The sequence below is a fragment of the Elephas maximus genome, chromosome 14, assembly GCF_024166365.1.
Source record: "Elephas maximus indicus isolate mEleMax1 chromosome 14, mEleMax1 primary haplotype, whole genome shotgun sequence".
NCBI lineage: Eukaryota > Metazoa > Chordata > Mammalia > Proboscidea > Elephantidae > Elephas > Elephas maximus.
Window position 1 is genome coordinate 34108339 of NC_064832.1, and position 288358 is coordinate 34396696.

Sequence of the window (288358 nt, forward strand, 5' to 3'; positions counted from 1 at the left end):
TGTCCAAAATACCAGTTAAGTAGTGGTGTAGGGTTTCAACCCAGATCTGCCTTATTACTAATCCCAGATACTTTCTAGTGGAGGTAAGCTGCAAGTCTTGTTGCTCTGGAGGTGAAGGGAAAGCCCCAGGCACTATGTTGTATTTTATAGCATGAAGGAATTCATGTGGCTACTGCAAGGGGGGAAACCCTGGTTGCATAGTGGTTAGGCGCTGCAGCTCCTAACCAAAGACTCGGCAGTTTGAATCTGCCAGGTGTTCCTTGGAAACTCTATGAGGGCAGTTCTACTCTGCCTTATAGGGTCACTATGAGTCGAAATCAACTTGATGGCAATGGGTTTGATTTTTTGTATTGACTACGAGGGGCCAACCTAGTGGTAAGAGGTGAACACAGCTCTAAATCCCTACCTAAAGGCTAGTTTGTGACATGCTATTTTGGGATATCGAGCATGAACCTGTTATTAAGGTCAGTTCCAAACATTGCCCAGTGGGTGATTTTTTTGAGGGCTGGCTCTGATGCCAGATGGGTATGCCCTGTGTTTAAGGAGAGTGACATACAACAGTTTTGGGGTAGAGAGTTAGTGCCACGAGTCAAGTCTGGGCCAGGGAAAAAGCATCTGTAGCCACAGATCTGTGCTGTTCTTCTCACAACTGATGTGGATCAGGACCCAATAGCCCCTCAGCTCTTGCCATCCCAGCCTGGTCCCTAGGTAATATCGGGGACATCTACTCTTTTAAACTACCACACATCTGTCAGTTCGTCATACTGTGGTGGCTTGTGTGTTGCTGTGATGCTGGAAGCTATGCCACTGGTATTTCAAATATTAGCAAGGTCATCTATGTTGGACACATTTCAGCAGAGGCTCCAGACCGAGACAGACTAGGAAGAAAGGCCTGGTCATCTACTTCTGAAAATTAGTCTATGAAAACCTTAAGAATCACAATAGAACACTGTCTGACTCGCTTGCTTTGGACACACATCATCGGGAGGGGTCAATTGCTGGTGGAGGACATCGAGTTTGGTGAAGTAGTGGGCCAACAAGGGCGTGGGAAACCCTTGGTGAAATGGACTGGCACAATAGCAGTAACAACAGACTCAACTGTGTTGGCAGTCATGAGGATGACTCAGGGCCAGCCAATGTTTCCTTCTGTTGTACGTAAGGTCGCCATGAGTCAGAGCGGACTTGACATTCAGGTAACAACTCTTTTAGGAGCATAGCCAGGAGCCAGTCCACCTTCTGCTTGCTTGGTCCTAGATGACAGACTGGAAAATTATTTCATGAAGCAGGAAGAAAAAACATAAAGCCAAATAATCACCATTCCACTAAAGATACTTGGTAGAATTAAGTATTAAGATGCTGTTTTGTCAGGTGTTGGGCTAGGTACCTCCACATATATCATGTTTATCTTCACAATAATAAACATTTCTATCACCCCTATGTTATAGGCGTGGACGTTGAGCCTCAGCAAGGCTAAGAAACTTGTCTGAGGTTACACAAAGGAAGAAAAAATGACACAGTAGTTCCATTCTAACAAAGCATATAGAAAGGGAAGGTCTGGACCTTTTTGAATTATGAATTGTGTCTTTAAGAAATCTACAAGGGTATACGCATACTTTAATTAAAAAAAAGAAGAAGAAGAACATTGGATGCTTTCCCACTGAACTGCTGAAAACTTATTCTAGAGAGTGAAAACTTAAGAGAGGATTCTAGTATTCTGGGCCAGCAATCCTTATTTATGAACCATGTAATGAGTGTGTCCAGGGACTCCTCGCCTACAAAATTACCACACTGATGAGGGTCTAACCAGTTTAATTGTTGTCATGTTCTAGTTTGGGGCCAGTGCAATTAATTTAGAAAGTAGAGAGTTTCTATTTTAACCGGTATTTGGGTTATTTGTCCCTTAAAACACTGTTTGGTTTTAAATTCTCTTCTGGTTTTAGTAAACTTGTGCATTTTTTCCTGCCTTAATCCCTCATTTGGTTTCATTGCCTGACTGAGTCACAGACTTAAGTGTCCCAGTGCATGTATTCCTTGCACAGGTTACAACCCAAGCACCACACAGCCTGAGCCAAACAAGAGCCATTCAGGAAGGAGCAATAGGGTCACACTCAGCAGGCTCTGGCAGGGCACACGGGCTGACCCTGACCCAGAAGGCCTTGGATTGGGGCTGACTTCACAATAGAGAAACAGCCAAAAAAGAAGTGAGGTACAACACACCCAAACTCTCCTGCTTTAGTCACGAAAACCGAATAAAACCATCACAGCGTGTCCCCAGAAACCCTTAGGACCCTCCATGTAGGCGCTCAGGAGCCTTTCCTCAAGAACCGGTCAGTGGTCTCAGCACCCAACCAACGGTGTCCCAGGGAGGATGCCGATAGTCTGAGACCGCGACGCTCTCTGCCTGTCCGGGCACAGGAACGTGCTGCTAGCCCAAGCAGCGACAAAGGATGTGGTATGTGCGCTCTTAATCTCTATTTTAATGTCTCCAACAATCTAGTGGTTAATTAGCCATTTGCTGCCCACCAATACGCAAATGAGTGACAAGCAATGGCCCTCTGCATCTGTAATTGTTTTGCCAATTTACAAGCCACTTTCCTCTGTGTAGATTTTTCTGTGTGTGTGTGTGTGCGTTCATGCATCAGGGATTTCATTATTTTTAGAAGCATGCTCTGCGCATTTTTATGCTTTGATACTTTCAGGCTTCAGTAATTAGAGTCCTTTGGAGATTTACATGCATTTTCTTCCCTGTACTCCAAATGCATTTATCAGGGATTCTTTTCTTTTGTAAAGAGTAGAGAGTAAGATTTATCAAGGGGCTGAAATCCAAACAGCAGAGAGAGTCAGCGCGCAGGATTGAAAGATACACATTTCCGCTGTTGCCAAATTCTTCCCTGGAACAGGGGGAGTCTTGTAATATTTGATTTTCTCCCAAGCAGCTCTCGTGAGCCGAGCCCCGATCCACGTTTATCCATCTGCCTACTTTGGAGCCGGGGGCCTTACGATTTGGCGGTGTAAACGCTTCGCGTTTTTGCCAGGGCATTAAGAAAGGCTCTCGTGTTAAATTAACTCAATTAATAAATGGAGACACATTAAGCAATCAATTTTGTCAGCCTATCTCCCAGCATTATGTATGGCTGGCTGTAATCACAAGATAAATGCAATGTGCTGATCTATGGTAATGTTCAATAATACATTCTCCGCCAGGCTCAATTCATCAGGGAGTTTCGGTAGGGGAGGTATTTGTTATTGGCTGTCTCTGCACCTCAAGGATAACATTTCTGTCCTTTTGATTGGCCGTCTCACTGCTGCAAGATTCTAACGGTCTTATTTTGATGATGAATATGAAGGCGCGCTAAGCCGGGCTGGAGAGGAGTGTCTCACAGGCTGCGCTCCTTCCACCGCCCCCGGATTCGCAGCTTCCTCCGCGGCTTCCCTGTGCTAACTACCCCCCCAAAAGTTGTGATGCTTTTCTTCACCCAGTGCTTTGGGGCTGTGTTAGATCTCATCCACCTCCGGTTCCAGCACTACAAGGCTAAAAGGGTTTTCTCCGCTGCCGGGCAACTTGTCTGCGTCGTCAACCCCACGCACAACCTAAAGGTGAGTTGCTCGCTCTTTGATTTGATATTCATGCCGCTCAGGGTCAAGCACTTTCTCCCGAGGTGTCTGCGACCCCCTCCCCCGCGTGTGCATGCAGCTCCTTGCAAACGCGCATTCATTCATTCGTTGGTGCTGGCACAGTGTGGGGCACTTGGAGAGGTTTGCCTCGCTCCTTCTTGTCCTCTCGGTGGCTTGGTGGTGTCATTAGTGATAGTGTTTTGTTTCGCTGCCTGGCAAGAAACTGGAGTGATAGTCTAGTTTCTTTTTCTTAAGCTTGCAACCTAAGAGAGCAGGGGTGCACCCCCATGGATCTCCCAAATACGTGTGGGCAAGTTCTCCGGAGCCACAATTTGAGAAGTTAACGACATTGCAGCCTGTTCCCTGTGTTTGGCAAGCCACTAAAGCACATGAATTTTGGAAGCCCCTTCTGGCGGCTGCCGAAGTCGCTTCGGAGCTGAGGAAGACCTGAGGCAGGGATCAGGGACCCGGGAGTTGGCAAGGTCCTCGTTCTGCAAAGTGTTTGTCCTTGTCCTCAGACTGGGCAAGTGTGTCTGGTGTGTGTGTGTGTCGGAGTTCAGGCTGTCTCCCTCCTGCTTCCTAGCTGTGCCCCTTCCACTGAGGGAGGAGGAGGAGGGGTTGGCTTCAGTTGTATAATAATGAAACCATCTCCGAGCTGCTGTTGCCTGACTCACCAGAGGCGGCTGCTGTGCGGGGTGTAGCCTGGGGATGCTGAGCTGAGCGTCTGGTGCCACCTCTGCTTTTGCACCTTCGGGTCAATGCCCTTTAAGGGAACACCCAAAATATGGGATCTGGGAGGACCGCTGCACCGCCCAGCCCGGACTGATGGGCAACCAAGTGGAGAAGCACTGCTCCGGGGCGGTGGGAAGGACAGGAGGGCTGTGGGGCTGGAGGGGGCAGACAGAGGGCACAGCTGAACTCCCCAACCGGGGAACTTCGAGGCACCTTGGATCTGCCCTGTAATAAAAGATAGACTCATTGGGAGTTGCTCTCCAGGCCTTAACTTCACCGGAAGGCTGAGTGATGGGGGAAGGGCCATGTCTGCAGCTCCGGAACAGTCTCTGCGAAGCTAAATCTGTCCTTTTCACCACGACTCCCGGGCCCAGGGAGTGTGTGGCATGTGCTCATCACTTTATAAACTCCTACTAGTCAGCCTCTCATCAGCGGAAGCCCAGGGCAGCGCTGATGCGGGCCCTCCCGACAAGGTTTCCTGGAAGTCCCTGAGGCCATATCCCAAGGCCAGTCCTCAGTGGAGGGGCTGTGGACTGCTCTGGCTGGGACCACCATGGTGCACCCAACCTGGGAGCCAGCTTTCTGTGATGCTCGGCTTGTGACTAACCCCTGTCGTTCCAGCACCAGATCTCATTCTCTCTCTCATCTCCCTCATTCTACTATTTCTTTTCTACTTCAAGGTTTAGTTTTATAAATGAGAATTCACCCCCAGTCATTCTTGGCAAAGCAAGTGTATGGTATACTTATCAATATGTGATTCTGAATTTCAGTTTATGGCCGCTTTGGAGAACACATGCAAACTTTCATTATTTTGTCACTTTATATTAGTTCATTCCCTGTGGCAAGAAATTCTGTGTACCCCTGTTTTGCATTTTAATACCTTTAAGCATTGTTTATTTCTGAAGTTTGGATCTGTACTGTTCACTAACGGAGCTGATGAAGCGGGGAGCTAAGTGAGGTAAGGCGCTGGGGGATCAAGGGAAATAGTCTGTGTATATTTTCGGTGATGATTCACTGGACCTTGACGTGTAGTCCTGCTGTCCTGACCCAGGAGTCTAGAGTTGGGGTTGTCCAGAGTGTGCCCAGCTGGGTGACTTCGAGCAACTCTGTTAGTCTTTCCTCCCACACCTGCAAAATAGGCATAAGAATATCTGTCCTGCCTCCTCCATGGCTTTGTGAGGCTGGAAGATGTATGTGAGGTGGATGTGGTTTATGACACTCACCTCCAAAAAAAAAAAAAAAGAAAGTATGTTATTGCAATGTTTTTCAGAGTTCCATTGCTGTTAGCTGCTGTCGAGGTGGTCCCTGACTCATGGCTACCCCATGCATGAGGGAACAAACCGTTGCCCAGTCCTGTGCCATCCACGTGGTCAGTTGCAGATTGGACTGTTTTGATCTATAGGGTTTTCATTGACTGATTTTTTGGAAGTAGATCTCCAGGCCTTTCTTCCTAGTCCATCTTATTCTGGAAGCTCCCTGAAACCTGTTCAGCATCATAGCAACATGCAAGCCTCTACTGTCGGACAGGTGGTAGCTGTCCCTGAGGTGCACTGGCTGAGAATTGAACCCGGGGATTGAACCTGCGTCTCCCGCGTGCAAGGCGAGAATTCTACCACGGAGCCACCACTGCCTGCCTTAAAGTTCCATTAGGAACTTCAAAAATTGCCACTTAAAGCCTGCAGCGACTTAGCCATGATAGAAGCAGTCACGTAAAAATAGGTGACATATGCTTTGAGAGGCTATTTTCCATGGCTCACTTTTTCACATACACTCTCATTTGGCTTTTCATTTCCAATAAAAAAAAAAAAAAAAAAAAAAAACTGCTTAGGGATTTTGCTCAGACAACCATCACTGCAGGTAAACAAAGCAAGCTAAGAGCTGCTGATGCTCCCAGGGCGTGCAGGCCGGCACGCAGAGGTTCACAGAGGGCTCTGCTGGGCAGGGAGAAGCCCTGCACCCCAGGCCACCTCTGTGGGGGTTTCTACAGGCACTGGGTGCTCACCTGGGGTCCAGCTGGCCCATCAGGTAAGTTTTACCTGCTTCTCAAAGCTGCGAGTTAACAGCCATTTGCAGCGGATTAGAAGCAGCAATTCTATACGAGTATCACTGCCTGGTCCTTTATATTAAAAAAAAAGAAAAGGTGCCCAAAATGTTAAAAAAAAAAAAAAAAGGAGCCGTCCTGCTCAACATTTATTTCCATAAACAGACTATGGAAAAATGTCTTGGGTGAAACAAGCTGCAATCATGTGGGGGGTGGGGGTGGGGGGGGTCCTTCTTTTTTGTAAAGAAAAAAAAACCATGAAAGTATTAACCCGGAATAGGTATTGATCTGTGGTCCTTTCCCATACTTTGTATGACAGGCTGGTACACGAAATGGTGACCAAGAGAGAAGACAAACTTGAGTTCAATTTCCTGGGTTGCAAGTAGCTATAAGGAGGGGCTGGAAAGCCTGTCTTTCTTTCTTTCTTTTTTTTGTGGAAACCTTTTTTGCACTTTGTCCTTACCAGGGCATTCCTGAAAATCGCAATAGCATTTTAGGATCTGAGACAAGTGCTGAGTTATCATCCAAATTCACTTACTGAGCAGAGAAAATCATGTATTTACTATGCTTCTATAGGTCACCTTCATTCTCAATCTTATTACGGTGATTACTCAGTAACCTGGGATTCCTTCAAGCGAGCAGACGCCTTTTTTTCTAAGTGAAAGGAGAAAGCCTTCCCGGATCTCACACTCTCAGGTTAAAGCCACTCCACTCTTTAAGCCCATCCCTTGTTAAAAGGGGTGCAGAGTAGAGGGCTCCTGCATGCAGTGCCTCAGCTTTAAGGCAGCACTGGGCAGGGCAAAAATCCCTACCTGAGCCCTCTGCATGGAACGTAAATGAGACTGCGTTTCCCTGTGTCTGTCTGTCTGCCTGTCTGTGCCTGCCGGGATGCCTCCATTGCACAGTTGTAGGTTCTGAATGATGTCTGGCCACTCCTTCCCACCCAGACAGTATGCCACCCAGGAGCCAGCTCTCCACTTCTGCAGTCACGGAGGTTACTGAAACAGGGCCAGCAGCCTTCAGGCTGGCCCTGTGCAGGCTCCTGGCCTGATTCAGCACTCCTGTCTCCTGAGTCCTTTGCTTGTTTGCAAACCAAGAAAACCTTTCTCTCCTGGTTCCTTTCCAAGTGGCACCAGCTGCTTCTATAATGCCCTGTACTGGGCAGGCTTGCCTTCTTTGGCCCAGTGTGTAGAGGCCTTTGAGGAGTGGATTAGCCCCTAGGCCTGGCCAGCCCCTGTGCCCAGGCCTCTCAAGGGAAGGGTCTGCAGCCCCCCCTCCACTCAAGGTCAGGTGTCAGCACTCCCAGACAGGGGTAGCTGAGGTGAGGTGGGTGGACTGGCTTCTCCTCTTAACCACAATCCTCCATAAACAAGTTCCTGAAAGGGACTAGCACACGCTTTCTGCAAACTTCCGGAAGGCCTTCACTGATGTCCCATCTGGTACCAGTGCCAGCCCTGGACCCCCGTGCCCCTCTGTACATCCGGGCCTCAGGGGTAAGGCCCACCTTTCCGGGGGAGGCTATTAGTGCCTCCATCTAGCCATGGTCCATCGAGCAGTCTCTATTGCAACCCATTTTCCTTGGGGTTACAGACAGAATCACACACACACACACTCACATGTGGGATGGGAGGGCAGTTGGGCCAATGATGGCTTCTGTTTAAGTGCCTGACAGATGCTGAATCTAAAACTGGGGCATTTCCATACCATTCATTACTGAAGCAGCCACACGCCATTCCTTCTACAACCAATCTGTGTGGTTAAATGTGTGTTGAGAGACTTGGAAAGAGGGGGAGCTGTCTGCAAGTGAGGGTGGGATCATCAAAGTAGAAGAAAAGAGGAAAGATGGGTGGCAAAGTCAGACGTCATCTCCACGTTTCTGGGCAAACCTCTGGCTATCCCGTGCTGCCCTCGGGCTTCCACAGCTCTCCTGCCCTAACCGAGCTGGACACGACACAGCAGTAGCTAAGCGAGGGCTGAAGACCTGAGCCTTGTTTTTAGAGATTTAGAGAAGGCCTTTGGAGCGTTCGGCGTGAATACCTATTGTGAAGCAGTTAAAGGCTTCTGACAAGACTATTAAAAGCCACCGTGTGGCTCACTCAGCTACGGACACAGCCATCTCTGAGTTACACTGCTGTTTCCATTCCCAGTCCCTGGAATTTTCACCATCTTCCTTCCTCTGCCCAATCCAGAGCCATTTTATTGCCCATTAGCACCTTAGACGTGCTGGGGAAGCCATAAGGGAGGGGGCCCGAGGCTGGTGATGCTCCCACTGCGAGCTTTACTGAAAGGCTCTTCCAGCCCTTCGGTTTTCCTGAAGCCTGTCCGACACTCACCTGTACAGGCACAGAGCAGTTGTGTCGCTTTTCTGGTTAATGGTGATTGCAAATGAGGCTCCGGAGTCACATAACTGAGAGGCCCAGTACCCTGAGCAGCAATTTGGTTAGCGGGCGTGCTAGTGATTGAGCTGGAGAGGAGGCTAAAGCTGGAGGCTGGGAGGAAGTGAGCCGATTACCTCTGTACCGCATGCACCCAGCAGCCCCAAAGCAAATTCTGTGGAATTCCCTTAACCAGGATCCCTCAAGCTGCAGGGGCTGTTTGGGGGAATATTAGAAAACAGACACTGAAAGCTTTCTTTGATATCTGTAGAGAGGTCAGAGTTATTTGGCTAGGTTCCCTGGGGTAAGACAGACTTTTTTTTTTTTTTTTTTTTTGGTAATTAACAATAAGAAAAAAAATTAACTGTCTGTGAAGGTACTTTATCCTTGCAAAGTCATCTTAACATGACCAGCTCTGGTCTCCAAAGGGGAACGGTGACCTGTTTAGACATTAAATTTCACATGGAAGGTGTCAACCCAGAGAATGGAGATTGGTTCTCCTGGGGGGGCCTCAAGGATTGATGGGGGGATGGTCAAAACTGGAGGGTAAACCTTCTTATTTTACAGATGTGGAAACTGAGAAGGGGAGGGAGTTTTCCAAAGTCACCTTATCCAGGGACAGGATTGGGAGCAGACGGTAGGTCTGCCCAGCCCTGTGTCCCCTCCACTGCCCAGGCTGCTTTCCAGTTAGCCCAAGCTACGCAAGCCAAATAGCCCTCGGAGTACCTGGTAATGCAAACTGGTGGTGCCTATCGTTAATGTACTTGGTGCTGACAGAAAGTTGGAGGTTTGAGTCCAGCAGAGGTACCTCAGAATAAAGGCCTGGCCATCCACCTCTGAAAAATCAGCCACTGAAAACCTGTGGAGAACAATTCTACTCTGACACACATGGGCTCACCATGAGTTGGTTTTTTTGATTTAAATGTCCCTTGCTCGGGTGCTCGCTGTAGGAGCAGAAAGCTGCAAAGCCCGCCCTTCTTGCACCCCTCACCCCTGCCCCCCGCCAGCAGTGTGACTGCACAAACACCCTACCATCACCCCCCTCACCAGAGCCACATCGTGCCGGCAGATCGGAGCCTCTAAATCACCCTCTTCCCTTGCTCTCTCCACCCTCCATGCATGTTGTTTTCTTTTTAAGGTTCTTTAAAAAATAACACAGTTAATATGATAAAAATGTCCGTAGCTAAAAGCGTAGAGCTTTATATGTTGCCCTGGGTGCATATTTTATAACTATGAGATCGACATGGGGAGAAGCAACAGGGCGTAGGGGCAAAGCACGGGAGTCAGGCCTGAGTTCAAATCTAGTTTGTGCCACTTATGTTGACCAAGAACAAGTGATTCACTGAACCTCTTTGAGGCTTCATTTCCCCATCTATGTTGTTGCTGGGTGCCATTGAGTTGATTCCAACTCGTAGTGACCCTATAGGACAGAGTAGACCTGCCCCATAGGGTTTTCCAGGCTGTAATCTTTATGGGACCAGACAACTGCATCTTTCTCTGCAGCTGATGGGTTTGAACCACCAACCTTTCGGTTAGCAGCAAAGTGAGTTACCTTTTCCGCCTTCTGAGATGGTCACGAGAATGAAATGTGCTCACGCAGGCAAAGTGTCTGCCATGGAGTTGCGTCAATAACTAGCAACAGTTACTGTTAACAAGTTTACGGTAACGAAGCGGCTTCACAGAAGCCGGTTTCAGCTCCCCATGCTCCCCACCTGGCTGTGGGCAGGGGTGGATTAACCAATAAGCAAGGTATGTACCAGCTTACAGTAAGTAAGGCCCACACAGGCTTATAGTGAGCAAGGTATGCACGGGCTTACTTGTGTTTACTTACTAATCCGTAGTGCACAAAAAAGCGAGTGAAATTGTGCGCTACAGATTAGTAAGTAAGCACGAGCAAGCCTGTGTGGACCTTGCTTACTGAGTAATCCATCCCTGGGCAGGGGCTTTCTCTCCTGGCCTTTCCTCCCCTTCTGCATGCCTGGTGCTTGCTGTTTCTGGGTATTAGTGAATTTCCCTTGGCTTTGAAGAGATTTCTGAACCGAATGACTTCTTGCCTTATGTGAAAGCTGGATTTATCCTTGATGCTTAGCTCAAAAGAGGCACTGAGTGCTGCTTGGGTTCTGAGCCCAGAAGTCCAGTGAGAGAGGGGCTGGGTCTCAGAGGACACAGGAGGACATGGAAGCCCACCAGGAGCTATGCAGATAAGCCCCCTTCTCCACTCAACCTGAAAACGTGCCCCTCATGCCTCATGCATGAGGTCTTTTTATTAGCAGCAGCTCCAGCAAGCACGTGGGTAAGTGGCTCTGTGAGGCGCATCTCATTCACAGGGCGGTATCTGGAGGCTCAGCGGCACTGCTGAGAGGTTTGTCAGGGGGGGTCGAGATAGGAAGGCGGAAGCTGCACGGACCTGTGAGATTTTACATTTTCTTTCTGCCCTTCAGTTCACTGTACCATGTAGCTTCCCTCTGAGGGATGCAGGGAGGAGGATGGAGTTGATGCTCAGTAGGGGCTGCGGCCTCTGGAATCGAGGGAAGGCAGGACCCCAAGGCTCTGACCTTCCCGTGCCTAGAAAGAATTCCTGGGTCCTACTGTCATCAGTCACCACCTGTCAGTTTGTTGCACTGTGGTGCCTTGCATATTGCTTCGGTGTGGAAGCTATGCCACTGTGATTTCAAATACCGGCAGGGTCACCCATGGTGGACAGGTTTGAGCAGAGCTTCCAAACTAAGACAGGCTAGGAAGAAAGGCCTGGAGATCTACTTCCAAAAATTAGCCAGTGAAGGCCTTATGGATCATGACAAAATATTATCCAATGGAAGATGAGCGCCCCAGGTTGGAAGGCACTCAAAATACATAATGGCTACAACGATGGACTCAAGCATAGCAATGATGGTGAAGATGGTGCAAGGCTAGGCAATGTTTTGTTCTGTTGTACATGGGGGTCGCCACGAGTCGGAGTGGACTCGATGGTAACTAACAACAACCACTATCATCAGAGGATCAAAAAAGTATTGAGCTAGACCTAGGCTTAGGTCCCCTGCACCCAGCCTGAGCGTCTGCACACAATACACACACAAATGACGGTACGCCGAGATGCCAAACTGCTTGAACCCTGAGTGGTCTCTGGATAGCAGTGCAAGGTCACAGGATGCAACACCCTGTGCATGGTGAAACCTGGTGGCCCCCGCACTGTGGAGGAGGAATGGAGACTAGCAAGACCCTTCTGCCCCACCCCATGTGTGACTGACCATCCCAGTCTCAGGAAAGCAGAGAGGGGAGAAAGCAGTGTTGGGAAAGAAAGGAGTAACGTTACAGTTGAGGCCTTAGACAGAGGCAGATCTGGGTTTGAATCCAATGTGATCAGTTTCCTTGGCCAGTATCTTTGACCTCCCTGAGCCTTCATTTCTTCACCAGTAAAATGGGTGTCTGAAAATTAAGCCATATGATGTATGCCAAGTGCTTAGCGTAGGACCTGGCACAGGTAACTACTTCCTAACTAGATGCCTGCGAGTCGGTCCTGGCTCATGGCAACGCCACGCGCGTCAGAGTAGAACTGTGCTCCACAGGATTTTCAGTGCCTGGTATTTTGGAAGTAGGTCTCTAGGACTGTTTTCTGAGACACCTCTGGGTAGACTCGAACCTCTAACTTTTCAGTTAGCAGTTGAGTGTGTTAGCTGTCTGCATCACTCAGGGACTCTCGGCACCCCAGGAATGGTAGCTGTTATCTTTATTATGGAGCCCTTAGGGTGTTATCTGATGCACAAGAACTGACCCACTTTTGTTCAACTTGTACGGGTGACGAAACTGCTCCTGCTCAAACTGGATGTTGGGGGCAAGAGGGAAGGTAAAGATGTAAAAGGATCTCTCTGTTGGGTTACCAAGATTATGAACCATTGTGTTCAAGGTAAGAGAAACAGAGGGATATTCTAGTTCAAGGCTCTGGTCTAACAGATGAGGCCCAAAGGTATGAAGCGTCTTGCCCAAGGTCACAGCTGATGAAGAACAGTGTTGGGTTTAGTATGCAGGGCTCTTACCGCCCTATCCGTGCACACACTGCCAGGGGCAGGAGCTTTGGTTAAGGACCAGAAACCAGTTGTGGTGGGGTCAACTCTGACTTGTGGTGACCCCATGTGTGTCAGAGTAGAACTGTGCTCTATAGGGTTCCCAATGGCTGATTTTTTGGAAGTAGATCACCAACCTTTCTTCTGAGGTGCCTCTGGGTGGACTTGAACCTCCAACCTTTTGGTTAGCAGCCGAACACGATAACCTTTTGCAGCACCCAGGGACTCCCTGATTAAGGACAAGGCCTCTTTACCCTGTCCACACTGCAGTGCTGGACACCTTTCTGGGAGACTTTGTCCTCAGGATCTTGCCAGGGTGTAAATCAGCTGGGCAACAGCAGGACGTTAAAAGGCAAATATTCCTTGTGTCTTTAGCAAAGGACAGGAAATAGGCTCAAAATGAAGTCACCAAACCCCAGACTTTCAAGTAGCCATCATCCCAGACTTCCAAATAGCAGGACGGATCAAGTTCTGCTACAAAAGGCTACGTTTGCATCTTGACCATGGGCCCAGGATGAAGGCACCATCAGAAAATAGATCTGAAACTGCCGTTATTAGCCAGAGAACAGGATCCTTGTGGATAATTTAGAATTGTGGTCTAACTGGAAATGTCAGTTTTACTTGCAAGATGCTGTATCTCTTAATAATTTCTCGGTCTTTTAATGTATTTTTAATCACGAGCCTGTGATTAGCAGGGAGCCTAGTGCTGCAGGGCTGCTTCCAGCCAAGGTGCCGGGGACTCCAACAAGGACAGAGTGGAAGGGGCAAGGCTGGCCTCTGCTTAGAGCTGAGCCCCCTAGAAGGAAACAGGACTTTGTCTTCTATGGCCGAGAAGGTCCATCGCAGACGGTGCTTGGAGAGGGAAGATCAGGGTTTGCTTGGTGGATGGAACCAAATTTAGATCAATAACACCGATTTTATAAAAGACCAACCAGCAAGACTCGCCCACTTGCCCGGCTTTGTAACCAGACACTATGGCACCTCAGAGCTAACTCCCAAGACTTGGCTAAGGATTTGCTGAGAAGTCTGAGGCAAGCAGACACTTGGAACCTGGGGTTTACGTTCTGTAATTTGGAGGTGGAGTCCCTGGGTGGTGTAAACAGTTAATCTGTTCACCTGCTACCTGCAAGTTTGGTGGTTCAAGTCCACCCAGAAGCACCTCAGGAAGAAGTCCTGGCAATCTACTTCTGAAAAAATCAGCCAGTGAAAACCCTCTGGATCACAGTTCTACTCTGACACTCATGGGGGTCGCCATGAGTCGGAATGGTCTCCACGGTGACTGGACTACTTTGAATTGGGGTATATTGTGGCATTGTACGAGGCCAAGCTAGCTACATGTCCTGAAACCCTCAGACAATAATTTTCTACTGTGTCAGTTATGCAGACGGCAATAACAATAATGGTAATAACAACCACAAACAGCTAGCGTTTACGGGAGGCACGCTCTGTCCAGGAACTGCGTTAAATGCTTATGTCTTTAATTCCCACAGGAAGTAGTGTATTATTCTCCACTACACAGAATACTAAAGCTGAAAGAGGTGAATGAGCTTGCTCGAAGTCACACAGTTCTTTGTGCAGACCCCTTTAAAATAAAATTAAAAAAAAATTCTGTGCTGGTAAGCCTTTTTGGTATGTTTTCCTTAGTATTCTCTTTTCACAACAATTGAGCCAGCTTGCTCGGCCATAGGACTGATACTGAGCATATTCTATTTCATTTAAAAATACTGAGCTGGGATCCTGTCTCATTTGTCCTTGTGTGTATATCCATCAGAGGCGCACATGAGTGCTCCAGCTCGTGGTGGTCCGTCCTGGGAGGCATTCTCTATGCTTCCTGGTGGAACTGAGCCCCCATGACCTACAGCTGTAGCTTTGCTTGCTTCTTCCTACTTCCTGTTATCACTTCCCAAATAAACGACTGCATCCAATCTCTTATCTCAGGCCCTGCTTTTGGGGAATCCAAATTAAGGCTATATGTGTGGGTATAATTTTTTATTAGCAAACATTTTTTGAAGACGCTGTGGTGGCACAATGGTTAAGCACGTGGCTGCTAACCAAAAGGTTGGAGGTTTGAACCCACACAGTAGCTCCAAGGGAGTAAGACCTGGTGATCTGTTCCCAGAAAGATTACAGCCTAGAAAACCCTATGGGGAAGTTCTACCGTGCCACATGCAGTCTCTATGAGTCAGAATTGACTTGATGGCACCTAACAACAGCATTTATTGAGCACTTCTACCACCTGTCTCCCAGTTTGTCCTACTATGGTGACTTGCATGTTGTTTTTGATGCTGGAAGCTTTGCCACCAGTATTTCAAATACCAGCAGGGTCACCCGTGGTAGACAGGTTTCAGTGGAGCTTCCAGACTAAGACAGACTAGGAAAAAAGGCCTGGTGATCTACTTCCAAAAGTCAGCCAGTGAAAACCCTAGTAATCACAACAAGATATTGTCTAACAGGCTTACTTTGGAAGTGTCATCAGGAGGGATCTGTCACTGGAGGAGGACATTATGTTTGGTGAAGTAGAGGGCCAGCAAGGGTGTGGGAGACCATCGGTGACGTAAATTGGCACGATAGCAGCAGTGATAGACTCAAACATGCTGGAGATCCTGAAGCTGATACAGGACTGGACAACATTTTGTTCTATTGTACATAAGGTTGCTATAAGTAAGAGCCAACTTGACAGTATCTATCCGTCACTGAGCACTTGCTAAGTGCCAAGCACTGTGCTAAGTGATTGTGATGGTTAAGGTTGTGTGTCACCTTGGCTGGGCCATGATTATCAGTGGTTTGGCAGTTATGATGTAGTTTGGCAGTTATGTAATGATATAATCACCTCCATGATGAGATCTGATACAATGTAATCAGCTCCATGATGAGATCTGCTACAATGTAATCACCTCCATGATGAGATTTGCTGTAAGCAGCCAATCAATTGAAAGGGAGTTTCCTTGGGGATGTGGCCTATATCCAATAAATATGGACTTTCTGGCAAAGCTTGCTGGCTTTTGCTCTCTCTGAATCCTGCATCTGGCTCATTATCATCTGACCTCCAGTTCTTGGCACTTAAGCCAACAGCTTGCTGACCTAGAGTTTGTCAGCCCCTGCAGCTACCTACATGAGTCAGGTGAAGCCTCCAGACTGATGCCTGACCTGCAGACTTGGGACTTTCCAGCCTCTACAACCACATGAGCCATTTCCTTAATACAAATCTCTCTCTCTCTCTCCACACGTCACTGGTTTTGCTTCTCTAGAGAACTCAGCCTACAATGGTGATTTAGGCAAATTATTATTATTTTTTAAATCCTCAAAACAATGCCCTGCTTACAAATAAGAAAGCTGAGGCACAGAAAGATTAAGTAACTTATTCAAGGGCACCTCTTGTGAGTGATAGAGCTTATTAGCCCATCCTTTTAGCCTCTATATTAGGCAGTCTGTCCATCCTGATCACAGAATTGGTTATCTGGAAACTTCTCCAAAGAGGCCAGCCCTCCTAATTCAGGCTCAGTAAAAATTATGATCTGCATGAAATACTTCAGGGGAATTTATGGAACAATTTTACCTAAAGGCTCAACTCAAAATTATCCTGCAGAAAAGGCAGTTGGTACATGAAGACCATTGGGAAAAAAAAAAAAAAGTTTACCTGGTTTGACAGGTATACAGAATGTCTGAAACTAGGGCTGACCCCCAAATCTGGGACATACGATTTTCTTGACAATATCTGATTTTCTTCTCAGAGACAATGGAAGCTAGTTGACCACATCAGAAATGCAAAACACTAAGTAATAGGATAGCGTTCAATAGGCCACTTTTTCTCTGGAAAAAAGAAAGAAATCTTCTTATACAGAAGCAAAATGTCCTTCCAGAGAATGTGGCTTTTACTATGGAACATCTATTCTTTAAGAGATCTACAGGCCTTTGACATTTCCTGGCTCATTAGTAGCCTTACTAACCCACTGCCGTCGAGTCGATTCCAACTCATAGCGACCCTACAGGACAGAGTAGAACTGCCCCATAGATTTTCCAAGGAGCACCTGGCAGATTTGAACTGCTAGCCTTACTATAGCACTAAATTAATTTTTTTCTAAAATCAAAGAGGAACAAATTTTAATAACCATTTTCTACGTAATTTAACTCAGCTGCTACCTAATTTAACTTGTCCTTTACCTTGGTTTATGGTAAATCTGTTCCCAACACCCTTCAGAAGGAGCCGTGGTGGCAGAAGGGTTAAGTGCTCAGCTGTTAACTGAAAGGTTGGCAGTTCAAACCCACCCAGCGACTCCATTGGAGAAAGACCTGGCGATTTGATTCCGTGAAGGTTATCGCCAAGAAAGCCCTATATGGCAGTTCTTCCCTGTCAAATGAGGTTGCTAGGAGTCCGAATTGACTCAATGGCACTCAACAACAGCTTCAAAGGTTTTCCCTTTCCAAACCAGCTGCGGGAAGAACGGAAGAGGGAGGTGTCAGGTGGGAGGTGAGATTCTCTGAGGGAAGCGCAGTGATGTTTGGGAGCTGTGTCTCCACTACTGTGGAAACTGGAGAAACGAGGGTGGCGTTTATGCTGATGTTAGGCCAGAGGGTGGTAGGAAAACATTCAGCTTGGAGTCGTGGCGGGAAATCACCAAAATCAGGCAATGACCCAAACACCCTGACACCTGGGAAAACTCACAAAGGACGGTGGAAGGCTTAAGCGGGGACCAAAGTGACAGGAATTAAAAGGAAATCTGTGAGAGATGAATGGAGAAAAGAAATGTGATGTACCCATACCACGGAATACTGTTCAGCCATAAAGAGAAAGGAAGTCCTGATACATGCACCGACCTGGATAAGCCCTGAGCACATTACGCTGGTGAAGTAAGTCCAGGCACAAATATGGTAGGATCCCATCTGCATGAAATATCTAGAGCAGGCAAAGGACGTGTAAAGGCAAACGTTTATCAGCGGTTACCAGGGGCTGGGGGGAGGGGAGGATGAAGAGCTACTGCTTAAGTGGCACCGAGTTTCTGTTTGCTGTTCGTAGTACCTGCTGCGGGGTCACCCCTGGTGACCCGTACACATCTGTACCAAACACCGCCTGGTCCTGAGCCATCCCCACGATGGTTTGAGGACTGGTCCTTTGTCATCCATAGGTTTTCACTGGCTGATTTCCAGAAGTAGCCCGCCAGGCCTTTCTTCCTAGTTTGTCTTAGTCCAGAAGCTCTGCTGAAATCTGTTCAGCGTCAGAGCAACGTCAAAGCCTCCACTGACAGGCGGTGGCTGCGCGTGAGGTACACTGACCGGGAATCAAACCGGATCTCCCACAGGGGAGATGAGAATTCTACCCCTGACCCACCAACGCCCTCGAGAGCTTCTGCTTAGGGGGATGAAGAATATTTGGAAATGGATAGTGGTGATGGTTCTAAAACATGGTGAACGTAATTAATGTCACTGAATCGTATGCTTAAAGATGGCAAATATTTTGTTATATAAATTTTACCACAATAAAACAATTTTTAAAGTTTTTTAAAAGAGAAGCTCTGTGAGGTAAGAGCCTCAGACATGAGTGCTATGCCGTCGCTACCATTCTCGGCCCTTCCCCCCATGACACCTGCCTGTCACAGCATCCCCCGGGGTGATGGCGTGCCAGCAACTCGGCATCACAGGGACCCCACTGCCCTCTTCCGCCCCCGTGCCGGCGGGAGGGCTGATGAGCACACGGGGAAACTGCGTCCTTGGAGCCAAAGTGATACATCTGTTTACGGTAATTAAATAAATGCCAGTTGGACCATTCTCAGCGTGCTTAGTGAAGCAAGTGCCATAAACGCCACGCTCTCCAAGAACAGGAGAGAAATTAGAAACCGGAAGGCGCGCTCCAAGGCACTTGCCATCGCTCCAAGGCACTTGCCATCGCTCCAAGGCACTTGCCATCCACGCCTTCAAAATACTTGGTCAGGAAGGCTTACTCAGAACGGACAGGCTAAGCTTTCGTTTGCAGTTCTGGCTTGATTCTTATGTCATTTACCTTCGGCTTCTACATCTGTCCAATAGGAAAGTAACACTTGCTCCCACGTCCCTCCAAGGTGACCTTGTGTGCAGGGATGGGTTTTTACCATTGACTTATTTACATGTGGCCTCTTTTCAAAAGAGAGTTGAGGGCGATTTACAACAAATGATGGTGTGGTAAGAAAAAGAAAATGGAAATAAAATGGGAAATGAAAACAGGTTAATTGTAAGGGCTTACCCAGTCATTGAGGATGACAGAAATTTAGTAGAAAAGTCAAATTCCACGGATGCATTTTGAATACCTCTAAATTTACTGAAGAGTCCCTGAGTGGCACAAACAGTTAACGTGTTCGGCTGCTAACCAATCCGCCCAGAGGTGCCTTGGAAGAAAGGCCTGGCAAATTTACTTCTGAAAAATCAGCCATTGAAAATCCTGTGGAGCACAGCTCTACTCTGACACACATGGGGTCACCATGAGTTGGAGTTGACTCGATGGCAAGTGGGAAGTATGCTGCAAAGATTATGGAGTTTGGATTCAGATGTGCCTTCAAATTGAGTTCTAATATTCATAAATGTGAGACCCTTGGCAAGTTATTAACCACCCTGAACTTCATTTTCCTTGCCTATGGAACGGGAATGTAAAGTTAATGAAGAATTAAATGAGATAAATATATGTGAAAGCACCTAGGCCAGTGCCTGGTGCATGGCAGTGCCGTCATAAATATCGCTTTCTTTTTCTCTCTCTCCCTCCCTCCCTCCTTCCTTTTCTCCCTTCAGCCTTTCTTTCTCTTTTTCTTTGCTTTCTTCCTTTCTTTTTTCCTCTCTTTCCATTGTTTTCTCCCTTCTTTCCTTCCTTCTCTCTCTGCCTTTCCCTTCTTTGCTCCCTTTTATCCTTCCTTCTTTTTCTTTTTTTGATGTTAAATAAGGAAGTCTCCAGGAAGCACGCCTCCCATTATTTTATTGATGAGTTAGAGAGTAATCTCTGGGAATGAGAAAGTTTGGAATTATGAAAATCAGAGAGTCTTGTCATGCAAGGAAGGGACACATTTTCAGCATAAGGAGTGACTTAAAAAAGTCACTTGATGAGTCTTTTAAATTCTATTCAGTTCTGTGAGCTGCGTCTTCGTTATCTGTGTGTGGAATTACTAAGATCGGTTCCCTCACATACCCCAGAAACTCCCAAAGAGAACTGGGAATAGAAAAGGGAATACTGACAGCATGGAGCTGATAAGATGCAGGGCTGGGCCACGGTTAGGACGAGCCTGGGAGCGCAACTCCACTTCAAGTGCAGCTGGGTAATTAACAGCAGGAGGGTTGGGCAGTCCAGAAAGTGCTAGAATCTGGAAGCTTCCGTCCCCCGCCTGGAGCAGCAGGTGTCTGCACGGTTACTACTGGCTGGTGAGAAAATGGACATGATAAATGCAATTCTCCTTTACTCTCTGAAGTGTCCAGGCAGGCAGGATGTGCTGCCTGGGAGGTGACAACCAGGGACTATTCCAGGTAACCAGTTGACATCAGGGACATTTGGCAACAGGAAGCATGGCTGTGTTCACAGGTTACTCATGACTTTTCCAGACCCAGCCCATGTCTCCTCCTCTATGAAGCCTCTTGATGGCCCTCTCCCCAGGGAAAGTCAGACTTGCCTCCTTTCTGCCCCAGTGGCCCCTGTACCTGTACTGACTTTTCTCACAGCCTTCCTTCTCTGTGACTGTTGCTGTTATTGTTAGGTGCTGTTGAATCAGCTCTGACTCACGGTGACTTGATGTACAGCAGAAGGCAACATTGTCCAATCCTGTGCCATCTTCACGATCATTAGTCTGTTTGAGACCATTGTTGCGGCTGTTGTGTCATTCTATCTCATTGAGAGTTTCCTCTGACCCTCTACCAACATGACGTCCTTTACTAGTGATGGTTCTTTCCTGCTGTCTATGAGCAGTCTGTCACCATTGAGCAGCCATTTGCATGTCGGTGCCCATGTTAGACTGTGAGCAACTCAAGGCTCTGTATCCTCAGACCTAGCACCCATGACTGGCACGTGGTAGGTGCCTAGTAAATGTAGACTTAATTAATAAATGAAAGGCACAGGCCCTTGTCCTAAAGGTCATGGGAGAACTGGGTAGGTTATTGACACAGGGAAAGAGATGGGAGCCTGTCTCCCACACCATGGGCTAAGGTAGTAGCGTGGCATGAGGAGGACAGTCAGGATACAAGGCCAGAGCCAGAGGAGCTGCGAGACCTCGTCCCATCCCCCCACATCCCTCCTGCCTGAGGGTGGTGTTGAACTTCTGAGTTCCGGCTGGGTCTGGTATGAGAAACTGCAATGTGTTGGACTCTAGAGCTAGACTACCTGAGTTCAACTACTGCCTCTGAAGCTATTAGTCATGTGACTTCTGGACTTGTGATTGAACTTTTCTTGTGCCTCAATTTTCTTATCTGTGAAATGGGAATAATAGTAGGATCTGGCCCCCTGTGTTTATTGTGAGGATGAGCTAACATAATAAACCACTAGAAACAGTGCTAGGCACAGAGTAAATGCTGTACCATTGCTATTTGTGTTATTATTATGATTACTAGAGGGCTAACCTAGGTCCTTACAGTGACGTGGGGAAAGGAGAAAGAAGAACCTAGTAGTACTGGCCTCCCCCACTGTACTGTAGCTGCTCTTTACCTGGTTAGGAGTGATAATCTGAAGAGTAGGTGTCTATGTGCTGTTGAGAAATGATTTAAAGTCCAGTTTTTGTGGGCTTGGTGACAGGTCACAACCACAGTGATGTCAAGGGTTGACTTTAAAAGAACATGGGTTTGGGATTTGTTTGCTGCCAAATTCATATGAATCAGGGGGTCCTTGTAGTTTAGGGGACAGGGAAAGGGAGTGCCCATCTTTCTCTTTCTACCTTTAGTGTCTATTCTGTGGGCTCTCAGACCTAACGGGGCCCAAAGAACATTAGAAGGGGCCTTCATTGTTCAAGTTCCTACTTATTTGTTTTTAAACAGAAACTCATAAAGCACTTACTATGTGCCAGACAGAGTTCCTGGGTGGTGCAAATGGTTAACATGCTCAGCTGCTAATCAAAAGGTTGGAGGTTTCTGTCCACCCAGAGGTGCCTTGGAAGAAAGCCCTGGTTGTCTACTACCAAAAAATCGGCCACTGAAAACGCTTTGGAACCCAGTTCTACTCTGACACACATGGGGGTGCCCTGAGTCGGAATCAACTCAACGGCAACTGATGCTGGAAGGCACACTGTTCTAATTATAAATATTAGCTCACTTAGTCCTCAAAATAACTCTGAGAAATAGAGCTGTTCTGATCGCTACTTTGCAGATGGGGAATCTGAGGCACAGAGAGGTTAAGCAATATGTCCAAGGTCACACAGCAGCGGGTGGTGGAGTCAGGATGGTGAACCCAGGAGCCTGGCCCCAGCATCCCTACTATGGCTCCTACTATGCCACCTCTCCAGAAGGCTAATTTTGGGTAAATGGGCAAGAGGTAAGCAGACCTCTTGCAGCCCAAGATGGTCTCCCACCCAGAGCAGCCCTGCCTCCCTGCTGGAAGGGAAGGGGGATCCCAGAGAGCCCATCAGATTCCCTGGGGTATCTCCAGGTTACCAGCTTTGGAAGAGAGATTTCATAACTCACAGACTCCAAGCTGAGAACCCAAGGGAACAGCCACCAGAAGGGCACCATGAGGGAGTCCTTCCTCCATGGCATCTTCCTATTGCTGTTCCATTACCTTTCAGACCTAGTCTTGGAACATGCTAAGGTCTGATTTTCATTGGGGTGTGGGACCCAGGGGGCTTCTTCCTCGTCTCCAGGAAAGCAGAGGAAGCCCCAGGGAGCCCTGTGAATGTCAGTAAACCCGTCTTTGTGCGTGATTGCGGGACACAATGAACAGCCTTTGCCTTCCCCTGACAGAGATAAATGTTGATAACTCAATGATGATGAAAACATTGTGAAGTGCCAAGCACAGCATGTTTAGTTACAAAAGCCAGAAATAATTACTTCAGCCTTGCTGCTATGAAAACCAGTTGTTGAGTCCAGGGTAATTCTAGTAAGAAACTGGCATTTGGGGATTAATTGTTTAGAATGTAATGACTGCTACAATCCAAACTAATGAGAACAGAAGGCAGTTTCCAATTTCAATTTTCTGAAATGAAGTAGGCTTTGCCAAACTGGCTGGAACAGAAAAAGAAGAATGGAAGGGCTTTTCTCTCTCTCTCTCTTTTCTTTTGGCCTAAGTATTGGTTGGGTGAAAAATAAGAAAGCATTTTCTAAGAACAGCTTCTGAGACGACTAGTCAAAAGTCTGAGCAGAGGCCTCAGGAAAACTCTGAATTGTTAAAATCGTGACTGGGCTCTCCTTAGAGTCCCTGAGCAGGTTAGGGGGCCAGTGGGGCGAGGGTGCATCATCCCGAGGCAGGGAGAGACTGCACCCGCTCTGGGCGTGGAGCCAGACCTGTTCCTGCCACTGGCTAGCTCTGACCTTCAGTAGGTCACTTCCGCTTTCTGAGACTGCCCCTCCTGCAAAACCCGTGTGGATAGTTACACTTAACCTGCCAGCCTCAATAGCTCACCGTGAAGATTCGATGAGAAAATATCTGGCAAAGTACTCCAATATCTTTAAATTACAGTGTGGATGAAGGGAATTATTTGGATAAATTACAGTCAATCCTCCGTATCCGCGGATTCAACCAACCTCGGATCGAAAGTACTCGAAAAAAGAGAAAGTTCCAGAAAGCTTGTGAAGACTGAGAAAGCATTATGTTGAGTGTAAGCGTTAACAGCTATTTACAGAGCACTCACATTGTATTAAGTAATCTAAAGATGACTTAAAGTATACGGGAGGATGTTCATTGGTAGTATGCAAATTATACACCATTTTATATAAGAGACTTGAGGATTTGGTATGGGGGGGTGCTTCCTGCAATACTGAGGGATGACTCTATCCCCTTTCTCATCCTTTTTTGTTTGCTTGCTTGCTTGCTTGGCCCCGCCTTGTTCTAACAAAGACTTAAGGCAATTTTCCTATTTTTTCCGAATTTCTTACAACACTATGAGCCCCGTAGGGAGTAGCTGTCATGACAACTAGTGGTTCAATACCAGAAAAGACCCTCAATGGTTTGCTGCAGCCAGGTGGACAATAGCTGGATGGCCCCGGGAAGGGAGCTGACATTCTAAGGGAGCCCGAGGGAGCCAAAAGTGTTCTGGAATGTCTAACCTCCAGCTGTGCCCTTGCCAAACCATCAGGTAGCCATTAGTGCCTTGGATAATGGATAATGCAAGGAAGGTGGGGAAAAGAAGATGGAGTAGCTCATTTGTTCATGCATTTATTCCTCCAGCATGTATTTATTTATTGAGGGCCTGCTATGGGCAGTGGTGCTGTAATGGAGAGATTAAAAGGGCCCTTGAAGGATGCCCACTTAATGCGCACCTCATGGACTGACTGCTTGCTGTCGAATCACTCCAACTCATGGCAACCTGGTGTGTGTCAGAGTAGAACTGTGCTCCACAGGGTTTTCAGTGGTTGATTTTTTGGAAGTAGATCATCAGGCCTTTCTTTCGAGGTGCCTCTGGGTGGACTTGAACTCCCAAATTTTGGTTAGCAGCTACCCTGTTTGCATTATCCAGAGACAACTGCACCTCATGAAAGGGTTCCAAATTCTTCTCTAGTTTCCCAATTCTTACCCCATTTCCTCCCATATTCACTCTTGTTTTTAGCTGACATTGATAATAGAGATGATGAACTGGATTTCGTGGAATTCTTTCCATCAGCTGGAAGGTCGCGTGGGGTTGCTATGAGTCGAAATTGACTTGATAACATCCAACAATGACAACATCGTTAAAGTCCCACCAAGAGATGATGCTCCAAATTGCCTGCCAGGCTTTGGTGGTCAGGGTTCATTCCGAGAGAGGATTTAGACCAAACCTTCGTGGTGTAGTGGTTAAGTGCTATGGCTGCTAACCAAAAGGTCAGCAGTTCGAATCCACCAGGCACTCCTTGGAAACTCTACCAGGCAGTTCTACTCTGTCCTATAGGGTCGCTATAAGTTGGAATTGACTCAACGGCAGTGGGTTTGGGTTTGTTTTTGCCTTAGGATTAAGCAAAATCCTTGAGCAGGGCTACAAGGCTGGACACAGCTCTTTCCTTGCTCATCTGGGTGGCCTCACCCCACGCCTCTTCCCTGACACTCCATGCTCCGGCCACTCCAGGTGCTTCCAGCCCTTGGATTCACCTTGCTCTTTTCTCCCCTGGGCCTTTGGAATGCTCCCCCACCCAACCCAAACCAAACATTTCCCGGTCACCCAGTCTAGGTCAGACACCTTGGTTATACGCTCTCAAAGACCTGAGCTCCTTTTCTTCAGAGTATGCATCTCAATAGGGTGATATTTGAATGATGCCTGACTCCCCCATGAGACAGAGTTGCGGTGAGAACACCATTACAAGTTATCCTGGGTGGCTCAAATGGTCAAACACTCAGCTACTAATCAAAAGGTTAGTGGTTCAAATGCACCCAGAGGAGGCACCTGGGAAGAAAGGACTGGTGATATACTTCTGAAAGATCACAGCTATTGAAAACCCTGTGGAGCATAGTTCCACTCTGACACACATGGGTCACCATGAGTCTGGGAATCCACTCGATAACAGCTAGGGTTTTTTTTGCGCATAGTGGGCCGTCAATAGACAAACATGCTGATGAATGCATGAACTACTCCATCTCCTTTTCCTCATCTTCCTCCATCGCCTTACCCCATTATCCATTATTCACAGCACTCGCAACTATCTGAAGAAATTTAACACATTTATTTAACCCACTATGTATTTGGAAACCCTGGTGGCGTAGTGGTTAAGTACTATGGCTGCTAACCAAAGGATCGGCAGTTCGAATCCGCCAGGCGCTCCTTGGAAACTCTATGGGGCAGTTCTACTCTGTCCTGTAGGGTCGCTGTGAGTCGGAATCGACTCGACGGCACTGGGGTTTTAGTATTTATGTATTTATGATTTGCCTGCCTTCTCATGAGAGTATCTGCCCCTTGAGAGCAGGGACTGACTATTTCTGTCTTGTGCACTACAGCCCCAGTGCAGAATGGTGCCTGGCATTTTGTAGGAGCTCAAGAAACATTTACTGAGTCACAGAATAAACAGACCTTCCTTAACCCTTGCCTGGATTATCTTCAGGGGTCCCTGGGGGGTGCAAACAGTTAACTTCTCAACTATTAATTGAAAGCTTGAAGGTTTGAGTCTACTCAGAGATGCCTCAGAAGAAAGACCTGGTGATCTGCTTCTGAAAAATCAGCCGTTGAAGTCCGTAGGGAGCATAGATCTGCTCTGACACGGGTGAGGCTGCCAAGAGTCAGAGCTGACTGCACCGCACGTGGGTTTTTTTTTTTTTTAAATATTTATTGTGCTTTAAGTGAAAGTTTACAAATTAAGTCAACCTGTCATACAAAAATTTATATACACCTTGCTGTATACTCCTAGTTGCTTTCCCGCTGGTGAGATAGCATACTCCTCCCCACCCTCTACCCCCATGTCCCTTCAGCCAGCTCTGTCCCCCTCTGCCCTCTCATCTCCCTCCAGACAGGAGCTGCCCACATGGTCTCATGTGTCTGCTTGATCCAAGAAGCTCACTCCTCACCAGTATCATTTTCTATATTATAGTCCAGTCCAATCACTGTCTGAAGAGTCGGCTTTGGGAAAGACTCCTATCGGCTAGCAGAAGGTCTGGGGGCCATGACCTCTGGGTCCTTCTAGTCTCAGTTAGACCACTAAGTCTAGTCTTTTTACGAGAGTTTGAGGTCTGCATCCCACTGCTCTCCTGGTCCTTCAGGGGTTTCCTGTTGTGTTCCCTGTCAGGGCAGCCATCAGTTGTAGCTGGGCACCATCTAGTTCTTCTCGTCTCAGGCTGATGTAGCCTCTGATTTATGTGGCCCTTCCTGTCTCTTGGGCTCATAATTACCTTGTGCCTTTGGAGTTCTTCATTCTCCTTTGCTCCAGGTGAGTTGAGACCCATTGATGCATCTTAGATGGCCGCTTGCTGGCATTTAAGACTCCAGATGCCACTCTCCAAAGTGGAATTCAGAATGATTTCTTACTAGATTTTATTATGACAGTTGACCTAGGTGTCCCCTGAAACCATGGTCCCCAAACCCCGCCCCTGCAACGCTGGCCTTCGAAGCATTCAGTTTATTCAGGAAACTTCTTTGCTTTTGCTTTAGTCCAGTTGTGGTGACCTCCCCTGTATTGTGTGCTGTCTTTCCCTTCACCTAAAGTAGTTCTTATCTACTAATTAGTGAATACCCCTCTCCCTCCCTCCCCACTCTCATAACCATCAAAGAATATTTTCTTCTCCGTTTAAACTATTTCTTCAGTTCTGATAATAGTGGTCTCATACAATATTTGTCCTTTTGCAGCAGACTAATTTCACTCAGCATAATGCCTTCCAGATTCCTCCATGTTATGAAATGTTTCATGGATTCATTGTTGTTCTTTATCGATGCATAGTATTCCATTGTGTAACTATACCATAATTTATTTATCCATTCATCCATTGATGGGCACCTTGGTTGTTTCCATCTTTTTGCTATTGCAAACAGAGCTGCAATGAACATAGGTATGCATATATCTGTTTGTGTAAAGGCTCTTATTTCTCTAGGACATATTTCAAAGAGCAGGATTGCTGGATAGTATGGTAGTTCTATTTCTAGTTTTTTAAGAAAGTGCCAAATCAATTTGCAAAGTGGTTGTACCATTTTACACTCCCACTAGGAATGTATAAATGTATGTCTCTCCACAACCTCTCCAACGTTTATCATTTTGTGTTTTTTAGATTAATGCCAGCCTCGTTGAAGTAAGATGGAATCTCATTGTAGTTTTGATTTGCATTTCTGTAATGGCTAATGATCATGAGCATTTCCTCAAGTATCTGTTAGCTACCTGAATGTCTTCTTTAGTGAAGTGCCTGTTCATATCCTTTGCCCATTTTTCAATTGGGTTATTTGTCTTTTTGCAGTTGAGTTTTTGCAGTATCATGTAGATTTTAGAGATCAGACACTGATCAGAAATGTCACAGCTAAAAACTTTTTCCCAGTCTGTAGGTAAACTTTTTACACTTCTGGTGAAGTCTTTGGATGAGCATAGGTGTTTGATTTTTAGGAGCTCCCAGTTATCTAGTTTCTCTTCTGGTGTTTGTGCATTGTTAGCAATGTTTTCAGATACGGTTTATGCCATGTATTAGGGCTCCTAGCATTGTCCCTATTTTTTCTTCCATGATCTTTATCATTTTAGATTTCATATTTAGGTCTATAACCCATTTTGAGTTTGTTTTTTTGCATGGCGTGAGGCATGGGTCTAGTTTCATTTTTTTGCAGGTGGATATCCAATTATGCCAGCACCATTTGTTAAAAGAGACTGTCTTTTCCTCATTTAACTGTTTTTGGGCCTTTGTCAAACATCAGCTGCTCATATGTGGATGGATTTATGTTTGGATTCTCAATTCTGTTCCACCGGTCTATGTATCTGTTGTACCAGTACCAGGCTGTTTTGACTACTGGGGCAGTATAATAGATTCTAAAATCAGGTAGTGCGAGGCCTCCCACTTCGCTCTTTTTTTTTTTTAGTAATGCTTTACTTATCCGGGGCCTCTTTCCCTTCCATATGAATTTGATGATTTATTTCTCCATCTCATTAAAAAATGTCATTGGAATTTGGATCGGAATTGCATTGTATCTATAGATGGCTTTTGGTAGAACAGACATTTTTACAATGTTACGTCTTCCTATCCATGAGCAAGGTATGTTTTTCCACTTATGTAGGTCTCTTTTGGTTTCTTGCAGTAGTGTCTTGTAGTTTTCTTTGTATAGGTCTTTTATGTCCCTGGTTAGATTTTTTCCTAAGTATTTTATCTTCTTGGGGGCTACTGTAAATGGTAATGATTTGGTGATTTCCTCTTCGATGTTCTTTTTGTTGGTGTAGAGGAATGCAACTGATTTTTGTATGTTTATCTTGTATCCTGATTCTCTGCTGAACTCTTCTATTAGTTTCAGTAGTTTTCTTGAGGATTCTTTAGGGTTTTCTGGTATAAGATCTTGTCATCCGCAAACAGAGATACTTTTACTTCTTCCTTACCAATCTGGATGCCCTTTATTTCTTTATCTAGCATAATTGCTCTGGCTAGGACCTCCACCACAATGTTGAATAAGAGTGGTGATAAAGGACATCCTTGTCTGGTTCCCATTCTCAAGGGGAATGCTTTCAGACTATCTCCATTTAGGATGATGTTGGCTGTTGGCTTTGTTTAAATGCCCTTTATTATGCCGAGGACTTTTCCTTCTATTCCTATTTTGCTGAGAGTTTTTATCATGAATGGGTGTTGAACTTTATCAGATGCCTTTGCTGCATCAATTGATAAGATCATTTGATTCTTGTCTTTTTTTTTATTTATATGATGAATTACATAATTCCTTTTCTAATGTTGAACCATCCCTCCATACCTGGTAAGAATCCCACTTGGTCAAGGTAAATTATTTTTTTGATATGTTGTTGAATTCTATTGGCTAGAATTTAGTTGAGGATTTTTGCATATAAGTTCTTGAAGGATATACATCTGTAATTTGCTTTTTTGGTGTGGTGTCTTTACCTAGTTTTGCCTTCAGGGATATGCTGGCTTCACAGAATGGGTTTGGTAGCATCCCATCTTTTTCTATGCTCTGAAATACCTTTAGTAGTAGTGGTGTTAACTCTACTCTGAAAGTTTGGTAGAACTCTGCAGTGAAGCCGTCAGGGCCAGGGCTTTTTTTGTTGTTGTTGTTGGGAGTTTTTTAATTACCTTTTCAATGTCATCTTTTGTTATGGGTTTATTTAGTTGTTCTGCCTCTGTGTTAGTTTAAGTAGATGGTGTGTTTGTAGAAATTCATCCATTTCTTCCAGGTTTTCAAACTTGTTAGAGTACAATTTTTCATAGTAATGTGATATGATTCTTTTAATTTTAGTTGAGTCTGTCGTGATATCTCCCATCTCATTTCTTATTCAGGTTATTTGCTTCCTCTCCTGTTTTTCTTTTGTCAGTTTGGCCAGTGGTTTCTTAATTTTGTTGATTTTTTCAAAGAACCAGCTTTTGGTCTTGTTAATTCTTTCAGTTGTTTTTCCGTGCTCTGTTTCATTTAACTCTGCTCCAATTTTTATTATTTGCCTTCTTCTGGTGCCTGAGGGTTTCTTTTGCTGCTATTTGTTCATGTTGTAGGGATAATTCTTTGATTTTGGCCCTTTCTTCATTTTTTATGTGGCATTTATTGCTGTATATTGACCTCTGAGCAATGCTTTAGCTGTGTCCCAAAGTATTTTCATTCTCATTGGATTCTATGAATTTCTTTATTCCATCCTTAGTACCTTGTATAACCCAGTCATTTTGGGGAAGGGTATTGTTCAGCTGGAAACCCTGGTGATGTAGTGGTTAAATACTACTGCTGCTAACCAAAAGGTCGGCAGTTCAAATCCACCAGGCACTCATTGGAAACTCTATGGGGCAGGTCTACTCGGTCCTATAGGGTCACTATGAGTCGGAATTGACTTGACAGCAACAGGTTTTTTTTTTTTCCTTTATTGTTCAGTTTGCAAGTGTTTGATTTCTTTGCCCTGCTTTTTCTGTTATTGATTTCTACTTTTATGGTCCTATGGTCAGAGAAGATGCTTTGTAATTTTTCGATGTTTTGGGTTCTGCTAAGCCTTGCTTTATGACCTAATACGTGGTCTGTTCTAGAGAATGTTCCATGTGCACTGGAAAAGAAAGTATACTTGGCTGCTGTTGGGTGGAGGGTTCTGTTTATGTCTATGAGGTCAAGTTGGTTGATTGTGGCATTTAGATCTTCCATGTCTTTACTGAGCTTCTTTCTGGATGTTCTGTCTTTCACCAAAAGTGTTGTGTTGCAGTCTCGTACAGTTATTGTGGAGCTGTCTATCTCACTTTTCAATGCCGATAGAGTTTGTTTTATGTATCTTGCAGCCCTGTCATTGGGTGCATATATATCTAATATGGTTATATCCTCCTGGTATATTGTCCCCTTAGTTATTATATAGTGTCCTCCTTTATCCTTTATGGTAGATTTAACTTTAAGGTCTATTTTGTCAGAAATTAATATTGCCACTCCTGCTCTTTTTTGACTGTTGTCTGCTTGATATATTTTTTCCATCCTTTGTATTTTAGTTTGTTTTTGTCTGTCAGTCTAAGATGTGTCTCTTGTAGACAGCACATAGATGGATCATGTTTTTTAATTCATTCTGCCACTCTCTGTCTCGTTATTGGTGCATTTATTTCGTTTACATTCAGTGTAATTATGGATAGGCATGAGTTTAGTGCTGTCATTTTGGTGTTTTTGTGTGTGTGTTGTTGACAGTTTCTTTTTCCCACTTTTTTGTGCTGAGTAGTTTATCTTTATATGTTGTCTTTTCCTCTTATTCATTGTTGTTGATTTTGTTTCTGCTGAGTCTCTATTTTTTTCTTGTATTTTATTTTGATGAATAGGATTGTTATCCTCCTTTACGGATACCTTAATATTTACCCCTGTTTTTCTAAGTTTAAACCTAATTTTTATTTGTTTATATTGCCTTGACTTCCATTCCATATGAAAGATCCATGACTACATTTCCTAGTCCCTCTTTATTTTTTTGATGTTGTCTTTTTTTACATAATGACATTGCCAATTCCCTGTTTTAAGTTTTTTTTTTTAAATCTCGATTTATTTTTGTGATTTCCCTATCTGGGTTGACATCTGATTGCTCTGTCCAGTGTTGTAGCCTTGGGTTGATATCTGATGTTATTGATTTCGTAACCAAAGAACTCCCTTTAGTATTTCTTCTAGTTTTGGTTTGTTTTTTTATGAATTCCCTAAACTTCTGTTTATCTGGGAATGTCCTAATTTCACCTTCATATTTGAGACAGTGTTTTGCTAGATATGTGGTTCTTGGCTGGCAATTTTTTTCCTTCAATTTTTTATATAAGTCATCCCATTGCCTTCTTGCCTGCATGGTTTCTGCCAAGTAGTCTGCGCTTAGTGACTCTCCTTTGTAGGTGACTTTTCGTTTATCCCTAGCTGCTCTTAAAACTCTCTTTTTATCTTTGGTTTTGGCAAGTTTGATTATAATATGTCTTGGTGACTTTCTTTGGAGATTTACCTTATATGGAGTTCGATGAGCATCTTGGGTAGATATCTTCTCATCTTTCATGATATCAGGGAAATTTTCTGCAAGCAAATCTTAGCAATTCTCTTTGTATTTTCTGTTGTCCCTCCCTGTTCTGGTACTCCAATCACTTGAAGGTTATTTCTCTTGATAGAGCCCCACATGATTCTTAGGGTTTCTTCACTTTTTAAAAATTCTTTTATCTGATTTTTCTTCAAATATATTGGTGCCAAGTGTTTTATCTTCAGTCTCACTAATTCTGCCTTCCACTTCCTCAATTCTGCTCCTCTGACTTTGTGTTGATTTGTCTAATTTGTATTCTTGTTGTTAACCTTTTGAGTTTCTGGTTGCTGTCTCTTGGTGGATTCTTGAAGGCTATTAAATTTTTCAATATGTTCTTGAATAACCATTTTAATTTCTTCAACTGCTTTTTCCTGCGTGTTCCTTGGCTTGTTCTGCATTTTGCCTGATTTCGTTCCTGATGTCCTAAAGAGTTCTGTATATTACTTTTGTATTCTGCATCTGGTAATTCCAGGAATACACCTTCTTCTGGAAGATTCTTTGATTCTTTGTTTCGAGAGCTTGTTTAAGCGATCATGGTCTGCTGCTTTATATGATTTGATATTGACTTGTCTCTGAGCCATCTGTAAGTTATTGTATTAGTTTATTTTATGTTTGCTTACTGTATCCTAGCTTCTTGCTTTGTTTTGTGTTGATATGTCCAAATAGGCTGCTTGAGTGAGCTAGCTTGATCATTTTCACCTTTGAAGCTCTCATGTCCTGTCACCAGGTGGCTAAAGCTGTTACCAGGTATATGAGCCTAGGAGTCCATTCACTTTTCTTGTATGGATTCAGCTCAGGTGTCTACGTAGTTGGTCATCAAGTGTGTGGTACAGGCTCTGTCCTACAGTATTAGAGGGGCAGGGGTGATTGGTGTAGGTACAGGTATTTGGTTGTAGCAGGAGGTCATACTCTGAACAAGGCAGGGGGCTGACTACCATTCCCTGAGAGTCTGTGAGGAAAGTGCATCCCTGTTCCCTAGAGCACACAGGTGGCTGGGCTCTAAAGTCAGACCGTGGGCACCCAATGCTTTTGGTTGTAAGGACTGGGAGGTACCAGTTATCCTTGGACCCCTGTTGTGAGTGGCTGGGCGACGTGAGTGGAGCCACCAGTCCTTAGGCCCCTAACGTGGGTAGGTGAGGACCCTGTTTAATAGGCAAGGTGGTGTCAAATATCAAACACCCACCTCTCCACTGCACAGCTGAAACACTTGCAGCCTGCTCACAAGGGCCTATTCTGAAATAGGCCTACACAGGTCCATGCAGGGGGAAAAGGTATTCTGAGTCCATGGACTGTTGTGCCTGGACAGGAGCCGCTTCTGTCCTGAGCTCCCCAGATTACTGGAGCTTGCAGATAATTTTTTCTCCCAGTTGTTAATTTATTCCTTCTCCAAGGCCAGGAGAATGGCTCAGAGCATGCAGCAGGACCTATCTCAGGCCCAGGGAAATCGACAGCCACTGAAGCCAGCTTGGTGGCTGGGGGCACAGTAAAATAAATGCAAGTAGTTAGCTTTTGCTGAGAGCGTCATTATTCTCTGGTTCTGGAGGTGTGAGTAGGCTGTGCGGCTAGTTGTCTGTCCCTGAGGAAACCACGGCTGGAATGCTACTGCCAGCTCTGCCAGGGTTGCTCCAGGGAATGGTGCCCGAGGGTTCCTGGCGATTTGGCTTTCGTAGTTGCTTGACGCTTGTGAACTATTTCTCCTTCCCTGCCGCTAAGTCCATTTCCTAACTTTGTTTTTGATGTTCAGGGCTCCTAGCTTGTCATATACATAATTGTTTCACTTGTTTTTTTTGGGTCTTTGTTGTAAGATGGATCACCAGAAGCATCTGACTACTCCTCCATCTTGCCCCCGCCCCCCATTTTTTTAAATCAGTGCCAGAATAATACATCTAAAAATGTGAATTTACCCATTTCTTCCTTCTGCTTTAAGCCTTCAGTGCCTCCCCCACTGCCAAGAGGTAAGTAAGGCCCATGTTGCAACTGGAGCACACGCTGGGCCCTCCCAACACCATCCATACGCTCTCCCTGCTGGGGTGCTCTGGGTTCACTCCACAGAGCAGTCTTTTTTTTTTTTTTTGGTGTTATTTGTTGGAGCAATCTTTTATTTATTTATTTTTTATTGTGCTTTAAGTGAAAGTTTACAGATCAAGTCAGTCTCTCATACAAAAATTTATATACATCTTCCTATGTATTCCTAGTTGCTCCCTCACAATGAGACAGCACATTCCTCCTTTCCACTCTGTATTCCCCACATCCATTCAGCCAGCTCCTGTCCCGCTCTCCCTTCTCATCTCTCCTCCAGACAGGAGCTGCCCACATAGTCTCATGTGTCTACTTGAGCCAAGAGGCTCACTCCTCACCAGTATCATTTTCCATCTTATAGTCCAGTCCAATCCCTGTGTGAAGAGTTGGCTTTGGGAATGGTTCCTTTCTTGGGCTAACAGAATGTCTGGGGACCTTGACCTCTGGAGTCCTTAGTCTTAGTCAGACCATTATCTATGAGAATTTGAGGCCTGCATCCCACTGTTCTACTCCCTTAGGGGCTCTCTGTTGTGTTCCCTGTCAGGGTAGTCATTGATCATATCCGGGCACCATCTAGGTCTTCTTGTCTCAGGCTGATGTAGTCTCTGATTTGTGTGGCCCTTTCTGTCTCTTGGGCTCATAATTACCTTGTTTCTTTGTGTTCTTCATTCTCTTTTACTCCAGGTGGTTTGAGACCCATTGATGCATCTTAGATGGTTGCTTGTTAGCATTTAAGACCCCAGACGCCACTCTCCTAAGTGGGATGCAGAAAGTTTTCTTAGTACATTTTGTTTTGCCAATTGACCTAGATATCCCCTGAAACCTTGGTGCCAGACCCCTGCCACTGCTACACTGGCCTTCAAACCATTCGGTTGTATTCAGGAAACTTCTTTGCTTTTGGTTTAGTCCAGTTGTGCTGACCTCTCCTGTATTGTGTGTTGTCTTTCCCATCACCTATCCATAGGCCATTCTTAACTCATACTGTTGTGTCTCCCTGCTTCTTTGTCTGGTTATTACTTTCTCATCCTTTGGTGCTACTCTGATGTCATCTTCTTATAGGACCCTGTACCTAAGCCTCCTATGTATGTATCTTTCATGATACACGCTGTGAGCTGGCCAGGCCCTCCCACTAGACAAGGCTCTGCAGAGCTGGGAACAAGTTTCATTCATCTCAGTAGATGGCTCATTGCCTGGCATGTGGTGAGTACTCAGTGAGGTCATCAGAGTGAATTGGGGAATGAAGAAAATTGCCGTTTGATTCAGAAACATGCCCTCAGCTCTGTAGACTTAGACTAGGCAATGGGGCTTCTTACCCTATGCCCCACGTTCTGTAGGGCCCACTCTGGCCACCCTTGAGCTGTGCTCACCCTGAGGAATCTGCATCAGCAAGTGAATGGTCTTACATGGAGCTTACACTTCCCCTTCTAGATTATTCTGAGTCCTGGAGATTGTCTTTGGCCTAAAAGGGTCGCATTCTTTTGCTAGGGCTGTTGTAATGAAGTACTGCAAATTGGATGGCTTAAAAGAGTGGAAATTTGTGGTCCCAGGAGCTAGAAGTTCAAATTCAGGGTGTGGGCAGGGCCATCCTCTCTTGTTAGGCTCTATAGGAGGGCTCTTTCTTGTCTGTCCAGCTTCTGGTGGCCCCAGGTGTTTCTTGGTTTGTGGCAGCACCACTGAGGCTTCATACGGTGTCTTCCTTCTGCTTCACATGGCATTTTCCTTCTGCATGTGTCCATGTCTCTTTCCCCCTTCTTATAAGTACACCAGTCATGCTGGAAGAAGGACCACCCTGTCAACCTTATCTGAACTTGATTACAGCTGAAAAGACCCCATTTCCAAACAAGGTCACATCACATGTACCGGGGCTTAAGAGTTCAACACACTTTTTGGGAGGACACAATTCAACCCACAACAGGAGTCAAGGTTTTTTTTTTAGTGGAGACTGCAGACGGAACTTAGATATGCAGGCTAGGGTAGCCGTGTACACATGTGAAGCCTCTCAGGTAGCGGATGGAGCCCGAGATGGGAAAAAAGGTAGCTGGGCTGCCCTCTGTGAGCCATGGCTGGCTCCCTCTCAGTCACCATGTTCTAGAACTATGAGGAGCTTGGGAACTTTAAATTCAAAATGTTTATTTATCAAGGAAAGAAAGAAAAATGAATTTTAGTTAACAGCCTGTTGGTACTGTATATAACTCGAAGCATTTAGATGAATGGTCACTGGGCCTCCATTTGATGCTTGCCCCTGTTGTCACAAATGTTAGGGGCATTCCTTACCTCAGCCAGGCAGGGAAGCTTTACGGCCATGGCCAGAGGATTGTAGGGTATTACTCTCATGTCCTTGAAAGCAAACACCTCTAAAAATACAAGATAATTGCTAATCCCTAATTGCTACCCTAAATTGGGATATATACGTACATATATGTATATGTACATATATATATATATATATATATATAACAGAAATCTATTAGCAGGCCTGAGAGAGAAACTCCTCTTGAATGCCTCTGAGGCAAAAAAATGCAGGAAGAGAAAAAAGCAAGACTGTTTAGCCTCAAACTAATCGATGAAGATAGATGTCAGAGGAGTGATTACATCTGGGGGAGGGGCTCTGTCTGGGAAGGGGCATGAGAGAACCTTCTGGGGTATGGAAGTGCTCTATAATTGATCGAGGTGGTGGCTCCTGGGTCGGGCTTATGTTAGAATTCACTAAGCTGCACACTTGAGCTTAATGTGCTTCACACGCAAGCAAGTTTTGGAGTTAGTCACCTTGGGCTTGCCAGCTGTATGCCTCGAGCAAATTGCTTTGCCTGTCTAAACCTCAGTTCACCCAACTGCAAAGTGGGTAAGATCAAAACACCTACCTCACAGCACTGTGGTAAAGATTAAACGAGTTAGTGCTCAATCAGTGGTGGTTCTTTATTGTATTAACTACATTGGATAGATGGCTGCTGTCCAGTTGACTTCGACTCATGGTGTCCCCCTGCACAACAGAACAAAATGCTGTCTAGTCCTGCACCATCCCCATGCTCTGTTGTGGATTGGACTGTTGTGATCCATAGGGTTTTCACTGGCTGATTTTCAGAAGTAGATTCCCAGGCCTTTCTTCCTAGTCTGTCTTAGTCTGGAAGCTCCACTGAAGCCTGTTTAGCATCATAGCAACACACAGGGCTCTACTGACAGATGTGTCACGGCTGGACATGAGGTATATGGACTGAGAATCAAATCCAGGTCTCCTTCATGGAAGGCAACAATTCCACTACTGAACCACCAGTGCCTCCCATTAACTATATTGCTATTAGTCATGGTCAAGTCTACTCCGACTCATGGTGACACCATGTGTCACAGAGAACTGCCCCATAGGGTTTTCTGAGCTGTAATCTTGACGGAAGCAGATCGCCAAGCCTAGTCTTCCATGGTACTGCTCTCTACTATTAACTATGTGATTGCTAATTAAAATGCTTTGAGATTTTGAAAAAAAAAAAAATTTTTTTTAAGGTGCAGTTTTTCTAAATGTGAAAAAAAAAAATGAATTAGTTCTGTCCAAAACTCTCCTTTTGTCTAACCACCTGTCAATACTGCCTGTGTTCACTGACTCATTTCTTTTGAACTGTGCTTGGGTCTAGAAGCTGAGTTTTCTGCATGGTAAGCAGGTTTTGCCTTCACCATCAGGCTTTACAGTACAACCAGAATTCAGTCCAGAGGAGACTACATGTTGCTTCCTGCCTTCCCTTCAGGGTGCTTACAATTCACACAGAGGGCGTAGGTCTTTCTGAACATGTCTTACCTCTCCTGCTGAACAGTAAACTCCTGGAGGGCGAATCCATGTCTCAATTTGAAGAAATGTGTTTAATTATGTCTACCATGCTAGAGGCAGTCACTGTGCTACACCCCATCAACTTGTGGTAAGGCTTCAACACAGACATGAGGAGAGTGGCAAGAGAAAGCATAGAGTGTTTGTAATAATACAGCTTGGAGAGTCGAGGAGAGCTTGCAGAGAAGCTATTGATTGATTGACTGGTACAAATATTTATTTAACACCCACTAAACCCTATTTGGGGCAGTTCTACTGTGTCCTATAGGGTCACTATGAGTTGGAATCGACTCGATGGCAAGGGGTTACGCTACATTATAAAAGGAGCCTTTGTGGCACAGTGGTTAAGCACTTGGCTGCTAAGCGAAAGATTGGTTGTTTGAACCCACCTGCCACTCCGTGAGAGAAAGACGTGGCAGTCTGCTTCCATAAGGATTTACAGCCTTGGAAACCCTATGGTGCAGTTATACTCTGTCCTATATGCTTGCTCGCTATAAGAATCAGCTGGACTTCAACACGGTTTGTTTTTTTGGTATGTTAAGAGGAGTCCTGGTGGCTCAACAGTTAAGCACTCCTGCTGCTAACTGAGAGGTTGGCAGCTTGAACCCACCCAGTGGCTCCACAGGAAGAAGATCTGGCAATCTGCTCCCATAAAGATTACAGCCTAGGAAAACCTATGGGGTAGTTCTACTCTGCCCTACAGGGTCACTGTGAGTTGGAAATGACTAGACAGCACCTAACAACAGAAACAATGTTGTGGGATCACCATGAGACAGAATGGATTCGATGGCAATAGATTTGGCTTTGGTTTTATATTACGTTAATGAGGCTTTGGTGGTTCAGTGGTAGAACTCTCACCTTCTAGGCAAGACGCCAGGTTTGATTCCTAGCCAAGGCACCTCATGTATGCCATTACCCCTCTGTCAGTGAAGGCTTGTGTGTTGGTGTGATGCTGAACAGGTTTAGACAGAGCTTCCAAACTGGGATAGACTAGAAAGAAAGGCTTGGTGCTCTACTTCCAAAAACTAGCCATTGGAAACACTATGGAGCACAACAGTCTGTTTTTGGCTGGGTTCTCTAGAGGAACAAAACCAGTGGAGCATAGATATAAATATATAGAGAGAGATTTATTTCAACAAAACAGTTCACACAGTTGTGGGGGCTTGCAATTCCCAAATCTGTGGGTCTGGCGGCAGGCTGAATGTTTCTCCTGATTCACGTGGCTTCAGGGGCTGACAAAGTCAAATCTATAGGTCAGGTGGCAGGCTGCTGGCTCAAGGGGTTCCAGGAGCTGAGGAATTCAAAATCTGAAGTCAATGGCTCACTGCAGGCTTCTCTAAGACCTAGAGGTTAGACCACAAGGCGAGTGCAGGATCAAGAGAGAGAGTGTGCAAGCTTTGCTAGAACATCCATATATGTTGGATGCAGGTTACACCCCCAAAGAAACTCCACTTCCAAGTGATTGGCTGCTCACATCCGATTACAAAAAGGAGGATGATTACATAATATCTGCCAAACCACTGAGAATTGTGGCCTAGCCAAGTTAACACATAACATTATCCATCAGTCTAATTTGTAACTGGTAATGGGGATGGTGCAGGACTGGGAAGTGTTCTGTTCTGTTGTGCATAGAGTCACTGTGAGTTGGGAGCTGACTCGATGGCAGCTAATATCAACAATAGCACGTTATGTTATGTTGTTATGTTATGTTATGTCATGTCATGTCAGGTTAGGTTAGGTTAGGTTAGGTTAGGTTATATTGTATATGTCCTAGGCTCTAAGGATGTTGCAGTGAAAAAGACAAACAAAGTCTCTGGTCTCATGGAGTTTAAAATCTAGTCCAGGGAGAAAGACAAACAAACAATAAGTAAATAAACACATTGTGGTGCAGTGGATCACTTTTGTGTGGCCTTTCTAGCTATGGTTTTGAAAGTCTGTGTGATAGGGTAATTGCAGGCCACCAAAGGGATTGGTCAGTTTTGAAATAAACCACCTCAGAAGGTGGGAAAGAGATGATCCTACCACCACCAAGGAAGAATAGACAGGAGCAGACAATGAGTCCTTTGAACCTGGGATCCCCATGCTGAGAAGCTCCTGGAACCAGGAGACAGAGACAGAGAGAGCTGTAACCCTGAAGACGACAAGAAGCGGTGGCAGGAGAGACCAGCAGGAGAATGTGCAGTGAGCTCTTCGGCCCACAGAACAATAAAGCTAAACGCCTTTGGGCAGAGGCAGAGGGCCAGAGAGAGAAGTGTCTGTGAACACAGCTGAGAAGAGGCTGTCCTGATGCGAAGAACTATATCCTGAGTGTTTCTGAACCTGAACCTGTTACTTCCCTAATAAACCCCATAATCGTGACTATTGTCTGTGAGTTTTGTGTGGCCATTGCAATGAATTACTGAACCCAGGAGAGAAGTAGAGAGTGCCGTGGGAGGGACAGTTGGGTGTCAGAGCTGGTAAAGATGGTGGAGAGAGGAGGCATGTCTGACCTCTGCTTCCTAGGAATCAGCCTTGGGCTGTTGATCTTGATTCTCCTTTCCCCGCATGAAGTGAGAGAAGGTCAGACACCACCCCCATGCCATTCTTACACAAATATATCAGATAATGTTAAGTGCTTTACAGAGAGTTAAAACAAGCTTCTGTGGATTGGGTCATCCAAATAACCTTTTCTAAATAAGTGGCAGGTGAGCCCAGATCTGAATGAAAAGAGCACTCCCAGGATCAGCCAGGCAAGATTCAGGGGGATGTTCCTTCCGGGCAGAAGCTTAGGAGAAAGTGCTCTTGGTGTATCAAGAAAAAAAGACATGGGCTGGGGTGTGAGCAGGGGCAGATTAATCAGTAAGCAGGGTATGAATGCATGGGCTTATTTGTGTTTACTAACTAATCCGTAGTGCACAATTTCACCTATTTTTTACCACATCTTTTGTGGTGAAACCCGTGTGAAATTGTGCACTACAGATCAGTAAGCAGAAGTAAGCCCGTGTGTACATTGCTTATTGGGTAATCTGTCTCTGGGTGTGAGGGCCAGAGGGAGGGGGCAGTGATCTGAGCAGGCGGGGCCTAGTAAGCCATACTGAGGGACCTAGGTTTTAGTCTACATGTTTTGGGGAGCCTATAGTCCCAGCCTCTATCATTATCTTCGGTGGGACTGTGAGCTGGGAGAAGTGGGTAACCTGGAGGGCTAATTTACAAAGATGTGCAAAGGTAAATTAAAATTTAAGGCCCTCCACCATGTGACACCGAGCCCTTCTCCCAGATGTGTCAGGGGGCTATGCCCCTGGCTTTCATGAAATCAATTTCCCTCCTGTTTTTTTATGGTGAGGAGTGTGGCAAGAAGCAAGCCCTCCCTTGCCTTTTCTTTATCATCTACATCCCCATTTATTAATGCTATGCTCCCAGAGTTGAGATAATGATTTAAAAGCTCCAATTTTGTTACATTTCAAAGCCTGCCTGCCATCGAGGCTGATGGTAATGAGATTTGGGAAGGAGCTAGGCTCTTAAAAAAAAAAAAAAGGCTCTTAGCTGGGGTCAATTCATCTTTGGGAGAAAGCTCTGCCATCAAAATGCCCAGAAATTATTAGCACTTAGAGGAAAGCTGAAGAGACCTATTAATGCGAGATGCTGAGGGAGCCCTAAAATGTGAGGTGCAATTATATTTCTTATTTATTTCCCCCGCTTCATATTTAAGGGTAAAGAAAGATGGGTAGGTAAGATCTCATGAAAATCAATAAATATTTATTGAACACCTAGGATACTATCATGCTACCTTACCTTTGTACAGTGTGTCTGGATTCAGGGATGTTAATACATTAGTGCACACATGGGTTTCCTCCCTTCTCAGCACAACCCTGGGAGACCCTGGAGGATGACCTGCTTCTGTTTGCTTTCTTTGCTTTTCTTTCTTTTTGATAAGTGAGGACTCTAATACCCAGAGAGAAGAAGTGGCTTCTCCAATAAGTGGAAGAGCCAGGATTTCAACCTGGGTTTCCTTATTCCAGGTCCACTGTTTTTACCAGGACATCACACCGTCTTCTATGGCATGTGGTCTGAGGGCCCCAAAGAAATGTAGCACCTGGTCCCTTTTTTAAAAGTGGTTCTCAACTCTGCCAGCACTTTAGACATTTTGAGGTTCGAACCCACCCAGTGGCTCCATGGGAGAAAGGCCTGGCAATCTGCTGCCATAGAGTACAACTTAGGAAACCCTGTGGGCAGTTCTACTCTGTCCTATAGGGTAGTTGTGAGTTAGAATAGACTCGATGGTACACAACAACAACAACAAGGAAGCTTTAAGAAAAAAATACTGAAACCTGGGTCCTACCCCCCAAGATTCTGCTTGAATTAGATGAGGCTGGGCCCAGACCCTAGGTGGCACAAATACTTTGCACCTGACTACTAACCTAAAAGTTAGCAGTTCAAACGCCCACTCAGCAGTGCTGCTGAAGAAAAGCTTGGTGATCTGCTTCCATAAAGATTACAGCCAGGAAAGCCCTATGGAGCAGTTCTGCTCTGTAACACATGGGGTCACCATAAGTCAGAATCAACTCAGTAGCACTGGGTTTGGTTTTGGTTTCTGGGGGGCCTAGACCCTTTGAGTTTATAAGGTATGGCAGAGTGAAGAATACGGCAAGTGACAAATGGGTAGTATTACGGAGGGTCATAATTATTACAGTATTTGTTATTACTTTCATTAATATTGACTCATCATTAAATAATTAATAGCAATTATTTTTATTTATAACAACAACAGGCATTTCCTGGGCCACCTGCCAGCCTTATCACATTTAATCCTACTAACAATCCTCAGGTGGGTGACATTATTGACACTTTTAGGGGAGGTAATATGGCATAGTGGGACAAATACAGGATTTGGAACCAAAAGGAATTCAAAACCAAGTTCTGCTAGTTTCCATTTGTGTGATTTTGAACAAGTTACCTGTCTTAGTCATCTAGTGCTGCTATGACAGAAATACCACAGGTGATGGCTTTAACAAAGAGAAATTTATTCCCTTACAGCCTAGTAGGCTAGAACTCCAAGTTCAGGGCATCAGCTCCAGGGAAGGCTTTCTCTCTGTCAGCTCTGGAGGAAGGTCCTTGCTGTCAATCTTTCCGTGGACTAGAAGCTTCTCCATGCAGGAACCCGGGGATCCAAAGGATGTACTCTGCTCCCCATGCTGTTTTCTTGGTGGTACAAGGTCCCCAACTCTCTGCTTGCTTTTCTTCCCTTTTATCTCTTGTAAGATAAAAGGTGGTGCAGGCCACACCCCAGGGAAACTCCCTTTACATTGGATCAGGGATATGACCTGAACAAGGGTGTTAAATCCCATCCTAATCTTCTTTAACCACAGGCAGGAATTACGATTTATAACACACAGGAAAATCACAAAATGGAGGACAACCACACAATACTGGGAATCGTGGCCTACCCAAGTTAACATATATTTTTTTAGGAGGGACACAATTCAAACCATATCACTTAAACTTTTTTAAGTCACAGGCTCCTATTTTGTAAAATAGGGTTGTAATAATTGTCCAGAGTCCCTGGGTGGTACAAACGGTTGACCTGCTCAGCTCCTAACCAAAAAATCGAAGGTTCGAGTCCACCCAGAGGCAACCCTATGGAACACAGTTCTACTCTGACACACATGAGGTCATCATGAGTCAGTTCCCTCAGGGACAACTGATTTTTAATAACTGCCCTACTTTATAGGGTTGTTGTGAAAATCCAATGGATCCATGTGCATAGTTGAGCTTTGTAGACCCTACGGTGTGGGCTGTAAAGAATTGTTCCAGTGATACTGCAGAGAAGAGAACTGAGGCTCAGAGCCAGCAAGCAATTTGGCTGAAGTCACAGGTCCCGCAGCCAAGGCCGTGGGGTGGAACAGGCACACTTCTTTTGGTGCAATCAGCGCTTTTCCCTGGACTGTAAGGCCTGCAGGATGAAACCACCAGAGTAAGACATTGGCCCTGCAGACATTTTTGAGTTTGACCCGTGCCTTAGAGGGAGGGGAGGACAAAGCTGGGTGGAGCGGACCAGGACAGGCTTTCTAGTGTTTTCTTGGAGTCTTGGAGACTCATGGAATAGACTAAGCTCTCCAGCGCCCAGAGTTTACACTCAGGAAATTGGAGAACATTAAAGCTGGAAGGCGTACCAATTGTAGGTTTCATGAAAGAAAAGAAAATTGGAAAAACTCCAGAAGTAGACTGATACTTAAGGCTTCTAAAAGAGTGGCTATAAAAAGACCTGCCATGGAAAATAGGGCAGACTCTCCTTGCCTCTGGTGGTGGGGAGAATCAGCTGAAATAACGGGAGAGGCAAATGCTTTAAAAACACAAAGGCAGCAGTGTGCAGCCCTGGCTACATATTAACATCACCTGGGGAACTTTTACAAATTGTTAGATGTGGGGGCTCTCATCCCGGATGGGTCACATCAGCACTCTGAGGGCGGGGCCGGGAGCCCTGTTTTGTAAAAAACCTCCCAGGCAGTTTAAATGTGCAAGTTAGAGTTGTGAGACCACCACTCTACAGCATTCTGCAAATACAAATTGTAGTTTTGTTATTCAAATGGACCCAGGACTGCCTTCTAAAAAGGTTTAAATAAGATTTAAGAGCTTTACTCTACAGCAGAAGTGAGTCGTTAAACCCAAGAACGGGGTTTCTGTCTGGGAGGGGGGCTTAAAGGAGCCCCTACAGAGTGGGCTCCATCGAGGGTGACCCACACATAGACCTTTGTGAAGGACTAAGTGGCCTCCATGAGGCACTGGTGGTTCAGTGATAGAATTCTCACCTTCCATGCAGGAGACCAGACTGCCCCTCAGGCACAGCCACCACCCATCTGTAATGGGGGGCTTGCATGCTTCTGTGATGCTAAGCAAGTTTAAGCAGAGCTCACAGATTAAGACAGACTAGGAAGAAAGGCCTGGTGATCTACTTCTGCAAAGTAGCCAATGAAAACCCTATGGATCACAATAGTCAGATCCCCAACCAATCACAGGGGTGGCTTAGGGCCAGGTAATGACTTGGGGGCCAACTCCACAGCAGGCCTCTGGTCTTTGGGAGTCTGCTCGTTTCTCTTTAATAAAGGAAATAAATAGAACCTCATGCAGGTAACATTTAAGGCTGGGGCTGGAGGTCATGGAGGTAGGTGATGGGTGCCAAACACAACAGCTTTAAAACTGACTCCTCTTTCAGAACAAGGAGTTTCCACCTCCCAGGCCTCTCTGCACACCTGTCTCCCATGCAATAGACATTTGTCATCGTGCTGAGGATATGGACATTTTTAAAAATAACATTTTTCTGGTTATGTAAATAATACATGTTCATTTAAAAAACTGGAAATTAAAAATACAGAAAATTAAAATCACCCATATTCCTACCACCCAGAGACAATCATTATTAACATTATTTTTGCCCTTTTTCCTAGACTTTTTTTATGGATACACCTAGTGGTCACTTGTCGATTATCTTGTTATCCAACATTTCAAATTTATGACAATAGTAAAACTACTATCTGTTTTGCATATTAACGAGGTATGTCTGGCAGTAACGAACGCCAAGTTGTAACGCAAGAATAGCGCTGGCTTCGGTGGTTAAGACAGTGTGTCTACTTGGCTGGGCCATGATTCTCAGTGGTTTGGCAGTTATGTAATGATGTAATTTGGCAGTTATTTAATGGCATATTTTGGCAGTTATATAATGATGTAGTCATCTTCAATTTTGTGATCTGATGTGGTCATCCTTCATTTTTACATAATGCCGATTTTTGTATAATGACCTGGTCTTAGGAACCTAATCATGTCAGTAAGTGAGAGTGGAGTTATATAGTGAAAGCTTTAGCTCACTGTCTCATGGCATTGATCACTCTTGAGAAAGAATTCAGAGCTGAGACTTAGTCCAGAAAAGCCTCAAATTCAGATGCAGGTTATTTAGTTACCAAAATATATATATATATATATATATATATATATATATATATATATATATATATATATATATATATATATATATATATATACCATTTAGCTCAGTCTGTTTTCAAATGATACATGTGCTGCCTACTATATTTTGAAAAAATAATGAATGATCACTGGAGAAATGCATTCCCCTCTAAGAAAATTACATCAAAGCTGAAGAACAAGTCTCCAAATTACATTTCAGAAAGATAGCAATTTTTCTGCTGGTTTTCTCTGGCTGTGGGAGCAGGCTATTATACAGGTCTGAGTTGAGATACCCAGTGTCTTCAGGAAAGCATGAAAGTGTCATATCATAGCCATTGAGCTGGTCTCAGGGCTAGTGCTAGGGAGCTTGGACCAGTAGCTCCAGGGGCCAGGTTTCTCTGAGACCCGCTGGGTCCCCAGGTGTCACCTGCACCAGGAGATACATGCCATAAGAGCAAAGGCATATAGTCTGAGAGAGGAACACACAAGTAAGATGAATTCCTTGTAACCACCGCTGATGGCCCTCATAAATCATGCTGGCTCTTACCCAGGCTCTCACCCCTGCTCCACAAAGGGGGTGCTGAGAGATAAGAACCAGATAGGAACCAGAAATCAAATCAGCATGAGCAAAAGAACCTCCAGGCATTTAACACATTCATTCTTGTCCTCTCTCCCTCACCAACTTGCCAGCAACAAATCCTCTCTTGACTGCCTTTCTGCCCCACTCTCACTGATTATCAACCCAATAACTGAGAACAGCTATTTCCTGGGAGCCATATCTAGGTGATGATATAATTAAGAGGGCCACAGGGTTATTTGCATAACACTTGCTTGTAATTTGCATCTTTGTTACAGCTAATTAGGACAACTGTTAAAATTCCCTCCAGCAGTTCTCCACTTTGAAGTCTAATTATTCTTATGGCACTAACATTTTTTGACAACCTACTGTGTGTTAAGTGTTACGGCTACTAACCAAAGGGTCCGCAGTTCGAATCCTCCAGGTGCTCCTTCGAAACTCCACAGGGCATTTCTACTCTGTCCTATAGGGTCGCTATGAGTCGGAATAGACTCGACAGCACTGGGTTTTGTGTTGAATATACTGTGGACTGCCAAGAGAACAAATAAATCAGTTTGTGAAGAAATGCAACCAGCATGTTCCTTAGAAGAAATCTCAATTTGGACACATCATCAGGAAAGACCAATGGCTAGAAAAGAACATCATGGTTGGTAAAATGGAAAGCCAACGAAAATGAGAGGAACCCTCTACAAAAAACAAGATAGCCGCAATTGCAGCAACAATGACCTAGAGCATACCAACGATCGTGAAGGTGGCGTAGGACCTGGCAACATTTGGCCTGTTATACATAAGGGCACCATGAGTTGGAGCTGGCTCTATGGCAACTAACAGCAACAACAACAACAGCAACTGTGTGTCGGGCAGCTGTGGTCCAAGTCCTTAAGCAGTCGATAGGTCAGCAGGGAAGACACAGAGGAGGAAACAGACCCTGGTGGGAGAGTTTGGAGTGGACAAGAGGAAGGGGCATTCTAGGAAGAGGAGCAAAGGCCCAGAGGGAGGGGATCAGCCTCCTAGAAAATGGGGACAGCAGGAACACAACAGGAGAAAGACCTAGAAGCTAACCTGTTCCCTGGTATGGCTGCTTCGAGGGCCCCCAGGTCCTGGATGAGGAGGGGAAAGAGAAGTGTTGGAGAAGTAGGAAAGGTGTGGTGGAAAGGGTGCCTGGCACCAGCCCTGGACCAGGCCCATCCCTAATATATGTGAGACCCCAGGCAAATGCAGGTCCCCATACCATATAACCACGCACTTCAAAGTTATAAATCAAGCTTACAAATTCCTGAACAAAATATGTTCTGTTCTTCTACCTTTATATAGACAGCATTATAACCACCTGGAAGGCCAAGTGTAAATTCATGATTCTTGGATTCCAAGGAGCTCTTCACCAGAAGGTGTAGGGTGGGGAGAGCCAGCCCCTTCTCACCCTACTCCTCACTCTGTCCTACACTACAGGATACCTCAGCCCACACATCCAAGCTTCCTCTATCCTCCAGCAAACAGCACCTCCTGACCCCCCTCTGGCTTACAGGTGTGCACACTGGTGACATGAGCCACCCTTGGGAGGACAGAGGCCCATCCAGTCCTGGAGGTGGTTTTTGGCTTATGGGGTAGGTACCAACCAGGTCCCTGGAGTGAGGTCTAGAGGGGCATGGGCTCAAATAATTGAATATGGTGGCCTTGGAGATTGGAGTGATGCAGCCATAAGCCAAGAAATGCCAGCAGCCACTAAAATCTGGAAGAGGCAGGGAATTGAATGTCCTGTGGAGCCTTCAGAGGGAGCGTGGCCCTACTGACACCTTGATTTTGTCCCAGTGGTACTACTTTCAGACTTCTGGCTTCTAAGAGAGAATAAATTTCTGTCATTTTAAGCCACCAAGTTTGTGGTAATTTGTTATAGCAGCCCTAGGAGATGAATACATTTATTTACCTCTTAAAAGTCATTATTTAACCTACCTACATGTAATCATGTTGTTGTTGTTAGGTGCCGTCGAGTCGGTTCCGACTCATAGCGACCCCGTGAGCAACAGAACAAAACATTGCCAATCCTGAGCCATCCTTACAATCGTTGTTATGCTTGAGCTCATTGTTGCTGCCACTGTGTCAGTCCACCTCGTTGAGGATCTTCCTCTTTTCTGCTGACCCTGTACTCCACCAAGCATGATGTCCTTCTCCAGGGACTGATCCCTCCTGACAACATGTCCAAAGTAGGTAAGACGCAGTCTCGCCATCCTTGCTTCTACGGAGCATTCTGGTTGTACTTCTTCTAAGGCAGATTTTTTTGTTCTTTTGGCAGTCCATGGTATATCCAATATTCTTTGCCGACACCACAATTCAAAGGCGTCAATTCTTCCTCGGTCTTCCTTATTCATTGTCCAGCTTTCACATGCATACGATACGATTGAAAATACCATGGCTTGGGTCAGGCGCACCTTAGTCTTCAAGGTGATGTCTTTGCTCTTCAACACTTTAAAGAGGGCCTTTGCAGCAGATTTACCCAATGCAATGCATCTTTTGATTTCTTGACTGCTGCTTCCATGGCTGTTGATTGTGGATCCGAGTAAAATGAAATCCTTGACAACTTCAATCTTTTCTCCGTGTATCATGATGTTGCTCATTGGTCCAGTTGTGAGGATTTTTGTTTTCTTTATGTTGAGGTGCAATCCATACTGAAGGCTGCGGTCTTTGATCTTCATTAGTAAGTGCTTCAAGTCCTCTTCACTTTCTGCAAGCAAGGTTGTGTTATCTGCAAAACGCAGGTTGCTAATGAGTCTTCCTCCAATCCTGATGCCCCATTCTTCTTCATATAGTCCAGCTTCTCGGATTATTTGTTCAGTATACAGATTAAATAGGTATGATGAAAGAATACAACCCTGACGCACACCTTTCCTGGCTTTAAACTAGTCAGTATCCCCTTGTTCTGTCCGAACGACTGCCTCTTGATCTATGTAAAGGTTCCTTATGAGCACAATTAAGTGTTCTGGAATTCCCATTCTTCGCAGTGTTATCCATAGTTTGTTATGATCCACACAGTCGAATGCCTTTGCATAGTCAATAAAACACAGGTAAATATCCTTCTGGTATTCTCTGCTTTCAGCCAGGGTCCCTGTGACATCAGCAATGATATCCCTGGTTCCACGTCCTCTTCTGAAACTGCCCTGAATTTCTGGCAGTTCCCTGTCAATATACTGCTGCTGCCGTTTTTGAACGATCTTCAGCAAAATTTTGCTTGCGTGTGATATTAATGACATTGTTCTGTAATTTCCACATTCGGTTGGATCACCTTTCTTGGGAATAGGCATAAACATGGATCTCTTCCAGTCAGTTGCTCAGGAAGCTGTCTTCCATATTTCTTGGCATAGACAAGTGAGCACCTCCAGTGTTGCATCTGTTTGTTGAAACATCTCAATTGATATTCCATCAATTCCTGGAGCCTTGTTTTTCACCAATGCCTTCAGAGCAGCTTGGACTTCTTCCTTCAGTACCATCGGTTCCTGATCATATGCCACCTCTTGAAATGGTTGAATATCGACTAATTCTTTTTGGCATAATGACTCTGTGTATTTCTTCCATCTTCTTTTGATGTTTCCTGGATCGTTTAATATTTTCCCCATAGAATCCTTCACTATTGCAACTCAAGGCTTGAATTTTTTCTTCAGTTCTTTCAGCTTGAGAAATGCCGAGTGTGTTCTTCCCTTTTGGTTTTCCATCTCCAGCTCTTTGCACATGTCATTATAATACTTTGTCTTCTCGAGAGGCTGTTTGAAATCTTCAGTTCAGTTCTTTTACTTCATCAGTTCTTCCTTTTGTTTTAGCTGCTCGATGCTGAAGAGCAAATTTCAGAGAGTCCTCTGACATCCATCTTGGTCTTTTCTTTCTTTCCTGTCCTTTCAGTGACCTCTTGCTTTCTTCACGTATGATGTCCTTGATGTCATTCCACAACTCATCTGGTCTGCAGTCACTAGTGTTCAATGCATCAAATCTATTCTTCACATGGTCTCTGAATTCAGGTGGGATATACTCAAGGTCATATTTTGGCTCTCGTGGACTTGCTCTGATTTTCTTCAGTTTCAGCTTGAACTTGCATATGAGCAATTGATGGTCTGTTCTACAGTTAGCCCCTGGCCTTATTCTGACTGATGATATTGAGCTTTTCCATCGTCTCTTTCCACAGATGTAATTCATTTGATTTCTATGTTCCATCTGGCGTGGTCCATGTGTATGGTCGCCGTTTATGTTGGTGAAAGAAGGTATTTGCAATGAAGAAGTCGTTGGTCTTGCAAAATTCTATCATTTGTTCTCCGGCATTGTTTCTATCACCAAGGCCATATTTTCCAACTATAGATGCTTCTTCTTTGTTTCCAACTTTCGCATTCCAATCGCCAGTAATTATCAATGCATCTTGATTGCATGTTCCATCAATTTCAGACTGTAGCAGCTGATAAAAATTTTCTATTTCTTCATCTTTGGCCCATGTGATTGGTGGGTAAATTTGAATAATAGTCGTATTAACTGGTCTTCCTTGTAGGCGTATGGATATTATCCTATCACTGACAGCGTGGTATTCAGGATAGATCTTGAAACATTCTTTTTGACGATGATTGCAGCACCATTCCTCTTCAAGTTGTCATTCCCAGCATAGTAGACTATATGATTGTCAGATTCAAAATGGTCAATACTATCCATTTCAGCTCACTAATGCCTAGGATATCAATGTTTATGCGTTCCACTTCATTTTTGATTATTTCCAATTTTCCTAGATTCATACTTCGTACATTCCAGGTTCCGATTATCAATGAGTGTTTGCAGCTGTTTCTTCTCATTTTGAGTTGTGCCACATCAGCAAATGAAGGTCCTGAAAGCTGTACTCCATCCACGTCATTAAGGTCGACTCTACTTTGAGGAGGCAGCTCTTTCCCAGTCATCTTTTGAGTGCCTTCCAACCTGGGGTGCTCATCTTCCAGCACTATATCAGACAATGTTCTGCTGCTATTCATAAGGTTTTCACTGGCTAATGCTTTTCAGAAGTAGTCTGCTGGGTCCTTCTTCCTATTCTGTCTTAGTCTGGAAGCTCATCTGAAATCTTTCCTCCATGGGTGACCCTGCTGGTATGTGAATACCGGTGGCATAGGTTCCAGCATCACAGCAACATGCAAGCCCCAACAGTAGGACAAAGTGACAGAATATATATATGTACATACATATATTTATATGTGTGTGTGTCTGTGTAGCCCTGGTGGCATAGTGGTTAAGAGCTACAGCTGCAGTTCAAATCCACCAGGTGCTCCTTGGAAACCCTATGGGACAGTTCTACTCTGTTCTATAGGGTCGGTATGAGTTGGAATCAACTCGATGACAATGGGTGTGTGTGTGTGTGTGTGTGTGTATGTATATATATATATATACATAAATGATTACAATAATTCAGACACTATTTTCAGTGCTTTTAATACATCAACTCATGTAACCTTCAGCCATACTAAAAAAAAAAAAAAAAAAAAAGCAGATGGTATTATTATTTCTGTCTTACCCATGAGGAAATGAATAACTACCTAGTAAGTAACAGAGGTGGACTCAGGTTTCAGGTTGCCTAGTGCAAATTTCTAACCATTGCTCTTACCTCCTGTTTTCAATGAAATAATATATCTAATTTCTTCATTGGTACTAAGTACTCGCCCTATTATTATTGTTGTTCTCATTATTGTTAACTGCTGTTTTGTACCAGAAAAGAAAGGCCTGGTGATCTGCCTTTGTAAAGATTACAGCCAAAAAAATCCTATGGAGCACAGTTCTATTCTATAATACATGGGGTTGCCATGAGTCAGAATCAACTTGACAGCAACTGGCTTGGGTTTTTTTGGTGTGCTGTTACCCGTAGGCAGGTGTAGTAAACACTTTCTCCCCATGGTCATCGTATCCTGAGCCATCTTCTGGAGCCACACTGGGTAGGCTGTCCCAGAGCAGCGCTTTTGTAAGCAGCCCAAAGTGAAGAGAGCCACATGCCAAAGGCATGAGATGCCCTCCCAGAGGAGCCCCCAGCTAGCATCCACCCCCCTACCCCGCTAGCAGCAGGTGACAGTGAGTGATACACTCTCTTCCGGCTCTCCCTAGAGGAAGCAGGATGCCAGGCCGCCCCGAATCAGTGCTGCTTTTGTGAGGCCATACTGAAATTTGCATTCACGGGAATGCCGTTCGTCAAGGATTCTATAACTTAGGCATTGTGCCACTAGGGCTCCTTCTGCCACCTGTATACGTCTGGGAAATGCAGCTCAGTTTCTCTGTGCCTCCGTTTCCTCATCTCTAGAACTGGGTTGATGATAATCCCTAACTCCCAGTTTTGCTGTGAGAATTACATGAGATAATGCATGTTGTTGTTAGTCACCGTCCAGTTGACCTTATGTGTAAGAGAACGAAATGTTGCCCGGTCCTGTGCCATCTTTGTGATCATTGATATGTTTAGGCTTATCTTCTAGCACTATATTGGACAATGTTCTGTTGTGATCCACAAGGTTTTCATTGGTCAGTTTTTGGCAGCAGATGGCCAGGCCTTTCTTCTTAGTCTGTTTTAGTCTGGAAGCACTACTGAAACCTGTCCAGCACCGGCAACCCTGCCGGTATTTAAAATACCGGTGGTACAGCTTCCAGCATTACAGCAACACACAAGCCACCACAATATGACAAACTGACAGATGGGTGGTGGAAGATAATGCATATCAGTGCTTAATGTGGAGCCTGGCTCCTGCAGAGCGTCCCATAAATAGTATCTGCTGTCCTTTTTATTATAAGGCTCCCCCACACTGTCACGTTGCCTAAACAGCCTTTGTCAGTTGTGTGACAGATGAAGAAACCAAGTCCTAGGAAGTGAGTCAATTTGTCTAGACTCTAGAGTCTCATTGCAGGCTGGGGCAAGGATGAAGCTCGGGGTTTTTTTTCCTATCAAGGCCTCTTGGATCACAGTGTGACCACCTCTAATACTCAGGAAAAGCCAGAAAGCACCATCTCACCTGGTGGAGAAGATGTAACTCTCTTAAATGCACCAGGCAGCCTAAAGGTGCCTGGGTTTCTCCAGAAGATGAAATGCCTGAGTACTGCCCCAGCAAGCACGTGGGATTGTTGGTCTCTATCTTGGCTGGATCTTTGGGGGCAGGTAAGCCCATGCCTTGCCTGGTAGCCAGGAGGGAGCTGAGCACTGTGGGGCTGCAGAGAGGCTGAGACTCAGGGCTGGTGATGGAATGGAGCCTGCAGGCTGCAGCATCCCCTTTGCTTGTGCTTCTCTCCGATGCGGGGGAGCCCACCCCCCTTGTTGCCCTTTGCTCATCCTCCCAGAGGTCACTTCTGGGAAGCCTTCTCTGGTACCCCGAGATGGTGCTGGTATTCCTGTTGAGAACTCCCTGGGACCCAGTGCCCGTCCTGTGTCATATGCTTCTTCCATGTAATGTGACTGCCTGTTTCTCCTACTAAACCATCAGCTCCTGGGGAATCATGCTCCAAAAATACTTCTTGAATGGATAGATGAATGAATGAAAGAATAAACAACCCTATAAGGCTAGGCAGAGGGCTTGTCGTCAAGCTGGCCAAGGGGGCTTCAGGGGCAAGACCCCAGGAACGATGTTCTTTAGGTTCCCCAGAACTAAGCTGTAAGCTTTTCCTCTTGCTCCCCATGCCATGGAAGCCAGACAGCTTCTTTCACTCCCTTCCCGTCCCCATGTCGGTTGTATGAGAGCATCCCAGGGTGGAAGACCTGAGGGCCAGCAGGCTGCCAGGATGGGGACTCAGCTCTGCAGCAGGCTCGCCGTGCTCACCCTGGGCTCAGCCAATCTTGTTTCTGTGTGGACAGTGCAGACCAAAAGGGCACCTGCTCACCTCCCAGCAGCCCTGGTGGAAGACCGGAAGCCTGAGTGGGCTTCAATATGCCGGCTTCCTGCCCTCACCTTTGTTGCCCAGGAGGAGCTCTGCGCCTGTATTAGCTGCCTGCACATGAGCCGTGAAGACCCCAGAGCTTTCTCTAATCACATTGACCCTCTTCCTGTAGCATCTGTAAAGGGTTGTGTGCCCCTAGTGCATCAGAGGAGGCCTGGTGGTGCAGTGGTTAAGAGCTTGACTGCTAACCAAAAGGTCGGCAGTTCAAATCCACCAGCCACTCCTCAGAAACCCTATGAGGCAGGTCTACTCTGTTCTATAGGGTCGTTATGAGTTGAAATCGACTCAATGGCAATGGGTCCGAATGGGTCAGTACATCAGAATATCCTAGGAAATTCCTGCTGACTCATCCAAGCACCTTGTTCTCAACACTCAGCATGAGCTTCTTCACCTGGTTGCTATTTGGTGTCCCTGTGTGTGTGTGTGTTTGTGTGTGTGTGTGCATATCCCTGAGTTGTGAACACAGTTAATGCTCCTGGCTACTAACAGAAAGGCTGGCAGTTTGAGTCCACCCAGAGGTGCCTCAGAAGAAAGACCTGGCAATCTACATCCAAAAAATCCATCACTAAAAACCCTTGAAGCACTGTTCTACTCTGACACACATGAGGTCACTGGGAGTTGAAATCAACTCCATGGCAACTGTGTGTATCTATTCACCCTCGTATGCGTCACATAAAAGCATGGTATTAACAAAGCTCTTCTGCAGACTCTAGTGAGTCTGTGTCACGATGATGATGATTGTAACATTAGCCACCTGCTGCTCTGGAATGAATGTGGGGGTTGATGGGATGCTGGTAATACAGGGCTTTGACTCGTTGGGGGAAAGCTCTTTAGCAGGCACTATAGTATTTGTAACTTCTTTCAGGTGAGAAACACAAGAGGCTAAACTAGGGTGCAGACTGGATCATGGTCACTGCTCTGCCCTCTCCCAGCCAGGGACCTTGGGACAGTAATGTAACCTCTCTGACTCCATTTTCTCATCCAAAGAATGGGCTCATAGGACTTGTCGGTCCCTTCTCTTGGGGTTTGCGTGAGGATGAAATGAGACCATGTACGTGAAAGCACTATGAAAACTAGAAAGCTCGGGACATGTTGCCAACCTTGGCCCTGTGTTATCAAGCTTCAGGCCAAATTTCTGCATCAAAAAGCTTGGAGACCCCTGGAGGTTCTTCCTCAGAATAACCTGTGTCCAGATCCAAAAATGTCTCACTTGTGTCTTCTCCATCCCCATCCTTTTGGGCTAAGAGGAGTGCTTTGGTGAGAGTCTGGCTTCTGTTTACTGAATGAGTCCTCAGTACCCATGCGTAAGTCTTATGTCCCTCCCCAATCAATAGCTGAGCAATCTCAGAAAGTCCTGATGGAGCCTTCCCACCAGGAGTCCAACTTCAGGGCCTCGCTCAGGTCCTGGGCCCATTTCATAACAGAACCAGGTTAAAGGTTCCCTGGATCCCTGGAGATAGGATCACCTTTCTTTTGGAAGACGCTTTCTCCCAAATGACCTCTGATCTCTAGATCTGTAGAATTTCATGCACACGAGAAGACGTTAAACCTGAGATCAGCAAACTCCAGGAGAGGACCGAGGAACACTTTAGAAGAGAAATTGGAGAACGGCAACAAGAGCAGTCTTCTGTCATCCCATCTGATAGCTTCGTGGCACTTGGATCCTGAAGTGGTATCCTGAGAGGACGGGCAAAGAAAATGTCACAGATAAAGTTTCATTTAGAGGGCATTAAAGGTATTTTTCCAGAACATCATGTTACCTATCAACAAAGCCTAGTTAGAGAATTTTCAAAATCTAATAAGGCTGAAAACATCCATTAGGCCAAAGTACCCACCACCACCCCAGCCTTCTCACCCCCACTCACCCTCAGCCTCACCAGCTAGTCCTGCCTAAGTCCGGGAAGAACCACCATTGTCATCACCAACACCATCACCAATTCACAACTACTGTGGTGCAAACAGTTAACGCATGCTTGGATGCTAACCTAAACGTTGGTGGTTCTGATCTACCCGGAGGTATGTTCCGGTGATCTACTTCCAAAATATCAGCCACTGAAAACCCTATGGCGCACAGTTATACTTCACACACATGGGGTCACCATGAGTCGGAGTCAACTTGATGGCAACTGGAATATGGCAGACAATGTACTAAGGTTTTATATGAATTCTCTCTTTTAATTCTTGAAATCATCCTGTGACATAAATTCTATTATTGCTTAATATTACAGATTAAACTCAGAGAGGTTAAGTAACTTTCCACAGGTCACAGAGCTAAGTGGCTGAACTGACACTCAAACCTAGGTCTCTCTATCTCTCAAGCTCGTGCTCTTTCCCTTGTCCCTATTTTGCATATCAGAACAGCTCCTCAAGCGTTATCCCCGTGGAAGCCAACCAGTAGGATATGGATACATGAGCTGTGCATTCTTCTTCTTTTTGACCCTGTGCCTGAATTCTAGAAAGTCCATCCCAGGCCCTTTTGGACACTGTGCTTACACACCCTCACTCTCACTAAAAGGCCTGTGAAGACAGTGAGCCAAGGGCCCGGGGAGGTTTGCTGCTTTAGATCGCCAGAACTTCCTGTAACTGAATCAGCACTGGGAATGCACAGGCTCATTTTAGTGATAGAATTTGTTTGAAATAATCATTCTTGTAAAATATCAATCCTAAACGCATGCCAGTCACACTGCGGCAGCAGCCTATTGTTTCTCTTGGGGTTTGCCCATGACTCCAAGCCCACGAGTGGAGAACCCAACTAGCCCCAGGCAAATGCACTGTGCTAAAAATCCAGACCTGCCTCGGCTCCAGCTGCAGAATTTTTCCATTTCCAAAGGATGATTAGCTCTTGACTCTAGGACTCATCGATACCTCCATGTCGAAGCCACCAAACACCAGCTGCTTGCAGCACATTTTGAAAAATGCCTCCTGGATTTTAAGTATCCAGAGTGGTTTGCAGAAGCACTAAATCAGCCAGACAACACCAGCAAGAATCAAGATATATGTGAGCACCTGGTTCTAGCTATTCCTCACTGAGACTCGGTGTGAAAGCTGACTCTGGTGCTAAGCAGGAGTTCATCCATCCATCCAGGTGACTAGCCATCATGGCACGTTCCCAATGCATGAGGACGGGGCCCACTCATCTCTCACCTCCATTGGAAGAGGGAGGCGAGTTGAGTAACCTGAGGACGCTGGCATCTCTTGGGGTAGACCGAGATTGAAGTTCACCACAGGGTCTGCAGTGTTGTCTACAAGGCTGCTGCAGTCTAAGCTGAAGGCTTTTCAACCACCCTTGTTGGACTGTGCCTTCAGCCTGCTGCCCAGGACTCTGGGCTGGTTTAGGAGCTTTGGGGACTGTGGGTCAGGCCGAGCTCAAATAGGGGCAAAAAGTCACAGTCCTGGGCCTGGGCTGCTGATAGAAGTTCTAAGTGGGAGCGTTTTTCATTTCTGCTTTGACTGGTTTGTGTGTGTTTTGTCCCTCCTTCAGCTACATTATTTTAAAAATAACACTTATTTTTCTAATTATAAAAGTGTATACAGGGAGGCGGAGCCAAGATGGCGGACTAGGCAGACGCTACCTCGGATCCCTCTTACAACAAAGACACGGAAAAACAAGTGAATCGATCACATACATAACAATCTACGAACCCTGAACAACAAACACAGATTTAGAGACGGAGAACGAACTAATACGGGGAAGCAGCGATTGTTTCCAGAGCCTGGAGCCAGCATACCAGTCAGGTACGGCACAAGCACAGAGACCTGCTCCACCCCCCTGAACTAACCCCGGGAGGGGGACTAGCCGGTTCCACGGGCGGCGTGGGACGCAGCCGTTAGGAGAAGTCCCCGGGAGGCAGTGACTGATCTTGGAGCAGAAAGAGCAGCACCCGAGCCGGGGAACCGTCCCACAGGGATTTGGACTGCACGCAGGTACGCCATAAACACGGAGAGTTGCTCCACCCCCTGAACTAACCCCGGGAAGGTGACCATCCGGGTCGCGCGGGCGGCGTGGGACGCAGCCGGTAGGAGAAGTCCCCGGGAGGCAGCGACTGGTATTGGAGCGGGGAGAACAGCGTTCCAGCCGGGACACTCGGTCGCGGCACAAGCACGGGGAGCTACTCCACCCATCTGAACTAACCCCGGGAGGGGGCCCACCTGGTTCACGGGGACGGCACGGCCACGCGGCTGGAGGGACGAGAAGTCCCCAGGAGGCAGCGACTGATTTTGGAGTCGAGAGTGCACCGTCCCAGTAGGGGAGCCTTGACGCTGGGCGTGGGGCTGGAAGCGGAGGATCTGACCGTGACTCCAGCGGGCCAGACCCCCCGGGGGCAATCTCCACACAGACAGCACACATAGGCGACGCGCCCGCGGGAATCTCAGATATAATAGTCTTTCCAAGCAAGACAAGCAACTCTGGCTATATTCTGAAGTGCTACTCTCCTATCTCTCTGTTCCCTCCCCCACCCTCCCCAGGCGGCTTCATTAACATCTGAATAGCCTGAGCCAGAGGGAGAACTCTGATAGGGATCTGACTGCAGTTTTTTTTTTAGCGGATTTTCTGGAAAAACTAGTTTCCCAGTGATGGCTCGGAGACAACAATCCATATCAAACCACTTAAAGAAGCAGACCGTGACAGCTTCTCCAACTCCCCAAACAAAAGAATCAAAATCTTTCCCAAATGAAGATACAATTTTGGAATTATCAGATACAGAATATAAAAAACTAATTTACAGAATGCTTAATGATATCACAAATGAAATTAGGATATCTGCAGAAAAAGCCAAGGAACACACTGATAAAACTGTTGAAGAACTCAAAAAGATTATTCAAGAACATACTGGAAAAATTAATAAGTTGCAAGAATCCATAGAGAGACAACATGTAGAAATCCAAAAGATTAACAATAAAATAACAGAATTAGACAACACACTAGGAAGTCAGAGGAGCAGACTCGAGCAATTAGAATGCAGACTGGGACATCTGGAGGACCAGGGAATCAACACCAACATAGCTGAAAAAAAATCAGATAAAAGAATTAAAAAAAATGAAGAAACCCTAAGAATTATGTGGGACTCTATCAAGAAGGATAACCTGCGGGTGATTGGAGTCCCAGAACAGAGAGGGGGGACAGAAAACACAGAGAAAATAGTTGAAGAACTTCTGACAGAAAACTTCCCTGACATCATGAAAGACGAAAGGATATCTATCCAAGATGCTCATCGAACCCCATTTAAGATTGATCCAAAAAGAAAAACACCAAGACATATTATCATCAAACTCACCAAAACCAAAGATAAACAGAAAATTTTAAAAGCAGCCAGGGAGAAAAGAAAGGTTTCCTTCAAGGGAGAATCAATAAGAATATGTTCTGACTACTCAGCAGAAACCATGCAGGCAAGAAGGGAATGGGACGACATATACAGAACACTGAAGGAGAAGAACTGCCAACCAAGGATCATATATCCAGCAAAACTCTCTCTGAAATATGAAGGCGAAATTAAGATATTTACAGACAAACACAAGTTTAGAGAATTTGCAAAAACCAAACCAAAGCTACAAGAAATACTAAAGGATATTGTTTGGTCAGGGAACCAATAATATCAGATATCAGCACAACACAAGGTCACAAAACAGAACGTCCTGATATCAACTCAAATAGGGAAATCACAAAAACAAACAAATTAAGATTAATTAAAAAAAAATACACATAACAGGGAATCATGGAAGTCAATAGGTAAAAGATCACAATAATCAAAAAGAGGGACTAAATACAGGAGGCATTGAACTGCCATATGGAGAGTGATACAAGGCGATATAGAACAATACAAGTTAGGTTTTTACTTAGAAAAATAGGGGTATATAATGAGGTAACCACAAAAAGGTATAACAACTCTATAACTCAAGACAAAAACCAAGAAAAACGTAACGACTCAACTAACATAAAGTCAAACACTATGAAAGTGAGGATCTCACAATTTACTAAGAAAAACGCCTCAGCACAAAAAAGTATGTGGAAAAATGAAATTGTCAACAACACACATAAAAAGGCATCAAAATGACAGCACTAAAAACTTATTTATCTATAATTACCCTGAATGTAAATGGACTAAATGCACCAATAAAGAGACAGAGAGTCACAGACTGGATAAAGAAACACGATCCATCTATATGCTGCCTACAAGAGACACACCTTAGACTTAGAGACACAAACAAACTAAAACTCAAAGGATGGAAAAAAGTATATCAAGCAAACAATAAGCAAAAAAGAAGAGGAGTAGCAATATTAATTTCTGACAAAATAGACTTTAGACTTAAATCCACCACAAAGGATAAAGAAAGACACTATATAATGATAAAAGGGACAATTGATCAGGAAGACATAACCATATTAAATATTTACGCACCCAATGACAGGGCTGCAAGATATATAAATCAAATTTTAACAGAACTGAAAAGCGAGATAGATACCTCCACAATTATAGTAGGAGACTTCAACACACCCCTTTCGGAGAAGGACAGGACATCCAGTAAGAAGCTCAACAGAGACACGGAAGATCTAATTACAACAATCAACCAACTTGACCTCATTGACTTATACAGAACTCTCCACCCAACTGCTGCAAAATATACTTTTTTTTCTAGCGCACATGGAACATTCTCTAGAATAGACCACATATTAGGTCATAAAACAAACCTTTGCAGAGTCCAAAACATCGAAATATTACAAAGCATCTTCTCAGACCACAAGGCAATAAAACTAGAGATCAATAACAGAAGAACGAGGGAAAAGAAATCAAATACTTGGAAAATGAACAATACCCTCCTGAAAAAAGACTGGGTTATAGAAGACATCAAGGAGGGAATAAGGAAATTCATAGACAGCAACGAGAATGAAAATACTTCCTATCAAAACCTCTGGGACACAGCAAAAGCAGTGCTCAGAGGTCAATTTATATCAATAAATGCACACATACAAAAAGAAGAAAGAGCCAAAATCAGAGAACTGTCCCTACAACTTGAACAAATAGAAAGTGAGCAACAAAAGAATCCATCAGGCACCAGAAGAAAACAAATAATAAAAATTAGAGCTGAACTAAATGAATTAGAGAACAGAAAAACAATTGAAAGAATTAACAAAGCCAAAAGCTGGTTCTTTGAAAAAATTAACAAAATTGATAAACCATTGGCTAGACTGACTAAAGAAATACAGGAAAGGAAACAAATAACCCGAATAAGAAATGAGAAGGACCACATCACAACAGAACCAAATGAAATTAAAAGAATCATTTCAGATTATTATGAAAAATTGTACTCTAACAAATTTGAAAACCTAGAAGAAATGGATGAATTCCTTGAAAAACACTACCTACCTAAACTAACACATTCAGAAGCAGAACAACTAAATAGACCCATAACAAAAAAAGAGATTGAAACGGTAATCAAAAAACTCCCAACAAAAAAAAGTCCTGGCCCGGACGGCTTCACTGCAGAGTTCTACCAAATTTTCAGAGAAGAGTTAACACCACTACTACTAAAGGTATTCCAAAGCATAGAAAATGACGGAATACTACCCAACTCATTCTATGAAGCCACCATCTCCCTGATACCAAAACCAGGTAAAGACATTACAAAAAAAGAAAATTATAGACCTATATCCCTCATGAACATTGATGCAAAAATCCTCAACAAAATTCTAGCCAATAGAATCCAACAACACATCAAAAAAATAATTCACCCTGATCAAGTGGGATTTATACCAGGTATGCAAGGCTGGTTTAATATCAGAAAAACCATTAATGTAATCCATCACATAAATAAAACAAAAGACAAAAACCACATGATCTTATCAATTGATGCAGAAAAGGCATTTGACAAAGTCCAACACCCATTTATGATAAAAACTCTTACCAAAATAGGAATTGAAGGAAAATTCCTCAACATAATAAAGGGCATCTATGCAAAGCCAACAGCCAATATCACTCTAAATGGAGAGAACCTGAAAGCATTTCCCTTGAGAACGGGAACCAGACAAGGATGCCCTTTATCACCGCTCTTATTCAACATCGTGTTGGAAGTCTTAGCCAGGGCAATCAGGCTAGACAAAGAAATAAAAGGTATCCGGATTGGCAAGGAAGAAGTAAAGTTATCACTATTTGCAGATGACATGATTATATACACAGAAAACCCTAAGGAATCCTCCAGAAAACTACTGAAACTAATAGAAGAGTTTGGCAGAGTCTCAGGTTATAAAATAAACATACAAAAATCACTTGGATTCCTCTACATCAACAAAAAGAACACCGAAGAGGAAATAACCAAATCAATACCATTCACGGTAGCCCCCAAGAAGATAAGATACTTAGGAATAAATCTTACCAAGGATGTAAAAGACCTATACAAAGAAAACTACAAAGCTCTACTACAAGAAATTCAAAAGGACATACTTAAGTGGAAAAACATACCTTGCTCATGGATAGGAAGACTTAACATAGTAAAAATGTCTATACTACCAAAAGCCATCTATACATTTAACGCACTTCCGATCCAAATTCCAATGTCATATTTTAAGGGGATAGAGAAACAAATCACCAATTTCATATGGAAGGGAAAAAAGCCCCGGATAAGCAAAGCACTACTGAAAAAGAAGAAGAAAGTGGGAGGCCTCACCTTACCTGACTTCAGAACCTATTATACAGCCACAGTAGTCAAAACAGCCTGGTATTGGTACAACAACAGACACATAGACCAATGGAACAGAATTGAGAACCCAGACATAGATCCATCCACGTATGAGCAGCTGATATTTGACAAAGGACCAGTGTCAATTAACTGGGGAAAAGACAGCCTTTTTAACAAATGGTGCTGGCATAACTGGATATCCATTTGCAAAAAAATGAAACAGGACCCATACCTCACACCATGCACAAAAACTAACTCCAAGTGGATCAAAGACCTAAACATAAAGACTAAAACGATAAAGATCATGGAAGAAAAAATTGGGACAACCCTAGGAGCCCTAATACAAGGTATAAACAGAATACAAAACATTACCAAAAATGATGAAGAGAAACCCGATAACTGGGAGCTCCTAAAAATCAAACACCTATGCTCATCTAAAGACTTCACCAAAAGAGTAAAAAGACCACCTACAGATTGGGAAAGAATTTTCAGCTATGACATCTCCGACCAGCGCCTGATCTCTAAAATCTACATGATTCTGTCAAAACTCAACCACAAAAAGACAAACAACCCAATCAAGAAGTGGGCAAAGGATATGAACACACATTTCTCTAAAGAAGATATTCAGGCAGCCAACAGATACATGAGAAAATGCTCTCGATCATTAGCCATTAGAGAAATGCAAATTAAAACTACGATGAGATTCCATCTCACACCAGCAAGGCTGGCATTAATCCAAAAAACACAAAATAATAAATGTTGGAGAGGCTGCGGAGAGATTGGAACTCTCATACACTGCTGGTGGGAATGTAAAATGGTACAACCACTTTGGAAATCTATCTGGCGTTATCTTAAACAGTTAGAAATAGAACTACCATACAACCCAGAAATCCCACTCCTCGGAATATACCCTAGAGATACAAGAGCCTTCATACAAACAGATATATGCACACCCATGTTTATTGCAGCTCTGTTTACAATAGCAAAAAGTTGGAAGCAACCAAGGTGTCCATCAACGGATGAATGGGTAAATAAATTGTGGTATATTCACACAATGGAATACTACGCATCGATAAAGAACAGTGACGAATCTCTGAAACATTTCATAACATGGAGGAACCTGGAAGGCATTATGCTGAGCGAAATGAGTCAGAGGCAAAAGGACAAATACTGTATAAGACCACTATTATAAGATCTTGAGAAATAGTAAACCTGAGAAGAACACATACTTTTGTGGTTACGAGGGGGGGAGGGAGGGAGGGTGGGAGAGGGTTTTTTATTGATTAATCAGTAGATAAGAACTGCTTTAGGTGAAGGGAAAGACAACACTCAATACATGGAAGGTCAGCTCAATTGGACTGGACCAAAAGCAAAGAAGTTTCCGGGATAAAATGAATGCTTCAAAGCTCAGCGGAGCAAGCGCGGGGGTCTGGGGAACATGGTTTGCGGGGACTTCTAAGTCAATTGGCAAAATAATTCTATTATGAAATCATTCTGCATCCCACTTTGAAATGTGGCGTCTGGGGTCTTAAATGCTAACAAGCAGCCATCTAAGATGCAGCAATTGGTCTCAACCCACCTGGAGCAAAGGAAAATGAAGAACACCAAGTCCACATGACAACTAAGAGCCCAAGAGACAGAAAGGGCCACATGAACCAGAGACCTACATCATCCTGAGACCAGAAGAACTAGTTGGTGCCTGGCCACAATCGATGACTGCCCTGACAGGGAGCTCAGCAGAGGACCCCTGAGGGAGCAGGAGAGCAGTGGGATGCAGACCCCAAATTCTCATAAGAAGACCAAACTTAATGGTCTGACTGAGACTGGAGGAATCCCGGCGGTCATGCTCTCCAGACCTCCTGTTGACACAGGACAGGAACCATCCCTGAAGACAACTCATCAGACATGAAAGGGACTGGTCAGCGGGTGGGAGAGAGACGCTGATGAAGAGTGAGCTAATTATATCAGGTGTACACTTGAGATTGTGTTGGCAACTCTTGTCTGGAGGGGGGATGGGAGGATAGAGAGAGAGGGAAGCCGGCAAAATTGTCAAGAAAGGAGAGACTGAAAGGGCTGACTCAAGACGGGGAGAGTAAGTGGGAGTAGGGAGTGAGATGTAGGTAAACTTATATGTGACAGACTGATTGGATTTGTAAACGTTCACTTGAAGCTTAATAAAAGTTATTATATAAAAAAAAAAAAAAAAAAAAGTGTATACACTTCGTACCGAACACTTGCAAAATATAGAAACTAAAAACAAACAAACAAAAAACAAACCAGTTGTTGTTGACTTGATTCCAACTCACAGCAACTTCGTGTGTTCCAGAGTAGAGCTGTGCTCCATAGGGTTTTCAATGGCTGTGACCTTTAGGAAGTAGATTGTCGAGGCTTTCTTCCAAGGCGCCTCTTGTGGGGAAGGTTTGAACCATCAACCTTTTGGTTAGTAGCTGAGCACTTAGCCATTCGTACCACCCAGAGACTCCTAAAATATAGAAAAGCACCAAGACAAAAACGACCTGTGATCCCACCCAGAGATAACTGCCATTAACATTCTGATGTTTGTGCTTCCAATATTTTTCCTTAATGCAATATGTTTGATTGTATTTTTAATAAGAATAGTATTAAATAGTATTATGCATATGCCATTTTACTTTGCTTTAAAAAAATTTTTTTTTTTAAGGAATACACTGCAAAGATTTTACAAGATCAGTAAGAAGGTAGTTCCTTCTTGGATAAGCGGTCTGAGGACTTTCCAACCCAGGGTTCCCTGATCTGAGTCTCAGCCAGGCCAGGGGAAGAAGCTTCCTAATTATTGGTACTCTTGGCTGGAGCTCCCCTTGCAGTTAAGAAGCAGATGACTGCCCATCACCAGGGCCCTGCCTGGTTATTTCTGCATGGGGCACAGTCAGCCAGTCCCTAGTGGGCATATATGAATTATCTGGTACATGTGATACAACCCCCAACAATTCTGATTCTGTGGGTCTGTAGGCACAAAAAACATGTCTAGTACTTGTAATGATTTCCAAACTATAGTCTATAAATTTCCAGTGTAGCCTTAAGTGTAGAATGAAAACTATAAAAATGGAGTCCATTTAAAGGTCTCGGTTCTATGGAGTCCCTAACATCCCCATTCTCCCCCACCCTGACACCTAGCGGCTCAGCCAATTACCTGAGGGCTAAAAAGTGAAAGGTCATGCAGGGCGGCCTCAGGATTTATGTCCACTTCAAGACTCATTGACCCATATCGACCTCTTTTATGAATCAGGACAGGCAAGGATCATCAATATTGTTACAACAGGGTGTGAAAGCTGCTCCTTCACCATGTGGGACGTATGCCACTAAACACATAAAAGGCATGCTGGGCTTAGAGGCTTCTAACTCAATTAGGCTCTTTCAGATGCAAAATGGGTACAAATCTTAAGCATATTCACTATTTTATATTTGGAATAAGTGTCATGTTCTTTTCTCCATACCAAACCTCCAGTTGCCATCAAGTCAGTTCAGACTCACAGTGGCCCTCATGTGTGTCAGAGTAGAACGGTGCTCTGTAGGGTTTCTGATGACTGATTTTTTGAAAGTAGATTGCCAGGCCTTTCTTTTGAGGCACCTCTGGGTTTGCAGCCAAGCACATTAACCATCTGCACCACCCAGGGATTCCTTTTTTCTCCATAACTGAATTTAACTTCTGTTTTGAGTTCCCATTCCATCAAGTGGTGGAAAACTTAATCTTAGCCATCTTGGAGCTTCTGTACCTTGCCTAGAGTTGAGTTCAAGTTTTCAGCAGCCTATAAAGTGATGTTCTGGTAGATGTTTAACAATTGGATTTCAAGGGGAAAGCTTATATATATATGTATATATATGTGTGCACGTGTGTATATAAAGTAGCCCTGGTGGAGCAATGGTTAAGTGCTCAGTTGCTAACTGAAAGGTCAGAGGTTCGACTCCACCAGCCACTCGATGGAAAAAAAGACCTGATGATCTGCTCCTGTAAAGATTATAGCCTAGGAAACCCCATGGAGAAGTTCTATTCTGTCCTATATGGTCACTGTAAATCGGAATTAACTTGACAGTACACAACAACAACATATGTATATATATACATAAGTTTATTATAAATTTTATAAAATTATAAATTTTACTGGTATAAAGAATGTGTAACACATAATTTAAAAGTAATATTAAAACATTAAAAATTATTTATTTTAAATTTCATGTAGTCACTCAGATTGCTAACATTGGTTTTATTGAACTCTTATTTGGCAAACTGTGGTTGCAGTTTAACCACAATTTAACCAAATCAGATTACAGTGACTATTCAATGAGCAAAGTCATCATGTCATTGATGAATGTGTGGAATTTCAATATGAACATTTGTTGATATTTTCTTTTATGTTAATGAGATAAAAGTAAAACAATAAAGATGAATGTCAGAACATCACTCGATCATCAATGACATGAGTGATTTCTTTGCTGTATCAGATAACAGTTTTAGAATACTGGAAAAATATTTCCTCAACTTTTTGATGTTATTTAGCTCAAAGTAACATGGTACACTTTTAAGCTTTATTTGTTTTATTATCAATTTCTCTATCACTTCTTTCAGTCTACTCTAGACAACCAATGAGATAGGAAATCAAGCCCTGATTTGTAGCATTTGCCAATTTCTGTGGTGTAAATACTCCCACCATGGCTAATTTCAAGCTACCAAAGTAACATTACTGTACATAGAGTTAGGAAGAGACGCTTACCATTATTTAGTATTTCCACCATGTAGATACAATAAATGCAAATAAACTGAAGAGCATACTTAACAGTAAAATGGAGTAAAATAATTAGAAGTGATGAGATTTGAGTATTTATTAACTTTGTGTTTCATATAATTTATTTAACTGTAAGTTTATATAATTCAATTTTACTAATAACCACTGGCTCAAAAAATTTCTGTAAATTTAACAATTAGCTCTCATGAGCTGATACACCACTAGGCCTATGTATTATCAATGGTTGGATTCAGTGGACATTCTTTCTATCCAGTTTTATCTATCTATCTATCTATCCATATGACATCTATTGAGAGTCCTTGCTTCCATCTGGTCTGTGATCATTAGTCCAAGTAGGTTACTGTTGTGCCCTGAATTTTTCACACACATTAAGTGTCACCAGGTCCCTAAGTTCTGTCTCAGCTAATTTCTATGCACCTCTGGTTAAATGCAACCATTCTGCTGCCTCTTGACCTGCCGGGAAATACTAAACTCTTATGGGGCTAACTCAGGCCCTCTCTGCCTAGACAGGCCTCAAAGGTACTTGTATATCTATATATATGTATATATATCTTACCCAACTGCCCATCCCATCATGCTAGTCATGAAGAACCCTCATCATAGCACCTCCTCTGCTTCTCCCTGGTTTTACCCAGAGATCAAGAAAAAAAAAAAAAAAATTCCCCTTGAGTCAATTCTAACTCATAGAAACCCTATAGGAGAGAGTATAACTGCCCCATAGAGTTTCCAAGGAGCACCTAGTGGATTTGAACCACTGACATTTTGGTAGCAGCCATAGCTCTTAACCACTGTGCCACTCAAAGACAGAGGTAGAGATTCTTGGTCGACAGCTTTTTTTTGTTTGTATTTTCTTTCACCACTTTGAATATACCATCCCACTGCCTCTGGCCTCTGTTTTTTATGATGACAAGTCAGCTGTTAATCTTGTCAGAGTTCCTTTGTATGTGATGAGTAGTTTTTCTCTTGCTGCTTTCAAGATTTTCTGTTTGTCTTTGGCCTTCAACATATTGACTATGATGTGTCTGGGTGTGAATTGCTTTGTATTTATCCTACCTGGAGTTTGTTGAGCCCTTTGAATGTGTATGTTAACATTTTTCATGAGATTTGGAAATTTTCGGCCATTATTTCTTATAATAATTTTTCTACTCCCTTCTCCTCTTCTGATGTTACTCCCATTATTTATATGTTGGTGTGCTTAATGGCACTCCACATTTCCTCTAAGGCTCTGTTAATTTTTCTTTGTTCTTCAGATCCCATAATCTTTATCAGTTTGGCTTCAAGTTTTCCAATTTTTTTCTTCTGCCAGCTCAAATCTACTGTTGAGCCCCTCTAGTGAATTTTTCATTTCAATTATTGTATTTTTCAACTCCAGAATTTCTATTTCTTTCATTTTTATAATTTATATGTGTCTTGATTTTCTCTAGTTGATAATGCGTTGCTACAACACCTTCCTTAATTATTTAAATACGATTACCTTTCATTCTTTGAATATATTAATAATAGCTGCTTTGAAGTCTTTGTTTGCCAACTCTGACATTTGGACCATCTCACAGGCAGTTTCTATTGCTTCCCTTTTTTTCCTGTGTATGAGTCATGTTTTCCTGATTTTTTTTAATGTCTTGTAATTTTTTCTTGAAAACTAGCATTTTAGATAATACATTGTAGCAACTCTGGAGACTGATTACCTCCTGCTTCACCAGGCAGTCCTTGGTAACCCTATGGGGAAGTTCTACTCTGTCCTATAGGGTCGCTAAGAGTCAGAATGGACTCGACAGCAATGGGCTTTTTTTCCCCCTTCTCCAGGGCCTACTGTTTTTTGCCTGTTCATTTGTTTAGTGACTTGACTTAAGTAGTTCATTGAAGTCTGCTTCTTTCACAGTGTGTTGGCTCTGATGTTGTTCCTTAGAGAATGCAGACTTGGCATGTGCACAGACACCCTGAGCATCTCCACTGGTCTGCCTCCATCGGTATCACACCCAACTATTGGCCTCCACTTATTGCCATTTGATTACTCCATTGTTTTTGACAAAGCCATGGGGCACAAATTGGTCCACAGTTTTAATTCAATTAAAGTAGGACTCCTTTGCATGAGCAGGATGTCGCAAGTATTTGAGGCTACTTTAGCAACAGAGTACTCTTCTTAGCTCTGATCCCTTCTGTTAAGCTTTCAGCTGGTTGACTGTTTTACTTTTTGCTGTATTATAGAGTTATCAAACTCCTCTTAATTGCTCACTGCCAAGATCGCAGTTGTTTTCAACAACATCTTTAGGTATGAATTTCCCTATGCTGTGTTCCAAATAAAGCCAGTTCCCTTATGCCTGCTTCTCCTCCCTGGGCAGAAACTTTTATACCAAAAGTTGTTGCTCTCCTTGACCTTTTATATGTAGCCTGATTTTCCTCTTTGAAAACATTCAGGATCTTCTCCTTCTCCCACTGTTACAACATTTCATGATGTTTGGCTTTGCTGTGGGTCTGTTTCATCTCTGGTGCTGGGCACTTGATGGACTCTTACAGTCTGGAAAGTAATGTTCTTCAGTCTGAAGAACTCTCTTGAATTAATTCTTTCAAAATTTCTCTCTTTCCATTTTTTCTATGCTCTCCTCTTAAAATGTCTGTCAGTTTCATGTTGGATCTCCTGAACTAATTCTAAAAAAAGATTTTATCTTTCCTGTTTCTTTTTTTCATCTCTGTTATGTTGTTCTAATTTGGGAGCTATTTCCCAAATTTTATCTCCCATCCCTGCTATGGGATTTTAAAGCTTGCAGTGCAGTGGTTAAAGAGCTTGGCTGTTAACCAGAAGGTTGGCAGTTTGAATCCATCAGCTATTCCTTGGAAATCCTATGCTTCAGCTCTACTCTGTGCAGTAGAATCACTATGAGTCAGAATTGACTCAATGACAATGGGTTTGGCTTTTTTTTAAATCATATTTTTAAGTTCCCTGGGCTCGCTCTTATCTCCTAGATATTTAATTTTTGTAGCTCCTTACTATTACCCTTACTAGGACACATGTCCTTAGTTTGTACAACAGAATTTTCCAAATCTTTAAGTAATGTTTCCATTTTGCACAGCTAATTTTAAGTCCATCTCTTTCCTCTCACATTTTACTAAGTGCAGCAAGGAGAAACCACATAGTTGCTTTAAGATAATGCTTAGAAATCTTCTCAGCCAGATATCCAAGTTCATCAATTATAAGTTCTACTTTCTGCCAAACATTTGAACACAATTCTGATAAGTTCTTTGCCAATGCATAAAAAGCATCACCCTTCCTCAATGTCTAATCACATATTCGTCATTTTCTTTTAAAGCCTCACCAGAAGCACATTTAACATCCCCATTTCTAGCAACATTCTGTTGTGTACACCATATGTATTCTCTAAGTCAATAGAGACTTTCCCTATAGCTTTCCTCACTTCCTTCTGAGCCCTCATCAGAATTGCATTCGATGCCCATTATTCTACCAGCAATCTAGGGTTTTACTATTAGGCACCTTAAAACTCTTCCAGCCTCTACTCATTACCTGTCATGGATTGAATTATGTCCCCCCCAAAATGTGTGTATCAATTGGCTAGGGCCATGATTCCTGGTATTGTGTGATTTTCTTCTATGTTGTAAATCCTCCCTTTATGATGTTAATGAGGGAGGATGGGCAGCAGTTGTGTTAGTGAGGCAGGACTCAACCTACAAGATTGGATTGTGTCTTGAGGCAAACTCTTGAGAAACAAAAGATAGAAGTGAGCAAGGAGACACGGGGACCTCATACACTGAGAAAGAAGCACCAAGAGCAGAACGCATCCTTTAGACCCAGGGTTCCTGCGAAGAGAAGCTCCTAGTCCATGGGAGACTGACAAGAAAGACCTTCCTCCAGAGCTGACAGAGAAAGCCTTTCCTTGGGGCTGACATCCTGAATTTGAACTTTTAGCCTACTTTACTATGAGAAAATAAACTCTTTGTTAAAGCCATCCACTTGTGGTATTTCTGTTATAGCAGCACTAGATGACTAAGACATTACCCAATTCCAAAACTGCGTCCATGTTTTAGGTATCTATTTGAATAGCACCGCACTTTTCTGGTACCAAATTCGGTTTTAGTTACCTAGTGCTGCTGTAACAGAAATACCACCAGTGAGTGGCTTTAACAAACAAGTTTATTTTCTCACAGTTTAGGAGGCTAGAGTACTAATTTAGGGTGCCAGCTCCAGGGGAAAGCTTTCTTTTTTCTCTTGGCTCTGGGGGAAGGTCTTTGTTTCTTCAGCTTGCTTCTTGGTTCCTTGGAGATCTCCATGTGTCTTTTCATCTATCTTTCCTCATCTATCTTACCGGATGTGTGGATCATAACAAATTACGGATAACATTGCAAAGAATGGGAATTCCAGGACACTTAATTGTGCCCACGTGGAACCTGTACAATAGACTAAGAGGCAGTTGTTTGAACAGAACAAGAGGACACTGCATGGCTCAAAATCAGGAAATATGTGCATCAGGATTGTGTCCTTTCACCATACTTATTCAATCTGTATGCTGAGCAAATAATCCAAGAAGCTGGATTATGTGAAGAAGTACACAGCATCGGCATTGGAGGAAGACTCATTAACAACCTGCGATATGCAGATGACACAGCCTTGCTTGCTGAAAGTGAAGAGGTTTGAAACACTTACCGATGAAGATCAAAGGCTACAACTTTCAGTATGGATTACACCTCAACATAAGAAAACAAATATTCTCTCAACTGGACCAACAAGCAACACCATGATAAATGGAGAAAATATTGAAGCTGTCAAGGATTTCATTGTACTTGGATCCACAATCAATGCCCATGGAAGCAGCAGACAAGAAATCAAACCATGTATTGCACTGGACAAATCTGTGCAAAAGACAACTTTAAAGTGTTAAAAAGCAAAGATATCACCTTGAGGACTAAGGTGCTCCTGAGTCAAGCCGTGGTATTTTCAATCGCCTCGTAAGCACGCAAAAGCTGCACAAAGAATATGGAAGGCTGAAGAAGAATTGATGCATTTAAATTATGGTGTTGGTGGAGAATATTGAATATACCATGGACTGCCAGAAGAATGAAGAAATCTATCTTGGAAGAAGCACAGCCAGAATGCTCATTAGAAGCAAGGATGGCGAGACTTTGCCTCACGTACATTGGACATATTATCGGGTGGAACCAGTTACTGGAGAAGGACGTCATGCTTGGAAAAGTATAGGGTCAGCAAAAAATGGGAAGTCCCTCAGTGAGGTGGATTGACACACTGGCTGCAGCAGTGGGCTCAAATATAGCAATGATTATGAGGATGATACAAGACTGAGCAGTGTTTTGTTCTGTTGTACACAGACTCACTATGAGTCAGAGCTGACAGCACCTAAGAACAACAACTCTTAGTTCATGGATGCAGCATATTATCATTTCTCTGTGAGGATATTAATTACAGTTTTTTAAAAATTTTATTCTGCTTCCTTCTTTCTTCTTGTTTCTACTGAGTTCCTTTATCCTACTTGGGTTTTTCCTTTGGGCTCTGCCTTTTATGCTAGAGATTTAATCAAATGTGTGCTGATCCTTTACTTGTATTCAGGAGTAAAGCAATAACAAGTGTGTGGAAGCTTTGTGTGCATTGAGCCTCCCCCTAGGAAGATAGGGTGGAGACCCAACCAGCATGTTGGAGGACCCTGAAATATCACATAACTGTGGGTCCTTTATTCTAGGGAAATCTACTGATATTCTGCTTGGGGATCAAAGGTTTGGTATTAGATTTCCAGTGGCCGAGAAGAGAAAAAAGGCTGAAGGGGTCTCATAGCCGTAACTTGGTTAATTCCCCTGTTTTCAGTATTACAACTTTTTTTTTTTTTAATCTGGGTGGGTTAATCTGTGCCTGACTTCATAGCCGTCCCAAGGAAAAAATCTGGAACAGAATTTCCAGAGAATAAATCTGGTTAAACAGGTTTTCAGCCAGTCCTTTTATTTTTAGACACCTGTATCACTGCCTTTAGTGGTACTTGGTGCCTCTAATTCTTGAGCCTCATCTGGGCTGTACAATGTGAATCAACTGGCTTCTTGTTGTGGTACCTCCATCCCACCAAGCCGTTGCAGGTAGTTCCAGCTTTTCCTTTTCCTCTATCATTTACAACTCAGACATCTCCTTTCCATCTTCCAAAATTTTCTTGAGAAGTAATACAGCATCGTGATGGGCTCATGGGCTTTGAAGCCAGCCTACCTGGGTTTGAAGCCTGGCTTTGCAGCTAACAAGCTGTGTAACCAAGGTTTACCTTGGTTAAATAACTTAATCACCCTTGCCCAAGTTACTTCATTTCTAAAACAAGGGTAATAACAGAGGGTTGCTGAAAGGTTTCGATGAGTCAGTGCATGTGAAACTCTTAGAATGTTACCCAGCACCTTAGCTCTGTGAATTTTAGCTGCTACTATCTTTCTGCTCACTAATGTTCAATGTGTCAAATGTATTCTTGAGATGGTCTCTAAATTCAGGTGGGCTATGCTCAAGGTCGTATTTTGGCTCTCATGGACTTGCTCTGATTTTCTTCAGTTTCAGCTTGAACTTACATATAAACAATTGATGGTCTCTTCCACAGTTGGCCCCTGGCCTTGTTCTGACCAGTGATACTGAGCTTTTCCATCATCTCTTTCCACAGATGTAGTCAATTTGATTCCTGTGTGTTCTGTTTGGTGAAGTCCATGTGTACAGTCGCTGTTTATGTTGGTGAAAGAAGGTATTTGCAACGAAGAAGTCGTTGGTCTTGTAAAATTCTATCATTTGATATCGGGCATTGTTTCGATCACCAAGGCCATATTTTTCAACTACTGATCCTTCTTTGTTTCCAGCTATCGCATTCCAATTACCAGTAATTATCAATGCATCCTGATTGCACGTTCGATCAATTTCAGACTGCAGCAGCTGATAAAAATCTTCTATTTATTCGTCTTTGGCCTTAGTGGTTGGTGTGTAAATTTGAATAATAGTCATATTAACTGGTCTTCCTTGTAGGCGTATGGATATTATTCTATCACTGATAGGCTGCATTTCAGTATAGATCTTGAAACGTTCTTTTTGACGACAAATGCAACACCATTCCTCTTTGAGTTGTCATTCCCAGCATAGTAGACTATATGATAGTCTGATTCAAAATGGCCAATACCAGTCCATTTCAGCTCACTAATGCCTAGGATATCGATGTTTATGCATTCCATTTCATTTTTGATGATTTCCAATTTTCCTAGATTCATACTTCGTACGTTCCAGGTTCTGATCATTAATGGATGTTTGCAGCTGTTTCTTCTCATTTTGAGTTGTGCCACATCAGCAAATGAAGGTCCTGAAAGCTTTACTCCATCCATGTCATTAAGGTTGACTCTACTTTGAGGAGGCAACTCTTCCCTAGTCATCTTTTGAGTGCCTTCCAACCTGGGGGGGCTCAGCTTCCGGCACTATATCAGACAATGTTCTGCTGCTATTCATAAGGTTTTCACTGGCTATCGCTTTTCAGAAGTAGACTGCTGGCTCTTTCTTCCTAGTCTATCTTAGTCTGGAAGCTCAGCTGAAACCTGTCCTCCATGGGTGACCCTGCTGGTATCTGAATACCAGCGACATAGGTTCCAGCATCACAGCAACACACACACCCCCACAGTACGGCAAACTGACAGAATATGCCTATTCTCAAGAAAGATGACCCAACCGAATGTGGAAAATATAGAACAATACCATTAATATCACACACAAACAAAATTTTGCTGAAGATCATTCAAAAATGGCTGCAGCAGTACATCGACAGGGAACTGCCAGAAATTCAGGCTGGTTTCAGAAGAGGATGTGGAACCAGGGTTATCACTGCTGTTGTCAGATAGATCCTGGCTGAAAGCAGAGAATACCAGAAGGATATTTACTTGTGTTTTATCGACTACGCAAAGGCATTCGACTCTGTGGATCATAACCAATTATGGATAACATTGTGAAGAATGGGAACTCCAGAACACTTAATTGTGCTCATGAGGAACCTTTACATAGATTAAGAGGCAATCGTTTGGACAGAACAAGGGGATACTGATTGGTTTAAAGTCAGGAAAGGTGTGCGTCAGAGTTGTATTCTTTCACCATACCTATTCAATCTATATGCTGAGCAAATAATCTGAGAAGCTGGACTATATGAAGAAGAACGGGGCATCAGGATTGGAGGAAGACTCATTAACAATCCATGTTACGCAGATGACACAACCTCACTTGCTGAAAGTGAAGAGGACTTTGAAGCACTTACTAATGAAGATCAGAGACCACTGCCTTCAGTATGGATTGCCCCTCAACATAAAGAAAACAAAAATCTTCACAGCAACATCATGGTAATGGAGAAAAAATTGAAGTTTTCAAGGATTTCATTTTATTTGGATCCATAATCAACGGCCATGGAAGCAGCAGTCAAAAAATCAAACGACGCATTGCATTGAGTGAATCTGCAGCACGGGGCCTCTTTAAAGTGTACAAAAGCAAAGATGTCACCTTGAAGACTAAGGTGCGCCTGACCCAAGCCATGGTATTTTCAATCGCATCATATGCATGTGAAAGCTGGACAACGAATAAGGAAGACTGAAGAAGAATTGACGCCTTTGAATTGTGGCGTTGGCGAAGAATATTTCTTTAGGATATGTTCCAAGGAGTGGGATTGCTGGATCATATGGTAGTCCTATTTCTAGCTTTTTAAGGAAGTGCCAAATAGATTTCCAAAGTGGTTGTACCATTTTACTTTCCCACCAGCAGTGTATAACTGTTCCAGTCTCTCCACAACCTCTCCAGCATTTATTATTTTGTGTTTTCTGGATTAATGCCAGCCTTGTTGGGGTGAGATGGAATCTCATTGTAGTTCTGATTTGCATTTCTCTAATGTGAGCATTTCCTCATGTTATCTGTTAGCTACCTGAATGTCTTCTTCAGTGAAGTGCCTGTTCATATCCTTTGTCCATTTTTTAATTGGGTTATTTGTCTTGTTGTTGTTGAGTTTTTGCAGCATCCTGTAGATTTTAGAGATCAGACACTGATGGAAAGTGTCATAGCTAAAAACTTTTGCCCAGCCTGTAGGTTACCTTTTTACTCTTTTGGTGAAGTCTTTGGATGAGCAAAGGTGTTTGATTTGTAGGAGCTCCCAGTTACCTAGTTTCTTTTCTGGTGTCTGTGCATTCTTAGTAATGTTTTGTGTACTGTTTATGCCATGTACTAGGGCTCCTGGTGTTGTCCCTATTTTTCTTCCATGATTTTTATCATTTTAGATTTTATATTTAGGTCTTTGATCCATTTTGAGTTTGTTTTTGTGCAGGGTGTGAGGAATGGGTCTTCTTTCACTTTTTTGCAGATGGGTATCCAGTTATGCCAGCACCATTTGTTAAAGAGACTGCCTTTTCCCCCTTGTAACTGACTGTGGGCCTTTGTCAAATATCAGCTGCTCGTATGTGACAGATTTATGTCTGGATTCTCAATTCTGTTCCATTGGCCTATGTATCTGTCGTTGTACCAGTATCAGGCTGTTTTGACTACTGTGGCGGTATAATTGGTTCTAAAATCAGGTAGTGTGAGGCCTTCCACTTTGTTGTTCTTTTTCAGTAATGCTTTACTCATCTGCAGCCTCTTTCCCTTCCATATGAGATTGGTGATTTGTTTCTCCATCTCATTAAAAAATGTCATTGGAATTTGGATCAGAATTGCATTGTGTCTATAGGTTGCTTTTGGTGGAATAGATATTTTTATAATGTTGAGTCTTCCTATTCCATGAGCAAGGTATGTTTTTTCATTTATGTAGATCTCTTTTGGTTTCTTGTAGTAGTGTCTTGTAGTTTTCTTTGTATAGGTCTTTTACGTCTCTGGTTAGATTTATTCCTAAGTATTTTATCTTCTTGGGGGCTACTGCAAATGGTAGTAATTTGGTGATTTTCTCTTCGATGTTCTTTTTGTTGGTGTAGAGGAATGCAACTGATTTTTGTATGTTTCTCATGTATCCTGATACTGTGCTGCATTCTTCTATTATTTTCAGTAGTTTTCTTGAGGATTCTTTCAGGTTTTCTGTGTATAAGATCATGTCATCTGCAAATAGAGATACTTTTACTTCTTCCTAGCCAATCTAAAAAAAAAAAATTTTTTTTTTTTTTTTTTTTTTAATCTAGATGCCCTTTATTTCTTTATGTAGCCTAATTGCTCTGGCTAGGACCTCCAGCACAATGTTGAATAAGAGTGGTGATAAAAGGCATCCTTGTCTGGTTCCTGTTCTCAAGGGGAACACTTTTAGACCCTCTCCATTTAGGATGATGTTGGCTGTTGCCTTTGTATAAATGCCCTTTTTATGTTGAGGAATTTTCCTTCTATTCCTATTTACCTTAGAGTTTTTATCATGAATGGGTTTTGGAATTTGTCAAATGCCTTTTCTGTATCAATGGATAAGATCATGTGGTTCTTGCCCTTTGTTTTATTTATGTAATGGATTACACTAATTATTTTTCTAATGTTGAACCATCCCTGCATACCTGGTATGAATCCCACTTGGTCATGGTGAATTATTTTTTTGATATGTTATTGAATTCTATTGGCTAGAATTTTGTTGAGGATTTTTGCATCTAAGTTCACGTGGGATATAGGTCTGTAATTTTCTTTTTTTGTGGTATCTTTACCTGGTTTTGGTATCAGGGATATGCTGGCTTCATAGAATAAGTTTGGGAGTATTCCTTCCTTTTCTATGCTCTGAAATACATTTAGTGGTAGTGGTGTTAACTCTTCTCTGAAAGTTTGGTAGAACTCTCCAGTGTAGCTGTCTGGTCCGGGAATTGTTTTCGTTGGGTGTTTTTTAATTACCTTTTCAATCTCTTCTTTTGTTATGGGTATATTTAGTTATTCTACCTCTGTTTGTGTTAGTTCAGGTAGGTAGTGTGTTTCTAAAAATTCATCCATATCTTCTAGGTTTTCAAATTTGTTAGAGTACAATTTTTTGCTGTAATCTGATATGATTATTTTAATTTCAGTTGGATCTGTTGTGATATCACCCATCTCATTTCTTATTCTGGTTATTTGCTTCCTCTCCTGTTTTTCTTTCGTCACTTTGGCCAGTGGTTTATCAATTTTGTTAATTTTTTCAAGGAACCAGCTTCTGGTCTTGTTAACTCTTTCAGTTGTTTTTCTGTTCTCTAATTCATTTAATTCTGCTCTAATTTTTATTATTTGTTTTCTTCTGGTGCCTGAGGGTTTCTTTTGTTGCTTTCTTTCTATTTGTTCAAGTTGTAGGGATAATTCTTTGATTTTGGCCCTTTCTTTTGTGTGTGTGTGTGTGCATTTATTGATATAAGTTGGCCTCTGAGCACTGCTTTAGCTGTGTCCCAAAGGTTCTGATAGGAAATGTTTTCATTTTAATTGGATCCTATGAATTTCTTTATTCCATCATTAATGTCTTCTATAACCCAGTCATTTTTGAGCAGGGTATTGTTCAGTTTCCAAGTGTTTGATTTCTTTTCCCTGCTTTTTCTGTTATTGATTTCTACTTTTATAGCCTTATGGTCAGAGAAGATGCTTTGTAATATTTCAATATTTTGGATTCTGTTAAGGCTTGCTTTATGACCTAATATGTGGTGTATTCTAGAGAATGTTCCATGTGCATTGGAAAAGAAAGTATACTTGGGTGCTGTTGGATGGAGTGTTCTGCATATGTCTATAAGGTCAAGTTGATTGATTGTGGCATTTAGATCTCCCATGTCTTTATTGAGCTTCTTTCTGGATGTTCTGTCCTTCAGCGAAAGTGGTATATTGAAGCCTCCTACTATTATTGTGGAGCTGTCTATCTCACTTTTCAATGCTGTTAAAGTTTGTTTTATGTATCTTGCAGACCTGTCATTGGGTGCATAAATATTTAATATGGTTACATCCTCCCGGTGTATTGTCCATTTAATCATTTTATAGTTTCCTTCCTTATCTTTTGTGGTAGATTTAACTTTAAAGTCTATTTTGTCAGAAATTAATATTGCTACTCCTAATCTTTTTTGATTGTTGTTTGCTTGATATATTTTTTTCCATCCTTTGAGTTCTAGGTTGTTTGTGCCTCTCAATCTAAGATGTGTCTCTTATAGGCAGCATATAGACAGGTTTTTTTTTTTTTTTTTTAACTATTCTGGCACTCTAGCTCTTTATTGGTGCATTTAGTTCATTTACATTCAGCATAATTGTGGATAGGTTTGAGTTTAGTGCTGTCATTTTGATGACTTTTTTCCCCTCATTCTTTATGTTCGTGTATTTTTTTTTTAAATGATTTTAGTTAGAAAGGAACAAGAGGTGATTGAAGATGTTCAGTTAGGCAACCTGAAACTTAACCTCCAAGATCTTTTTCTGTGTACATACAACCATATAGATCCTAGATCGGCAAAGTGTGCCCCAAGGGCCAAATCTGGCCTGTTGTGTATTTTTGTAAAGAAAGTTTTATGGAACATTGTCACACCTATTCATATATATGGTCTATCTATGGTTGTTCTCATCCTAACACAGCAGTTAAGTAGTTTCTGTGGAGAACATATGGCCCACAAAGACTAAATATTTACTATCAGGCCTATTAAAATAGGAAAACTTTACAAATGCCTTATATAGATACTTGGAAAGGGAATAAAGTATGAACATATGTTGTTTGGCTAACATTTCTATCTTTTGTGAACCACCTCTCCCCATTCATCTGCTTTCTGTTTCTCATCTTAGAAAAGTCTCTATCCATTATTGTCTCCTCTTTTAGTCCTTTCAGAAACCCTGGTGGAATAGTGGTTAAGCGCTATGGCTGTTAACCAAAAGTTCAGCAGTTCAAATCCACCAGGAAACTCAATGAGGCAGTTCTACTATGTCCTGTAGGGTCACTGTGAGTCTGAATCAACTCAACAGCAAAGGTTTTTTTTTTTTTTCCTAGTCCTTTCATCTTTTTAGGTTTATACGTATTCATTACTTAAGGATCATCTTGTTGAGGCTTGGGAAGGGACAAAGATAAGGCATATATTCAATTCACCACATTTAACGAAAAGTTTTTATTGTTATAATTTTAATTTGCTTTGCTATTTTTATGCAAGGGTGAGGATTTCATTTTTCATTTGTTTGAAACTCATCTGAACTTTCTTCTCTGGGAATTGTCTGTATTTGTCCTTTGCCTATTTTACTGTTAGGATGATATTTTTCATGTGATTTTAAGCTCATCGTGAAATGTGGGGTAAAATTTTTTGTCATATGTCTCTTGACTTTATTTATGAGTATTTTTTCATGAAAGAAAATATTTGTATTTCTATGTAGTCAAATGTATAAATCTCTTCTTTTATACTTTCTGAGTTTTATGCCATAATCTCAAAAGCCTTCTCCATTTAGGGATTATAAAAATTTCTTCCATGTTTGCTTCTAGTAATTTCATGTTTCCATTTTTAACATTTAAACGACTGATCCATCTGGCGTTTACTTTGATATGAGAAATAAGTTCAGGAGTCAGCTTCATTTGGTTTTCTTTTTCCAAGACAGCTGCTCAGTCATCCCAATTCAATTTGTTAAAATAATTCTTTTCTTTACTGATTTGCAATGTGAACTTTCTCCTCTACTAAATTTCCATGTGTATTTGGGTCTATTTTTGGACTTCCTGTGCTGTTCATTGATCTGCGTGCATTTTACGGACCAAAATCACAGTGACTTAAATACTGCAGCTTTGTTCTATGTCTTACAGTTTGATAGGCTAGTCTCCTTTGCTACCCTTCTTATTCAGTACATTTGTTATTTCACATAAACATTTAAGTTTAAAAATTTATTAATATATTTATGATCCTGTTAAATTTAGAGAAATGCTGAAACATTTAAAATATTGAGCCATCCTACCATAAATAGATTATACGTTTTATTTATCCATTGCCTTCTTTGTGTCCGTCCATAGCATTTTAATCTTTTTTCCTAGGGCTTTTAAATGTTTCTGTAAAGTTTATTCCCAGGTATTTTACTTATTTTAGTGGGTGTAACTAGCTCTTGTCTAAATATATGAAAACTGGTGATCTTTGTTTATTAAATTTATGCTCTACTGAATTATTTTAATATTTTTCAGTTGATTCTCTTCTTTCCAAATTTTTATGCCTTTTATTTCTTTCTCCTACCGGATTGCATTGGCTTGTTCCTTGGAATGCTGATAGGAGTCCTGGAATAGTAATAGTAAACTCTCTTGATTTGTTCCAGATTTTGGTAACGCTGCCAGAATTTGCCCATTAAAAACGATGCCAGCCTATTTGTTAAGAAAATGTCCCTCTAAGTCCTATTTTTATAACAGCTTTATTGAGGTATAATTCACATACCATAAAATTTACCCTCTAAAAGTGTGTTATTTTGTGGTTTTAGTACATTTGCAGAGTTGTGCAACCATCACCACAATTAACTGTAGAACATTTTCATCACCCCAAAAAGAAACCCTTTATCAGTGCCCATTTTCCTCCACCCCCCACCCCCAAGCCTCTGGCAACCACCAATCTACTTTTTGTCTCAAGGGATTTACCTCTTCTGGACATTTCAGATAAATGGAATCATACAACATGTGGACCTTTATGACTAGATTCTTTCACTTAGCATAATCTTTTCAGTTCATCTGTAGTATTTCATTCCTTTTAATTGTCAAATAATATTCCATTGTACCGATTTACCACAATTTGTTGATCCATTCATCAGTTGATGGACATTTGAGTAGTTTCCACTTTTTGGCTATTATGAATAACACAGCCATGTACAAATTTTTGTGTGGACATAAGTTTTCATTTCTCTTGGGTAGATACCTAGGAATGGAATTGCTGGCATATATGGTATCTTTTTTTTTTTTTTTTAGTTATCTAGTGGAAAACCTGGTGGCATAATGGTTAAGAGTTTGGCTGCTAACCAAAAGGTCAGCAGTTGGAATCCACCAAGGCACTCCTTCGAAACCCTATAAAGCAGTTCTACTCTGTCTTATAGGGTCACTATGAGTTGGAATCAACTCGACAGCAAAGGGCGTGGTAACCAGAAATACCACAAGTGGCTGGCTTTAACAAACAGAGATTTATTCTCTCACAGTCTAAGAGGATAGAAGTCCAGATTCAGGGTGCCAGCTCCAGTGGAAGGCTTTCTCTGTTAGCTCTGGGGGAAGGACCTGGTCATCAATCTTTCCCTGGTCTAGCAGCTTCTCAGTGCAGGGACCCCAGGTTCAAAGCGCATACTCCACTTCCAGCTCTCTTTCTTGATGGCAGGGGTTCCCCCCAACTCTCTGCTTGCTTCACTCTTCTTTTATCCCTAGTAAGATAAGAGGTGATGCAGGCCACAGCCCAGGAAAACTCCCCTTACATCGCATCAAAGATTTGACCTGAGTAAGGGTGCTGCATCCCACCCTAACCCTTTTTAACATAACCTAATCTTGCTTCATTAACCACAGGCAGAGATTAGGATTTACAACACATAGGAAAATTATATCAGGTCACAGAATGGAGGACAACCACTCAATACTGGGAATCAAGGCCTAGCCAAGTTGACACATATTTTTGGGAGACACAATTCAATCCATAACATATGATGACTCTATGTTTACCTTTTGAGAAACTGCCAGGCTGTCTTACAAAGCAGCTGCAACATTTTACATTCTCACCGGAAGTGTATGAGGGTTCCATTTTCTCCACATCCTCTCCAGCACTTGCTTTTGTTGTCTTTTTGATTGTAGCCATTCTACGGTGTGAAGTGGTGTCTCATTGTGGTTGTGATTTGCATTTCTCTAATGACAAATTACTCTGTCCTATAGGGTCGCTATGAGTCCGAATCGACTCGACCGCACTGGGTTTGGTTTTTGGTTTAACGACAAATTATGTTGAGCATCTTTTCATTTGCTTAGTGGCCAATCGTATATCTTTTCTGGAGAAGTGTATACTCAAATCCTTTGCCCATTTTTTCATTGGGCTGTTTGTTTTTTTTTGTTGTTGAATTTTAAGAGTTCATATATTCTAGATATAAGTCCTTTATCGGACACATTACTTGCAAATATTTTTTTTCCCATTCTGTGGCTTGTCTTTTCACTTTCTTGATGGTTTCCTTTCAAGCAGCATCTAGTCTTATTTTCTTAATAATTATGTCAAATTTTATTAAATGTCTTTTCAATATCAAGAAAGACAATTATGTAATTCTTTTTTATTTTCATCTATTTAAATGGTAAATCATATTAACAGCTTTCAAAATACTGAATCATCCTTGCATTCCTGATATAAATATTTCCTACCATTTGCTATTGGGTCAGTTTTGACTTTGGGCAATTCCATGTGTGTCAGAGTAGAATTGTGCTCCATAGGGTTTTTAATGGCTCATTTTTCAGAATCAGGTTGCCGGGCCTTTCTTTTGAGGTGCCTCTGGGTGGACTCAAACCTCCAGCCTTTGGTCAGCAGTCAAGTGCTTTAACTATTTGCACCACCCAGGGATTCCTCTGGGCCGATGGAGCCAGACAAGCATTGACTCCTAATCCCTAAAGTGCTTAACAACCAGTAGTCTTAGTTTTGTCACCAGATATCTAGGAGATGGACGTTATTGGAAGAGTGTTCCCAAATTCAGTGACTGGCTGAAAGGAGATAAGCCTGATCACCCAGGAGCATGAGGTAGCCAAAGGACACTGAAATGCTTCCTGTTATTATCAGTTGCCATCAGTTGATCCTGACTCATGATGACTCCATATGTGCAGAGTAGAACTGCTCCAAAGGGTTTCATGGCTGTGATCTTTTGGAAGCAGATTGCCAGACTTGTCTTCTGAGGTGCTCCTGGGTGGGTTCGAACTGCCAGCCTTTCAGTTTGTAGTCAAATGCTTAACTGTCTGCCCCAGCCAGGGGCCTAAATGTTTCCTAGCCAAGGAATATTATCCTTTCAATATGTTGCTGCTGCTGTTGTACTCTGTTTGATACCATTTTATTTAGAATTTTATGTTAATATTTGTAAGGTCACTGGGTGTGGCACAAATGGTTTATGCTTGACTGCTAACCTAATCAATAGCCATTGTTCCTGTTGTTTTTCTCACATTGCCTTTGAAAGATTCCCTAACAAACATACAGTAATCAAGAATTGGTAAGTTACTGAATAAAGTCTCTAATTAGCTAAAAGTATTGTACCAGTTCCACCATGTGTCTGTCAATTTGTCGTATGGTGGCGATTGCCCTTTGCTGTGATACTGGAAGATTTGCCACTGGTATTTCAAATACCAGCAGGCTCACCCATGAAGGACAGGTTTCCGCCGAGCTGCCAGGATAAGAAAGACTAGGAAGAAGGACCTGGCAGTCTACTTCTGAAAAAACCTTACAAGTAGCAGCAGACCATTGTCTGATATAGTGCTGAAAGATGAGCCCCTCAGGTTGGAAGGCACTTAAAATACAACTGGGGAATTGCTGCCTGCTCAAAGTTGAGTCCATCTTAATGACGTGGATGGAATAAAGCTTTCAGGACCTTCATTTGCTGAGATGCATAACTCAAAATAAGGAGAAATAGCTACAAACATCCATTAATAATTAGAACATGGACTATACAAAGTATGAATCTAGGAATATTGGAAGTTGTCAAAAATGAAATGGAACACATAAACATTGATATCCTAGGCATTAGTGAGCTGAAATGGACTGGTATTGACCATTGTGAGTCAGTCAATCATATGGCCTACTATGCTGAGAATGACAAGTTTAAGAGAAATGGTGTTGCATTCATTATCAAAACAGAACATTTCAAGATCTATCCTGAAGTACAACACTGTCAGTGATAGGATAATATCCATATGCATATAAGGAAGACCAGTTAATACGACTATTATTCAAATTTACACACCAACCACTAAGGCCAAAGATAAAGCAACTGAAGATTTTTACCAGCTTCTGCAGTATGAAATTGATCAAAAATACAATCAAGATGCATTGAAAATTAATCACTGGCAACTGGAATGTGAAAGTTGGAAACAAAGAAGAAGGAGTCATAGTTAGAAAATATGGCCTTGGTGATAGAAATGATGCTGGAGATTGCACGACAGAATTTTTGCAAGACCAACAACTTCCTCATTGCAAATACCTTTTTTCAACAATATGAACAGTGACTACACATGTGGACCTCACCAGATGGAAAGCCCAGGAATAAAATTGACTACATCTGCGGAAAGAGACGATGGAGAAGCTCAATATCATCAGTCAGAACAAGGCCAGGGGCCAACCATGGAACGGACCACCAATTGCTCATATGTAAGTTCAGGTTGAAGCTGAAGAAAATTCGAGTAAGTACATGAGGGTCAAAGTACGACCATGAGTATATCCCATCTGAATTTGCAGACCATCTCAAGAATTGATTTGCTGCACTGAACTCAAATGATTGAAGACAAGATGAATTGTGGAATGACATCAAGGACATCATACATGAAGAAACAAAAGAGGCCATTAAAAAGGAAAGAAAGAAAAGACCAAAACGGGTGTCAGAAGTGACTCTGAAACTTGCTCTTGAACATAGAGTAGCTAAAGCAAAAGGAAGAAATAATGAAGTAAAAGAGCTGAACAGAAGATTTCAAAGGGAGGCTTGAGAAGACAAAGTAAAGTATTATAATGAAATATGCAAAGACCTGGAGATAGAAAACCAAGTGGGAAGAACGCACTCGTTATTTCTCAAGCTGAAAGAACTGAAGAGAAAATTCAAGTCTTGAGCTGAAATACTGAAGGATTCTATGGGGAAAATCTTAAATAACACAGGAATCATCAAAAGATGATGGAAAGAATACACAGAGTCACTGTACCAGAAAGAATTGGTCGATATTCAACCATATTGGGAGGTAGCATATGCTCAAGAACCGGTGGTGCTGAAGGAAGAGGTCCAAGGTGCACTGAAGACATTGGTGAAAAACAAGGTTCCAGGAATTGATAGAATATCAATTGAGATGTTTCAACGAACAAATGTGGCACTGGGAGCACTCACTCGTCTATGCTAAGAAATTTGGAAGACAGCTACTTGGCCAAGTGACTGGAAGAGATCTATTTTTGTACCCGTTCCAAAGAAAGGAGATCCTACAGAATGTGGAAATTATCAAACAATATCATTAATACCACACACAAGTAAAATTTTGCTGAAGATCATTCAAAAGTGGTACATCCACAGGGAACTACCAAAAGTTCAAGCCGGATTCAGAAGAGGATGTGGAACCAGAGATATTATTGCTGATGTCAGATGGATTCTGGCTGAAAGCAGAGAATACCAGAAAGATGTGTACCTGTGTTTTACTGACTATGCAAAGACATTCTACTGTGTGCATCATAACAAATTAGGGATAACATTGTGAAGAATGGGAATTTCAGAACACTTAGTTGTGCTCATTAGGAAACTGTACTTAGACCAAGAAGCAATCATTCAAACAGAACTGTTGTTGTTGTTATTAGGTGCCGTTGAGTCAGTTCTGACTCATAGTGACCTTATGCACAGCAGAACGAAACACTCCCCGGTCTTGCGCCATCCTTACAATCCTTGTTATACTTGAGCTCATTGTTGCAGCCACTGTGTCAATCCACCTCGTTGAGGGTCTTCATCTCTTCCACTGACCCTGTACTCTGCCAAGCATGATGTCCTTCTCCAGGGACTCATCCCTCCTGACAACATGTCCAAAGTATGTAAGATGCAGTCTCGCCATCCTTGCCTCTAAGGAGCATTCTGGTTGTACTTCTTCTAAGATTTGTTCGTTCTTTTGGCAGTCCATGGTATAGTCAATATTCTTCACCAATACCACAATTCAAAGGCGTCAATTCTTCTTCGGTCTTCCTTATTCGTTGTCCAGCTTTCACATGAATATGATGTGATTGAAAATACCATGGCTTGGGTCAGGCGCACCTTAGTCTTCAAGGTGACATCTTTACTCTTCAATACTATAGAGAGGTCCTTTGCAGCAGATTTACCCAGTGCAACGCGTCTTTTGATTTCTTGACTGCTGCTTCCACGGCTGTTGATTGTGGATCCAAGTAAAATGAAATCCTTGACAACTTCAATCTTTTCTCCGTTTATTATGATGTTGCTCATTGGTCCAGTTGTGAGGATTTTTTATTTTTTTTTATGTTGAGGTGCAATCCATACTGAAGGCTGTGGTCTTTGATCTTCGTTAGTAAGTACTTCAAGTCCTCTTCACTTTCAGCAAGCAAGGTTGTGTCATCTGCATAATGCAGGTTGTTAATGAATCTTGCTCCAATCCTGATGCTCCGTTCTTCTTCATATAGTCCAGCTTCTCGGATTTTTTGCTCAACATATAGATTGAATAGGTGTGGTGAAAGAATACAACTCTGACGCACACCTTTCCTAACTTTAAACCAATCAGTATCCCCTTGTTTTTGTCCAATGAACTGCCTCTTGATCTATGTAAATGTTCCTCATGAGCACAATTAAGTGTTCTGGAATTCCCATTTTTCACAATATTATCCATAATTTGTTATGATCCACACAGTCAAATGCCTTTTCATAGTCAATAAAACAGGTAAACATCCTTCTGGTGTTCTCTGGTTTCAGCCAGGATCCACCTGACATCAGCAATGTTATCCCTGGTTCCATGTCCTCTTCTGAAACCAGCCTGAATTTCTGGCAGTTCCTTGTCAATATACTGCTGCAGCCGTTTTTGAATGATCTTCAGCAAAATTTTGCTTGTGCATGGTATTGTTCTATAATTTCTACATTCGGTTGGATCACCTTTTCTTGGGAATAGGCATAAATATGGATCTCTTCTGGTCAGTTGGCCAGGAAGCTGTCTTCCATATTTCTTGGCATAGACAAGTGAGCACCTCCAGCGCTGTGTCTCTTTGTTGGAACATCTCAATTGATATTCCATCAATTCCTGGAGCCTTGTTTTTCGCCAATGCCTTCAGAGCAGCTTGGACTTCTTCCTTCAGTACCATTGGTTCCTGAACATACGCCATCTCTTGAAATGGTTGAACATCAACTAATTCTTTTTGGTATAATGACTCTGTGTATTCCTTCCATGTTCTTTTGATGCTTCCTGTGTCGTTTAATATTTTCCCCATGGAATCCTTCACTATTGCAACTCGAGGCTTGAATTTTTTCTTCAGTTCTTTCAGCTTGAGAAATGCTGAGCGTGTTTTTCCCTTTTGGTTTTCCATCTCCAGCTCTTTGCACATGTCATTATAATACTTTGTCTTCTCGAGATGCCCTTTGAAATCTTCTGTTCAGTTCTCTTACTTCATCAATTCTTCCTTTTGTTTTAGCTGCTCGACGTTCGAGAGCAAGTTTCAGGGTCTCCTCTGACATCCATCTTGGTCTTTTCTTTCTTCCCTCTCTTTTTAAGGACCTCTTGCTTTCTTCACGTATGATGTCCTTCCCGTTCCACAACTCGTCTGGTCTTTGATCACTAGTGTTCAATGCGTCAAATCTATTCCTCAGATGGTCTCTAAATTCAGGTGGGATATACTCAAGGTCATATTTTGGCTCTCGTGGACTTGCTCTGATTTTCTTCAGCTTCAGCTTGAACTTGCATATGAGCAATTGATGGTCTGTTCAACAGTCGGCCCCTGGCCTTGTTCTGACTGTTGATATTGAGCTTTTCCATCGTCTCTTTCCACAGATGTATTCAATTTGATTTCTGTGAGCTTCATCTGATGAGGTTCATGTGTATGGTCACCATTTATGTTGGTGAAAGAAGATATTTGCAATGAAGAAGTCGTTGATCTTGCAAAATTCTATCATTCGTTCTCCAGCATTGTTTCTATCACCAAGGCCATATTTTCCAACTACCGATCCTTCTTTGTTTTCAACTTTCACGTTCCAATCGCAAGTAATTATCAACGCACCTTGATTGGATGTTCAGTCAATTTCAGACTGTAGCAGCTGATAAAAATCTTCTATTTCTTCATCTTTGGTGTGTAAATTTGAATAATAGTCGTGTTAGCTGGTCTTCCTTGTAGGCGTATGGATATTATCCTATCACTGATAGCGCTGTACTTTAGTATAGATCTCGAAACGTTCTTTTTGATGATGAACGCAACACCATTTCTCTTCGAGTTGTCATTCCCAGCATAGTAGGCTATATGATTGTCCGATTCAAACGGGCTAATACCAGTCCATTTCAGCTCAGTAATGCCTAGGATATCAATGTTTATGTGTGCCATTTCATTTTTGATGATTTCCAATTTTCCTTGATTCATACTTCGTACATTCCAGGTTCTGATTATTAATGGATGTTTGCAGCTGTTTCTTCTCATTTTGAGTTGTGCCACATCAGCAAATGAAGGTCCTGAAAACTTCACTCCATCCATGTCATTAAGATCCACTCTACTTGAGGAGGCAGCTCTTCCCCAGTCATCTTTTGAGTGCCTCCCTACCTGGGGGGAGGGGGGGCTCATCTTCCAGCACTATATCAGACAGTGTTCTGCTATTCATAAGGTTTTCACTGGCTAATGCTTTTCGGAAGTCGACTGCCAGGTCCTTCTTCCTAGTCTGTCTTAATCTGGAAGCTCAGCTGAAACCTGTCCTCCATGGGTGACCCTGCTGGTATCTGAACACCAGTGGCATAGGTTCCAGCATCACAGCAACATGCAAGCCCCCACAGTATGACAAACTGACAGGTATGTGGGGGAAGGGGATATTACATGGTTTAAAGTCAGGAAAGCTGTGCATCAGGGTTGTATCATTTTAGCATACTTATTCAATCTGTATGCTGAGCAAATAATCTGAGAAGCTGGACTATATGAAGAAGAACACGGCACCAGGAATGGAGCAAGACTCATTAACAACCTCTGTCATGCAGATGACACAACCTTGATTGCTGAAAGTGAAGAGGACTTGAAGCACTTACTGATGAAGATCAAAGACCGCAGCTTTCAGTATGAACTACACTTCAACATATAGAAAACAAAAATCCTCACAATGGGACGAATAAGCAACATCATGATAAATGGAGAAAATATTGAAGTTGTCAAGGATTTCCTTTTACTTGGATCCACAATCAATGCCCATGGAAGCAGCAGATACCATTAAGAAATCAAATGATTCATTGCCCTGAACAAATCTGTGCAAAGGATCTCTTTAAAATGTTAAAAAGCAAAGATGTCACGTTAAGGACTAATTTGCACCTGACCCAAGCCATGGTGTTTTCAATCGCCTCATATGAATGTGAAAGCTGGGCAATGAGTAAAGAGGACTGAAGAAGAATCGATGCCTTTGAATTATGGTGTTGATGAAGAATATTTAATATACCATGGACTGCCAGAAGAACGAACAAATCTGTCTTGGAAGTAGTACAGCCAGAAAGTTCATTAGAAGTGAGGATGGTGAGACTTTGTTTCACATACTTAGGACACGTTGTCAGGAGGAACCAGTCCTTGGAGAAGGACATCATGCTTGGTAAAGTAGAGGGTCAGCAAAAAAGAGGAAGGCCCTCAACGAGATGGATTGGCACAGTGGTGCAACAATGGGCTGAAACAGTACAAGATTGCGAAGATGGCACAGGACCAGGCAGTTTCTCTGTTGTACACAGAGTTGCTATGAGTCAGAACTGACTCGACGGCACCTAACAACAATAGCAATAAATTGTACCAATATCAGTTTCCTGATTTTGATAATTGCACCAAGGTTATACAAGATGTTAACGTTAGGGGAGGCTGGATTAAGGGTACGCAGAAAATCTCTGTACTATTTTTACAATGCTTTTGTAAGCCTAAAATTAGTTAAAAAAAAAAAATAGTTTAAAGAATACCTGGTATATGTATACTATACAGCTTGAATGTAAAACTAAATAGCTTAAGAGAGTATTTGCAATGTAAAAGAATTTTTTTGCTTTTTGAAAATAGAACATTTTTAATATTTATTCACAGCAATATTAGTACATATTAATTGTATTAATATTAGTTGTAATAGCGAATTCACCTGAATAAAAATGAAGTCATTCTATTTTTAAAATGAAACATGAAAATCATTCTATTTGTAGAAGTTTCAACCACAATTTACTTTTTAGGAATCAATCCATTTTACATCTCTACAAAGTGGTCTAAACATGTATTTTGTAACTGCTACTAAAGGTGCAAATGGTTTGCATACTAACCGAAAGGTTGGAGGTTTGAGTCCACCTAGAGGCACCTTAGAAGAAAGGCCTGGTGATCCGCTTTTGAAAAATCAGCCATTAAAAACTCTATGGGACACCAAAGACACAAGGTAATTATAAGCCCAAGAGACAGAAAAGACCACATAAACCAGAGACTACATCAGCCTGAGACCAGAAGAAATAGATGGTGCCCTGCTACAACCAATGACTGCCCTGACAGGGGACACAAGAGAGAACCCCTGAGGGAGCAGGAAAGCAGTGGGATGCAGACCCCAAATTCTCGTAAAAAGACCAGACTTAATGGTCTGGCTGAGACTAGAAGGACCCCAGTGGTCATGGTTCCCAGACCTTCTGTTAGCCCAAGACAGTAACCATTCCCAAAGCCAACTCTTCAGACAGGGATTGGACTGGACAATGGGATAGAAAATGATACTGGTGAAGAATGAGCTTCTTTGATCAAGTAGACACATGAGACTGTGATGGCATCTCCTGTCTGGAGGGGAGATGAAAGGGTAGAGGGGGTCAGAAGGTGCCCAAATGGACACGAAAAGAGAAAGTGGAGGCAAGGAGTATGCTATCTCGTTAGGGGGAGAGCAATTAGGAGTATATAGCAAAGTATATATAAATTTTTGTATGATTTGCAAACTTTCACTTAAAGCACAATGAAAAAAAAAACTCTAGGGAGCACAGTTCTACTCTGACATACATAGGGTCACCATGTGTCAGAATTGACTTGATAGCAACTGTTTTATTATTATTATTTTTACTAACCTTATAACCTTAGATTCCTTTTCAAGGTTGCACCCAGCTGCTTCCTGAAAGGTCGGCAGTTTGAACCCACCAGCCACTCCATGGTAGAAAAGACCTGGAGATCTGCTCCCGTAAAGATTACAGCCTAGGAAACCCTATGGGGCAGTTCTACTCTTTTCTATAGGGTCACTATGAGTTGGAATCAGCTTGACAGCACACAACACCGCCAACAACAACATAATCCTTTTTCACATTTCAACCCACCTACCTGACGATTTTTTATAGGAAAATTTTTCATGTCAATCCCTGACCCCTTAAAATCTTTTAGTGGCCCACCAATACCTTTAGGTCAAGACCTAACCCTTTCAAGACCTCCAGGACCTACCATATCCCACCTACTTTTTATGCCTCTGGAGTTCTTTGGAAAAGGGGTAGCCCAATTTTAACACATTTAGCTCAAGGTGGGAGCCTTTTGAAATGTGTGAAACTCAAAAATTCTGAGTTGGAGCCTCATTTTGTGTAGATTGAGCGTTTCCTTAGGTGATGCCTCTTGGATGTGTGTATTTTCCAAACTTTTGACAGGTTTGCCTTTATTTCTGTGAGATAAGCCTCCTCACTATGTTTCCCAGTTACTATGTTCTTGTGAGGATGTACTTATCATGAGAGTAAGCTATTGCCAGTCTTCATGCGGTCACAGTGGCTGTTTTCTCCTTTATGCCATTCATTGTTCCCAGGTGTTACTGGCTCTCTTCTTTCCTAGCTTCTAAAGAGTAAATAATGCCTTTCCAATAAGGAATAATGCATTGCAATGGTACTTTTCGAGAGATTGGAACTCCTATAAGTTATTCTTACCCTGCATTCAATCTTAGGACCCAATCACTGCTTCCACGTGTAGCAGGCAGAATGCACCCCTGTGAGCAGTTCTGCAGTATTCCAGGGCAGCTGTTTCTGCTTCTTAGCTGTTAGTACTGCTTTTGTTACAATGAAGAATACATAGTAGTGGTAATTTTCCTGAGACTCAAATTCCTTTAATTTTATTTGTTTTGCCTTTAAGTACTGCTTTTACAGTAATGAAGAAAGCATTGTAGTGGTAATTTTCTGGAGATAAAAAAATCCCTTGGCTTTATTTGGGCTGTAAGTACTGCTTTTGCAGTAAGGAAGAATGCATCATGCCACATTCTGAAACGTTTCATGAAAAATAGTAAAAAGGTTAAGAAGAAGGAGACTAGAATAAAATGTACGTGCAGTCATTTCCAGGTGCCTTCATGTTTTACCTCATGTTTTCCAATTTTTCAAGAAATAAAATAAAACCTGATTTTATCATTGAGGATTTATGTCATCCAGAGACCACTGGGACATATGGGATCCCTAATAATGGGCATCAGAATCCATAACTCATAATAAAAATTCTAAATTGGTCCTTTAATCAGCATGCTTTCGTTAGTGAAAACGCTTGGTATCAACAAAAAATTCAAAGGAGCAAATAATTGGGTCTTGAAAGGTTTTAACAGGCATCTGTATCCCAGTGGCCTCTTCTGTGTCATTTCTCATCATTCCCACCCACCTCTACCTCCCAGGGTTGCTGAACTATTTGTAGCTTTCAATGCTGGTGACCTCACATCTCCTTGTTTTTAAGCATGCTGCTCCCTTAAGCTACCTGTGTGCCCCTTCTCTTGCCCCACACCTGCGCTTTGCTGGGTAATCCCCACTCATCCTTTAGGGCTCAGCTTAACCGTCACCTCCTCCATGAGACTTCCTCTGGCTGAGTTTCTTTTGTTGTCTCCCCTCCTCTGTGCTCCCAGAGCAAAAAAGAAAAAAAAAAAAATTGCTATTAAGTCAATTCCGACTCATAGTGACCCCATATGTGCGGAGTAGAACTGTGCTCCACAGGGTTTTCATAGCGGTGATCTTTTAGAAGCAGATTGCCTAGCCTGTCTTCCTAGGTGCCTGTGGGAGGGTTTGAACCATCAACCTTTGGATTAGTAGCTGTGCACCTAACCATTGGCACCATTGGCGCCACTCAGGGCCTCCTGCTCCCACAGCACCCCACGCTTTATCATATCACTTACCGCACATGTTGTTATCAATCTCTCCTCCCCTCCCCCACAATTGGACTACACCTGCTTTAGGGGGCAGGGATTGAGTCTTATTTATTATTGTTTTGCCAGCATCTATCACAGTTCCTGGCACATGGAAGATGTTTGACAAAGTTTGATGAATGAATGAATGAAAGAAATTTGTACAGCCTAGTTTTAGGCATATCAACAGATACTACTTGATCACTTGCCATGTACCTACCAGTGATCTGAGTTCTCTGAGAGAGACAAAAAGCCTTATAAAATGCAGCCCCACTTTCAGACTATTTAGAAGATTAAGTCACTCCTGCCCACGCTCTACTGAGCTGGCTTTATGGTCCGTGTCTGCTTCAATTGAAAACTCCTTGTTTTGCCTTTTTTAGCTTGTCTAAAGCATCTTAATTTGGTATGGCAACCTGCTGAATGTTGATCTGGAGCCAGCTGGATGCTTTCATGAGGCTCCCAGAACCTCTGATCTCTGTTCTAGAATATTGAATTATCTCAGCATATCCCCCTGTCATAATTTCCTAGTGCTGCCACTAAATACCACAAGTGAGTGGCTTTGAAGAATAGGATTTTACTGTCTCACAGTTTTGGAGGCTAGGTGTCTGAATTCGGGGTGTCGGTAGGCCTGGCCTCTTTCTCTCTTTCTTTTTCTCTCTCTCTCTTGGCCTTAGGGGAAGATCCTTATCTCATTTAGCTTCTAGCTGTTGTTGTTGTTGTTAGATGCCAGTGAGTTGGTTTTGACTCATAGCGACCCCATGTACAACAGAACAAAACACTACCTGGTCCTGCACCATCCTCATAATCGTTGTTATGCTTGAGCCCATTATGATAGCCACTGTGTCAATCCATCTTGTTGAGGGTCTTCCTCTTTTTTGCTGACCCTCTACTATACCAAGCATGATGTCCTTCTGTAGAGACTGGTCCCTTCTTATAACATCTCCAAAGTATGTGAGATCAAGTCTTGCCATCTTTGCTTCTAAGGAGCATTCTGACTATACTTCTTCTAAGACAGATTTGATCTTTCTTCTGGCAGTCCATGATATATTCAATATTCTGTGCCAGCACCATAATTCAAAGGCATCAATTCTGCTTCAGTCTTCCTTATTCATTGTCTAGCTTTCACATGCATATAAGGCAACTGAAAATATCATGGCTTGGGTCAGGTGTACCCTAGTCCTCAAAGTGACATCTTTGCTTTTTAACAGCTCTAGTTACCTGCAGGCAATCCTTGATGTTCCTGGGCTTGTAGATTGATCTGTCTCCATCATGACGTAATGTCTGTCTTCCCCCTGTGTGTGTCTGTCCCTGTGTCTATTCTGCTCTTTTTTATAAAACACCACTCAGAAGTGATTAGGTTTAGAACCCACCCACTCTAGTATGTCCTCATTAACATAACAAAAGAAAACCCCTGTTTCCAAACAGGGTCATATTTACAGGTGCAGGAGTTAGGACTTCCACATTTCTTTTGGGGGACACGATTCAACCCATAACACCCCAAGGGAAGTGGTGGCTCTCAGTGACAGCAAAGGTAGCTCCCAGGCTAGTGCAAAGAATACGTTTGCTGAGAATTATCCTAATAATCTGGAAGCTTTCCTGGCTCTCCTTTCTGCCCAGGACTGTACCCCAAGACCTGAAAGAAGAGCTAATTCAATCGTTCCTTCCCTGTCTCACCCTACCACACTCCATAGCTTACCACTCTGTCATTAGAAAAGGGCCCAGTGGCTGGAAAAAAATGGACTCCTTTCAACCAGCCATTTTACTGGATTTTCTTTGTAATCATTTTCGGTTTGATTCTCTTGCATAATGCTGTCTTCTTCCTGCTACTTTCGTGACTCAGCACCAACAGGCAGAATTTCCATCCTCCATCTGTTGCCCTAGACCAATGCCTGGAATGTAGAGAATGTTAGTCAGGAGATGTTATTGACGGGTAACAAATGCACTCTACCTTACCTGTATTCATGATTACGTGAGATAATGGGTATGAAATCACTTAAAAAAATCCTAAAGTGATCGTTCAAGCTAACAGTTCTTGACTAGAGAGATGGCATAAGAATGAATAATGTAACACGTTATTACATATCTGTCAAGCCCCTGCTGTGTGAAAGGTTCTGTGTACACACATTGTCCTGTAGTTTTTAGTCACTAAGGTTGCAGGGCATGTCATCTTCACTAGGGCTCATCCACCACCCATCTGTCAGTTTGTCCTACTGTGGTGGCTTGTGTGTTGCTGTGATGCTGGAAGCTATGCCACCAGTATTTCAAATACCAGCAGGGTTGCCCGTGGTGGACAAGTTTCAGTGGAGTTTCCAGACTAACACAGACCAGGAAAAAAGGCCCGGCAAGCTACTGCTAAAAATTAGCCAGTGAAAACCCTACGGATCACAATAGAACCTTGTCTGATATTGTCTTAGTTATCTAGTGCTGCTGTGACAGAAATACTACAACCAGGTGGCTTTAAAAAACAAAAATTTATTTTTTCACAGTTAGGAGTCTAAAGTACGAATTCAGGGCACCGGCTCTAGGGGAAGGCTTTCTCTCTCTGTTAGCTCTGGGAGAAGGTCCTTTTTCTTTGATTCCTTGGTGATCTTCAAGTGGCTTAGCACCTATCTTTCCCTATCTCTGCTTGTTTAATCTCCTCCTTTTTCTAAATCTCAAGAGTTTACTCAAGACACACTCTACACTACACCTCATTAACATAACAAAATCTTACCTCATTAACATAACAAAACCCGTTGCCACTGAGTAGAGTCTGATTCATAGTGACCCTATAGGATAGTAGAACTGCCCCACAGGGTTTCCAGGGAGTAGCTGGTGGATTCAAACTGCTGACCTTTTTTTTTGGTCAGCTGACGAGCTTTTAACCATACCACATAACAAAAATAACACATTCCCAAATGAGATTATAACCAAAGGTACAGAGATTAGGATTTACAACACATACTTTTGGGGGATATAATGCAATCCATCACAGATATAATGCTGGAAGATGAGCACCCTGGGCTGAAAGGTGCTCAAGATGCACAGTGGCCGCCACAATGGACTCAAGCATTCCAAGGACGGTGAAGATGGTGCAGGACCAGGCAACGTTTCATTCTGTTGAACAGAAACTGCTGCAAAGGCACCTAATAACAACACTGCCACCATAGCCATATATCCAGGAAAGAGAACGGCCAAACGTGTTTTAAAATGCCCTTCCACCCTCCCAGCCTTATCTTGTTTCAAGGCTCTTAGTAACCTGCTTGTACCATTCCTACCCAGCCTTATTTCTTTTTGCTCCGCGGAGGACTCAGCAGTCCATGAGATGACCCCCTCTTGCCTGCACTCAAGATGTACCTGGCCCCTCCTGGACTGCTCCCCTTCTGTCTCCTACCTCCCAGATCTCATTCGTTGTTCCTGGTCCCTCCTGGAGTGCTCCCCATCTGTCCCCCACCTCCCAGATCTCACTCATTGTTCCTGGACCCTCCTGGAGTGCTCCTCTTCTGTCCCCCACCTCCCAGATCTCATTCATTGTTCCTGGCCCCTTTCTTGTGTCTCTGCCAGCGCAAGCCTCAGGCCACTTGATACTGAAGGGAGCCTGCACCCTTCGAAGCACTCTATTTCTTTTTTTTTGCAATTCAGTTTTCTTTTTTATTGTGGCAAAGTATATATAATAAAACTTGCCATTTTAACCATTTTAAGTGTACAATTCAGTGGCATTTATTATATTCTCAATGTCATGCAACCATCGCCACTATTTGTTTCCAAAACTTTTTCATCTCCCCCAAATGGAAACCCAGCACCCCTTTAGCATTGCCCCCCATTCCCGCCTCCCTACAGCACATGGTCACCAATCTACCTCCTTCCTCTATGCATTTGCCTGATCTGGATATTTCATAGACGTGAGACCATACAGCATTTGTCTTTTTGTGCTTGGCTCGTTTCCCCCAGCATAACATTTTCAAGGTGCATCCATGCTGATGCATTCTTACATTGCAGAAACATGTGGCTTCACGTACATCAGGTGCTTCCTAACTTAGGCTGGGAGCTGCCTGGTGGCCGAAATAGCAACGTCGGTGACCAAGTGCCCCTCAGCACTCAGCACAGTGTCCAGCACATTCTCACTGCCTTACAGGCAGAGGCTGATTGATAAAGACCTGGCGGAAGAATGGTCCTGAGCCCACAGTCAAAAGCGAACGTAGGCAGAGCCCTGGCCTCTCATGGGATGGCCGTGGAGCTGCAGCCTCCGCCCTCTCTCCCCACACGCGGCCCCAAGAGAGGTCACCCACCAAGATGATGCTCGGTCTTATTGCCAATTCCGTCCCGTGGAAGCCCTTGCAGGGCCTTTAATTTCTTGTGTTAAAACAACAGACGAGGTGACCCCAGCACAATCTCTAATAGGTAGCAGGGGTCAACAATTATTCATTTGTACTGGTGCTTCTTGCATGACGGGCTGAGATGAAAATTTGTCCTCTTCCTGGCAAGAGCTATAAATTAGTTTTATGCTACTGCTAAACCCAGAGGCAAGAAAGGAAGGGACTGGACGTGGGGGAGGGCCAGTGAATGAGGCCTGGACTGCGCCCAGCAACAAAGCAAGCTACTTCTTGGACCACGTAGAAAAGGGGGCTGATGAACGGGAAAATGAGATCAGGCCAAAAAATAAACGGACACAGAGTCTTCCAGAAAAGACAGTGAACTCCTTGAGACTAAGAACTAAATCTTATTTTTCTTTTTATTCCCAATATCTGGCAGTCCTGCTGTATTAGAGTCATAGGTTTGCAGTAACAAAGTTCCACAAAGTGGGTAGATTTAAACAACAGAATACTGTCTCACAGCTCTGGAGGCTAGTAGTCTGGATTCCGGGTGTTATGCTCCCTTTGAAGGCTCTAGGGGAAGATCCTTTCCTGGCTCAGTTTCTGGTAGCCCAGGTGCTCCTTGGCTTGCAGCTGCAGCATAGCTTCCGTTGCCACATGACCATCCCACCTCTGTCTCTCTGTCTCTTCTCCTTTTATAAGGACACCACTCAGATTGGTTTAGAACCCACCCTACTCCAGTATGACCTCATGCTGACTTAATTGATAGCATCTTTATAGAACCCTATTCCCAAACAAGGTCACGTTCACAGTTTCCAGGGGTTAGAATGTCAATGTATCTTTTTGGCCAACACATTTCAATTCATAACACTTGCTGGATGAATGTATGGATGAATGAATGATTGGCTGCATGCAGCAATTCTGTCTCTCCTAACCAGATATTGAATGAAACCAGTTATGCCACACCTGTGTAAGCTCTCCTTGAGTTCTCCAAGACCGACGGAGCGAATAAAAATGATGACGTTTGTCTGTATTTTTTTGACACATATTGTTCCACAAGATATTAAGTAGAAAAGACAGCTTACAAGACTATACATAAAATATTTAGGCGTTACATAAAACGAATTAAAAAACTACACACCAAAATGTTAACAGTATTACTATTTAGATGGTGGCATTCCCAATGTTTTCTATTCTCTTTTTATACCAGGCGGAATTTGTCATGAAAATATATTATCTTCTAATCAGAAAAAAAAAAAAAAAACTAAGGATTTGGAAAGAAATATCCATCATCAGCCTGTAGTCATCTGTACCAGGAATAGAGAACAGTAGTGTAGATGATCTAGAAGATGAGAAAAATCACCCATGCTTGACTTTGGGATATGTTACATACATTTTCCCCCCCAGAAGATTTATCTTCCTAATTATGCTTTGCTCTTTACTTAATATTAGGATTAGTCCTAATCCCCTGAGTTCCCCTACCAGCTAATGAGCTGAGCTGTACAGCAGGCAAAGCTAGCCTGGAATGAAACATTTGCTGCAGGCCATCCACTCCTGGCTCACTGGTCTTTGGCTGCGCAGAGAGGGCAGGGTGCACTCAGGCTGCATGCGTGCTCTGCAGCCAGATTCCCCAAGTGCAAATCTCAGCCCCACGACCCTGAACCCTGAGGTCTTGACCAAGCCATTATCATCTTGGGGCTGTGGTTGCCTGTCTGCAAACTGCCGGTGATAATGGTCCCACCTCCTAGGGATGACTTGTGGATTAAATGCATGTGACAGGCTTAGAATGGTCAGGACAGGGCTGGGCACTCAGGAGGAATCATCCAGGACAAGTATGTGTTTCAGGTGTGCCCTTCCGCGATTTATATTCATATAATATTTTCTTCCAAATGGAGCTCATCATTTAAAGCACATTTTAACAAGTCCTTCATATCATCTAAGGTTCCTGGGTGGTGCAGGCAGTTTACGATTGGCTGCTACCCTAAAGGTTGGCAGTTTGAGCCCACCTAGTAGTGCCACGGAACAAAGGCCTGGTGATCTGCTTCCATAAAGATCACAGCCATAATCTGTAATACATGAGGCTGCAATGAGTTGGAATTGACTAGACAGCGATGGGTTTGATTTGGTTTGGGTTAGTTTCATACCATCCTAAAGGGTGGCAGGTATCATCAGCCTCATTGTACAATCAGGGAAACTTCGGCCTGAAATAGGAAAAGAAGTTGTCCTTGGTTATACAAAAGTGGAAGAATGGGGGTCACATCTCAGTTCTCCATGAGTCTTCATTACCATGTGTCTCTGTCCTCCACCTACCAGATACTGTTGGGTTCAGTGCTCTCTGCCTCCGTTTCCTTTCTTAGCCAACACAAGAAAATTTAAGTCTTATCCTGAAGCCTATCCATAAAAAAAAAAAAGACTCGTAAAAATTAATCAGGGAATCACCGTTAAGTGCTTTGCCTAGTTCAATGAAAACCAGTTGTTGTCGAGTCAATTCCAACTCCTGGCAATACCATGAGTGTCAGATGGAACTGTGCTCTGTAGGGTTTTTGATGGCTGATTTTTCAGAAGTAGATCACCAAGCCTTTCTTCCAAGGCACCTCTGAGTGGACTCAAACCTCCAACCTTTCAGTTAACAGCCGAGTGCCGTAGCCATTTGCACCATCCAGGGACTCCCTTGCCAAGATCAAGTTCTATGGAAATACAGAGTTCTAGAAACAGGGAGAAACTGAAGAGCCTCTGGCCCATTTTGACTCCTTGCTGTGTGGCTGGTACATTAGCAGGGCTGGGATAGAGGACTTGTCATTCCGTGTTTTGTGGAGGAGGGATTTAGTGACATCAGCTTATCTTCCTTTCTGTGCGAGGGGGATTGTTGTGACCCGTAAGGTTTTCGTTGGCCGATTTTCAGAAGTAGATCACCAGGCCTTTCTTCCTAGTCCATCTTAGTCTAGAAGTTCTGCTGAAGCCTGGTTAGCATCATAGCAACACGTAAGCCCCCACTGACAGATGGCTGGTGGCTGTGCACCAGGTGCGTTGACCAGGAAACGAACCTGGGTCTCCCACATAGAAGGCAGTAAGTCTACCGCTGAACCGCCAGCGCCTCAACACTGTCAGGACTACTTAGAGGAAATTCTGGCTCAAAAAAAAAAAATTTTTTTTTTTCTTTTTTCCTCATTTGCCACCCGAGGCAACTGGTCCAAGTTCCACCCTCCCTTCCCCATCTTACTTTCCTCTCTGGATTTGACCTTAAGTGAGGAGAAAACAGAAAAGATGGAGCAATTTGCCCTCAGACTTCCGTGAGAAACTGGACGGCATACCACCCTGACCATTCTCCTACGAATGCCTGAGAGCGTTTTCTCCCTCTTCTAGAAAAATAAGCTCATTGAGGACAGGGACCGTGTTTGCTTTGTTCGCCATTTAATCCCTAATCTCCTCCCACATTTCCTAGCACGTAGTAGATGCTCAGTTCATATTTGTGGAATGAATGAATGAATTCGCTATGCAACAGCAGAATGGTATTGAAATCAATGGATGCTGCAGAACAGCGTGATATTTGTGTATTACTATGTAAAACTCAAAGGAGGAAGCTGCTGCTAAATTCTGAGCATGAAAACCCAATTAGGCTAAATAGAAGGAAATTACGGGCAGCCATAAAAATGGAGGATTTATTAATTAAAGCTAAACTTCTTCCTAAAAATAATGAATTTAAGTACTGTGAAAAGAAAGAAGATAAACCAACTTTCCATTTTCTGCTTAAAAATTCCTTCCGAGCTCTGCTTCCCCCTAGCCCTCTGTGAAGATGTTCAATGTTGCCAAGCTCTCTGCCTCAGCACAGGGATTCTATGAGAGATGAACCAAGTAGTTGATTCTGCAGAATATGAGAGCCTATTGCCACCATTTCAAAGGTGACCATGGACACTGCAAGGATTTTTAAGTTGTTACAGAGTCAGAGGCCATTTTTTTCCCAGTTGCCAATAAGTTGGCTCTGACTTATGGCGACACCATGTGTGTCAGAATAGAACTCCATAGGGTTTTCAATGACCAATTTTTCAGAAGTAGATTGCCAGGCCTTTCTTGGGAACTGCCTCTAGGTAGATTCGAACCACCAACCTTTCAGTTAGCAGCTGAGCATGTTAACCATTTGTACCACCCAGGGACTCTCTGAGGTCATTAAGAGCCTTCTATTTGATTCCTAAAGGAATTTTAGGGCTTTTGAGAAGGGGAAAGGGATGCCCACCATGATGTATGCAAGTGGGCAAGGAAGAGCTGGTCTACTCCCTCTCTACTCAAAGTGTGGTCTGTGACCCAGCAGCTTTGGGATCCCCGGGGAGCTGGTTGGGATTTCAGCCCCAGCCCAGGCCAGCTGAATCAGAATCTGCATATTAACAAGATGCCCAGGAGATCTGTGCGCACAGTACAGTGTTTGAGGAATGCTGGCCTAGTCCCCTCTCAGCAGAGTAATGAAAGGAGAGCTTGTGAAACTGCAAAGGAAGTTATGAGAGATTTATAAAAGTGCAGGGCATAACATCAGAGCTTTGGATCAGCCGAAGCTTTGTGTGTGCCATGCCTTCAACTACATCCCCCTAGAGCATGTGGATAGGCACGAGAATGGGCAATGATCACGAAGACAGTGTAGGACCCGACAACGCTTCCTTCTATTTTACATAAGGTCTCCACGAGTCAGAGCTGGCTTGATGGCAACTAACAACAACAGAGCATGGAAGTGACAGAGGAAAAAGAAGCAAGCCCAGCCCCCAGGAGGATCCAGAGATGACCTAAGCTTTAGGAATCCTGCGGGCTGGAGAAACCCTAGCCTGGAGATGGCTGAGCTAGAGTCTGGGGACTTACTCTCCTTCCTCTGGGCCAGTCTGAGCTCTTGCAGAAAGTGATCAGCCTCCAAAGGGAGAATGTGACAAAATAGGACAAATGCTGAAATATAGTCATGGTGAATTCCAGAAAGTACAGTTATGGGGACAATCTGAATTCCCTTGAAGTGGATTTGGCTAATTATCTTGGGGTGCACTAATAAACGTATTCCTTGGTGACTGTAATAACTCAGAAATGAATATTGGACGAATGAGTTATTAGGAACTGGCCAGACCTCTAACCTCCCAAGCCCAGGAGGGAGCAATTCTCCCTTCAACCTTCCCTTGGCTTCCCCGCAAGCCTAAGGTTTTTATTAAATATGCACCTGGCTACTGGCAAAGATTTAGAGGCAATAAAACACCTGCCCCCACCTCGCTTATGGAGATTTACTTGGAGCTGTCAGCAGCTTTTTATGGCTGTGCTGTCCCTTAAATTTGGGTGAGGAAAACCAAGTTGGAGAAAGAGATTGGTGTTGTTAGCTGCCTTCCAGTCAGCCTGCAACTCATGGTGACCCCATGCACAAGGGAACAAAACACTGCCTAGTTCTGCACCATCCCCGTAATTGGTTGTGGTTTGGATAATGTTTCATTGTGATCCATAGGGTTTTCATAGGCTGATGTTTGAATGTAGACTGCCAGGCCTTTCTTCCGTGTCTGACTTAGTCTGGAAGTGACACTGAAACCTGTTCAGCATCACTGCAACAGAAAGGCCTTTACTGACAGACGGGTGGTGACTGTGCATGACATGTGTTGGCCAGGAATCAAACCTAGGTCTCCTGCAGGAAAGGCAAGAATTCTACTACTGAACCACCAATGCCCCCAAGAGAAACAAGAAACAAAAAAGCCAAACTCATTCTTTTTGAGCCAATTTCCACTCATGGTGACTCATGGGACAGTGTCCAACTTCCCCATAGAGTTTTCTTGGCTGTAATTTTTACAGAAGCAGATTACCAGGCCTTTCTTCAGAGGAGCTGCTGGGTGGGTCTGAACAGCCAATCTTTAGGTTAGCAGCTGATGGCAAAACACTTGCACCATCGATGTTCCTTCTGCCCTACTGGCCTCTGTTGTATGAACGTGAGCACTGTTGCCCACATTTTGAGATTGTCCAAACTGGCTTGAGGTTGGCCTCCCAGCATGCTCAGCACCACTGCCAACCGAATCACCGCTGCAGTCCTTAAGTCATCCTGCAGAGATGCTCATATTTAATGGGGTTTCAGGTTATTAGGTTTTAAACTTTAAACTGCTCACCTAGGTCCTGGGTTTCTCTTGCCAGTTGCAGATCTAAAAGCAACTACACAAAACATTGCTTTAAACAAGTCATTCAGCTATAAGATTCCTCAAATTCATTAGCATGCTCAGAACCTCGCAGATGAAAAGTAGAACCCAAGAGTAAATGGAGATGGAGCTGCATTCCTCTGCTATGTGGTTTACCTGTAGGCCAGCCCCCAACATTGATGAGGCTCAAGGCAGAAGTATAAAGGGCGGCTCGCACACTATGTGTCTAAATACTTACAAGTATAAGTCAAGGTGAAGACTCTTAAAATACATTCTCTCCTTCTGCCTTAATAATTACACCTTCCTAAGGACCTGGATGGCCACAGCTCCCAGGTGTGACCTGTCTCACTTTCCTCCTAACCCGCCTGCATCCTGCATTTGTTGGGTGCCATACAAAGATAAGTGGGTGCCCTAGCCCACGCATCCAAGCTCTGCCCAAACCCCTCAAAAATAGTCACCCTACAAGGATGCCCTTTATCACCGCTCTTATTCAACATTGTGTTGGAGGTCCTAGTCAGAGCAATTAGGCTAGATAAAGAAATAAAGGGCATCCAGATTGGCAAGGAAGAAGTAAAAGTATCTCCATTTGCAGAAGACATGATCTTATACACAGAAAACTCTAAGGAATCCTCAAGAAAACTACTGAAACTCATAGAAGAGTTCAGCAGAGTATCGGGATACAAGATAGACATAAAAAAATCAGTTGGATTCCTCTACACCAACAAAAAGAACATTGAAGAGAAAATCACCAAATGAATGCCATTTACAGTAGCCCCCAAGAAGATAAAATACTCAGGAATAAATCTTACCAGAGATGTAAAAGACTTATATAAGGAAAACTACAGTACACTTCTGCAAGAAACTAAAAGAGACTTACATAAGTGGAAAAACATACCTTGCTCGTGGATAGGAAGACTTAACATTATAAAAATGTCTATTCTACCAAAAGCCATCTATACATTTAATGCAATTCCAATCCAAATCCCAACAACATTCTTTAAGGAGATGGAGAAACAAATCACCAACTTCATATGGAAGGCATTACCGAAAAAGAACAAAGTGGGAGGCCTTACTTTACCTGATTTTAGAGCCTATTATACTTCCATAGTAGTCAAAACAGCCTGATACTGGTACAACGACAGATACATAGGCCAATGGAACAGAATTGAGAATCCAGACATAAATCCATCCACCTAAGAGCAGCAGATATTTGACAAAGGCCCCAAACAGTTAAATGGGGAAAAGACAGTCTTTTTAACAAACAGTGCTGGCATAACTGGATATCCACCAGCAAAAAAATGAAACAAGACCCATATCTGACACCATGCACAAAAACTAACTCAAAATGGATCAAAGACCTAAATATAAAATCTAAAACGATAAAGATCATGGAAGAAAAAATAGGGATATTAGAAGCCATAACACCTGGCATAAACAGTATAAAAAATATTATTAAGAATGCGGGAGAACAACTAGATAACTGGGAGCTCCTAAAAATCAAACACCTATGCTCATCCAAAGACTTCACCAAAAGAGTAAAAAGGCTACCTACAGACTGGGAAAAAGTTTTTAGCTATGACATTTCTGATCAGCACTTAATCTCTAAAATCTGCATGATACTGCAAAAACTGAACGACAAAAAGACAGATAACCCAATTAAAAAATGGGCAAAAGATATGAATACACACTTCACTAAAGAAGACATTCAGGAAGCTAACAGATACATGAGGAAATGTTCACGATCATTAGCCATTAGAGAAATGCAGATCAAAACTACAATGAGATTTCATCTCACTCCAACAAGACTGGCATTAATCCAAAAAACACAAAATAATAAATGTAGCAGAGGCTGTGGAGAGATTGGAACACTTATACACTGCTCGTGGGGATGTCAAATGGTACAACCACTTTGGAAATCAATTTGGCGCTTCCTTAAAAAGCTAGAACTAGAACTACCATACGATCCAGCAATCCCACTCCTTGGAATATATCCTAGAGACATAAGAGCCTTTACACGAACAGATATATGCACACCCATGTTTATTGCAGCACTGTTTACAATAGCAAAAACATGGAAGCAACCAAGGTGCCCATCAACAGATGAATGGATAAATAAATTGTGGTATATTCACCCAATGGAATACTACGCCCTGATAAAGAACAGTGAGGAATCCGTGAAACATTTCATAACGTGGAGGAACCTGGAAGGCATCATGCTGAGTGAAATTAGTCACTTGCAAAAGGACAAATATTGTATAAGACCACTATTATAAGAGCTTGAGAAACAGTTTAAACTGAGAAGAAAACATTGTTTTGTGGTTACGAGAGAGGGGAGGGAGCGAGGGTGGGAGAGGGGCATTCACTAATTAGATAGTAGATAAGAACTACTTTAGGTGAAGGGAAAGACAACACACAATACAGGCAAGGTCAGCACAACTGGACTAAACCAAAAGCAAAGAAGTTTCCTGAATAAACTGAATGCTTCGAAGGCCAGTGTAGCAGGGGCAGGGGTCTCGGGACCATGGTTTCAGGGGACATCTAAGTCAATTGGCATAATAAAATCTATTAAGAAAACATTCTGCATCCCACTTTGAAGAGTGGTGTCTGGGGTCTTAAATGCTAGCAAGCAGCCATCTAAGATGCATCAATTGGTCTCAACCCACCTGGATCAAAGAAGGATGAAGAACACCAAGGACACAAGGTAATTATGAGCCCAAGAGACAGAAAGAGCCACATGAACCAGAGAATACATCATCCTGAGACCAGAAGAACTAGATGGTGCCCGGCTACAACTGATGACTGCCCTGACAGGGAACACAACAGAGAACCCCTGAGGGAGCAGGAGAGCAGTGGGATGCAGACTCTAAATTCTCATAAGACCAGACTTAATGGTCTGACTGAGACTAGAAGGACCTCGGTGGTCATGGCCCCCAGACCTTCTGTTGGCCCAGGACAGGAACCATTCCCGAAGCCAACGCTTCAGACATGGATTGGACTGGACAATGGGATGGAGAGGGATGCTGGTGAGGAGTGAGCTTCTTGGATCAGGTGGACACTTGAGACTATGTTGGCATCTCCTGGCTGGATGGGAGATGAGAGGGTAGTGGGGGTTAGAAGCTGGTGAAATGGACACGAAACAGAGTGGAGGGAGAGAGCGGGCTGTCTCATTAAGGGCAGAGTAATTGGGAGTGTGTAGTAAGGTGTATATGAGTTTCTGTGTGAGAGACTGACTTGATTTGTAAACTTTCACTTAAAGCACAATAAAAACTATTTTAAAAAGTCACTCTTTGGCCACACTTTAGTGGTCTGCCTTCTGGAAAGTTGTTGCTGCTGTACTTGCTATTGAATTGGCCCCTGACTCCTGGCTACCCCATCCATGGACAAATGCTACCCGGTCCTGAGCCATTCCTATGATCCGTGGAAGATTTGGCCCTTGTGACCATATGGTTTTCATTGGCTAATTTTTGGAAGTAGATCCTCATGCCTTTCTTCCTAGTCCATCTTAGTCTGGAAGCTCCTCTGAAACCTGTTTGGCATGATAGCAACACGCAAGCCTCCACTGACGGGTGGTGGCTGCACATGAGGTGCACTGGCCAGGCATTGAACCTGGGTCTCCCACATGGAAGCTGAGAATTCTACCACTGAACCACCACTGCCCCCATTTCTGGAAAGCAGATCCTGGAAATAGCCTGTGCAGGCCCTGGAAGCACACTCAGAGCTATTTGGGTAAAGAATTCCAGGACCTGCTAAACTGAAAACCCAGAGTTTGAAAAATACTGATTATAGAAGTCAAATCAAATCAAATCATACTCTTTCTGAGCTATTCTCTAATTTGGGAGGCCCAAATGGCCCTCCTTCTCAACTCTGTAGAGTTAGAAAAGGTGTCGTTAAGGTATTGTTGTTAGCTGCCAGTGAATCACCTCCACCCTTATTCACAGCTGACAACGCTGCCCATGTAACAGGCTTTCTTCCTAGCCTGTCTTGGTCTGGAAGCACCGCTGAACTCTCCAGCATCATAGCAACACACAAGCCTCCACTGACAGCCTGCTGGGAATCAAACCCAAGTCTTCACGTGAAAGGTGAATATCTTACCACTGAACCACTAACGTTCACAGTTACAGCCTGAGTATAGGTTATTACTAAAATCACACCCTTGGGCAAAACAGTTGAGTTTTCTGAGACTCAGTTTTGTCATCACTAAAGTAGGAAAAATCATATCCACTCGAGAGACGCAAACGAGAGTGCCAGAAAGCACACTGAAGACTGGTGTCGGCCGTGTGGCTATTGTTAATGTGATGTACTTGCCAGAGCACTGGATTCAGGTCAGGTGAGCTGAGCTGGAGTTCAGCTCTGCCAGGAGTCACCTCACATAGCGTCCGAGTCACCTCACATAGCATCCGAGTCACCTCACATAGCATCTGTTTCCCCCCCATCCCTCTGTGTGTGTGCCTTTTTGTCATTCTGGTCTTTTATCAACCCAGAAGTAATTAGGTTTAGGACCCACCCTATGCTGATGTGACCTCATCAGTATAACAAAAGGAAAACCCTAAACAGAACAACCGTAACGGAAATAATGAGAATGTTCATGCCTTGTGAAGAACGTAACCAAGGTCACTGAACAACTTGTATAGAAATTGTCGAATGGGAACCTAAACTGCAGTGTAAACCTTCACCCAAAACACAATAAAATATTATTTAAAAAAAGGAAAACCCTATTTCCTAAGAGGATGATATTTACGGGTACTGGGGTTAGGATTTCAACACATAATGTGGGGGAACACAATTTAATCCATAACACTAATACATCAATTAATTTATTACTAAATAATAATTAATGCTACAACTATGGATTGGGCACCCATTGCATGTCGGGCACTGTCCTTGGCAGTGAGGACGTATGAAGGATGAGTCCCTGTCCTGCAGTCTTCAATAGGCAGACACATTCATGTATCAATCACCTCTAACGCTGTAGGCAAGGTTTAGGACCTGGTACTAAAGAAGGGCCCTGGGACTCGAGCCTGTGGACTCAGAGATGTATTTTTTGTTTTCACAGTGTCATCCACATCTTCCCTCCAAGCCCTTCACATGCCCAAGGACTGTATTTATGAGAGGACAGCTTGTCAGGAGGCTTTGAGACCACAGGATGGATGTCTGTACAGACATCTGTGTGGACTCCTTTCGTTATTTTGTACCCACGGACCTTGGTTTTAGAAAGTTTTGTCCACCAAAGTTGTCATTTTCCTCTATTCAAAATAATAACTCATTTGCCTCTTTTCTAATTAATCAATTAATCAATGAATTATATATCCATCCCAAGCCTCAAGGCTTCTGTGATGTGTGCGCTAACCAGTGCCTCCATGGTGAATTTGTATAATTTTGATCACAAATAAACGTCACATTCCAGAACCTAGTGTATCAGCTGTTGTGGGTGAATGTATGATTTCCATTTTTTTTTTTTTAAATACTGGGAATATTTAAGTTGGGAACGACTAGAACAGAGAATAAATAGCCGACCTATGTAGGAATTACTTTCCAATTTTGGCCTCCTCAGCAAAATTTCTAACTAACTAAGCTAACCTCCCCTGACATCAGTGAATAAAGTAATGTGCAGGACAGAGGGGAACAAGGGGGTTTGTATGTGTAAGTGGTCATTAGTGAAGCCCCTCTGTGCCACCACTCATCGGATTTAAAATTTTCCCTACCAATTCCTGCCCTCCTGGGTACCTGCCCTCTTCCTTTATTCCCCATCCCCTGTAGCCTATCTCCAAGGAATCTGCCCAATCCCAAAAGTCCCATCACCAGCTCCTTCCTTCGGCTGGAGGTATTGCATCATCTACTACAGCCTTCCCCTCCCCTTACCCACCAAACACAAAACAAAACAATTGCTCTCAAGTTGAGTCCGATTCATGGTGACCCCCTGCATGTCAGATTAGAACTGTGCTCCATAGTGTTTTCAATGGCTGATTTTTCAGAAGTAGATCACCAGGCCTTTCTTCTGAGGCACTCCTGGGTGGACTTGACCTCCAATCCCAGTTAACAGCCAAGCACTTTAACTGTTTGCACCACCCAGGGACTACCTTCTTCCTCACAGACAATACAAAACCAGCAATGGGGATGACTTCAGCAACCAAAACATGAGACCTTGTCACCCTTTTAAAAGCAGGACCTTTGTCAGCAAACTAACCTTCAGGGTAGAGAATGGCCAGTGATGTGCTGATAAATATTTAACGAGCACGTCTCCAGGGGAAATGCCCTGATTTGCAGTGCTTGCCAGTCTCTACGTGTAAATACTCCCAACATGACGGATTTCAAGCTTCCAACATGATGTCAGTGAAGACAGAGCGGGAAGAAGTGGGCACGGTCAGCTTGTGTGAGTCATCTCTAGCACCCCACTGAACGACTTGGATGTAGTTGTCACCACTTAAATCTCAAAACAGAAACAATAAGGTAGGTATGTCCGTACCCCTCAAAAACAGACCTTTGTCAAGAATTACTTCAAGTGTTTTCAAAGCCCCTAATAAAACTTCTGACTTGTTCCTACTAATTTTAATTTGCCAGGTTAAAACCTCCTTTGGCGCAAGATAAAATCACAGGGTCAAAGGGATTGTAGAAAGTCAAATTTAGACAGAACCTTAGAGATCACCTAGCTTGACCTCCTCACTTCATAGCTGAGGAGAGAGGATCTGAGGTGATACGGAGATGACTAGCAGCAGATGTGGACCAAAGCTCAGATCACCTGGCCTGAATCCAGTGCTTTTTCAAGTGCAGCAAGTCCTTGGGTTACAAATGTCCACTTTAGGGACAACTCATACTTGCCTTTTAATATCATGTAAATTTGCCCACCCTCTGAAACAACTGAACCAACCCTTACTTGCAACAGATTCTTCATCACGCTTGCCCTCACTTGCTGCAGGTGCAGCTTTTAAATCGTTGAAAAGGCGTTATGCCTTTTCTTGCACTAAAAAAAAAAAAGTCAGGCTAAATAAAGAAAAGAAAAAAAAATTTTTTTTTCAGGCTAAATAAGAACCACAAATTCAGCTTAAAAATAAGTTAAGACCGGATCTCGTTCATAACCTGAGGACTGCCTGTATATCAAATAACAACTGCTGTTATCTCCTACATCAGTCTCCAGTGTGTTCTCTCGCACGCTCTCTCATTTGTTCCTCTCGAGTGGGTATGCTTTTTCCTACTTTGGTTATGACAAAACTGAGTCTCAGAAAACTCAAAGTGTTTTGCTCAAAGATGCGATTTCGATAATAATTTGCACTCAGGCTGTGACTGAGGATGTTGGTGGTCGAGTGGTAGAATTCTCATCTTCCATGAGGGAGACCCAGCTCGACCTTCAGCCAAGCTACCTCACGCACGGCCACCGCCTGTTTTCGGTGGAGGTTCGCATGCTGCTATGATGCTGAACAGGTTTCAGCGGAGTTTTTAGACTGACTAGGAAGAAAAGGCCTGGGAATCTATTTCCAAAAATCAACCACTGAAAAGCCTATGGATCAAAATAGTCCAGTCTGTGACCAATCATGAGGATGCCACAGGGCCAGGTACTGTTTCGTGCCCTTGTACATGGGGTTGCCAAGAGCCGGGAGCCAACTGGACAGCAGCTATAACAACAGTAGCAGACTATAACTAGGTTAACTATACACTTAATCATACAGACAGGGACACCTTTGAGAGTGCATGGAGCGCTATCGATAATTCTGCCAGGAATCCCTTGTGAAAGTAGCTAAGAACAGGGGCTCTGGAGCCATACTACTGGGGTTCACACTGCAGCTCCCCTCTTACTATCTCTCCTAGCCTCAGTTTCCATATTGGTAAAATGATAATGATCATTATTTATGTAGAATTATATATTTAAAATTTATAAATAATAATAACTTACCTCACGGAGTGATTATGAGAGAGCATAGAATGCTAAGCACAGGGCTGGTCTTAGAGTAAATCCAGCTTCTGGTGACTCAGCTCCAACTCGTGTCAGCCCCATGTGTATCAGAGTAGAACTGTGCTCCATAGGATTTCCAGTGGCTCAGTTTTCAGTGGCTAAGCCTTCCTTCCAAGGCACCTCTGGGTAGACTTGAACCTCCAACCTTTTGGTTTCCAGCTGAGTGTGTTGTCATTTGCACCATTAAACAAAACCAAAAACCAAACCCAGTGCCATTGAGGCAATTCCTACTCATAGTGACCCTATAGGACAGAGTAGAACTGCCCCATAGAGTTTCCAAGGAGTGCCTGGTGGATTCAAACTGCCGACCCTTTAGTTAGCAGCCATAGCGCTTAGCCACTACGCCCTTGTTGTTGATGTTAGGTGCCATCGAGTCACTTCCGACTCATAGCAACCCTATGCACAACAGAACAAAACACTGCCCTGTCCTGAGCCATCCTTACAATTGTTGTTATGCTTGAGCTCATTGTTGCAGACACTGTGTCAATCCAACTTGTTGAGGGTCTTCCTCTCTTCCACTGACCCTGTACTCTGCCAAGCATGATGTCCTTCTCCAGGGACTGATCCCTCCCGACAACATGTCCAAAGTATATAAGACGCAGCCTCGCCATCCTTGCCTCTAAGGAGCATTCTGGTTGTACTTCTTCTAAGACAGATTTGTTTGTTCTTTTGGCAGTCCATGGTATATTCAATATTCTTCGCCAACACCACAATTCGAAGGCGTCAGTTCTTCTTCGGTCTTCCTTATTCATTGTCCAGCTTTCACATGCATATGATGCGATTGAAAATACCATGGCTTGGGTCAGGTGCACCTTAGTTTTCAAGGTGACGTCTTTGCTCTTCAACACTTTAAAGAGGGCCTTTGCAGCAGATTTACCCAGTGCAATGCGTCTTTTGATTTCTTGACTGCTGCTTCCACGGCTGTTGATTGTGGATCCAAGTAAAATGAGGTCCTTGACAACTTCAATCTTTTCTCCTTTTATCATGGTGTTGCTCATTGGTCCAGTTGTGAGGATTTTTTTTTTTTTTTTATGTTGAGGTGCAATCCATACTGAAGGCTGTGGTCTTTAATCTTCATTAGTAAGTACTTCAAGTCCTTTTCACTTTCAGCAAGCAAGGTCATGTCATCTGCATAACGCAGGTTTTTAACGAGTCTTCCTCCAATCCTGATGCCCCATTCTCCTTCATATAGCCCAGCTTCTCGGATTATTTGCTCAGCATACAGATTAAATAGGTATGGTGAAAGAATACAACCCTGATGCACAACTTTCCTGGCTTTAAACCAATCAGTATCCTCTGGTTCTGTCCGAACAACTGCCTCTTGATCTATGTAAAGGTTCCTCATGAGCACAATTAAGTGTTCTGGAATTCCTATTCTTCACAATGTTATCCATAATTGGTTATGATCCACACAGTCGAATGCCTTTGCATAGTCAATAAAACACAGGTAAACATCCTTCTGGTATTCTCTGCTTTCAGCCAGGATCCATCTGACATCAGCAATGATATCCCTGGTTCCACATCCTCTTCTGAAACCAGCCTGAATTTCTGGCAGTTCCCTGTCGATATACTGCTGCAGCCATTTTTGAATGATCTTCAGCAAAACTTTGCTTGCGTGATATTAATGATATTGTTCTATAATTTCCACATTCGGTTGGATCACCTTTCTTGGGAATAGGCATAAATATGGATCTCTTCCAGTCAGTTGGCCGGGAAGCTGTCTTCCATATTTCTTGGCATAGATGAATGAGCACCTCCAGCACTGCATCTGTTTGTTGAAAAATCTCAATTGATATTCCATCAATCCCTGGAGCCTTATTTTTCGCCAATGCCTTCAGAGCAGCTTGGACTTCTTCCTTCAGTACCATCAGTTCCTGATCATATGCCACTTCTTGAAATGGTTGAACATCCACTAATCCTTTCTGGTATAATGAATCTGTGTATTCCTTCCATCTTCTTTTGATGTTTCCTGTGCCGTTTAATCTTTTCCCCATGGAATTCTTCACTATTGCAACTCAAGGCTTGAAGTTTTTCTTCAGTTCTTTCAGCTTGAGAAATGCCGAGCGTGTTCTTCCCTTTTGGTTTTCCATCTCCAGCTCTTTGCACATGTCATTATGATACTTTACTTTGTCTTCTCGAGAGGCCCTTTGAAATCTTCTGTTCAGTTCTTTTACTTCATCAATTTTTCCTTTTGCTTTGGCTGCTCGACACTCAAGAGCAAGTTTCAGAGTCTCCTCTGACATCCATCTTGGTCTTTTCTTTCTTTCCTGTCTTCTCAATGACCTCTTGCTTTCTTTATGTATGATGTCCTTGATGTCATTCCACAACTCATCTGGCCTTCGGTTGCTAGTGTTCAATGCGTCAAATCTATTCTTCAGATGGTCTCTAAATTCAGGTGGGATATACTCAAGGTCATATTTTGGCTCTCGTGGACTTGCTCTGATTTTCTTCAGCTTCAGCTTGAACTTGCATAGGAGCAATTGATGGTCTGTTCAGTAGTCGGCCCCTGGCCTTGTTCTGACTGATGATATTAAGCTTTTCCATCGTCTCTTTCCACAGATGTAGTCAATTTGATTTCTGTGTGTTCCATCTGGCGAGGTCCATGTGTATAGTCGCCATTTATGTTGGTGAAAGAAGGTATTTGCAATGAAGAAGTCGTTGGTCTTGCAAAATTCTATCATTCGATCTCCGGCATTGTTTCTATCACCAAGGCCATATTTTCCAACAACCAATCCCTCTTCATTTCTAACTTTCGCATTCCAATTGCCAATAATTATCAATGCATCTTGATTGCATGTTCAATCAATTTCAGACTGTAGCAGCTGATAAAAATCTTCTATTTCTTCATCTTTGGCCCTAGTGGTTGGTGCGTAAATTTGAATAATAGTCATTACTAACTGGTCTTCCTTTTTGGCATATGGATATTATCCTATCACTGACAGCGTTGTACTTCAGGATAGATCTTGAAATGTTCTTTTTGATGATGAATGCAACACCATTCCTCTCTGAGTTGTCATTCCCAGCATAGCAGACTATATGATTGTCCAATTCAAAATGGCCAATACCAGTCCATTTCAGCTCACTAATGCCCAGGATATGGATGTTTATGCATTCCCTTTCATTTTTGACAATTTCCAATTTTCCTAGATTCATACTTCATACATTTCAGGTTCTGATTATTAATGGGTGTTTGCAGCTGTTTCTTCTTATTTTGAGTCATGCCACATCAGCAAATGAAGGTACCGAAAGCTTTACTCCATCCACGTCATTAAGGTGGACTCTACTTTGAGGAGGCAGCTCTTTCCCAGTCATCCTCTGAGTGCCTTCCAACCTCGGAAGCTCATCTTCCAGCACTATATCAGACAGTGTTCCGCTGCTATTCATAAGGTTTTCACTGGCTAATGCTTTTCAGAAGTAGACTGCTGGGTCCTTCTTCCTAGTCTGTCTTAGTCTGGAAGCTCAGCTGAAATCTTTCCTCCATGGGTGACCCTGCTGGTATGTGAATACCGGTGGCATAGCTTCCAGCATCACAGCAACACACAAGCCCCCATAGTACGACAAACTGACAGACACATGGGAGACTACGGCATTAAAAAAAAAAAAAGGGACTCCTAAAATACTGTTTTTCCAAGTCATCCCTTGTCGTTGTTGTTAGGTGTCATTGAGTCTATTTCAACTCATAGCAACACCATGTGACAGAGCAGAACCGCCCCATAGGGTTTTCTTGACTGTAATCTTTATGGAAGCAGGTCACCAGGTCTTTCTCCTGTAGAGCCTCTGGGTAGGTTCGAACCCTTAACCATTTGGTTAATAGCCCAGCACTTAACTATTTGTACCACCCAGGAGCATTGGTAAATAATGGTAGCCCACAAAATGTTTGAGATAAGTGAGGATTACCTTCCCCCTTGTCTTAGTTATTTAGTGCTATAACAGAAATACCATAAGTGAATGGCTTTAACAAGCAGAAATTTATTCTCTCATAGTCTAGAAGGCTGAAGTCCAAATTTAGGGTGCCAGCTCCAAGGGAAGGCTTTCTCTCTTTGTCAGCTCTGGGGGAAGGTCCTTGTCATCAATCTTCCGCTGGTCTAGGAGCTTCTCAGCACAGGGACCCCGGTCCAAAGGACACGCTCTGCTCCCAGTGTTGCTTTCTTGGTGGTAGTAGGTCCACCTGGCGCTCTGCTCACTTCTTTTATACCCCAAAAGGGATCGATTTGAGATACAACCTAATCTTTTAGATTGAGTCCTGCCTCATTAACATAACTGCCTCTAATCCTGCCTCATTAACATCACAGAGGTGGGATTTACAACACAAAGGGTAATCATCAGATCACAAAATAGTGGACAACCACACAATACTGGGAATCATGGCCTAGCGAAGTTGACACATATTTTCTGGGAACACGATTCAATCCATAATACCCCACAACATCCCTACCCAATCCTGCCAGACTTACAGGCTTTGCTTAAGCATAAACCATTTCATAAGTCCGATAAAGTCCCAGCTTCCTGTCCTTTCAGGTGCTTTGAAATCATCTTGTGTGAAGGATTTCCTCAGGTCCTATGCAATGATATTTCAGAGGCAAAATTTCATGACGCTTACAGATGGCATCAGACCACTAGAAGCCCTTGACTCGGTGGCGGGATACAAAAATATTTAGGGAACAAGCTTCAGGAGCCAAACTTAAAGTCAGGAATCTCTCTGAAATATCTTAACCAATTTTCTTATCTTGAAAACCACTAACGTCATCAATGAAAGTTCATTTCTAATGTCTACGATGCTGACTATTAAGCCACTAATTTCACCAATGAATACCCATGTGGAAATGTTAATTGGCAATATCTGATGTGGATCAGGAATACAGATAATAATTGAGGCAATTGTAGTCATTCTCTCTGGAGTGAAGCCTTTCTGATAAAACATTAGGTGATTACCGTGAAGTATGCATTCCTGATTAGAGAACTGATAGCCCCTTGAGCATAGTTTATAAATATCATATAGGCTTCTATCACAGTGGCTGTATTAAAGTATTTTAAAGAAAATTGCAGACATTATCATGCTGGCTACATGAAGCTCTTATCCATCCATGTACCAAGTATAGCTAAGTACTGAATCTGGTGAGGGTGAGGGGAAGGATCATGAGATACCTGTTCTAATTACCCGTTCTATCCCAGGTGATAGAAGCCTCATTATTGATTTCCATCTCAGTTTGACTTATTTCTTAACTGTCTGGAAGCATCCCAGAGTCCTGAGTTTTGTGTTCATGTATATTGTCATTCCAAGGTTTTGAGAAAGAAAATAGAGAGCCAAGCCATCCCGGGAAAACAGCATGGAGAAGAGTTAGCCTTCAGCCTTGACTGTCTTTTCCAAAAACAAGACAGAATTGTTTAACACTGCAGACTGGATATGACAGCAGCTGTAATCATTCTCCCTTCTTAGCAGGCTTGTTTCCCAACTTGCTTCAAGCCTTGACTTTGTCCCAATACCCTGATGTTGTTATTGTGAGCTGCCACCACGACCCCATTCAGAACAGAATGAAATGCTATACTGTCCTGTGTCATCTGTGTGATCAGTTTCGGATCAGACCATTGTGATCCATAGGGTTTTCACTGGCTGATTTTTGGAGCAGATTGCCAGGCCTTTCTTCCTAGCCTAAGCCTGGAAGCCCTGCAGAAACCCACTCAGCATCATAGCAAGATGCAAGCCTCCAATGACAGGTAGGTTGTGGCTTCACACTCAGTGCATTAGCCAGGAGCTGAACCCAGGTCCACCAGCATGAAAGTCTAGAATTCTACCACTGGACCACCAATATCAATCTCCCATTGAACCTCCAAGGCCCCAATACCCTGATGTTGTTGTTGTGTGCTGCCTTTGAGTCGATTCTGACTCATAGCGACCCTATAGGACAGAGTAGAACTGCCCATAGGGTTTCCAAGGAGCAGCTGGTGGACTCCCAACTGCCGGCCTTTTGGTTAGCAGCCATAGCTCTTAACCACTGCGCCACCAGGGCTCCAATAATACCCTGATAGCTGCCCTGAGATGCTAACGCCCCCAACCTCCACCTGCTCCTTCTCCTTTGTGAAAAATGCTTTGATAGCATCTCTGCCTTTTCTTCCCCTTCACCTGGTACTGAAAACCTCAGTCAGTTAATATTCACAAAGGAAGCCATGAGCCAACTCAAAGCAAATGCTCGGGATTTAGAATTGGGTGCAAACTCCTCCTTCGGTTGAAGGGTGTTGGCCTGGTAATGTTCCTGGAAGCCAGCGGAAAGGAAAAGCAACCCTCTAAGTGACCTTGCTGACCAGAGGGAGCAGTTACTGGAGAAGGGGTCCTGTGATACTTCCAGGGGCAGGTTTCCCCTTCGGAGGCCAGGATTTGGAGGGTATAGCTATTACCAACCACGGGAGTGTGGCTGATCAAATTAAGGAATGCGCTTTTAAATTCAATTACACCCTCCGTGGAAATGGCTTGGGGAAAGAATTATATCCAGTCTATAAAGCCTTACATTTCTAAACCCAATTTTGCGCTTTATTCTAGAGGTTAATTCAAGATCTCTCTTCCAAATGGGAAGTGAAATACAGCCAATGGAAGAAAGGCATCCGCTGACTGACGGGAAGGTTTATCAGTCTGTAAGAGTTCATTAGTTTTAATTAGTGTAATCGCTAATGTTGCATTAACAATTTAGTGAAGGAAAGTAATTACTCCCACATCCACTGTATTAGATGGGAAGATTAGAATTCATTTTCCAAAACGATTAGCATTTTGTCAATTAAAAAAACCCTTTCTCTCTGCCAGCAGCCCTGTGACCTCACTCACCCCAGGATCCTTTAAATGAAACATATTTTGCATCAGAAGAAGAAGCTGGAAGAAATGAAGAATTAAGGCTGTGTTTATTCTTAGCTCCTTCTCAGGGCATATCGTGTACAGGCCTTGATGAGTTTATAACGTCCCGCTCTATTTGCATAGCCATTCACTTCTGTCTCTTTGGATTATACCCCTGGCCGCTTTGTTACCCAGCAGCAATTAAAAAGCAAAATGGCCAGTGGAAGATGCAGCCACAAGGAAACAGCAGGAGAGTCTAGGGGAAATGAACATTGCTTAGGTCTCATGGTTTGACAAGTGTTGGGCTGGCTGCTCACCCTGTCCTATGTGCCCGCTTAGGACAGACTGCCAGGGAGCTGTGAGGCATCCTGCTGCCCACGGAACTCCCCAAGACTTGAAGCTGAGGCTGTTGTTGTTAGTTGCCGTGAGTCGCCTCTGACACATGACAACCTGGTGTGTAACCGGGGATGGAGTACCCACCCAATCAGCAAGGTACTTACGGGTTGACTGCGACTGCTTACTAGTCTGTAGTGCCAAATCAAAGACGTGGTGAAAGCCATGTGGAATTGTGCACCACAGATTAGGCAGTAAACCCTGTTAGGCCCCTGGGGACCTTTGGTTAATCCGCCCCTGGTTTGTAACGGAATGAAATGTTGCCTGGGTCTGCGCCATCTTCACGGTCATTTGTGTGTTTGAGTCCATTGTTACAACTGTTGTGTCAATCCATCTTGTTGAAGGTTTCCCTAACTTTCACTGGCTCTCTGTTTTTCCAAACATGGCCTCCTTTTCTAGCGATTGCTATTTCCTGATGATGTGTTCGAAGTTAACAAGCCAGAGTCTCTCCATCCTTGCTTCTAAGGAGCATTCTGGTTGTATTCTGAAACTGGTTTGTTCTTCTGGCAATCCATGGTATATTCAGCGTTCTTTGCCAACAACACAGTTTAAATGCATCAATTCTTCTGTCTTCCCTTTTCATTGTCCAGTTTTTGCACGCACATGAGGTGATTGAAAAGATCATGACTTGAGTCAGGTGTACCTTAGTCATCAAAGTGACTAAACCTTGATTCAAATTTACACACGGATCACGAATGCCAAAGGTGAAGACATTGAGGCTGAGTTTCTTGGTCCTTGCTTAAAAAGTCTTGATAATGTTCACTGAGCACTGTGTACTATTGCAACGCCGCCTCCTGACTTACAGGACCTTCACAGCATGGGCCGATGACGACCCCATCCCACTGCCACCCCCCCCCGCCAGTTTCTCTGTCTACCAGCCACTTGGGACTTTGTCATTTCTTGAACATCCCGTGTTCTTTCACACCCAGTTCTTTTGAGCCTTGAGCTCTCCCTGGGCAAGCCCTTTGCCTGTTTTGTTAACCTAGAAAATTCACCCTTCATGCTCCGACTCTTGGCGACCCCATGTGCTATACACAGAGGAAGCTCCCTAGGTTTTTTTTTTTGGCTAAGGAAGCAGATCACCAGGACATTCTTCTGTGGAGCTGTGGGGTGGATTCAAGCCAGCAACTTTTAGGTTAGCAGTCAGTCACAAACTGCCAACCAGGCTCCTTCTCCATGCTCTACCCAGAGCAAATGTCACTTCTTGCTGACTAGAATAGCTACCTCCCCCACTTTGGACTCTCAGAGCCCCTAGTACTTTGTGTTATAAAATTATATGTGATTATACTGAGTCACTGAGGCAGGACCAAGATCCTTTTCTTTTCTTTTTTTATGCAGGTATATCAAACCCAAAAGAACCAAGCCCATTGCAATCTAGTTGATTCCGACTCATGGCGACCCTATAGGACAGGGTAGAACTGCGTATTAGGGTTTCCAAGGCTGTAAATCTTTTTTTTGTACTTTAGATGAAGGTTTACAGAACAAACTAGCTTCTCATTAAACAGTCCACATGTTGTTTTATAACACTGGTTAACAACCCCACAACATGTCAGCACTCTCCCTTCTCAACCCTGAGTTCTCCATTACCAGCTTTTCTGTTCCACCCACCTTCTAGTCCTTGCCCCGGGCCGGTGTGCCCCCTTAGTCTCGTTTTGTTTTATGAACCTGTCTAATCTTTGGCTGAAGGGTGAACCTCAGGAGTGACTTCATTACTGAGCTAAAAGGGTGTCCGGTGGCCATACTCTCATGGTTTCTTCAGTCTCTGTTAGGCCAGTAAGTCTGGTCTTTTTTTTTTTTTTTGGCAAGAGCCTTATTCTATTCTGTATTGCCAGCTCCTTGCACATGTTAGGCAGTGTATACATTTTTTATCTAATGGTTTAATGAGCGGGGGCCCTGGTATAGATCTAGGCTGCCAGTTCCTTCTCTTCTTTCCCTCCTCCCCTCAGCCCCATCAAAACTCAGCCTGGGATGCCCAGTCTATTCAGAGAACAGACATCACACAGGAGAGAAATGAGATATTTGCCTATAGGTGGACTGTCTTAGTTTTCTAGGGCTGCCAAAACAAAATACCACAAGTGCGTGGCTTTAAGGAACAGAAATTTATTTTCTCCCAGTTCTGGAGGTTAAAAGTCCAAATCAGGGTATCGGCCCTGTTAACTCCTTCTATGGGCTTTGAGAGAGGAAGTGTTCTATGGTTCTGTCCTAGTCTCTGGTGGCGGCTGGCAGCCCTTGGCATTCATTTGCTGCTTACGGCTGCATCTGCCTCCATTGTCTCATGGCACTCTCCTCCTCCTGGGTGTCGCTCAGGGAAATCAGGACTAAGAAATACACCACTCAGAAGGAATTATGACTAAGACTCACCCTACTCCAATGTGACGTCATTTGACCCAACTGACAACAAAAGAAAAATTCTGTTTCCCAGAACAAGGTCACATTTGCAGGTACAAGGATTAGGATTTCTAATATATCTTTGGGGGGACATAATTCGATCCACAGTATGGACATTCTGTCTTCATCTGTCCTCCTCACCCAGTACCATTTGACAGTATCTCCTGGCTCCCTGGCTGGCAGGGCTCTGGTTGGGTGCAGCCCATGGGAGGTGCTGGCAGCAGATTGGATGGAGGGAGGAAAGACAGGTCAAGGTGCTTCTTCCTGCTCCTTCCCTTCTTCCCTGCTCCTTCCCTTCCTCCCTGCTCCTTCCCTTCCTCCCTGCTCCTTCCCTTCCTCCCTGCTCCTTCCCTTCCTCCCTGCTCCTTCACTACTTTGGCTTCCCATCTCTGACATTAGCTTCACAAAGCAGGGCGGAAAAGATGGAAAATGGATCCATGCGTAGAGTAGCTCAGAGCCTATTTCTAAGATAGGAATTTCAGGATGTTCTAATGCCAAGATCCAGTGTTGAGACAGGAGGCCCCAGGCCAAGTGCAGCGTTGAGGTCTCCAGGCTTTCATGGTTGCTGAGCTCAGTCAGAATGTTGCCTGTGTGTGAAGGTCAGTTGACCAGGGACAGACAGGGAGGCTGTCAGAACTCTTCAACCTAAACCACATCTTAATGGAAATGCCATATTGTTATAACACTTCATGCAGTTATTAAAGCCATTGTTCAGGGTCATTTCATTTGATCCCCTAGCAACCCTTTGAGATAAATATTTTGCCAATGAGGAACCTGATTTAATCAAGGCTGCTGGACAAGTAAACGATGAAACAGACCAGCGTCTGGTGGCATCCAGGCTGTGATCTTCCCAGTCTATGATCCGTGTCACCTTGGAACTGGTCTGGGCACCTGTCCCAGCTGCAATCCTTGCGAACTGTGTGACCTTGGACAAGTGACTCAACCTCTCTGTGGTTCAGTTCCTTCATCTATAAGACAAGCATAACATGTTCTACTCATGGGTGTTGTAAAGACTCAGTGAGAGAGAAGGGGCTCCTTAGAGATGGGAAGAAGGGACAGCACTTGGAGCTTTCCATAAGAGGCCAAGACCAGGCCCTCTAGAGTACAGCACATGAGGCTGACCACTAGAAGAACCATCGGAGGGGTCCTTGGGCCCGGCTGATGCAGCAAGTGAGCCCTGGGAAGACCTCCCCCCTTACACAGTAACTAAATTGTATATGCCATCAGCAGGCAGGTGTGGGTCGAAGCCGATTGAATTTGATTTTTTAACAGTAAGGAAATTGATCTTTTGTGTGAAAAATTATGAGATAATTATGTGAAAAACGTCTGCTTCCCACAGTGTCTAACACTGGGTGGATCTACTTCCCTTGCCCGTATTGAACATTAAAGGACAAGTCAGACTTGTCTCTGGAAAGATTCTGGAACGCAGCACGTTCCTCCAGAGCAGAAGACAGCCAGTCTCCTTTGGGGCAGGTGGGCCTGAGGGGGTGCAGGACAGGGCACAGCAGGCTGCCCAGCAGTAGCTGCCATTGAGGGGCAGGGCAGGAGCTACTGGGAGGGTCCCTGTCTACCACACTGGGGTGAGGGTGGGGAGGGGGATGCATAAACAGGCAGCTGTGCCCAACAGCCCTCAGAGAAGAGCCGGCCTGGCCCCCACCAGACTCCCAGGTTCCCTCCAGCACCGGTGGTGCACACTGTGTGAGGTGTGTGTATGTATATGTACGTGTGGTGTGTGTGTGTATGTGTGAGGCGTGTGTGTGAGAGGGATGTGTGTGTGTGTGAGAAGTGTGTATGTGAGGGGTGTATGTGTGTGTATGTGTGAGAAAGGGAAGACACAGACCTTCCTCCCCATCTACACTGTGGAAAGGAACTGAAGGAAGGTGAGGACGAGGTGCCCAAAGGCACCTGGAATACAGAAGAGTTTCCCTGAATGGCTCAAGTAGTTTGCGATCAGCTGGTAACCTAAAGGTTGGGGGTTCGAACCTACCCAGCAGGGACATGGAAGAAAGGCCTGGTGATCTGCTTCTGAAATGTCACAGCCAAGAAAACCCTATTGAGCACAGTTCCACTCTGACACACATGGGGTTGCCATGAGTTAGAACCAACTTGATGGCAACGGCTTGGTTTTGTTTGGGTGTTTGGAGATCCCAGGCAGAACCGGTACCTGTCTACCTGAGGGAAGCCCAGAAGATGACCACCTGGTGAGGGCTTCATGCCCAGAGCACCAGGCAGAGTTGCCACCTCCACAGCATGGCTTCGATGACATGCGCTAATTACAGAAAAGGAGAACTTGGGGCAATGGGGAGGGAGCTGAAGACAGATAACTGTGGGGGGGGGGCAGGGGGAGGGCTGAGGGAGAACCACTGTGTTTAGAGTCAGGAAGCTTGAAAACAAACCTTGATGGTTCACTTATCGGCTTTGTAACCTCCAGCGAGTTACTACTGAGGCCTGTTTCCTCACCTGAGAAATGTGAATAATAGACATCTCGTCACAGGGAGGACCCTTGTCAAAGCTGTAGTTAATTGTATGTGTATTGGTGTCTGTACCACCCACACCAAGAACTGCGTGTGCACCCCAAGCACCTATAATGCCTGGCGGTGGCTCGTAATCAGTGACTGCTTATTGATACCTGATCAGAAGGTGCCTGCCTCAGTTTGCTAGTGCTGCCATAACAGAAATATACCACAAGTGGGTGGCTTTAAAGAAGAGAAGTTTGTTTTCTCACAGTTCGGGAGGCCAGAAGTCCAGATTCCATAGGTAGCTCTAGGGGGAGACCTTTCTTTGTCTATTTCAGCTTCTAGTAGCAGGCAATCCTTGGCATTCCTGGGCTTGTAGACTCATGTCTCCATTGTCTTTAGCTAGCATCTGTCTTCTCCCTGTAGGTGCCTAATCGGCTCTTTTTATAACTCTGAAGTGGTTAAATTTAGGACACCCCCTACACTGATTTGGCCTCATTAACATAACAAAAACTCTTTTGCCATCAAGTCATGGCGACCCCATGTGACAGAGCAGAACTGCCCCTTAGGGTTTTCTAGGCTGTAATCTTTGCAGAAGCAGATCACCATCATTTTCTTCCAGGGCACCACTGGGTGGGTTTGAACCTCCAACCTTTAGGCTACCAGCCAAGAGCAAACGTTTGCACACCCAGGGACAATATAACAAAGAAAACCTTACTTCCAAACAGGATTGTATGCATAGGTATAAGGGACAGAACTCAAGCACATATTTTGGGGGCAAAGAGCTCAACCCACAGGAGCGCCCATCACAGCACCTGGTATTCTTGGGGTTATGTATGGGCACGCGGCCATGAGGAACAAAACGGTGGAGGATCCCCACTGTGGAGGCCACCTGGTGGCGAGACTGGGAAGCGCCTGCAGAGCTGAGAGCCTGAAGCAGGGTGCAAAGGAGCTGGTGGGCAAGGCCTCAGGGGGCACAGGGGAGGCTTCCTCCCGGGGGATGTGGTCTGACTGCACCTAATCACCTCCCTGTCCACCAGGTGCCTTAGGACCCAGGACATGGGCACCTGAGACAACACAACCCCGGGCAGCACTGGAAGGACACATAGGCGCTGCCTGAAATTTTATTCACGAAATAATAGTAATAATAATGATAAAATAGAAAGACACCCCCCCCCCCGGCCTCTATTGTCTGCCCCCAAAATCATGAATACCAAAAAAAAAAAAAAAAAGGATTTTTGTTCCCAATGAGTGATGACCATCATAATGCACGCTATTTGAGGGGGAAATTGCCCATTTGCTTGCGTATCTTATTAAAAAATCAGAAAGGCATAGATACTGCATTTTCTTGGACTGGAATCTTAACTCCCCAAGCCGCCCAACATGTCCCTCATTTCTTAGGAAAACGTCCTCTCCCTGCCCTGGAGAGCCTCCTGTTGCCACTTCCAACACCAGGGCATCCCCGCCAAGGAGGCCAGAGCACCTCAGATCCCACTGACGTTCTCCTCTTTCCCTTGCAGTATGTATCCAACCGCCGAGCCGTGGCTCAGAGCACGCCCGAGCAAGCCAGCTTCCATCCTCATCACCTCAGCCATCACCACCGCCACCACCGCCACCACCGCCACCTGCGCCACCACGCCCACCCCCACCGCCTCCACCACCAGGAGGCAGGCCTGCACGGTGCCCAGGTGACGCCCTGCACGTGCCCCTTGTTCTCCTGCCAGTGGGAAGGCCACCTGGAGGTGGTGGTGCCCCACCTGAGGCAGACCCACAGGGTCGACATCCTCCAGGGAGCAGAGATTGTCTTCCTGGCCACGGACATGCACCTGCCGGCGCCGGCCGACTGGATCATCGTGCACTCCTGCCTGGGCCACCACTTTCTGCTGGTGCTCCGGAAACAGGAGAGGCATGAAGGGCACCCGCAGTTTTTTGCCACCATGATGCTGATCGGGACCCCCACGCAGGCCGACTGCTTCACCTATCGCCTGGAACTCAACAGAAACCATCGGAGGCTCAAGTGGGAGGCCACACCCCGCTCGGTCCTGGAGTGCGTGGACTCTGTGATCACCGACGGGGACTGCCTGGTCCTGAACACCTCGCTGGCCCAGCTCTTCTCTGACAACGGCAGCCTCGCCATTGGGATCGCCATCACCGCGACCAAGGTCCACGCCACGGAAATCGAGATATGAAACACAACCACCCCAACTCAAGATGCTTGGCCTGTGCTCCTTGGAGCTTCCAAGCCAGGACTCCAGACTCCTTTTTATTGTCTTCTTTTCCTTCCTTTCTTTCTCTCTTTCTTTTTGTCTCAGGTATTAGGTGGTATTTAGTTTTGTCTGCCGTGGGCAGTATACTATGTAAACATCCTGTGGTTCAAGATCTTGATGCGATGTTTGTCCTGTTTTGTTGATACAGTTTTACAGAACTCTTTGAGAATTCGATCAGAATAGTTCTTTCCTGTCCCCACCAATTCCCTTCTGAAAAACCAAAAACCAAACCAGTTGTGATCGAGTTGATTCTGACTCATGGAGACCCTGTGTGTGTCAGAGTAGAACTGTGCTCCATAGGGCTTTCAAAGATGTGGCCTTTTGGAAGCAGATCACCAGGCCTTTCTTCCAAGGGACCTCTGGGTGGATTCGAACCACCAAGCTTTTGGTTAGTAGCCCAGCACTTAACCATTTGCGGCACCCGGGGATTCGTTCCCTTTGCCCACTGCTTCCCAAATAAGCAAAAGCCACCAAGACCAGGAAGCACCGTTAGGGTCCAAAGGAGACATGTGTGCAAACCAGCTTCCTCCTCTTTTCTGCCGTGTTTCAGAGTGAGCCAGATCTGCAATGTGTAAAGATGGGGTTTGGGAAGGGGGCCTGGCCAGCTCAAAGAAGTATCAGATTTCAGACCAACAGACACAGCTCTGACAACTTCCCAGGAACCTCAGGGTCAAAGCTGAGCTGCACAGAAATGAGAAGACGAGTCTCCTGGCCAGGGCAGGAGCTGGACTGGAGGAGCCACCATGCGGCCAGGCCTTCGTGTGGATCCCAGGGCCCCGGAAGTGGTCAGATGCTGACGCTTCTTCTGGCGGCCCGCATGGGGTTGTTCCAGCCAGTGCCATCTTTCCCTTGCTCCAGAATCAAAGCCCTCCATTTGTTGTGCTTTCTTGAAAACCCCTTTGCCCTGTGGTGAACAAGCAGCAGAAAGAGATGGGCAAGATGTGGGGGAGAAGTAGCGAAAAATGAAAGCATAAAATTAATCTACCCCTGAGAGGGCATTCTCTCCTCAGAGAGTTTTATGATGAAGTTATTAAAATCCATCAGTCTTTTCACTGGGGTGGAGCACTTTTATATCATGCGAAAAACCCAATTTGTTCCTAATCCTTCCTAAACCAGCACCACAACTTGGCAGGAAACGCAATGAACTCAGAAGGCCTCACCCCAAACCTCTGACGTGCAGGTTACTCGTATACCTGGGAGGGCCTCCTTTCCCTTATTTACTTTCTAGAAGGCTCTGAGGGCCCCACTCAGCACATAAAGGTTATCATTGGTCAAGTGTGTACTCAGCACGCTGTTGCAGCTTGAGTGAAAAGGCAACAACAGTTCTCACTGCTTCTACTTGGGCTGATTTTTCTTGTTTGATTGTCAAAACAATTGCCAGCACCTTCTCTGTAAAAATCTCTTGTAAGTTTGAGGGAAGTAAGCGTGTTTTGCCAACTCTGTCTTTTCTCTGTTGAATAACCTCAGGCCTTCCTAGGAGGATCCCTTATCACTCCGCCTGGTCATTTTTGTCCCTCCACTCTGGCTGCTCTCCAGACACTGTGGAAGCACGGCACCTGAGCCATTAGAACTGAAAGGGCCTGTCGCCAACTAGACATTGCTCTCTGTACCCCATTCACTCCCCGCAGCCCTTGCCTCTGGGTCCTGGCAGGCCACCAAGTGAGTACTTAATTTCAGGCAGACTGCCCTGGCTGGTCATCAGCAATCTTTCCTCCACCAAAAAGAATTGATCCTGGAACACCCCTCCCCCAAGAACTGGATAATTCTCCAGCCACCTTTACTGCCAACCCATACCGCAGCACCAGAAGGCCTGTGACAGCTGGTCAAAAACAAAAACGAAGCGTTGTTGCCATTGAGTCAACTCCAACCAATGTGTGTCAGGGTAGGACTGTGCGCCAGAGGATTGTCAATGGCTGATTTTTCAAAATTAGATCACCAGGCTTTTCTTCCAAGGTACCCTGGGTGGACTTAAACCTCCAACCTTGCAGGTAGCAGCTAAGCACGTTAACTGTCTGCACCACCCAGGGACTCTGTGCCAGATGATAGACGATTTACTAACGCAAGCCCTTTTAATCACATAGTAAGCCAGAGACCCTGGGACAGAGGCTTTGTTCTGCTAAAGCCCTGAGTGTCTAGATAAACATTGTGCAACAGATGCAGGCTAAAGTCAGACTCAGAAGTCCCAAGGAAAGGGTTGTAGACTGCTTGCTCTTAGAGCCACCCAAGCACCCTACCAGGGTACCAACTATCCCCTTCAAACCACACGGATGGCTCAAGAACAGCCTGAGGCTGGATGGCTAGCTCTGACAGAGGCTGGCTTGACTCCTGACTTTATCCCCAGGCCCTTTCCCAGAGCCTAAGACCTTCTGGACTCTAAGTCTAATACCTCTGAAAGCCCCAGTTCCTTTGGTAATTTCTGATGCTCAACCACTTGGAGAAGATTTATGTATCATCACAGGTGCCCCAGATAAACAAACAAAACCTCAAGAAGAGTATAATTAACTAACTCTCACAGGGCCTTAGGGGTCCTACAGCCCTCCCCTTTGTCTTCTTATCCTGAGCCTAAAATAACTTCAGGTTATTGTTACTGCACGCAGGACTGTATTATGAATAAGTGATTCCAGATAGGAACTTGCATTTTTGGTTCCTCAAAGCAAAAGAGGTTTTAGAGGATAGGAAATGGGTTATTTTCTTCTACCTCTGGTGCTCCCAAAAAGGCCTTTCACTCCGTATCTACATGTGAAGATTTGAAGAGAAAGAAGTGAACCAGAAACAATGAACAGGGAATAGAAAATGATAATGACAATGAAGTGTGCTGCATTTAGCTTCATAGTTCACAACCAATATCAGTTGCTACCAAGTCAATTCCAACTCCTGGTGACCCCAGGTGTGTTACAGTAGAATTGTGCTTCGTAAGGGTTTAAATGGCTGATTTTTTGGAAGTAGATAGCCAGGACTTCCTTCCAAGGTGCCTCTAGGTGGACTCAAACTGCCAATCTTCTGGTTAGCAGCCAAGTGTGTTAGCTGTTTACACCACCCAGGGACTCCATAGTTCACAAAGGCTCTCATATTTGAGTCTCAGGTTAATCCTCATTGCTTCCTCAATATAATAAAAAATAGATGTTCAGAGACCCTCAATGACTTTTCCAAGGTCACGCATCGAATGGTTGGGACTAGTCCTAGAACCCAGGTGACTGACTGCACACTTGGTGTTCTTGAAATAGGAAGATGTTGTTGGGTGCTGTCAAGTCGATTCTGGCCCACAGCAACTTTATAGGATGGAGTAGAACTGCCCCACAGGGTTTCCTAGATTGGAATCTTTACAGAAGCAGATCACCAGGTCTTTTCTCCCATGGAGCCACTTGGTAGGTTTGATCTGTCAAACTTCATAAGAAGAAACTAAAACAAAAAACACCTACTGCCTTGAGTCAATTCTGACTCATAGCGGCCCTATAGGACAGAGTAGAACTGCCCATAGCGTTTCCAAGGCTGTACTCTTTACAGAAGCAGACCGCTGACCTTTTAGTTAGCAGCCAAACACTTAACCACGGTGCCAACAGGGCTACTCGTAGGAAGAATAAAACTCAAAAAAACCCAAACCCATTGCTGTCAATTCTGACTCATACAGACCCTATAGGACAGGGCAGAACTGCTCCATAGGGTTTCCAAGGAGTGGCTGGTGGATTCGAACTGCCAATCTTTTGGTTGGCAGCCAAGCTCTTAACTACTACACAACCAGGGCTCCATAGGAAGAAGGGCGATCCAAAATTCCAAATATTGAGCGAAGTTTTCGTCTCACCAGTAGACTGAGGGCCTGAGAATCCACTAACTCTTGGTCCTGGAATAGTTGGGGATGCAGAGACACTGAAATAGATGGATTTGTTTTTAGAGGCGTCTCTGCTTGAAAAACTGGTCAACCTGGAAGCAGGCTAGGCCTCAGAGGGAGTGGCAGTAGGCACCTGGAGTCTTCAGTGCTCTGACTGTCCTCTGCTATGCTATTCTCTCACCCAGTCCCAGGTTTCTTCAGAGCCCCGAGGCCCTGAGACCTTGTTGCCTCATTCATGCCAAGGTGCTAGACTTAATGACACCCCTTCTAAGAAGTATTTATATTTTAAAAGAAGTCCTGGACAGCCAGCAGTACTTAACAACAAGAAATGAGTTGCCAGTATTTAAACTTCTGGCCTCCATGAGAAAGATTTTTTCAGCCCCCTTGAAATTGAGCTTCTAGAAGTGGCCGATGCTGAAATGGAGATCAGGCCACACAAGAAGATTGTCTTTAACAGTCTGACTCTGCATGAACTTGTACCAGGGATATGCCCCATCACTACCTGTGGCTGCTGTACACATTTTAGAAATGGATGAGGATACCACTAATAATAGTACTCATAGTTACCACTTATGAATGGTTTACTGTGTGACCCAGTGGGCTAAATTCTTTGAATGTCTTATCTCATCTAATTCCCATAACGACCTAATGAAGAAAGTACTATTATTGTACCTTTGCCGCAGATGAGAAATTTAGGCTAAAAGAGACTAGATGACTCTCTTAAAATCACAGAGCTAGCCAGTGGCCGAACTGGCCTTAGAACCCAGCATACCTGGCTATCAGCTATGTCATCGCTATGAATTTATAGACCCAAGTCTCAAAAGGACCCAGTCATACAGTCTGAATGGCATAAAGGCCTTTTAGTACCAATTGTGGGGGCCTATCTTTTGCCCTTTCATTTTTCTTATTTCTCCCTCTTTTTCAAGCCCAAGCACAGTGGTGTGCTGGAGCTGACTTGTATGCCAGTTGTTAAATGTTTAGGAATTTGGTAAACTGATCGTTAAACACAGCCACTATTAAAATTTAAATTAAATTAATTTTATACAATTAAATTTAAGTTTAAATTATATAAACTTATATTTAATTATATTATAATTATTAAATTATATTAAAAACAAAAGGAATAAGTACTCAAAATTCATTGCTTCCTAATTATTTTACTACTTTTCTTATTTTTGATGCTTTTGAGTTATTTACACCTATCATATCTGGGGAACACACTGTATGATGGTGTGCGCGCTATAGCGCCTCTCCCAATTCCACGTTTAGTGACATCAGTGATAGCTTGAAATCAACCATGGTGGGAATATTTACACCATGGGAATTGGCAAATGCTTCAAGCCATGGCTTTTTTTTTCCCCCCAAAAGGAGTCAGTTCTTAAGCATTAATCGGCACACCACCGCCTGCAGTTGGCTGAAACACACAGCAGGGAGAGAAATGAGACTTTGGAAGGAGAAGCAAGACCCTGGGGACCACACTGATGGGGTACAGATGAGAGGCAGGCCAGCCAAATAGCCAAATTATTACGAAAGCACAAACTGTCCTGGAGAAGGCACTCTGAGGTTCCTAAGCAGCTTCAAGGGCACTCCCTGCCAAAGGGCACCTTCGCCCTCCCCACTCAACTCTCCGTTGCAGTGGAAAATTCCATCAGATGGCTTTTGAGGAAATATCATGGTTCCACAGAGCCAGCCTGTTGGCAACCCCAACCCCAAAAGCACAACCAAGCTGTACAAAACTGAGACCTTCTGTTACTTGTTCTTATAAGCGTCACCCTCCCTGCCTCATTCTTACCTCCACATGTAGGCCAACATCTAATACGATGAGTTTGTTTGACTTTGAAAGCAGAGATCGGAAATATCCAACATCTGAGCAGTCGTTTCAACAATAGCACAGAAGTGGGACCTTTCAGAGCAGGATGCTGAGAGGCAGGAAAGATAAGGCGTGCAGGCTAGTCACAGAAAGAACTGAGCCCAGAGCATCCACTTCCTGCTCAGGCTACTTCAGGCAGCCAAACAGCGATCCTGTTCACGATCACAAAGTGGCCTACCCGGACCTAAGCTTTCCCTCTTCCTAAATCAAGGGCAGCGTTCCCATGAGGTAAGCATCAGGAGAAACTCCAAGCTGAGTTCCTTGAAGCCGGCAGAATTTCCAAGGCCAATGGCGAAGCCGTTATTCGGAACCTAGTGGCAGGGGATAGAACAGGAATGGAAGAGTGAGGCTTGCTGAAGCTTCTCCTTGATCCAGTCCCTGGTGGAATGGGAAGGACTCATGGAAATGATTTGATTAAAGTTCAATTACAAACTGCATCAAGAGTGGAGTCTCCTAGTCAGATCGTTACCAATAACCAGTCCCTGTCAAGCCAGTGCCAACTCTTTGCGACCCCATGTGTGTCAGAGTGAAATTGAGTTTTCAGTGGCTGATTTTTGGGAAGTAAATCACTAGGACTTTCTTCCAAAGTGCCTCTGGGTAGACTTGAACCTCTAATCTTTTGGTTAGCAGCCAAGCGTGTCAAGCATTTGCACCACCCAGGAACTCCAGTCAGATTGTTGGATCTTCAGATTATTTTTTCTACACATTTCCTTCAAGAGTTGGAGAACACTCCATTGTGTTAGCCTGGAGAATGGCCAGCTCAGAGAAACTTCACTGAAAGAAATTTGTTGTAGGTCAGTCTTGAGTTTCCCCCAAATCAAGTTATCACATGGGTTACCTATGTGGGTTAGAGTTTCTCTCCTCCAACATTGTATAAAAAATATTTCACCTTGAGTACTATGCTATAAATACTTCCTTCCCTTTTTTAACCTTGCTTTGGGGTATTTAGATAAGAAAGAAAAAGGAAATTGAGAGGCATTTTACTTTGAGTGGTGTATATATAATTTTCTAAGCTTTCCTATGATGTTTAAAGGTAAAGAAAAGAGGAGCTTAGAATGCTACTTCATCCCTCTACTCTGTCTCCCATGGAAAATGTCATTAAACTGCCTTTGATATTCTTTTCTTGAACCCTTTGGAGCTCTTTTTTGTTGCTGCCCCCCCCCCCCGGGCTACTGTGCAACAAGGGGGAATAGAAATGAAATGCTACAAGGGAAAGTACAATTACCAGAAATTCACCAGCTGCCACATTTGGCTTATGTTTCATTATCTTCCTTTCCTTTTCGTTTTTGCCTCCATTTTAAAGTCATAATTGGATGTAAGGAAGAAAGTGATACTGGAGGTGAATAAAAAGTGTAGCATCTAATTTGCCCCCAGTACTTTTTCAGCATATGGTGCTGCCCCAAGAAGAGGGAAGGAAGTTGCTCTCCGTGGATTGCCAAGAAAGGGACAGTGAACGCCCCTCCTCCCCCAACGCCCTGTGTTCCTCCTTGTTTTAGCTCTCCCCTGCCCCTGCCTGACGGCAGTGTCCCTGAAATTTACTTCTGGGCCTATCAGATCAGTTGTCAAGAAACCTTCATGGTTTAATTCTTTAATTCCAGGCCATTGTTAGTTACTGGCAAGATCAGGATTGAGCAAGAGTTCTAATCCTATTGCCTGTCAATTCATTTTAACCTCAATCTTCTTCCCTACTCTTTATTCCCAGAACTGTTTCCTGCTCTCACAAAGGCTTATAGAAAACCCCTTGAATTGATCTGAGTGATCAAAACTGACCGCACGGCCAGCATGAATATTCATGAACAAGGTGACTCTTCAGACCATTTCCCATCTTGGGATTCTGTACCCCACAATGTCCCAGATGATCAACCTTTCCCTTAATAGAATCTCAAAGACCAGCAGTAAGGTTGCTCAGTGCTGGCGAGGGGGCGCACTGAAAGAGGGAGAAATCACCCACCCAATTCAGGCCAGGGAAGGGAGCCCAGCTCCAACCCCATCCTGGGATCTAGAATTTGGGTTCTCAAATTTTAACATGTTTAAGAATTACCTGGAGAACTTGATTTCTGGACCCCAGAAGCAGACATTGTGATTCAGAGGGACAGGAGTGGAGCCCAGGGTTCTGGTTATTAAACATTCCCTCCCATGGATTCAGCTGGTTTCGGATAGTTGACTGATTGTCAGGTTTTCAAATCCAGAGCCAAGCACTTTAGGAGCCTGGTGAGAAAGAGGCCCCAGGAAAGGAGCAGGTAAAGTTACCTGAGGGGGCAGTGGTGGTTCAGTGGTAGAATTCTCATCTTCTGTGCAGGAAACCAGGGCTCAACTCCTGACCAACGCGCCTCATGTACAGTCACCACCCAGCTTTCAGTGAAGGCTTAGGTATTGCTATGATGCTGAACAGGTTTAGGTGGAGCATCCAGATTAAAATGGACTAGGAAGAAAGGCCTGGCAATCTCCTTCTGAAAATCAGCCAATAAAAACCCCATAGATCACAATGGTCCGATCCCATTGTGTATGCAGTCATCAGGAGTTGAGGCCTGATTCAACAGCAACGAACAACAAAGTCACCTGAAGAAGAGAGCTAGTGCTTCTGAAAGAGGGAGGAAGCCAGGAAAGGGAGTGATACGAACCATCGCAGTTACGTTCTGAGGGAGAAACAAGAAAAACTTAGAGTCCAAAAAGTATATTGTTGCTTGCCGTCCAGTCAATTCCAACTCACAGCAACCATATACGACAGACTAAAGCTGCCCCATAGGGTTTCCTAGGGGAGCAGATTGCCAGGCCTTCTGCAACACAACAGCTGGTGGGTTCCAATCATCAGCCTTTTGGTTAGCAGCCAAGCACTTAACCATTGTACCACCAGGGCTCCTTCCAAAAGTATACCCATTGCCATCAAGTTAACTCCAACTCATAGTGACCCTTTAGGCCAGGGTAGAACTGCCCCCTAGTGTTTCCTAGGCTGTAATCTTTATGGGAGCAGATACCCAGATCTTTCTCCTGTGAAATACCTGATGGGTTTAAGCCTCTGACCTTTAGGTTAGCAGCCGAGCGCTTAACCACTACACCACCAGGGCTCCTTTCCAAAAAGTATAGCAGAGGGGCATTAGGTAGGAGATCCCCGGAAGCCACCGTTTAGAGGGAACCCTAATGTTCTGACTGACATGTGTGGAGGGGGCAGAGAAGTGAAAGAAGGCTGCTGGACAGGCAGATCCAGCTGGGGAGCTTGTCCGTCATGACAGATGTTCTGGGCTGACTGCGTGGACGGGTCCCCAGTGCTAAGGTCACTTAGTGGCAATCCCCGCAGCCTGGGGCCGATGAAGCAACTGTAAATCTTCCCCTTGAGCACACAAGGGGCTCCTCCTGTAAACCCCTGCCTAGTCTGGATGGTAATTCATGTTTAAATCTCTGTCTCCAGTCCTGACAGGGAGTTACCTAGCAAATCCCCGGGGAGGCATTTCCTCATCCTGCAAATCTCCCCTGGCTGCCTGCACCGGGGTCACTATCTCAGGACCCTCTATGGCAGACGTGAATTATCAGGCCACTTTCCCTGGCAGCTCAGAGCTAAGCCCCACGTAAGCTGTGGGGTGAGAGAGAAGGAAATCACTGATCTCATTTCTTCTCAGCCTAGAGGTAAATGAGATATACCCCACACACCCTCTGCAAGGTGCTGATGGAAAAAGCATCTATTAAATATCAAAGTGGGGGGCTTTGATAACCATCCACCTAAGAGGTAATTGAATCTGTCACTTCCTGGGTTCCAACTCAACTTTCCTTAATACACAGGAGATGGACATTTCTTGATTTTAGATCCAATGTTACAGACAATTCTGGGAATTACAGATTTTAAAAAGTAAAACACAATCGAGCAAAGAGAAAATCAAGCACCTGGACACACTGAAAGGCTTCTAGATCCTGAAAAGGTGGGTGCACTCCCCACCTCATGGCCCTGCTTCCTGCAAAAAATGACCAAAGATCTAGGCCAGTCAGCAAAACTCAAGGAAGTTCTCCTGAATGGCTATGTCCACTCCCAAAAAGTCCATCTCTGCATCTTCATTGGCCCAGGAAAGGTGCTCTATAGAAAAGGAGAATACAAAACCCATTCTCCCTGGGAGTTTAAAAAAACAAAAAGAAAGAAAATCACCGTTCAGTCTATTGGAAACTCATGGCTACCACATGTGTTACAGAGTAGTACTGCCCCGTAGGGTTTTCTTGGCTGTAACTTTTGTGGAAGCAGATCACCAGGCCTTTCTTCCATAGAGCTGTTGGGAGGGTTCTAACCACCAACCTTTACGTTAGCAAGTGAGTGCAAACTGCCACCAAAGACCTCCCTGGGTGTAGTTGAGAGAAAAGGCTACACCTTGGGGTTGAGGCTCAGTGTGGGGTGTGCTGGGGAGGGGAGAAGCCTGGGAAAGACTTGTCTAATAAAGTACAGGACGTCCAGTTAAATTCAATTTCAGATACACGACAAAAGGATTCTTAGTATAAGTACACCCTGTGCAATATTTGGGACATACTTATACTAAAAGAATATTCATTGTCTGACTGAAATTCAAATTTAAGTGGTGTTCTATATTTTTATAAATCTGACAAATCTACCAGGGAAGAGGTCATAAAGCACATTTGTTTTTTGGGGGTGCAGTTTGCTTTCCACCATGTGCACTCAGGAGGGAGGGTCCACCTTGCTAACCATGCCCCTACTCAGGACAGCCAAATGTGTGGCCAATTCTCTCCCATCACAGGGTGCTGAAGTGACTTTCCCTGGACCCACCACAGCACACATGGTGGATCTGTTTTCTGGGTGGACACGGATGGGTGGAACTTGTCTCTGCTTCTTAAGGAGACCAGGGTGGCTTTAGAGCCCAATCTCAGATAACATGTGTACTTGGGCAGAGGGCTGTCATGTCAGCTGCTGTTGAGTCAGATTCATGGTGACCCACGTACAATGGAATAAAATGCTGCTTAGTCCTGTGCCATCCTCATGATCGTCATGGATCAGACCACTGTGATCCATAGGGTTTTCACTGGCTGATATTCAGAAGTAGATTTCCAGGCCTTTCTTCCTAGTCCATCTTAGTCTGAGGGGGGCCAGTGAAACCTGTTCAGCATCATAGCAACATGTACGCCTCCACTGACAGACGGCTGGTAGCTGTACCTGAGGTGTATTGGCCAGGAATCAAACTCAGGTCTCTGGTATAGAAGGCAAAAACTCTGCCACTGAAAAAGGGAAGCCATGGCAATTTAGAAAGCAGTCCCAAGTCTTTGTGTGCCATTAAGAAGAGCATTTCATGGCACACACTTCCAACGGAATGTTACTCAGCCAGCAGGAGAAACGAAGTCTTGATGCATGCTACAGTATGGATGGAGCTTGAGGACACTATGCTGAACCAAATAAGCCAATCACAAAAGGACAAATACTGTAGGACCTCACTTATATAAAAAGACAAGAAAAGGCAAATTAACGAAGAACAAAGTTTATTGTCGGTTACCAAGGGTGGGAGGGAGGGGAAAAGGGGGGTGGTTAACGGTGATGGAAATATCAAGATGATTGAGGGTAGGGTTGCACAGCTGATTATTGTAATTGCTGACAACAGGTTGTACGCCTGTAAAAAGCTGAATTGGCGAAAGTCGTGTGATAGATACATTTACAACAGTGACAAAAAAAAAAAAAAAGAGTAGCTACTGAGGCTGCTTATGTAAAACCAAAACTCTCATGGAATTGGAGTTCTTTGTTTGGAGGTTTAAGGTTATGATTTCATGGGACATCCCAGTAAATTGGCCTAACAGCATGTTTAGTGCTTCTGTTCTCAGAGGCGTAGGGAGGGTAAAGACTTCCCAGGGGCGATCTCTAAGTTGCGCCCCACTCCACACCACCAATTTCAAGATGAATAGACATTGATAGCTACAATGCCTCAGCAGAAAAGCCTTCCCCTCTCTGTCCAGCTGCCTTAGTCAGACCCCTTTCATATTTGTGGAGCCTCAGAATATCATTCTGCCCTTCATCTGGCGCCCCCCTGGACTCACACCCAGGAGCAGTGGTCCCTCCACCCTATTCTGGCTACACCTCTGTCTGTGCTACCTCCCAGATCTATGCATGGTGCTCAGGTTTTTAAAAGCTTGCAAGTGGCCATTCAAGACACAGTAATTGGTCCCTATTTGCCTGGAACAACAGAGGAAGAAGGAGAGTCAGGAATAGAGGAGGATACGGAATGTGTGGCTAATTGCCTCCACGAACAACTGCCTCCTTTGCCTTGAGACCAGAAGAACTAGATGATACTCGGCTACCATTACTGAACAGTTTGATCAAAGATTCTATAGAAGAATCCTGATCAAAAGGGGAAAAATGCAGAACAGAATTTCAAATTTTCATGGACTCCAGGCTTCCTGGAGCCAGGGAGGGTGGCTAAGCCCCTGAAACTATTGCCCTGAAATAATCTTTAAACCTCAAACCAAAATCACCTCCTGAAGTCTTCTTAAAACCAAACAATAGTTTAGTTTAACTAGTAAAAAATGTCTGCCTTGAGCATTATGCTCTTTTAATAACTGTCTATGTAGAATCAAATTGAATCAGCAACTAGAAAAATTAGATAGGAATCTTAAGGGGCAGTGATTTATGTTAATGGGGGAGCAACAACTCAGAAAAGGAGGGTAAGAGTTGCTACACAACGTTAAAGATGTAATCAGTGTCACTAAATGGTACCTGTAGAAACTATTGAATTCTTGTATGTTTTGCTGTGTATATTCTCAACAACAACAATAAAATAAAATAAAATAGGAAAAGGGCATTTCAAGACAGAATATATGGGTGTCTTTAGCTTGAGAAACAAAACACTAACGCCTACTGTGTATTGGGCATGCTGGAGTGTGCAAAGGGAAGACAAGAACTGGCCTCCACCTTCAAGGAACCTTTTGATGTACTTGAGGAGACAAAACAAACCCACCTAAACTAACATCAAGCATCTGGCAAATGGTCAAGCAGTTCCTAAACAGCAATCTGGTGGCAGCGATTGGTTGGCTTGACGCACTTCCATAGATTCTGCCAGCAAGGAGACCATGATCCCCAGTGAATTAGACAGGTTACTATTTACAGCAGCACAATATCTTGGTGCAAGTTCCTGTATCCAAATCCACATAGGACAACTCGATGATGCCTTGGTGTTGCCCGCCCACGTTAAAGGAGACGGCCCGAGATTGGGAGACTCTGATCTTCTATGGGGCTGTTAGCAAACTTGCCCGTCCTGTCTAGAGAGGTATATTATTTATTTTTATTTCTCTGGAATGTAAGCACGTCTCTCTGAGGACGGGAATGTCTCTTTCTTTACTATCCAAAAATGCAAATTAATTTGCTCCAGAAGGAGTCACTGTCTCCAGGCTTATATAAACATTCACGAAAAGATAGTCCTGGAGCAAACTGGCTCTTCATGCCTAGGTGTATAGAAACATGATACATTCTTGCAGAATTGTCTCCCAACAGCAACATGTAGTCTTAAATAATGAAGTATTAATGGAATGATTAAGGCTTTACCCGGTATGGTTTGAGGAGGAGCTTGGTGGCAGCTATCATGAAGACTGCTTCATAGAAAAAGAATTTGAGGTTGTCCCTGGAGAACTGATAATGTCTATGACTATCAGCCTACTTCATCCACTACACCAGGCATCAGCAAACTTTTTCTGTAAAGGGCCAGATAATAAATATCTCGGGTTTTGCAGACCATATGGCCTCCATCGCAATGACCCAATTCTGTCACTGTAGTCTGTCTATAAGGTCGCTATGAGTGGCAGCGAACTCAATGGCAATGGGTTTGTTTTTCTGGTTTTTATTGTGTCTTAGTTCCGCAGTGCTGCAGTAACAGAAATATCACAAGTGGATGGCTTTGAATAACAGAAATTTATTTTCTCATAGTTCTGGAAGACAAAAGTCCAAATCAGAGTCTCAACCATGTCAGTTTCTTCTGCGGGCCTCTCTTTTATCTAGTTTCTGGTGTCTGCCAGCAACCTTGGCCTTCCTTGGGTTTCCTTGGTATCTTCTTCCCCTGGGTGTGTCTCTGTGTCTATTCTGTGCTTGTTATAACTCAGAAGTGATTAGGTTTAGGATCCACCTTACACTGGTATGACCAAATAATCATAACAAAAGAGAAATCCCATTTCCAAACAGGATCACATTCAAAAGTACAAGGGCCAGGAATACAACACATATTTGGGAGGGACACAATTCAATCCATAACATAGTATGAAAGTAACTACAGACAATATGTAAATGAATGGGCAGTGCTCCAATAAAACTTTATTTATAAAAACAGGCAGAGGATCAGAGTTGTCCCATGAGCTATATAGTTCATCAGCTCCTGCACTAGAACATACAACAATTAACATTCAAACAGATGTAACAGGATAAGCAATTGTTGGAGATTGTTGGAGATAGTAGAAGGAAATTATTCAAGGTGAAGAGTGTTGAATGGACAAGCACCAAGTAATGAAAAGAGTAATAGAATGGGAAAATACCTGGATTCTAGTTCCAACTCTTCCCCCTAAACAAGTTGGGTGGCTTTGAGCAACTCGTTTGATTTCTTTGGGCTTTGACTAAATACATGAGGGGCTGGACTAGGTGATTCCTAGGGTCCTTTATCACTCTGAAATTCCATAATTGTGTAGGAACTTGGTAGAGTAGCTAGAAACTACACAAGCATTTCTAGATTTCTCCCAAATATAAGAATGAAGTCAGAGTTCTGCTGGAAAGTTAATCTACATATCTAGATTAAATTATATATTCCCCTCCAAAACACTAGAATATTTGAACTGACCATAGAGAGTCTTACTCCTATGGAGGAGTTGATTCCAACTCATAACGACCCCATAAGGCAGAATACAACTGCGCCATAGGGTTTAAAAACACAGCTGGTGGATTGGAAGTGCCGATCTTTTGTTAGCAGCTAAGCTTTTAACCACTGCACCACCAGGGCTCCACTGATAGCTGCTAAAAAAAACCATTGCCATCAAGTCCATTCTGACTCATAGCAACCCTGTAGGACAGAGTAGAGCTGTCCCATAGGGTTTCCAAGGGCAGCTGGTGGATTTGAACTGCCGACCTTTTGGTTAGCAGCCAAGCTCTTAACCGCTGCACCACCAGGGTTCTGCTGGTAGCTCTTAGGCTCCCTGAAATAAATGATGAAGGAGACTTTGACTCTGATGGTCAACGACCAGTCCTTAACACCAGGATCAAGGCTTCTTTATAATAATGAGGGGGAGCTCATTGACACGAAGACCTGCAAGTAACTTACTCTGAGGCAGGAGAGAGTCAGAACGTAAAGGCTCTGTCTTGGAAACCCAGTTAATAAGAAGAAAGGAAAACATCAGAGTATGGTACTGGATGATGCTGCTCAAATACTTTCCTGCCCAGCCGCTGGCAAATTTTATTGTTAAGTTTTTAGACGTAGAAAACTGTAGCATAAAAGAGTTTCAATCTCTTGGAGACACACCACGTGGGCTGAAAGCATTATAATCTTTGGAGAAAATTCTCCCTTCACACCTGAGTGGCAACAGGGTGCAGGCTGTGGAAGGAGGCCCAAGCTGAAGCAGTAGGAGCAGCCGAGCTTAGAGACTGACAGCAATCTTTAGGAGGGTAGCAATTGTTAAGGAAAAGTCGTTCAGTCTATCTGAATGGTGCCCCCTGGAGCTGTACAGTGTACAATCTGCACAGCTGTGCACAGTAGCCCTGAGCATGAGCCACTCAGGGTGTACAGCAAAGAGAAGTTTTCAGGTGCAGACAACACAATCTAATTTAGCTAGCTTAAGCAGAAAGTATATTAGGCAGTTCACAGGAAGGCCAGAAAGCCACACAGCCAGGGACAGAGCAGCCAGAGAAAATTCCCAGCTCTAAGACAAAACTCTTCTGGCAGAAATGTCACTGCTGCTGCCTTCTGCTCCTTAGCTCCTGTGACAGGAGAGACTGGGTGTCAGAAACTCTGCCACAGCTGCCCCAGAAAGCCATATGTCCCCACCATCACGCCTGCTAGAAGCTCACATCGCTAAATCACAGGAGGAGCCCTAAATGCAATGGAATCTGGGAAACAGGATCTTAACTATTTAACCCCTATAGTTCCGGAGGGCAAACTACAAGAGGACTGGAATTAATGCTAAGTCAGTCACCTTCCATTATCTGCCACAGTCAAGAACGTGGCCCCATGTGTGCAGAGTAAAATTGCTCCATAGAGTTTTCAAGGCTGTGACTTTTCAGAAGCAGATTTCCAGGACTGTCTTCTGAGGTGACTTCGGGTGGGTTTGAACCACCAATCTTTTGGCTAGTAGTCGAGTGCTTAACTGAGCCACCCAGGGACCAAAATCCTTTAAGGAGACAGCATATTGCCCATAAGCATATTCCTGAAACGGTGAACGAAATCACGAGATAAGTGCCGCATATAATATTTATGACAGAAAGAATTCCTTTGTGAATCCTTTATCAAGTGACTAACCATCTTTCTATATTTCTTTCATGTAAAACTGGATTTAATAGATGGTGCTTTTTTAAATCAAAGTATACCATCCCCTGGAGCCTTCTAAAAGAACCGAACATCACAAACCTAATTAAAGGGGGCACTAAAAAGGCACAGTTTTGACATAATAGGCATGACATAATGACAAATGGAAACTGGTAACTGTCAATGTCATTGTTAAATTCTCTACCTCCCCAAGGAAGAGCTGGGAGCCATCCACTTGGACATGGAAGGGGAGACCTGTGTGGTCCTAATACTGGCCTGCCTGTGGACGCTTCCTAGCAAAGGTCCTCGAAATATCATCTTGAACTTAGATCACAGTCCCCACATCCACATGTATGCTATAAATACTCACCAAGGTGCTGGATGGGAGGAATCATGTTTAATGCTCTCGTAAAAAATAGTACGAAGATGGTAATTAACGCCTCACACCATCCCCAACCTGCAAGGCAGGACAGCTACAGCAGTAACAGCAAGGATCTGAGTGCTGGCCTTTCTGTCCAAGCTCTCGCTCTTATTTTTTATTTATTATTGTTATTGTTTTTTATATTTTTGCCTAGAGAGATCGAGGCCAAAAGCTGCACATTATGAAAGATTTCTCTGCCTGCTCCCTCCAATCTCAGCTCATAGTGGAGATTGATTGTTGTTAATAGATTCATGTACGCCTTCCCTGGTGCCTTGTCAAATAATAGCACCACCAAAGCAATGGGAGGAGTCTACACTCAGGTCTCTAAGTCCAAAAGGGGGAGGGTGCTTGTTTATTGCACTGTGTGGAGCAGAATCAAATTATTTATGGACCATTTAGATGCAAATGTGTCATTCATTTAGCAAACACGCTGCATATGCAGACAATTTCGGCAAACAACAGATCTCTAGTCTTCCAATATCAACTGTGCCTTTTCAAAGGGGATTTGGGTTTTCTCTGAATTGATCAAACTTGACAAGTAATTTCTACCTAATGTTCAGGCTAGTAGCCTCTTCTCTCTTCCCCATCTGTAGGCAAGAAATCTTATTTTCTGCCAGTGACGAGGTAACGCGAGGCTTCAGACGCAGGTTAAGGAAGGAGAGATCTGGTGCCCACGACTCTGTAGCCACATTCTGAAGGACCTGTTTTGTTTGTCTGCTTTGGAATTACATAGAGCTTCCAGACGCCACACTCCCCATCCCCCAATCCATTTATGCTCCCTTTGCTGTTGCAGGAGAGGAAACTGTGAAGAAATCTAAGCCGTCTTTGTACACGAAGAGAGAATGTTTTCACACACACGCACTCACAAAAATGTCAGAGTTCCTGCCTGGGAATTGTCAAAGAGCTGTTGCTGTTCTAATAACTCTCGAAATCAATGATAATCATATTAGGGAAAAAGACACCAAATTCAAAAACTCAGTTTGTCCTAGAGTTTATTATCAAAATGTCAGCTTGATTCAGTTGTGCTAAACAATTGGGGGGTGAATGGAAGAAAGGCAACATAATAAGCACAGCAGGTCAGAGACTTAGGGTGGAATTAGATGATTCTATTGAAGGCTGGGAGGGAGGGGTGAGGGTCTGTGTTGCCTTTGACGAGCGCTAAAGGTCAGTCTCTAAGTATTCTAATCTCCTGATGAAAACCTACATGGATTCCTATCCTGATGCCATGAGGGTGACCTTTCTTTATAAAAATCACAATTTGTTTTTTCCCCATCCAAGTGGAGAAATGGTGTTTGTAAGCTCCTGTTGATTACCTCCTCAAGGAACCTTAGCCCAACAGAAGTCTCTGCCTCCTGCCCGGTGCCCACACCACAGGAGCATTCAGTCTGGTCATCAAACCCACGGTTGTTGAGTCGATTCTGACTCATAGCGACCCTATAGGACAGAGTAGAACTGCCCCATAGCCCCCAAGGAGCGCCTGGTTGAACTGCCAACCTCTTCTTTAACAGCCGTAGCACTTAACCACTACACCACCAGGGTTTCCATCATGGAATGGAGTATGATCGTTAGGAAACAATAATCAATTGCCAACACATTCTTTAACGAGGTTACCTCCCATTCTACTGGAGGCCAATCAAGGCCTAAATTCAACTGACGGTAATAAGGTGCTAATGATGTGTTCCAGAAACACTGGGCTTTTTAAACTTGGATTATTATTATTCATTCAATAAAGTTTAAAAAACGTTAGGTAGGGTAGAATTCTTGAAGTTCTAAGTAGAACTCATGTCAGATGAATTGCGACTCACCTTCACCCAACACTACTTCTATTTCCCTATCCCACCTCTACGTACACATGTGTACACACACACGCACACGCGTACATACACACTGTATCCACATGTCTGCCCCACTTCCCACTCCTGGCAAAAACCCAGACTCTTAAAACCTGCTACTTCTACTTCTTGATCCTCTAATGTGTTCCTTTCCTGTGTAACAGCTTCATCCCTCACAACTCTACTACCACCAAAAAAAAAAAAAAAAATACCAAACCCAGTGCCGTCGAGTGGATTCCGACTCATAGCAACCCTATAGGACAGAGTAGAACTGCTCCATAGAGTTTCCAAGTAGCACCTGGTGGATTTGAACTGCCGACCCTTTGGTTCGCAGCTGTAGCACTTAACCACTACACCACCAGGGTTTTTTCTACTGCCACAGCTCTCCCCAAATCACAAGCTACTGCCTTTTTGCCAAATTTACTTGAACTCTCTGTCGCATTAGTTGTTGTGCACAATCATAGAATTCCAGGTGACTCCCATAGAATTCCAGTTGGCCCCCAACTCATGGCAACTCCATGCACAAAGGAAGGAAATGCTGCCCAGTCCTGTGCCACCCCTGTAATGGGTAGGGAATTAGAGTCTTGCAATGAATCCATAGGGTTCCCATTGGCTGATTTTCAGAAGTGGATTGCCAGGCCTTTCTTCCAAGTCCATTTTAGTCTGGGAGCTCTGCTAAAATCTGTTCAGTGTCATAGCAACACACAAGCCTCTACTGACAGATATGTAGTGGCTGCACATGAGGTGCATTGGCTGGAATCAAACCCAGGTCTCCCACATTAAAAGCGAGAATTCTACCACTGAACCACCAATGTCCCCAGAGATCCAATAAGCACCTCAAAGTCAACTTACCCCAAGTCAGCATTAACCTGTGTCAGGGAACCCCACTGAACCTTCCGTTCCTTTTGAGTCCCTTGCCTCCGTAAGGCACCACTCTTCTCTCAGTCACCTGGACTATCTACACCGGAGGCACCTTAAACCCTTCCCTTCTCTCTTCACTTTTCCAGTCACTTCTGTACCCTCTTGATTCTTCCTCTACACCACTGGTTCTCAAAGACTTGTCCTGAATTTCAGAAAATCAACTTACAAATGGCAGCGTCACTCAAGGTATTTGAATTGCCACATCAAATACCCCACATTACATCATTTGGTATCTGCAGTTGCCACTTTTTTTAGTTGTTATCGTTGTGTGCCATCTAGTCAATGCCGACTCATAGCTACCAGTTTGACAGAGTAGAACTGTCCCCATATGGTTTTCTAGGCTCTAATTTTTACGGGAGCAGATCACCAGGCCTTTTCTCCCGTGGAACAGCTGGTGGGTTCTAACAGCCAACTTTTCCATCAGCAGCTGAATGCTTAACTATTGTGCCGCCAGGGCCCCTGTAATAACTTTAGCACAAGTGAAAATATCTGGCTACTTCATACTGAAGTACATATTATTTTATCGTAAATTACTTTTTCCGTGTTTTGCCACTGTATTACGCTGTATTATAGTACATTATTATTGTTGTAAGTTGCTGTATGTCAGAGTAGAACTGTGCTCATTAGGGTTTTCAAGGCTTAATTTCTGAAATTATGAGAGTAGGTATAAGGTTCATTTCAGATGTGATTGAAAAATACTCTCTCTTATAAACCTGTTGCCATGGGGTCAATTCCAATTCATAGCAACTGCATAGTAGCTTATATTTAATCTTTCCTTTAGGTCCATGACTTTCCAAAATCTTACCTAGACACTATAATTATCCCCCCTGGAAGCCCTGGTGGCAAACCAGTTAAGAGCTACGGCAAGCTATGGCTGCTAACCGAAATGTCAACAGTTTGAATCCACCAGCTGCTCCTTGGAAAAACAATGGGGTAGTTCAATTCACTATGAGTCACTATGAGTTGGAATCAACTCAGTGGTAATGGGTTTGGTTTCTTTTCGCACCTGTATCTCTAGCTTCTTCTCTGTCCACTCTTTGGACTGCCAGATATATGATCATTATATAGCACACATCAAATCATGTTGCTCCCCTCCTCAAAGACTTCAGTGGCTCCCCACTGCCTCATGAGGCAATTCTAACTTGAGCATGGTAATGTAAAGCCACCGCAATGGAGTCCCAGCTACCTTTCAAGCACAATCATTCCATGTGCTCTCTCATCTCCCCTCCAGATAGGAGATGTCAACATAGTCTCAGGTATCTACTTGATCCAAGAAGCTCATTCTTCACCAACATCCTTTTCTATCCCATTGTTCAGTCGAATCCCTGTCTGAAGAGTTGGCTTTGGGAATGGCTTCTAACTTGGGCTAACGAGGGTCTGGGAGCCATGACCACCATGGTCCTTCTAGTCTCATTCAAACCATTAAGGCTGGTCTTTTTACAAGAATTTGGGGTCTGCATCCCACTGCTCTCCTGCTCCCTCAGGGGTTCTCTGTTGTGTTCCCTGTCAGGGCAGTCATTGGTGTAGCTGGGTACCATCTAGTTCTTCTGGTCTCAGGCTGATGTAGTCTCTGGTTTATGTGGCCCTTTCTGTCTCTTGGGCTCATAATTACCTTGTGTTCTTGGTGTTCTTCATTCTCCTTTGATCCAGGTGGGTTGAGATCAATTGATGCACCTTAGATGGCTGCTTGCTAACATTTAAGACCCCAGACGCCACTCTCCAAAGTGGGATGCAGAATGTTTTCTTAATAGATTTTATTATGCCAACTGACTTAGATGTCCCCTGAACCATGGTCCCCAAACCCCCGCCCCTGCTACCCTGGCCTTTGAAACATTCAGTTTATTCAGGAAACTTCTTTGCTTTTGGTTTAATCTTGTTGTGCTGACTGCTCATGTATTGCGCGTTGTCATTCCCTTCACCTATTTAAACTATTTCTCTAATTCTTGTAATAGTGGTCTTATATAATATTTGTCCTTTTGCAGCAGACTAATTTCACTCAGCATAATGCCTTCCAGATTCCTCCATGTTATGAAATGTTTCACAGATTCATCGCTGTTCTTTATCGATGTGTACTATTCCATTGTGTGAATATACCATAATTTATTTATCCATTCATCCATTGATGGGCACCTTGGTTGCTTCCACCTTTTTGCTATTGTAAACAGTGCTGCAGTGAACATGGGTGTGCATGTATCTGTTCATGTAAAGGTTCTTATTTCTCTAGGATACATTCCAAGGAGTGGGATTGCTGGATCATATGGTAGTTCTAGTTCTAGCTTTTTAAGGAAGCACCAAATCGATTTCCAAAGTGGTTGTACCATTTTACATTCCCACCAGCAGTGTGTAAGTGTTCCAGTCTCTCCACAACCTCTCCAACATTACTTTGTGCTTTTGGATTAATGCCAGCCTTGTTGGAATGAGATGGAATCTCATTGTAGTTTTGATCTGCATTTCTCTAATGGCTAATGATCTTGAACATTTCCTCATGTATCTATTAGCTACCTGAATGTCTTCTTTAGTGAAGTGTCTGTTCACATCTTTTGCCCATTTCTTAATTGGGTTATTTGTCTTTTTGTAGTTGAGTTTTTGCAGTAGCATGTAGATTATGAGTTGGAATTGACTCGATGGCAGTGGGTTTGGTTTGGTAGATTTTAGAGATCAGGCACTAATCAGAAATGTCATAGCTAAAAACTTTTTCCCAGTCTATAGGTAATCTTTTTACTCTTTTGGTGAAGTCTTTGGATGAGCATAAGTGTTTGATTTTTAGGAGCTCCCGGTTATATAGTTTTTCTTCTGCATTTTTAGTAATGTTTTGTATACTCTTTATGCCATGTATTAGGGCTCCTAACATTGTCCCTATTTTTTCTTCCATGATCTTTATTGCTTTAGATTTTATATTTAGGTCTTTGATCCATTTTGAGTTCATTTTTGTGCATGGTGTGAGGTGTGGGTCTTGTTTCCTTTTTTTGCCAATAGATATCCAGTTATACCAGCACCATTTGTTAAAAAGACTGTCTTTTCCCCCATTTAACTGATTTGGGGCCTTTGTCAAATACCATCTGCTGGATTCTCAATTCTTCCACTGGTCTATATATCTGCTCTTGTACTAGTACCAGGCAGTTTTGACTACTGTGGCAATAGAATAGTTTCCAAAATCAGGTAGAGTGAGGCCTCCCACTTCATTCTTCTTTTTCAGTAATGCTTTACTTATCTGGGGCCTCTTGCCCTCCGTATGAAGTTGGTGATTTGTTTCTCCACCTCATTAAAGAATGTCGTTGGAATTTGAATCAGAATTGCATTAAATCTATAGATCGCTTTTGGTGGAATAGACATTTTTACAATGTTAAGCCTTCCCATCCATGAGCAAGTTATGTTTTTTCCAGTTACATAGGTCTCTTTTGGTTTCTTGCAGAAGCGTTTTGTAGTTTTCTTTGTATAAGTCTTTTACATCTCTGGTAAGATTTATTCCTAAGTATTTTATCTTCTTGGGAGCTACTGTAAATGATATTGATTTGGTGATTTCCTTTTCGATTTTTTTTTTTTGCTGGTGTAGAGGAACCCAACTGATTTTTGTGTGTTTATCTTGTATCCTGATACCCTGCTGAACTCTTCTATTAGTTTCAGTAGTTTTCTTGAGGATTCCTTAGGGTTTTCTGTCAACCACCAACCTTTTGGTTAACCGCCAAGCATGTTAACTATTTGTACCACCCAGGGATGTCTTCCTTACTAAGGTGCAATTTCCCTGAGACAGGACTATCTCATTTACTTTTGTACCTGCCTGGGTACCTAGCACTTTGACACAATGTGTGCTTAAGAAATGCTTAAGGAGGCAGAGCCAACATGGCACTACAGAGAGAAGTACCACACCGTCCCTCCATAGCAAAGACCCGAAAAGCTAAGTAAAACAGAGACAAATGTCAATCCTGGAACCCTAAGTGTCAAACGAAGAGATAAAGAACTCAACCAAGCTCCAAAAGGAATAAGAAACTGACAGAGAACAGACTGCAAGAAGAGGTACTGAGTGGAAGTTCCCTATCAGCTAAGGTGGCTCAGATTTGCCATCTTGGACTCCTCGGGAACTGAATTGGTGGGCAGAAAGTAAGGGAAGGCAGCTTCACAAAGCTCTCATCAGGAGACAGAGCACCCGGTAACCAGTGATACATGCTTTCCCACCCCTCCACCCTTATTCCCCCTGCTTAGCATCCACCACTTACTGGCAGGCTGTAACCACTGTGCTGGGAAGGCACTGGCTCTATGTTGTTTGCATTTGCTCCAGCCACACTGGCCAGCCCTCCACACACCACAACCTCTCCCCTCCCTCCCGCCTATCTGCACCATGCATTGAACATCACACACCCAAGCAGCACAGCCATGGTCTACCAGAACCTGCACTGACTCACAGCCCCCGCCCCCGTCGGCCCCACTACATGCAACAAACAATCTATCCCAGCCTTTCCCCTCCCCTTCCACTGGATCTGCCCTGGTGCATCACAGCAGGATGAAACAAACAAATCCACAATCAATAAACAAAGAAAATAACTACTGAATGTCCTGAAGACAACAGGCAATGTAAAAACATTAAAAATAAAAAAATAAAGGACATGATGGTTCTAGTAGGAGTCCAAAATAAAACAACTTATGACCTTCCAGCAGAGGAAAAGTCACTGAAACTACCTGATAGGGAATTCAAATCTCTAATAGTCAGAGCTAAAGTAAAAAGCAGACAAAACTGAGGAAAAAATAGACAAAATCATGGAAATGACAGACAAAAAAAACAGAAGAATTTGGGAAAATAATACAGGAAAAAAATGTCAAAATAAATTCATAACTAGAAATCATACAAAAACAGCAATTAGAAATTCAAAACATAAACAACAATATTTCAGAAATGGACAATATTTCAGAACAATATTTCATAGATCTGAGAAGCAGGTTTGAAGCAATGGAAGACATAATCAGGGAAATTGAAGACAAATACTTGGATACCACTTCATTTGAGGAAAAACCAGAGAAAAGAAAGAAGAAAAATGAAGAAACCCTGAGAATTATGTGGGATACAATCAAAAGTAAAAATTTGAGAGTGATGGAAGTTCCAGAACAGGGGGAGAACATGGGAGACACAGAAAGGATGACTGAAGAATTGCTGACAGTAAACTTCCCTAATATCATGAAGGATGAAAAGCTGACCACCCAAGAAATTCAATGAACCCCATATACGATAGACCCCAAAAGAAAATCACCAAGGCTTATTATAACCATACTCGCTAAAACCAAAGACAAAGAAATAATCCCAAGAGCAGCTTGAGAAAAACAAAAAGTCACATACAGAGGGGAAACAATAAGACTAAGTTCTGTTTACTTGGCAGAAACCATGCAGGCAAGAAGGCAATGGGATGACATATATAAAACCTTGAAAGAAAAAAATTGCCAGGCAAGAATAAAATACCCTGCAAAGCTGTCATTCAAATATGATGGTGATATTAGGACATTCCAGATAAATAGAAATTAAGAGAATATGTAAAACCCAAACCAAACTTACAAGAATTATTAAAAGCAGTCCTTTGGTTTGAGAACAAACAAAATCAGATGACAGCCTGAATCTAGGATGCAAGACTGCATCAGCCAGATTCCAGCCTAGGTAATGAACTCTCAAGGATTAATCAAAACTAAAAGATTTACAACAGGGAACCAGAGAGGTTAATCTGTAAATGACAATAACATTAGAACAATAAAAGAGGGAATAAATGGTGTAGATATAGAACTTTCAAAGGGACAGGAAGGCAAGAAGATACCAATTAAAAAAAGACTGGTTCAAACTTAGGAAGATAAGGGTAAATTTCAAGGTAATCACAGAGAAAATTAACAAACATACTCATTGAAATAAAGAAGAACATGAAGTCTCAATAAACACAAAATCTGCAAAAACAAAAGAAATGAAAAAAAGAGATCCACAAACAGAAGGAATTCAGCACAGGAGAGTAAGAGGAACAACAACAAAAAAGCATCACAAAAAAAAAAGCACTACAAAATGACAGCAATAAACTCATACCTATCAAAAATTATACTCAAAATAAGTGGCCTAAATGCACCCATAAAGAGACAGAGAGTGACAGAATGGATTAAAAAACAAGATCCATCAACATGCTGTCTACAAGAAACACACCTTAGAAGCAAAGACATAAACTTATTAAAAATCAAAGGATGGAAAAAAATATGTCAAGCAAACAGCTACCAAAAAAAAGCAGGAGTGGCAATACTAATCTCAGATAAAACAGACTTTAAAACAAAATCCTCCATAAAAGACAAAGAAGGGCATTATATAATGATTAAAGAGATGATCCATCATGAAGACATAACCATAAAAAATATCTATACACCGAATGACAGAACTCCAAAATACATAAAACAAAGTCTAACAGCACTGAAAAGAGAAATTGACAGTTCCACGATAACAGTAGGAGACTTCAACACACCACTCTCAGTAAAGGACAGAACATCTAGAAAGAAACTCAACAAAGATACAGAAGAGCTAAAGGGCACAATCAACCAACTTGACCTCATAGATATATATAGAACACTCCATCCAACAGCTGCAAAGTACACATTCTTTTCCAAAGCACATGGAACTCTCTTCAGATTAGACCACATCTTAGGCCACAAAGCAACCATCAATAAAATCCAAAACATTGAGACAGTACAAGGTATCTTCTCTAGTCACAACACCATCAAAGTAGAAATTAATAACAGGAAGAGCAAGGAAAAAAAAAATCAATTACATGGAAACTGAGTAACACTCTGCTTAGAGACCACAAAGAAAATTAACAACCATACTCATCAAAATAAAGAAGAACTTAGAAGAAATCAAAGATGGAATTAAAAAAATTCCTAGAATCAACAAGAATGAAAACATCATACCAAAACCTTTGGGAGGCAACAAAGGCAGTGCTCAGAGGTCAATTTATAGCCAGAGATGCACACATCAAAAAAAGAAGGGACAAAATCAAAACATTAGCTATGCAACTCAAACAAATAGAAAGAAGCCCACAGCCACCAGAAGAAAGGAAATAATAAAGATCAAAGCAGAAATAAATGAAACAGAGACTGTGAAAACAATAGAAAGAATCAATAAAACCAAAAGTTGGTTCTTTGAAAGGAAAAAACAAAATTGACAAACCACTCGCCAAACTGACAAAAGAAAAACAGGACAGGACACAAATAACCCAAATAAGAAATGAAATGGGGGACATTACAACAGACTCAATTGAAATAAAAAGGATCATAACAGAGTATTATGAAAAACTATACTCCAACAAATTTGAAAACCTAGAGAAAATGGACAAATTTCTAGAAACACACTGTCTACACATTCTAACAAAATGGTATTGAAAATCTTAACAGACCCATAACAAGAGAAGAGATTGAAAAGGTAATAATAATAATTAAAAAACAACAACAACAACAAAGCCCTGGCCCAGATGATTTCACTGGAGAATTCTACCAAATATTCAGAGGAGTTGACACCAGTACTACTCAAACTATTGCAGAACATAGAAAAGGAAGAGTTCATTCTATGAATCCAGCAAAACCCTGATACCAAAATCAAGTAAAGACACCACAAAAAAAGAAAATTATAGACAAATATCTCTCATGAGTATAGACGAAAAATTCTCAACCAAATCCTAGCCAATAGAATTCAGCATCATATATATATATATAAAAAAATAACACAGCACAAACAAGTGGGATTCATACCAGGTTCAACAATAGAAAATCAATCAACATAATCCAGCACATAAATAAAAGGATCATATGATCATCTCAATTGATGCAGAAAAGGCATTTGACAAAGTCCAACAGCCATTCCTGATAAAAACTCTCAAGAAAATGGGTATAGAAGGGAAATTCCTAAACATAATAAAGGGCATCTACACAAAACCAACAGGCAAAGTTATTCTCAATGGAGAAAGGCTGGAAACATTCCCCTTGAGAACAGGAACAAGACAAGGGTGCCCTTTATCACCACTCCTATTTAACATTGTGCTAGAAGTCCTAGTTAGAGCCACAAGGCAAGAAAAAGAAATAAAGGGCATCTAAATTAGTAATGAAGAAGTAAAACTGTCCCTATTTGCAGATGATATCATACTATACATAAAAAACTTAAAAGACCCCCACGAGAAAACTACTGGAACTAATAGAATGATTCAGCAGACTACCAGGATACAAGATAAACATACAAAAATCAGTTGGACTCCTATACAGCAATAAAGAGAATGATGAAAAGGAAATCAGGAAAACAATGCTATTTATAACAGCCCCTAAAAAACAAAACAAAACCTTAGGAATAAATCTAACCAAGGATATAAAAGACCTATACAAAGAAAACTTCAAAACACTACTGCAAGAAACAAAAAGAGATCTACATAAATGGAAAAACATACCATGATCATGGATAAGTAGCTCAACATCGTGAAAATGTCAACTCTACTCAAAGCAATCTACAAATACAACGGAATCCTGATCCAAATACCAACAGTATTCTTTAAAGAGATGGAAAAACTAATCATTAACTTTATATGGAAAGGAAAGAAGCTCTGGATAAATAAAGCACTATTGAGAGAGACAAATAAAGTAGGAAGACTCACACTACCTTACCTCAGAACCTACTATACACTTACAGTAGTCTAAATAGCCCGCTGTGTGTACAATGACAGATACATTGACCAATGGAACAGAATTGAGAACCCAGATGTAAATCCATCCACCTATGGTCACCTGATCTTCAACAGGGGCCCAAAGTCCATCGAATGGGGAAAGGACTGTCCTTTTAACAAATGGTGCTGGCAAAATTGGATGTCCATCTGCAAAAAAAATGAAACAGGACTCATACCTCACATCATACACAAAAACTAATTTAAATTGGATCAAAGACCTAAATATAAAACCAAAAACTATAAAGATCATAGAAAAAAAATAGGATCAACACTAGAGACCTTAATACATAACATTAATAAGATACAAACCATAACCAACAACACATAAACTCCAGAAGATAAACTAGATAACTGGTGTCTTCTAAAACTTAAACACTTATGCTTATCAAAAGACTTCACTGAAAGAGTAAAAAGTGAATCTACAGATTGGAAAAAAATTTTGGCTATTACGATTCAGACAAAGGTCTAATCTCTAAAATCTACGGGAAAATGCAACACCTCTACAATAAAAAAACAAATAATCCCATTTAAAAACGGGCAAAGGAAATAAACAGACACTCGCCAAAGAAGACATTCAAGTGGCTAACAGACACACATGAGGAAATGCTTCCGATCACTAGCTATTGAAGAAATGCAAATCGAAACCACAATGGGATACCTTCTCACTCTGACATTACTAGCAAGAAACAAACAAAAAACCCAGAAAATAAGAAATGTTGAAGAGGCTGAAGGGAGATTGGAACTCTTATGCACTGCTGGTGGGAGTGCAAAATGGTACAACCATTCTGGAAAACGATATGGTGCTTCCTTAGAAAGTTAGAAATACCGTATGATCCAGCAATCCCACTCCTAGGAATACATCCTAGACAAATAAGAGCCATCACAGGAATAGACATATGCACACCCATGTTCACTGCAGCATTGTTCACAATAGCAAAAAGATGGAAACAACCTAGATGCTCATCAACAGATGAACGGGTAAATAAGCTATGGTACATACACACAATGGAGTACTACGCAACGATAAAGAAAAATGATGAATCTGTGAAGCATCTCACAGCATGGATGCATCTGGAGGTCATTATGCTCAGTGAAATAAGTCAAGCACAAAAGGACAAATATTGTATGAAATCACTACTGTAAAAACTCATTAAAAGGTTTATATATAAACAGAAACAATCTTTGATGGTTATGAGGGAGGGGAGGGGTGGGGATGGAGAAAAGCTCAATAGACAATAGATAAGTGGCAACTTTGATGAAGGGTAAGACAATACACAAATACTGGGGAAGCCAGCACAACTTCTGCAAGACAAGGTCGTGGAAGATCCATAGACACTTCTAAACTTGCTGAGCGACAGAATTACTGGGCTGAGGGCTGTGGGGACCATGGTCCCAGGGAACATCTGGCTCAACTGGCATAACATAGTTTATAAAGAAAATGTACATTCTACTTTGGTAGTGGCACCTGGGATCTTATAAGCTTATGAGTGGCCATCTAAGATAATCCACTGGTCTTACCCCCTTGGGAGCAAGGGAGAATGAAGAAAACCAAAGACGCAAGGGAAAGATTAGTCGAAAGGCCTAATGAACTACAACTACTACAGCCTCCACCAGACTGAGTCCAGCACAACTAGATGGTGCTCAGCTACCACCACTGACTGCTCTGACAGGAATCACAATGGAGGGTGCCAGACAGAGCTGGAGAAAAATGTAGAACAAAATTCTGACTCACAAAAAAAGACCAGACTTACTGGTATGACAGAGACTGGAAAAATTCCAGTACATGGCCGCCAGAGACCCTTTTAGCTCAGTAATGAAGTCACTCCTAAGGTTCACCCTTCAGCCAAAGATTAAACAGTTCCGTAAAACAAAACAAGACTAAAGGGGCACACTAGCCCTGAGGCAAGGATGAGAAGGCAGGAGGGGACAAGAAAGCTGGTAACAGGGAACCCAAGGTTGAGAAGGGAGAGAGTTGACATGTCAGGGATTGGTAACCAATGTCACAAAACAGTATGTGTACTGTTTAATGAGAAGCTAGTTTATTCTGTAAACCTCCTGCTAAAGTACAATAATAAAAAGAAATGCTTATTGAGTTGGCTTGAAACAGTAAATGCTGCTAAAGCTTGAAATAATTCTGGAGAAGGATTGGTAGGGCAAGACAGGGCAGGGAAGACAGAGCTGCTGTCTCCACAGCCCTATTAGCGAGCTAAATTCAGGGCTTAGCACTCCCACAGGAAAGGCCTCAGACACTTCCACCCTATTATTTTAATTGAAATTAAAAGAGCACATCAATAAAACAATGAGAAATAAATGCAACACTTTCTTAAAAAGCCATACTGCAAGGCCAAATGTCCAGGCCTCTTCCATAGCAAACTTCCCACCCTCACGTCCTGTCTTAGTCACTTAGTGCAGCTATAACAACAAAAAACATCACAGAGGGGGTGGCTTTAAAGAACAGAAATTTATTGCTTCACAGTTCTGGCAACTGAAAGTCCCCATCAGAGTCTGGGCTGCGTTGACTCCTTCTGTGGGCCTCTCTCCTGATTTCTGGTGTCCGCGGCAATCCTTGACATTCCTTTGCTGCTGGAAGATCCTCACATGTTGCCTGTCTTCCCCTGTGTGCGTCTCTATGTCTGCTCTGCTCTTTTTATAAGACACTTCTTAACAGTGATTAGGTTTAGGACCCACGCTACTCTGGCAAGGTAACATAACAAGAGAAAATCCTTTTTCCAGTAGGGTCATATTTACAAGTACAGGGCCAGGTCTTTGTTCCTCATTTGTCTTCATCTAGAAGCTCTCATTAACATAACAAAAGAAAACCCAATTCCCAAATAAGATCATATTTACAAGTACTGAGGTTAGGACCTCAACGTATATTTTGGAGGTATACAATTCAATCTATGTTGTTGTTAGGTACCAGTGTCGATTTCAAACTCATAGTGATCTCATGTGACAGAGTAGGACTGCCCCATAGGGTCTCCGAGGCTGTAATCTTTACCGGAGTAGATTGCCAGGTCTTTCTCTTGCAGAGCCACTGGGTGGATTCCAACACATGTTGTTGTTGTTATGAGCCATTGAGTCTATTCTGACTCATAGCAACCCTACATCAACCCTACAGCGATCCTGTAGGACAGAGTAGAATTGCCCCATAAGGTTTCCTAGAATGTAATCTTTACAGAAGGAGCCCTGGCGGCACAGCGGTTAGGTGCTCAGCTGCTAACTGAAAGGTTGGAAGTTCAAACCCACCAGCCGCTCTGCAGGAGAAAGATGTGGCAATCTCTTTCTGTAAAGATTACTGCTTTGGAAACCCTATGGGGCAGTTCCATTCTGTCCTATAGGGTCACTATGTGTTGAAATTGACTCAACAGCAACAGGTTTGGTTTTTTTTTATCTTTATGGGAGCAGATTGCTAGGTCTTTTCTCCTGTGGAGCAGCTGGTGGGTTGGAACCTCTAACCTTTCCATTAGCAGCTGAGCACTTTAACCATTGTGTCACCAGGGCTCCTTTCAAACCCATAGCACCCCTAATCTCTTCCCTGGAAGGCCTTCTCTGTGACACAGTTGAAGTCAGGGCAACTCTACCGCCTACATTCTTCCACCTAAGAGTGGGACCTGCACTACGTATTAGGGGGTGGCTCTGGCCCCAGGGCACCCATGGAGGAAGCACTCCCACATTGGGTCTAACCAATAATAATGCCCCAGCATCTGCAGTGTCCAGCACTCAGACTGCCACTTGTCCCTTTGTGCAGCCCCTGATCACCTGACCCCGATCAGATGCTCTCTAGTGCACATCCCGCCCACTTTCCCTTTTGTCAGCTCCGTCCACTCACTCCCACTTCCTCCGACACCCTCATTTCACCCACACCCCCTCGCCCTCTATCTCCGCTTCTCGGACTTGCCCTGTGCCCTCTGCCTGTGGGGTCTTCACTCCTGCTGTTTCCTATGTTGGGGATTTTCTTCTTCCTGCCCACCCCCCACCCACCTCCACTATCTGAATAATTCCTGCTCTTCCCTCAGGTCTCAGCTTTCACTAAGTTAAGCCCCTCTGCTGTGTGCTCCCTATATCCTGTCACCCTCGTAACACTCGTCACCCCTGTAATGGCTTGTTATGTGTTTGGCTTCCCGGATCTGTGTCTACTTGCCGTAGTATTCCCAGGGCCCCACACGGGGTCTGGCACACAACAGAAAATCAATAACTATTTGCTTAATTGAAATGAGTTGCCTGGTTCAGTGTCTGCATATTTCATGTGAACGTCTACCATGTGCCAGGCATGGTTCCAGAATTGTTGAGGAAGCAACTCTGAACCAGACAGGCTGAATCCCTGTTGTGCAGGGGCTGTCATTCCAGTGAGAGAAGATGGGTGGAAAAAAGACGTTGCTGTTTTTGCTGTTAGTGGCCGTCGAATCAGCTCCTACTCATGGCCACCCCCGACCCTGTGCCGTCTTCACAATCTTTGGTGTGTTTGAGTTCATTGATGTTGCCATTGTGTCAATCCATCTCACTAGGATTTCCCTCACCTTCGGGAAGGCTCCACTTTACCAAACTTGATGTACTTCTCCAGTGCTCGTCCCTCCTCATGACGTGTCCAAAGTAAAGGAGTTGGACAATGTCCTGTTGCTATCCATAAGGCTTTCATTGGCTGACCTTCAGAAGTAGATCACCAGGTCTTTCTTCCTAGTCTGTCTGTCTGAGTCTGGAAGCTCCACTGAAACCTGTCCAGCACGGGTGACCCTGTTGGTATTTGAAATACCAGTGGCATGGCTTCCAGCATCATAACAACACATGAGCCACCACAGTACTGCAAACTGACAGATGGGTGGTAGAAAAAGAAATTAACAGATGGAAAAGGAATGTAATCCCTTCCAACAATTGTTTTTGAAAAAGATGAAACCCTCACTTTCTTCATTCACCTGCTCAGATTGCCAGAGTTACAGAAGATCCAGCTCCCTTGAAGGCCATGATCACACTACACCTAAACAAAATTAGGCTTATACTAGCAAGGAAGAAGCAAGACCAACAAACAGGCTTTGGGTTGACAGCAGAGCGTCTGCCACCTCCTCCCATGCCGGATCCAGCTTTCCTGTGACCGCTGTCTCTGCATCACAGCTCCATCTTATGTCCCCTTCAATTCCACTTATTAGCAAATGTCCCCACCTCCATTTGAGCAGGGAAGGCTGGTATCATCACTTCTTCTACCCTGTATCCCACTCAACTCCAGCACACAGCCCAGCATATAGCTGTTGTTAGCTGCTGTCTAGTCAGCTCCTGCTCATGGCAATCCTATGTACAGCAGAATGAAACATTGCCTGGTCCTATGCCATCTTCGTGATCGTTGGTATGTTCAAGTCCATTGTTGTGGCCACTGTGCATTTTGAGTGGCTTCCAATCCAGGGCGCTTATCCTCTAGCAATATATCAAACAACATTCTGTTATGATCCATAGGGTTTTCACTGGCTAATTTTCAAAAGTAGATCACCAGGCCTTTGTACCTAGCCTGCCTTAGTCTGTGTCATGGATTGAATTGTGTCTCCCCCAAAAAATGTGTCAACTTAGCTGGGCCATGAGTCCCATTATTGTGTGATTGTCCACCATTTTATGTGGTTTCCGTATGTGATGTAAACTCTATCACTATGATGAAATGAGATGGATTAGTGGCAGTTATATTGATAAGATATACAAAATTAGATAATGTCTTAAACCAAACTCTTTGAGACATAAAAGAAAGAAGTGAGCAGAGAGACAGGGGGACCTTATACCACCAAGAAAGCTGTGGTGGGAGCAGAACGCATCCTTTGGACCTGAGGTTCCCACGCTGAGATGCTTCCAGACCAAAGGAAGACTGATGACAAGGACCTTCTTCCAGAACCAACAGAGAGAGAAAGTCTTCCCCTGGAGCCAGTGCTCTGAATTTGGACTTCTAGCTACTGGACTGTGAGATAATAAACTTCTCTTTGTTAAAGCCATCTACTTGTGGTATTTCTGTTATAGCAGCACTAGATGACTAAGACAGTCTGGAAGCTCCACTGAAACCTGTCTACTATGGGTGATCCTGCTAGTATTTGAAATGCTGGTAACATAGCTTCCAGCATTATAGCAACAAGCAAGCCACCATAGGGTGACAAACTGACATATGGGTGGTGGTAGCCATATAGCAGGAACTCAATATTTGCTACTTTTGATAAAGCTGAATCTTCAAACCAGTGTGCAAAAGGTTAAATACAGAGAAGTAGCGTGAGGAGTAACTTGACTTCTGCAAACTTTGAAAATATAATTCCACATGATGCACCTCTTAGCCTTTCTCAGAGTATCCACTGGGTCCCCGTTAGTGAACTTTAGGTTGGGGTGGTGGGGCATTGGCTCCAGGTCCCATCCTGTTGTCACTCAGCTACCCTTGCTCTGTGGTTCACTGTGCCTGTCTCTGAGCATAACCCCCAACGTATCACCTATGTGGAGAGTCACCTCATCTGAGGCTTACCAAGGACATGGCTCCTATACATGCAGGTTTGGAAATGCTGCAGCCACTGCAGACACTGGCAAAGATGGTTGCACACAAGTTGTCCCCATCTTTTGTAAAATGAGTTCCTTTATGTGGCCTTATGCCTTGGTTCTTTGGAAAAACAGCTTGAGAGATTTTTCCCCTAAGCCCTGAGGAGTTACCTTTGCCCTAGTTTTCTACCCCAGAGAGTCTGTTATTTTATCAGGTTGATTGACATTTCCTGGGTAAGTTCCAAACAACTTGGTTTTGATACTTTTTGTCTGGTCCTGGGCCTCAGCCTGCCCTGTGACTGATATGCATCTTGAAGGAATTGGTCAATAGATTTTGCAAATAAGGTGAGTTGTAGCCCAACCATGCCTAGAATGCAAATTAAGTGCCTGTGGCCTACCAAGAGGGGTTGGTCAGTTCTGGCCCTGGTGGAAGGGCCATGCCTTGAAATTGACAGGGAGTTGTGTATTTAAGCAGCCAGCCCCACAGAGGTTTTACAGACAGAAAGAAACAAGGAGAGAAGCAGCAGGAAGAAGCAGAGAGAAATAAAAAGAGAGAAGCAGAGAGAGAGAGAGGAGGCAAGCAACCTCCTAAAAGAGCTGTCAACACAGTTACAGGTGTAACACTGAAGACAGCGAGAGGCTCAGAAAAGGCCCAGCAGCAGAACCAGCAGGGACAGACAGCAGAGCCAAGAGGAGCCCGTCCTCCCTCCGTGGACTGAGAGGGAGCCTGCACAGTCAAGAGGAGCAGAGCCGCCCTGCACTGAAGAAGGGAGACTTTGCTTACATGCTTCCTGATCCTGAGTTGTGGACTGTTGATCCTGAACCCAAGTTGTACCCTGTTACCTCCTTAATAAACCACTTAACTGCAAGTATGGTCTGTGAATTCTGTGTGGCCATTGCAATGGATTATCAAACCCAGAGGAGAAGTACAGAGTGTGGTGGGAGGGACGGCTGGTGTCAGAAGTGGTAAAAAGTGTTGGAGGGTGAAGATATGCCTGACCTCCACCTCATGAAAGTTGGCTTTGGGCTGATCCCAGTCATTATTTCCCTGAAGTTCGACAGGGTTTGACACTACTACTATTACCGCTACTAGTCCCATTTTACACCATCCATGCACAAGGCAGAGTCGAGCCTGGTACACTGCGCATATCCAAAAGGCGGGAGCATTTTGAAAACTTAGATTTGAGGGCAAGCACCTTTTTAAATGCGTGGTGTCAAGTTGCCCTATTCTTCTGCCCCTATAGGTGGGACAGGGTATCAGGGAGAAAGAATGCATGCTGTTAACACTCCAAGGAGGCAGGGTGCAATAGAAGAGGTGGTGAGCTCGGGAGGAGGTAGAGGAAGAACTTAGACTAGATGAGGCTTGTCAAGTTTTAGGGTTCCCAGGAATCATCTGGGGGTCTTGTTGATGTATGTTCTGATTTAGTAGGGCTAGGTGGAGTCCGAATTTCTAACATGCCAACATGCTTCCAGGTGACACCTATGCTGTTGGGCCACAGACCACACACTGTGTAACAAAGAACAAGATAAGCCTGGAAAACCCTATGGAGCGCAGCTCTACTCTGCAACACATGGGTGCATCAGTCAGAATCGACTTGACAGATAATGGTCTGGTCAGGCCACTTTGACACCAAGATTGAGCCTCTGGTTCTCTGAAGGGTTGGAACTAGGTCAGCCACACTGACAAGGAAATTTATTTAGAATTATGGTTTTATATTATTTTCACCTTAATTGACTGTAGATTTTTTTTTTAATCCATCAGTAGCCATGCTATCCATTGTATACATGGAAATCACTAGCAATTGCAAAATATGATAGAGTGAACAGATTTCTGGAATCACAGTTTACAACAGCATTTGGTATCGGGCCAACTGCCATTTTCCAAGAGCAGTTTCCTCCCAACATGCAGCCAGCTACAGGAGAGGAGTTGAAATTGACTGCTCTGGTATCTTTAGGAATAAAGAAGAACCTACTCTATGTAGTGTCTCTGTGTTTCAGGAAAATCATGTTAAATTTTTCTGGTTACTAGCCAGGCCTAAAAAGGATTGTGTAGAACCCAGAAAAGAGAAATCCCAGCCCCAAGATGGAGGAGATATTATTTTGTCTAGATAGGAAGAAAAATAAAAACCAGGACACCCTTTTAACTCAGTGCCAAAGTCACTCCTGAGGTTCATCCTTCAACCAAAGATTAGACGGGCCCATACAACAAATAAAACACATCATTATAAGAGAATCCATGGGCACACTAGCCCAGGGACAAGGACGAGAAAGCTGGGTGAATGGAAACAGGAAACCCAGTGTGGAGAAAGGGAGAGTGTTAACACGATGCGGGGTTGACAATCAACGTTACAAAACAATATGTGTATTAATTGTTTAGTGAGAAACTAATTTGATCTGTAAACTTTCTCCTAAAGCACAATAAAAAAATAAAATAAAAAAGCACTATGGCGTTATGACAGTTGCTTGGATAGTGGAAAATAACGCCACGGCAACACACACACACACACACACTCTCATACTCACACACTCACACATGTACACTTATACTCACACACTTACACTCGCACGCACACACACTAACGCACTCACACTCCTCTGGCTGCCTTCTCTCTGAGGCACCTAACTAGAAAAGCTAGGTAACATTTCAGAAGAGCTTGGAAAATGCTTTCTTTGCCAGGCCAGTGGTGAAAGGCAGAAAAAGGGCCAGGTTGGAGTTTCTGGTACTTGAGGCCTACAGTGGTGTGTTGAATGCCCTCGGATCAGTCCATAGCTCTAAATCTTGGGATTATTCACATTATTTGGGACAGAAAGGTCAATATAACTAAGGGTAACCATTATCATTAGACTCAGCTGTGAGTGAGAAAAATCCTAAATACAGTGGTTCAAACAAGATAGAAGTTTGTCTCTCGTGTAGACATCAGCAATCCAGGCCCGGTGTGGTGGTTTATGATCACTAGAACCCTGCACTTGCACAACCCTGAGAGTGAATTCCTCGCTCTCCTTGCCCTAGTCCCAGCCCTGATTAGCTGGGCATCGACAAGCAACTTAATCCCTGCTACTACATATAAAGACAGAGAGAGGAGGTGTGGTCCCTGTACTTCAGGAACCTGAGGGTTCATCCTACTGAAGTTAGAGCAGGGTTGTAAGAATGCAATGGCTTGCTGGGACAAAGGAAGTTGGAGCAATATTTGTGGAGGGCTAAATGGTATTACCGTCCAAAACCTTTCAAAATATACCAGGGGTGGGAGGAGGGGGAACCGGGAGTCATTGCTTAGAGGGCACCTAGTTTCTGTTCACAGTGTGGAATAATTTTGGAAAAGGATAGTAGTAATGGCTGCACAACACAATGAATGCGATCAATGTCACTGAATTATACATGTAAAAGTTGTTGAACTGACAAATGTTTTGTGATACGTAGTTTTATCACAGTGTTCCGCTGCTATTCATAAGGTTTTCACTGGCTAATTCTTTTCAGAAGTAGACTGCTGGGTCCTTCTTCCACCATACATATTCAATCTGTATGCTGAGCAAATAATCCGAGAAGCTGGACTATATGAAGAAGAACAGGGCATCAGGATTGGAGGAAGACTCATTAACAACCTGTGTTATACAGATGACACAACATTGATTGCTGAAAGTGAAAAGGACTTGAAGCACTTACTGAGGAAGATCAAAGACTGCAGCCTTCAGTACGGATTGCACCTCAACATAAAGAAAATAAAAATCCTTACAACTGGTTCAATGAGCAACATCATGATAAGCTGAGAAAAGACTGAAGTTGTCAAGGATTTCAATTTACTTGGATCCACAATCAACAGCCATGGAAGCAGCAGTCAGGAAATCAAACGATGCATTGTATTGGGTAAATCTGCTGCAAAAGACCTCTTTAAAGAATTGAAAAGTAAAGATGTCACCTTGAAGACTAGGTGCACCTGACCCAAGCCATGGTATTTTCAATCGCATCATAAGCATGTGAAAGCTGGACAATGAATAAGGAAGACTGAAGAAGAATTGACAGCTTTGAATTGTGTTGTTGGCAAAGAATATTGAATATACCATGGACTGCCAAAAGAACAAACAAATCTATCTTGGAAGAAGTACAACCAGAATGCTTCATAGAAGCAAAGATGGCAAGACTGCATCTTACATACTTTGGACATGTTGTCAGGAGGGATCAGTCCTTGGAGAGGGACATCATGCTTGGCAAGGTACAAGGTCAGCAGAAAAGAGGCAGACCCTCAACGAGGTGGATTGACACAGTGGCTGCAACAATGAGCTCAAGCATTACAAAGACTGTGAGGATGGTGCAGGACAGGCAGTGTTTCATTCTGTTGTGCATAGGGTCGTTATGAGTTGGAACCGACTTGAAGGCACCTAACAACAACAACAGTTTTATCACAATAGAAAAAAACCATAAAATTAAAGAATAATTATTTAGGAAAAAAAAAAAACACTTTTCAAAATATGCATTCTCTTTAACTCAGCATTCCTAGGAATTTATCTTAAGAAAATAATAATAGATATGTTTAAAGACATTCATCACTGTGCAGTTAGAAGCCATTTAAACGGCTGAAAACAAGGAATTGGTTTTAAAACAATAACAAAGTATCTATTTTGCCATTTAAAACTATGCTGTAGAAAAATTGCTAATGACATGAGAAAAGGCTCATGGCACATTTTCAAGTGAAGAAAGTAAGCGAAAAGGTAAGAAAACCATTGCTAAAGAGCTAAAAATGATTACGTTTGGGGGCAGCAGGATTAGGGTGGTTTATATTAAACTGTTTTACTAACATTTTCTAAAATGAATCGCTCTTATATCTTAACATGCTTTTTTTTTTTTTTTAGGAAGCAAATGCCTATTTACAGACCACTCACACTCTGGGGACTGAGTATTTGTAGAATGTGGCCATCAGGAGTAGAAGAGCTGGCCAGGTGCAGTAGCCAACAAGGGAGGTGAGGAGAACATTCCAGGGAAGTTGATGGGCACAGGCAGAGGCCAGGATCGAGGGCAGGTGGGGTGACCCCCAGGATGGCTGGAACAGAGGGAGGTACCAGGTCTAGAAGTAAGTCATCCACGCCTGGGAGGAGGCTTCTAAGTCTTGCAACCTCCACCTCCTGCTTGGTTAAGCAGGGTGTCTTCTCCCACGCTCGAGGCTGAGGGACAGGAGCAGAGCAAAGCTTTACTGTGCTGACAGCAGCAAACAGCTGACCACACCACTGTTTCTTCCAGAAAGCCCTGATGATCCTGCATGAGAAGGAGCTGGTGACCACTCCATCAGGGGATGGAAGGAGCCACGGGCATAATTCAGAGGTCGTGATGACAGTTCTAGCAGCTTCTCTGATTAAAACCACAAATCCATGACTGTTCCACTCAGTGACAAAGGAAGATCAGCAGAAGTCCCAGCCTTGAAAACTCCTTCTATCTCTTTAAGTAGCATGTAAAATTTCAGGCATCTCCCTGGGGACCCCACGCTAGGTTATTGCTATTGCTCTCTCACAAATTGGAAAACTGTAATAAGAAAGTCAACATTGCTGATTCCGTAATAACCGGAATAACAGAGCAGCCCGCTTTGCGCTCCCTGATTACTCTATTTGTTTACTAACACTTGCAGGGCTCGAAGGCATGAATGATGGGGGCTATTTTAAGCCTTTGATGTCACTGCATTTTTTATAATATTAAAACTATAGTATCTGCGTTGGGGGAAATCATTCAGTCTAGGAAACCTTTGGGCTCCTGTGGGCTGGGATGGAGGCCCTGCAGATTTAAACACCTCCCTTCAGGGCCATAAAGGCATCCAGCTTTCTTTGCCCACAATTGAATCATTAAGCCACAGCAGGAGGAGGAAGCAGCATGAACACAGGTGCCTTGGTGAGGCTGTCACCTCTTCCTCCTTTTTGTTCCAAATGGTTTCACATCTGGCATCTTCAGTGTCTTAGGAGGCAATTGTTGTGAAGCAGAGGAGGTAAGAAGGGATCCATGGAGGGAAGTGTTGAAGTGGCCAGGGAGGAGAAGGTGTGGAGCCCAGCTCCGTCACTGCCTTAGGAAGTACCTCCTGGGTGCCCAACCTGGTCACGAGGTCCAGACAGCCCTGATGCTGTAGCCTGTCTGCTGTACCTGGGGAAGAGCCCAGCCACCCAGCACCACGTCACTGAAGAAACTGCAAAAAGGAAAGAGATGCAGTATGTTCCCAACCCTAGTTGGTGGTTCAGCGGTAAAATTCTCACCTTCCAGTGGGAGCCCCAGGTTCGATTCCCAGCCAATGCACCCCTCAGGCACAGCCACCACCTGTCTGTCAGTGGAGGCTTGTGTGTTGCTGTGATGCTGAACAGGTTTCAGCAGAGCCTCCAGACTGAGATGGACTAGGAAGAAAGACCTGGCAATCTACTTCTGAAAATCAGCCAGTAAAAACCCTATGAATTACAACCAATCCTGATGATGGCACAGAACCGTGGAGCACTTCATTCAGTTGCATATGGGGTCACCATAAGTCCATCCCAACTCCAAGGTAACTAACAAGAAGTTGTCCTAATTGGTCAAATGACAGCATGCACCATGGGGGACCCAAGGAACCCTAATGCAGAATCCATTGACTTCCAAAGGAATGTCTCCCAGGAATTTCCTCTATGTCTCTTCTTTTAGTGCTGATTTCTGTAGACTTAGTGAGGCATGGGAACAGGAGAGGGACATGCAAAATACCATGTCGGGATGTTTACTTTAGTTCAGTCATACTGCACGCCTTTTTCTTTCCTTAATTGCACAAAGGTGTTAGAACATTCTGGAGCTATTAAAATAGTGGACACTAATGGAAATTAATGCTGCGATATGCTTTCAGAGGTATCAGATTTAACACACTCAGGAAAGGCATTATTGAATTTTTAATGAGAAGTCAGCTTTCAGTAATTTTGTAAGTATAATGATTATCTTCATTCCAAAAACCATTTGAATAACTTTGCCACCACAGTGACACACACAGTTAGCAGAGGCATTTATTACTAAGAAAACAGTCCATGTAGGCTATGATGGTAATTTTTACATACGAGTGGCAGAGTTGTTAATGGACAGAGACGTCTAAGGCTTTACACACACACACAAATGCATTTTTAAAAATAGGTTTCTAGTTTGGGATAAAATTACAGGTGCACTTACAGGTGTTGCAAAGGAAGATGCATCTGACTACTGCAAAGCAACTTTCCACGGCACGGGATACTGCAGTTGATACCATTTCCCTTTACCTGGAATAAGTACGGGGCAAAGAACAACGCTTGAGCTGCAGAGAGAGTTCAGGCCTAGGAACAAGCCCGGAGCCACTTGGCAAGTTGTGAGTTGGCCTCCAAACCAGAGAAAGAGGAGATGCTAAAGGGTGGAGGACGGGGGGAGGAGGAGGAGGATGCTGGATGTGTATGGCGGTCTTGGCCATTGTCCTTCGTTTGCCCTAATTCCCAATGCCATCCCATCCTGTAAAATTTTATGGGGCTGTATAGAATTTTTAGGAATATGTTTTTCCAAACGTTTGACAATTCTTTCCCACACCATAACAATCCAAGACCAAAACAAACCTGTTCACCTTGATTCCAACTCATGACAACCCTATGTGTTGCAGAGTAGACTTTCTCCACAACGTTTTCTTGGCTGTACCATGTTTTTACACAGATAACCTGTGCATTACACTTTTTGCCAACTGTGCCTTCCCCTAGAGAGGTATTTTCTCAGGTTGGGCATAGCACACTTACAAAAATAACCTCCTTGGGAGAGGACACAATTGGCAAAAAAAAGTATAGTGTGCACGTTATTTGCATGAAAATATGGTAATCTTTATGGAAGCAGATTGCCAGGCCTTTCTTCCATGGTGCTACTGTTGAGTTCAAACTGTCATGCATTAGGTTAGTAGTCGAGAACAAACCATTTACACCACCCAGGGACCTGCCATAACAATAGCTAAGGCTCATTAGAGCAGTTTCTCAAGTCTTAATAGAATACAAATCACCTGCAGTTCATGTTAAAATGCAGGTGCTGAGTTGGCAGGTCTGGGCTGGGACCTGAGACTCCCGCATTTGTAACAAGCTCCTAGGGGATTCTGATGCTGCTGCTCCATGGACCATGCTTTGAGGAACAAAGTTAAATGGTGTTACTCTGTGTCAGGCTCTGTTACAGGTGCTTTATACGTATTTTTTGTTTACCCATCACAGCAAACCTCTTAGGTTGCTGTTAGGTGTTGTCGAGTTGGTTCCAATTCATAGCGACCCCATGTACAACAGAATGAAACACTGCCTGGTCCTGTGCCATCCTCACAATCGTTGCTATATTTGAGCCCATTGTTGCAGCCACTATGTCAATCCATCCCATTGAGGGTCTTCCTCTTTTTTGATGACCTTCTACTAAAAATGATGTCCTTCTCCAGGGACTGATCCCTCCTGATAACACGTCCAAAGCACGTGAGACAAGGTCTCACCATCCTTGCTTCTAAGGAACATTCTGACTGTACATCTCCTGAGACAGATTTGTTCCTTCTTCTGGCAGTCCATGGAATATTCAGTATTCTTCGCCAACACCATAATTCAAAGGCCTCAATTCTTTGGTCTTCCTTAGTCATTGCTCTGCTTTCACATGCATATGAAGAAATTGAAAATACCATGGCTTGGGTCAGGTGCACGTTGGTCCTCAAAGCGACATCTTTGCTTTTTAATACCTTAAAGAGGTCTTTTGCAGCAAATTTGCCCAGTGCAATATGTCCTTTGATTTCTTGACTGCTGCTTCCATGGGTTTGAGTGTGGATCCAAGCAAACTGAAATCCTTGACAACTTAAACCTTTTCTCCATTTATTATGATGTTGCTCATTGGTGCATTTGTGAGGATTTTCTTTTTCTTTATGTTAAGGTATAATCTATACTGGAGGCTATCGTCTTTGATCCTCATCAGTACGTGCTTCAAGTCCTCTTCACTTTCAGCAAGGTTGTGGCATCTGTATATTGCAGCTTGTGAATGAGTCCTGCTCCAATCCTGATGCCCCGTTCGTCTTCATATAGTCCAGCTTCTCAGATTACTTGCTTAGCACACAGATTGAATAAGTATGGTGAAAAGATACAGCCCTGACACACACCTTTCCTGGCTTTAAACCACGCAGTATCTCCTTGTTCTGTTCCAATGACTGCCTCTTGATCTATGTATAGGTTCCTCATGAGCACAATTAAGTGTTCTGGAATTCCCATTCTTTGCAATGTTATCCGTAATTTGTTATGATCCACAGAGTCAAATGCCTTTGCATAGTCAGTAAAACACAGGTAAAGATCTTTCTGGTATTCTCTGCCTTCAGCCAAGATCCATCTGACATCAGCAGTGATGTCCTTGGTTCCACGTCCTCTTCTGAACCTGGCTTGAACTTCTGGCAGTTCCCTGTTGATATACTGCTGTAATTGCTTTTGAATGGCCTTCTCAAAATTTTACTTGTGTGTGATATTAATGATCTTGTTCAATAATTTCCACGTTCTGTTGGATCACCTTTCTTTGGAATGGGCACAAATATGGATCCCTTCCAATCTCTTGGCCAGGTAGCTGGCTTCCAAATTTCTTGACATAGATGAGTGAGCACCTCCAGCGCTGCATCCATTTGTTAAAACACCTCAATTGATATTCCATCAATTCCTAGAGCCTTGTTTTTCACCAATGTCTTCAGTGCAGTTTGGACTTCTTCTTTCAGTAATATCGGATCTTGATCACATGCTACCTCATGAAATGGTTGAATATTGACCAATTCTTTATGGTACAGTGACTCCTTCCATCTTCTTTTTTGCTTCCTGCATCGTTCAATATTTTCTCCCTACAATCCTTCAATATCACAGCTCGAGGCTTGAATTTTTTCTTCAGTTCTTTCAGCTTTAGAAATGCCATGTGTGTTCTTCTCTTTTGGTTTTGTAACTCCAGGTAACCACAGTATAACAGACTGACAGAAGCATGGGATTTATGTATATTTATGGTTTACTCATCACTACAAACCTCTTAGGTAGGTACAATTATTCTTTTCTATTTTACAGAGAAACATAAGCACAGGGAGGTTATGTATCTTGCCTAAGGTACGGAGTCAACGAAATAGGAGAACTTTCTTGGACACTAACTGAAATGATAACCCTGACCATAAAAATCAGCACCAAGCTAATTCCGATGATGTAGAGGTTAAATATACCTCCCTTCTCCAACTTCACCCTTTCTGACACTAGCTGCTCCCCCCACAACATTCTTTCTCTATTATGTTTGATAATTCATTTGAATGGTCACAGAGAACTCACAAAAACACCACAACCGCAGCAACAACTTTAACAACAGAGAAGGATATAAACAAAGCCTATAAACAGAAACAAAATATGCATAGAGTGAGGTTTGAGCAGGGTCCCAGCATGAGGCCTCAATCTGTCAAGGGAACCAGCTTATCCTTCCTGAAAACTGGTGTTCGTTCTCACCAATCAGAAAACTTTCAAACATGAAACTCAATGACGTCACTCAGTCAGCTCCACTGTTGGCCGCTCCTCTCATCTGGCTCTGGTCTCCTCCTGGCCAGCTCTCTAATTGTCCCTGCTCTGTGGGTGGCCCCCTACTCCAGGGTGCCCCAGCTCTCAGAGTGTTACGGTTCTCAGCCAGGGTTCAGACTCTATACTCTGCTGCCACCATCCTGGTCTGCTCCTTGTCTCCATCTCTTCAGGTACCTCATTGTCTCTGCCTCTTCTGGTATAGCTGCCTCCATTGCCAGTTGCCATTACAGGTCTACCTCATCTAGGAGGGTCTCAGCACAAGGCCCCATGTCCGAAGGATGTCCTCCTCTCCTGGCTCTCATTGATTAAAAGACCACTTGTTCTGGAGGTTTTTTTTATCAGTCACTAGGCAGGGATCCCAGCCAATCTACGAAAAGGTCAACTAGGGGGGATGTGCAGCCTACACAGGTAAAGATTCGGCCCCAGCCAATTTGCCTAAAGGTCACACTGGGTGGAGCACCCCAGCCAACTACCTGTTTTTAATAATAGTGTTTTAAATATTCAGTTCTTATTTAGATTATCCACAATTCTTTAGATTACTTTTTTATATCTCAGCGATTTCCCTGCTATGATAGTTTTTCTTCTTTTTAAAATATGACCTCTTGATTTTCCATTAGATCATATATTTTTACACTAGTGTAAAGGTCAGTTACTGGGCAGGGCTCCCCAGCCAATGCAGATAAAGGTTAGTTATTGGGTAGAACAGGATCAAAAGCTTTTTTAGTAAGGTGATTCCACACCAAGTAGTCAATAAGGAATAGAGCCAGGATTTGACTCCAGGCAGCTGGTGCCAAAGGCTGGATCTCTTTGATAGCTGACTTTAAAAAATCAGGTTTAACCCTTACAATTCTTGTACTTCCCTATGAAGCCACACATATAGGCTTGGTTTTCTGATTGTAGGCATTTCATTTATTTAATGATATTTATCAAGCAATTACTTTGAGCCAGGCTCTGTTCTAAGCTCTAAGCTGGTAGACAGCAGTTCCAGCCTAAAGGCACTCATGGTCTGGAGCAGGCAGGCAGGGAAGAGGAAGATGAGAAAACCAACAGCTGTAATGCAGGTGACACACCCCGGGATTATGATAGGCATGGGATATACTCATGGTTCCAACACAGACATAGTCAGGCTGTTTTTTTCTTCTTCCTGAGGTGGAAGGGAAGGGAAGAAAAAGGAAATCCAAGATTTTTTTCAAATGCCTACTACATGTTAGGCCTTGTACGTGTATAACCTCATTTAACCCTCACAATAACCTGAAATATGGGTAAGATTTTCCCCGCTTTAAAGTTGTATCAGATTCTGTCCAAGGTTACAGAGCTGGCTAAGTAGGAGTTGGAATTTGAACTCATGCCTGACTCCAAACCTGGTATTTTCAATCCATCATTGCTCCAGTTATCTATTGATGTATTGGTTTCCTAGGGCTGCTGTAACAAAGTACCACAAAGTGGGTGGCTTAAAACAACACAAATGTATTGTCTCATGGTTCTGGAGGCCAGAAGTCCAAATACAAAGTGTAGCAGAGCCACGTTCCCTCTGAAGGCTTTAGGGGAAGATTCTGTCTTGTCTTTTTCAGCTTCTGGTAGCCTTAGCCATTCCTTGGCTCGTGGTTGCATCATAATCTGTACCTCTACACAGCTGTCTTTCCTCTGCGTCTATCTTGCTGTATCTTTTCTCCTCTTTTATAAGGACACAACTCATGTTGGATTAGGGACCACCCTACTCCAATAAGACCTCATGCTAACTTAACTGATAACTTCTTCAAAGACCCTATTTCCTAACAAGGTCACATTTGCAGATAGAAGAGGTTAGGACTTCAACATATCTTTTTGGGGAACACAATTCAATCCATAACACTACCCTAAAACTTAGTGATATAAAACCAATCATTTTATTAGGATTTTATGGATCAGAGCACAGTGGGGAAGGTTCTCTCCTCCACGGTGTCTGGGGTCTCAGCTGGGATGACTCCATTGGCTGGGTGAGGCTTGAATAGTGGAGGATGGAGGATTCACTTCGAAGGTGGCTTCTTCACTCATAGGTCTGGTGCCTGATTGGAAAGGCTTAAGGGCACATTCAGCTGGGACTGTTACTGGAGTACCTACATGTGGCCCCTCCGGTCTCCGGATAGCCAACTTACATGGTGGCTCAGAACTCCAAGAGTGAGTGTTCCCACAAACAAGGTGGAAACTTCATGACATTTAATGACCTAACATTGGACGTTACATAGTATGACTCACTCTATTGGTCCACAGCCTTACTATATATCCTCTCTTCTCAGTGGGAGATGTGCCAAAGAAATTATGACCACATCTTAAAACCACTACAATCACTTTCACCCAGAGTAACACCCTCATATGTAGCCTTGTAACCTGACCCTACTCATGCCAGTAGATTTCCATTAGCTCTTAAACTAGGCAAGTCAGATATGGCCCATTCCTTATGCACAGAAGGGCCAGCAATGACTGCTAATTGACCTGAACAGAGGACACAGCAACAGGAGGCATGAACCAGAAGGAAAATCATCACTCAGACCCTATTCTGAAGCAAGAGGTCTGACAGAACCATGTCACCCCCTGTTTCCTGGCCGCCTTCTAGAATTTTCCCTCCCCAGTACACCTTCGTGGCCACCATCTTGCTGCCCAAATCACATATAAGCCCTGCTTCCCCATAGCTCAGTGAGTCGGATCTGAGGAACTTCCTCCCAGTTCCTTGCTCTGTACATTGCAATAAAGTTACTTTCTATTTCTCAAAGACCAGCGTCTAGATAATTGGAAAGTCTGAGCGCATCAGACAAGCACCTACCTTCTAGGATTTGGTAACAGCCTTTACCTCTTGGAATCACACAGAAACCTTTTAATACCTCAGCCCATAATGACATAAAACAGTACCCCATCCAACAGGGTGAGTTACTGAGCAACTGGAAGATCTCTCTGTGGTGACCTCACCTCATATCCATCCCTGTGGTAGCTCTGAGGATGGAGTCTACAATGGCTCTGACACCAGATTCTTCTCTACCAACACCCATTGTTGCCATATGTTAATGAGGAGGATATCATCAAGGAACAGAAACAGCTTCCCACCTATCCACACCTTCCTTGGACTCACCTCCTCACCACAGGTAACAGCTGCTCCTAGATCAGGATACACAAAAAGTACTCCCAAGAAGGCCATGGTTTCCAGGGCACTATTTTAGTGGGGACTTTTGGCCTCCAATAAAGGAACTCACTCTTGTATTTAGGTTAGGTTAGGTGTCCTTCCACCCTCACTGGAACTTCATGTCACAAACCACATAGCTTTTAAAGCCTGACAAGAACCAGAGGCAGCCATTCACATTCAATATGGCTGACAGATGAAGACATAGGTAATAACTGATGTAGAGTTGACTAGGCAGGAAGCTGTTTAATCAATCTGAGCGGGGGCTACAGACCACTCATATAAAGCTCAGTCAGAGGCAATCAGCGGTGAGCAATGCCTCCTCTGCTCATTCTTAAAAATTTGATGCTCTTCCTCCCACTCAGTGTGGATTTGTGCTTTTTGGCTTAGGAACCTTGGTTCTAACATCTAGGGCTTCCAACAAAACAGGATCTTTCCTTATTTATTTCTGCCTTCCACAGTATTTACTTTATAGTCTAGGTACCAGGGAAACATCAGTGAGCAAAACAGTCTACAATCACTACCCAGCTTTCATACTGGTTGAGAAAAGACAGGTTCTGACCAATAAGCATAATAAACAGGCAAATTACATAATATATCAAAATGTGTTAAATGCTGTAAGAAAAACAGAGCTGGGTATGATGACCAGGGATTCCCTGGGTGAGGAAAATGGTTAATGCACTCAGCTGTTAACCAAAAGGTTGGAAGTTCAAGTCCATGCAGAGGCAACTTGGAAGAAAGATCTGGCAACCTACTTTTGAAAAATCAGCCACTGAAAACCCTATGGAGAACAATTCCACATTGACACACACGGAGTCACCATGAATCGGATTTGACTCAATGGCAACTTGTTTAAGAGGATCAGAAGTGCTGGTGGGATGTTCCAGCTTCAAATTGAAAGGTGAGGCAGGGCATCACTGAGAAGGTGTTTGAGCAAAGAAATGAAAGAGCAAGGAAGTTATCCATGTGACTATTTAATAAAAAAGCAACCCAGGCTGAGAGAACAGCCACCTGAGTTGAAGTGTGGTATAGGGAGCTGGGGATCCCTGGCAAGACTGTGGAACAGCAAGGAGGCCAATGTCACTGGGGGCAAATTGAGCAAGAAGAGTAGTTGATGAGGTCACAGAAGTATGGATGGGCCCAATTACGGATTTGGGCTTTTACTTTGGGAGAAATTGTGGGAATGGGAATTGTAGAGTTTTTAGCAGAGGAGTGTCGTAATCTAAGTTTCCAAAGGATTATGTGGCTGCTAAATTGAAAATGAACTACAGAAGGACAAGGGTGGAATCAAGGGGGCCACTTACGAGGCTATTGCAATAATGCAGAAGAGAGATGAGGATGATGGACAAGGCCCAGGTGGCATCAGTACAGGTGCAGAGATGTGGTCAGACTCTGGAAATGTTTTGAACATGCAATGAACAGAGCTTACTGCAAATTGGATATGGGGTGCATGAGAAAGAGTTACAAAGAAGATGGCTCCAAAGTTTTGGACCTTAGCATCCAAAAGCATGGAGTTGTGGGCAGAGCAGAATTGAGAAGATAAGATGAGGAGTTGAGTTCGGGTGTATTGAGTTAGAGATATCCACTAGGTATCCAAGTGGAGATGTCAAGTAGGTAGTCAGATGTGTTGACATTTTTGGGGAAACCATCTAAGAAGTAGCCATTTCTGGAATAATGCTTGGATGTTCACAGGTTACAGCCAGCAGGAGTGGCTTTCTCTAAGGATTCATCAAAATAAGAGTCTAAGATTAATCAGTCCATCAAGATGCATTTTCTGGTCACCTACCATGGGACATAACTGTTCTAGGCACATGGGGTAGAGCAGAGAACTCAGACACCTTCAAGACATCTTTAAAACCCCAGCTGCATGAGCACTCAAGCTGTATTCAAATCAATGAACACCCAGATATCCATAGAGTACCCACTATGTGCTGAGCACTAGAGGAAACACAAAGATGTGCCAAGACACAACCTCTGCCTTCAAAAGACTTACTCTATAGTTGGAGGGGAAAGACATAAGACTGAAAATTCCAGGAGAAATCCATGAAAAAGTCATAAGAAAGTCAATAAGATAAAAGTAGCAAAACTCAACAAACCAAACCCCCTGCCATCGAATTGATTCTGACTCATAGAGACCCTGTAGAACAACAAATGATTACTTCAGAGGGATTTGAGCATCAGATGGGGGAATGGGGTGCTGTTTGGATTGAGGAAGATCCCTGCCCACCACCCTGCTCAGGAAGCAGTCAATTCCAGTTTTTTTTTTTTTTTTTTTAATTGTTGTAAAAATATACACCTAAGCCTATGAGAGCTGGAACTCAACAAGACTGCCTTATTTTTCCAGATCTTGCAAGTTTTCCACCTTTGACAGGGTGCTCATTTTCTATTGCTCACTTTCATGGAAAATATTTGAGTTTTCCTTCTCTGACAGGTTTCCACCTTACACAGGTTCTGGCTTTCACAGTTTTTACTGTATATATATTTGCCAATTAAACATTTGTCAGGTGTACAATTTAGTGCCAACAATTACATTAATCATATTGAGTCACCTCCAGTTTTCACAAGCTCTTCAAGATGTAATGCTGTTCTTTGCTGATAACGGAGTTTAGGAGTCATTTCATGTGTGGATAAGTCAGTGGTTTCCAAACATGAGTGTTTTGGAAACTTGTAAAATTTCTTTCAGAGTCATAAGCCACATTCCCCTGGGGATTCTGAGTCATTAGGTGACTTTTAGTCAGGTGATCCCGGGACCGTGTTATGAATTGAATTGTGTCCCCCCAAAATATATGTTGGAATCCTAACCCCTATTCCTGTGAATGCAATTCTCTTTGGAACAGGATTTTCTTTCCTATATTAATTAGGTCAAACCTGTAATGGATTGAGCTGTGCCCCCTAAAAATATGTGTTGTAAATCCTAACCTCTATGCCTGTGGTTATAATCCCATTTGGGAACAGGTTGTCTTTATTATGTTCATGAGGCAGGATTAGTGCAGGGTATATCTCTTTTGAGATATGAAAGAGATTAAATGCAAACCAGCAAGCAGAGACAGAGGAAGAGAGATGCCAACCCACATGAAGATCAGCCAGGAGCAGAAGCTCAAAGAGTCAAAGACCTTCCTCCAGAGCCAACACAGAGAGAAAGCCATCCCCTAGAGCCAGCACCCTGAATTTGGACTTCTAGCCTCCTACACTGCAAGAAAACAAATATCTGTTTGTTAAAGCTATCCATTTGTGGTATTTCTGTCATTCAGCATTACATAACTAAGACTATACCCAGGTAGTTCTTGTTGTGGTATGCTGTTGAGTTGATGGCGACTCATAGATACCCTGTATGACAGGGTGCTTTGCCCCATAGGGTTTCCTAGGCAGATCTACTCTGTCCTATAGGGTCTCTATTCATTTATTGATCCCCTGAATATGAACTACATGTTGACATATTTTAATTATGATTCTTTGAGAGGGGTGATTTAATTCATGTAAACATGTGTGTCTTGGGCTCTCCATATTGGACCTAACCAAAGTCCTACAGTTTCATTATCAAAATAATCCTACTACAGTTCCTAAAAGGGCAGAACCAAGGAAAGTTGATGACAGACTAGTGCTTTCCTTCACCACCACCAGTTGCCATCAAGTCGACTCCAACCTCATGGCAACCCCACATGTGTCAGAGTAAATCTGCGTTCTACAGGACTTCCAGTGGCTGATTTTTTTTTAAGTAGATCACCAGGCTGTTCTGAGGAGCCTCTGGGTGGACTTGAACCTCCAGCCTTTCAGTTAGTAGCTGAGGGCATTAGTCATTCATACCATCTAGGGACTTCTAGTACTTTCCTTATTTCCGTCTGGTTAAAGGAGAACAGCTTCTTGAGCAGTTGCTGATACTGAGCTTTTTAGTTTATAAAGGATGAAGAGACAGACCTGCCCAAGATCACAGGCTAAAAAGTGGTGCTGACAGATTTTGAACCCAGGTCTGTATGACTCCAAGATCAATTCTCTTTCCTCTTTCTCCTTGTGGAGAACGCACCAAGATCAACCACATTTTTCAGTTCACCATTTTCCCACAATCAGTCAGGCTGAGGAGCAGTGACAGGTCTCTTACCTCCTCTGCTCCAGATCAATTTGGAATCAAATTTGATGAAAAGCCCCTGTTTGATAAAGAGCTGCATCTTAAAAGAGTACAGACAGAACTAAGTGATTCTATGGCCTGAGGAGGAGGCCAGGAGTCCCACGGAGCTCTGTTTTATTAACACATAATCAGCTGATGGTACATAAATGTTTGCAAATATACTCTTGTCCCTCATTCTTTGTAATCATGGCTTCATTCAAGCCTTTAAATCACCATGAATAAAGCTGCCCTGAAGACTTACCCCCATGCCAACATAACAGCATCACTATTACAATACTGGGCAGATGGATGGGCATGAAGGAAGGAGGGGCACAGAGAAAAATGCACGGAGCAGCAACTGACATCAGGAAAACAACCAGCTCAATCGAGTGATTTCTACTCTAATGCATTTAAGCCAGACTCAGTAAAGCACGGCACTGATCCCTGTTCACTGTGCTGCAAAGATCTCAGCAGCTTCTGATTAGTGTATTGGGCACTTGCTGAAATCCTCTTTCTCATAGTAGTTCGGACTGAGCCACTGATGCTGTTTACCAGCTATGCTTGTTCTTGCCCCCTTCTGGGCACATGTTAGGATTGTATGGCTGGTCCCCTGCAGTCTGGTGGGGCCACATGACCAGTTTTGGTCAATTTGTTATACGTCACTTCCAAGAAGAAATTTTAATTACACATGGAAGAACTTCCAGAGAATTCTCTTGCTTTGGCGTGGAAGCTACCAACTTCAAGATGGTACCCACCCTGTAATTCTGGGCCCTTAAGTGATTGCTATGAGGAGAGCCCCCTTGGCAACCTAGGATAGGCATGTAACATGCATGAAAAATAAACTTTGATTGTTTTAAGCCACCGAGATGGAATTTTTTGCTACTGCAACATAATCTAGCCTGTCCTGATTGATTCAGCAATCACGCTTTTGAACCAGGAACAAACAAGGAAACTGGGTGTTCTGAGTATTCAGGAAGCCTTTGCCAGCATCACCTTTGGGAAATTAGGGATACCTGAGATGCCTGGTGTTCCATGAGAACCTCTATTTCTGGGAAGCTGCAATACGAAAATCACAAAGCCCTTTAGAGTTGAAGAGTCCCTTCATGCTTCTGAGGATATGACTTTTGCACATGGTTATGCTACGACTTCCTGTAGAGATACTCAACGGATATCATTACAGGCTGGAAAGTAAGTACAGTTGATTCTTGTTATTTGCGATAGTGATATCCTATAAGGTCACCACAAACACTAAACTAGCAAAATGTTCCTAAAGGAAACACCATTAGGTTCCTGCGAGCCTCTGGTCACATTTTCATCAACCAATCAATACATAACTACGTTTTATGTGTGTTTCTGTTTAAAGACACCTTGATTAATATATATTTCTTACAAATAATGAATTATATGCAGAATTTTTTTTTATGTAAAGCACTAACCAAGAAGGATTTAACATTTTCAGCATTTTCCTGACCTTTGGTACTTTGGTAGTCAACCTCACAACAATGCTATTCACTGTGCTTTTTTTTATAGGCTGCCATCTTCTGAACTCATAAATTTAGCCACTTTTCCATACATTTATCATGAACTACAAATGTTACTTTAGCACTTTCTAGAAGGGCTTCATGTACAGATGGGCAAATTTCCTTTTCCTTTTTCTGGATGTACCGTATTGTTGAATGATTAACATTGAACTCACAGCCAACAGCACGGTAACTCAAGTCTGGAGGAAGCTCAGCTAACACACGTGCTTTCTCCATAAGGCACATCACAGACTTCTTGAGCTTGGGAACACCAGACAGCATTTCAGCACTACACTTAGGATTCATTTTAAACAGCAAAATCACCAAAAAAAAAAAAAAAAAAAAAAGCACAAAACTGCAAAAAATGGGGCACTAAATAGGCTGCAGAAAGGACACTTGTTTACAGTGTGAGAGCTGAAACAAGAAGGCAGCTGGAAACATGTGAGTCTGGTGACCCAAATTTTTTGGCACTCTGTTCTCTAATAACTGTGGGAGCATTGCGAGTGGTGACTTTGGAATTACAAGTACATTCAATCAGTAGGCGAATTCACAAATACAGGATGGGCGAATAATGAGGACTGAGTGCAACTAGCTGGGACATAGATAGTGCTGGCCTTTTAACTGTGCCCCCTTCCTTAGCTTGGTGTTGTGATTAAGAGCATGGACTCGAGCTAGAATCCCAACTTCATCATTTACTTGCTTCATGAAATGTTGGCACATTACTGAAGCTCCCTTAGTGTTTTCATGTGTGAGGAGGGAATAATAATAACACCTATCTCACAGGGTTGTTGTAAGGAATATGTGAATCAGTACAATTAAAGGGTTCAGACTCATGCCTGGCACATAGTAAGCACTACATGTTGCTGTTGTTGGGTGCCATCAAGTCTATTCCGACTCGTAGCAACCCCGTGTGACAGAGTAGAACTGCCCCATAGGCTTTCCTGGGCTGTAATCTTTACAGGAACAGGTCACCAGATCTTTCTTCTACACAGCTGCGGGGTGGGTTCGAATCGCCAACCTTTTGGTTAGCAGCCGAGCGCTTAACGATTGCCCCACCAGGTCTTCTTAAGCCCTGTATAAGCATCAGTTAGTAATATTGTTAATGTTAATGTAATCATTAGTCTATTTTTTTCCATTCATCAGTGAATTTTTTTTCATTAGAAAGATAAATCTGAGTACACAGTCCCATATGAAGGATTTTCACTGATTGGAAAAAATATTTTTGAGTGAAATAAGGATTATTCATCTGTTACTTTTAAGTAAAAATGATTTTAAATATATTTTTATAGTCCTGAAAATTTGATGGGCATTATGTTGCGATCATTCAGGTGACAATGCCTTGGCAGAGCCTCACTGTAAGGCACATGCTGCCACCAGCAGCAGGCATACAGCAGACTGTAGTGCTTTATGGTTCAGGAAGCCAATAAAGTGTTATTCTTGGCTTTTGACACCATCATTTTAAAAGGCACCCAACCCTGTAGAACATATTTAGATGTCCAAACCTTTTGAGGCAGAGACTGAATTTTTAGCTTCTAATTGGACTTGGCGCTCCACTTTGTTGAATGGCCCATGGACTTGTAGAGAAACAATAGTTTAGCTGAATTAGTAAAGAATGTCTGCCTTGAGCATTGCGCTCTTTTGAAGAACTATCTGTATGTGATCAAATTAACAACAGCAATGGGAAAAGTTAGGGAAGAAACTCAGGGGGCAGCGAGTTCATATTAATGGTAGAGGAATAATTCAGAAAGGAGGGTGAGCCCAAGAGACAGAAAGGGCCACATAAACCAGAGACTACATCAGCCTGAGACCAGAAGAGCTAGATGGTGCCCAGCTACAACCAATGACCGCCCTGACAGGGAACACAACAGAGAACCCCTGAGGGAGAAGGAGAGCAATGGGATGCAGACCCCAAATTCTCATAAAAAGACCAGACTTAATGGTCTGACTGAGACTAGAAGGACCCTGGTGGTCATGGGCCCCAGGCCTTCTGTTGGCCCAGGACAGGAACCATTCCCAAAGCCAGCTCTTCAGACGGGGATTGGACTGGACAATGGGATGGAGAGGGATGCTGGTGAGGAGTGAGCTTCTTGGATCAGGTGGACACTTGAGACTATGTTGGCATCTCCTGTCTGGAGGGGAGATAAGAAGATAGAGGGGGTTAGAAGCTGGCGAAATGTACACAAAAAGAGAGAGTGGAGGGAGGGAGCAGGCTGTCTCATTAGGGAGAGAGCAATTGGGAGTATGTAGCAAGGTGTATATAAGTTTTTGTGTGAGACACTGACTTGATTTGTAAACTTTCACTTATGCACAGTAAAAATTAAAAAAAAAAGAAAGGACGGTGAGAATGATTGCACAACATGAAGAATGTAAATCAGGGTCCCTTAATTGTACATGTAGAAATTATTGAATTGGTATGTGTTTTGCTGTGTACATTTTCAACAACAACAAAAATAAAATAACTGAAAAAAAAAGAGTTGTAGGGAAGTTCACGGGACAACCAAATGGGGCATTGATATTTTTCAAGTAACGCTTGATCCCACTGGTCTTTTAAAACATTTGTCTCCAAAGCATCTTTTATACTCGGGAAGAACTCCCAGAGCTAACCAGTGTCCACAAACACCTTGACTCCAACGTGCTCTCCAAGGTGCTAGGGACCCCACCCCATTGCACTGAAAGCACGGAGCCCTGGCAGTCTGACCTAATCCGTGCTAAGAAGTTTGGGCAAGCAATCAACCCTGCATCCTTGGTCTCACTCAGCTCCCCGAGATTTTGTCTTTCGTCCAAATGTGAGTCTGCTCTAAGGGTTAAAGTAAAAAAGGGAGAAAATTAATTCACCATTATTTCATCCCTGGAAAGTTTAAGACAGCTCCGTTGATTTATTTTTTAAGTCAGGTTTATCGAGGATATATATATACAGTAACACTCACCTTTTTTAAGATGCACAGCTCTCTAAGCTTCTTCAAAGTTCATAGTTGCATACCACCACAGCTATTGTTTTTGTTCCAAAGATTCAAAAATTTTACTTCAAGAGTCCTTTAGGAGTTGACAGGGAATCCTCTTAGGACCACAAAACTACTGTTGAACACTTACAAATAGGGAGCGTGTAAGTCCCAGTGTTCTACTAGACTCTGAGAGACTCCACTGGCACCTTTCAACCCAGCAGAGTCATTTATACACATCTAGATGCAATGGACATTTTACAAAGCACAAGTCCAACCAACCAGGTGAAGGGCTCCCACCAGGAAGCATGTAAATGACGACCTAGATGCTCTTTCCTAACACAGGCCAATTCAGACTCTAAGTGACAGTGTCATTAAAAAAGAGAGACATAAAAGAACAGTTTAGGAAATAGTTCTGTGAAAGTTAACGTAAAATTCATTCCTTCAAATGTTTATTGAGCATCTACTATATAAAAAAATATACATACCAAAAAATTGAATCTTGCCAAAGCAAAGGCCTGATGCTGCTGTGACTTGGATTTGAACCGAGGTCACTGTGGCCACAGCACAGAGTACTAACCACTATACAGTCACGGTGCACCACAAGGCTACTGGAAACCCTGGTGGTGTAGTGGTTAAGTGCTACTGCTGCTAACCAAGAGGTCGGCAGTTTGAATCCACCAGGCGCTCCTTGGAAACTATATGGGGCAGTTCTACTCTCTCCTATAGGGTCGCTACCAGTTGGAATCAACTTGACGGCAGTGGGTTTGGTTTTTGTATACACACCAGGTAGTATGAGGGATTCAAACGAACTCTGGTGGCACAGTGGCCAAACGCTTGGGTTCTAATCCAAAAGCTGGCAATTTGAACCCACCAGCCACTCCATGGGACAAAGATGCGGCAGTTTGCTTCTGTAAAAGATTACAGCCTTGGAAACTCTGTGGGCAGTTCTACTCTGTCCTATAGGGTCGCAATGAGTCAGAATTGGGTTATGAGGAATTCAAGGAAGACTAACTCATGACCCAGCCCTTCAAGAGCGTCCAGTATAAAAATAATAATACTCGCACATCACCTTCTAGTTTACAGAGTCATTGTGTTCCTGCCCTCCTACCTATGGTGTCATGAGTACTGGGGAGTACTGGGGAATGGGAATGAGAACTCCAACATAGAGTCAATCATAAAAGAAGCTAAAGGTTTAGCAAATATAAAGAATAAATGAAAAATCCCTCTGTTCCATGAATACCTCCTCTCACTTCTTGAACCTCTAAGTCTTTGGCCTACCCAGTTACCTCAATTTGTTAGCATTTACCTCCCACTTCCAAAATTTTTTAGGTTTTAGAAAAGAACATAGCACTAGTGTTTTCCGTGTCATCTACAGCAAGGTTGGGCATATTTATCACCCAGTCCTCATGGCCAAGAGAGGAACAAAGCCAAGCCAAAGCAGAATTCTGGCCTAGAAGACATTCATAATGGAGGAAGGACCACCCAGTGGGATACCCTGCCTAAGGGCAGTGTTGGCTGATGAGGACTTGGTGGTTAGTATTTGCTGCTTCCAAATATTTCCTCCTATCTACTTTGAAGCATGTGGTAGGTGTGTCATTGCTGGCTCCCTGTGGTTAGTGGAGCCACATGACCAGTTTTGGCCAATGAGTTGTAAACGGGAGAGTTGTGTGTCAATAGCTCCTAGGCTCAGTATTTAATTGTAGGAGCAAGACCCTAAAGCTGTGCTGCCCAATATGGCAGCCACAGGTGGCTACTGAGCACTCGAACAGTGGTTAGCCCAAACTGAGATGAGCTATAAGTATAAAATACACACTGGATCTCGAAGACTTGGAACCAAAAAAAAAAGTATATATAGCTCATTAATACTTTTATATTGATTACATGTTGAAATTGTGATATTGAGTTAAATTAAATACATGATTAAAATTGATTGTACCTGTTTCATGTTACTTTTTAAATGTGGCTACTAGAAAATTTAAATTTGTGTATGTGCCTCACATTATATTTCTATTGGACAGCGCTGCCCTAAAGCTTTTCTCCCTCTGCTACGGACTGGGAATTTGCCAGGTAAGGTCAGTTCTGATGGCTGGGGTCCTGGGGCGAGGGTGACAATGAGATGGAGAGAGCCCTGCAGCTACCCTCAAAGGACGTGCAGCAAGAGATAAGCCTTTTATAAGTCTACGCAGCTGAGAGGTGAGGTTTGGTCATTACCGCAGCACAACCCAGTGTATTCTGATGCAAGAAGGAGGAAGCCACTAGAAGCCAGTCTGGGTGAAGATGGGGCAACACATACAGTAGAAAAGGGACCCAGAGGTGTAGGTATTACCTGTGGCATTATTTTGCCAATGATCATTCCTGTGTGCACATGTGTATAGACACATACACACACACATACACACACATCTGTTTGTTTCAGATGGAGAAGGAACCAAGACATAAAATTCTCTTCTTCCTCCAGTGACACTTCAGGCCCCACAGAGCTCATGAAGCACTTGACTTGCACAGACACTAGATGCTCGAGCTTTTAGCTTAGCTTACAGCCCCCACTCCCACCACCTGTCTGTCAGTTTGTCATCCTGTGTGGCTTGAATGTTGCTGTGATGCTGGAAGCTATGCCAGCAGTATTTCAAATACCAGCAGGGTCACCCATGGTAGACAGGTTTCAGTGGAGCTTTCAGACTAAGACAGAGTAGGAAGATCTGCTTCCTAAAAATTAACCAGTGAAAGCCTCAGGGATCACAACAGAATATTATCCAACTAGTTTGCTTTTGACATACCATCAAGAGGGATCAATTGCTAGAGGAAGACATCATGTTTGATAGATTGGCACAATAGCCACAGGGATGGCCTTGAACATGCCTCTGATTGTGAGGATGATGCAGGACTGGAGAACGTTTTGTTCTGTTGTACATGAGGTTGTCATGAGTCAGCGTCAACTCGACAGCAGCTAGCAACTCAGGCTGATGTGTTTTCACCCGATTCCTGCCCATGGAGCCACTTCAGCTATTTTACTTGAGGGCTGACAGCCACCATGATAATTTATTCAGTCTGCATCCCTGATTCATTCAGAACTCCTGGTATTAGTGTAGAGAAAAATAATCCCGGGAATGAACAACTGAAGGGAATTCTGCAAAAAGGGCACAACACAGGGGCAGACTTAGCCATTTGGTCTTTAATAAACATTGGGACAAGGGGATAATAAAGTCCAATGGTAAAGGAGGTGCGAGGGGTGTTTCTGAGGACAGGCTTGCCAAGAATCAGAAATCCAGACTCTTCGTGACTCAGCCACTTCCCTTGTTCCCTGTTTCAATTAGAGAATTTTTCTTTCTTTATAGTAAATAATGAAATAATTAAGAGTGGTTTAGATAGGAATTTATTATTCTCACCTAAAAAGAAGTTCAAGGGTAGTTAGTGCGGGGCTAGTATAGCAATTCAACAGTGTCATTAAGGACCCAGGCCTCGCCCATCTTTCCATCTACCCTGCTAAGCAGGTTGACATGTTGCCTCATGGTTGTAAGATGGCTGCTTTAGCTCCAGGCATTGCATTCACATTCAGGACAAGAAAAAGAGGGAAAGGGGAGAAACTATTTTCAGGCTCAACCCTATGGTAGAAAAAGTGGGGCAAGTGCCCTGGGCCTCACACTTGGGGAAGGGGCCTACTCTGGGGGGAGGGGCATGAGGGAGATGCTCCTTACATTTCTCCTGAATCCAATCCGTGGATCTTGACTCAGGGTTTTATCAGCTGGGAAGATAGGGCATGCCCAGAGGGTCTCCTTTTTGCAATATACACACAAGCACTGTTGCTGCCAGTGGCATTGAACCTGGTAGCCTTGGCTGAAGAGCTTCTGCTTCACATTCTTCCAGGAACGCCCCTATCCAGCTGTAAAGGACACTTTTATCCTTTTAAATTTTATTTATTTTGTTGTTGGGAGTATATCTAACAAAACATACACCAATTCAACAGTTTCTACATGTACTATTTAGTGACGTTGATTACATTCTTCAAGTTGTACTACCGTTATTACCCTCATTTTCTAGTTGTTCCTCCCTCATTAACATAAATTCACTGCCCGCTAAGTTTCCTGTCTAATCTTTTGAGTTGCTGTTGTCAATTTGATCCCATATAGATACTTCTTAAAAGACCATAATGCTCAAGGCAGGCCTTTTTTACTAGTTAAGCTAAACTATTGATTGGTTCTAAGATGACTTCAGGGGATATTTTTGATTTAAGGTTGAAAGATTATCTCAGGGCAATAATTTCAGGGGCTTATCCACCCTCCCTGGCTCCAGAAAGCCTGTATTCCATGAGAATTTGAAATTCCATTCTGCATTTTCCCCCTTTTGATCAGGATTATTCTGTGGACTCTCTGATCATCAAGTTCAATAATGGCAGCTGGGCACCATCCAGTTCTTGTCTCATGGCAAAGGAGGCAGTTGTTCATGGGGGCAATTAGCCACACATTCCACATCCTCCTTCTATTCCTGACTCTCCTTTTCTCTGTTACTCCATATGAATAGAGTTCAACTATTGTTCCTCAGATGGCCACTTGAAAGTTTTTAAGACACCAAGCACTGTGCAACAAACCAGGAGGTAGAACAGAAGCACTAAACATGTTATTAGGCCAAATAACTGGGATGTCCCATGAAACCATGACCCTGAACTTCCAAACCAAGAAACCAAATCCCTTGAGGTATTTGGTTGTACATAAGCAGCCTCAGCAGCTGCCTTTTTTAATAAATATATCTATCACACGACTTTTGCCAATTCAAATTTTTACAGATCGTGTTGACAGCAAGTACAGTAACCCTCTGTGCAACCAAACCAACTCATTGCCTTCAAGTTGATTCCAACTCATAGCGACCCTACTTGACAGAGTAGAACTACCGCATAGAGTTTCCAAGGAGTGCCTGGTGAATTCGAACTGTCGACCTTTTGTTTAGCAGCAGTAGGTAGCTCTTAACTGCTATGCCACCAGGGTTTAACCATATCCTTAATCAATGCAATTTTTTAAAGGACACTTTTATCAGGAAAAATGAGCAGCAGTTTGGAAAACAGTGCATTAAGTAAGTTTAGAGTGGGGTCCCCCATCACTCCCCAGGGCCCTGCTCATCCCACTCCTCACCTCTTCCCCGTTCCATCACCACCACCAGCAGCACCATCCAAAAAACACAGCAGGTCCTTACTGTCTTCCTGGCAGCTCATTGACAATTCATCCCCACCAATATCTTAGCACATGATGACATAGTATCCTGCTCCAGGGAGCAACTGCCATTGATAGACCAGTGGTGCCGCTAGGGCTGGTGTCATCCAGTGCAGTAACTCTTGGTGCTCCCCTTCCCGTCCATGGACCTCCTCCCATAATCAGAGCGTACACAATCCTTAGAATGTTTGTAATCAAATTTAATCACAGAAAAATATGTGATAAATATAGTTGTAAATTGCTTAAATGTAGTATTTCTTAGATTACATGAATAACCAAAAAAACCACCAAACCCGTAGCTGTTGAGTCAATTCCGACTCATAGTGACCCTATAGGACAGAGTAGAACTGCCCCATAGAGTGTCCAAGGAGCACCGGGTGGATTCAAACTGCTGACCTTTTGGTTAGCAGATGCAGCTCTTCCAAAAACAAAATTGTTTCGTAAAATCTTTTTTTTAATTTTACTTTAGAAGAAGATTTACAGAGCAAATTAGTTCCTCATTAAATAATTAATACACGTATTGTTTGGTGACATTGGATGCCAACACCACGACACGTCAACACTCTCCCCTTCTCGATCTTGGGTTCCCCATTAGCAGCTTTTCTGTCCCCTCCTGCCTTCTCTTCCTTGCTTCTGGGCTGCCCTTTTAGTCTCGTTTCCTTTTATGAGCCTGTCTGGGAGCTCTGGTGGCATAGTGGGTAAGAGCTCAGGCTGCTAACTAAAAGATCGGCAGTTCAAATCCACCGGCTGTACTTTGGAATCCCTATGGGGCAGTTCTACTCTGTCCTGTAGGGCTGCAATGAGCCAGAGTTGAATTGACGGCACACAACAACAGCAGTCTTTGGCTGAGAAACTTCAGGAGTGACTTCAGTACCGAGCTAAAAAGGTGTCTGGAGGCCATACGCTTGAGGTTTCTCCAGTCTCTATCAGACCAGTAAATCTGGTCTCTTTTTTTGTGTGTGTGTGAGTTAGAATTTTGTTCTACATTTTTAAATCTTTCTACATTGAATTACAACACAACATTATTAGTAACTGTACAGAAGCTTTTTTTAATTTTTTTCCTTTTCCTTTAATTACCACTTCATTCTCAAAAAAAATTATTGATATAGGTTCACAAATACTAGTTACCACAATACTGTAGCTAAAATAGCAGAAAATTTGACAAAATCAGGGACTATAAGGACACCGACAGCAATGAAAACAACGGCACATGTTTGTAGCATGTACAGACGAAAACACATGATTCGAAGCATCATTGTAATTGGTGATAATGACAGCTCTGACCAGAGTGCATTAGAAAGTTCAGAAAGTAAATTAACATACAGTTTTGGCCTTGTAGGTATATTATACATGTGAGCTTGGCTTACAAAAAATGTCTTTTTTGTTGTTATAACTAACTACAGTGATATTTTTATTAAAAATAATAAATTTCTGCTGAAGCACTGAACAAAAATTTTATAGACAGTCATTTTGGTGTCACCATTGTGGTCCACACCCCCTGCATCCCCATAGTGATACCACTGTAATAGGCTGCTATGGAATTATCAAAGGAGCCCTGTTGGTACAGTGGTTAAGCCCTTGGCTGCTAACTAGAAGGTTGGTAGTTCGAACCCAGCAGCCACTCTACTGGAGAAAGATGTGGCAGCCTGCTTCCATAAAGATTTATAGCCTTGGAAACCCTACGGAGCAGTTCTACTCTGTTCTATAGGGTCGCTATGGGTCAGAATCAACTGTAGGGCAATAGGTTTGTTTTGTTTGTTTTTTATGGAAGTATCAAGCTGCTCTAGTGGTGCAATGTTTAAGCACTCAGTTGCCGCCTAAAAGTTTAATGGTTCAAACCCACCCAGCAGCTCCATGGAAGAAAGGTCTGGCGATCTGCTCCAGTAAAGATTACAGCCTAGAAAACCCTATGGGGCAGCTCTACTCTTATCATATGAGGTTGCTATGAGTTGGGATTAACTCGATGGCACCTAACGGCACTAACAACATGGAATTGTCAGAGTCCCTGGGTGGTGCAAACAGTTAAGGTGCTCACTACTAACTGAAAGATTGGAGGTTCAAGTTCACCCAGAGGCACCTCAGAACAAAAATCAGCTATTGAGGAGTACTACACAACAATGAACAACAATGATGAATCTGTGGAGCATCTCACAACATGGATGAATCTGGACAGCATTATGCTGAGTGAAATAAGTCAAGCACAAAAGGACAAACATTGTATGAAATCACTATTATAAAAATTCATGAGAAGGTTTACACACAAAAAGAAACAACCTTTGATAGTTACAAGGGAGGGGAGGGGTGGGGATGGAAAAACACTAAATAGACGATAGATAAGTGGTAACTTTGGTAAAGGGTAAGACAATACACAATACTGGAATACTGGGGAAGCCAGCACAACTTGTACAAGGCAAGGTCATGGAAGCTCCATAGACACATCCAAACTCCCTGAGGGACCAAATTGCTGGGCTGAGGGCTATGGAGACCATGATCTCAAGGAACATTTAACTCAGTTGGCATAACATAGTTTATAAAGAAAATATTCTACGTTCTACTTTGATGAGTAGTGTCTGGGGTCTTAACAGCCGTGAGCAGCCGTCTAAGATACTCCACTGGTCTCACCCTGTTGGGAGTAAGGGAGAATGAAGAAAACCAACAACACAAGGGAACATTAGTCCAAAGGACTAATGGACCACAAGTACTACAGCCTCCACCAGATCCAGTACAACTAGATGGTACCCGGCTACCACCACCGACTCTTCTGACAAGGATCACAATACAGGGTCCCACACAGAGCTGGAGAAAAATGTAGAATAAAATTCTAACTCACGAAAAAAAAAAAAAAAAAAAAGCTCAGACTTTCTGGTCTGGCAGAGACTAGAGAAACCCCAAGAGTATGACTCCTGGGCACCCTTATAGCTCAGTAATGAAGCCACTCCTGAGGTTTACTCTTTTAATCTTTGAATTAGGAAGGCCCATAAAACTAAAGGGGCACACCAGCCCAAGGGCAAGGACTAGAAGGCAGGAGGGGACAGGAAAGCTGGTAATAGGGAACCCAAGATTGAAAAGGGAGAGTGTTGACATGTCATGGGGTTGTTAACCAATGTCATGAAACAGTATGTGTACTAACGGTTTAACGAGAAGCTAGTTTGTTCTGTAAACCTTCGTCTAAAGTACAATTTAAAAAAGAAAGAAAGAAAAATCACCCATTGAAAACTCTGTGGAGCACAGTTCTACTCTGATACACATGGGGTCACCATGAGTCTGAGCTGACTGGGCAGGAACTGGTTTCATTTTATGGAAGTATCAAAAGGCTTTTCCTGGGGCTTGAGAGCCATCTGAATTTCTGGTCCTGAAACAGAAAGGGCAGCTGTCTTGGGGCAGCAAGGCTGTCTGGCTCCCTGCAATCCCACTGCTTGCTCCCAAGGCCTGGTGGGGTTTTCTACCCCTCCCAGCTCTGTGGAGGGAGGCTGAGCCTGTTCAGCAAAGACAACTCTCCCAAGTGGCATTTGTAGCTGGGTAAATTGCCCTGAAACAAAAAAGAGCCAGTGCTAATTTAGAGTTCACTTCTCATCAGCTGAAACGTTTTTATTTTTGGAGGGAATTTGTGAACTATAATTATTATTGATCTCTGTGACAGCAATCAGAGAAAGCTTTCGTGTGCCCTCCAAAGACCAGGGCCAGAAATAAATTCAGTGTCTTTCTCAGCCAATCCTGGCTTCTTCTTGCTCTAAATTGATTTTATAGCTGACTTGCCATTTAAAGAAAAAATAAAGTTCTACATAGTGGATCGGGGTGTCCTGTTTCCCTGTCCATAGTTATGGAACGTTCACTGGGGCCTTAGCCGTGTAGTCTTAGAGAATGTCTTACCTGACTTTCAACAGATGGAAGTTAATGGGATATTTATTTACAGAATGAAATTAAATTGGAGCTGCATCTTAATGCACAATTTACATAATCAGCTTTGTTCTGAGCCAATGAGCTGTTTTCAATAGCACTTGGGGCCTTGCAGGCGAAGCTGCCTCAAAGCAGCAGCCGCTGCGAATGGCGATTAAACAATTTCCTAAAGCTCGGAGTCTTGATGAGAATCTATCATCCCATCCTGGGGACCTCAAAATTTCTCTAGACACTGGCATAGGATCAAAGATTCATGTAAGCGTCTCGCCATAGTTTGGGATCAAAAGAAAGATGTTCAATTTGCGTTTGGAAACTGTCTCAGTCATGGGTAATTTCCAAGCCCGCCCTTGTGTCCGTAAAATCTGTGGCGTTTCCAGAATTTTCATAATTTCTCAGACTGCAAACAACACACATCATTTTCAGTGTGACACTCCACGTTCTTGGTGAGCCTGGAGATAGTCTTTCTAATGATGAACTTAATTGTCATGTTTGGGCACAGCGGGGCTGATCTCCAGGGAGAGCAGGTCAAACAGGACATAGGGTCAGAGCCTTGGAGGGGGAGGGGACAAGGTTAGCAACACTGGGTCCTTAATAAAGGACTGCTTACCCCTGGGTGGTACAAACCATTAATGCACTTGGCTGCTAACCAAAAGGTTGGAGTTTCGAGGTCACCCAGAGTCGCCAAGGAAGAAAGGCCTGGAGATATATTTCTGGAAAATCAGGCATCATAGTTCTCCTCTGACATACATGGGGCTGCCAAGCTGGGATCGAGTAAATGGCAACTGTTTTTTGGTGTGTGTGTGTGTGTGTTTACTTCCTTACCCCAGAAGCGCACTGAACAAATAGTTTTTACTTCATCCCATCTGATCGCCACCAGCTTGGTGGTAATAGCACTGCTGCTGAGAGATGTTGTAACAGCAAACACTTCCTGAAAATCCAAGCTCTTTAAGTTTGCCTTGTTTAATCCTCCCTACATCCCTAAGGTGTATGGGTTGGGACTCGAATCCAGGTCTCCCAGGTCTCCCATATGGAAGGTGAGATTTTTACCCCTGAACCATTGGGGTCACCATAAGTCGAAGGTGAGTCAAAGGCAGCTAACAACAACAACAAACGGCCTTAAGAAATAATAACTGTTATCATTCCACCCTTTCACAGATGTTAAAACTGAGTCCTAGAGACCTTAAGGAATTAGTCCAAAGTCCCCCAGCTAATTAGATGGAATAACCAGGATTTGAACCCTGTATGTCTAACTCCAGAACACACGTGCTCACCCATTATGCTATATGTAGTCTCACAGGGCAAACCGCACAAGTAGTTCTATTCGTAGACCTGAGGTTGCCATTTATTAATATAAGAAAGAGGATTCTTAAATGAGACTTCCATTCCTCGGAGCTGTATTTGCCCATCTTGGCTCTTACACCTGTGAACACACAGAATCCTTAAAGGGAAGGCTGACTTAAATTATTCACGCATCCTTTCATTCATTTATTCATTACAAAATAGCTTGTTTCAAAGTCAGCTACGTTTAAGATATAATTGAGGTAAAACCCCTACTCCTTAGGGAGCGAACCATGTACACAATGGGGTTCTCTGCAAATTTGGGATTTTGTGACCACAGCTGCTTGTCTAAATAGACTCTAGCCTTAACAGAGTGGTTTGTACACACAAAACATATTTCTAAAATCCTCTGAGATCATTAAAACCAGATGTAATCAGGTCAGCTGACTCATGGTGAACGCATGTGTGTCTACACTTCATTGAGTTTTCAATGGCTGTTTTTTCAGAAGTAGATTGCCAGGCCTTTCTTCCAAGGTGCCTCTGGGTGGACTCCAACCTCCAACCAACCTCTCAGCAGCCAAGTGCAATAGCCAGTTGCACCCCCCGGTGACTCCACAGATCATTGTTGTTGTTGTTGGGTGCCATCAAGCTGATTCCAACTCATAGTGACCCCATTTGACAGAGTAGAACTGCCCTAGGATTTCCTAGGCTATAGGAACAGATCATCACATCTTTCTTCTGCAGAGCTGCTGGCTGGGTTCAAACCACCAACATTTCATTTAGCAATTGAGCATTTAATCTCTGTGCCACCAAGTTTCCTTTACTGATATCACTAAAAAAAAAAAAAACTAGAGGCAACTAAACGTAATCCAAGAAACATCGAACTGAGTTAGGGGTCAATGGGCCCCAGCACTCATTAGGCATGCCACACTCAGCCCAAGGACCTATGTTTCATGATGGGATAAATGGCTATTGACAGGCTGTGCATATTTACAAGCCCACCTCAATTCCATCACAGACTCCCCCTTTGTTCTGGGACAATCCAGGAAAAAATAGATGAGGACAAGAAGGCGATTCATTTTCCCCATAGAGCCCAGGAAGGGGAGCCCCAGCATAAATATGAGGCACTCTTAGGAACGGGCAAGCTCTATCTCTGCCTTCCTGACTTCTCACTTGGAAGGAGCCCTCTCATGGGTTCAGTCCTCTGGGGGCCCAATGTCTCCAAATGAACACAGTCCAGTCCTTTATCCTATGGTGCCTCAGGTACTAGACCATTTCTGCCTCTTACTGCTTTGCTAAAAGTGGTCTTCTACAGGTCCCCCCCACCCCCCCCCCCAGGATCCTGCTCTCTGCCTTATACTTGCTGTTGTTGTTAACTGACTTTAAGTCAGCCCCAACTCATGGTGACCCACGTACAGTGGTCCTGTGCCATCCCCATGATTGGTTGCTGATTGGATTGTTGTGATCCATAGGTTCTCATTGGCTGATGTTCAGAAGTAGATCATCAAGCCTTTCTTCCTAGTCTCTTAGTCTGGAAGCTCCGCTGAAACCTGTTCAGCATCGTAGCAACATGTAAGCCTCCACTGACAGATGGCTGCACGGTGGCTGCACACGAGGTACATTGATCAGGAACGGAAGCTGAGTCTCCTGCATGGAAGACAAGAATTCTACCGCTGAGCCATGAATGCCTTGAGCTAACGGACACTGATGTTCAAATGACTTCTCTCAAAGATATTTTACTTTTTAATAGGGACCTTCTAGAGCTACAGTGAGGAGTCCTGACGGCATTCAGCTGCTAACTGAAAGGTCAGTGGTTCGAACTAACCAGCGGCTCTGTGGGAGAAAAGGCATGGCAATCGGCTCCCATAAAGATTCCAGCCTAGGAAACCCTCAGGGGCAGGGTTTTCTAGGCTGTAATCTCTGTCTTACAGGGTCACTGAGTCAGAATCGACTCCACGGCACATAACAAGAAAAGCACAAGCTTAAATTTCGGGTGCGTTTCTGAATGATGGCAATTTCAGGCCAAGGCAGCAAGCTGGGGGAGAGTTGACCACTGTAGCGGGTCCTAACCCCCAGGACCTGTGAGTGAAACCTTATTTGGAAAAGGGCTTTTGCAGGTACAATTAGGTTAAGGGTCTTGAGATGATACAATTCTGGATTATCCAGGCATGACCTAAATCCAATGACAAGTGTCCTTCTCAGAGACAGAAGAGGAGAAGACACAGACACACAGAAATGAAGGCATGTGAAGACAGAGGCAGAGATCAGAGTGAGACGGCCGCAAGCCAAGGAATGCCTGGAGCCAGCAGAAGCTGAACGAGGCCCGGAAGGATTCTCTTCTAGAAGAATGGAGCATGGCTCTGCCACCACCTCCATTTCGGACTTCTGTCCTCCAGAACTGTGAGAGAATAAAACTGCTGTTTTAAGCCACCCAGTGTGGTAACAGGTTATGGAAGTCCCAGGAAACTAAGACAACCACCTTGGGGAGAAAAGCCTTCTACCCCACACACCAAGGTGGAGAAGCAGTCTGAGCTGGTCCCCCCAGAGGGTTTCTCAGAAGAGGGACAAGTGACCTTATGAACCAATGAAGATTGGATTTTATTGAGCTCTCGAGAGCTGTCTGTCTCCCCAGTTACAGCCCGTTGCTACTGGTACATAGCCCCCCACCCCCCACCATCACCAGCCCCAGGTGCCTCGATTAAAGGAAGTGGAGAGCAAGGCCAGCCTTCCCACGGCCCCAGACTGGGAGAGCGGATCAGGAGGAAAACTCAAAGGAACATAATCCACAGCACCAGAACATGCTTGAGAGGGAACGCCACAATTTCCTAAAATATTGGAGGAAGGCAACTTAACAAAGGGGCATAACAGAATAAACAAACAATGGAAGTAAAAGGAGAAAAGAAATGCTTAGATGAATACGTGACTGCAAGAACTGAAATTAGACTATGGGATGACTTCTATAGGTAGATGATGGAAGACTTGTCACTCAGAGCATTTAAAGCTAAATCAGTTCACAGAATATACACAGGAGAAGTAAAATGCAACACCCAGGCCATTATTCAAATAATTCTTGGGGGGTGGGGACTACTGTTTTGGGTAAAATAGTTCTCTCATCTGAAAAAACATGCATTTGATCTTTGTGTGGATCTAATTTATCTTCAGTTGTTGTTAGCTGCCATCAATCCACCCCAGACTCATAGTGACCCCATGCACAATAGAATGAAATGCTTCCCGGTCCTCTGCCATCCCCCTGCTTGGTTCTGGATCAGATCACTGTGTTCCAGAATGTTTTCACTGAGCTTTGGGGGTAGATTGCCAGGCCTTTCTTCCTAGCCTGTCTTAGTCTGGAAGCTCCACTGAAGCCGGTTCAGAATCATAGCAACCTGCAAGCCTCCGCGAACAGAGTGATAGCGTCTGTGCGTGAGGTACATTGGTCAGCAGTTGAACCCAGGTCTCTGGCACAGAAGGTGAGAGTTCTACCACTGACCCACCAATGCCTCATCTAATTTATCTTGTTGTTGTTGTTAGGTGCCGTCGAGTCGGTTCCGACTCATAGCGACCCTATGCACAACAGAACGAAACACTGCCCGGTCCTGCACCATCCTTACGATCGTTGTTATGCTTGAACTCATTGTTGCAGCCACTGCGTCAATCCACCTCATTGAGGGTCTTCCTCTTTTCCGCTGACCCTGTACTCTGCCAAGCATGATGTCCTTCTCCAGGGACTCATCCCTCCTGACAACATGTCCATAGCATGTAAGACGCAGTCTCGCCATCCTTGCCTCTAATGAGCATTCTGGCCACACTTCTTCCAAGACAGATTTGTTTGCTCTTTTGGCAGTTCATGGTATATTCAATATTCTTCGCCAACACCACAATTCAAAGGCATCAACTCTTCTTCGGTCTTCCTTATTCATTGTCCAGCTTTCACATACTTATGATGTGATTGAAAATACCATGGCTTGGGTCAGACGCAGCTTAGTCTTCAGGGTGACGTTTTTGCTCTTCAACACTTTGAAGAGGTCCTTTGCAGCAGATTTACCCAATGCATTGCATCCTTTGATTTCTTGACTGCTGCTTCCACGGCTGTTGATTGTGGATCCAAGTAAAACGAAATCCTTGACAACTTCAGTCTTTTGTCCGTTTATCATGATGTTGCTCATTGGTCCAGTTGTGAGGATTTTTGTTTTCTTTATGTTGAGGTGTAATCCATACTGAAGGCTGTGTTCTTTGATCTTCATTAGTAAGTGCTTCAAGTCCTCTTCACTTGCAGCAAGCGAGGTTGTGTCATCTGCATAACGCAGGTTGTTAATGAGTCTTCCTCCAGTCCTGATGCCCCGTTCTTCTCCATATAGTCCAGCTTCTCGGATTATTTGTTCAGCATACAGATTAAATACGTATGGTGAAAGAATACAACCCTAATGCACACCTTTCCTGACTTTAAACCAATCAGTTTCCCCTTGTTCTCTCCAAAAAACTGCCTTTTGATATATGTAAAGGTTCCTCATGAGCACAATTAAGTGTTCTGGAATTCCCATTCTTCACAATGTTATCCATAGTTTGTTATGATCCACACAGTCAAATGCCTTTGCATAGTCAATAAAACACAGGTAAACATCCTTCTGGTATTCTCTGCTTTCAGCCAGGATCCATCTGACATCAGCAACAATATCCCAACAATACCCCACGTCCTCTTCTGAAACCGGCCTGAATTTCTGGCAGTTCCCTGTCAATATACTGCTGCAGCCATTTTTGAATGATCTTCAGCAAAATTTTGCATGTGTGTCATATTAATAATATTGTTCTATAATTTCCACATTCGGTTGGATCACCTTTCTTGGGAATAGGCATAAATATGGATCTCTTCTGGTCAGTTGGCCAGGAAGCTGTCTTCCGTATCTCTTGGCATAGACGAATGAGCACCTCCAGCGCTGCATCTGTTTGTTGAAACACCTCAATTGATATTCCATCAATTCCTGGAACCTTGTTTTTCGCCAATGCCTTCAGAGCAGCTTGGACTTCTTCCTTCAGTACCATCGGTTCCTGATCATATGCCACCTCTTGAAATGGTTGAATATCAACTAATTCTTTTTGGTATAATGACTCTGTGTATTCCTTCCATCTTCTTTTGATGCTTCCTGCATTGTTTAATATTTTCCCCATGGAATCCTTCACTATTGCAACTCAAGGCTTGAATTTTTTCTTCAGTTCTTTCAGCTTGAGAAATGCCGAGCGTGTTCTTCCCTTTTGGTTTTCCATCTCCAGCCCTTTGCACATGTCATTATAATACTTTGTCTTCTCGAGAGGCCCTTTGAAATCTTCTGTTCAGTTCTTTTACTTTATCAATTCTTCCTTTTGTTTTAGCTGCTCAACGCTCAAGAGCAAGTTTCAGTCTCCTCTGACATCCATCTTGGTCTTTTCTTTCTTTCCTGTCTTTTCAGTGACCTCTTGCTTTCTTCATGGATGATGTCCTCGATGTCATTCCACAACTCGTCTGGTGTTCAATGCGTCATATCTATTCTTCAGATGGTCTCTAAATTCAGGTGAGATATACTCAAGGTCATATTTTGGCTCTCGTGGACTTGCTCTGATTTTCTTCAGTTGCAGCTTGAACTTGCATATGAGCAATTAATGGTCTGTTACACAGTCAGCCCCTGGCCTTGTTCTGACTGATGATATTGAGCTTTTCCATCATCTCTTTCCACACATGCAGTCAATTTGATTTCTGTGTGTTCCATCTGGCAAGGTCCATGTGTATAGTTGCCGTTTATGTTGGTGAAGGAAGGTATTTGCAATGAAGAAGTCGTTGGTCTTGCAAAATTCTATCATTCGATCTCCGACATTGTTTCTATCACCAAGGCCATATTTTCCAACTACTGGTCCTTCTTACATGTTTGATCAATTTCAGACTGCAGCAGCTGATAAAAATCTTCTATTTCTTCACCTTTGGCCCTAGTGGTTGGTGCGTAAATTTGAATAACAGTCATATTAACTGGTCTTCCTTCTAGGCGTATGGATATTATTCTATCAATGACAGCGTTGTACTTCAGGATAGATCTTGAAACGTTCTTTTTGATGAAGAATGCAACACCATTCCTCTTTGAGTTGTCATTCCCAGTATAGTAGGCTATATGATTGTCCGATTCAAAATGGCCAATACCAGTCCATTTCAGCTCACTAATGCCTAGGATATCTATGTTTATGCGTTCCATTTCATTTTTGACAATTTCCAATTTTCCTAGATTCATACTTCGTACATTCCAGGTTCTGATTATTAATGGATGTTTGCAGCTGTTTCTTCTCATTTTGAGTCCTGCCACATCAGCAAATGAAGGTCCCGAAAGCTTTACTCCATCCATGTCATTAAGATTGACTCAACTTTGAGGAGGCAGCTCTTCCCCAGTCATCTTTTGAGTGCCTTCCAACCTGGGGGGAAGGGCTCATCTTCCAGCACTATATCAATGTTCTGCTGCTATTCATAAGGTTTTCACTGGCTAATGCTTTTCAGAAGTAGGCTGCCAGGTTGTCTTAGTCTGGAAGCTCAGCTGAAACCTGTCCTCCATGGGTGACCCTGCTGGTATCTGAATACTGGTGGCATAGCTTCCAGCATCACAGCAACACGCAAGCCCCCACAGTACGACAAACTGACAGACACGTGGGGGCCCCTCTGCTTAATTGTCTACTTCTTTTTCTGTATAGAAACAGAGTTTGAGAATGCATTAAACTTTCTTCAGGATGCTGAGTCGAGATTAGGAACGCAATCTGTGTCAAAAAAAAACCCAAACGCATTGAGGTCGAGTCGATTCCAACTCATAGAGACCCTATAGGACAGAGTAGAACTGCTCTATAGAGTTTCCAAGGAGAGCCTGGTGGACTTGAACTGCTGACCTTTTGCTTAGCAGCTGTAGCACTTAACCACTATGCTACAGGGTTTCCATCCTCCTGTGTAGACAATCCAAATTCCATCAAGAAGATTTCAGCAGACATCAAGTTCCGACTTCTGGAGGCCAGCGCTCCTCTCCACTTGGCTCCTAGAGGCTGCATGCAGGTGGGGTTGGTGGGAGGGCTCCATTGCCCTGGACTACCCCCATTCCCTCAGTTCGCCACGTGCGCACAACAGGGCTGACCATTCTGAGGGCCACAATATGGTTGCTTACATGAGCCCATCCTTGCAGGGTCACCCAACCACCCTTCTCTGGCTACAGGGTGCTCCTCTGCAAGACAGGAGGCAGGTGGAGAAGGTCTGAATCCCCCCAGCACTCACATTCCAGAGTCTCCCTCCCAGGTCAGGCTTTGCCAGAGAACCTGCTTCTCCTTCCTCAGGAATTAGACTTTACCCAGGCTTTGCACAAGCCCCTTTACCCGAATGGGCAATCACCATCAGCAAGTGTCATCTTCAATTCGGCTTGTTCAGATCCTCTGTGACAGTAATGTGACAGGAGACAGACACAAAAAGGAAATAACATCCAGGGAATTTCTACTGTAACCTTTCTATCACTGTAATAGTGTAGAACTAACCAGGAACATGCCATTTCATCTTCTTTGCTTGTCTCTGCCAGGTGAATAAATGCTCCCATTTAAAACGCAAAGCTTTCCAGCCTTTCTACAGTGGCCCTCTGTGATCTAGCCTCTGCCTCTCTTGAGCCCTGCCTTCTCTCACCCGCTGCCTCACCACCCTGCTCCAGCCACACTGGTCTCCCTGCCAGATGGTGCCATTCCCTCTGCCTGCGAAACTCTTCTCTGTTCTTCATGGCAGCCCCTTCTCTCCATTCAGATCTCAGCTCAGATGTCTCAATGAGGTTTTTGCTGGCATCCTGTCAAAAATTAGCATACATACGCTCCCTCCAGTCTAGCAGAGCGAAACATTTCCCATTACTTTCTTGCGTTGGTGGTTCAGCAGTAGAGCTCCCACATTCCACGTGGGAGACCTGGGTTCCATTCCCAGCCAAGACACCTCATGCACAGCCACCGCCCATCTGTCAGTGGTGGCTTGTGTGTTGCTTGAACAGGTTTCAGTGGAGCTTCCAGACTAGGACAGACTAGGAAGAAAGGCCTGGAGATCTAATTCCAAAAATCAGCCAGTGGGAACCCTATGGATCACAGAAGTCTAATTCACAATCAGTCATGGGGATGCCGCAGAACCCAGCAGCGTTTCTTCCATTGCGTGTGGGGTCACCATGAGCCAGGGGCATGATCATCTGGCTTATGTGATTACTTGTTTATTGTCTGTTTCCCCTGTTAGAACATAAATTCTCTGTCTGCCTTGTTCCTCGACCAGTCCCCAGTATCTACCTATAACAGACCCCGGAACATGGTTGGGTGTTTAGTAAATATTTGATAAATTTTTGAATAACTGAATAAATGCAAGCCCATTAGTATATGGCTCGTCAGCATACCCTGCTCACAGCAGTGTTTTGATTAGGTCCTCTTCTCTGTTTTGGGTCTTATTAAGATAGTACTTTTTTGTTATGGATTGAATCATGCCTCCCAGTAGGTGTGTGGAAATCCTAACCTCTGTACCTGTGAATGTGTTTGGGGAAACAAAGTTTTTCTTTGCAGACGTTATCAGCTGAACAAAGCCATATTGCAATACAGTGGGTCCCAATCCCTTCCAAGTGGCGTCTTATAAAAGGGGAGAACAGACATGGAGACACACACCCGGGGGGAAGCCACCAGGTGAGCAGCAAAAGTGCGCCAAGGACTGCCGGCAGCCACAAGAAGCTAGGAGTGAGGCCTAGAGCACTTCCTTTCTCGGAGCCCTCAGAAGGAACCCAGATGGCTGAGAGCCGGATTTGGATTTCCAGCCTCCAGGACTGAGACAATAAATTCCTGTTCTTTAAAGCCACTCACTTTAAAGCCCTAGGAAACTAAGACACTTTTCATTTTTCTTGAAAAAATTTATATATATCTATTTTTTTATATGCAAGTGTATGTGTGTGTGTGTGTGTACTCCACCTGGAGAGATCTCAGCCATGGTCATTGGGCAGTCTCTATCAGGTAGACAGTCATGGAGATAGCAGAATTCTGGTAGCTTGGGGTAAGATTTTTTTTTTTTGGGTAAGATTTAGGGTTGGTATAAGATTTAGGGCCATTTTCCCCCCAGTATCCATAGCACCACATTCCACTTGCTCTATTTAAGACAATTTTTTTTTCCCCACTAGTTTGCCAGTCCTTAGATAATAAAATTAGTTAATGTTGGAGATTGACTAGTAGTTTCAACATTAGCAAACCTCTGGAGCCCCTGAATTCAGACGAATTGTTTAGGCTGCGATGCTCACATCTCCCCTTGCTCACTCTGGAAGGCTCTATTGTTCCTAGCAGATGGTGCACAGACATGCTGATTACTCCTTCCCGTAGTGCACTACACACGTCAAGCACCAGTTAATTCCTCCCTACCAAGGGGGCCCCATTATCAAAAGTCACTGCTGTCACTTCTCTGTCCTCATTCTTACTCAGATATCTGGAAGCACCGTGGGCCCCCTCCCCCCACACCTTTGTTCCATCAAAGATGATCAATGAGGTAAAGCAGCCATTGTGACATAAAGGTGATGGCCTCTAAGGACAACTATGGAGGACATCTCTGAAGGTCTTTGAATACAGAGCTTGGGGTTAAAACTTCTGAAGCTATTGTTGTTGTTATTGTTGTTGTTAAGTGCTGTCAAGTCGCTTCCGACCCATAGCGACCCTGTGTATAACAGCATGAAATACTGCCCGGTCCTGCGCCATCCTCAAAATCACTGTTATGCTTGAGCCCACTGTTGCAGCCACTGTGTCAATCCACCTCATTGAGGGTCTTCCTCTTTTTCACTGACCTTCTACTTTATTAAAAATGATGTCCTTCTCCAGGGACTGGTCCTTCCTGACAACCTGTGCAAAATATGTGAGACAAAGTGTCATCGTCCTTGCTTCTAAGGAGCATTCTGGCTGTGCTTCTTCCAGGACAGATTTATTCGTTCATCTGGAAGTCCATGGTATTCAATATTCTTTGCCAACACCATAATTCAAAGGCGTCAATTCTTCTTTGGTCTTCCTTACTTATCCTTCAGCTTTCGAACGCATATGAGGCGATTGAAAACACCATGGCTTGGGTCAGGAGCTCCTCTTCTGAATCTGGCTTGAATTTCTGGCAGTTCCCTGTTGATGTACTGCAGCAACTGCTTTTGAATTATCTTCAGCAAAATTTTACTTGTGTGTGATATTAATGATGTTGTTCAATAATTTTTGCATTCTGTTGGATCTCCTTTCTTTAGAATGGGCACAAACATGGATCTTTTCCAGTCAGTTGGCCAGGCACCTGACTACCGAATTTCTTGGCATAGAAGAGTGAGTACCTCCAGTGCTGCATTTGTTGAAACATCTCAACTGGAATTCTGTTGATTCCTGGAGCCTTGTTTTTCACCAATGCCTTCAGTGCAGCTTGGACTTTTTCCTTCAGTACCATCAGTTCTTGATCGTATGCTACCTCCTGAAACGGTTGAATGTCAAACAATCCTTTTTGGTACAGTGTCTCCGTGTATTCGTTCCACCTTCTTTTGATGCTTCCTGCATTGTTTAATATTTTCCCAGTAGAATCCTTCAATATTGCAACTCAAGGCTTGAATTTTCTCTTCAGTTCTTTCAGCTTAAGAAATACAGAGCATGTTCTTCCCCTTGTTATTAGTTGCCGTCAAATCGATTCTGACTCGTGACCATACCATGTGTGCAGAGTAGAACTGGTTCATAGGGTTTCAAGGCTGTGACCTTTCTGAGGCAGATTGCCAGGCCTGTCTTCCGAGGCACCTTAGGGTGGATTCGAACTGCCAACCTTTTTGCTAGTAGTTGAGCACTTAACTGTTTACTACCCAGGGATTTCCTGCAGCTGCGAGGCCCCAACAAACAGCCCTGCCCTGGCACAATCTAAGAGGAGCAGGTCCTCCTAATTCAAGTCTGTGTGCGTGTTTTCCAGATTAAGAAGCGAGATTTTCACAAGCAAACCCTTGGGTTTTACAGCTGGTAACGTCACTCTCTAATCTTGACTCTGTATCTCTTTACACCTATGTAATCTTGGAAATGGTCATTTTCTACCAACCAATAGTCTACACACTCTAATGACTAAAATAACACTAAATCTCAAGGCTGTAGGAGTGGCGGCAGAAACCACAGTGCATCTCAGCATCTAAGCGTGTCCTCCCCGGCACGCAATTCTCACTTCTCTCTCTCTGCTTGGGGTGACATTTTTCTTCTCATCTGCTGCTGTTGAAAACAATAAAGACAACTGAGAGTTAGAGAAGTGTGTTCAACTACATCTATTCTTGATGATATTGATTTTAGCAGTAAGAATTTTGGCTTTAACTCCTCATAATCCAGTGCCGGTGGACAATTTCAATCAGGCCTCACTAGCAATGGGCACAGTACTGAGCACTAGGGGCTCCGAGATGATGAACTTCATCCTCAAGGAACTCCCAGACTGTGAGGAGAGACAGATACATAAACAAATTCCTTCCTGATAATACACTGAGTGATCAGGTTCACAGGGGGGTGGGGAGCACAAACGAGTGACCCTTGGCCTAACCTTGAGTTTCCAGGAAGACTTCCTGAAAGAGATGATTCCTGAATTGAGTGTTGAAGGATGAACAGGAGTTGCAAGACACAAAAGGGTTTGAAGATGGGTCTGGATACAGAGAACTGCATGGGCAAGGAATGCTGTCGAGAGACCTAAAGGCAGTTACGTATTACAACTGTACAAGGCAGGGAGCAGCCGGAGATAGGGCTGGGGAGAAAAGAGTGGTCTGAGCAGCTCGGATTTTACTGAACAGCCTTTTCCACATCATAGTGCAAGTAGTCAATGATACCTGCATGGAATACAGCTGCTCTCAGTCTGGCTGCCCTAAAGGGTTCAGTATTTCTGCACACCCACTAATGCAGCCCAGCACACTGGCTGGGAAGGTCCATTAAAGGAAATACCCACCAGTTGCCATTGATTCGATTCTGACTCATAGTAACTGTATTCCATAGGGTTTTCAATGGCTGATTTTTTGGAAGTAGGTCACCAGGCCTTTCTTCCAAAGCACCTCTGGGTAGACTTGAACCTCTACCCTTTCAGGTAGCAGCTGAGTGAATTAAGGACTCCTAAAAGGAAACAGGAGCTGTTCAAAGATTTAAGGGAGGGTTACAACACAGAGTTGTATTTTAAATTGCTCACTCATGCAGGAAATTGGATTTACTTAGGAATTCGCCACAATAGTTTAGGCAAGGGCTAACGAGGGCCTGAACTGAGTCCGTGTTCGTATAGACAGAGAAAGGGACAAGTTCAAGAAACATTGAGGAAGTAAAACTGGCCAAACTTGGTGATTTATTCCACTTCGGAAATATGGGAGAAAACAGAGTCCAGGACATCTCTTTGGTTTCTGGGTTAGGTATTGTAATGAATGAATAAATACATAAATCTACTTTGTCCAAAAGATTAAGATCTTTTCCCACTTATCATACCACACACACAGAATGAGAGTTTTTTTTTTTTTTTTTTTTAAGATTTCCTACTTCAAACAAGTAAAGAAAGCTCTGAAGGCTTTTGGCATTCTCTCTCCTTTCCCAAAGTCCTATCTGACAGCTAGAGCCAACACCCTTGAAGAGGTACTATTTAAATAAAAAAGGAAAGAAAAAAAAAAACCTGATTTTCTGTGTGCCAGTCTGGCAGACTCTCCTTAGTTTGGGGTCACCTTGCCATCTGTGGGGTCTTATTGTGCTGCAAGAAGCCGGCCCCAGAACCAGCAGATCCTTGGCTGCTACTCTTTCTAAGACTTCAGGCCTCACGATAACAGGTGGGTCTCAATTCTTTCAAATGACCTTGAGGTTAATGAAGTTAGCCACCTGGACAAGACTGGTTATATCCCATCATAGCTCCAGGGATCACCTTCCTGAAAATAGTTCTAAGTGAATGCGGCTTTAGATATGCCCAGTGGTACCATCAACATTTACCGGAAGACGCAGAAAAAGTTCCGAAAACCACGTTGGTACATCTACACTGAATGCCTCAGGCCTAACTGAAGTGTTTTCTGTCACGGGCAGGGCTGAACTTTAATAACATTCTGGATGCCCCAGGAAGCGCCCTAAAATTCTACTTCTATAAAACAGACTTAAGAAGCATAGCAACCACCGCACTGGATGGATCTTCCTTGCATCGGTCAGTGGGAAAAATTTTATTACGGACTGGGTATTAAAAGACGAAAACCAAACCTGTTGTCGTTGAGTTGATTCTGACTCATACTGACCCTATAGGACAGAATAGAACTGTCCCATAGGGTTTCCAAGGAGCACCTAATAGATTCAAACTGCCAACCTTTTGGTTAGCAGCCGAGCTCTTAACCACTGCACCACCAGGTCTCCAGACTGGGTCTTAGATGATATTAAAGAATTATGGTTAATTTGAATAGGTAGGATAATAACATGATGGTTATATTTTTAAAAATTTAATGTGATACATTTTTTAAAAATGTAATACAGTGATATATTATTAAGTATTTATAGTTGACACCTGGATTTGTTTTAAGAAAAACTCGAGCAAAAAAAAAAAAAAGTTTGGGGGAATAAATGGAGCAAGATTGGCTGTGGGTTGATCTGTGGGAGTTGCATGAAGACGGCGTAGGAACTTATTAGACTACTTCTTCTCCGTATGTGTATGTGAGAAAGTTTTCATAATAAAGCTTTGTTCTACTTCTACTTCATACATTAACATCACCTGCTAGATCTATGTTCTCAACATCATGTTTAGCCAGTCTGCACTAGTTTTAGGAATAAATTGGTGCTGTGTAAAAGATTTGTACTTTTTCAAATCGCTGACCCTGTTGCAGTAACATAATAATCTAGCTACAATTATTTAGAAGGAGCCTTGGCCACACAGTGGTTAAGGGCTCAGCTGCTAACAGACAGGTTGGCGGTTCAAACCCAACTGCTGCTCTGTGGGAGGAAGACGTGGCAGTCTGCTTCTGTAAAGACTGCAGCCTTGGGAACCCCATGGGGCAGTTCTACTCTGTCTTATAGGGTCGTTGTGAGTCGGAATCAGCTCCGCGACAAGTTAGTTTTTTTTTGGTTTTAGGTACCATTATTTAGTGTTTACTATATTCTAGGCACCGAGCTAATCATTTTGCATGCATTAGTTTATTTAGTCCTCACAATAAATCTGTCTCAAAGAGCATAAAGAGGACGCAGACGCAGAGTTTAGGCAGTTTTTCCAGGACCACAAAAATGTTTTTCTAGTTAAACAAGCTAGAAAATCCTCAGAAGTCTTTAAAGTAGTTTTCTATGAATTGCTGTAATTTCTATATTCTTAAAGACACATAGAAAAACATAATAATGAGTATGATGATAATAATGGCTAACACTGATTGAATACTTATAGTGTACTAGACTCTAAGAATTTTCCATGAATTCTCTCACCTAATACTCACAACAACCTATAAGGTAATATGGTAGGCTGATTGCATTGACAGCCCCAATCACTGGCTTCCCTGTATCCACGTCCTTTGCAGCTCCTGTCATCAAGAGTTGGAATGTATTTCACACCCCTTAAATCTGGTCTAGCCTTGTGTATTGGTCAAGGTTCTTTAAAGAAACAGAACTAGTGATATATATACATATACATATACATATACATATACATATACATATACATATACATATACATATACATATACATATACATATACATATACATATACATATACATATACATATACATATACATATACATATACATATACATATACATATACATATACATATACATATACATATACATATACATATACATATACATATACATATACATATACATATACATATACATATACATATATATATGCATTTCTAGGTGGCAAAAACGGTTAAGCGCTCGACTACTAGCTAAAAAGTTGGTAGTTTGAATCCACCCAGAGGTGCCTTGGAAGACAGGCCTGGTAATCTGCTTCTGAAATATCACAGCCTTGAAAATCTTATGGAGTAGTTCTACTCTGCACACATGGGGTCGCCATGAGTTGTAGCTGTTGAGTGCGATCAAGTCAATTCCAACTTATAGCGAGCCTATAGGACAGAGTAGAACTGCCCCATAGGGTTTCCTAGGTTGTAATCTTTATGGGAACAGATTGCCAGGTCTTTTCTCCCTGGAGCAGCTGGTGGGTTCAAACACCTGACTTTTTGGTCAGTAAGTGAGCACTTAACCATTGTGACACCAGGACTCCTTTGATGGCAGGTAACAAGAATTGGCCTGATGGTAGGTGCTGGCAAAATCTGTAGGTCGAGCAATAGGAAGATTGAAGAGTGTGCCAGCAAAATGTCTATTTATAATCTGGATGTAGAACACACCCTAAGGAAACTCCCTTTTTGCTCTTAAGACCTTCAATTGATTGATTGAGGCCCACCCACATTACAGAAGGTAATCTGCTTTGCTTGAAGCCAACTGATTTAATCATATATTTTTAAACTACTTTATAGAAGACTAGTGTTTTACCAAACAACTGGGCACCATAGTCTAGCCACATTGACATATAAAATTAGCCATTACAACTTGTGACTTGCTTTCACTGGTAGAATGTGATCAATGGTATTGAGGATGGGCCACTTCTAAGCCTAGGTCAAAAGGCCTTGCAAATTGCTGCATTATCTTTTGGACCCTTGCCTCTGCCATGAGAATAGCCTGCAGTAAATTGCTGGAGGTTGAGAGACCACGTGGAGGAGAACCAAGGGGCTCTGACAGTCAGTCAACCACAAGAAACACAGTCACCTAGTAGTGATCTGTCAACTGGCCACAGGTAATGAGTGAGCCCAGCCAAGACCAGTGTTGCCCAACAAAGTCCAAACTAATGTGCCAAGCTGCAGACTCGTGAGCTAAATTTTGGAATGAGTGTCTGATACAATAGCTAACTGATATAAGTGGGTATCGTTGTTTCCTCCATTTTATAGATGAGGAAGCAATGCACAAAAACGTTAAGTGACCGACCAAGAGCTCACAATGGTGGAACTAAGACATATTCCACCAGCAGTCTGACCCCAAGGTTAACTCTGCTGGTGTAAACTTGTTCAGAGTCAGTGATCTTCCTTGAAGAAAAGGAACAGGACAGGGAGTTATTGGGCTTTGCCCCCAACACCCAATCATGTCCAGAGTGGGTTCATTACAACCACCTGGCGAGACAGGTGTCACCATCCTTCCTCACTACCCCAAGTACATCTTCCCCAGATGTGAGCATTCAGGCAGACAGAATACCCTTTCCAGAGGGAGGAATCTGCTGTCCTCTCTGGATGTCATCTCCAAGAGACAGGGATGGCATTTGGTTAAATTATGTTGAATTCTGAAGGCACCCAGTGGGGACACTGAGAAACAGTGATGTGAGAACTGAATTCAGAAGGTCAGGAGGCTATGAAACAGCACCCGCACTAAGCCAGCGACCCAGCCCCCACCACCTCCAGTTGCTGTAGCGTTAACGCCTACTCACCATGATCCCATGTATGTAGAGCGGAACTACACCTCATTGGACTTAAGAGGCTGTGATCTTTTGGAGGTAGATCACCAGGCCTTTCTTCCAAGGCACCTCTGGGTGGACTCAAACCTCCAAACTTTCAGTTAGCAGCTGAGCATGTTAACTATTTGTACCGCCCAGGGATCAGAGTTTTATTGTATCCCAAAAACCAATGGAAATCTATTGATGAGTTTTAAGAAAGGAAATCACGTGATTGCATTCTCAGATTAGGAAAATCACCCTGGTTTCAACATGGAGTATGGTCTAGAAGTAACACTGGAGACATGGAGAGCAATTCAGAATTGTAGCATTCACCCAGAAGACAGTCGGCAGGACCGAAATCATGGCCGTGGGAATAGAGAGACAGGAAAGGTTCAAGAGTTATTTGGTAAGTAGATTCAAAAGGACTTGGTGATTGACTGAGTGAGCGAAGAGGAAAAAGCTGAGGACAATTTGACTATAGGTCCACAGGAATTGACAACCCAAGAAACCACACCACGCCCCTCAGATGAGTGACAATTGGCCAGTGCCTGAAAAAGGTTTGGATGTGATGTTTCCACAGAGCAAGTATTTCAGAGGGAGAGCTCCCAAACACCCTATCTGCAAGGAATAAAAGCCAGCTTAAAGAGAGAAAATGCCATAAATTAAACAGCCGCTTGTCTTGACAACATTAAAAATAATCTGTTGCCTGCTTCTCTTTGTTCTTGGATACAAAGGCCATTGTCTGAGTGAACAAAGAAAGTAAGGGATCTGGAAAGAACTGTTTACCCAGAGAAATTGATAAGAGCTCAGATGGGAGAAGACTTGCATGTGAATGAGAAAGGGGGAGGGCAATTCCAACCACAAACATTCTGTCTGCTGCAAGTAGTTGGGACATTCAACCTGAACATGACCTGACTTCTCTAGACGCCATTTCCCATCTGATGAGATAAATCAGAAACTCAGCTCTGAGGACAATAAGCTGATGGTGACTGAGGAGGATTTGGGGGTCTCTGATTGCCTCCATCAGACTCAAGAATGGCTCTTTCCTGTCCCAGTGTCCCTTCCTCTCGGCTGCTTCACAGGCTGCCCAGCAGAGCACTGGATTCCAGCAGGCATTCGCTACATATGGATAGAGGTCACTGTCATTTCACAATTCCTTAAAAAATGGAAGCATTGAAGAATGGAATCTAAGGCGTATGAAAACCTACAGGATTTTCCCCAGAGTGGTTTTGATTCTGGTTCCTACTGTTGGCATTCTCAGCTAAACTCAGGATGCCTGTCTTTGCAAAGATGGTTTTCCTCTGGGAATACCCTGTCTGAACCATTTCTGGGATCTCCAGGTTCTAACAAGCTGTTTTAGGTTGTGAATGTTCTCTATTTGATCTGACCTTCAACTTACGGGCACTAGATAGGCCTACGGTCAAGATTCGGAAGATTCAGTAGGGAAGGTTGTAATTGCTTCTAGGAACCCAGAGTGCCAGCCAAGTCCAGGGCCAAGTTGGAGAGGATAAGAAAGTTGGAACACTCAGCTCTCTAAAGGCAAACCTTAGAGGCTTAGAGCTATCAAATACAAAACAAATCCAGACTTAGATAGAAAAGCTAGTTACCATCAAGTTGACTCTGACTCACAGTGGCACCACGTGTGTCAGAGTAGAACTGTGCTGGACAGGGTTTTCAGTGGCTGATTTTCCAGATACATGGTCAGCCCTCCGTAACCATGGGTTCTGCAACCGTGAATTCAACCAGCTGTGGATCAAAAATATTCAGGGGGAAATAAGACTTTTTTTCTTGTCATTATTCCCTAATCAATACAATATAACAATTATTTACATAACATTTACTTTATATTTGGTATTGTAATGGATTGAATTGTGTCCTCCAAAAATATGTGTCAACTTGGTTAGCCCATGATTCTCAGTATTGTGTGGTTGTCCTCTATTTTATGATTGATATGATTTTCCTATGGGTTGTAAAGCCTACCTCTATGATGCTAATGAGGTGGGATAGGCAGTAGTAATGTTGATGAGGCAGGGCTCAATCTACAACATTGGATTGTCTTGGCCCAATCTCTTTTGAGATGTAAAAGAGAGGAGCGGAGTGGAAAGACAGGGGGAACTCATATCACCAAGAAAGCAATGCCAGGAGCAGAGCAATTCCTTTGGACTTGGGGTTCCTGTGCCAAGAAGCTCCTAGTCCAGTGGAAGATTGATGACAAGGACCTGCCTCCAGGGCAGACAGGGAGGAAAACCCTTCTCTTGGAGCTGACTCCCTGAATTTGGACTTCTAGCCTACTAGCCTGTGAGAGAATAAATTTCTCATTGTTAAGGCCATCCACTTGTAGTATTTGTTAAAGCAGCACTAGACGACTAAGACAAATTTGGTACTGAGAGAGTGGGCTGCTGCTCTAACACATACCTAAAATACGGAAGTGGTTTTGAAACTGAATGGATAGAGGAAAGGCAGTGGCAGAGAAGCTGCAGCAGCAGAGAACGGGCAAGCAGCTAAGGCAGGAGACCAGTGCAATACGGTGCTGGAGAGGACCCACAGAGCCAGAGGGCTGAGTGCCTGTGTGCAAAAGGCTTCCTGGTGGAGTGGGGTGCCTCCAGGCACTTATCAGTGGAGCTACTGAGCTTTGGAACACTTGCCCCAGCAGAGCAGATGTGGGTGTGAGGCCAGAGCTGCCCAGGAGCTGAGAGGCCAAGAAATCAGGAAACAGAAGCTGAAGAGACAAGGAATACAAGAAGTTGAGCTGCCTCAGTCTCAAAATGTATGGCCATGACCTCAGGGGTTTCAAAGGGTAGAGCCATGGCCTCTAGTGTTTCTAAGGGTGGAGTTGCCACTCAAATGGAAGAGGAAAATGGTGCACCTAAAGCTGAGGGAGCAGAGTTGCTGTCCCAGTGGGCCTGGAAAGCAGAGCTGAAGCCCAGGGTGGGGGGACCTCCACTCAGAATCTGGAGAGTGTGGCCAATACCCAGAGTCTGGAGGGCAGGGCCACTGTGTAAATTGTCTCAGAGAAAGGGGATTATTTTCAAAGCCTTGAGGGCTAATGTTATGCGTTCTGTTGACTTGCTTGGTGCCTGTAATCCCCTCTTTTCCTCCAGTTTCTCCATCTGTAATGGAAATATCTAGCTTGTCCCTGTTCTGTCATTGTACTTTGGAAGCAGATAACTTGTATTCTTGATTTCACAGACGAAGAGGAATTTTTGGATTTTGGACTTGGTGTTAAAACTACTGCTAGGATACGATGCGGTGAGTACGTTTTGCATGTTGCAAGGATGTGATTTGGGGGGGTCAAAGGGTGGGATGTCATGGACTGAATTATGTCCCCCCAAAAATGTGTGTATCATCTGGCTGGGTGATGATTCCCTGTATTGTGTGGTTGTCCTCCATTTTGTGATTGTAATTTTATGTTAAAGAGGATGAGGGTGGAATTTTAACACTACCCTTAGCCAGGTCACATCCCTGATCCGATGTAAAGGGAGTTTCCCTGGGGTGTGGCCTGCACTACCTTTTCTCTCACAAGAGATAAAAGGGAAGCAAGCAGAGAGTTGGGGATCTCATGCCACCAAGAAAGCAGCACCAAGAGCAGAACACCTCCTTTGGACCCTGCACCTGAGAAGCTCCTCTACCTGGGAATACTGATGACAAGAAATCTTCCTCCAGAGCCAACAGAGAGAGGCGGCCATCCCCTGGAGCTGACACCTGAATTTGGCCTTGTAAATTCCTAGACTGTTAGAGAATAAATTTCTCTGTTAAAGCCATCCACTTGTGGTAGTTCTATTATAGCAGCACTACATAACTAAGACAACTTGGTTAGGCTGTGATTCTTAGTATTGTGTGGTTGTCCTTTATCTTGTGATTTTCCTACGTCTTGTAAATAAAAATCTCTGCCTGTGGTTAAAGAGGATTAGGGTGGGATGTAACACCCTTGCTCAGGTGACACCCCTGATCCAATGTAAAGGGAGTTTCCCTGGGGTGTGGTCTGTACCACCTTTTATCTCTAAACAGATAAAGGGAAGCAAGCAGAGAGTTAGGGACCTCATACCACTAAGAAAGCACACCACCTGAATTTGGACTCCTAGCCTACTAGACTGTGAGAAAATAAATTTCTCTTTGTTAAAGCCATTCACCTGTGGTATTTCTGTTATAGCAGCACTAGATGACTAGGACAACTGCCAAGCCCTTCTTCTGCGGTGCCTCTGGGTAGACTCGAATCTCCTGCTTTTAAGTTAGCAGCCAAGTGCATTAATTGTGTGCACCACCCAAGGACTTCAGACTTAGATAGGTAGAGGCTTTATTCAAAAAGACTATTGCAAGAGGGGTGTCTTAGTTATCTAGTGCTGCTATAACAGAAATATCATATGGGGTGGCTTTAACAAACAGACGTTTATTCTCTCTAAGTCTAGTAGGCTAGAAGTCCCAAATCAGGGTGCCAGCTCCAGGGTAAGGCTTTCTCTCTCTCTCTGCTTTGGAGGAAGGTCCTTGTCATTAATCTTTCCTGGTTGAGGAGATTCTCAGTGCAGGGATCCTGAGTCCAAAGGACGCACTATTCCCCTGGCTCTTGTTTCTTAGTGGTATGAGGTCCCATGTCTCTCTGCTTGCTTCTCTCTTTTATATCTCAAAAAAGATTGGCTCAAGACACAATCCATTAAGAAAATGTTCTGCATCTCACTTTGGTGAATGGCGTCTGGGGTCTTAAAATCTGGCAAGCAGCCATCTAAGATGCATCAATTGGTCTCAACTTACCTGGAGCAAAGGACAATGAAGAACACCAAAGACACAAGGAAAATACGAGCCCAAGAGACAGAAAGGGCCACATAAACCAGAGGCTTCATCAGCCTGATACCAGAAGAACTAGATGGTGCCTGGCTACCACCAAAGACTGCCCTGACAGGGAACACAACAGAGAGTCCCTGATGGAGCAGGAGAAAAGTGGAATGCAGAACTCAAATTCTAGTAAAAAGGCCAGACTTAATGGTCTGACTGAAACTGGAGGGACCCCAAAAGGCATGACCTCCGGATTCTGTGTTAGCCCAAAACTAAAACCATTCCCAAAGCCAACTCTTCAGACAAAGATTAGATTGGACTATAAAACATTAAATGATACTTGTGAAGAGTGTGCTTCTTAGCTCAAATAGATACATGAGACTAAATGAGCAGCTCCTGCCCAGAGGTGAGATGAGAAGGCAGAAAGGGATAGGAGCTGGTTGAATGCACACAGGAAATACAGGGTGGAAAGGAGGAGTGTGCTGTCACATTATAGGGAGAGCAACTAGGGTCACGTAACAATATGTGTATAAATTTTTATATGACAAATTAACTTGATCTGTAAACTTTCACTTAAAGCACAATAAAATAAATAAATAAAAAGACACAATCCAATCTTGTAAATTGAGTCCTGCCTCATTAACATAACTTTTGCTAATCCCATCTCATCAACATCATAGAGACAGAATTTACAACACGTAGGAAAATCATATCAGATGACAAAATGGTGGACAATCACACATGGGAATCATGGGAACCATGGCCTAGCCAATCTGACAGATATTTTGAGGGGACACAATTCAATGCATGACAGGAGGAAAGAGAAAAAGACAGTAGTGGAGGAGGGAGACTATTACAATAGGGAGAACACTCCAACTGTAAGATCAGCAAGCCTCTCAAATCATTGAATGTTTTACACTGATGCCAGCCTATTCTCCAAGACAAGCCCTTGAGGGATTGGCTCAGGCTGAGGAAGGGCCAGCGTTCAGGGACCTGGAGGAAGGAGATAAGCTCAACCACAGTTGGATTAACAACCACTTTGTTTCTGATTGATAAGCAGAGACAGCTGTTTAGTTACTCATTTCTGAGGCAAGGAATGGGAATTTGGGGGGGTCTGTGTCTGGCTTCATCACAAGTAAGCAAGGGGGCATCCGTGAGTCTTATCTAAGTCATATGGAGAAGGGGGGCTCTTTGCGGTAAACTGTTTTCCTGAACACAAGGTGGGGAGGTTCTTTAACCATGTATGTTTTCCAAGATCACAGGTTCAGGTAAAATTTTACACCGACCAAGACCTGCCCTGCACAGAGAAAATAGTGTTGGCTGTTAGAGAGACACATAAGGTTGAACAACAAGGCAAGACACAGAAAAAGCTCAAAAAGGAGCAGCAGCGCTTAAAGGAGCCTCTCTGTGAAGAATGAAAGCTCATTGTTCCAAGGAGGTAAGAGCTCACTCAAATGGTAGCTAATCTATGACAGATTGCACTGTACAATGAAACATTGTTTTGATGTAAATCTACCCACTCCATAAAAACGACATTTTATGTTTCATCTTGCTAATCTTTCACTCATTTATATTCTGCCTGACAGAGAAAGCTGACATTGTTAAATAGTATTAAGTCCTCTGAGTTGCTCCTGTTTGCTAAGAAAGCATTTTACAGCTCTAATGTAGATTAATTCAAGTTAAGTATTATAGCACAAACGTGAAGAGAGTGGGCTTTCTGTCAGCCCAGTTGTCTAGAGTCACAGAAATCAACTTGGTTTCATCAAGAAACAACAACAGGAGGACCCAAGATGGCAGCTTAGTCAGACATACCACGCCATCCTGACAAATCAAGTAAAACAGATACAGATGACAGTCTTTGGAACCCTGAGCACCAAATGAAAGGATAAGGAATTAGACCAAACACTAATTGGAAGAAGAAGAAACTGATTGAAAAGAGCAAACAAGGAGAGACACAGAGTGGAGGTGCCTGCCAGCCAGCTCAACACAGCATGGCCATCTTGAGATAAAGCCAGTGGCAATCCCAGGTAAGGAGTACTGGAAAGCAACTTCATGGAATTCCCAACATACCTGGAGTGAAACAAGGTGAGCAGGACATGAACCAGAGGAAGGGAGAGAAAGCACAGGAAGGAGGGTGAGAAGCCCAAGGATCCCGACGCCCAGAGAGCAGGGATGGAGTTAGGGCCCAGAGACAGGGCTGCTCACCAGCAGTGGTCCTCGTCAATTGGGGTGGGCAGTGCACACAGAGTAAAAGATCTGTAAAGTGTCAGTAGGAGACCCCTCACCCAACCAGACTGTGGGAAGCCCCCCTTGTCCCACTTGGCCAGGGCCAGGTCCTAGTTGCTGGCTGCACCAAACAAAAGTGCCCAGGCACCCTTGCCTGGTAACCAGAGGTGCATGCTCCCCATCCCCCACCCTCCTGGTGATTAGCAGCATGAATCCCCCCATCCCTCAACCCCCGATCACCAGGACCACAGTATGAATCCCCTCATTTTCCCTCCACACAGCCCCACCCACTGCCCCCTGCCAAACTGCCAAGTGGCACTATAGTGCTCCAGCATGCCCAGCCACCACGGCCCAACCCACCAAGTGGCATGAGAGCACTTGGACACACCCGGCTGCCAGTCCATTAACCTCCCCCCTACCCAGCTGACCCACCAAGCAGGGCAAGAGCACTCTGTGGCACCCACTCACCCAGCCACCACCTCCCCCCCGCTGACACCCTGACATGGCATGAGAGCACTTCCGTAAGCCTGGCCTCCCATCCACCACCTCCCCCACTGACCCACCAACCAACCAAGCAGTGTGAGAGTACTCCAGTAGACCCAGTCACCCAGCTGCCACCCCCACCACCACCAATCTGTTGATAAGTGGGAGAGCACTCCAGCACTCCTGGCAGTCTGCCACACCCCCTGGCTGCCACCCTGCACACCAGGCAAGTGACTGAGCACCCCCACACTGCTGAACCAACAACAGGCAGCCACCAGTGCTCATCCAGCTCACCTTCAGCCATCTCACACACTCACTGAAAAGCAATGTGGGCCCGCCTGCCTGCCACTGCCCCACCCACCTGGAGACAGGTGGTGAGTGCTGCTGTGGTGCCAGACAAGTGATCAGCAAAGCACACCTTACCCACCTGCCCTGATACATCAAAACAAACAGAACAAAAAATCGAGTGAAACAAATATACAATCAAGCAATAAATAAAATTAACACCTTAATGCCTCAGAGACAACAAACAATAACAAATCATATGAAGAAACAGGACAAGTTGGCTCGAATAAATAACCAAAATAAAGGGGCAGAAAACCTTCCTGAAGAAGAAATGGTAAGGAATTCAAAAGGCTTATATACAGGATCCTCAAAAAGATCAAGGAAAACACAGACAAAACCCTAGAATAATCCAGGAAAACAATACAAGAACAAATTGACAAAATGAATAAGAAATTAGAAACCACACAAAACAACAATTAGAAATTCAGCAGATTAACAATAAAATACCAAAAATGGATAACTCAATAGGACATAGAAGTAGAATTGAAGCAATAGAAGAATCAGCAAAATAGAGAACAAATCCCTTGATGAACAATCAGAAAAAAAGAATGAAGAAAAATGAAAAAAGCCTAAGAGTTATGTGGGATACTATCAAGAGGAAGAATTGACATGTAATTGGAATTCCACAAGAGGAGGAGAAAAAAAGCACAGAGAGAACTTCTGAAGATTTCCTGACAGAAAACTTCCCTAATATTGTGAAAGACAAGAAGGTTTCCATCCAAGAAGCTCAACGAATCCCCTACAGGACGGATTCCAAAAGAAAGTCACCAAGACTATCATAATCAACTATCCAAAACTAAAGACAAAGCAAGAAATTTGAAAGCAGCTCGTGAAAAACGTAATATTACCTAAAAAGAGGCACCAATAAGACTAAATGCTGATTTCTCAGCAGAAATCACGTAGGCAAGAAAGCAGTGGAATGATATACATAAAACCCCGAAATAAAAGAATTGCCAACCAAGAATCATATAGCCAGCAAAACTGTCTTTCAAATATGATGGCAAACCTAGGACATCCCTAGATAAACAAAAATTAAGGCCAACCTTACAAGAAGTATTAAAGGGAGTCCTTTGGACAGAGAACTAATGATATCAGACAACAACCTGAGATTAAGACATAACAGCATCACCCAGATACCAACACGGCCATTTCTCAAATGTGAAATAAAACTCAAAAACGAAAAACAGAGTTACCAATCTGGAAATGACAACTTCAAAATAAAAAGAGGGAATAAATGGTGTAATTGTAGAATTTCCATATGGAGAGGAAGTAAAGGCAATATCAAGATATAAAAGACTGTTTTAAACTTAGGAAGACAAAAGTAAATTCTAGTGTAACCACAAGGAAAATAAATAAACTTACTCACCAAAAAAGAGAAGAAAATCAAAAAGTCTCACCAAATATAAACTCAACAACAATGAAGGAAATGAAAAGAAAAGCCATACACAAAAAGAACTTTCAGCACAGAAAATTAAGAACAAAGAAACCATTAAGATCATAATAAAAAGCACACAAAATGGCAGCAGTAAATTCATACCTAGTGATAATCACACCAAATATAAATGTTTTAAATGCACCAGTCAAGAGACAGAGAGTGGCAGAAAGGATAAAAAAAACCATGACCCACCAATATGTTGCTGTCATGGATTGAACTGTGTCCCCCCAAAATATCTGTCAACTTGGCCAAGCCATGGTTCCCAGTATTGTGTGATAGTCTACTATTTTGTCATCTGATACGATTTTCCTACATGTTGTACATCCTACCTCTAGGATGTTAATAAGGAAAGATTAGAGGCAGTTATATTAATGAAGCAGAACTCAATCTACAAGATTAGGTTGTGTCTTAAGTCAATCTTTTTTGAGATAGAAAAGAGAGAAGCAAGCAGAGAGACAGGGGGACCTCATTACCACCAAGCAGGAAAAGCCAGGAGCATCTTTTGGACCCAGGGCCCCTGCGCTGAAAAGCTCCTAGACCAGGGGAATACTGATGACAAGGACCTTCCCCCAGAGCTGACAGAGAGAGAAAGCCTTCCCCTAGAGCTAGTAACCTGAATTCAGACTTTTAGCCTCCTAAACTGTGAGAGAATAAATTTATCTTTGTTAAAGCTATCCACTTGTGGTATTTCTGTTATAGCAGCACTAGATGACTAAAACAGTTGCCTACGAGAGGCACACCTCAGACACAAAGACATAAAAAGGTTAAAGATCAAAGGATAGAAAAAATACATAATGCCAACAGCAACCAAAAGGGAGCAGGAGCAGCAATAATAATCTCTGATAGACTTTAAGTCAAAATCCATTATTAAAGACAAGGAAGGGCAATATATAATGATTAAAGGATCAATCCACCAAGAGGACATAACCATGGTAAATATTTATGCACCCAATTACAGAGCTACAACATACATAAAACAAACTCTAACAGAATCGAAAAGAGAAATAGACAGTTCTACAATAATAGTAGGAGACTTTAACACATCACTTTTGACAATGGACAAAATAACTAGAAAGAAACTCAGCAAAGATACAGATGTCTAAATAACATAATCAACCAACTCGACCTCATAGACATACACAGAACACACCACCCAATAGCTGCACAGTACACATTCTTCTCCAATGTACATGGATCATTCTCCAGAATAGACCACGTATTAGGCCACAAAGCAAGCCTCAATAGATTCAAAAGCAGTGAAATACTACAAAGCATTATCTCTGATCATAACACTATAAAACTAGAAATTAATAAAAGAAAGAATCAGGGAAAAAAATTAAATATGTGGAAACTAAGTAATGCCTTACTTAAAAACTACTGGGTAACAGAAGAAATTAAAAATGAAATAAAATATTCTTAGAATCAAATGAGAATGAAAACACAACCTACCAAAACCTTTGGGACACAGCAAAAGCAGTGCTCAGGGAATTTACAGCAATAAATGCACACATCAAAAAAGAAGAAATGGCCAAAATCAATAGCTTATCCCTACAATTTGAACAAATAGAAAAGGAGCAGCAAAGTCCACAGTCACCAGAAGAAAGGAAATAATAACAACCAGAGCAGAGATAAATGAAATAGAAAACAGAAAAAACAATGGACAGTTTTAACAAGACTAAAAGTTGGTTCTTTGAAAGGATCGATAAAATTAACAAACCACTGGCCAAACTGACAAAGGAAAAAATGAGATGATACAAACAACCAAAATAAGAAATGAGATGGGTGACATTACAACAGAACCAACCGAGATAAAAGGATAAGAGAATACTATGAAAAATTATACTCCAACAAATTTGAAAACCTACAAAATGGACAAATTTCTAGAAACACACTACCTACCTAAACTAACACAAATAGAGGTAGAAAATTTGAACAGACCCATAACAAAAGAAGAAATTGAAGATGTCATTAAAAAAACTTCCAACCATAAAAAGCCCCCGTCCAGACAGATTCACTGGAGAATTCTACCAAAATTCAGAGAAGAGCTGACACCAATTATACTCAAGCTATTCCAGAACATAGAAAAGGAAGGAATATTCCCTAATTTATTCTATAAAACCAGCATGACCCTGCTACCAAAGCCAGGCAAAGATACCACTAAAAAATGAAAATTACAGATCAATACCTCTCACAGATGCAAAAAATTCTCAACACAATTCTAGCCAACAGAATCCAGCAGCATATGAAAAAAAGTAATACGTAATAATCAAGTGGAATTCATACCAGGGATGCAAGAATAGTTCAAACTTAGAAAAATCAATCAATATAATTCACTACATAAATAAAACAAACATAAAGAATCACATGATCATTTCAATCGATGCAGAAAAGGCATTTGATAAACTCCAACACTCTTTCCTGAGAAAAACTCTCAGCAAAATAGGAATAGGAGGGAAAATTCTCAACATAATTAAGTGCATACATGCCAAATTAACAGCCAGTGCTACTCTCCACAGAGAATGATTGAGAGCATTCCCCTTGAGAATGGGAATGAGACAAAAATGCCCTTTATCACCACTCCTATTCAATATTGTACTGGAAGTTCTAGCTACAGCAATAAGGCAAGAAAGGAATATAAACAGTTTCCAAATCGGAAAGGAAGAAGTAAACCTATCCTTATTTGCAGATGACATGATTCTATACACACAAAATCCCAGAGACTCCATAAGATAACTGCTGGAACGAGTGGAAGGATTCAGCAAAGTGGGAGGATACAAGGTGAACACACAAAAATAAGCTGGGTTTCACTACATTAGCAAAGAAGACTGAAAAGGAAATCAAGAAATCACTGCCATTTACAATAGCCCCCAAAAGCATAAAGTATCTAGGAATAAACCTTACCAGGGACATAAAAGATTTATACAAGGAAAACTATAAAACACTACAGCAAGAGACTAAGAGATCTACATAAATGGAAAAATATTCCATGTTCATGGATTGGAAGGCTTAACATTGAGAAAATGTCAATAATACCAGAAGCAATCTATAAATATAATACAATTTCAACCCAGATTCCAACAACATTCTTTAATGATATGGAAAAAATAATTTCTGATTTTATGTGGAAAGAAAGGAGGCCCCGAATAGCTAAAGCAAGTGAAAAAGAACCAAGTAGGAGGCCTCTCAATTCCTAATCTCGAAATTTACAATACAGCCATGGTCATCAAAACAGCCTGGTACGGGTGCAACGACAGACATATAGACCAATGCAACGGAATTGAGAACCCAGAAGTAAATCCATCCATCTATGGGCGGCTGGTCTTTAACGAAGGGTCAAAATTCATTTAATGGGGAAGAAGCAGTCTCTTCAACAAATGGTGCTGACAAAACAGGATAGCCATATGGAGAAAAAGGAATCAGGATCTGCACAAAAACTAACTCAAAATGGTTCAAAGACCTAAACGTTAAAGCTAGAATTATCAAGTTCCCAGAAGAAATCACAGGGTCAAAACTAGGGGACCTAATCTTCAGCATAAATAGAAAACAGAGTAGCAAACAAAAGAAAAAACGCACGAATGAAAAAAGACAGATAACTGGGCCCTCTTAAAAATTAAATGTCTGTGCTCATCAAAAGACTTTACCTCGCTGGATATACTTTAGCCCGAGAAGTTGAAATGTGGCCTCGGGTGACTACAGAGTTGGGTAGTGGTTCCCAAACTGTGTTGCATAGTAGAACATTCTAGGGTCTTTGCAACACACGGATGCCTGGACCTCCCTCCAGATGCCCGAATCCTGATTCAGTTGGTATTGGGTGCTTACCTGGGCGCTGGGATGTTTCAAATCTCCCCAGGTCATTCTAATATGCAGCAAAGTTTGGAACCCACTATAATAGGGTGGGAACCCTGGTGGCATAGTACTTAAGAGCTATAGCTGCTAACCAAAAGGTCAGCAGCTCAAATCACCAGGTGCTCCTTGGAAATCCTGTGGGGTTTCTACTCTGTCCTATGGGGTCGCTATGAGTCGGAATCAACTTGAAGGCAACAGGTTTGGGATTTTTTTTTGGTTTATTTGCACACACGTTATTTTTGGTGATGGGAAAGGCAATACCCAGTATCGGTGAAGTCTGCACAATTTGTCCAAGGTAAATGAAAACACTAAGAAGTATGTAAGAATAAGGGACAAATTCAGTAAAAATTACAGCAGACAATTTTGCAACAACCAGTAAAATATATAAGTGGTTACACAGGCAGACATGTATGCATATACAGGTATAAGAACACACATGTGAGCACATAAGCATACCTGTACAGGTGTATCTGCAGGCACATGTATGTACAAGTTTACATGCACTGCAAATATTATTCATATATATAATAGAGCACATAGGGGCCACAGTTAAGGAAACTTCTTAGACATATCCAAACACCTCATGAGACTGAGTTACCAGGTTGATGGCTCAGGACCATAGTATCAGAGGACATCTAGGTCAATTGGCATAATATAGCTTATGAAGACAATGTTCTACATCCTAGGTTGGTGAGTAGCATCTGAGGACTTAAAAGCTTACAAGCGGCCATCCAAGATATAAGTATGGATCTTTTCCCATTTGGAGCAAAGGATAATAGAGGAAACCAAAGACTCAAGGAAAAAATAAGTCCACAGGACTAACGGCCCATGAGAAGCACAGCTTCTTCTGGCTTGAGAACAGAAGAATTACATGGTGCCCAGCTACCACTACCAATGGTTCTGACCAAGGACACAATAGGTCTCCGTTAGAATGGGAGAAAAATGTAAAACAAAACTCAAATTCCTAAAATAAAAAAAATTTTTTTTTTTAAGCCAGGCTTACTGTACAGATAAGAGACTTGAGGAACCCCCGAGGCTATTGCCCTAAGATACCCTTGGAATTTGGAACTGAAGCCACTCCCAGCGGCCACCTTTAATCAAAGAGATTGGCTTATAAAATAAACAATATCACCCGTGAATACTGTACTCTCATAAATTAACCACATGAGGCCAAAACAAAACAAAAATGAGAAGCTAAGGAGAGGCAAGGAAGCTAAGCTAATGGAAACAAAAGGAACAGAAATAATGAGAATGTTGATGCATTATGAAAAATGTAACCAATGTTATGGACCAAGTTGTATGAAAATTGTTAAATGGAAATTTAACTTATATGTGAACTTTCACCTAAAGCACAATTTTTAAAAAAAGGACCTACTTGGAGAAAAAAAAAAAAGGAAACAACAACCAAAAATCTACCTCCCGAGGTTTTTAATTGACTTAAACGAGAGTGTGGTATTTCATGATGCCCTGAATGATATATTGACCAAATTCAGAAGGAGAAGGCTGCCAGGGGCCAGAGACCCATTAGCGACAACTTCCCATTTTTCAGATTTAGGTGGCAACGGGGGAAAGAACTGCTCAATGTCTGCGTTCACATCCGTCCCCTCCCACTCTGGTGTGCAGATCAGATGTGTGGGGAGCTTTTTCTTCATGAGCCACCTACTGGGGAGGGAAAACACTCCTATCATTGTATTCTCCCTCATTTGGAATATCTGGTGCTATTTTGGATAAAACTTGCCAAGTCCCTAAATCTGGAAATCAGTCACCAGAACTTTTTTTCTTTTTAATGCAGTTTTTGAAGGCCAAGTTTACTTGGTAATGTGATCTAATAGAGTTTGAGATCTGGGGTCATTTGGTCTGCGCTGAAGTCCCACGTGGGCTCTTACTAGCTGGCTAACCTCTGGCAAGCTCACTGGGAGTTCCAGTTTCCGCAGCTGTAGAAGAAATAATAACACCCTCCTCACAGGTTATGAGGATCAAAAGGGGTCATGTCAAGTAAAAGAGATGTGCAAAGAGCTCGGGGGCGTGGGTTACTGCCTGTTGGCTCACCTTCCAGAACTTGCTCAAGTCTCAAGAATTTAGCCAGCATTAACAATAGATTCCCACTGCTGTCAACTGATTCCAACTACGGCAACCCTTCAGGACAGAGTAGAGCTGCCCCATAGGGTTTCCAAGGCTGTAATCTTTATGGGAGCAGACTGCCACATCTTTCTCCCTTGGAGTGGTTGGTAGGTTTGAACCACCAACCTTTCGGTTAGCAGTCGAGCACTTAACCATTGCACCATCAGGGCTCCTTCAACAATAAAACTAAAAACCAAACCTGTTGCCCCATAGAGTTTCCAAGGAGTGCCTGATGGATTCAAACTGCTGACCTTTTGGTTAGCAGTCATAGCACTTACCCACTACACCACCAGGGTTTCCAAACAATAGATTAGAAGCGAGGATATCCCAGTCTCAAACTCACATCTGTCACAACACAACAGTTCGCCCATCAGCAAGATGAAGACACTGCTTCCCCTCACATCTGCCTATCCACTGCTACCCATTACTAGGGGATGGAACATTTTACTGACAATCAGTAGGCTTCCCTCACTTTGCTGCATATTAGAATGACCTGGGGAGTTTTGAAACATTCCAGCGCCCAAATTGCACCCAATACCAATTGAATCAGAATGCAGGCATCTGGGGTGAGGTCCAGGCTCCATTGTCTTTCAAAGACCCTCGAATGTTCCACTGTGCGGCAAAGCTTGGGAACCACTACCCAACTCTACAGTCACTTGAGGCCACCTTTCAACTTCTTAGTCTAAAGTATATCCAACTTTAAAACGGAACTGAAGCTGAGGACACAAAAGCATGAGCTTCTGCATCTTCCTCCAGTTTTTCAGCCTGGCAGTCCCCACCCCCAGTCCCTGCATACAACTGGGAAGTGTAAACCAAGAGGAGGCAGAGGGAACCCTGGGTAGGCAGGTGAGCCTGGGGTCCCGGAGAGTGCAGAACGGCCCTTCCCAAACTGGAGGGTCAATGCCAGTTGCTGGAGAATCAGTTCCAACTCATGGTACCGCCACGTGTGTCAGAGTAGAACTCTGCTCCATAAGGTTTTCAATGGCTGATTTTTTGAAAGTAGATGGCCAGGCCTTTCTTCTGAGGTGCCTCTGGGTGGATTGAAACCTCCAGTTAGCAGCGAAGTGCTTAATCACTTGCCCCACCCAGGGACTTCCAGGGACTCCATAAGGGTGAAATAAAAAGGGATTTCAAGAGCAAATAAATTTGGGCAATTCTGGGATAATCAAAGATCAGCAGGTTTCTTCACTGTAGGTTTCTCAGTCCCTTTAAGTTGGAATGACTGTGAATCTGCAGAGCGGGTTGTGGCAGCATTTTCCCAGTTTATTTAACCACGGAAGCCTTTGTTTTTCTCAGAGCATTTCAAGGACTAGTTCACGCAATATGCTAGGAGAAACCTCGAACAGTGCTTCTCAATGGGGATGGAGGATATTTGGCACCCCCCGGGGGAGGGGGCTCATTTGACAATGTCTGGAGACATTTTGAGTGTCACAGCTGGCACTGGGGTGGCTGTTAATGTTATCTAGTGGGTAGAGGCCAAAGATGCTACTGACTAGCCTACAATGCACAAGACAGCCCCCCCCCACAACAAAGAATTACCCAGCCCAAAATGTCAATACAAGGAAAAAAAAAAAAAAGATGCTCTGAGTTGATTGCGACTCATAGTGACCCTACAGGACAGAGTAGAACTGCCCCATAGGGTTTCCAGGCAGCGGCTGAGCTCTTAACCACTTCGCCACCGCGGCTCCTAAAATGTTAATAAAAAAATGTTAATAGCGACAGTTAAAAAACCCTGGAGAGACTGGAGTGACTTCTCCCCAAGGCCCACTCCTACCCCACAGCCTCAGAAACTGAAAATGATGAGAGGGAAGGAAGCTAGGAGGAGAAAGAGGGAAGGAGGAAAAGATAAAGGACGGAGAAAGGGGAAGAGAAAACAGACAATAATGCAGGCAGGAGGAAGAAGAGATGAGGGAGATAAAAAAAAAAAAAAAAAAAAAGAGGGAGGGGAAAAATGCAAAGTACAGGGACATTGGCTGGCCCCAGCCTCCTCATGCCTTTATTACTTCTCTGAGATTAGGGAAGCCACTAATTCTGCTCTTCAACAGGCGCGAACTCGCGGGAAAGGGCGAGGAGAAGAAAGGAAGGCGGGAGATTGTCTTTCTGGGAGCGTTCCCTGCCCCAAGCTGGGTGCCTCAGCGCGCCTTGGCGGCTTCAGACGCGGCTGGGCTTCTTAAGGTCCTTGTTCTTGGCCGGCATGAAGGCGTACAGCTCCTCGATAAGCATCTCCATCCGCGCGGTGACCTCGGTCACCGTGTCGATGACCAGCTTCTGCTGCAGCTTCAGCTTGTTGTTCTCCCACAGGGCCTTGTTCTCCTCCTGGCAGAGCCTGTGCTCCTCGCGCAGCGCGTGCAGCGCCCGGTTCTCCTCCTGCAGCAGCCGGTTCTCCTCGCGGAGGACCTGCAGCGCCTGGTTCTCCTCGCGCAGGGCCTGCAGCGCCTGGTTCATCTCCCGCAGCAGCTGCAGGGACTGGCCGGCGTCCTGCAGACCCACGCCGCCCTTGCTCGCCTCCTCCTCCCTGGAAGCGCTCACCAGCTTGTTGACCATTTCGCGCAGGGCGCGGAGGGTCTTGGAGTCGTCCTGCGTACTCGGGGGCCCTTTGGGCTCCTCGAAGGGGGAGGAGAGGCCCGTGGCCTGGTCGGGCAGCAGGCCGGCACTGTGGGGCTCCTCGTGGGGCGAGGCCACCGGCTTGCTGTCCTCCGCAGGGGCCGCCTTGTCCTCCGTCTGGGCCCAGTAGGCCTTTCTCTGCTCCAGCAGCTGCTGCAGGGCCCGGTTCTCCTCGCGGAGGAGCTGCAGGGTGCTGCTCTCCTGGCTGCGGAGCGCCTGCAGGGCCGTGTTGTCCTTCTTCGCCGGCTCGGGGGCCGCGCTGTCCTTGTGCAGCGGCGGCGGGGAGGTCCTGCTGTCCTGGCGGCCCAGCGAGGCCTTGTGCTCCTCCCAGAAGGCCTGCAGGATCTTGTTCTCCTTGCGGATGGTCTTGTTTTCTTCCCTCAGCGCCTTGTTCTCCTCGCGCAGGGACTTGTTCTCCTCCAGCAGCAGGTACTCCTTGGCCAGCCGCTTGTGGTGCAGCTTGTGGTGGAAGGAGGAGGAGGGCGAGAAGTAAGGAGACTGCAGGCGGCAGTTCTCGTTCACCCACCGGCCGTCCTGAAAGACGAACATCTCGTCGCTGAGCTGAACGCGGGGAGGGTTGTAATCCAGCTCGAGGTCGGCTTGGGAGGTGGGGCGCTCCATGGCGTCCAAGGGCACGGAGGAGAAGCGGTTCAGCGGGTACGAGTGCTGGCTGACGACCCTGCGGCTCACCCTGGGCAGGGCGGCCTGTCGCGCGCACCTCGGGGTGGTGTACAAGTTGTGGAGCCTCAGGAACGGCTCGGCTGTGCCCCTCTGTGGGAGAGAACAAGCCCAGCGTTAAAGAAGGAACTGACAGGCCCAGTGCTGGCTGACACACCAAAGTAGCCCAGTCTGGGATGCTTCCAGAAAGTGGGAGCAGGTGGAATGCTTCCTAGAGGTGACAATGGCAGCAGTGCCTGGGTGGCTCAACAAAGCACTCAGTTGCTAACTGAAAGATTGGAGGTTGGGATACACCCAAAGGTGCCTTGGAAGAAAGGCCTCGTGATATACTTCTGGAAGATCACAGCCATTGAAAACCCTGTGGAGCACAGTTCTACTCTGACACACATGGGGTCGCCATGATTTGGAGTCAACTAGATGGCAACTGATTTGGTTTTGGCCTGGCCTCTGTGGGCACTCTTGTACTTGGCCTCCTGGGGTCCTCACACACAAGTATATCACAGTGAGATGCACCCCAAAGGCACTGACTTTAAAGCCAATCAAATATTTTGAGGCCGAGCCTCATCACTTACCAGTTAGAAGAACTTAACCAAACTAGTTGCAGTTGAGTTGATACAGACTCATGGTGACCCCCTGTGTGTCAGAGTAGAACTGTTCTCCATACGTTTTCAAAGGCTGATTTTTTGGAAGTAGGTCACCAGACTCTTCTTCCAGGGTACCACTAGTGGACTCAAACCTCCAGCCTTTTGATTAGGAGTCAGCTGTGCTGTTTTCACCACCCAGGGGCTCCGATCAGAACTTAGACAAGTTATATTTGATCTCACTGGGCTTCAGGGTCCACATTTGCAAAATGGGATAATTGTACCTTCCTCTCCTGGCTCACAGAGACAGTTTTAGCATTAGAAGAAGCAGTGCATGAAAGCACTAAGCACGGCTCTGGCACACTTCTGTCATCCAAAGGAGAACAAACTGGCCCTCAAGCTGCCCCAGCCCCTGGTGTGCATCCTAACCCAACATGAATTGAGGGGTACTGTAATCACACATATGGCACCCTAATTGCTGTGTCCTAAACGGCGGTGCTTTTGGGCAGCGCAGCCTTCTCCTTTGCCCCATTCTTCCTTGCCCCATGCAGAGGTACCTTGGAAGAAAGGACTGGCGATCTGCTTCAGAAAGGTCACAGCCTAGAAAACCCTATGGAGCTGTTTTGCTCAGCACACGGGGTCACTATGAGTCAAAACTCAACTGCAACTAACAACGGCAAAAGAGAGGAAGTTAGACGCCATGATCTCAAAGGCACCCTCCAACATTAAAAATCAGTGAAATGTGCCTGCACAATGGAAGTAATAATATACATGCCCTGCTTAGTTCACAACACAGTTGTGAGGACTGAATGAGATAAGGAATGCAAAAGTGTTTTTAAAACTGCCAAGTGCTATAGAAGTGTAAGATACTGTTATCAAGAAAAGTAGATTTCACTAATGGAAGAATTTTGAGATGTATTCAAAAAGTGGCAAACAGGTGGAAAGTACGCTGGAGAAGAGGGGCAATTGGAGCAATGAATTTAAATAAAAATAAGACCATGATAAAAAAATTTTTTTTTTGCTCATGATAGCTACTTTTAAATACACCAAATGCATTCCATCCAAGTACATTTGAAATACTCCCCAAATATCAATTCTTCATTTCTCAGGTTATTTCCCAATTTTGCAGATAGAGAGGATGGGAAACAAGTTAGTTATCTGCATTATCTATATATATGTGTGTGTGTGTATGCAGATACGTGAATTACACGGTGTATAAAGTTGGTTAGGATTCTTTAAGGCCCAAAGAGCTAGATAAATAGAAGGCACAGTTATAAGCCATTAACTTCGCAATAAGCGTGTCGTTAGCTTTGTAAGGATATGCTTAATGTTCCAGATAGCAAAGGCGGGAGGGCATTCTGCAATCAGCTCCTTATTTACTTTAAATAAATTCAGCCTCCCTGGTTTTTCCATTTCTGAATTGGGGAAGCACATGGGCTCTTGTGGCTGAGTCTGTGATCAGAATGAACACATATCAGAGTTGATAGTCCAGACAAGCATTTTCCTTGTAAGTTTCAGGCCCCTTCATGCTAGTTTCCGGGAAGGATTAGCCCAGTGAATAAAGAGTGAATCTTTAGAGGTCCATGTTTGCCCTGGTACCTGTGCAGGGCTCCGTCTCAGCAGGATCTGGCCCTAGAAGATGTCATTATTAGCTGTCATCTAGTCAGCCCTGGCTCATGATGATCCCATGCACAATGGAATGAAATGCTGCCCCAGTCCCGCGCCAGCACCTTGACTGGTTTCGGATCAGACTTTTGTGACCCATGGAGTTTTTATTGGCTGTTTGTCAGAAGTAGATCATCAAGCCTTTCTTCCTAGTCTGTCTTAGTCTGGAAGCTCCACTGAAACTTGTTAACATCATAGCAACACGGAAGCCCCCACTGACAGATGGGTAGTGACTGCGCATGAGGTACATTGGCTGGGAATCGAACCCAGGTCTCCTGCGTGGAAGACGAGAATTCTACCACCAAACCAGCACTGTCCCCCCAGAAAGTATTATCGTGGGAAAATGTGGTTTTAATCAACAGAGTGCCCCGAACCCAGAAAAGGCAAGGGAGGAAAAAATAGCGAGCCCTGGTGCTGTGCTGAGCGTTTCACCTACTGAGTTCATTTCATCCTCACAGCTCTGACTTCAAATGTGTTATTATTCTCATTTTATAGATGGAGAAACGGAAACTCAGACAAGTTGAATAACCAGCAATAGGTCACTCACTAAGACACAAGCCCTGGTCTGGTTCCCTGAACTTGTCACATGGGGAAATCACCACAGCACTATCAAAGGACTGAATGCACTTTGGAGATCAAGATATTTTTTCTTAACTTTTTATTATAGAAAATTCCAAACATATACAAAAGGAGAACAAATAGTCTAATAAATTCCACGTACCCATCACCCAGCTTCAGCAATTAGCAAGTCAAGGCCAAACTTGTTTCATTCACCCACCACCCAAGCCCACAACTGCACCCCCATCACTGGATTATATTTAAAGCAAATCACAGACATGGTATCATTTTCTCCATAAATAGTGTGTATCTTTTTTACACAGCCACTACCACTGTTGTTGTTAGGTATACCGAGTTGATTCTGACCCATAGTGACACTACAGGACAGAGTAGAACTGCCCCATAGGGTTTCCAAGGCTGTGATCTTTATAGAGGAAACCTTGCTGGCGAGGTGGTTAAATGCTTTAGCTGCTAACCAAAAGGTCAGCAAGTTTGAATCTACCAGTCGCTCCTTGGAAACTCTATGGAGCAGTTCTACTCTGTCCTACAGGGTTGCTATGAGTTGGAATTGACGCGACGGCAACGTGTTTGGTTTTCGGTTTGGAATCTTTATGGGAACAGACTGCCACATCTTTCTCCCTAGGAGCAGCTTGTGGGTTCGAATCTCTGATCTTTGGGTTAGCAACTGAGCACCTAACCACTGTGCCACCAGGACTCCTCTTCTGACTCAAAGCTACCCTGTATGACGGAGTAGAACAGCCCCATAGAGTTTTCCAAACTGTAATCTTTACAGGAGCAGATTGCCAGGTCTTTTTTTCCTCGGAGCCACTGGGTGAGTTTGAACTGCTGACCTTTTGGTTAGGAGCCAAGTGCTTAGCCTGTTAGCACCCTTGTAAGATTTGGCAAATACTGAGTCAGTGTTCAGATTTCCCCAGTGGTCTCATAAGGTTTTCACTATTACTTTGATTCAGAGAGCTTTTGTTTTTGATCCAACCAAGTGCTCAAAGAGGAATCACTAACAATTTATGCTGAAATGACCTTTCAGTCATCCCATTCAGCTACCTTTATCCTGTATCCACATCCTGAGCAGAGGCCCCTCAACAGAAATGCACTAAAATAAAACCCTACCCCGTAGGCTGATCCCTCACTGTGGACAGTCTGGGCATTTGAGCCCTTGTCCTTGTACTCCTTATGAAGGTGACCTTGGTCACATCCTCTTACTCTGGCCTCGGTTTCTGCTTCTGTAACGTGAAGGTTGGAGGCTTTATCTCTAAGTGCCCTCTTGTTCTAACTTGCTCTGATCCAATGGAGTCACGTTTGTGAATTAGCACCGCCGAGACCCTAGCCTTGGCAGCCAGCACCTTCTTTTGCCACCTAGTTGACATCTTGTTCCTATTCTTAAATGGCCAGTGTGCCCCAAGCAGACCCTGTGCCTTCTCTGCTTTGTGCCCATAGCACCTAATCCAGGAACTGTTGATGGACTAATAGGTCCCCTTTACTTCCTTAACCAGGAAGCCAAATAGTCTTATTACTAAGCCCTGCTGTCTTTCCTCTTATTCACAAACAGAACCAAAATGATGGCCAAATTCGGCATTGCCTCATTACTTTGTTTCTTAGGACAATTAGATAATTTTTAATAGTCTTGTATCTATTTTAATGGGTATTAGAAAAATATGCCTATTTTATAGAAGCCATAATTCTACGGTACATAATTCTATATGGTTATGCACCCTAGGCGATACAAACAGTTAATGCGCTTAGCTGTTAACTGAAAGACTGGGGGTTCGAATCCACCCACAGGTGCTTTAGAAGACAGGCCTGTTGATCTACTTCTGAAAAATCACACATTGAAAACCTGTGGATCGCAGCTCTACGCTGACAAACGTGGAGTTGCCATGGGTCGGAGTTAACTTGGCGGCAACTGGTTTTATAATCCTGCAGATATTCTTCAGATGTGACTAAAATAAGGGCACCTTTTCCACTTTTGAAAGCGAGAAGATTTAAAAGAAAAATTAAGTAGTACAGGCATTTTCAGATAGAGCAAGAATCATGATTGAACTCTGGGCAAATGTTGAACCAAGACAAATTCTTTCTTGTGGCATTTCACTGATTCTGATCAGGCTTAACTGGACCTGGTCCTCAAAGGAAAGAACTTTTTGGCCTTCTGAAAACACCTCACCCTAGTTGTACTCCCACTCTGAAGGTTCTTTCGCTGATTCTTACTCCACATTTATGTCAGTGAATTGACTGACTAATTTGGCATCTGCTGTGTCCCACGGGCTCTGACCCTGCCCTCATGGAACTTCCCATCAATCTGAAAAATCAGTGAATGGCATCTATTATTTCTTGTTGCAAATGAGGCAGGTCAAAGTACAACAAGCATTAATGCAGGTGTGGTGCAGAGAACAGAACTGGGCATCGTAAAACCTGAAGAGAGTCCTGACTCTGCACGTGTGATTGTGTGCCCTGCACAAAGCACTGAATTTCTATGCCTCAGTTTCCATATCTGGAAAATGTGGTTGCTAACATGATTCAAAGAGCCACCCCATATGGTTGTGCAGGTTGTATGCTGCTCACCACTAGAGGGTGCCATTCACAACTATTATTGCAGTGCACCACCTGTGCAACCGTACACAACAGTCTTGTGAACATCTGTCCTACTTACTTCAGAGGGTTGTAAAGTTCAAAAATAAAATATGTGACATTCACTTTGTTTATCTATAAAGAGCTACAGACATGCAAGAGTTGTTACTCTGCATTCAGAAAACATTGCTTAACGTTTCCTTAGATGAAGACAGTTTAAAACAAGAAAAAGGAAGTAGCATTTACTGAGCAACTACTATGTGCCAGATGATGCACTAATTGCTTTACGTATTCATATATAATTCTTACCAAAAAGAGCTAGCATGAAAAAGGCATGGCTCTGTCCAAGATCACATAGCCAGCAATGAGACAGAGTCACGGTTTAAAACCAGGATATCTGACTCCACACTCACTGTGAATTCTAGCACTTCACAACTCCCAGATATTTTATTTTGCATGTTGATATCATTACATATCAATGGCTCTCTTATGTTCTGTTCTCTCTTCCCCCCCGAATACTTTGCTGTTCTCTCAGGACAGTGACCTGTCTTTTATTTATTTGGCATTCCTAGCCCTGGGAATTAGAACAACACACTTCATATACAGTGGAGGTTTAAAGAGTTCTTGCCAATGAATTAATCAACCAAAATGTACTGCAAGGTGAGAAGGACCTGTGAGGCTGACCTAGATGAAACTGTTAATACCCTACCAGTTGGGGCCTACAAAACTGGCAATTTCATTTGTCTTAATATATTTAACATATTTGGTAAAGCTATGCCAAATTAAATTCATGTTTAAAGCTTTGAAATAGTAGTTACAGTGCAGAGCTGCGATGCATGATCTATAACAGCGGGGTTTTCCCCCTGTGAATTCCACAAACCCCAGCTTCGTCTGTCTACTCTTTGAAAAGAAACTGCCTCCCTGCACACAAGCATGCGAGTTATCCAGTTCATTGTCTTGCACTTGTAATCCACTGAGGATACCTGTGCCAGGTGCCACTGAGTCAGTTCTGACTCATGGTGCCTCATGTGTGTCAGAGTAGAACAGTGTGCTCCATAGGGCTTTCGGTGGCAGAATTTTCAGAAGTAGATCACCAGGCCGTTCTTCCAAGGTGCCTCTGAAAGGACTTGAACCTCCAACCTAAGACGATTCAGAGCCACCTCAGATGGGTGTGCAGATCTCGGAAGTCACCTCTAAAATGAGCCTCAACATAACCTGCTCTGCCTACTTCATGGGGTTGTTGTGAGAGGACAGGAAAATGCTGGTTAAGCCGTCATAAAGACCAAACAGATGGTTGGCTTTACTGTTAGGGTTTAAACATTCCTGGCTAAAGTGCTACAGCGATTGCTAGATGTATTTCTTTCTGAAAGGGTTTTCCAAAAAGCGAGCGTCTAGCTTAAGAAAACATGTGTACACAAGATCCCAAGCTTCCTTAGGCATGTTTAAAGCCAGCTCCTCCTCACTGGTCTCTCAGTCAGTGGTATCACTGGGTTGGTTTCATAGGCTGAGCTAATCTGCCCTTGGTGTCCTCAAGCCCTGACAAGAGGTCTAGGCCAGTAAAAAGCCTCCGGAACACTCCAGAAAGCTTCTGGAACCCTACTTCTAGCTTGTTGAGTGATCCAGCAACCTGGGAGGCAGAGCACATGCCAGCATGGTCCAAGTTACCCATGAAGGAAAGGATTGTCTCTTTCCTGGTCTCTGTGAAATGCCTTCGCATATGGGCACAATACCCAGTAGGTGGGAAAGAAGAAGATTGGCTTCTTTGTGGAAGAACGGAATGTGAGGGTATGCAGGAGTGGGATATGAATGACCAGGGGACGCATAGGAGTTCCTGGGTAGTGCAAATGGTTAACAGCAGTTTGAATCCACTCAGAGATGCCTCAGAAGAACGGCCTGGCGATCTATTGCAAAGAAATCAACCACTGAAAACCCTATGGAGCACAGCTCTACTCTGACAAATGTGGGGGTGCCACGAGTTGGAGTCAACTCAACAGCAGCTGGTCATAACAGCGTCCCATCAAGGAACATAGAAAGGTCACTGAGAGACTCTGTCCTCAAGGAGCAATGTGCTCACGTTGTGACAGAGTGATGCATTAGTGCTGGGGACCCACAAGGGGCCCTGGGCACAGACATCTCCCTCATCAACCCCCAAAAACAGCCAAACCCATTGCCACTGAGTCAATTCTGACTATAGCAACTGCATAGGACAGAGTAGAACTGCCCCACAGGTTTCCAAGGATGACTGGTGGGTTTGAACTGCCGATCTTTTTTAAAAAATTTTTATTTTACTTTAGATGAACTAGTTTCTCATTAAACAGTCAGTACACGTATTGTTTTATGACATTGGTTAGCAACCCCACAACATGTCAACACTCTCCCTTCTCAACCTTGAGCTCCCTATTACCAGCTTTCCTGCTCCCTCCTGCCTTCTAGTCCCTGGCCCTGGGCTGGTGTGCCCCTTTAGTCTTGTTTTGTTTTATGGGCTTGTCCAATCTTTGGCTGAAGAGTGAACTTCCGGAGTGACTTTATTACTGAGGTGAAATGGTGTCTGGGGGCCATACTCTCAGGGTTTCTCCAGTCTCTGTCAGGCCAGCAAGTCTGGTCTTTCTCTTTGAGTTAGAGTTTTGTTTTACATTTTTCTCCAGCTCCCTCCAGGACCCTCTATTGTGATCCTTGTCAGAGCAGTCAGTGATGGTAGCCGGTCACCATCTAGTTGTACTGGACTCAGTCTGGTGGAGGCCGTGGTAGATGTGGTCCATTAGTTCTTTGGACTAATCTTTCCCTTATATCTTTAGTTTTCTTCACCATCCTTTGCTCCCAAAGGGCTGAGACCAGTGGAGTACCCTAGGTGGCCGCTCACAGGCTTTTAAGATCCCAGACGCTACTCACCAAAGTAGAATGTAGAACATTTTCTTTATAAACTATGTTATGCCAATTGAAATAGATTGAACTGCCGATCTTTTGGTTAGCAGCCAAAAGCTTCTGGATTGAACCCTTCCTTAGCATTAGGCAGGGCCCCTCCTTGTCATCTTTTTATCAAATGTGAGTGTCCTGGAAGGGAAATGTTCATAGTCACCAACGACAGTACATCCCTGTCAGGTTGCTGGTCTCTAAGTGGAGAGCATGGGGGAAGAAGCCAGTTGAAAGAGATGAGTCAAAGTGTAAAGGGGACGTGATAAGACAAACGTCACTTTCTGGTGCCAAAGGGTTTCTAAGGAACAGATCTCTCTGTGTGGGACCTTTTGGAGAGCAGTTTTGTGGGGTTGGTGGCCTCTCATCTAAAGAGTTTGTAGATGGGACTGACAGTGACAGGCCAGGCTTAGCTGACAGGCACTGAATTTTCTCTACTCCTGGATGAGTGTGGCTGCCATAGCCCAGAGATAGCCAAATGCACCCAGGAAAGTCCAATCCTATTGACCAAGGTTTTTAAACACCTATTTTGCCAACATTATTGAGGGTTGCACTGATAGTTCAGTGGTAGATTTCTCGCCTTGCACGTGGGAGATTCAGGTTTGAGTCCCGGCCAATGCACCTCAAGTGTAGTTACCACTCAACTGGAGGCTTGCATGTTGCTGTGATGGCGAACAGGTTTCAGTAGAGCTTCCAGACTAAGACTAGGAAGACAGGCCTGGCAATCTACTTCTGAAAATATGCCAATGAAACCTTATGAATCACAATGGTCCAATCCCCAACCCATTACAGTGATAGTGCAGAACTGGGCAGGGTTGTTGTTTTGTACATGGGGTCCCCATGAGTTGGGGGTTGCTATGAGTTGGGGGCCAACTAGATGGCAGCTAACAACAACAACAACAAGACCAGATAACATTCAGCCATCCGAGGGGCCTTTAAGACACATGAAGCGAGAGTCCCAGGATCCTGGGAGGAAAAGCCAAATATGCCATCAGCTTTCAGACGAGATTAGAAGGCTGACTTTCGTTATTATATTTTAAAATTAACTCAGCTCCCAAGTATTACGATAAAGTCGATGTTTGTTTTAATAAATTCTAACAAGCAAATGGATAATTCCAAGGTAAATGTGATTGATTTTGATAAAATTAAAATATTAGCAGCAAAGAGGATAAAGAAGACGTCACATGTGGTAGTTTTCGCTAAATATTTAACACAGCATCTCCTGAAATCTTCCTCCGAACAGTTACTCAAACTGGCAAAGAAACAGCTCTGTCAGCAGAATTCCAAAGCTTCTGAAGAACAAGCCAGACAAAGGGGACCGTGAAGGAAAGGCAACCCCAGGGGTGAAGGGGCCACTGGCTGGCCTGTCCCTGCTCGTTCTGACCTGGTGCAGATCCTTCATCAAAGATCTAAGAACAGACAGTGCCTTCCTGAAATTCACACATAGCTCTCATTAAGGCAATGTGGAAAATGCCTATTACAACAGAATCTTCTACAAAAGGAACCAGGAGGTCAGCTAGCTCGGGCAGGAAATAAGCAATGGCTTGCAAGTTAATGTGCCGGAGGGAAATAGATCAGCAACACTAGTATTTAATGTGAGGAAGAAAAACTGGAAATCAATTAGACCTGAAAAGACCTAAGGGTGATCCAAACAGTGAATTGGAAGATTTACAGTGTAATGGGGAGGCTTACACACCCCGTGTGGTTGGGAGCCGGAGAGGCCAGAGGCACTTTGGGAACTGCTGTAGCATTTCCTTTCTAGAATAAAGCAGCCTGTGCAAATACCTGCAGAAAGCTCAGGAATGAGAGTTAAGGTGCGGGTAGAGGAGGTGTTGTCTCCTGGAAGTAGATCACAGCTTTGAGCACCTGTTGGAGATGCTCTAGGTAGGAGCCGGGGGAGGGGGTTTGGGCATCTACAGCTGTAGATAAACTGAACCTTGCTACACCTTGGGATTATCCTTTTGCCTGTGGCCTGCCTCAGTGCCTCACAGCACAGCACAGCCCATGGGCATTGAGCTGGGTGCCAGCCCCTAACTCCAGCTCTGCCATTACTACTGGGGTTACTGGGATTTCCAGTTTCCATACCTATAAGACATCGACTTCACACCTGCATGGCCCATGCCAGGTACATGATCTGATGATCAGTGTTCAGTCAATATTTCCACCTCCTCTTGTTTACCAGATCGTCCTCTCCCCTAAACCTTGCGCTGTCTCATTTTCTGGAACAGACGCTCAGAGTACTTTGGGGAGGTATAGCCACCATACTGAGGTTCCTGGGTGGCTCAAACAGCTTGCCCTCCACTGCTAACCTAAAGCTTGGTGGTTCGAACCCTCAGCGGTGTCACAGAAGAAAGTCCTGGCTATCTGCTTCTGTAAAGATTGTTGTCATGCACTGTTGAGTCAATTCTGACTCGTAGTGATGCTACAGGACAGAGTAGAACTGCCCCATAGGGCTTCCAAGGAGCATCTGGTGGATCTGAACGGCCAACGTTTGGTTAGCAGCCCAGCTCTTAACCACTGCGCCACCAAGGTTCAGTTTATCTACAGTTATAGATGCTCAAACCCCTCCCCCATAGCTCCCACCTACAGCATTTCCAACAGGTGTCTGAACATAGAGTATGGTTTATGCCCTCTTGTCACGTATACCCACGAGGCCGCTACCTGTCCATCTAGGGCACATGTACCCAGACAGCAGGCATCCTTTCCCTCCATGTGCCTTCCACCCCAGACCCAGCAGTACCCCCAGGTCATGCAGCAAAGGAAGTGAGCAGCTCCAGAACAAGCCCGAGCCTTCTTAGCCACTCTCCACTCACGTTCTCCTTTTCTCCTCCCACTGCTGGGCCTGTTTCTGGGAGCTGGGGAAGGGGCATCAAGCTAAGCGTAGATGGGAAGAATCTCTCTTTCCAATCCCCCATCTACCCCATGACCAATCCTTATTCCCACCCCCAGGCTGGAATCTTCTGCCTGTGTCTTAACAGTGCAAAGATTGATTTATGTGAGCTGTGAAGGGACCAAAGGAACAATGCGCCCCCCATTGGAGGTAAAGTGGCCAAATGAACAACGTGCATATTTCAGGTGGAATCAGACTTAACACAGGGTTCCTGAGCTGTAGAAACCCCTTGGCAAGTCATCCCATCTGAGGACCAGGAGAAGGTTATATTCTGGCTAGGCTTCATGAGCTGAAATAGAGAAGTGGCTGTTCATTACAAAGTGATACCAACACCAAAAAAACAGACTGGTTGCTGTCGAGTCGATTTCGACTCATAGCGACCGTATAGGACAGAGCAGAATTGCCCTATAGGGTTTGCAAGGCTGTAAATCTTTACAAAGCAAACTGCCACATCTTTCTCCCAGGGAGCAGCTGGTGGGTTCAAATCACCAACCCTTTGGTTAGCAGCTGAGCACTTAACCATTGCACCACCAGGGCTCCTCCAGAAAGTTATAAGGATAATATAAAAACAAATATCCAGGAGGCGGGGCCAAGATGGCGGACTAGGTAGACGCTACCTCGGATCCCTCTTGCAACAAAGACTCGGAAAAAAAAGTGAATTGATCACATACATAACAATCTACGAACCCTGAACAACAAACACAGATTTAGAGATGGAAAACGAACAAATACGGGGAAGCAGCAATTGTTTTTGGAGCCTGGAGCCAGCGTCCCAGTCAGGTAACCTTGGCGCCCGGTTTAGGTCAGGGCCCAGGGGAGCTGACGGCGCAAACAAGGGGCGCAGCCCTACCCCCCTGAACTCACCCCGGGAGGCGGCCCAGCCGGTTTGCACAGGCGGCGTGGCAACTCAGCCGGTGGGAAAAGTCCCCGGGATGCAGTGACTGGTCTTGGAGCTGGGAGAGCAGCGTCCCAGCCGGGGAATCTTGCCACGGGGCTTTTGACTGGGCACTCTCATGGCGCAAGCATGGGGGAGCAGCTCCATTCCCCTGAACTAACCCCGGGAGGGGGCCCAGACGGTCCGCGAGGGCGGTGCGGCGACCCGGCTGGTGGGACAAAAAGTCCCTGGGAGGCAGCGACTGATTTTGCAGTCGGGAGTGCACCGGCCCAGCAGGGGAACCTTGACGCTGGGCGTTGGACTGGCAGCGGAGGATCTGACCACGGCTTCAGCAGGCCAGATCCCCGGGGGCAATCTCCACACAGCCAGCACACTTAGGCGACACGCCCCTCGGGAATCTCAGATAAAATAGTCATTCCAAGCAAGACAAGCAACTCTGGCTATATTCCGAGGTGCTACTCTCCTATCTCTCTGATCCCTCCCCCACCCTCCCCAGGCGGCTTCATTAACATTGGAATTTCCTGAGCCAGAGGGAGAACAGCTCCGCTGCGGCTTTGCTTCCCCCGCCCCCCTTTTTTTTTCCTTTTCCTAACCCACTCTTTCGGCCTGAGAGAAGGAACCACAAAAAACCCAGGGACCAAAAATCCATCCCTAATTGGACTAAAAACACAGAACCAGCTACAGCCAAGCATATATGATCCAAATCTCAGACTTTCATCCTTACAGGGAACAAGGTGGCGGTTATAATCCAAAGGCAGTTCTGATAGGGATCTGACTGCATTTTTTTTTTTAGCGGATTTTCTGGAAAAACTAGTTTCCCAGTGATGGCTCGGAGACAGCAGTCCATATCAAACCACATAAAGAAGCAGACCATGACAGCTTCTCCAACCCCCCAAACAAAAGAATCAAAATCTTTCCCAAATGAAGATACAATCCTGGAATTGCCAGATACAGAATATAAAAAACTAATTTACAGAATGCTTCAAGACATCAGAAACGAAATAAGGCAAACTGCAGAAAAAGCCAAGGAACACACTGATAAAACAGTTGAAGAACTCAAAAAGATTATTCAAGAACATAGTGGAAAAATTAATAAGTTGCAAGAATCCATAGAGAGACAGCATGTAGAAATCCAAAAGATTAACAATAAAATTACAGAATTAGACAACACAATAGGTAGTCAGAGGAGCAGACTCGAGCAATTAGAATCCAGACTGGGACATCTGGAGGACCAGGGAATTAACACCAACATAGCTGGAAAAAAATCAGATAAAAGAATTAAAAAAAATGAAGAAACCCTAAGAATCATGTGGGACTCTATCAAGAAGGATAACTTGCATGTGATTGGAGTCCCAGAACAGGGAGGGAGGACAAAAACATAGAGAAAATAGTTGAAGATCTCCTGACAGAAAACTTCCCTGACATCATGAAAGACGAAAGGATATCTATCCAAGATGCTCATCCAACCCCATTTAAGATTGATCCAAAAAGAAAAACACCAAGACATATTATCATCAAACTTGCCAAAACCAAAGATAAACAGAAAATTTTAAAAGCAGCCAGGGAAAAAAGAAAGGTTTCCTTCAAGGGAGAATCAATAAGAATAAGTTCAGACTACTCAGCAGAAACCATGCAGGCAAGAAGGGAATGGGACAACATATACAGAGCACTGAAGGAGAAAAACTGCCAGCCAAGGATCATATATCCAGCAAAACTCTCTCTCAAATATGAAGGCGAAATTAAGATATTTACAGATAAACACAAGTTTAGAGAATTTGCAAAAACCAAACCAAAGCTACAAGAAATGCTAAAGGATATTGTTCGGTCAGAAAACCAATAATATCAGATACCAGCACAACACAAGGTCACAAAACAGAACATCCTGATATCAACACAAATAGGGAAATCACAAAAACAAATTAAGATTAATTAAAAAAAAAATGCTCATAACAGGGAACCACTGAAGTCAATACGTAAAAGATCACAATAATCAAAACGAGGGACTAAATAGAGGTGGCATAGAACTGCCATATGGAGAGTGATACAAGGCCATATAGAACAATACAAGTTAGGTTTTTACTTAGAAAAATAGGGGTAAATACTAAGGTAACCACAAAGAGGTATAACAACTCCATAACTCAAGATAAAAGCCAAGAAAAACGTTAACGACTCAACAAATATAAAGTCAAACACTACGAAAATGAGGATCTCACAATTTACAAAGAAAAACGTCTCAGCACAAAAAAGTATGTGGAAAAATGAAATTGTCAACAACACACATAAAAAGGCATCAAAATGACAACACGAAACACTTATTTATCTATAATTATGCTGAATGTAAATGGACTAAATGCACGAATAAAGAGACAGAGAGTCTCCAACTGGATAAAGAAACACGATCCGTCTATATGCTGCCTACAAGAGACACACCTTAGACTTAGAGACACAAACAAACTAAAACTCAAAGGATGGAAAAAAATATATCAAGCAAACAATAAGCAAAAAAGAAGAGGAGTAGTAATATTAATTTCTGACAAAATAGACTTTAGACTTAAATCCACCACAAAGGATAAAGAAGGACACTACATAATGATAAAAGGGATAATTGATCAGGAAGACATAACCATATTAAATATTTATGCACCCAATGACAGGGCTGCAAGATACATAAATCAAATTTTAACAGAACTGAAAAGTGAGATAGACATCTCCACAATTATAGTAGGAAACTTCAACACACCACTTTCGGAGTAGGACAGGACATCCAGTAAGAAGCTCAATAGACACACGGAAGACCTAATTACAACAATCAACCAACTTGACCTCATTGACTTATACAGAACTCTCCACCCAACTGCTGCAAAGTACACTTTTTTCCTAGCGCACATGGAACATTCTCTAGAACAGACCACATATTAGGTCATAAAACAAACCTTTGCAGAATCCAAAACATCGAAATATTACAAAGCATCTTCTCAGACCACAAGGCCATAAAAGTAGAAATCAATAACAGAAAAACTAGGGAAAAGAAATCAAATACTTGGAAACTGAACAATACCCTCATGAAAAAAGACTGGGTTATAGAAGACATCAAGGAGAGAATAAGGAAATTCATAGAATGCAACGAGAATGAAAATACTTCCTATCAAAACCTCTGGGACACAGCAAAAGCAGTGCTCAGAGGCCAATTTATATCGATAAATGCACACATACAAACAGAAGAAAGAGCCAAGATCAGAGAACTGTCCCTACAACTTGAACAAATAGAAAGTGAGCAACAAAAGAATCCATCAGGCACCAGAAGAAAACAAATAATAAAAATTAGAGCTGAACTAAATGAAATAGAGAACAGAAAAACAATTGAAAGAATTAACAAAGCCAAAAGCTGGTTCTTTGAAAAAATTAACAAAATTGATAAACCATTGGCTAGACTGACTAAAGAAATACAGGAAAGGAAACAAATAACCTGAATAAGAAACGAGAAGGGCCACATCACAACAGACCCAACTGAAATTAAAAGAATCATATCAGATTATTACGAAAAATTGTACTCTAACAAATTTGCAAACCTAGAAGAAATGGATGAATTCCTGGAAAAACACTACCTACCTAAACTAACACATTCAGAAGTAGAACAACTAAATAGACCCATAACAACAAAAGAGATTGAAACGGTAATCAAAAAACTCCCAATAAAAAAAAGCCCTGGCCCGGATGGCTTCACTGCAGAGTTCTACCAAACTTTCAGAGAAGAGTTAACACCACTACTACTAAAGGTATTTCAAAGCATAGAAAATAACGGAATACTACCCAACTCATTCTATGAAGCCACCATCTCCCTGATACCAAAACCATGTAAAGACATTACAAAAAAAGAAAATTACAGACCTATATCCCTCATGAACGTGGATGCAAAAATCCTCAACAAAATTCTAGCCAATAGAATTCAACAACATATCAAAAAAATAATTCACCATGATCAAGTGGGATTTATACCAGGTATGCTAGGCTGGTTTAATATCAGAAAAACCATTAATGTAATCCACCATATAAATAAAACAAAAGACAAAAACCACATGATCTTATCAATTGATGCAGAAAAGGCATTTGACAAAGTCCAACACCCATTCATGATAGAAACTCTCACCAAAATAGGAATTGAAGGAAAATTCCTCAACATAATAAAGGGCATCTATGCAAAGCCAACAGCCAACATCACTCCAAATGGAGAGAGCCTGAAAGCATTTCCCTTGAGAACGGGAACCAGACAAGGATGCCCTTTATCACCCCTCTTATTCAACATCGTGCTAGAAGTCCTAGCCAGGGCAATTAGGCTAGACAAAGAAATAAAGGGCATCCGGATTGGCAAGGAGGAAGTAAAATTATCTCTATTTGCAGATGACATGATCTTATACACAGAAAACCCTAAGGAATCCTCCAGAAAACTACTGAAACTAAGAGAAGAGTTTGGCAGAGTCTCAGGTTATAACATAAACACACAAAAATCACTTGGATTCCTCTACATCAACAAAAAGAACATCGAAGAGGAAATCACCAAATCAATACCATTCACAGTAGCCCCCAAGAAGATAAAATACTTAGGAATAAATCTTACCAAGGATGTAAAACACCTATACAAAGAAAACTACAAAGCTCTACCACAAGAAATTCAAAAGGACCTACTTAAGTGGAAAAACATACCTTGCTCATGGATAGGAAGACTTAACATAGTAAAAATGTCTATTCTACCAAAAGCCATCTATACATACAATGCACTTCCGATCCAAATTCCAATGCCATTTTTTAAGGTGATAGAGAAACAAATCACCAATTTCATATGGAAGGGAAAGAAGCCTCGGATAAGTAAAGCATTACTGAAAAAGAAGAAGAAAGTGGGAGGCCTCACTCTACCTGATTTCAGAAGCTACTATACAGCCACAGTAGTCAAAAGAGCCTGGTACTGGTACAACAACAGGCACATAGACCAGTGGAACAGAATTGAGAACCCAGATATAAATCCATCCACGTATGAGCAGCTGATATTTGACAAAGGCCCAGTGTCAGTTAATTGGGGAAAAGATAGTCTTTTTAACAAATGGTGCTGGCATAGCTGGATATCCATTTGCAAAGGAATGAAACAGGACCCATATCTCACCCATGCACAAAAACTAACTCCAAGTGTATCAAAGACCTAAACATAAAGACTAAAACGATAAAGATCATGGAAGAAAAAATAGGGACAACCCTAGGAGCCCTAATACAAGGCATAAACAGGATACAAAACATTACCAAAAATGACGAAGAGAAACCAGATAACTGGGAGCTCCTAAAAATCAAACACCTATGCTCATCTAAAGACTTCACCAAAAGAGTAAAAAGACCACCTACAGACTGGGAAAGAATTTTCAGCTATGACATCTCCGACCAGCGCCTGATCTCTAAAATCTATATGATTCTGTCAAAACTCAACCACAAAAAGCCAAACAACCCAATCAAGAAGTGGGCAAAGGATATGAACACACACTTCACTAAAGAAGATATTCAGGCAGCTAACAGATACATGAGAAAATGCTCTCCATCATTAGCCATTAGAGAAATGCAGATTAGAACTACGATGAGATTCCATCTCACTCCAACAAGGCTGGCATTAATCCAAAAAACACAAAATAATAAATGTTGGAGAGGCTGCGGAGAGACTGGAACTCATACACTGCTGGTGGGAATGTAAAATGGTACAACCACTTTGGAAATCTATCTGGCGTTATCTTAAACAGTTAGAAATAGATCTACCATACAAGCCAGAAATCCCACTCTTCGGAATATACCCTAGAAAAACAAGAGCCTTCACACAAACAGATATATGCACACCCATGTTTATTGCAGCTCTGTTTACAATAGCAAAAAGCTGGAAGCAACCAAGGTGTCCATCAACAGATGAATGGGTAAATAAATTGTGGTATATTCACACAATGGAATACTATGCATCGATAAAGAACAGTGACGAATCTGTGAAACATTTCATAACATGGAGGAACCTGGAAGGCATTATACTGAGCGAAATCAGTCAGAGGCAAAAGGACAAATATTGTTTAAGACCACTATTTTAAGATCTTGAGAAATAGTAGAAACTGAGAAGAACACATACTTTTGTGGTTACGAGGAGGGGAGGGAGGGAGAGGGTTTTTTACTGATTAATTAGTAGATACGAACTGCTTTAGGTGAAGGGAAGGACAACACTCAATACATGGAAGGTCAGCTCAACTGGACAGGACTGGACCAAAAGCAAAGAAGTTTCCAGGATAAACTGAATACTTCAAAGGTCAGCGGAGCAAGGGCGGGGGTTTGGGAACCATGGTTTAAGGGGACTTCTAAGTCAATTGGCAAAATAATTCTATTATGAAAACATTCTGCATCCCACTTTGAAATGTGGCGTCTGGGGTCTTAAATGCTAACAAGCGGCCATCTAAGATGCATCAATTGGTCTCAACCCACCTGGAGCAAAGGAGAATGAAGAACACCAAGGTCACACGACAACTAAGAGCCCAAGAGACAGAACGGGCCACATGAACCAGAGACCTACATTATCCTGAGACCAGAAGTACTAGTTGGTGCCCGGCCACAATCGATGACTGCCCTCACAGGGAGCACAATAGAGAACCCCTGAGGGAGCAGGAGATCAGTGGGATGCAGACCCCAAATTCTCATAAAAAGACCATACTTAATGGTCTGGATGTGACTAGAGGAATCCCGGTGGTCATGGTCCCCAAACCTTCTGTTGGCAAAGGACGGGAACCATCCCCGAAGACAATTCATCAGACATGAAAGGAACTGGACAGTGGGTGGGAGAGAGATGCTGATGAAGAGTGAGCTAATTATATCAGGTGGACACTTGAGACTGTGTTGGCATCTCCTGTCTGGAGTGGGGATGGGAGGACAGAGAGAGTTGGAGGCTGGCAAAGTTTTCACGAAAGGAGAGACTGGAAGGGCTGACTCATTAGGGGGAGAGCAAGTGGGAGTAAGGAGTAAGATGTATATTAACCTATATGTGACAGACTGACTTGATTTGTAAACGTTCACTTGAAGCTCAATAAAAGTTAATAAAAAAAAAAATATATCCAGAATGTTTTCTTGTCCTGTATTTTTCCCTCTTGCTGAACATATTGCCTAGATTGTAAAAATTACCTCCACCATGTACAAACAACAACAACTTATAAAGAATGGAGGTGGTCCCTGGGTGGTGCAAATCGTTTACACTCAACTACTAACCCAAAGGTTGGCAGTTTGAACCCACCCAGAGGCATCACAGAAGAAAGGCCTGGAGATCTACTTCCGTAAAGATAACAGCCAACAAAATCCTGTGGACCTCAGCTCTACGCTGTAATGTGATGGCAATGAGATTGGTTCTTTGGTTTATAGGAAGAATGGGAGTCCCAGAGTGCTCCAAACAAGTAATAAGCTCAACTACTCACCAAAACGTCGGCAGTTCAAGTCTACCCAGAGCCACCTTGGAAGAAAGACCTGGCAATCTAATTCCCAAAAATCAGCCACTGAAAACTTTATCGAGCACAGTTCTATTCTGACACACATAGGGTCACCATGAGTCAGAGTCGACCCCAAAGAATGCTAAAGGTTTTCTTTCTAATCATGTACTTCTCCTGAAAATTCTTAAGAAAAAACTTTAGGAAAATAAAAATAATATGGAATGCCCACTGGCAATCGAGCCTCCTCGTACACATCCCTGGACAGAGCTTTCAGATCGTTACCTCTGCATTTGACTCCTCCACCCTACATTTCAGCCCCTCTGGCTGCCCGTCCATAGTCTTCAAACAGGGCCTTAAGTGACTCTGGAGAAGTAAGTCTGACCCTTTGTGACATAGCAGCAGTAGGAATCCAATCAGGACCCCACCAAGGAAACAGCAGGAGGAAATCTGGGTATTCCAAGCCTGTCAGGACTTTACCAATTCATTGACCTCTGCCTGAATCCCTATCATAAAAGCATGCCAGTCTCCCCTAAGCCCTCTGTCTTTGGTACATAAAAACCAGTTGCCATTGAGTTGGTTCCAACTCATGCAGACCCTACGTGTGTCAGAGTAGAAACATGCTCCGTGGTGTTTCCAATGGCTGATTTTTTGGAAGTAGATTGCCAGACTTTTCTTCTAAGGTGCCTCTGTATGCATTAGAACGTTCAACTTTGCAGTTAACAGCCGAGCACTTAACCATTTTCACCACCCAGGGACTCCTCTTTGATACATTGGTGTTGCTATGTGCTGTCAAATCAACTGATTGATAGTGACCCTCTAGGACACGGTAGAACAGCCCCATCTGGTTCACTAGGCTGTAATCTTTACAGGAGCAGATACCAGATCTTTTCTTCTGTGGAACTGCTGGTGGGTTTAGACCACTGACCTTCCTGTTAGCAGCCGAGCACTTAACCATCGTACCACCAGAGCTCCTTCTTTGATACATAAAAAGAAGTAAAAATTTTTTATTATTTTTTTTACTTCTTTGGGCTTAATTCTCTTGACACCTCCAAATAGTCTTGTATCCCTTGGTCTGTATACTAGGCCTTCTAATGGATTTGCTTGCATACTTTTGATTGCAAGACCTAGTCCTATTTCTGCCCCCAGAAATCCAGACTGGTTGCACAACGGCTAGTGCCAAAAGATCTCATTTTGAGAAGGTCAGGTTTTTTCAGAGAATTGTAGAGACTTGATATGTTAGAACTGGAAAGTCTTAGGGAATGATCTAGCCCAACCCCTTCAAGTGAGGGAAGAGAAATCCAAGTCCCAGAGTAGCAAAGTTGCCTCTCCCAGACATATAGCTGGTCGGCAACCAACCCGGAACTGGAATCTGAGGCCCTGCCTCCTCTACTTGTTCCGAGACGTCATGCTAGAGTTTGGAAAGAGGAGGATTAGTCTGACTAATGTGGCGGTTACACCCTTCTGTCATAATCCCTACCTGAAGTAGAACCACACTGATTGGAATTTCTACGTTTTCAGATCTGGTATCTCTGTTCCTTGTAAAATTTGGCCAGGAATTCTGTGGAAAAGAGAAAATAAGATTTCTGCTTCCCAGCTCATTCTCTGGGCCTCAGTTGGGCACTGGAAAAACAACACTTCGTACTTCTTTATTCCCCTCTGGGCCATCATGGACATTATGAAAACCCAAGTCTAAAAGAATGTGTGGATGATATCTGGTAAGATGTTCATCAGTCTCTGAACAGAAATTAAGACAGATGTTTTAGCTGATGTGAAAGCCTTCTGGGTGTCTTTGAAGCAGAGACAGTCATACCTACATCCTTGTCTAAGATTATTATTTCTATCTCAAGTAAAAAAGGCATACCAGTGTGAGGTGCCAGGTATAGGTCTGCTGCAGAAGTTGGTCATCCAAACACTCAGAACATTCCAGAGGTGACATCACAAAACCATATGGTGTTCTTCAGGGCTCATGGTTTCTCTCTGAGCATTGCAGGAGGTAATAAGGCATCAGAAGGCCAGGAAGAGCTTGCCCCTGGCTGTGTCCACATACCTGGCCAGGTCAGTGTGACACACAATAGCCCAAACAGCAGCCCCTGTTTGGTCATCCCAGCTGCCATTCACATCCCCACTGCAAGGCTGGGCTGAGACTGCTTCCCTCTCTCTAGACATGGCATCTTCTGCTTGGAGTTGGACCACTGAAGAAGGAAGGAACCCAAACTGAACTCTGCCCAGGCCAAAGGAGGAAATGTAGAAACTGCATCAAGATCACAAGGCTGACATCTGAGCTTTGTGAGGGGAGCAGCCCAGCCCCTCTCGACAAAATTTTCCAATTCGCCTTCACCTTTTTGTGCCTCTGTGCCTAAGACATGTCTCTTGTAGACAGCATATGTTGTTCTTGTTGTTATTAGGTACTGCCGAGTCAGTTCTGACTCACAACAGCCCTATGTACAACAGAATGAAACACTGCCCCGTCCTGCGCCATCCTCACAATTCTTATGCTTGAGCCCATTTTTGCAGCCACTGTGTCTTCCTCTTTTTCGCTGACCCTCTACTTTACTACACATGATGTCCTTCTCCAGGGACTGGTCCCCTCCCAATAACATGTCTAAAGTATGTGAGGTGAAGTCTTGCTATTCTCGCTTCTAAGGAGCATTGTGGCTGTACTTCTTCCAAGACAGATTTGTTCATTCTTTTGGCAGTCCATGGTATATTCAATATTCTTTGCCAACACCGTATAGATGAGTCTTTTTTTTTTTAACCCAATCTGCCACTCTCAGCCTCTTGACTCACGTGTTTAATCCATTTACATTCACAGTAATTATAGATAAAGGAGGACTTAACTTCTGCCATTTTGTTACTAGTTTTCTGTGTGATTTAGCCCATTTTTGTTCCCCTTTCCCTCCAGTGCTGACTTATTTTGTATATAGATTTTTGGTGTGTATGTGCTGAGCCATTTATTGACTCAGAAGCAATGGGTTTGGGTTTGGTTTTATTCTGTATATAATTTTTTATTTACTTTCTCTGTGGTTACCATGAGAATTTGGTCTTAATTCTATCAGAGGCTGCTCATGGGGACATTCGTTCTGGTTATTGATGTAACTTAAGCCTCTGATTAACCAGAGAGCCCCAATTCCCTATTAGTATGCCATATGCAGGGAAGAAAATGGCGGGCCAGGGTCAGCAGGTCCAGGGACACCTTAGCTGCCATTCAGAGTCTCCCACGCCCAAGTTACAAGTTACACCCTGCTTTAAGAAACCCGATGTACAAAAATTGGAAAATATAGCTACTCAAAAATCAAGAAGGCCATTAATTGCATTTTCAAAGAATTCTTCATTTTTTATAAGGGAGCTTGTCTCAGGATTCCTTTAAGTGACTAACGCCCATATTGTCTGAAAACACTACTGAGGTTTCACTTGTGCATACCTCACGGAAGCACCTGTATATCCGGTGAGTTATAGCGAGAAGACCTGCACCAAACACGGGAATGGGGACGTCGCCATGGTCTAGAGACCTGGAAGGGGCTGTGCCATCAATGGGCTGCGATGGTTGGGGCTGAGCTAAGGAGACTAATTAGAGAGAAGAAGGAAGCTAACATTACTGCACGCCCAGTAAGTTCTGGCACCGTGCAAGACGCTCTACGTATGTCATTTCACCTATGTCAGAGTCACCAGCATAGATGCACGTTCTACCACCCTGGGGATGTAGTCCCACCTTGGGCTCCTCAAGCCCAGCGTCCTGGTCCATTCCAGCAAATTCATTTGAGCCTTGTCCTCCCACAAAGAGATCTACAGTGCCAAGGAACACAAGCTCTGCTCCTACAAAGGTGCCACATGGACAAAGGCATCTGTTAGTATCCGCCGATGTGTTTTTAATTACTACTATAGGGTTGCTATGAGTCAGAATTGACTTGACGGCCCCCAACAACAACAAAAAGTGATGGCACAATTTTGACCCGTGACCCAGTCTTTTCTAAGACCCATGAGGAATACTGAAGGAAGGAAGGAAGGGGAGGAACACACTAACTATCTTGCTACGTTAGCACGTGTACTGGTTTCGTAGCACAGCCTCAACCAGTTACCACAAACTGGGCGGCTGAAAACAGCACATTTACTTTCTCACAGTTCTGGACCTTAAAAGTTCGAACTCAAGGTGTCTGCAGGGTTGGTTCCTTCTGAGGCTCTAAGGGAAAATCGATATCATGCGTCTCCTAGCTTCTAGTTGTTTTTGTGCGCCATCAAGTCAATTCAGACTCATAGCCACTCTCATAGCTACCCTATACGACAGAGTAGAACTGCCCCATAGGGATTCCTAGGCTGTAATCTTTACCTGAGCAAATCACCAGGTCTTCCTTCCTCAGAGCTGCTGGTGGATGTGAACTGCCAACCTTTTGTTTAGCAGCTGAGCACTTAACCACTGAGCCACTGTGGTGGCTGCCAGCAATCCTTGGCTGGTAGATACTTCACTGCCATCTCTGCCTTGGTCTTCATGTGACATTCTCTGTGTTTTCTCCCCTTTTCTGCCCTTGTAAAGACACTTGTCATGGGATTTACCGCCCACCCTAATCCAGAATGATTTTGAATCTTTAAATATACCTGCAAAGACTCTTTTTCCAAATAAGGTCACATTCTCGGTTCCTGGCATACTTTTTTTTGTGGGAGGAGAGGTTTGGAGAGGGGGTACCATTCAACCCACTACAGCATGAGAGGAACTTCCTTCACTGCATCCAGAGGAAGACATTGATAAAAACAAATGAGGCTGCAGGTGGAAAGGCCGTGTGCATGGGTGTCAGCAGACCAGCGTGCAAGTCTGGGGTCCAAGAAGTAGTCACTGTGTGGAGTGGACAAGTCACCCACCCTCTCAGAAGTTAAGTTTCCTTGTCCTCAAATCGGGGAAATTATACCTAACGTGAGATTAACACGGAGCCCTGGTGGCACAGTGGTTAAGATCAGGGTTGCTAACCAAAACGTGGGCAATTCAAATCCACAAGTTGATCCTTGGAAACCCTACGGAGCAGTTCTACTCGGGCCAATGGAGTTTTTTTTGTTTTTTGTTTTTTTTTTTTGAGATAACATACATAAAGGGGTTGACACCTCCTAAGCGCTCAATTAACAATCATTGTTTTGGTGCCCTCATTGTCTTGCTCCCTTTGGCTCAAAATTTTCGACAGCTGACACGTAATTACTGCAGCTGTTAAAAAGGCATGATACCAAATGTTGAAATTGCTTTTTCTTGTTATATATATTCACTACAATAGTTTTTTTTTTTTTTTTAAGTCACAATACTGCAGCTTGTATGAAGACTTGTTTGATCAATTTGCTTTTTGTTTTTAAAAGGAAGAGCATGTGGAGCTGGGCCATTCTGGTCCCCGTGTCTCCAGATGCCCATCCAAGGGGTCCCTTCCCCTCTGCAGGACACCAGCCTCCATAGCCCAGTGCTCAGGAGCTTCCTTCAGCTCGTCCCCAAAATGCCTGTTACTACTCAGATCACACCATCATCAATCATCCACGTTCCGTGAGCATCCACAATCGGTGGGCGCCGCGCAGAGCGCAGAGGAAGACATGCCTCGTGGGTTTCTAATCTAAACAGACAGGTCGAGACGAGACAAAGGAAAGGGCGGGCAGGCATCCGGGACTCTCGGGCTGGCTCCCTCGCTGCCACTGTCTGATGATGAATCACGCAGCAAAATCCAGCAAGCAGAAGGGTCCGCGAGAGAGCGTGGGGCCCCCTGCCCTGCCCCTGAGAGCCGCAGGAACTGCAGCTCTTGGTCCAGAAGCCAGAGGTGGGCATGGGCGCCATGTTCAGACCTTTCTCTCTTCATTTGTGGAAGGGGCTGGGAAGATAGGGGATAATCATGGTGCCTGTCACCTTCAAATTGCATGATGCCATAGGGGACGTTTGTTATTTTTGCTTCATAGGGCAGACGGAAAACTCAGAACTTTGGGGGATATTTCTAGTGGCTCCTGGATTCAGAAGGAAGGTTTGTAAGGATCGCACACAGATCTTGTTACGTTTAGCTGCTGTCGAGTTAGTCCCTGATTCATGGCGACCTCATGCACAAGGGAGTGAAATGCTGCCCAGTCCTGCTCCATCCCCATGATCAGTTGTGGATCGGACCATTATTATCCACAGGGTTTTCAGTGATTGGCCTTGAAAAATGGATCACCAGGCCTCTCTTCCTAGCCGTAGTCTGGAAAGAGTGCTGAAACCTGCTCAGCCTCAGAGCAACATGAAAGTGTCCACTGACAGATGGAGGAGCCCTGGTGGTTCAGTGGTTAAAGCACTCAGCTGTGGACCACAAGGTCAGCAGTTAGAACCCACCAGTCACCCTGCAGGAGAAAGCTGTGGCAGCCTGCTCCTATAAAGATTTACAGCCTTGGAAACCCTGTGGGATAGTTCTACTCTGGCCTATAGGGTCACTGTGAGTCAGAATCGACCCACGTCAATGGATAGGGCAGAGGGATAGATCTACTGTGGGACCAGAGGAGCAGCCCCAGGACAGGGAGGCCTGAGGCCAAGCCGTTGGCAGGACAGGCTAGCAGCTCTCACCTCCTAATGGAGCAAAGGCAGCAGTCAGAAGCTCAGGAGAGACTGCCGATGAGTCTATCTGGCAACAAATGAAGATCAACTACTGGAAAAGTCTGGGAGTGGAAGGAAGTAGAAAAATAGAATGGCGTCTATCAGAGGCAGCTGGGGGGAGGTAAATGGTTGTTTTGAGATAGGTGAACCACTCACATTTGCAGGGATATTGAAGGAAACACCAGAGGCAGAAGATACTGAAAAGTAGGGTAGTTGGCACTACCAAGCTGCAGAGATAACTAGGATAATAACTCCCGCTTGGTGAAGTCAGAAAAGAGGCCATATACAGGACTGGTCCCCATAAGTAACATCCAAACTGGATCTGGGGAGTCTCTAGATCTGTGTGCAATGTGGCATTGCGGTTCAGTGGTAGAATTCTTGCCTTCCATGGGGGAGATGTGGGTTGGATTCCCAATCAATGCGCCACATGGGCAGCCACCACCCATCTGTCAGGGGAGGCTTGCGTGGTGCTCTAATGCTGAGCAGGCTTCAGCAGAGCTTCCAGACTAAGACTAGGAAGAGGCCTGGTGATCTACTTTTGCAAATCAATCAGTGAAAACCCTAGGAATCACAATGTTCCAATCCACACCTGATCATGGGGATGGCACAGCACCAGACAGTGTTTTATTCCATTGTGCATGGGGCCACCATGAATCAGGGACCAACTCAACAGCAGCTAAAGAAAACAAGATCTGTGTGTGATCCTTAGAAACCTTCCTTCTGAATCCAGGAGCCACTAGAAATACCCCCAAAGTACTGAGTTTTTCCTAATATTAGTTAATCTATTGACTTGAGCCAACAGCGAGGTGCTATCAAAAGATATTCAATGGAAAACACATTCAGTCACTAAGAAACATCCTTTTATTTTGGAAAAAGTCAAATGAGGTGACTGGGGAGGTCTCGGAAGTATTCTCCTCCTGAGGTGATAATTGGCTGTGCAGCCTCAGGGAGGACAGGAAACCACGGGTGTGTGCACCTACAAATCAAGAGGCAGGCGAGCCTGTGCTCTACTTCAGACGGACAGGGGCAAAAGTGAAAGCTTCGTTTATTAGGGCAACTCTAATGGTGATTTATGTGATTCTGTGCAATTTAATCTAGCCAAAATTAAGAATCATCAAGCTAGTTAAGCATGTAATTCCTTAAATTAATTGTCCATTAATTACTCCTTAATGGTAATGGAATGCTTACCAAACAGCATGTGATCTCTGAATAGTGCTAAATAAATTGATTAACATGAGACAGGAGGTTCCTGGGTGGTGCAAATGGTTGATGGTTTGAGCCCACCCAGCACTGCTGCAGAAGAAAGACCTGGCAATCTGCTTCTGTAAAGATTACAGCCAAGAAAACCCTATGGAGCAGTTCCACTCTGTAACCCAGGGGGTCGGCAACATGGTACGACAGACTGACAGACAGGTGGGGGTAACAGTGACTTATCACCACATAAGAAGGTCAGCAAATTTGGAACACTTGTCTTTTGTAAAACAAAATTACGTAACTCATATTTAAGTTTGACAAATTTTCATAAGTCCCGCTCTTGAGATAACTGCAAAACTCCCCATGGCACAAGAGATTTTTGTGGTCATTCTCCATCTCGTTCCCAAGTACAGCACAGATTCTGCCATTTTATAAATCACTCTCACTTTTTCTGATCAGATTAGTAGCATCAATGATATCCTCCAGCATGCTGCTCACTTCTCTTTTGACTATGAATTATTACGTGGTGAACACACCTCACGAGCGATGCAGTCTCTGCAGCCTTGCCCCAGCATCTGTTTCTTATTCCAATCAAGGCAGCCACGCCATCAAATGTTATTTTGAATAATTGTTCTATAAGAGCATTGTTTCTAGTAAAGAAGTTATTTACAGTTGAGTACACATCTTTTCTGGCGTGTTTTTCTATAATTGGTTTACCAAAGAATAGAACTGAGTATGTGTTATTATTGAAACAGAGGCTCCATCTGCCCTTCATCCAGCTGTATAGCAACCCTCTTACACTACTTGATTTGTTCCCATACTTGTGTTCATTTCCCAGGACTGCCGTGACAAAATACTGCAAGCTGGGTGGCATACTGGTACAGGTTGAATTCTGATCCTCAAAAGTATGTATTATAGGAAGCGGGGCCAAGACAGCAGAGTAGTCAGATGCTTCTGGTGATTCCTCTTACGACAAAGACCAGAAAAACAAGTGAAATGACATATTTACGACAGGCTAGGAGCCCTGAACATCAAAGGTAAAGTTAGAAAACGAACTGAGCAGCAGGGGGAGGGAGAACTGGTTCAGAAGTGAAGAGGAGTTGCTGGACCTGAATAGCCGGGAACCCTCAGGTGCCATTCCCAGGAGCGACTGCAGCAGGCTGGTGGTAGGGTTCAGCTGCAGTTTCCTCAAGGAGAAACAGCCAGCTGCACAGCCTACTCACACCTCCAGAACCAGAGAATAATGGTGCTCTTGGCAAAAGCTAAGTATTTGCATATATTTTACCATGGCCCCAGCCCCCAAGCTGGCTTCAGTGGCTGTTGATTTCTCTGGGCCTGAGTTAGGTTCTGCTGAGCACTCTGAGCCATTCTCCTAGCCCTGGAGAAGGAATAAATTCACAACTGGGGGAAAAGATAATGTGCCAGCTCTACCAACCTGGGGAGCTCAGGACAGAAGTGGCTCCTGTCCAGGCATAAACACTCCATGGACTTTGAATACATTTCCCCCCTGCATGGACCTGTGTGGGTCTATTTCAGGAGAATAGGTCCTTTTTGGCAGACGTAACTGTTTCAACTGTGCAGTGGAGAGGTGGGTGTTTGATGTTTGACACTGCTTTGCCTATTAAGCAGGGTCCTCACCTACTCACATCAGGGGCCTAAGGACTGGTGGCTCCACTCAGGTCACCCCAGCCACCCACGGCAGGGTTCCAAGGATAAGTGATACCTCCCAGTCCTTACAACCAAAAACATTGGGTGCCCATGGTCCATCTGCAGAACCCACCCACCTGTGTGCTCTAGGGAACAGGGATGCGCTTTCTTCACAGACACTCGGGGGATGGTTGTCAGCCCCCTGCCTTGTTCAGAGCATGATCCCCTGCTGCAATGAGATACCTGTCCCTACACCAACCACCCCTGCCCCTCTAAGACTGTAGGACAGAGCCTGCGCCACACACTTGATGACCAACTTCCTGGACACCTGAGCTGAATCCATATAAGAAAAGTGAATGGACTCCTAGGCTGATATACCTGATAACAGCTCTAGTCATCTGGGTACAGGATGTTAGAGCTTCAAAGGCAAAAATAATCAAGCTAGCTCACTCAAGCAACCTATCTGGTCATATCAAAACAAAACAAAGCAAGAAGCTAGGATACAGTAAGCGAACATAAAATAAACTAAAACAATACCTTATAGATGGCTCAGAGATAATGGTCCATATCAAATCACATAAAGAAGCAGACCATGATTGCTTCAATAAGCTCTCATAGAACAAAGGGATCTTCTGGATGAAGGTGCTTTTCTGGAATTACCAGATGCAGAATACAAAAGATTAATATACAGAACTCTTCAAGATATCAGGAATGACATCAGAGAGGAGATCAGGCAAAATGCAGAACAAGCCAAGGAACACACAGATAAAACAGCTGAAGAAATTAAAAAGGTTATTCAAGAACATAATGAAAAATTTAATAAACTTCAAGAATCCATAGAGAGACAGCAATCAGAAATTCAGCAGATTAACAACAAAATTACAGAATTAGACAACTCAATAGAAAGTCAAAGGAGCAGCACTGTGGAAGTGGAAGCCAGAATTAGTGAGCTTGAAGATAAAACATTGGGCACCAATATATTTGATGAAAAATGAGATAAAAGAATTTTTTAAAAAATGAAGAAACCCTAAGAATCATGTGAGACTCTCTCAAGAGAAATAACCTATGAGTGATTGGAGTACCAGAACAGGGAGGGATAACAGAAAATACAGAGGGAATTGTTGAAGATTTGTTGGCAGAAAACTTCCCCTATATTGTGAAAGATGAGAAGATATCTATTCAAAATGCTTATCGAACTCCACATAAGGTAGATCTTAAAAGAAAGTCACCAAGACATACTATAATCAAAAGTATGTATTTTAAATCCTAACCTTTATGCCTGTGGTTTGTAAGGAGCCTTGGTGGTGCAGGGGTTAAAGGGCTTGACTGCTAACTGAACGACTGGCAATTTGAACCCACCATCTGCTCCATGGGAGAAAGATGTGACAATCTGCTTCTGTAAAGATTTATAGCCTTGGAAACCCTATAGGGCAGTTCTACTCTTTCCAATAGGCTTACTATGAGTTGGAATAGACTCGGTGGCAGTGGGTTTGGTTTGTTTTTATGCCTGTGGTTATAATCCCATTTGGGGATGGGTGATCTTTGATATGTTAATGAGATGGGATTAGCGTGGCATGTGTCTGGAGTCAATCTCTTACAAGATATAAAAAGAGCAGATTAGATAAGCAGAGACGAGGGAAGACAGATGCTAGACCACATGAAGATCACCCAGAAGCAGAAACTCAAAAGAGGCAAGGACTTCCTCCAGAGCCTACAGAGAGAGAAAGCCTTCCCCTACAACCAGAGCCCTGAATTCGGACTTCTAGGCTCCTAAATTGTGAGAAAATAAATTTCTGTTAAAGCCACTCACTTGTGGTATTTCTATTATAGCTGCACTAGAAAACTAAGGAACTTATAAGGACAGAAATTTATTGTCTCATAGTTCTGAAGGCTAGAAGTCTAGGTCCGGGGTGAAGGCAGTGTTGTGCTCTACATGAAGACTCTAAGGGAGGATCCTTTCCTGTCTCTCTTGGCTTCTGGTAGCCCCAGGCATTCCTTGGCTTTCCGCTGCAGCATAGTTCTGTCGTCATATGGCTGCTTTCCCTCTGTCTCTCTTTGTATCTGTTTCTGTTTCTCTGTGTGTCTCTTCTCCTCTCCTACAGGACAACTTCAAAAGCTTTAATGTGTCCAAAAGGAATTCTTGATCTCCATCCCTTCCCCCACCTGGTTTTCCCCATGCCTGTAAACGGCTATTGTATCTTCCAAACGTGGGGCAGTGGTGGTTCAATGGTAGAATTCTCACCTTCAAAGCAGGAGACTTGAGTTTGATTCCTGGCCAACGCACCTAAAGTGCAGCTACCACCTGTCTGTTGGTGGAGGGTTAGGACCCACCTCACTCTGGCATGACCTCATGTTAACTGATAACATCTGCAAACACCCTACCTCCAAACAACATTAAACTCACTGGTACTGGGGATTAGGACTTCAACACGAATTTTGGGGTGACACCATTCAACCCATAACAGTACTCATTTCTTCAAAGTTTTCTCTGCACCTGCCAGCAGTATGTGCTGGCTAAGGGATGGATCGTAGTTTCAGTCAATCATTTTAAAATGATTTATTGTTGTGAGCTAGTCACTGTTCTAAGTGCTGAGGACGTAATGAACACAAATAAGTTCCCGCAGAGCTGTATACCCATGATGGAAGATGGATGATAAGTAAATTATAAAAAACCAAGTATCTGTTCTGGGTGAGTGCCCTAAATAAAAGTTCACCAGGATAATCGGATAGAGAGGGATAAAATCCCGAAAACCAAACCCTTTGCCATCAAGTTGATTCTGACTCCTAGCGACCCTATAGGACAGAGTAGAACTGCCCCACAGGGTTTCCAAGGAGAGGCTGGTGGATTCGAACTGCTGACTTTTCAGTTAGCAGCCAAACTGTTTAACCACTTGCCATAGGGTGGGCTATTTCAGGTGACAGTGTCAGTCTCTCTGAGGAGGTGACGTTTGGGCAAAGGCCTGACCGTGATGAGGGTATAAGCCACAGAACATCTGGAAGAAGAGTGTGTCAGCAGAGGAAGCAGCAGGGGCGAAGGCCCTCAGGCAGGACCTGTGTGTGCCAGAAGTCAGAGTGAGGGTTTGGGTGTGACAGGGCCAGAAGCCAGAGGGTGGTCAAACAAGATCACGTAGGGCTTGAAGGCTAGGGTGAGGGATTTAGATTCCATTCTGAATGAGATGGGAGGCCACAGGAAGGTCCTCAGCAGAGTGTACCGTAACTGCCATAGGTTGAAAAAGATTCCTTTGGCCACACTGTGGAGAACAGGCTATGGTGTAACAAGACAAGAACAAGGGACCAGCTTCAGTTGTCCAGACAAGAGATCATGATGGCTTGAACTAAAACGGTAGTTGTAAGAAGGTGAGAAATATATTTTGGTGTAGAGCCAATTGGATTTGCTGATGGACTTGGATACAGGGTAAGAGAGAAAGAAGATGCGGTGCTACGTGATTCTGAGTTCAAGCACTTGGAAGACTGTTGCTGTTAACTGCCGTCAAGTTGGCCCCTAACTCACAGCAACCCCACGCACAACACAATGAAATGGGGTCAAGTCCTGTGTCATCCCCATGACCAAAAACTTTTTGTTGACTTGTTTTCAGAAGTAGATCCCCAGGCCTTACTTCCTAGTCTGTCTTAATCTGTGAGCTCCTCTTAAGCATGTTCAGCATCCCAGCAACACGTGAGCCTCCACCGACAGACAGGTGGTGGTTGCACTTTAGGTGCATTGGCCAGGAATCAAACCCCGGTCTCCCGCATTGAAGGTGAGAATTCAACCACTGAAGCACCACTGCCTCATGTCTGGAAGATACAGTAGCCATTTACAGCCATGGGGAAAACTAGGCAGGGGAAGGGATGGAGATCAAGAATTCCTTTTGGATACGTTAAGCTGGAGAGACTGTAGGTATCCAAGTGAAGGTGTCTCCTAACCAGTCACTCATAAGGGTCAGTAGTTATGGGGGAGACATTAGGATTGGAAACATAAATTTGGGACTCGTCCGTGTATAAGTGGCTTTAAAAGCCTTGTCACCATGTTTTTTTCTGTGTATTATTTCAGCTGTATTTATTGCAGTAGAAAGAACAACTATTCCCCCAATAATATGCAACTGGGTTTTTTTCACTATTAAGTAAGAAAAGTTTAAAAAAAAAAAAAAAAGCTTTTAAGCATTGTCTATTACATTTATTAAAATTTTATAAAATATTGCATTGTACATGATTTAAAACAGCAATGGAAAAAAACGTAGACTTCTTTTTGTTTCTCAAATCAGGATGTTTTCATGCTCTTATTAGCTAACATTACAAGACACAAGATAGTTAGGTGAGGGTATGACTAGTGACAGTGGGTGCAAATTTGCATTTTTTCAACTACTTCGAACTTGGCAGAAAAAGACAAAGTTCTGGAAGTAGACTTGTCAGTGCTGCCTTTTCTTCTTGTCTGCTTCATGCTTGCCTTTTCCTTATATTCTATCCACTGTCTCTTTGCATGTATCTTCTTAAGCCACTTGTCCACTTGGTGATGAGTAGCTTAGTTAAAACAAGATAACGTCATCCATAAATCCACTTTACCTGGCACATGAGAGCGGCCATCCGTCACTGTGATACAAAAAAAAAGGACAGGTGTTTCCATTAGCCCTTTGAGGGTTGGGGAACTTCAGTTTTCCCTCACGATATTTCCCTTACAGAACAGGAAATGTGACCCCGCTCAGACCACGTGAAGGCACCAGTGTTGGCCCATGCATTGTATATTAACTGTTGCCACTGACTTGACTCCTGCTCATGGTGACCCCATGTGTGTCAGTAGAACTGTGCACTGTAAGGCTTTCAATGGCTGATTTTTTTTTTTTTTTTGGAAGGAGATCATTAGGCCTTTCAAGGTGCCTCTGGATCAACTCGAACCTCCACCTTTCAGTTACCGGCCAAGTACGCTAACAATTTGTACCACCCAGGGATGCATTATTACCAGTAAAGCTTATTGTTCTTCTAATATTTTAGGAAAAATAACCATAAGTAGAAATTGGAATATTGTCTTCCCATACCCAGGGGATCATTTTGTGTGTCCTTTGCAGTACTCATATTCTGCTTTGATTTAGTCTATTTTCCTCTCAAAGAAGGTGACAAATGGCGTTGCTACAGAGTCCAGAATGAGGTCCAGAGTGAAGAGTGGCCCTGCCTCTGAGCAAACAGAACTTTCATTAGCACGTCAGTTATTGCTCACTGATATTGTGCCACTGACACAAAACAAAGACGGAGCTAAGTTCCCAAGTTAAAAAACGAAAACAGTAAAAAAGTCAAAGGAGCACTTGTTAAATTCTGAAGTCATTCCAATAGACTATTAAAAAATTAACAGTGTGCTCATTTACTTCCCTGAAGGAGTTGGCATGAAGCTGTTTTTGCAGACTGGTCAAAACCTAACTAAAAGGGGAGTCACCGCTTAGTCATTGCTCGGAGTTTCTGTTAAGGGTGATGGAAAAACACGGAACTGGATCGTGGTGATGGTTGAGCCATGTGGGGAATGTAATCAGTGTCACTGAATTGTACATGTAAACAATGTTGCATGGCAAATGTTTGCTATATATATTTTTACTACAAAAAAAACTGAAAAAATTTATTTTTGCACGTCTTTGTGGCTTTGTTACTAACACTGGTTATTCAAATTGGATTAAAAACCTGAATTTCTTTTCTTAAGAAAGTTTTACGACTAAATGTATGTTGTAAATGAACTGCATCGTACACACTATCTGAAACTGCAAACTCTGAGTTTTGCTCAAACAAAATAATCAATGTTCCCTCCTCAGAGGAAACTAAGGAGTCGCTAGAGAATAAAACAACAGAAGACTTTAGTACAATAAGACTGAGATGGGGAGGTGGTGAGAATAAGAACGACCCTCCTAAACTATCTGGTTCCAAATTATTTGACACTAATCAACACAGGAAAAAAAAAAAACAAACCCATTGCTGTTGAGTCGATTCTCTATGTGTTACAGAGCACAACTGTCCATAGGGTTTCCTAGGCTGTAATCTTTATGAAAATAGATCACCAGGCCTTTCTTCCATAGCACCTCCGGGTGGGTTTGAACCACCAACTTTTAGATAAGTCAAGCACAAACCGACAAACAGGACCCTAAATACAGGCCCACATTTTCTGGGTATCTCTTTCAGTTCACAGCAACCCAAACCTGAGATCACGTTAAACAGTCAGTCTGTGAAGGGTTCTTTCATGCTGTTGTCAAATGAAGCAGCTAGTGCTCAATCATTTAAAATGCATTACCCACCACTCACACCAAACTAATACTGGTCACACATGTCTGTCTACGAGACTATTCCCTGGGAAAAGGGTGGGAGGTTTGAAGTAGAGAAAATACATTTTCTCCAGTGTTTAAATATTAGAGAGGATGTATTTCCTTGTTTGTTTTAGTATAGCTGTATAGGCAAATTAAGCTGTGATTAATCTCTAGTCTTTAGAAAATGGCACGGGTTCTGTCCAAGATACGGCTGAGCAGCCTGTTCCACTCTTAACAAACACCCTAATACCTTACAACATGTTTTCTCCTATTCACAATGGGTGATTGAGAGCTTGACATAACTAACGCCATAATGACGCTCTAAGTAATCTCTAAAAACATTTTTTTATTGCACCAGCTGCACCTGTCTCTTCCAAAGGGGTGCGGAGCTTCTCAGCTCCTGTGGCTTGGTCTCTCTCCTCTTCTTTGTTCTTTTGAGAAATGGCCTTCGGCCTATAAGACAGCAGCTAGAAAAGCCTCCTGACATTTTTAATCTACAACTTTCTTTCTTGCTCCCTATCTCAGCCAGAGTGGACTTGTCAGAACAATTCCACTAGCAGAGAGGTTCTTATGTGAGTTTTTTCATCCTGTTGCAAACATACTGATTAGAGTCCAGATGTCTGACAGGCATATCTTTAGTTTAATAAAGAGTTTCTTGTAGTTGTTTTGTGACATATAAGACCATCTGTGGACTATGTGCTCCAAACATTAGGTGCCCCTGATCTTCTCCCTATAAAGCTCTCCCGCTAGCTCTTCGAAATTAGACAGAATTTGGGAGAAATTTAACCCCCTCTGTCTCTTGAATACTTGTATTCAGTAAAGCCCTCTTACTGCTTACCTCCTCCTGTCTCAGTATTGGCTTTGCAGCAGGCGACTCGAACTCGTGATTTGCGGTAACAGGTTTAGCACTAAGCACAACACTGTATAGAAAAAGCTGCTTACTGCTAAGGCCACATGCAATTATGGGAGAACCTACAACAAACCCAAGTGCAGTGTTTATGAAAGTGAGACAGAAGGAGCTGAATATTTTTCAAGAAGGAAGGACCCAATTCTTTTAGATGAGTTTCCCAGCGGGTAAAGGAAGTGTCTTGGTCATCTAGTGCTGCTATAATAGAAATACCGCAAGTGGATGGCTTTAAAAAAGAGAAATTTATTTCCTCACAGTAAAGTAGGCTAAAAGTCCAAATTCAAGGCATCAGCTCCAAGGGACGGTTTTCTCTCTCTGTCAGCTCTGGAGGAAGGTCCTTGTCCTCAGTCTTCCCCTGGTCGAGAAGCTTCTCAGGCACAGGGACCCAAGGTCCAAAGGACACACTCTACTCCTGGTGCTGCTTTCTTGGTGGTATGAGGTCCCCAACTCTGCTTGCTTCCCTCTCCTTTTATCTCTTGAGAGATAAAAGGTGGTGCAGGTCACACCCCGGGGAAACTCCCCTTACGTTGGGTCAGGGACGTAACCTGCTGGTAAGGGTGTTACAATCCCACCCTAATCCTTTTAACATAATACAACAATCACAAAATGGAGGACCACTACAGAATACTGGGAATCATGGCCTAACCAAGTTGATACACACATTTTTGGGGGGACACAATTCAATCCATGACAGGAAGCATCTGGAATTTCCTGTTAAGAAGTGATTGGCTTCATGCCTCCCCCTCCCATGGTACTGCCACCAGTAGTATCAGATTTCCTGATCTTCCTGCCACCTTCTCAGACCTTGGTGGGGGGGGGGGGGCGTCGGGGAGTGCAGTGAGGGGGTACTTTCTTCCTGGCTGGCTTAACAAGTAAAGTAACAGGCTCCAACTTTGGAGAGAGTGGGTAGCCAAGCACAGGTTTGGTCTGGCTCAGCTACTCACTTAGCTGTGTAATACTGAACAAGTGTTGAAAGGGACTTAGGTGGCTTTTTAATAAATCTGGGGCAAATCTCCATTTTCCCTTCTAGATCTTCGCTTCACCTCTCTTTTTAATAAAGAGTTTTGCAGAATGGAATAGCTATCAGACCTAGAAGAAAAGAAGGGCGTAAGGAAGAAACTCTGCATCTTTGGGTGAGGACACAGCCCAAGGAGATGCCACAGGGTGGGAGTCAGGAGAATGGATACCCTGAACTCACTATCTCCCTACCCTCTTATCTCCTGCCATTGACCACATCCAATCAGAAGCCAGAGAGGAAGAGCGCTCCTGGAAGCAGTCAGCATACTGGAGCCAAGAGGAGGGAACGGCACATTTCCCAGACAGAATATACTGTATCAGAATCAACTTGAGGCACGTTTCTGAAAAATACACAAACTCCCCAGAGCCACCCACCCCCTCAAGTTCTGAGTTTATATTTCAGGGGTAAAGCCTAAGCAATCTATGTCTTGATTTAAAATTTTCTTAAACGATTCCTGTGCACAGCCAAATTTGGAATCCCTGACTTCTTAAGACATACAAATGACCTTGAAGATTTTGTAAATCCCAAAGCAGGTCACCCAAGCCCTTCTCATCACAAGTCCAAGCCCGCCAGGATCGAGCACCTTATTAGCAGTCTTCTACAAAGAGATCTCATTTGTACTGTTACCGTGTTCTCTCTGGGCCAGCACTTAACACTGGCTATCCTTAAGTCCTAATCCTTTGGACAGCTGAGCCAAAGGATAAGATTTTTATACTAGAGCATTACTGTCCCTTTACCTTCTGAGTAGAAAATACAAGTAATAACTCCAAAAGAAAGCCCTGATTCCTGGAAGGATCTTCATACGAAGCCAGACCCTCAACTTTAAACTGTGGCAGGCTCCAACGTCTAAAGGGAAATGCATTTCCACAAGGACCGTTCGTTGGCAAACCATGTCGTTCACAACTTTCACTTAAAGATCACTCATTCCATTATAATCACTGAAGTGAAGCCAAAAAAAGGGAGAAAAAAAATAATAATGATCTGAGCTCTAGAATCTTGGCTTCAGAAATGTCTATTAATTCAATACAATAAAACTTACAAACTCCCGTAATCCTCAAGGTGCTCTTAAAATGGAAATCGATTCTGTGGAACTGCTTTTACCTACCATCATTAAGGAAAACTCTGTTTTAACTCAACTCCTGATAGGGAAGGCATGAATACAGGAATACAGAATATGATGACTGCTGGGACCTGAGGAAGGAGAAACACGAGATGGGGACTTTACGCACACCTGGTATTTACCTGTTACTGCAGATTTTGGGCCTTGCAACTGCTCATTTTCCTAGAGAATCAAATGAAGGAAATATCTTCTTTAATCACATGTCACAGTTAAATAGCAAGTAGTTTCTCGTGAAGTTGTTTTGTGGTAAATAGTGTTAGCGGCCGTCAAGTTGCCCCTGATTCATAGCAACCTCGTGCACAATAGGATTGAACCGTTCTGATCCATAGGTTTTTCACTGGCTGATTTTTGGAAGTAGATCATCAGGCCTTTCTTCCAGCTCATCTTCGTCTGGAAGCTCCACTGGAACCTGCTGAGCACCATAGCAACACGCAAGCATCCACCGACAGAAGGGTGGTGGCTGTGCACCAGCGCCATTGGCTGGAAATCGAATATTTATTTACTTATGTGGCCTCAGGAACTAAAACATATCATTTGGTTGAAGAAGTTGGAGGTGGGAAGAGTGGCTTAGGTTTATCCATGTAGTAAATGGGCCCCAAGGGCCATAATTTGGATTGCTGGACCCTTGGGTTCTGTTCTCTGACAGGCCGTTAATCTGCCATGTAACCTTGAACCAAGGCTCCTAAATGTTTCCTTCTGTCAAATTTCCGACATAACAAATAGGAATAGAACTATGCCTAGCTTACAAATATTATCAGGGTCAAAACTTCTTTTTCTACAGATATGTCCCATTGCATCCAGTAGATACATCCCTAAATTGCAATGAAATACTTACAAATGAATGAGAAATCAAATGGTTGTCAAGTGATGTTTTAAATACCCTCAGAGAGTTGACTGTCTAAAAGCACTTGTTATGAGAGTGGATAAGAGGTCAGGTGCTAGAAACAGACAGTTCTGTTTTCTTACTGTAGCAAGAAAATATTTGGAAAGGTTAACCAATGTTTTTTCCTTTCCCTTTAGTTCTCATTTTCCCATGACCTTTCTCTTCCATATGCTAGGAACTTCTGCATTTACTACTTGCTATGGATTGTTTTTGTTTTTGTTTTATGGATTGAATTTGGAGCCCTGGTGGCGTAGTGGTTAAGAGCTCAGCTGCTAACCAAAAGGTCGGCAGTTCAAATCCACCAGCCACTCCTTGGAAACTCTATGGGGCAGTTCTACTCTGTCCTATAGGGTCACTGTGAGTCAGAATCGACTTGACCACAATGGGTTTTTTTTTTTTTTATTGCATTGAATTTTGTACCCCCGATATTCATGTTGAATTCCTAATCCCTGGTACCTGTGAATGTTTGAAACAGCCTCTGACGATGATAACAGCTAACTTAACATGAGGTCATACTAGAGTAGAGGGAACCCTAACCCAATCTGGGTGGTGTCCTTATAAAAGAGAAGAAGCAACTCAGAGAGGCAGATAGAGGAAAAACAGTCATGTGACCACAGGATTATGCTGCAACTACCAGCCAAGGAATGCTTGGGGCTACCCAAAGCTGGGAAAGACAAGAGAAGATCTTCCCCTAGAGCCTTTAGAGGGGGCACGTGGTCCTCCTGACACCCTGAATTCAAACTCCGAGTCTCCAGAACTGTGAGACAATACATTTCTGTTCCTACTAGCCACCCAGATTGAGGTATTTTGTGGTGGCAGCCCTAGGAAACTAACGCATTACTTATGGCAAAGACAGCTTGTTGACCACCAAAAACATGTGGGTCTGCCCCTGTGCAGAGTGAAGATGCTGCTCGAAATTGGCTGCCCAGCCCCTTGCATTTCCCAGATCTAATTTGAGGCCATGTGACTGAATTCTGACCAAAGGAATGTGAGTGGAAATGATAAATGCTACTTCTAGACCTAGCCCATGAAAATCTTCCCCACAAAATCCTTCATTCACTCTCCCCCTTCTGCAGCAACTTTGGAGGCCACACAATGAAGACTGACAACCTCACAAAATGGAAGGACCCTGGATCCCTGAGTCACCACTTGGAAAAGAACCTCCAAGGAGAGTCCTGCAAACAAAAATATTCGCATTAGATTTTGGATGAGAACCCAGTACCGTCGAGTCAATTCCGACTCATAGTGACCCTATAGACCAGAGTAGAACTGCCCCATGGAGTTTCCAAGGAACGCCTGGTGGATTCCAACTGCCAACCCTTTACTTAGCAGCTGTAGCACTTAACCACTACACCACCAGGGTTTCCAGATTTTGAATGAGAGAAAAATAAAATTTTATTGAGTTACACCACTAAGATTACAATATGACCCATTAATCCCATTCCTGAGTGGATACCCAAAAAGGAACCCAAACAGATTGATACTTGTATACTAGTGTGCATTGCAGCTTTATTCACAATAGTCAAAAGGTGGACACAACCCAAGCCTCCATCAACAGATGAATGGATAAATAAAATGTGGTATAATCCATACAATGGAGTATTACTCAGCCATAAAGAGAAATGACATTCTAATGCATGCCACAACATGGATGCACCTTGAAAACATTATGCTGAGTGAAGTAAAGCAGACACAAAAGGGCAAACATAGTATGACCACATTTATATCAAATATCTATAGTAGGTAAATTCATAGGGACAGGGCTGGGGGAGTGGGAAATGGGGAGTTATTGCTTAAGGGATACAGAACTTCTGTTTGGGGCAATGAAAACCTTTTGGAAACAGTGTTTATGGTTGCACAAGATTGTGAGTGTGATTAATGACACTGGACTGTATATTTCAAAATAGTTAAAATGGCAGATTTTATGTTGTGTGTACCTTACCACAATTTCCCAGATATAAATGAAATAAAATGAAAGAGCGTGAAGAATTCTGCATTTTAACATTAGGTAGCACGTTTCTCCCTTCACCTCACTGTCCTCCTTAAGATCTCTTGCATGGTCACTAGAAGGACAAGGAACACAATACAGCATTCAGCAGAGAGGCTCCTTAAGTCAGCTCAGGAAACAGACGTGGACCTCTTCTGTGAGTTTTTTAACATCACATATCTCGGTGGAAAACTAACACAGCTGAGTACCTAGCCAGCATGGGGCACACGCCTCTCTAAAAAACAAAATAAGCATTGGATGCCTACCACATGCCAAGATCTTTCACATACAAACACAATATCTCATTTGTAAGAGAAGTAGAATCATTTCCATTTTAAAAGAGGTAGAGACTCAGGGTCAAAGAGGTGGGAGTGACTTGTCCAAGGTCATTCCAGTAGAATGGGGCAGGCAGCATTGAGATTTAAAGCCGGGTTTTCTGGCTTCGAATACAGAGATGGTAGCACTGTTCCACAACTTTGTCTCCTGGACAAGTTGCCTGAAGGGATCCCCAGCTGTCACTATTGAACACCCAAGCAGCCAACACAAGATATGAGGATGACCGCTTGCAACCCACCTGTCTCTAAGGGGCAGCCTACTTGAGATTCTGAGCAAAAAACTCTTTTCTCCAAATGGTTTGATGCACATGAATGCATAGGCCACAGGATCTGACCATCTGTCCACCATTATCCTTGTAAAACTGACCATTGCCGGGTGTCAAGCCTGCTGGCTTGGATTAATTAGTTAGTATAAACCAAATTCAATGTGATTAATCATGCAAACATGAGTCCTTTATGTCCAAGACCACCAAAAGCATGCCATAAACTCCGGAGCACTATAATGAGTTAATGACCAAGATGTAGATATGAATAAGGCCTTAAAGGCTCCTGTCCATGTTTGAAGCAAGCCTAATAACTCATTTGCCAGCAGGACTCTCCCAACTCCCTATTGTGATCAATGAAAAATTTATGTGGCCTGAACACACATGGATTTCTCCGTCATCTGACTCACTACTGAAAAACCTCAGGCAACCCCTCAGTGGACCCTTCCCTTTCCTTGTTCCTGCAAATTGGCCCAATACATCCTGGGCCTACTTGCAAGAGACAAGAGCACGTGCCGAGGTTGCCATGGCAGTCCCCCAGCAACCTCCTTGAGGAGGGGCCTCCATTTGCAGACCCCATCCCTTCCATTATGGGACCCAAACACATTTATCACCTAAGCTTCCCCAGGGGCTTCTAGACTGTCTGTGCTATCGATTGTTTCAGCAATTTAGCAGGTAGTGAATTAGAGTTATGGGTTGGTAATATCCTGTGTACTTCTTCACTTCTGAAAGTTTGATGCTAATTTCATCCTGGAAAGAACACTATCTCAGGTCACCATGAGTTGGAATCGGCTCGTTGGCAATCACCACCACCACCAAGAACACTATGTTGCTTGGATGTGCTGATGGTGGTTTAAAAAAAAAAAAAAGCTGTTGCCATTAAGTCAATTCCGACTCATAGCTACCCTATGGGACAGAGTAACCAAAACCAAACCGAACCCAGTGCCATCGAGTCGATTCCGACTCATAGCAACCCTATAGGACAGAGCAGAACTGCCCCATAGAGTTTCCAAGGAGCACCTGGCAGATTCCAACTGCCAACCCTTTGGTTAGCAGCCGTAACACTTAACCACTACACCACCAGGGTTTCCAACTGCCAAATAGGGTTTCCATGTAATATGGATTACAGAAGCAGGCTGCCACAGCTTTCTCCCACAGGGCAGCTAGTGGGTTTGAACAGCCAACCTTTTGGTTAGCAGCTGAGTGCTTTAACCACTGCACCACCAGGGCTCCTTGATGGTGATTAGAGGGCTAGTTATTTAGCTGTGAGACTTCTCAAAACTCATTTCCAGCATGTCCCTGACTAACGTCAGATACAAGATTGGGCATCAAAAGCTTGTTCAGCCAAAAGCAAAGACTAAGAATAAAGACCCAACTAGAGACAGTATGGAGCCCCGACGGCTCTGTTTCGTTTAAGAGCTCAGCTGCTAAAGGAAAGGTCGGCAGTTTGAATCCACCAGCGACTCCTTTGAAAATTCTATGAGGCAGTTCTACTCTGTCCTGTAGGGTCTTTTTGAGTGGGAATCGACTAACAGCAACGGATGTGGGTTTTGGTAGAGAGGGAATACCAAAGCCAGGAAAGGAAGCTTTGCACTGTTCTCTGAAGGATCACAGAGCTAGGCTCAGTCGGTGGGGAGGGATCAAACTCCTGCAAGGAGACCACACAAAGCATTTGCCTCCCGTAATTCGGGTCCCAAGGCAGTGTTCCAGTTTATTGCAAAACGTTATCAGTCAAATGTGTTCTACAAACGAAAGCCAAGACAGGGATAAATGACCCTCACAGGACAGCACATGCCAGCACGCCACAGCTTCCCTCCGCCCTTCCCCCTTCCCCCACTCCCCGCCCCCCCCCCCCCCCCGCCGCCCCACCAATGCCTCTTGCATGACTCTGAGAATTTTCATTTCCTGGGCCAGAATGAGGAAACCCGGTGGTGTAGTGGTTAAGAGCTACGGCTGCTAACCAAAAGGTCAGCAGTTCGAATCCACCAGGCACTCCTTGGAAACTCTATGAGGCAGTGCTACTCTGTCTTTTAGGGTCCTTATGAGTCAGAACCAACTGGATGGCAACGGGGCTGGAATGACTCACTGCACTATGAATTTAATTTTAACCCTGTCCCCAACTCATGCGTTACTGAGACAAGTCACTGGTGTACAATTAGTTTCTTCAGCCTCCTTCTCCCAAAAGAGGGACCAGCAAGGAGTCCTGCCAAAGACTCAACAGTCTGGGAAATGACCACTTCTTTTTAACTTGGGCCAAAGCCTTTCAATCTATGGAAGTGTTTCTCAAATTCTTTTTCATTATTGCACTCCTCGCAAAGGAGTTCTTGATGGTGCAAATGGCTAATGTGTTTTGTTGCTAACTGAAAGGATAGAGCTTTAAGCCTCGGAAGAAAGGCCTGGAAATCTACTCCTGAAAAATCAGCCACTGAAAACTGTGAAGCATAGTTCTACCCTGACACACATGGGGTCACTATGAGTCAGAACGTACCCCTTGGCAACTGGTTGGTACCAGTAACGAGCATTTTTAGACATTTTCCATCACTCCTTTTATGAAGTAGTATATATTTGATATCCAGGCATGTCCTGTGTTGGTAGACGGAACTGGGAGCCTACAAAAGGGAACCCATTAGGAGAAAAAGGGTACAGAGAGGAAGCAGGGACACCCAAGACCAAGTTTACATTCTTCAAAATATTATCGAGAACCAGACTTGAAGCTAGGTCTTATTTACTGACACAGCGTCCATTTGTTTAATAAGGGCGTAAATAGCACCTACAATTTCTAGAACTACTACTTTTCCCCACAATTTGACAGGACCAGTCTTTAAAGGAAATGTGGTGTGTCGGGGGGGATGTGTGTGTGGTATACGCGCAGTGCGTGTGGGGAGGGAGGTGTGCGTGTAATGTATGTATGGTGTGTGTGGGATGTGCGTGTAGTGTATGTGTGGTGTGTGTAGGATATATGCGTGGAATGTGTGTGTGCAGTGTGTGTGTGTGGGAAGTGTGTGTAGTGTGTGTGTAATATGTGTATGTATAGTGTGTGTGGCATGTGTGCGTGTGTACTATATGTGTGGTGTGTGTGGGGGATGTGTGTGTAGCATATGTGTAATGTGTGTGTAGGATGTGTGCATGTAGTATGTGTATGTGATGTGTGTGTATAGCGTGTGTGGGATGTGTGTGGGTGTGTATGTAGTGTGTGTGTAGTAAGTTTGTGAGATGTGTATGTGGGATGTGTACATGTAGTGTGTGTGTGTGTGTGTGTGTGTGTGCCAGAACTTGTTTTGACAGCGACACCTTTATCAAAACAGACCAAGCTCCCGCCCCTCTGTGCCTGCCTGCCTGGGGCTGTGTGCCTCCAGCAGCCCAGCGGTCCTAGAGGCTAGCCTGGCCCCTCTCCATGGCATTCTGTGTGCACTCAGACTTTACTACCGTGTTTTTTTTTTTTTTCTGTAATTAGCCAGGAGTATTTAAGTCCCAGGTTTTTATTCCTCATCTCCCTGATTGATTTTCTAAGTTATGTGTCAGCACGAAGGTGTTTAAAAAAAAAAAAACACTTAACTCAGCAGCAATTAACTGCAAAGCTTTTAAAGCTCAGTTTTCATTTCAGAGATCTTTAGGAGCCAGAAATAATATCAAGAGGTACCAAAACCAAGTTGCCTTTTACCTCTGGTTAAAGAGGCCGCCGGTGGTTTGAAAAGTGCTATTACCTGGGGCAAATTTACTAACTTTTTCCTTTTCGGCCTCATTTCTAGCTATCAATAAACATACCAGGGAGGCAAACATACTTGGGTAGGATTTAGCTGAAATGGACATTGCTCATAAATATGGTGTTTGATCGAGTGTTCAAGAACTGTGGTCATTTTTGGAACGTCGAAATTTTCTTTTGGGGTGTGCTTCAGTTTTTTTTCAGTTTAGGAAAGTTGGTGACATCCTCATCCATTTTCTAGGATTGGAAAATGCTAAGCCTCTAACTTGTCAGAAATGTTATCCTCTGATAGTCGAGGGAAAGAGCATAAGCCAGAAGACAGAGCTGCCAGGCAGCCTCTCTTTGCAACGCTGCTTAAAGAGCTCCAATTTGCAGGGAGCTTGGAGACCTTTTTTTGGAGACCTGGATATTTTGCACCAACAGTGAGCCAAGAGCCCTTTCTGGAATTTGGTATTCATTTGAAGATCAGAGCTGGCCCCTGGGGTACATGTTGAGGTGATGGCGTTTATAAAGGATTTATAGAAGGTCATTTATAGAGGATTCTAGACATCCAAGCAATGCTGCAAGTCAGGGACAAGGGGAGAAACACAGCATCTGAGGACAATCTACAGTTCATCATACAATATTATAGAAAAATGGACGCCGATATCTAGCAAAAATGTTCCCTCCACTGCCTTCCACCTGTCAGTCCAGGTGGTCACTTCATGCTTTCTGTTCCCATTTTCCCTTTCAAGGCTGCTCTTGACGTTAATTTTAACCACATTTTACCACCTTCAACTTTTAAGTATAGGAAAGTGAGGACATGGGATTGGGGTGTGTGTAGCATGTGTGTGGGGTGGTGTGTACATGGTACTGGGGTGTATGTGCTGTGTGTGTGTGTGGCTGGTGGTATGAGGGGTATATGTGGGAAGGGGTGTGGGGTGTGTGTGTGGTAGGGTTTGTGTGTGTGGTATGTATGTGGTATGGGTGTGTGGTGCGTGGGTTTGGGTGTGTGTGTGGTATATGGTGTTTGTGTGTGTGATATGTGTGTGGTATACAGTGTGTGTGCAATATGTGTGTGGTATGTGGTGTTTGTGTTTGTGATATGTTTGTGGGGGTATGGTGTGGGGGGTGTGGTATGTGTATGATGTGTGTGGTGTGTGTGTGATACATGTGTGATATGTCTGGTGTGAGCGTGGTATGTGGTATGGGTGTATAGTGTGTGGGTGTGTATGTAGTGTGTGGTGTATGGTGTGTGAGTAATGTGTATGGTATGTGGTATGGTATGTGGGTGTGTGGTGTGTATGTGGGGGCATAGTGTGTGTGAGATGTGTGTGGTGTGGGTGTGGTCTGTGGTGTGTATGTGTGTGCTGTGTGTTGGAGGGTGTGGTGTGGGTATGGGTGTGGTATGCGGTGTATGTGTGATATGCGTGGTGTATGGGTGAGTGTGGTATGTGTGGTGTGTGGGGGGTTTGTGTGATGTGTGGTGTGTGTGTGTGTGATGCATGTGGTATGAGTGCATTTGTGACGTGTGTGGTATGTGTTTTGAAGTGAGGGGAAGAGGGGGACAGTCACTCTTTGTGATTCAGCTTCAGGATGTTCCTTTAGAAGCTACAAAATTAAACCTTTATTCCTGGGCTAATTTGAGCTCTACACGAGCTCAAACACCTTGACTCCTCTTGCATCAAAGCATATCTCATCTTATGAAATTGAGAGTTCATAAGTCACCATGTCCTTTTAGCCTTAGCAAGATGCCTGCTCCGTTGCAGTGACTAGCTTTAGCCCCCATCTTCCACCGTCCTGCCCCACCACCGCCCTCACCCCAAACCCATTGCACAGCGCACGGCCTTTATTCTTTTATCCCAACTTGGACATAGCTTTGACAGTAAGCTATTTTATATCTTCTTTTGGTGGAAATATAAAAGAAAAGGAACTAAACTCTCTTTAAATTCTTTCCCGTTGTGGAGCAGCAGAAGTCTTCGAGATTCTGCTATGTTGACATCCTTACGAGAAACACTGCTCTGGGGTGGTGAGTGTTAGTGAGGTGATTACATGGCTACATGGCACATCGCGATTCAAAAAAACCCTGCACCACAACCTGCTCCACATGAACTACAGGCATTTCCACCTCCCGAGGTGGAGTGTCCCAGTCTATAAAATGATGACAATGCTAGCAGCTTCTCTCTCTTACATTCCTGTTAAGAGGATCAATGTGACAGCATCTATAAAGCGCTTTGAGCTCCTCGGGTGTCAGTGCTCTATAACTATAATCACTATTATTGACAGCGGCAAGGAACTGGGCAGGCTTTCCAGCAAAGATTTCCTCGGCATCCTCCGGGCCTGCCACAGCTCAGCAAAGCTGCTGCCCGGCCTTTGAGCGCAACAGCTGATGGGAGCAGGCACAGCCTGAGTTTTCCTTCTACTAGGGGCATCAAACCAAAACAACGACAACAACAAAATCCGTTGCCATCAAGGTGATTCTGACTCATGGCGACTCCATGTGCTATAGAGTTGAACTGCTCCATAGAGTTTTCTTGGCCATAGTCTTTACAGAAGCAGATCACTAGGACTTTCGTTTGCAGTGCCGTTGGGTGGGTTTGAACTTCCAACCTTTAGGTTAGTACCCAAACCAAACCAAACTTGTTGCCATGGAGTTGATTCCGACTCATGGCAACCCTATAGGACAGAGTAGAACTGCCCCATAGAGTTTCCTAGGCTGAAATCTCTATGGAGCCAGGTCTTCTCTGAGGCCACTGGTGGATTCAAACCACCGACCTTTCAGTGAGCAGCCAAGTGCTTAACTATTGCACCACCAAGGGTGGGGGCATTAAAGGAAAAAAAAAAAAAAAGTTGCTGTCAAGTCAATTCCAACTCATAGTGACCCTATAGGACAGAGTAGAACTGCCCCACAGGGTTTCCAAGGAGCAGCTGGTGGATCTAAACTGCTGACCTTTTGCTTAGCAGCCGTATTTCTTAACCACTGTGCCACCAGAGCTCCTGGGTTGGGGCGGGGGGAGCATGCTTACTACTAAAAACAACAAAGAAAATAATATACAGTTGCTGTCCAGTCGATTCTGACTCATGGTGACCCCATCTGTGCCAGAATAGACCTGCGCTCCATAACGTTTTTAACGGTTGGTTTTTTTGAAATAGATCTCCAGGCCTTTTCATCCAAGGTGCCTCTGGGTTACTTGAACCTCCAACCTTCTGGTTAGCAGCCAAGTGTGTCAACTGTTTGCATCACCCGGAGACTCCATACTTATCACTAGCTCCAGCAAATAAATGTCTGAGACTCCAACGTTCCAGACACAGAAAGGTTTAAGGAAGGCTGAAAACAAAGCAGCATCACCACTGCCATTGAAGGAAGGCTGCAGACACCCAACAGTGCATGTTGTCAGGCCGCAGGTGGCACAAGGCCCAGATCCGTGCAGTTTGTCTACACCTAGAGAATCCTTTCCTAGTTAGGAAATCCTTTTACAGAATCTCATTCTTTACGCTGGGGGAAAAAAAAAGCCTAATGTTCACATCCATCAAGCTGCCGAGACTTTTTATGACCCTTTTAAGGCTACTTGTACTAGAAGCCTGTATTATCTCAAGGAGACGCACGGGCCTGAGTCCATAATTTTGTCACCCTGCCTCCTGACTGTGACAACTCTCTCTTATCTGACTGCTGATGCTCTGCCTCACTTCGGCATGGTCAGAATTCCTGCCACAGGCCATTCCTCCTTTGGGCAACTGTGTGCTTCCTCCCCTGATCGTAAATATTGCCCTTGGCAGCCAATGGAATTTTTAAAAATTGTGGTATGTTACATCTGCCGTTGCAACCACTTTTACATGCACAATTCGGTGACATTAATTATGTTCACTGTGTTGGCAGCCATCATTACCGTCCGTTCCCAAACATTTTTATCATCCTTAACAGGAACTCTTGGAAACCCTGGTGATGTAGTGATTAAGAGGTACAGCTGCTAACCAAAAGGTCGGCAGTTCAAATTCACCAGGAGCTCCTTGGAAACTCTATGGGGCAATTCTACTCTATCCAATAGGGTCCTAGAAGTCAAAAAAGACTCGACGGCAACAGGTTTTGTTTTTTGGTTTCAACAGGAACTCAGTACCTCTTAAGCAATAACTCAACCCTTCCTCCTCCCACCCACCCCTAATAACCACTAAAAAACTTTAGTCTCCAGGCATTTGTCTATTCTGGATATGTCATGTAAGTGGAATCTTACAGCGCTTGTCCTTTTGTGTCTGACTTATTTCATTCAGTGTGGTGTTTTCAAGGTCCATCCATGTCGCAACAAGTCAGAACTTCAGGCCTGAATAATATTCCATATATACATATATGGAGCCCTGGTGGCATAATGGTTAAGAGCTATGACTGTTAACCAAAACGTCAGCAGTTTGAATCCACTAGCCACTCCTTGGAAATCCTATGGGACAGTTCTGCTGAGTCCTATAGGGTCATTATGAGTCAGAGTTAACTCAAAAGCAATGGATTTAGTCTTTTTTGGTATATACCTATATAGACACATACCACATTTTGTTAATCCATCCATCTATGGATGGACACATAAGCTGTTTCCACCTCTTGGCTGTTGTGATCAGTGCTGCAATGAACTTTGGTGTACAAGTATCTGTTTCAGTCCCTGCTTTCAAGTCTTTTGGGTGTATATATACCTACAAGTGGAATTGCTGGGTCATATGGTAATTCTCTGTTTAACTTGTTGAAGAACTGACAAACTCTTCTCTACCTGGCCGCACCATTTTACATTCCCACCAGTGGATGAGCATTGCAGTGTCTCCACATCCTCACCAACGTTTGTTGTTTTCTGTGGTCATATCATATCATATCTTTTGATTCCTCCTCAAGGCCCTCTAACTGGAATATTTTCTTCCAAAGCCAGGCTATCCCTAAAGAACGCCAGGACTAAGCCTGAAATCAGAAATCATTCACTTGGCTCCAGAAAAACTAAATTTGCCTATTATTTTAAAAATCTGGGTGAATTCATTTAGTAAAGTTGGTATAGTGGTAATGGCTAAATAAAACTTCAAGGAATAAACGAAACGAGATGGTTTCTGGGCCTGCAAACTGTGGAGCTAAAGCAAAAAGAATAATTGAAAAGAAAACATAGGTATGGATAGTTCCAAGATTCATTTGGATGCAAAAGAAAAATCTACTGTACTTAGCATTCTGCTTCCAATGTAGTGTCAATGAATGCCAGGAAATGTGATTTCAGAGTATTTGAAATTCAGCTGCAAACTTGCATTAACACTTAGGAAAAAGGAGGGGAACCTAAAGAGACAAATTCACTTGGAGTCTTACAGACTCTTTTTTAGCCAAATTGCTAGTTTGAGACGCCTCATCATATTATAAGAACATGAACTGCAGGCTTGTCACTTTCCACAGTCTGCGCTAATACAAGCTGAGTGATTCTGTGCCTGCCCTCCCCAATCAGCAGCTCGGTTCCTCTTCTCTGAGACACGATTAAAGCCATAGAAAAGACCTCTCAGGGGACTAATGAAGGACTGTCATCTGCGCTATGTGACTGGATAATGGTGGAATAAATGTTATGGATGAGCAGCACCTTCCTGTGGAAAGTACAAGTCTCGCTAACAAAGAGATTAGACTTCTTGATTAAATCCCCTGAAGCACAGTATTCAGAAAACAAGATGTTGCTCTTAGGTGCTTCCATCTCCTTGGCCGGTCCTCAGTGACTGCCTTCCTGTCTTCTCAGGTGATTGGGTTTATTTCCATTCAGCCAATCACTTAAGTTGGGAGCACTGCTCCAATGAACAGCCATCTCCCACATATTTCAAGGAAAAAGCTGAAAGCACACCAGTCTATGAACCCCTTAGGGGTAGGAGTTAGTGCTTATCTTATTCTATATACCCAGAGGAATCCTGGGTGGTGCAAGTGGTCAAGGGGCTCAGCTGCTACCTGAAAGATTGGCAGTTCGAGTCTACCCAGAGGCACCTCAGAAGAAAGGCCTGGCAATCTACTTCTGAAAAATCAGCCACTGAAAACGCTATGGAACACAGTTCTACTCTGACACACATGGGGCAGCCATGATTGGAACTGAGTCCATGGCAACTGCTTTTTGTTGTTGTTGTTGTTATTTTAATATGCCCAGAAGGACATCAATAAATGTTTGGTGAAAAACAATAAATGTATGAAATGATTTAATAAATAATTTATTACATGCTTATGTTTTATGTTACTATATTTTCATATGAAAATCCAATTTGATCATCACTATAATCCCCTGAGGCTATTACTATCCTCACATTATGGATGAGGAAACGGGCCATGTTAAGTTACTTACCCAGGTCACCCAGCTGGTAAGTGGCAGTCTGACTCCAGGCTCCTAGTGCTTAACTTTTGCACTGTGCTACTGCTGCCCGTGGACAAAGGTGGACAAAGGTCTCCCCTTCTAGAACCACTCCCTGCAGCCAGCAATATCAAAGGAGATGGCTAAAGTGAGATTCTACAGGAGATAAATGCAACTTGAAGCTTTGTAAGCTCATGAACACCTCCCTTCTGCCCTCTCTCAGGCCCTGCCTCTTCAGATAATGCCAGTAAAGGGAGCAGACTCCAAAGGACAACACCAAGTGTCCTCGAAAGCCCCTGACCCCCAACCCATCTTCTTGTCCCAAAGGGGCAAATTTCTCCTTCCATTCCCAGCACCCTGTACAACCACGTCCAAAGCAGTCATCTCTGCACATTGCCCCCACACCGAAGGACCACAATTCTCCAATTTTGATTATTGTTTTTGTCACTCATCCCAGCAAAGCATTGAGAAGGGGACTGTACTCTAATGCAAGTGGGACAATAAGTTCTAGATTCTCTTCCATCTCAGAATTCCCAGAACTGAAGTACCTCTAGGATTACCAAGGAACTGCGGAAACCTGTCTGCTAGCAAAAATGCAGCTAGGCTGAGACTTGAAACAGAGGCCATTCTGCACAGGAGACTTTGGCGCTTGTTTGGCACCAGGTGCACTGTGCCCTGTTGATGTGGTGGTCGTGGAAACCCACAGTCAGGGGACATTGGAAACAGGGCTGTGAGCAGCCTCAAGGCCATTTATTCCAAACCTCTGCCACCTGGTGGGAAAATCTTTTTTCAAACCAATTCTTGCAAATTCATTTTGCTACGTCAAATCCTATTTGGTTGTAGTGATACTATCTTCTTGATCTTTAAAAAGAAACGGTTAAAAAAAATCTTAGAGGTTACTACCCCATGTCTTTAAAATGTGGCTAGATTTAGTGATTCCAACTCTTTCCGTGTATTTTATTCCTGATTCTTACCTTCAGTTCACAGAAGGCAGAAGAAAAGAGATCTGCGCCACCCCTCCCCACCACCGTGGCTACCGTGCCAGAATTTGCAAAACTAGCATTTTTGCTGCACCTGAACTTCTGACTCTGTTTGTTTAATCTATAGGAATCAGGTTAAAGTTTGAGACGAAATTAACTTCAAAATTTATTGTCACATCAGCATGAAGTTATCGACTAATGAAATTAAAACTAAACCAATGACCGACTTAAGTAGATATCAATAACACTATATGCTGATTCAAATGAAATAACAGATATCGAAGTGCTTTGAAAAAGCAAAAACATTGTGCAGGTTTGTGTGGGGTGGCATGTGTTTTGCCAGGTGGAAACTCCAGGTTCTGCTTGGCTCAGCTCATCTCAGCCAATGAACAAGAGACTTAGGTGTGCAAGTGGGAAGGTGCCTTTATTACACTGCACAAGGAAAAGAAACAGTTGAGGCTGCTGCTGCCAAGACTGCTCAGCGAGATTGAGGGGGAAGCTTACTTTTAAGGGGTTTACAAGAAAGGAAATTCATACAAATTACACAAGCAACATCCTTAATCATACCACAAAGATGAAATGAGGTTTACATACAACGTCATGCATTGTGTGTTCAGAAAATGGCAGTTAAACTCCACCAGAAGTGAGGAAGTTACTATGCATGAGGTACTTTAATGAGCTAAGAGGTCATCCTGAATGTCAAAATGCCACCTCAACCAGTTTCAGTCAATTTCCTCTAGTTTGGGGGCAGAAGTTAAGGAGAGGGGAACAGGATTTTAATGTAAAGCTATTTTTTATGGAGTATGTCAAGCAAAGGAACCAGGATTTGGGTGTAAAGCTATGGGGTGCGCCAAGCAAAGGAACCAGGATTCTAATGTAAAGCTACGGGGTGTGCCAAGTAAGCTGCTTGAGGCAGTGGAATTTTCTGCAGCCTCGGGACCTATGTCCTATTCTTTCCTTTTCTTTTTGGACATTGGTCATTCAGGACCAGTTCCCATTCTGAACTATAGCCCAGCTCAAAATTGTTTGGCATGTTCTTGGGTAACGGACAAATGTTGGACATGGACTCGAACAGTTAGTCTTTAATGGTGGCCATTGATCTACAGTTGAGGTATTACGGGTAGGCAGACTTCACAATGGTGTATTGGACGCTGCCTGGGGTTTTGTTTTTTATTTAACTGCACCCCCCCCCAGCCAGTAAGTTGGATGGAGAGGTACAGGGATTATGCATAACCCTTGCCCTACATGTGGAAAAAAGAAAAAACAAACCCTTTGCTGTCAAGTCAATTCCAACTCATAGAGATCCTATAGGACAGAGTAGAGCTGCCCCATAGGGTTTCCAAGGAGCGCCTGGTGGATTTGAACTGCCAATCTTTTGGTTAGCAGCCGTAGTTCTTAACAACTATAGCACCAGGGTTTCCATATGATGGGAATGTGAGCAAACCCAATAATTGTTAGCCCATGCAGTATGGTTTACAACTGCCTGGGGCAACCTATTAAGAACATTGAAATCCCGTCCAGGATTTACACATAGGGCGACTAGGAATAACCACATCACCCTGTTCATGATTGATTTTCCTCACTCGAAGGCCTACAGCAATCTAACCTGTTTGAGTATACAGGGGTAGGAGAGAGAATACTAACACCAAGGTTATCAGCAGTTTTAAGAGTCTTTGGGGGATCTCACCCACACAGGAGTCTGTTGGGGAAACAAGTACTTGAGGTCCTCAACTGGCTCACATGTCCAGTTCTCACAGTTCTGACAAGTTTGTCTCTCGGCTCCCATTGGGATGGTTTTCTTTGCTGCAGTATGGCGGATTCAAGCTTTGAGCCCGTTGAGTTAGATAACCGTCAGTTTAGCCAAGAGGACTTCAAAGGGGCCAGTCCACTTCTGATAAAGATAGTTGACTTTCCACGCCTTGAGAAGGACCCAATCACCAGGCTGGAATGGATGGAGGGGCACCTATGGCTCAAGCAGGCTCCACGGGTGAGCGTATCTGTGGGGAGAGTACAGAGTTGCCCAAAGAGACTGCAAATATTTAGTAACTTGAACATCTCCAACCTTGTGGAGGGAGGGAGGTTGATCATTATTAAGGCAAGCTACAGTGGTCATATTGGGGTCTCTAATAAAGGGTGCCTGTATAATAGCTCAAATGGACTAAGTTTTAGTTTGCCTGTTGGGGCGGACCAAATTCTCACGAGGGCCATAGGCAGTGCCTTTGCCCATACCAACTTAGTCTCTTGGCATAGCTTTGCTAGGTGTCTCTTCAAAGTCTGCTTAGCCCACTGTACTTTACCACTAGACTGTGGTCTCCAGGCTGGGTGTAAGTTCTAATTAGCGTCCAGGGCTGATGCTACCAATTGCACCAACAAAGTCACAAAATGGGGCTCGTTGTCACTGTCATTGGAGATTGGAAGCCCAAATCGAGAGATAATTTCACTCAGGAGGTGTTTCACAACTTGGTAGCCTTTTCAAAACCTGCAAATAAAAGGTTCAACCCAGTTAGTGAAGACGTCAATAAAGACTAGCAGATATCTGTAATTCCCGGGAGCTTCAGGCATCTCAGTGAAATCCACCTGCCAGTCATCTCCAGGCATTGCCCCCGTTCACTGAACCCCTGGGGGCACTTTAGCAATGTTCTTGGGATTATTTTTCACACAGGTGGGGCAGCTCTTTACCACTGCTCAAATAGGGACGTGGACCATTGGTTCAATTAAATGTTTCTTAAACCAATCATATTATGAGGTCTGTGACTTTTCCTTCCAGGACTCAGTGTAAAGGCTTGGCAATAAGTCCAAAATTTTGGATCCAGATGTGACAAAAACCAGCCATTCTCAAAAAACCTCGGTGTTATCTCCAATTGATAGAGGCCACGAATCTGCAGATAGTGTCTTTTGCGGGGGGGAGGGGCAGGCAGGAGGAATTCTCACTCTCCCTGTCTGATTTGATAACCCAGGTAAATCACTTCCTTTTGGTTAACCTGAGCTTTTTCTTCTGAGACCTGATCTGCATTTCCTAGAAAGTTCAAAACCTCTATGGTAATCTGGAGGCACTCATACTCACTGCAGTTAGTTATGAGTAAATCTTTCACATACTGGAGGAGTACACCACTGGCCAGGGTCAGTTGTCACAGTTCTTATGTTAGGGAGGACCTGAAAAGAGTGAGGCTGTTTTAAACCCCTAGGGAAACACCTACCAACAGAGTTGTTGCTTTTGTCCATTGTCTGGGTCCTCCCACTAGAAGGCAAAGTTTTCCTAGCTTATTTTTTTCCACTCGAATGCAGAAGTATGCATCCTTCAGATCCAGTACAGTGACTCTGGAAAAAAACTGGGCAACAAGGTCATTAGCAGGATATACGGGTTGGGAGCTACAGGGTGAACCATGGCTGTTATCTTGTTCACAGCTCACAGATCCTGAACAAACCAATATTCTCCATTTTTCTTCACGGGCAGGATGGGGGTGTTGAATTGTGACTGACATGGTCTGAGCAGTCCATGTTTCAGGTACTTGGTGATTTTTCCCACTGCCTGTCAGGTCTCTGCCCGGATGGGGAATGCTTAAGTCAGGGGGGATCCATGCCAGAGGAACGTTTTTGGTGCATCCTGGCACCTTGTTGGCTCATACCCATGGAACCACTGTGTTTCTGACGTCTGGCCCTACTGATCCCTGGTAGTGTCCTTCTGTGCTATAACTGGTGGGTGATTCAGCAGGAAGAGCCATCTGCAGTCACCATCAATTCTCCGGTGGTACTTGTATCTGCGTGTCTCTTTATCAAAAGAGATTTGTGCTTGCAGTTTGCACAAGTCTCTTAACAGCCAGGCAATGGGACAATCAGGCATGTAGAGAAAAGGATGTGTTAATGGCTTCCCTTTTATGGAGCAGATTAGAGGCTGGAGGAAGGGAGGGCTTTCCCTCTTACTCAAGATTCCCTCAACCAACAGGGTTTGTTTCATCAGGGCTGTCTTTTTCTAGGTCAGAACAGAGTGGGTTGCTCCAGTATACACTAGAAAACATACAGGCCCCCCACCCCTACCTTCATTATAACCAGAGGCTCAGGTAGGAGACTCGCCTCTGGTCCTCCTCTATCCAAGTCTTCCCCTATTGGCATCATGGGGCACTGGGCAGCCCCAGGCTCTTTCTTACCTCTGGGTAGGAATTTAGGGCACTCTCTCTTCCAGTGTCCTCTCTCTTTGTACCAGGTGTACTGGTCTCAGCTTAACAGAGGGTGGGACCTCTCACCTCCATCTCTTCTCAGAGGCCCTCCTCTTCTTGGGCCTCTGTGAGACAGATCATTTCCCTGCAAGGTGGTGGCCAGGAATGAGGCTTGTCTCTTGTGATCACTGATTTAGCTTTTTTCTTGTTCCCAGTCCCAGTTGGAACATGCCTGGTAGGTAACCTCAACAAACTGTGAGATCCCCAACTCTACACCTTCCTCAAGTTTTTGGAGTCTTTTTTTTCTATATGTCCAGGGCATTTTCAGGACTCTCAGGATCCATGTCTGCAAGCTATCTAAAAGCCTCATAGATTTTTACAGAAACTTAGAAGGATCTTCGGTTTGTTCTTGTTTGATCCCACATATTTTGCTAAGGTTTTTATTTTTATTTTGTTTTGTTTTTGCTTAAGCACCCCTTTCTTCAACCCTTCTAAAAGGCAATCCCTATGATAAGCAAGGTGGATCTGTCCCTCGACCGTATTCTCTTCCCAGCCAGGGTCCCCCATGGGGAAAATCTCTGCCCTCCAGTTGATTTACTGCCTGTACTTTGTGGCATCTGTCAGCCTCAACCCTAGCTTTTTTTAGGACCATATGCCTTTCTTTTGGGGTCAGGAGCACATCTAGCAGTGCCTGATAATCTGCCTGATGAGGGTTATGAGTGAAGAGGATGGAGGCAAAAAGATCCTGCCTTCTCTTAGGGCCTGGGGCAATGGTTTTTCCAGTTATAAAGATCACTTGTTGAGAAATGTTGGTGGACTCAGGCCATGCCAGTGTCTCCTGCCAGGACTTGTCTGGGGAGGTGCATGTCCCTGGGCTTGGCTGTGCTATGGCTCTCCCAAGAATCGGTCACGTTTCTCTTACTAGTCACTGATTCTAGGTGCCCAAACACTGTTCCAGTTTGCTTATAGGGTAGCAAGCCCAACACCAGGGGAAAGGGCTAGGGAGGGGTGAATATAGGGACAGAGTTTAGTAGTGGGAATCATTGCCAGCCCAGAAGCTTCTCCAAGAATGGAGGCATAAGTGGGCAGTGAATTGGCAGGCAAGGCAACAAGAATTCTTCCTCAGGACCAGAGAGGGGAACCAGCAGTTGCAATCTGCTGGCCCCCTTTCTGGACTAGAATTTTACGTTTCTTCTGCAATCCCTTGTTCTGATACAAAGTCATATAGGTTCCCGCATTATACTTTTCATCTCATTTGCCCTTGAAAGTACAGAAAAGATCAAGTTGGAGGATAGCATTAAAATTTAGAGACCCATTTACTAGCCACTTTTTCCCAACTGCCAATTCATATTGAGGCCATGTGGTGTTATAAAAGAAAACCATCTTTTTCTTTTTTATAGGGTCTGACCTGAAATATTCCCAGTTCTTAAGGATGCAACCTAGTAGGCTGCATTCTGGGATCATTTGAACATTCCCCATCCAACAGACACACACATTTACACACTCACGCAACCTAATTCAGAACACCAACCTAATAAAAGAGCACATTTATGCCCTTAACAGTCAATTCCTCCCGCTTCTTCAGTCTCTTCTAAAGCCTTACCTAGAATTACTCTGTTATTTACCAGATAGCCCCAGATACCTACAGACTTTAATACCCTTAACAGTCAATTCCTCCTGCTTCTTGGGACTCTTCTAAGGCCTTACCTAGGTACTTACCAAATAAACCAGGCACATTTTGTGTCTCCCACGGAATCACCATTGAGTTCAAGGCTGATCAGCTTCCAGGGCTGCTCCAAGGTCTCCGGGAGAAATCTCCTGTTGGTGCCAAACGTCAGCGCCCGTCTGTTGTCCAATCTGCCTCTGCAACTGAATGGATGACTCATGGCTGGCTTGCCAGAAATATTGCCAAGTGGAAATCCCAGGTTTTACTCAGCACAACTCATCTCAGACAATAAATGAGAGACCAAGGTGGGAGAGTGAAAAGGCACCTGTATTTT

At 43.6% G+C, this 288358-nt stretch overlaps 2 protein-coding genes across 3 annotated transcripts; one reads left to right on the forward strand and one right to left on the reverse strand.

The window, feature by feature from the left end:
• Window positions 1–3447: 3447 nt before the first annotated feature.
• Window positions 3448–127250, forward strand: SIAH3 (siah E3 ubiquitin protein ligase family member 3). Its single transcript, XM_049853080.1, has 2 exons — window positions 3448–3597; window positions 126582–127250. Exons 1-2 carry the CDS (start codon window positions 3463–3465, stop codon window positions 127248–127250), a joined length of 804 nt encoding a protein of 267 aa, XP_049709037.1. The 5' UTR covers window positions 3448–3462.
• A 101066-nt stretch (window positions 127251–228316) lies between these two features.
• Window positions 228317–250946, reverse strand: CBY2 (chibby family member 2). Of its 2 annotated transcripts, XM_049853199.1 has the most exons (3): window positions 250872–250946; window positions 250488–250568; window positions 228317–229540 (listed from the first exon to the last, which is right to left on the reverse strand). In XM_049853199.1, exons 1-3 carry the CDS (start codon window positions 250944–250946, stop codon window positions 228317–228319), a joined length of 1380 nt encoding a protein of 459 aa, XP_049709156.1. The 2 variants fall into 2 exon arrangements, with proteins under 2 accessions (XP_049709156.1, XP_049709157.1); XM_049853200.1 differs by lacking the exon at window positions 250488–250568.
• Between the last annotated feature and the right edge of the window lie 37412 nt (window positions 250947–288358).

Bases quoted from the DNA above. Each gene is read 5' to 3' on its own strand.
- SIAH3 (XM_049853080.1), top strand. From the start codon at position 3,463: ATGCTTTTCTTCACCCAGTGCTTTGGGGCTGTGTTAGATCTCATCCAC. The intron at 3,598-126,581 runs GTGAGTTGCTCG...TTTCCCTTGCAG, and splicing joins ACCCCACGCACAACCTAAAG to TATGTATCCAACCGCCGAGC.
- CBY2 (XM_049853199.1), bottom strand. From the start codon at position 250,946: ATGTCACCTCTGGAATGTTCTGAGTGTTTGGATGACCAACTTCTGCAG. The intron at 250,569-250,871 runs GTATGCCTTTTT...TCTTTTCCACAG, and splicing joins ATACCTGGCACCTCACACTG to AATTCCTGGCCAAATTTTAC. The intron at 229,541-250,487 runs GTAGGGATTATG...TCTCTCCCACAG, and splicing joins TCAGTGTGGTTCTACTTCAG to AGGGGCACAGCCGAGCCGTT.